The 267,414-nt window shown below is 53.6% G+C and overlaps 18 protein-coding genes and 1 long non-coding RNA gene across 47 annotated transcripts; 15 read left to right on the forward strand and 4 right to left on the reverse strand.

The window, feature by feature from the left end:
- Positions 1 to 15,401: 15,401 nt before the first annotated feature.
- Stip1 (stress induced phosphoprotein 1) lies at positions 15,402 to 34,262 on the forward strand. The gene is made up of 14 exons (XM_070017956.1): positions 15,402 to 15,501; positions 19,698 to 19,907; positions 20,874 to 21,015; positions 21,153 to 21,294; positions 24,293 to 24,461; positions 27,453 to 27,579; positions 27,665 to 27,767; positions 28,035 to 28,155; positions 30,502 to 30,598; positions 30,685 to 30,809; positions 32,791 to 32,827; positions 32,987 to 33,090; positions 33,225 to 33,397; positions 33,803 to 34,262. The coding sequence occupies exons 1-14, from the start codon at positions 15,493 to 15,495 to the stop codon at positions 33,873 to 33,875; spliced, it is 1,632 nt and encodes a 543-aa protein (XP_069874057.1). The 5' UTR covers positions 15,402 to 15,492; the 3' UTR covers positions 33,876 to 34,262.
- A 2,038-nt stretch (positions 34,263 to 36,300) lies between these two features.
- Positions 36,301 to 52,908, forward strand: Fermt3 (FERM domain containing kindlin 3). Of its 2 annotated transcripts, none has more exons than XM_070017957.1 (15): positions 36,301 to 36,382; positions 36,796 to 36,966; positions 39,470 to 39,703; positions 39,930 to 40,049; positions 40,131 to 40,299; positions 40,424 to 40,526; positions 48,941 to 49,048; positions 49,180 to 49,314; positions 49,391 to 49,440; positions 49,528 to 49,652; positions 49,744 to 49,850; positions 49,939 to 50,175; positions 50,395 to 50,519; positions 52,004 to 52,145; positions 52,271 to 52,908. In XM_070017957.1, the coding sequence occupies exons 2-15, from the start codon at positions 36,807 to 36,809 to the stop codon at positions 52,448 to 52,450; spliced, it is 1,995 nt and encodes a 664-aa protein (XP_069874058.1). In that variant the 5' UTR covers positions 36,301 to 36,382; positions 36,796 to 36,806; the 3' UTR covers positions 52,451 to 52,908. The 2 variants fall into 2 exon arrangements, with proteins under 2 accessions (XP_069874058.1, XP_069874059.1); XM_070017958.1 differs by having other exon boundaries at positions 36,322 to 36,382; positions 36,799 to 36,966.
- On the reverse strand, positions 52,899 to 55,545 carry Trpt1 (tRNA phosphotransferase 1). Of its 3 annotated transcripts, none has more exons than XM_070017961.1 (8): positions 55,407 to 55,545; positions 55,157 to 55,242; positions 54,901 to 54,982; positions 53,835 to 54,004; positions 53,572 to 53,746; positions 53,324 to 53,380; positions 53,115 to 53,225; positions 52,899 to 52,988 (listed from the first exon to the last, which is right to left on the reverse strand). In XM_070017961.1, the coding sequence occupies exons 2-8, from the start codon at positions 55,232 to 55,234 to the stop codon at positions 52,909 to 52,911; spliced, it is 753 nt and encodes a 250-aa protein (XP_069874062.1). In that variant the 5' UTR covers positions 55,235 to 55,242; positions 55,407 to 55,545; the 3' UTR covers positions 52,899 to 52,908. The 3 variants fall into 3 exon arrangements, with proteins under 3 accessions (XP_069874062.1, XP_069874060.1, XP_069874061.1); XM_070017959.1 differs by having other exon boundaries at positions 53,115 to 53,237; XM_070017960.1 differs by having other exon boundaries at positions 53,115 to 53,237; positions 55,355 to 55,545.
- Positions 55,546 to 55,667: 122 nt separating this feature from the next.
- Positions 55,668 to 59,693, forward strand: Nudt22 (nudix hydrolase 22). 4 transcript variants are annotated; one of them, XM_070017969.1, is made up of 6 exons: positions 55,668 to 55,691; positions 56,000 to 56,497; positions 57,004 to 57,102; positions 58,254 to 58,351; positions 58,492 to 58,585; positions 59,528 to 59,693. In XM_070017969.1, the coding sequence occupies exons 2-6, from the start codon at positions 56,018 to 56,020 to the stop codon at positions 59,627 to 59,629; spliced, it is 873 nt and encodes a 290-aa protein (XP_069874070.1). In that variant the 5' UTR covers positions 55,668 to 55,691; positions 56,000 to 56,017; the 3' UTR covers positions 59,630 to 59,693. The 4 variants fall into 4 exon arrangements, with proteins under 4 accessions (XP_069874070.1, XP_069874068.1, XP_069874067.1 ...); XM_070017967.1 differs by having other exon boundaries at positions 55,682 to 55,735; XM_070017966.1 differs by lacking the exon at positions 55,668 to 55,691 and adding an exon at positions 55,710 to 55,791.
- A 320-nt stretch (positions 59,694 to 60,013) lies between these two features.
- Positions 60,014 to 64,835, forward strand: Dnajc4 (DnaJ heat shock protein family (Hsp40) member C4). 3 transcript variants are annotated; one of them, XM_070017964.1, is made up of 7 exons: positions 60,014 to 60,093; positions 60,352 to 60,462; positions 61,623 to 61,716; positions 62,725 to 62,909; positions 63,011 to 63,172; positions 64,463 to 64,549; positions 64,639 to 64,835. In XM_070017964.1, exons 1-7 carry the CDS (start codon positions 60,035 to 60,037, stop codon positions 64,745 to 64,747), a joined length of 807 nt encoding a protein of 268 aa, XP_069874065.1. In that variant the 5' UTR covers positions 60,014 to 60,034; the 3' UTR covers positions 64,748 to 64,835. The 3 variants fall into 3 exon arrangements, with proteins under 3 accessions (XP_069874065.1, XP_069874064.1, XP_069874066.1); XM_070017963.1 differs by having other exon boundaries at positions 60,015 to 60,093; positions 63,008 to 63,172; XM_070017965.1 differs by lacking the exon at positions 60,352 to 60,462 and having other exon boundaries at positions 60,020 to 60,093; positions 63,008 to 63,172.
- A 410-nt stretch (positions 64,836 to 65,245) lies between these two features.
- Positions 65,246 to 68,541, forward strand: Vegfb (vascular endothelial growth factor B). 2 transcript variants are annotated; one of them, XM_070017971.1, is made up of 7 exons: positions 65,246 to 65,385; positions 65,827 to 65,869; positions 66,157 to 66,353; positions 66,547 to 66,620; positions 66,811 to 66,843; positions 67,150 to 67,284; positions 68,128 to 68,541. In XM_070017971.1, exons 1-7 carry the CDS (start codon positions 65,326 to 65,328, stop codon positions 68,147 to 68,149), a joined length of 564 nt encoding a protein of 187 aa, XP_069874072.1. In that variant the 5' UTR covers positions 65,246 to 65,325; the 3' UTR covers positions 68,150 to 68,541. The 2 variants fall into 2 exon arrangements, with proteins under 2 accessions (XP_069874072.1, XP_069874071.1); XM_070017970.1 differs by having other exon boundaries at positions 65,247 to 65,385; positions 67,052 to 67,284.
- A 2,226-nt stretch (positions 68,542 to 70,767) lies between these two features.
- Positions 70,768 to 73,492, forward strand: LOC138824259 (peptidyl-prolyl cis-trans isomerase FKBP2). Of its 3 annotated transcripts, XM_070017975.1 has the most exons (7): positions 70,768 to 70,903; positions 71,968 to 71,991; positions 72,154 to 72,322; positions 72,654 to 72,766; positions 72,906 to 72,952; positions 73,239 to 73,274; positions 73,358 to 73,492. In XM_070017975.1, the coding sequence occupies exons 3-7, from the start codon at positions 72,158 to 72,160 to the stop codon at positions 73,417 to 73,419; spliced, it is 423 nt and encodes a 140-aa protein (XP_069874076.1). In that variant the 5' UTR covers positions 70,768 to 70,903; positions 71,968 to 71,991; positions 72,154 to 72,157; the 3' UTR covers positions 73,420 to 73,492. The 3 variants fall into 3 exon arrangements, with proteins under 3 accessions (XP_069874076.1, XP_069874074.1, XP_069874077.1); XM_070017973.1 differs by lacking the exon at positions 71,968 to 71,991 and having other exon boundaries at positions 70,770 to 70,903; XM_070017976.1 differs by lacking the exons at positions 70,768 to 70,903; positions 71,968 to 71,991 and adding an exon at positions 71,401 to 71,490.
- A 419-nt stretch (positions 73,493 to 73,911) lies between these two features.
- On the reverse strand, positions 73,912 to 76,054 carry LOC138824258 (protein phosphatase 1 regulatory subunit 14B). Its single transcript, XM_070017972.1, has 4 exons — positions 75,722 to 76,054; positions 74,622 to 74,705; positions 74,357 to 74,389; positions 73,912 to 74,261 (listed from the first exon to the last, which is right to left on the reverse strand). The coding sequence occupies exons 1-4, from the start codon at positions 75,977 to 75,979 to the stop codon at positions 74,193 to 74,195; spliced, it is 444 nt and encodes a 147-aa protein (XP_069874073.1). The 5' UTR covers positions 75,980 to 76,054; the 3' UTR covers positions 73,912 to 74,192.
- A 930-nt stretch (positions 76,055 to 76,984) lies between these two features.
- Positions 76,985 to 100,598, forward strand: LOC138824260 (1-phosphatidylinositol 4,5-bisphosphate phosphodiesterase beta-3). Of its 2 annotated transcripts, none has more exons than XM_070017978.1 (31): positions 76,985 to 77,031; positions 84,985 to 85,062; positions 85,350 to 85,418; positions 85,506 to 85,646; positions 85,807 to 85,886; positions 85,973 to 86,026; positions 86,116 to 86,191; positions 86,304 to 86,404; positions 86,924 to 87,090; positions 87,166 to 87,312; positions 88,429 to 88,669; positions 88,790 to 88,874; positions 88,961 to 89,147; positions 90,452 to 90,657; positions 91,092 to 91,188; positions 91,268 to 91,352; positions 91,596 to 91,720; positions 92,170 to 92,324; positions 92,418 to 92,579; positions 93,751 to 93,850; positions 93,943 to 94,047; positions 94,227 to 94,318; positions 97,866 to 98,019; positions 98,111 to 98,146; positions 98,282 to 98,474; positions 98,864 to 99,014; positions 99,103 to 99,179; positions 99,301 to 99,390; positions 99,480 to 99,537; positions 99,842 to 99,928; positions 100,003 to 100,598. In XM_070017978.1, exons 2-31 carry the CDS (start codon positions 85,060 to 85,062, stop codon positions 100,204 to 100,206), a joined length of 3,528 nt encoding a protein of 1,175 aa, XP_069874079.1. In that variant the 5' UTR covers positions 76,985 to 77,031; positions 84,985 to 85,059; the 3' UTR covers positions 100,207 to 100,598. The 2 variants fall into 2 exon arrangements, with proteins under 2 accessions (XP_069874079.1, XP_069874078.1); XM_070017977.1 differs by lacking the exon at positions 76,985 to 77,031 and adding an exon at positions 82,021 to 82,227.
- A 2,211-nt stretch (positions 100,599 to 102,809) lies between these two features.
- LOC138824262 (bcl2-associated agonist of cell death-like) lies at positions 102,810 to 113,984 on the reverse strand. 5 transcript variants are annotated; one of them, XM_070017987.1, is made up of 4 exons: positions 113,939 to 113,984; positions 112,775 to 112,933; positions 103,887 to 104,077; positions 102,810 to 103,282 (listed from the first exon to the last, which is right to left on the reverse strand). In XM_070017987.1, exons 2-4 carry the CDS (start codon positions 112,923 to 112,925, stop codon positions 103,160 to 103,162), a joined length of 465 nt encoding a protein of 154 aa, XP_069874088.1. In that variant the 5' UTR covers positions 112,926 to 112,933; positions 113,939 to 113,984; the 3' UTR covers positions 102,810 to 103,159. The 5 variants fall into 5 exon arrangements, with proteins under 5 accessions (XP_069874088.1, XP_069874087.1, XP_069874084.1 ...); XM_070017986.1 differs by lacking the exon at positions 113,939 to 113,984 and adding an exon at positions 113,631 to 113,700; XM_070017983.1 differs by lacking the exon at positions 113,939 to 113,984 and adding an exon at positions 113,446 to 113,551.
- Positions 103,270 to 104,392, forward strand: LOC138824263 (uncharacterized). Its single transcript, XR_011371054.1, has 2 exons — positions 103,270 to 103,576; positions 104,036 to 104,392. It is a non-coding gene; the product is annotated as an uncharacterized lncRNA (long non-coding RNA).
- LOC138824261 (integral membrane protein GPR137) lies at positions 113,907 to 118,358 on the forward strand. Of its 4 annotated transcripts, none has more exons than XM_070017980.1 (7): positions 113,907 to 113,997; positions 114,766 to 115,598; positions 116,257 to 116,482; positions 116,590 to 116,739; positions 116,847 to 116,975; positions 117,092 to 117,210; positions 118,056 to 118,358. In XM_070017980.1, exons 2-7 carry the CDS (start codon positions 115,114 to 115,116, stop codon positions 118,213 to 118,215), a joined length of 1,269 nt encoding a protein of 422 aa, XP_069874081.1. In that variant the 5' UTR covers positions 113,907 to 113,997; positions 114,766 to 115,113; the 3' UTR covers positions 118,216 to 118,358. The 4 variants fall into 4 exon arrangements, with proteins under 4 accessions (XP_069874081.1, XP_069874082.1, XP_069874080.1 ...); XM_070017981.1 differs by lacking the exon at positions 113,907 to 113,997 and adding an exon at positions 114,137 to 114,266; XM_070017982.1 differs by lacking the exon at positions 113,907 to 113,997 and having other exon boundaries at positions 114,443 to 115,470; positions 115,549 to 115,598.
- Positions 118,359 to 124,992: 6,634 nt separating this feature from the next.
- Positions 124,993 to 131,770, forward strand: LOC138824202 (potassium channel subfamily K member 4). The gene is made up of 6 exons (XM_070017862.1): positions 124,993 to 125,196; positions 128,949 to 129,072; positions 129,199 to 129,359; positions 129,555 to 129,741; positions 130,214 to 130,353; positions 131,203 to 131,770. The coding sequence occupies exons 1-6, from the start codon at positions 125,008 to 125,010 to the stop codon at positions 131,602 to 131,604; spliced, it is 1,203 nt and encodes a 400-aa protein (XP_069873963.1). The 5' UTR covers positions 124,993 to 125,007; the 3' UTR covers positions 131,605 to 131,770.
- A 515-nt stretch (positions 131,771 to 132,285) lies between these two features.
- LOC138824203 (cation channel sperm-associated auxiliary subunit zeta-like) lies at positions 132,286 to 137,879 on the forward strand. Its single transcript, XM_070017863.1, has 6 exons — positions 132,286 to 132,359; positions 132,509 to 132,815; positions 134,386 to 134,454; positions 134,612 to 134,691; positions 135,423 to 135,489; positions 137,690 to 137,879. The coding sequence occupies exons 1-6, from the start codon at positions 132,336 to 132,338 to the stop codon at positions 137,794 to 137,796; spliced, it is 654 nt and encodes a 217-aa protein (XP_069873964.1). The 5' UTR covers positions 132,286 to 132,335; the 3' UTR covers positions 137,797 to 137,879.
- Positions 137,880 to 138,583: 704 nt separating this feature from the next.
- On the forward strand, positions 138,584 to 146,820 carry LOC138824264 (steroid hormone receptor ERR1). 4 transcript variants are annotated; one of them, XM_070017989.1, is made up of 8 exons: positions 138,707 to 138,786; positions 139,204 to 139,338; positions 140,164 to 140,500; positions 143,832 to 143,948; positions 144,056 to 144,184; positions 144,566 to 144,733; positions 144,861 to 145,130; positions 145,932 to 146,820. In XM_070017989.1, the coding sequence occupies exons 3-8, from the start codon at positions 140,176 to 140,178 to the stop codon at positions 146,189 to 146,191; spliced, it is 1,269 nt and encodes a 422-aa protein (XP_069874090.1). In that variant the 5' UTR covers positions 138,707 to 138,786; positions 139,204 to 139,338; positions 140,164 to 140,175; the 3' UTR covers positions 146,192 to 146,820. The 4 variants fall into 4 exon arrangements, with proteins under 4 accessions (XP_069874093.1, XP_069874090.1, XP_069874091.1 ...); XM_070017992.1 differs by lacking the exon at positions 139,204 to 139,338 and having other exon boundaries at positions 138,584 to 138,786; XM_070017990.1 differs by lacking the exons at positions 138,707 to 138,786; positions 139,204 to 139,338 and adding an exon at positions 138,934 to 139,027.
- A 143-nt stretch (positions 146,821 to 146,963) lies between these two features.
- LOC138824266 (multifunctional methyltransferase subunit TRM112-like protein) lies at positions 146,964 to 147,920 on the reverse strand. 2 transcript variants are annotated; one of them, XM_070017995.1, is made up of 4 exons: positions 147,720 to 147,884; positions 147,505 to 147,606; positions 147,287 to 147,376; positions 146,964 to 147,190 (listed from the first exon to the last, which is right to left on the reverse strand). In XM_070017995.1, exons 1-4 carry the CDS (start codon positions 147,867 to 147,869, stop codon positions 147,083 to 147,085), a joined length of 450 nt encoding a protein of 149 aa, XP_069874096.1. In that variant the 5' UTR covers positions 147,870 to 147,884; the 3' UTR covers positions 146,964 to 147,082. The 2 variants fall into 2 exon arrangements, with proteins under 2 accessions (XP_069874096.1, XP_069874097.1); XM_070017996.1 differs by lacking the exon at positions 146,964 to 147,190 and having other exon boundaries at positions 147,289 to 147,376; positions 147,455 to 147,606; positions 147,720 to 147,920.
- Positions 147,921 to 148,432: 512 nt separating this feature from the next.
- LOC138824265 (peroxiredoxin-5, mitochondrial-like) lies at positions 148,433 to 151,888 on the forward strand. Its single transcript, XM_070017994.1, has 6 exons — positions 148,433 to 148,647; positions 150,214 to 150,348; positions 150,991 to 151,122; positions 151,197 to 151,235; positions 151,540 to 151,601; positions 151,681 to 151,888. Exons 1-6 carry the CDS (start codon positions 148,477 to 148,479, stop codon positions 151,784 to 151,786), a joined length of 645 nt encoding a protein of 214 aa, XP_069874095.1. The 5' UTR covers positions 148,433 to 148,476; the 3' UTR covers positions 151,787 to 151,888.
- Positions 151,889 to 164,922: 13,034 nt separating this feature from the next.
- On the forward strand, positions 164,923 to 183,152 carry LOC138824267 (coiled-coil domain-containing protein 88B-like). Of its 5 annotated transcripts, none has more exons than XM_070017997.1 (27): positions 164,923 to 165,015; positions 165,233 to 165,381; positions 165,909 to 166,020; positions 166,103 to 166,172; positions 166,258 to 166,316; positions 166,409 to 166,492; positions 166,583 to 166,726; positions 166,924 to 167,072; positions 167,227 to 167,308; positions 167,400 to 167,558; positions 168,385 to 168,531; positions 168,684 to 168,792; positions 169,298 to 169,434; positions 169,510 to 170,658; positions 173,799 to 173,926; positions 173,994 to 174,111; positions 175,657 to 175,740; positions 175,821 to 175,961; positions 177,203 to 177,459; positions 177,762 to 177,905; positions 178,049 to 178,235; positions 178,409 to 178,554; positions 178,903 to 179,001; positions 179,212 to 179,236; positions 179,784 to 179,990; positions 180,122 to 180,190; positions 182,661 to 183,152. In XM_070017997.1, exons 1-27 carry the CDS (start codon positions 164,956 to 164,958, stop codon positions 183,093 to 183,095), a joined length of 4,650 nt encoding a protein of 1,549 aa, XP_069874098.1. In that variant the 5' UTR covers positions 164,923 to 164,955; the 3' UTR covers positions 183,096 to 183,152. The 5 variants fall into 5 exon arrangements, with proteins under 5 accessions (XP_069874098.1, XP_069874099.1, XP_069874100.1 ...); XM_070017998.1 differs by having other exon boundaries at positions 169,531 to 170,658; XM_070017999.1 differs by having other exon boundaries at positions 179,212 to 179,378; positions 182,661 to 182,801.
- Positions 183,153 to 185,320: 2,168 nt separating this feature from the next.
- Positions 185,321 to 197,787, forward strand: LOC138824268 (ribosomal protein S6 kinase alpha-4). Of its 2 annotated transcripts, none has more exons than XM_070018003.1 (17): positions 185,321 to 185,465; positions 185,552 to 185,623; positions 186,695 to 186,913; positions 187,016 to 187,131; positions 188,156 to 188,263; positions 188,486 to 188,566; positions 188,651 to 188,754; positions 188,844 to 188,994; positions 190,988 to 191,152; positions 194,627 to 194,755; positions 194,929 to 195,062; positions 195,151 to 195,244; positions 195,537 to 195,710; positions 195,815 to 196,009; positions 196,181 to 196,340; positions 196,501 to 196,664; positions 196,943 to 197,787. In XM_070018003.1, the coding sequence occupies exons 1-17, from the start codon at positions 185,411 to 185,413 to the stop codon at positions 197,138 to 197,140; spliced, it is 2,319 nt and encodes a 772-aa protein (XP_069874104.1). In that variant the 5' UTR covers positions 185,321 to 185,410; the 3' UTR covers positions 197,141 to 197,787. The 2 variants fall into 2 exon arrangements, with proteins under 2 accessions (XP_069874104.1, XP_069874105.1); XM_070018004.1 differs by having other exon boundaries at positions 185,433 to 185,465; positions 185,552 to 185,577.
- The last annotated feature ends 69,627 nt before the right edge of the window (positions 197,788 to 267,414 follow it).

Consider the following 267,414-nt stretch of genomic DNA (forward strand, 5'->3'; position numbering starts at 1 on the left):
TAGGAGTCTCAAGGTCTCTCCTGCCCAGGCTGGCTTTGAACTGCAATCCTCAGATCTCAGCCTCCTGAGTAGCTAGGATTACAGGTGTGAGCCACCAACACCTGGTGAAAAGTAACTTTTCTGTATGTCATTTGTGTCTGTACTTGAACTCAGGGCTGGGCACCATCCCTGAGCTTTTTCTGCTCAAGACTAGTGCTCTACCACTAGAGCTACAGCTCCACTCCGGGCTTTTTGGTGGCTAATTGGAGGTAAGAGTCACATGAACTTTCCTGGCGGGGCTGACTTTGCCCTTATCCTCAGATCTCAATCTCCTGAATAGCTAGGATTACAGGTCAGAGCCACCAGCGCTCAAGCTCAGAGAAAACTGTGTGTGTGTGTGTGTGTGTGTGTGTGTGTCAGTCTTGGGGCCTGTGTGTGTGTGTGTGTGTGTGTGTGTGTGTGTGTGTGTGTGTGAGTCTTGGGGCCTGAACTCAGGGCCCGGGCGCTGTCCCTGAGTTTCTTTTGATCAAGGTTAGCACTCCACCACTTGAGCCACAGCTTTTTTTTTTTTTTTTGGGGGGGGGGTCAGTCGTGGGGCCTGAGCCCCGGACCTGGGCGCTGTCCCTTAGCTCTTCAGCTCAAGGCTAGCACTCTACCACTTAAGCTACAGCACCACAATGCCACTTCCAACTTTTTCTGCTTATGTGGTGCTAAAGATTTGAACCCAGGGCCTCATGCATGCAAGGCAAGCACTCTACCACTGAGCCACCTTCCCAGCCCACTTCCAGCTTTTTCTATTCTTGTGGTACTGAGGAATCAAACCCAGAGCTTCATGCATGCTAGGCAAGCACTCTATCAGTAGCTAACTTTTTTTTTTTTTTTTGGGGGGGGGGGTCTGGTCATGGGGCCTGAACTCAGTAGCTAACTTTTTAATAGACACATTATGTGTATGGGTTAGAGAGCTTGCTTAGTATATAGAAGCCCTGGGCTTGATCCTCCGGCATTGCCTGGAAGAGGAAGGGAAAATCACTGTCTGGGAGTAAGGAGCCAGGGTTCAGAGAAGATCCCAGCGCTGGCTTCGCTGCCCTAGGGTCCACCCCAGCTTCCTGTGCTCTCTGAGGTATTGAGACAGTGCCTGGGGAATGAGAGCTGCCAGGGAGGAGGGTAGTGAGCAGTTTGCCTGGGATGGAGCAAAGGCAGAAGTTTAGGGGCCCAGAAACAAGGGCTATATCCCAGGAACCCCAGCAACTCCCACACTCTGTCCCAAAAAGAGACTCAGGCTAGGAAGGTTTATAGGGCAGAGGGGAGAGGAGGAGTGCCCACCTCCACTCCTCAGCAAGGAGAAGCCGTTGCAGTGGTTGCCTGGGCGACAGACACCTGACACCTGCAGGACACAAGCTCCTGAGGATCTGAGGTCCTCAGCTTCCATCTGCCTCTCAGGGAAGCTCTGTGGATGTCACCGATTCATGATCATGAAATGAGACAGGAGAGAATGACGCTGGGACTCCATTTCCTAGGGTCCTACTGTAATACCAGCCCAGATCTAGCAGCTTACACAACACAAATATATCACCTTCAAGTTCTGTAGGACAGAAATCTGACATGAGTCACTGAAACCTGGCATCAGCAGGGCTGTGTTCCTTCCTAGAAGCTACCCTCCGGGGCCTTTTCCAGCTTCAGGAGACACCCACATGCCTTGACCCGTCGCCCCTGCCTGCAGCCTCAGAGCCAGCTTCATGCATCTCCTTTCCATCTCTTGTAGCCCTGAGACCTCTCCTTCTGCTTCTTCTCTCTCCCTCTTTACTCTCAAGACCACTCAGATAATCCATGAGTAGCTCTCTTACTTGGTTCACCTGTTTTCCAATCTTAATTGCCCTTTGCCCTTGGTTTAGGTTGGCAATGTCTCAGAAGGGCCTTTATTCTGTCTGCTACACTCTTTCCCAGGGAATGGAAAGAAGAGACCTTTTTGGTCCCAGCCAAAGAAAATCTTGATGGCTAAAGAGAAGGCTTACTGCCAGGAGCTCACTGGTGGTTCATGCTTGTAATCCTAGCTACTCAGGAGGCTGAGATCTGAGGATCACAGTTCAAAGCCAGTCCAGGTAGTTAAGTCCATGAGACTCTTATCTGCAGTTAACCACCAGAAAACCAGAAGTGGCACTGTGGCTCAAGTGGTAGAGTGTTCACCTTGAGCTGAAGAGTTTAGGTACAGCGCCCAGGCTTGGAGTTCAAGCCCCATGACTCACCAAAAAAAAAAAAAGGAGAGAAGGCTTCCTTCCACCCAGGGATTGAAATAACTGAAATTAACTGTATTGTACTCAAGGCCTTGCACCATGGATGCCCACTGTGCACCAGCCTCCTTCTCTCTGTTTCTCTGTCTGTCTCTCTCTCTCTCTCTCTCTGTCTCTCTCTCTCTCTCTCTCTCTCTGTCTCTCTGTCTCTCTCTTTCTCTCTCTCTCTCTCCCTCTCTCTCGTTGGTCGTGGGGCTTAAACTGTGCCTGAGCACTGTCCCTCAGCTCTTCAGCTCAAGGCAAGTGCTCTACCACTTGAACCACAGCACCACCTCCGGTTTTCTGGTGGTTAATTGGAGATAAGAGCTTCATGGGCATTCCTGCCCAGGCTGGCTTTGAACCACGATCCTCAGATCTCAGCCTCCTGAGTAGCTAGGATTACAGTCATGAGCCAATGCTGCCCAGCCCCTTCTCTCTCTTTTGGCCAGGACTCAGCTGTGTTCTTACGTGTAGTGATGGTCCAGCCAGCAGCCCTCCATGGCCTGATCTAGAGGAGGCCTGGGCTACACACACAAGTAATTGTGAGCAAGGAAGCAGAATTGTTTTACTTATCTATTTATTGATTGATGGTACTGGAGACTGAACTCAGTGCTTGTGAGAAAGCACTCTGTCCCTTGAATCACACATTCCCCAACCCTTTTTGCTTTAGTTAGGTTTTCAGAAAAAGTCTGACCTTTTTATCCAGGCTAGCTTTAGACCATGATCCTTCTATCTCCTCACCCAAGCAGCTGGGATTATAGGCTTATGCTACCAAGTCTGGCTAAGAATCAGGATTCTAATAAGGCTAGGGAGAAAGTATTCACAGAATGTGAGCCAGGGGGCTGGGAAGGTGGTTCAATGGTAGAGCACTTGCCATGCATGCCTGAGGCCCTGGGTTCAATTCCTTAGCACCACATAAGCAAAGAGGGAAAAACTCAGAAGTAGCGCTGTGGCTTAAGTGGTAGAGCGCTAGCCTTGAGCTGAAGAGCTGAGGGACAGTGCCCAGGCCCAGCGTTCAAGCCCCACAACTGAACCCCCCCCCAAAAAAAAGAATGTGAGCCAGGCCTTTTGGGAAAAGTCAAACTTTCCCATGTTTTGGGGCTATTGCAAGCAGAAAGACCCACAGAAGCAAAGGCAGAGAAGTCTCTACAATGCTGCAGAATGGCTTCTGTGCAGCAAGAAGCCACCTACTGCTGCTTGTGTTTAAATTAATGCTGTGTTTATTAAACGTATAAATTTTAAAAAAAACTTGTTTTCTTAAGCACCCAAGTACAACTTGCAAATCTAGTTTTCTATTTGTAAATCTACCATTTTTATAAAATAATAACAATTGCTTCACTATTCTGTGATTAATATTTAATTAACTCATAAGTTCAACAGATTAAATTTTTCTAAGAATGGATGCCAGTTATAAACTTAGGTAATTAAATTCTCTAATAGATTTTAAACTACGTTTCATAGAGTTGAAATACAGTAGTTGGCCTTCAAACACCTCACACACCAACGGAAGAGACATCTGTACCTAACAAGCACATTAGTTTTCCAGTCGTTTAAGCAACTTTTGTATGTTAATAGACTAAACAAAAAATATGATGGGATGGGCTGGGAAGGTGGCTCAATGGTAGAGCGCTTGCCTTGCATGCCTGAGGCCCTGGGTTTGATTCCTCAGCACCACATAAGCAAAAAGAAAAAAAAGCCGGAAGTGGCTCTGTGGCTCAAGTGGTAGAGTGCTAGCCTTGAGCTGAAGAGCTGAAGTACAGCGCCCAGGCCCAGAGTTCAGGCCCCATGACCGGACCCCCCCAAAAAAAAAAAAAATGATGGGGCCAGGTGCTGGTGTTTCACGCCTGTAATCCTAGCTACTCAGGAGGCTGAGATCTGAGGATTGCTGTTCAAAGCAAGCCTGGGAAAAAAAGTCCATAAGACTCTTTTTTTTTTGGGGGGGGGTCCGGTCTTGGGCCTTGAATCTAGCTAGGATTACAGGCGTGAGCCACCAGCGCCCGGCTTCCATAAGACTCTTATCTCTATTAACCACCAAAAGGCAGAGGTGGAGGTCTTATTCAACAGGTAGAGCATTAGCTTTGAGTACAAAAGCTCAGGGACAGTGCCTAGGCCCTAAGTTCAAGCCCCAGGACCATTAAAAAAAAAAAAAAATTGCAAGGTTTTGCCAGGTGCTAGTGGCTCACACCTGTAATCTTAGCTACTCAGGAGCCTGTGATCTGAGGATCTGAAGCCAGCCTGGGCAAGAAAGTTCTGGAAACTTTTATCTCCAAGTACTCACCAAAAAGCCTGAAGTGGAACTATAGGTCAAATGATAGAGTGCTATTTTTCCTGAGTTCAAACCCCAGGACCTGCACAAAAAAATAAAAATAAAAATAGAGGGCTGGGAAGGTGGCTCAGTGGTAGAGTGCTTGCTTTGCACGCATGAGGCCCTAGGTTTGATTTCTCAGGACCACATAAGCAGAAAAAGCCGGAAGTGGATTTGTGGCTCAAGTGGTAGAGCATTAGCCTTGAGCTGAAGAGCTGAGGGACAGCGCCAGGCCCAGAGATCAAGCCCCACGGTGACAAAAATAAAAAGGAGTACAAGGCCCTAAGTTCAAGCCCCAGTACCAGTACAAAAATGTAAAAATAAGGACAGCATCCAGGTGCCAGTGCCTCTTTTCCTCTCAAGTCCTTGTACTGTCCACTCTAGGTAATGCCAGTTTTGCTTTCAACCCTCCCTGCATCCTATCCATCCATCTAGGTGTACAGATGTCTTCATATTTTACTTTATTTTACCTGCCTCCCTTTCATTTTACTGTCTGTTCATTGGACATAGTGCAGTCATTATGTTGAGTTATATATAAGGAAGGATGGAGGAAGAGCTATAAACCAGAGCCTGAGCAGCACAGGACGCCTCTCCCCCATTGGATTCCCATGCAGGTGGCAGTGGTGCTGGGACAGAGCTGTAGGATAAAGGAGTGGCCACACAGGTCCTGATCGGTGTCACCCCATGTGGCATTCCCCAGAAAAGGCTCACTGGGCCAGGAGTGAGCTGAAGAAGGACTGCCTGCCTCTGGCTTCAAAGAAGCCTGCAAGGAGGTAGAAGGCCAGGGGACATTTGCTTTGCAGTGTATAATACACACATGCACACGCACACATACACAACCTTTAAAGGTAATATTTATTGCAACACAATTTAACAGCACAGAAATAAAATGCAAAAGTTAGGGGCATAGTTCAGTAGAAGAGTGTTTACCTAAGGAGGCTTGAGGCCTGGAGTCCCATTTTCAGCACTTAAGGAAAAAAAAAAAAACAGGGGCTGGGAAGGTGGCTGAGTGGTATAGTGCTTGCCTTGCATGCATGAGGCCCTGGGTTCAATTCCTCAGCACCACATAAGCAGAAAAGGCTGGAAGTGGCCCTGTGGCTCAAGTGGTAGAGTGCTAGCCTTGAGCAAAAGAAGCTCAGGGACAGTGCCCAGGCACTGAGTTCAAGCCCCAGGACTAGCAAAAAAAAAAAAAAAAGTTGGGGCTGGGAAGGTGGCTCAGTGGTAGAGCGCTTGCCTTGCATGCTCGAGGCCCTGGGTTCGATTCCTCAGCACCACATAAGCAGAAAGAAAAAAGCTGGAAGTGGCGCTGTGGCTCAAGTGGTAGAGCGCTAGTCTTGAGCTGAAGAGCTGAGGGACAGTGCCCAGGCCCAGAGTTCAGGCCCCACGACCGGACCAAAAAAAAAAAAAAAAGTTGCTGAACGCTGGTGGCTCACACCTGTAATCCTAGCTACTCAGGAGGCTGAGTTCTGAGCTCTGAGTTGTGGCTTTGCGGTTCAAAGCCAGCCCTGGCAGGAAAGTCCCTGAGACTCTTATCTCCAATATAAACCCCACCACCACCAGAAAACCGGAAGTGGCACATTAGCTTAAGCGGTAGAGTACTTGCCTTGAGATGAAGAGCGCAGGGACAATGCCTAAACCCAGAGTTCAAGCCCCCTGACCAACAACAACAACAAAAAAGTAATTCCAGTGAGCTACCTACAATACAAGCCCAGAAGAAGGGCCTGAGAACAATCAGATTTTCCCACACCTTTATCTTTTTTTTTGTCAGTTGTGGGGCTGGAACTGGGGGCCTAAGTGTTGTCCTTGAGCTTTTTTGCTCGAGACTAGTGCTCAACTACTTTGAGCCACAGCACCACTTCCTGTTTTCTGATGGTTAGTTGGAAATACAGACTTTCCTGCCCAGGCTGACTTTAAATCTCCATCCTCAGATCTCAGCCTCCTGAGTAGCAAGGATTACAGGCATGAGCCACCAGTGCCTAGCTCCATACCTTGATCTTGAACTTGAAACTTCCTGTGTTTAAGCCTCATCCTCAGGTAGGAAGGTGGCTAAAGTGGTAGAGTGCTTGCCTTGCATGCATGAGGCCCTCGGTTCAATTCCTCAGCACCACATACACAGAAAAAGCTGAAAGTGGCACTGTGGCTCAAGTGGTAGATTGCTAGCCTTGAGCTGAAGAGCTGAGGGACAGCGCCCAGGCCCAGAGTTCAAGCCCCACAACTGACCAAAAAAAAAAAAAAAAAAGCCCCATCCGTGTGTGTGTGGGGGGGGGGGGGGGCTGCTTCTGGGACTTGAACTTAGGGCCTGGGCACTGTCCCTGAGTTTCTTTTGCTCAAGGCCAGTTTTCTACCACTTGAGCCACAGCTCCATTTCTGGAGTCTTATGGCCTTTGCTGCCTGGTCTGGCTTTGAACCATGATCCTCAGAGCTCAGCCTCCTGAGTAGCTCAGCATGCAGGTGTGAGCCACCAGTGCTCTATGAGGCTGCTTTGTTTTGGCAGGTTTCTACAGTACAGTCCACAGAGTTCAAGGCCCAGGACTGGCAAAAAAAAAAAAAAAAGTTACCGAGTGCTGGTGGATCACGCCTGTAATCTAATCATTGTACTATTGGCTCTGTTCCCTAGACAATTTCTCTGCATATAGAATCATTATATAAGATTTATACACATAAGTTGCTTTTACAAATAGGATTCGACCATACAGTATCCCACAGCTACTAAAATACTTTTTGTACTCGGAGCTCTCTCAGTCCAATTATGTGTGTGTCTATGGGGGTGGTGGTGGCAGTACTGGTATTTGAACTTAAGAGTCTTGAGCTTGCTAGGAAAACCTTCTACTACTGAGCTAGACCTCCAGCTCCAGCCCCATACTGTCTACGTCTAGGCATTTGCCAAGAAAAATTCCAGAAATCAGGTGGGATGACTCACACCTGTACTCTTAGTTTTTCAGGAGGGGTAAGATCTGAGGATCATGTTCAGAGCCATCCTGGGCAGACACATCCCACAGACTCATCACCAGTTAACTCTAAAAAGCTAGAAGTGGAACTGTTGCTCAAGGAGTAGAGTGCCAACCCTGAGCAGAAGAGCCAAATGAGTGAGAGCACAAGGCCCTGAGTTCCAGCCCCAGTCCCAGCCCAAGAAAAGAAGAGTTTCATTTCACTCTGTGTGTGTGTGTGTGTGTGTATGTGTGTGTGTGTGATTCGTGGGGCTTGAACTCTGGGCCTGGGTGCTGTCCCTCAGCTCTTTAGCTCAAGGCTAGCACTCTACCACTTGAGCCTCAGCCCCACTTCTGGCTTTTTCTGCTTATGTGGTGCTGAGGAATTGAACCCAGGGCCTCATGCATGCAAGGCAAGCACTCAACGACTGAGCAAGTTTCCCAGCCCCAACAGGGTTGTGGTTTTTTTTTTTTTTAATTGTTTTTCCTAAGCCTGGGGGAACTTGGAGCCTGGGTGTTGTCCTAACGGCTTCAGTTCCACCTTTTTGGTAGTTAATTGGAGATAAGAGCCTTATTGACTTTTTCTGTCCTAGCTGGCTTCAAATCAACATCCTCAGATCTCAGCCTCCTGAGTGGTTAGGATTACAGGTATGAATTTACTGGTGCCTTGCTCACAGTGGATTTAACAAGGACCTTTAGTATAACAGAACAAAGTAGGAAGGGAGGGAGGGAGGGAGGGAAAAAAAAAAAAAGAAGGGAAGGGGGCTCAGTGGTAGAGTGCTTGCCTTGCATGAGGCCTTGGGTTTGATTCCTCAGCACCACATAAGGAAGAAAAAGCCAGAAGTGGCACTGGCCCAAGTGGTAGAGTACTAGCCTTGAGCTGAAGAGTTGAGGGACAGTGCCCAGGCCCAGAGTTCAAGCCCCAGGACCGACAAAATGAAAGAAAGAAAAGAAAGGAAGGAAGGAAGGGAGAGAGAGAGAAAAACTTCCTGCTCCCTATGCAAAAAATGGAAGTTAGAGTCAACATGGCACATCCTATCAATACATGGAGATGGGAGAATTCTTGTTTTCTGCTCAATGCCAGCACTCTACCACTTGAGTCACAGCCCCATTCTTTTCTCTTTTTTCTTTTGGGTCGGGTCGTGGGGCCTGAACTCTGGGCCTGGGCACTGTCCCTCAGCTCTTTAGCTCAAGGCTAGCGCTCTACCACTTGAGCCACAGCGCCACTTCGGGCTTTTTTCTTTTTGCTTATGTGGTGCTGAGGAATCGAACCCAGGGCCTCGAGCATGCAAGGCAAGAGCTCTACCACTGAGCCACCTTCCCAGCCCCACAGCCCCATTCTTAACTCACACCCAGTTCTAGGGCTTGAATTTAGGGCCTAGGCCCTGTCCTTGAGGTTTTTTGCTCTAGGCTAGGGTTCTGCCACTGAAGCCACATCTCTGCATACAGCATTCTGGTGCTCAATTGGAGATAAATGTCTCTTAGAGCCCGGCGCCTGTAACTCATGCCTGTAATCCTAGCTACTCAGGAGGCTGAGATCTGAGGATCACAGTTCAAAGCCAGTCGGGCCGGAATGTCCCGGAGATTCTTATCTCCAATCAACCAGTAGAAAACAGGAAGTGGCACTGTGGCTCTAGTGGTAGAGCGCTCGCCTTGAGCTGAAGAGCTGAGGGACAGCGCCCAAGCCCAGAGTTCAAGCCCCACGACCAACAACAACAACAACAACAACAAAAAAGAGTCTCACAGACTTTCCTACTTGGGCTGGTTTCAACCCATGATCCTCATATCTCAGCCTTCTGAGTAGCTAGGTGCCTGGTCATTTTTAGGTATTGCCAAAAAAAGCAGGGTGGCTAACAGTAGGTGGGCCCCAAAAGAAGTGGCAGAACTTGCTAATGGCTTAGAGCTGTGAACGGGAGAGAAAAGTCAAGGAAGCCAAGTGTAGTAGCACATACCTGTAATCCCCCTAGCCCTGGGGTAGAGGAGGTGCAAAGATGGAGAGTTCAGAGCCAGCCTGGGCTATGTAAACAGGTTGAGGGAGACTTTGGAGACTTTGGATCTGTCTGCCACCCAGGGGGAGATAATAGGGGCAGTAGGACAGACAAGCCTGGGTTGGAGTTGAGGTTGAGCTGAAGCTCCTGTTCTGGGAGTCACTGGCACTAGTATTTATAGCCTTGAGAGCAGCATGGGTAGTGAGGTCCTGGACTGGGCTCAGAGCTGTCTGATTAATAATTATTAGATAATAATTACCATCATCCCAGCCCTTGAAGGGTCTGGCACAGTGCCCAGCTCTCCATGTAAGTTCACACAACTGAACCAAATTTTTCTTTTCCTCCAGGCTCCTTTATCTTTCTCCCTCCCTCCTTTGTCCGCCCCCCCCCATTTTCCCCACTTTAAACACCCCTCCCTTTACTAATCAGAATGCAGACTATGGCAGCAGCAGCAGATCAGATACATGGGTGTAATCAGCCACAATTAGGGCCACCCTCTCTAGGCCTGCTCATACCCCAATGAAATCTGGTTCTCACTGCAAGGAGGAAGCGGGGTCCTGAGCTGCACGCCTCTCTCCCACCTATGGCTGTCCATGCTGAGCTTCAGCTATTTCTGTCTGATCTGGAGAGGAATTTAAAGCTAGGCATTTGTTCTGTAGGAAATTGCTGGGGTTGCTGGCCCCTTTGGGCTGTGACCGCACACAGCAGGAGCCACGGGGTTTCAAGTTCTCCCCACTCAGCCTGTGTCCTTTCCCTCCCCCCTGCACTGCCACACTGGAATAGCAGCATGAATCACACAGGGACTGTCACCTGATGCACAGGCCAAGCGACTCTGCAGGGAAACCAAGGGAACAGGAGGGGCTCTGGCCAGCCCAGGTCTCTGCCTACCTCTCCTCCTGTGGGGCTCCAGCTTCACCAGGAGGGATGGGAAAGCCTAGTCAGAGGAGATGGCATTTTGCAGTGCTCAGCAGAGGCTCTGGGATGGGGCCCTCAGCCACACCTCATGTTTCATTTGTAATTTTCCTTTCCCAATGAGAGGGCAGGGGAAACAGAAACACTCAGGGGTAGAGTGCTTGCCTAGCCTCGCATGTGGGAGGCCTGGCTTGCATCTCAACACTGGAAAAAAAGGAAAAAGCCAGGGCTGGGAAGGTGGCTCAGTGGTAGAGTGCTTGCCTTGCATGCCTGAGGCCCTGGGTTCAATTCCTCAGCACCACATAAGCAGGAAAAAAAAGCCAGAAGTGGCACTGTGGCTCAAGTGGTAGAGTGCTAGCCTTGAGCTGAAGAGCTGAGGAACAGCGCCCAAGCCCAGAGTTCAGGCCCCATGACTGGACCTTAAAAAAAAAAAAAAAGAAAAGAAAAGCCAAGCACTAGTAGCTCACCCCTATAATCCTAGCTACACAGGAGGCAAAAATCTGATTGGGGTTTGGCCCTAGCCCAAGAAGACAAATCTGAGACTCTCTGGTTAACCAGTGAAAAGCCAGAAGTGTAGGTGTGGCTCAAGTGGTAGCACACCAGGGTTGAGCTTTTGAAAAATCTAAGGCCCTGAGTTCAAGCCCCAGCAGTGGCATACACACAAAAATAAAGCAGGGCAGGAGGCATGACTTAAGTGGTAGAGTGCCAGCATAAAATTTGGGCTCCTGTGCTTGTTAGGCAAGCACTCTCCTGATGAACTATATGCTAGCCATTATTCTTTATAACCCTCACTACTATGCTATGTTGTGGTACTGGGGATTGAACTCAGAGACTACATTCCTAGTTAAGTGCCCTACCATTTGAGTTCAATCCCACCTCACCTTTGTTTTGTTGATAATGAAACAGGGTTTCACTACTTTTGTTTTTTTGCCTGGGCTGGCCTTAACTCATAATCCTCTTGCCCCACCTGAGTACCTGGATTATAGGCGTGTACTACCCTACTTGGCCACTATCAGCATTTGAGCTGGGCGCTAGTGGCTCACACCTGTAATCCTACTCAGGAGATAGAGATCTGAGGATCCCAGTTCAAAGTCAGCCCAGCAGGCTGGGAAGATGGCTCAGTGGTAGAGTGCTTGCCTTGCATGCTTGAGGCCCTGGATTCCTTACCACCACATAAGCAAGAATAATAAAGCCAGAAGTGGCGCTGTGGCTCAAGTGGTAGAGTGCTAGCCTTGAGCTGGACAGTGCCCAGGCCCAGAGTTCAGGCCCCATGATCGGACCCAAAAAAAAAAAACAAGTCAGCCCAGCCAGCAAAGTCAGTGAGATCTCTCTTATCTTTAATTAACCGCCAAAAAGCTAGATGTGGAGTTGCTCACGTAGTACAATACTGGCCTTGAGCACAAAAGCTCAGGGGAAGCCCCTGGGCCCTAAATTCAAACCACACACACACACACACACACACACACACACACACACACACACACACACACCCATGGGAACATAAGCTTCCTTTGCCAGCTGTCTTGTAAATTCAACACACACACACACACACACACACACACACACACACACACACACACACACACACACACACACACACACACACACACACACACACACACGGGAACATAAGCTTCAGGCCACTACAGAGTTGGGAGGGAGGCTGTGGAAAGACAACAGTGGCTGTAAGCGCCACTGCAGCAGAGGCAGAGCTGGTCTGGGGCAGCAAAGTATGCGGCCTAAAGTCAAGACCAAGAAAAATCAGCAGTTATCCTCAACGAATCAATAGGAGAAAAGGCCAGAGGCTATACAGGGTGGCCCTTGACCCCTTCTTCCTCAGGGATCAGGCAGTGAACCGGTTGATCATTTCAGCTCAGCTAAAACACACATAAAAGCCCACTCTCACCCCTCCTCTGCCCCCACCCTGGCCGTGCTACCATGCCAGCTCCCTGGGTTATTCAGTGTCCTGCTAGCAGTGGCAGACCCTACCTGCCTTGTTTCCTTTGTTTGTTTTCTCAGCTCCTGCCATTCTGGCCACCCTCAAGCCCTTGCTGCACTTGCCATTACAAGGATTCCCATGAATCTCACTTTCCCTCTCTTCATATTTTCTCACAAAAGTTGGGATTCTTGCTAGGTTTGTTTGTTCCTGTTGAAAGGCCACACGGTCCTTCTTGCTCAATACTCCTTTATTTTAAATTGCATTCAAGCACAAGGTCCTGAGCACAACACTCAGTTCTCAGAAAAAGTGAAACAAAATACAAGAGTCTTCACTTATTTTTTTTTTTTGGGGGGGGGGCTGGTCATGGAGCTTGAACTCTGGGCCTGGGTGTTGTCCCTGAGCAATTCAGCTCTACCAAGATCTTCAACTTACCATAGTGCATCCCTCCACATACTAACAGAGAATAATATCACTTAATTTTTTTGTTTTGTTTTTGTTAGTCATGGGGCTTGAACTCTGGGCCTCGATGCTGTCCCTGAGCTCTTGGCTCAAGGCCAGCGCTCTACCACTTGAGCCACAGTGCTACTGTCAAGCTTTTTTTTGTTTGTTTGTTTGTTTTTTGGGGGGGTCTGGTCGTGGGGCCTGAACTCTGGGCTTGGGTGCTGTCCCTCAACTCTTCAGCTCAAGGCTAGCACTCTACCATTTGAGCCACAGTGCCACTTCGGGCTTTTTTCTTTTTGCTTATGTGGTGCTGAGGAATCGAACCCAGGGCCTCATGCATGCAAGGCAAGCACTCTACCATTGAGCCACCTTCCCAGCCCTCAAGCTTTTTTTTAATGCTGTAGCTTTCTTATTTTTAAAGACCCACTCTAGCTATTCAGAAGGCTGAGATCTAAGCATCATGATCCAAAGCAAGGCAGGGTAGACAAAACTAAGACTCTTGTCTTCAATTGACCAGCAAAAAGCTGGAAGCAGAGATAGCTGTGGCTCAAGTGATAAAGCACCAAACTTTTATTATTTCCAATAATAAAAGCTAACCTAGCAGGAAAAGCCCCAAGTTCAAGCTCTAGTACCACAAATAGGTTGACTGAGAGTCAGGACTGTTGCATGGCCAGTGCACCCAGAATTCAGGGTCCCTGCTTTTTTCTTTCTCCAGCAGTTAAGCAGACATATTCTATACTTTAAACTCATTTTTTACTGTTACTTATGTTTTTAAATTGCCATCTTGCTATCTAGATCAGACTGGACTTGAACTCAAGATCCTCCTCCCTCTGCCACGACAGTAAAACGTGTAGTTTATGTCTTTCATTTAAATGAGCATGAGCAAAAGTAAGTGTCCATTTTTGGGTTTGCTCGTTGCATTTTCCCCAGTGCCTACAATTATCCAACACAAAATAGGGCGCTTACTTCTATTGATGGAAAGCATGCTATGTGCCAGGCACTGAGCAATGTGCCAGCAATGGGCTGGTCCTACATCCCGTCCTGCATCCTCCAGGATCTGAGTGTGTGTGTGTGTCCTGGGACTTGAACTCAGGGCCTGGGCACTGTCCCTGAGGTTTTTTTTTCCTCAAGGCTGGCGCTCTCCCACCTGAGCACAGCTCCACTTTGGCTTTTTGATGATTAACTGGAGATAAGAGTTTCATGGAAGCCGGGCGCTGGTGGCTCACGCCTGTAATCCTAGCTACTCAGGAGGCTGAGATCTGAGGATCGCGGTTCAAAGCCAGCCCGGGCAGGAGAGACTGTGAGACTCCTATCTCCAATAAACCACCAGAAAACCGGAAGTGGCGCTGTAGCTCAAGTGGTAGAGCGCTCGCCTTGAGCTGAAGAGCTGAGGGACAGCGCCCAGGCCCAGAGTTCAAGCCCCACGACCGACAAAAAAAAAAAAAAAAAAAAAAAATTAAGAGTCTCATGGACTTTCCTCGCTGGAACTGGCTTCGAACAGAGACCCTCAGATCTCAGCCTCCTGAGTAGCTAGGATTACAGGTGCCCCGCAGCCAGGAGATCCTTAATGGCGCAGAAAGGTACCGAGGAAGTTGCATCTGCTGACATGGGCGAGGCCGCAGGGTGGACTGGAGGCTTGGAGGGAAGCTCCTGGTACAAGGGCAGGTCTTGGAGAGGAATGGCACGGCCAGAGCTGGAGTTGGGGAGCAGAGGCCTCCATAGCTCCACCGCGCAGGAGCTGCTCACTGACCCGGAAGTAGAAGCGACCCAATCCCGCGGGCACCGTTCGGTCCCCCCCCCCCCCCCGCCTCCCTTCCCCCCGTGAGGGACCGGGGCTAAGACTCTGCCCGGCGGCTCCGGTTCACCGTGCATACTGCTTCCCGTGGAGTGAGAGTCCACCGGGTTACCCGTCCCTGTACCCCAGGGCTCAGAGACAGTGCGGCTCCACTGACGACCCCGGCCCGCCCAGGCCCAGCCCCCCGCCCCCAGGGGCCTTCGCGGCCACCCAGCATCCGAGGACGCGCAGGACCCGGGCGCTAGACCACGCGGGCTCCGGCAGTGAGGGTGCCGAGGACTGTAGATCCGACGAGCGCGGCGGGCAGGGCCGTCGCCGCCGGCCGCTTCGGGAGCACAGCGGAAGGCGGGCTCTCAAACTCGCCCAGGCCCAGCCACGCTCAACCCTCCGCCGGAGCGAAACCCGGCCGTTCCCTCGGCGGCGGCCTAAGGCCGTCAGTGCAAAGCGTGGGCAATGCCCCGCCCAGTCGAAAATCTTCCCTTCCCCCCCCCCAAGGAGGTGTCGTCACCGAGCCCCACAGCCCAATGAGAGAGGTGGAAATTTCCAGAAAGAACAGGACCAATGGGCGCGGCCAGTACGACCGCGATTGACGGACCAACCGACCGATCGGTGTCGTAGTAGTTCGCTCCTCCCTCCGTCCGTGGAGCCCCGAGTTGGGTGGGGCTTATCAGAGAATACCCAATCCTGAAGCGCGGAGGAGGCAGGGTCGCAGGGATTACTCCTGGAGGACCAATGAGAAGAGCGTAAAGATGATTGGCTGGGCTTCCAGCCAATAATAGAGGAGTTCAGAGACCCGCCCCGAGGAGCTTGACCAGTGAGCAGGCGAGGAAGGGGCTGGAGCCGGGGTCCCGGCAGCTTCTAGTAGGTTCCAGAAGGCGGCGCGTGCGGTTGGGAACGCGGAGCGGACGGATTCGATTCAACGGGGTTCCGGGCCAGGCAATGGAGCAGGTGAAGGGGGAGGGGTGGCTGGGGCACCCCCAGGGCTGCTCGGGAACCCCCTGAGGTCGGGCCGCAGCGGAGGGGCCGGGTGGGGCGGCTGCCGAGCCGGGCGGCTGCGATGGCGGGCTGGGGCTGAGGCGGCGCGGAGTAGCGCCGAGGGCGTGAGGGCCGCGGTCGGCGGGTGGGAGGGACTGTGTAGCGAGGCGCGGCCGCGCGGGTCCGCGTCGCCCCCCGGCTCGGCGAGGAGGGGTGGAGGAGGCCGGGATCCGGCGAGAGGCCGGGATCCGGCGAGAGGCCGGGCCCTCTGGGTCTCCGGTGTGTGACTGCAGGTTAGGCCCCCGCTGGGGCGGGGGGAGGGGATGGTGCGGGCCACCTAGGAGGCTGGGGGCAGGCGGGGAGCTGGGGGCAGGCGCGGGGCGGTCCGAGCGGGTCCACGGAGGAGCCCCGATGACCGGGGAGCAGGAACGGCACTCTCTGGAGAGTATAGGGGGTGGGGGTGCACAGCTTGGGCCTGGGACGGAATTGTGGAAAACGTTAGTTTCGCGCACATGCAGAAGGTGAGGCTGGAAAAGGAGTGTGTGGTGCCTGGTCCGGAGAGCTCCCCAGGGTGAGGAGAGGGGAGGGTACCCCAAAATTTTTATGGGAGAACCACCCGCGTGTGCGGCCCCTCCCCCCCTTTGTCTGGGTGGCTGGAGACTTGACACTTGGAAAGTCAGATTCTGATTATACAGGAATTAGTAACTCTGTTCAGTTGAGACCAGGGAGTGAGCAGCAAGAAGCCCCTTGCTTGCCTCCAAAGCGACATTCAAGGAAAGCTCGCAGTTAGAGAGGTGGCCTTGTATTGGAAGCTGCCATTGAGCTGTAGTGATTAGGGGTATGGGCAGCTCATTTCTTTTTTCTTGCTTTTTTTTTTTTTTCTGGTCGGCCGCGGGACTTGAACTCAGGGCCCAGGGGCCATCCCTGAGCTCTTTTGCTTAAGGCTAAGTGCTCTACCACTTTGAGCCACAGCTCCACCGTTTTTTTTGTGGTTAATTGGAGATGAGTCTAACGGACTTTAATGCTCTGGCTGGCTTCAAACCGTGATCCTCAGATCTCAGTTTCCTGAGTATAGCGCTAACATTACAGTCGTGAGCCACTAGCGCCTGGCTTCTCATTTCTTCTTGATATGATCTATAAACCTGAACGGTTCCTGGAGGCAAAGCAGTAGCTTCCTTGAAGAAAGAATGAAAATAAATGGAGGGATTTCTAAATTTTGTATGCCCTTAGATTAAGTTGTATCTGGAGTGCCTAGGTTGTAGTATAGGCGAGAAAAATATATTGAGTGAAAGAAAATGCCTCCTTCTGTTACAAGAACAACCAAGAGGTTGTTACTACTTTCAGTTAATTTGGTGCTGGGGATTGAAACTGAGGCATGGAGCAAGCAAAACTTGTATTCTATCATATGCCTTATCTATTTTTTTTTTAATTTAGTCTTATTGTTTGTTTAATGTCGGTACTGGGGCTTGAACTCAATGCCTATATACTGGCCCTGAGCTTTTTCACTCAAGGCTAGTGTTCTCCCCCTTGAGCTACATGTGGCTTCACTTCTGGCTTTTTGCAATTAATTGGAGATGAGTATCAAGGATCTTCCTGTCTGAGCCGGCTTTGAACCTTGATCCTCAGATCTTTCCAGCTTCCTGTGTAGCTAGAGTACTGGTGTGAGCCACCAATGCCCAGCCCCATCTCTCTTTTTAAAATTATACACATATTCCTACAGGTAAGCTATAACTGAATGACTGCAAACCTTTACTACACAGTGTATAGATAATTCTGCCTTTTTGTAGTTAATTGTTTGGAGCTATTAGGCTTGAACTCGGGACCTGGGCATTGTCCCTGAGCTTCTTTTGCTCAAGGCTAGTAATGCTGTACTGCTTGAGCCACACACAGCTCCACTTCCTCTAGCTTTTTGGTGGTTAATTGGAAATAAAAGTCTCCCTGACTTTCCTGCCTGGGCTTTTGAACCATGATCCTCAGATCTCAGCTTCCTGAGTAGCTAAGATTATAGGCATGAGCCACTGGCCCCCAACAGAAGTCATTCTCTCTCTCTTTCTTTTGTCAGTCATGGGGCTTGAGCTCTGGGCATAGGCACTGTCCCTGAGGTCTTCAGCTCAACATGAGCACTCTACCACTTGAGCCACAGTGCGCTTCTGGCTTTCTGATGGTTAGTTGGTCTCACGGACTTTTCTTGCACAGGCTGGCTTTGAACCGAGATCCTCAGATCTCAGCCTCCTGAGTGGCTAGGATTACAGGCTCCCGGCTTAGAAGTCATTCTTTTTTTTTGTTTTGTGTTTTTGTTTTGTTTTTGTCCATCATAAGACCTGAACTCCAGCCCCACTAGCACAAAAAACAAAGTTATCACTTGAGCCACATCTCTACTTCCAGTTTTTTGCTAGTGATAAAGAGTCTCTGGTTTGTCTGCCATCCTGGCAGACAAATCTATTCCTCCATCCTCAGATCCCAGCCTCTTGAGTAGCTAGAATTGTGTGAGCCAGGTGCCCCCTTCATTTACTTAAAAACAAACTGGGTGCCCATGGCTCATGCCTATAATCCTAGCTACTCAGGAGGCTGAGATCTGAGGTTTGTGGTTCAAAGCCATCCGGGGCAAGGAAAGTCCAGGAGACTCTTATCTCCAGTTAACCACCAGAAATCAGAAGTGGCACTGTGGCTCAAGTAAAGCGCTTGCCTTGAGCGGAAGAGCTTAGGGATAGAGCCCAGGCCCAGAGTTCAAGCCCTACAGCCCAAAAAAAAGAGCCCTAAGTACACACTAAGGAGTGCCCTTTTTTTTTTTTTTTTTTTTGGTCAGTCATGGGGCCTGAACTCAGGGCCTGGGCACTGTCCCTTTTGAGCTCTTCAGCTCAAGGCTAGCACTCCACCACTTGAGCCAAAGCACCACTTCCGGTTTTTAGTGGTTAATTGGAATGAGAAGCTCATGGGGACAGCTGCCTGGGCTGGCTTCAAACCACGATTTGCAGATCCCAACCTTCTAAGTAACTAGAATTATAGGTATGAGCCACTGACACCCAGCTCATTTTTTCCATTTTGAATGTTTACGAAAGGTTACAGAATTGAAGTTGTCTCTCTTCATCTTCCTTCATCCCTTTTGTAATACTATAATAGTTAGGTTGTAGCAATTAAGTAGTAACTGCTAGCTTTACCATTAAGAATCAAAATGTTAGTTAACATGTTGACATTCAGCTCCATCAATAACTGGAAAGTAATTTCTGGATGGGAGTTGGCAGCCACACTGTGATGAACATCTTGATGCTCCTGTGCATGGGCTCTTGGCATCCTAAAGCCTGTAAGGCACTAGAACATGTATCTGCATACTCAGTCCATTTCCTTCTTCATTGTCTCTTATGGAATGCACATGCCTGTGTTTAGTGTATCCTATGGGCCCTGCAAATCTGTGACCAGTGAAAGTATTTTCCCATGAAAGTAACATGGATAAATTTTGGGTGGCTCCATTGGCTTTGAGATTTAAAAGAGTGAGTACAGCAAGCCGGGTGCCAGTGGCTCACGCCTGTAATCCTAGCTACTCAGAAGGCTGAGTTCTGAGGATCGCGGTTCAAAGCCAGCCCAGGCAGGAAAGTCCACGAAACTCTTATCTCCAATAAACCACCAGAAAACCGGAATACGTTGTAGCTCAAGTAGTAGAGCACTACCTTGAGCTGAAGAGCTGCGGGACAGCACTCAGGCCCAGAGTTCAAGCCCCACAACTGACCAAAAAAAAAGAGAGTAGAGTTCTTACCAGTCCATTCCAGCTAGGGGAAAAGAAAGCAAAGGGGTGAACTTTTGTTCTTGTTACTTTTTTCCTATGATGGATCCCAAAGGCATGAGATATGTGAATGAGTTAGTTTATGATTTCTGTATGTTGGGATACTGGGTATTGAACTCAGAGTCTTGCACTTGGTAGGCAGGTGTGTTATGGAGAGAAAATAATTGGTAATTGGCACTTTTTTTCCTGAACTTGAACTCAGGGCCTGGGCACCGTCCCGGAGCTGCTTTTGCTCAAGGCTAGCATTCTTACCATTTGAGCCACAACGCCACTTTTGGCTTTTTCTGTGTATGTGGTACTTGGGAATTAAGTCAGGACTTCATGCATGCTAGGCAAGCATTCTACCACTAAGCCACATTCCCAGCCCAATATTGACACTTTTTATCCTCAGGTGAATGAGCTAAAGGAGAAGGGCAATAAGGCCCTGAGTGCAGGGAACATTGATGATGCGCTACAGTGCTACTCTGAAGCAATTAAGTTAGATCCTCAGAACCATGTACTATACAGCAATCGCTCTGCAGCCTATGCCAAGAAAGGAGACTACCAGAAGGCTTATGAGGATGGCTGCAAAACTGTTGACCTAAAGCCCGATTGGGGCAAGGTAAGTGGGGATTGGGGATGCCTTTTGGTATTCAATCAGGCTTACTTACAGGTCCTGTAGGCCTGCCTAGTTGACTGTCCTAGTAGATTTCTAATTTGTTTCCCACCCAGGCCTTCCTTTTTGAACATGCCCCTTGAAATAGTGGCATATTTCATAAAGACTTAAGTTTCCATCAGTGGTAATATGGATTTTTGGTACTGCTGAAAAAGGAAATGCCTTCAGAGAAACTGATAGCAACAGTACTAAACAGCACATACCCATAATCCCAGGCAGGAAGATTGTGCATTCCAGTCCAATCTGCTATATAATAGCAAGTTTAGTGCTAGCCTGTATTACACAGTGATACCCTGTCTCAAACACGCACACATACATGCATGACAACAAGCATATGGCTATGGCTCTTGGGTGACAAAGTTGTACACCTACCTTTGTCAGGATTCTTTTGGGGGGGAGGTCCGGTTGAGGGCCTGAACTCTGGGCCTGGGTGCTGTCCCTCAGCTTTTCAGCTCAAGGCTAGCACTCTACCACTTGAGCCACAGCGCCACTACCAACTTTTTTTTTCTGCTTATGTGGTGCTGAGGAATCGAACCCAGGGTCACATGCATGCAAGGCAAGCGCTCTACCACTGAGCCACCTTCCCAGCCCTGTCAGGATTCTTAAAAATTTACCTCAAGCCGGGCGCCGGTAGCTCAGGCCTATAATCCTAGCTACACAGGATGCTGAGATCTGAGAATTGTGATTGAAAGCCAGCCTGGAAAACTTGAAGTGGTGCTGTGGCTCAAATGGTAGAGCGCTTGCCTTGAGCTGAAGAGTGCAGAGACAGCGCCCAAGCCCAGAGTTCAAGCCCCATGACTGAGCAAAAAAAAATAAAAATGTTGACCCTACTGTATGCTCCCTGCAGTTTCGTTTACCTGGACTGTCCATTTTGATCTATAATCTTTTCTTTTCTCTTTTTGTGGGTTTAAGGGCTATTCAAGAAAAGCAGCAGCTCTTGAGTTCTTAAACCGATTTGAAGAAGCCAAACGAACCTATGAGGAAGGTTTAAAACATGAAGCAAATAACTCTCAACTCAAAGAAGGTTTACAGAACATGGAGGCTCGGTTGGCAGGTAAACACCACATATACCACCACGCCTTTTCCCATAGGGGAACATACAGTTCACCCCATGTACCAGTGTTGATGTGGAGTGAACAGAAATACAGCGAATCAAGGTATCATGGGGATTACTTTCCTTTATTTGGACAGAGAGAAAATTCATGAACCCTTTCAACATGCCTAATCTGTATCAGAAGTTGGAGAACGATCCCAGGACAAGGACACTGCTCAGTGATCCTACCTATCGGGAGCTGATAGAGCAACTACGAAATAAGCCATCTGACCTGGGCACGTGAGTAGAGGCAACCCATCAGTATCTGGAAATGTTCCAGAACCCTATAGGAGAGGGTTCCCTCCCTGGTTCAGAGTGTTTCTGCTGCTTTACAGGTTTTTTATTTGTAGTTATAGAAAGGATTGAAGGTCGAGCCTGGCACCAGTGACTCACGCCTGTAATCCTAGCTACTTAGGCTGTGATCTGAGGATCACTGTTCAAAGCCAGCCTGGGCAGGAAAGGGTAAGACTCATCTTCAATTAACCATCAGAAAACCAGAAATGGAGCTGTGATTCAAAGTGGTGAGCATTAACCTTGAGCGGAAAAAGCTCAGTAACAGGACTCAGGCCCTGAATTCAAGAACGAAGCCCCACAACTGACAATTTGAAAAAACAACAGAAAAAGGGCTGGGAAGGTGGCTCAGTGGTAGAGCACTTGCCTTGCATGCCAGAGGCCCTGGGTTCGATTCCTCAGCACCACATAAGCAAAAAGAAAAAAGCCAGAAGTGTGCTGTGGCTCAAGTGGTAGAGCACTAGCCTTGAGCTGAAGAACTGAGGGACAGTGCCCAGGCCCAAAGTTCAGGCCCCACGACCCGACCTCCCCCCCAAAAAAAAAAACAAAACAAAAAAACAGAACAGGTTGAAGGCTAAGTCCTAGCTACTCAGGAAGCCTTATAAGATCTTAGGATCAAGCCAGGCAGTGGCTCACACCTGTAATCCTCACTACTCAGGTGGCTGAGATCTGAGGATCATGGTTCAAAGCCAGCCCGGGAAGAAAGTCCGAGAAACTCTTATCTCCAATAAACCACTAGAAAACAGGAAGTGGCGCTGTTGAGCTGAAAAGCTGAGGGACAGCACCCTAGCCCAGAGTTCAAGCCCCACATCAGACAAAAAAAAAAAAAAAAGATCTTAGGATCACCGTTCATTCAAGGCCTGCCAAAGCAGCCTAACAAATCTGGAATGCTTTTTCCAATCTACCCATAACTTCTTGGTCGTTTTGGGGACTGTTTTGTTCAGTTTTTTTTTTGTTTTGTTTTGTTTTTTCCTGGTCAGGGCTTGAACTCGGCCCAGGTGCTGTCCCTCAGTTCTTTAGCTCAAGGTGAGCGCTCTACCACTTGAACCACATCACCCAGCAGGACTTTTGTTTGTTTATTTTGCTATAAAGATCAAACCCATGGGGCTGAGAAGGTGGCTCAGTGGTAGAGCGCTTGCCTTGCATGCCTGAGGCCCTGGGTTTGATTCCTCAGCAGCACATAAGCAAAAAGAAAAAAGCCGGAAGTGGCGCTGTGGCTCAAGTGGTAGAGCGCTAGCCTTGAGCTGAAGAGCTGAGGGACAGTGCCCAGACCCAGAGTTCAGGCCCCACGATTGGACCCCAAAAATAAATAAATAAATAAATTAATTAATTAATTAAAATAAAGATCAAACCCAGAACCTCAACCATGCTAGACAAGCACTGTTCCACTGTTGTACTGCACCTCTAGTCCTCTCCTAGACTCATCAACCTGCCTGTCCAGCTACCGACTAGACCTGTGTTAGGAGTACAGACACTTAGATGGATTACACACCTGGCTTGTTTCTGAGATAAGGTCTTGCTAACTTTTGCTCCAGGTGGCTTTAATGAATTTATGGTAATCCTGTCTCTCACTTGAATGGCAGAGATTATAGATGTAATCATCTCTGGTCCTGTCTGTATATCTTTGGGAGTGTATGCGAGCATGCTTGTACTAGGCTTTAACTGGTGCTGTCTTTTAGCTTTTTTTGTTCAAAACTGGTACTCTACAAATTGAACCACAGTTCCACTTCCAGCTTTTATTTATTTATTTTTTTGGCCAGTCCTAGGGCTTGAACTCAGGGGCTGGGCAACTGTCCCTGAGCTTCTTAAGGCTAGCACTCTACCACTGGAGCCACAGCGCCACTTCGGTTTTCTGGTGGTTTATTGGACATTAGAGTCTCATGGACTTTCCTCCCCGGGCCTGCTTTGAACCATGATACCCAGATATCAAGCCTCCTGAATAGCTAGGATTACAGGTATGAGCCACCGGCACCAGGCTACTTGTGGCTTTTTCTGTGTATGTGGTTCTGAGGAATTGAGCCCAGGGCTTCATGCATGCTAGGTAAGCACTCTCCCACTGAGCCACATTCCCTGCTTTTTGTTAGTTATATGGAGATAAAAGTCTCAGGCTTTTCTGCTGGGGCTGGCTTCTCATACTAATTCTTAGCTCTGAGCCTCCTGAGTAGTTAGGACTACAAACATGAGCCACTAGCATCCAGTTATTTCATTTTCATTTCCTTTTTCTTTTGTTCTTTGTGTGTGCGTGTGCGTGCGTGTGTGTGTGGGGGGGGGGGTCAATCATGGGGCTTGAACTCTGGGCACTGTCCCTGAGTTCTTCAGCTCAAGGCCAGTGCTCTGCCACTTGAGCCACAGCGCCACTTCCAGTTTTCTGGTGGTTAATTGCAGATGAGTCTTACATATTTTTCTGCTCCTGCTGGCTTTGAACTGTGATCCTCATATCTCAAACCTCCTAAGTAGCTAGGATTACAGATATGAGCCACCAGTGCCTGGCTTTGCATTTCTTGTATTGGAATTAGTGACTGTAACTGTGGGATTAGGTGAGATAGCAAAGTACACTGATAGTAAGTCAGAGTTTTGAAATGTGTTTTGGTTTTTCTTTGTCTTTGTTTTGGTGATACTGGAATTTTTTAGCCCAGAGCCTCATTCATGTTTGCACTTGTGCTTACTTGGCTTGCTTACTTATTCCTCTGCCACTTGTGCCACACCAGTTCCTCTCCCCTCCCCCCCCCCCCCCAAACTTAGGATCTGGCTGCTTTATCCCAGGTTTCTGCATAGTAGATTGTTAGAATTACAGGTGTGAGCCATCTAGAACCAGCAAGATTCTGCATTTATAATTAGTAAGAAATTGTAGAGACCAACATTTGTATATAGGAATCTTAACAGTAAAGAGGACTTATGATCAGTTATGGAAAAAATAATTACAATCTTTCTTCCCAATCAATATTAGGAAACTGCAAGATCCCCGAATCATGACCACTCTCAGTGTCCTCCTCGGGGTTGATCTGGGCAGCATGGATGAGGAGGAAGAGGCTGCAACACCCCCGCCCCCTCCTCCTCCCAAAAAGGAGACCAAGCCAGAGCCGATGGAAGAAGACCTTCCAGAGAATAAGAAGCAGGTCTCAATTTTTTTTTCTCCTCACCGTTAGGCAAACAACAACCAAATCAGCTAGAAATACATATTGAATGGCAATGTGTACACCTTGGACAGCTGATGAACTTTGAGTACTTAGTATATACCAAGCTTACTGTCAGCTATTTGGGAAGATTAAATAGGATAATTACCTAGCCCAGTTGTTGAGACCCGCCAGGCGGGGGGGGGGGGGGGGTGTTTGTGTACACACACATGCATGCACCTGGACCTAGGGCTTGAACTCAGGACTTGGTGCTGTTCCTGACCTTTTTAACTCAATACTACCAGTCTACCACTGGAGCTACAGTACTACCAGATTTTTGATGATTAATTAGAGATATGAGTGTCTCGCCGACTTTCCTGCATAGAGTGGGTTGCATATAAAAATATTTGGGGATGCTGGGAACATGGCTCAGTGGTAGAGTGCTTGCCTTGCATGCCTGAGGCCCAGGGTTCGAGTCCTCGGCACCACATAAGCAGAAAAGGCTGGAAGTGGCACTATAGCCCAAGTGGTAGAGTGCTAGCCTTGAGTTGAAAGAGCTGAGGGACGGTGTCCAGGCCCAGAGTTCAAGTCCCATGACTGATGACAACAACAAATTGGGGCCAGGCACTGGTGGCTCACACTTAGAGTCCTAGTTACTTAGGATCTGAAAATAGAGGTTCAAAGCCAGCCTAGGCAGGCTGATTAACTACTAAAAAGCCAGATGTGGAGCTATGATTCAACTGGTAGAGTGCTAATCTTGTACACAAATGCTCACGGACAGTGCCAAGCCCTGAATTCTAGCCCTAGGATTTACACAAAAGAAATACATAGTGGCTGGGAAGGTAGCTCAGTGGTAGAGCGCTTGCCTTGCATGCATGAGGCCCTTGGGTTCAGTTCCTCAGCACCACATAAGCCGAAAAAGAAGCCGTAAGTGGCATTGTGGCTCAGGTGGTAGAGCGCTAGCCTTGAGCTGAAGAGCTGAGGGACAGCGCCCAGGCCAAGTTCAGGCCCACGATCAGACCCCCCCCCCCCCCCAAAAAAAAAAAACATATTTTGGGAGGGAGGGTTGCTAAACATGGTAGCACTTGTTTGCAAGTAGAAGGGCTTGGGAGGCTGAAGCAGGAGGATCAAAAGTTGTTTTGTTTTTTTTCTTTTTGTTGGTCGTGGGGCTTGAACTCTGGGCCTGAGCCCTGTCCCTCAGCTCTTTAGCTAAAGGCAAGCGAGCTACCGCTTGAGCCACAGCACCACTTCCGGTTTTCTAGTGGTTTATTGGAGATAAGAGTCTCACGGAGTTTCCTGCCCAGGCTGGCTTTGAACTGTGATCCTCAGATCTCAGCCTCCTGAGTAGCTAGGTTTACAGACGTGAGCCACCGGCCCCAGCCTGATCAACAAAAGTTTTTGAAGCCAACTTGAACTACTTAGGAAGACTTCGTCTCAAAAGTATTTTGCTGCTGAGCACTAGTGGCTCACACCTATTCAGGATGCCAAGATCTGAAAATGATGGTTCAAAGCCAGTTCAGGTAGAAAAGTCCATGAGACTCTTTTTTTTTTTTTTTTTTTTTGGGTCCGGTCGTGGGGCCTGAACTTGGCCTGAGCGCTGTCCCTCAGCTCTTCAGCTCAAGGCTAGCGTTCTACCACTTGAGCCACAGCGCCACTTCTGGCTTTTTTTTTCTTTTTGCTTATGTGGTGCTGAGGAATCGAACCCAGGGCCTTGAGCATGCAAGGCAAGCGCTCTACCACTGAGCCACCTTCCAGCCCCTCCATGAGACTCTTAACTCCAATTAACCACCAAACAGCCAGAGGTAGAGCTGTGGATCAAGTGGTAGAGTGCCAGCCTAGCTAAAAAGCCAAATGAGAACAAAAGATCCAGAGTTACAAATCCCAGTCTAGCACTGTATGCTTATTATCTCAACACTCAGGAGGCTGAGGAAGGAAGATCATGAGTTTAAGACCCGCCTAGACTATATATACGATCCTGTCTTTTGGGGCTGGGAATGTGACTTAGTGGTGGAGTGCTTGCGTAGCATACATGAAGCCCTAGGTTCAGTATACACATATACACAGAAAAAGCGGCAAGTCATGCTGTGACTCAAGTGGTAGAGTACTAGCCTTGAGCAAAAGCAGCTCAGGGACAGTTCAAGCCCCAGGACAAGCAAAAAAAATCCAAAACTGTCTCAAATCACATATATGTAGGAAAGGGACAAATTCACATGAGACAAACCATCTCTGCCCCCAGTTTGGGATTCATTATCTGACACTTTGGCTTAATGGCTGGCACTCTTTATCACCTGAGTCCCACATTAGTAATCCTGTATTTGAAATTACTTTAGAAGTGGGAGTTGTACTAGCCAGCAGCATTACTGCTGTGCTGCCAGTACAAGCATTGGGTGGGACAGATAGGAAAGTTGTAAGTGATTTGAGTTCCTCCCATGATCAGAAAAATAACATCTCCCATTGGCTTCTTCTTGGTTGGGTTTCGTAGAGTTGCAGGCTGTCTCCTTAGCACTATTCTATAGCAGGAGGCTCTTGCATAAAAGATTTGGGTTTCCTTTCTCATAAACAGGAACAACAGATTGTTGCCAAATTTAGCTCCTTTAAATGGATTCGTCTTGGATGTTTGGGGACTCTCAGCTGGAAAGAGGCCCTCAATGTGGGCGGTTGGGTGCTATGCTAAAGATTTTGCCATGAGTGTTCGCTTCGGCAGCACATATACTAAAAAGATTGCGCCATGTCAGCGCTTCTGATCCTTTCACTGCCCTGACAGCCAAGAACCAGACACAGAATTAACACTGTGCTTTGCCAGTTGCTTAGGAGCTGTCTTTCTGACAAAGCTGGGAGAGAGAGTAGGGAGGGGACATTGGAGAGGAAACAGAGGTAATGTATTTTATTCTAACTAGCTAATGCTCAAATGTCAGTTCAGCTACCCAGTCTGCTCTCTGTTACCTCATTAGCTTTGCTTTTGCTTGACATTCATTTCTTACAAACCCCATGTAGGCACTAAAAGAAAAGGAGTTGGGAAATGATGCCTACAAGAAGAAAGACTTTGACACAGCCCTGAAACATTATGACAAGGCCAAGGAATTGGACCCCACCAACATGACTTACATTACCAACCAAGCAGGTGAGGCACAGAAACCAGGGGCAAGTTTGGCATTCTCATGGGAGGAAGTAGAAGTGACCATTCTCTTCACGATCCTGTCTGGCAGCCGTGTACTTCGAAAAAGGTGACTACAATACATGCCGAGAGCTATGTGAGAAGGCCATCGAAGTTGGGAGAGAGAACCGAGAAGACTATCGACAGATTGCCAAGTATGCCTCAGCTTCCAGGGTTCTTCAAGTAGTGTGAGGGTTTGTTGTCCAAGGCTTAAAAGGCCCTGTATGGGCAGGGAGAGTTCTGGCCACCCACCCTGCATTGGAGGGTGTTGGGTAGGGGTGGGAGGCCCTGGAAAGGAAGTCCAGGAGCCAAGACAGAGAGAGGTGTTGTATAATAGAAAGAGGCAATGCTGGCCTTGTTCATATTTCCTTGGCTGACTTTGTTGGTACCCTCACTCAGCAAATATTTTCCCTTTTTACCAGAGCTTATGCTCGAATTGGCAATTCCTACTTCAAAGAAGAAAAGTACAAGGATGCCATCCATTTCTACAACAAATCTCTGGCAGAGCACCGAACCCCAGATGTACTTAAGAAGTGCCAACAGGTGAGTTGAAAAAGAATAGTCTGAAGCCGGGCGCTGGTGGTTCACGCCTGTAATCCTAGCTACTCAGGAGGCTGAGATCTGAGGATCGCGGTTCAAAGCCAGCCCGGGCAGGAGAGACCGTGAGACTCCTATCTCCAATAAACCACCAGAAAACCGGAAGTGGCGCTGTAGCTCAAGTGGTAGAGCGCTCGCCTTGAGCTGAAGAGCTGAGGGACAGCGCCCAGGCCCAGAGTTCAAGCCCCACGACCGACAAAAAAAAAAAAAGAATAGTCTGTGTGCAGTTAATAGTTATTAGTTAATAATTACTATTTTTTTATTTTGCTGGTATAGGTAAGGCTTGAATGAGTCTCATGACTAGCTTAGAACCAAGATCCTTAGATCTCAACCTTCTGAGTGGCTAGGATTATGGGCGTGAGCCACCTGTGCCCAGCTTCTGAGACTTTTTTTGCCCAGACTAGCTTTAAAACTCTAGTCTCAAATCTCAGCCTCTTGGGTTTCAAGGATTATAGGCATGAGCCAACAGTATCCGGGTATGATTTTATTTTGTTTTTAGTGCCAGTACTAGGACTTGAACTCAGGACTTCTCACTCTTTTCTTCTTTGCTCAAGGCTGGCACTGTACCGCAGCTCTACTTCTGGCCCAAATATCAGGCTTTTGACTAGCTAGGATTATAGGCATGAGCCACAGGTGGCTGACTTTTGTTTTGTTTTGGATAAACTCAAGGCTTCCTGTTTGCTAGGTGAAGACTAGTACCACTTGTAGCACATTGTACTGTCAGAGTTGTATTATACCATTTATTACAAATAAGGAGATTTTCATAAAATAGTTGGTTGTATAACTAATCATATGACATGATTCTAGTCCCAGCTACCCAAGAGGCTAAGGCCAGTCTGGACTACATAGTGTCATACCCTCCCCATGCCCATTCCTGTCCTAAAAGATTGGTCAGGCCGGGCGCTGGTGGCTCACGCCTGTAATCCTAGCTACTCAGGAGGCTGAGATCTGAGGATCGCGGCTCAAAGCCAGCCCGGGCAGGAGAGACCGTGAGACTCCTATCTCCAATAAACCACCAGAAAACCGGAAGTGGCACTGTAGCTCAAGTGGTAGAGCGCTCGCCTTGAGCTGAAGAGCTGAGGGACAGCGCCCAGGCCCGGAGTTCAAGCCCCATGACCGACAAAAAAACAAACAAAAAGATTGGTCAGAAAACTAACTGAACTGCTGTTAAATCATGCATCATTTTCACGTAGGGCTTTTTCTCTTGGTTTATTTTTTGTTGATGTTTGTTTGTTTTTGGAGGGTGTCTGGTCGTGGGGCCTGAACTCTGGGCCTGGGTGCTGTCCCTCAGCTCTTCAGCTCAAGGCTAGCACTCTACCATTTGAGCCACCGCACCACTTCCGGCTTTTTTTCTTTTTGCTTATGTGGTTCTGGGGAGTCGAACCCAGGGCCTCAGGCATGCAAGGCAAACGCTCTACCACTGAGCCACCTTCCCAGCCCCCCGGCTTTTTTTTCTTTTTGCTTAATGTGGTGCTGAGGAATCGAACCTAGGGCCTCATGCATGCAAGCCAAGTGCTCTACCACTGAGCCACCTTCCTAGCCCCCTGGCTTTTTTCTTTTTGCTTATGTGGTACTGAGGAATTGAACCCAGGGCCTCAGGCATGCAAAGCAAGCTCTCTTGTTTATTTTGTTGTGAGGGAAATTTGTGTGTATGTGTTGTGTTGTGTTTCCCAGTCCTAGGGACTGAACTCAGGGTCTGGGTGCTGTCCCTGAGCTTCTTTGCACAAGGCTAGCACTCTACCACTTGAGCCATGCTCTCTTCTGGCTTTTTCTGTTTATGTGATGCTGAGGATTGAGCCCAGGGCTTCATGCATGCTAGGCAAGCACTCTACCTCTAAGCTACATTCCCAGCCCTGTGAGACACTTTTATCTCCACTAAATTATCAGAAAATCCCGAGGTGCAGTTGTGGCTCAAGTGATAGAGTGCTAGCCTGGAGCAAAAGAAGCTCAGAGACAGTGACCAGGCCCTGAAGCTTTCAGGCCCTAGGACCAGCACCAAAAAGTTACGTAGGTCAGTGCTAGAGCTTGGAGTTCTTGCTTCACTTTTCTACTCATGATTGGTGCCCTAGCACTTGAACCACACACTCCTATTTCATTCTTTTTATGATGGTTAATTGAAAATAGTTTCACTTATTAGACTGGCTTTGAACCTGGATCCTCAAATCTCTCAGGCTGCTGAATAGCTAGGATTACAGGTGTGAATCACTAATACCCAGCTTTTTAGCTCAGTGTTTAGATGTTCTTGTGAGTTTAATATTTAAATTAATATTCAAAAAATTGGGGTTTTCCTAGGCAGAGAAAATCCTGAAGGAACAAGAACGGCTGGCCTACATCAACCCCGACCTGGCTTTGGAGGAGAAAAACAAGGGCAACGAGTGCTTTCAGAAAGGTGCGGTGTCCGCCGTTCTGCATGTGCTCTCCATGCCTGACCAGCACTGCAGGGGGCCCTGTAAAAAGTGATTTTTCCTCCTTCAGGGGACTATCCTCAGGCCATGAAGCACTATACGGAAGCCATTAAACGGAACCCCAAAGATGCCAAACTGTATAGCAACCGAGCTGCCTGCTATACCAAACTTCTGGAGTTTCAGCTCGCACTCAAGGTGAGAGATGAGAAGGCACAGCCACTACTGAGAGCCTTTGCAGGAGGGCCAGTTTCTCTCCTGATTGGTGTTCATGTTTTCTCTTCTAGGTTTGAGGTAGGATGCAGTATGTAAATAATACAGGGCCTGTGATTATCTCTCATTCTGGCCCTTGGTACTGGTAGTAGTTGGGAGTACTTATAGTTAGATAAGGGGGGGTCCTTGCCACCTTCACTTTGGACCCTGCTACTTTTCTCTTCCATACCTTCCTCTCCCTCGCTTCCTTCTGTATCTCACCAACTTCAGCTTCCTGCGTGCTGGGATTACTGGTATGTAGCACGATGCCCCTACTCTTTTACTATTTGAAATGTATACTTCAGCATCATTGAGTACACGCACATAGTTGTGAACTATCTACAGAACCTCCTTACCCTCCTAAATTGAAATGCTCTGGTAACCACTGTTCTTTGATTAGTTTTTTAATCAGCTTTGAGTATGAGCCACTCAGCTATTCTATGGTAAACAAACCTAAACTGTACTATGGGAAGGTGACGGTGATGTATGTAGAGACACAACAGTTCCTTGGTCCAAGTTTTTATTTTGCTGCTGTATCTTCTGTCGCTGCTCAGCACTACGAGGGGATTGTGTGAGCAGATGGCTTGGGAGTTGGGGTGGGTTTTCCCAGTCAAGCACACAGGAGGAAAGAATGATTGGATTGTAACAACTAGGAGACCTTACAGCTTGGTGGCAGAAGAGTTTAAGAAAAAGAAAGGCTGGGAAGGTGGCTCAGTGGTAGAGCGCTTGCCTTGCATGCATGAGGCCCTGGGTTTGATTTCTCAGCACACATAAGCAAAAAGAAAAAAGCCGGAAGTGGCGCTGTGGCTCAAGTGGTAGTGCTAGCCTTGAGCTGAAGAGCTGAGGGACAGCGCCCAGGCCCAGAGTTCAGGCCCCACAACCGGACCTAGGAAAAAAAAACAAACATGAGGTCCAAACATGTTTTGAAGGTTAGACAAAATGGGGGTAACATAGGAATGGAGGGAGGAAGGTTGAGCAAATGTAGTCTATATTTTTTTTTCTTTTGTCTGTTGTGGGGCCTGAACTCTGGGCCTGGGTGCTGTCCCTCTGCTCTTCAGCTTAAGGCGAGCACTTCTTCCCCTTGAGCCACAGCACCACTTGTGGTTTTCTGGTAGTTTATTGGAGATAAGAGTCTCACAGACTTTACTGCCCAGGTGAGCCGCGATCCTGAGATCTCAGCCTCCTGAGTAGCTAGGATTATAGGCATGAGCCACCAACGCCCAGTTTACTCAATAAATTGAATGTATACTATGTACATTTGAGGGGAAGAAAAGGGAGAACAAAGAACGGATGACAATTTAAAAAGCTGGTTCCAAATGCTATGCTTGCTGTTCGGCATTCTTTTCAGATTTTTTTTTTGAAGATATTTCAAAGAGAAGCATGTATCATGAATACCTCAAATGTTCTCTACCTCTGTTCAATAATACCCCAGCCTGAATAATCCTAGTACTGAACTACTTATGAAACAATGATTCTGGCATGAGAGAGGCACTGATACAGTCCCAGCTGCTTGGGAGGTTAAGGTGAGGCAAGAGGATCAGTTGAGCCTAGGAGTCTGAAGTCCATCCAGACAACATAGCAAGCAAGACACAAGTTCAGAAATGCCTTGACTGTTCATTCTAGTTTTCCTCCTTATCCAAAGATTTTTGAGCAAATACTTATTCCTCCATGTTAAGGCTGACACATTTGATCTGTTTCTCACTCTGACTGGAAGAACCCCGCCATTTGTATTTTCATGACTGTGTTGATCATCCGGGTCTTTGTGCCGGTGTTTATCTGGAGTACTAATGTGTCTGGTGCTGCTGCCCAGCTTCCTGTGTACCTATCAAGTGTATCACTTCTCCAGTGAAACCAAGGCCTGTGGCGGTGCCCTGTGGGGCACGGTACTCAGGGAAGGACTAACTGCTAACTGCTCCTTTTCTTCCAGGACTGCGAGGAATGCATTCAGCTGGAGCCGACCTTCAGTAAGTGCCCTTTGCTACTCCCTTTACCCCCTGACTAGCCCAGAGCTTGCGGGAGGGCAAAGGGCCTAGAACATGGAGCAGTATCAGCAAGGGGTGGGCATACAAAGGAACAGAACTTGGAGGCTATGCAGGTAGTTCCTCACCTCTTCTGTCCTGCAGTCAAGGGCTACACTCGGAAAGCAGCTGCCCTGGAAGCCATGAAGGACTACACGAAAGCCATGGATGTATACCAGAAGGCGCTTGACCTAGACTCTAGCTGTAAGGTGGGTTGTCAGCCTCTGCCTTCTGCCTTCTGCTTCACTTTCTTCCTCTTCCATGGTCAGCAGTCTTTGTCCTGATGAAGTAGTGGTTCAAGTAGTGTTGCCATTCTTTCTCTTTGGTCTTTTCTGGAATGCAGGAGGCGGCCGATGGTTACCAGCGCTGTATGATGGCACAGTACAACCGACATGACAACCCTGAGGATGTGAAGAGAAGGGCCATGGCCGACCCCGAGGTGCAGCAAATAATGAGTGACCCAGCCATGCGGCTGATCCTGGAACAGATGCAGAAGGACCCGCAGGCACTCAGCGAGTAAGCCCAGTGTGGGGAGAGCTTGCAGGAAGTGAGCAGGTGTAACTAGAAAGGGAAGGGCCTTATCAGCCTGATCACTTAATGACTTTTGCAGCTGGAAAAGCCAGGTTTGCCTATAGATTGGCCTTGGCTTACAGCTCTGCAGGCAGGCACCCAGAGGACTGGCACATTTTTCCTGTGTGTAGAGATGATGTTTGCTAGAAATTCTGCATATAAACTGCTAGCCGCCTGCCTGGACTCTAGGGCCACCTTCTTAGGTACCTCTGCTTCTTCTTGCTGGTATTTTAACTGGGGTGGAGCACTTGCTTAGCAAACCAAATATAACCATGTTCTTTTAATCCTCAGCATGAAATCCTTTGTTAAGATCAAGTCTCCCTTGGTGCAACTTCGCCTTTTCTTTTTTAGACACTTAAAGAACCCTGTGATAGCCCAGAAGATCCAGAAGTTGATGGACGTGGGTCTCATCGCAATTCGGTGATGACTTGCTCATCCCCTTCACCCTCCTGCGGAAAGATGAGAGCTGGGAAGGCGGCAAGCAATGAAGAGCAGAGGGAGAGGGGAAGAAAGACGGCTTATCTTTATATTTATACATGCCTACGCCGAAGACACAGACTCATCCAGCTGCCGCCTCGGGCCCGCCCAGCACACGCATGGTCTCTTCTCTGCTGTCCTTGAGTTCCGTGTCTCCTTCCCCTGCCCCGGGTCACTTGTCTCGGCTGCTCCCTCATAGTTGGTTATTTTTTATTTGGGGCAGTGGGCACATATGGGGAGGGGAGGGTGTTCTTCCCAACCTAGGGTCCCAGCTGTCTTTACATTGTTACTCCACGTCCCTTTCTCCAATAAACAAGCCAGTCGGGCGTGGTTATATGTGACTTGAGTGACTGCCCTACCTCCCAAAACTTGGTTAGGGTGGTTGGGGAGAGGTTGGGGGAGGGGGAGGAAGGAGGGGGCCTGAACCTGGCCTTTTTCCTCTAGCTTGTATGTGAGGTCCGCTTAGTCCTGTGGTTTGGCAAAGGTGGCCACTAGGTGGTGCTGTTACCCAGCAGTTGGGACCCGCTATCCAGGGTCAGCTGTGAATGGTGCCAGGCTGCTAATTCTCATAGTCAAACCAGCTAGATTTGTGTCATAGATCCAACTTAATCAAAATGGGTCAGAAGAGCTGGGTGCTCACATCTGTAATCCTAGCTACATATAGGAGGCTGAAGTCTAAGGATTACAGTTCAAAGCCAGCCTAGGCAGGAAAGTTCATGAGCTTCTTCAATGAACTTCCAAAAAACTACAGGTAGAGCTGTGGGTCAAGTGGTAAGATGCTAGCCTTAAACACAAGAGCTCAGCAGCTGTGTTCAAGCCCCAGGACTGGCACAAAAGAAATCAAAAGGGATAGTCTGATCTAGCAGTGTGGGAGTTGGATCTTAGATCTTAAATTTTCAGTTTCACTGCTGTTTTTTTGTTTTGTTTTGTTTCTTCTGTCAGTCGTGGGGCCTGAACTCAGCCTGGGCACTGTCCCTCATCTCTTCAGCTCAAGGCTAGCACCCTACCACTTGAGCCACTTGGGCTTTTTCTGCTTATGTGGTGCTGAAGAATCGAACCCAGGGCCTCACGCATGTGAGGCAAGCACTCTACCACTGAGCACCCTCCCAGCCCCACTGCTGTTGTTTTGAGTGCTAGGTTTTAGTTTGCTTTGGGTTTGCAGTGAGCCTGTCCTAAAGCCCTTTGTGCCTGAGGAAGCTTGTGGGTAGTATCTTCCGCCTTGGCTCCTGCAGGGCCACATCCCTGGCAAGCAAGATGCTGAGGCCAGCAGCAGGCTGAATTTCCTGCCACCCTGGGTTTGCATAATGACTTTTTCCCCTGGGGGTATGACTTGTCCTCCACCAGGGACTTCTACTGTGACTTAGCCTCTGCCCTCAGCCCAAGTTCTCTTAACTGAGAAGGATGTATTTTTGCTTAGCTATTGACAAACAGGTCTTGCTCTCCTGAAGCTTGTGTCCTGATGCAGGAAGGCTTTGGGCCATCCAGGCCCTATAGTACACCTGAGCTGGAGATTGCAAGGCTCAAGATAGGAGGAAAGGGAGGCATCTTGTAGCTGTGAATGGTTGGTTGCTCATGCCTTACAGGTGTGAGCTACTCAGGAGGCTGAGATCTGAGGATCACAGTTTGAAGCCAGTCCAGAGACAGTAAATCCTTAAGACTCATCTCCAATTAACTATCAAAAGAAAAAGTAGAGCCGTGACTGAAGTTACAGAGCACTAGAATTGAGCAAAAAAGCCCAGGGATAGGCTGGGAAGGAGGGTTTGCTTCCCCAGCACTACCTAGCAGAAAAAGCTGGAAGTGGCGCTGTGGCTCAAGTGGTAGAGCACTAGCCTTGAGCTGAAGAGCCCAGGGACAGCCCCCAGGCCCAGAGTTCATGCCCCACAACTGAGTAAAAATAAAAAATTTTTAAACTTTGTTTAAAAAAAAAAAGGCCCAAGGAAAGTGCCCAGGCCTTGAGTTCAAGCCCTAAGACCGGCATACACACACACACAGAAAAAAGCATCCAAACCCCAGTACTGGCACACACCCAAACTCACCCTAACAGTTAACTTGTTTCCCTGGGTGGGGGTAGGGCAGTGTCTTTGGTCAATAGGACAGCTGGGGCTTGAGCATGTCTGACTGGAGGTCCTGAGTTGCTGGAGCTCAGAGATGCCTCCTATGGAGGCAATCAGTCCCTAACATTGGAGTGCCTCTAATTCAAATTGGACACATCTTTGTGCTGCTGGGTCCCTCGCTTCCTGAGCACTGGGGCCAAGGCAGGAGGGGCCCCCCCAGAGCCTCTGCTGGCAGTACTTCCTACACCCAGCGCCAGCCCACCCCGGGGTGGGGCCAGCCCTGCCCTGTACAATAAGGGAAGCTCTGAGCAGAGGAACCCAGTCTGGGTGCAGGTGTGCAGCCGGGCCAGGGCTGGTGGGCCTCCAGCACCACCTGCAGCCCCTGTCCATTGCAGGCAAGGTAAGCTCAACCAGACCCTGGACCCATTTCCCCTGGGCTGCCTGCAGCCCCTGCCCAACCTGCCTCTCCACAGGAGGGAGCCATTCTTCCTACCAGCTTCTGTAGGCCTCAGTGTTGAGGAACTAAGTTCACCCTGGTAGGGTGGGTGGTCTGCACCAAGCTTCTGGTCGGGTACAGTCCGGGGGTTAGGCTGAGCTTTGGCATGGAGCAGGTGGGTGCAACCTAGACAACATGGTCTCCAAGGAGGCCTTCACAGCACCCCAACAGCAAGGGTCTGTGGTTGGCTCAGATTACCGCAGTGCCGCCTTGCCCATGGGCTTGCTCTCTGCCAGCCATGTGCCCCAGCACCGTGGGGCTCCCCCTTAAACCTGGGAAGCGATCAGGCTGCAGCACTGCCCGCCCCCTCCCTCCAGCAGAAGCAGCCATGGCGGGCATGAAGACAGCCTCCGGGGACTACATTGACTCATCCTGGGAGCTACGGGTATTCGTGGGCGAGGAGGACCCCGAGGCCCAGTCAGTGACCCTCCGGGTCACGGGAGAATCGCACATTGGAGGGGTGTTGCTGAAGATCGTGGAAGAGATCAGTGAGTCTGTACTGCACATGGCACTGGGACTAACGGGTACCAATAGCACTTCCGGGCCAAGCTGCTGCTCAGCTGACCGCGCTGTGTCACAGTGACTCAGTCATCGGCTTAATCATTTGGTTCCAAAAAAGACATTTCCTCAAGTTCTCCTCCCTCCCATTTCCCTGCCTCCCTTCCTCCCACTCCAGAGGTTCTACTTCTGGTTCCCCAAAGAGCAGCCAGAACTCGCTCCTCCGTGCACCCACTTATACAGGCAGCAGAGGACGGCTTGCCAGGGCCAAGGCCCAGGTCAGGCTCCTGAGACCAGGGGCGAAGCCTGGGGAGGCCTAGGGGACTGAGGCTTGCTCCCACACTTCCTCCTAGGCAAAGGCCCACAGGCTGGTGACGGGCCTGGGGTAGGCAGGCCCTGCCCCCACAGGAAGTTACAGCACCAGGGCTGCCTGTGGTGTCACTGGTGGAGATATGGGAGACCAGCGATAGGGGGGCTTCTCATTGTCCTTTCCTGCCACAGTGGGGGCTGCCACTTCCTGGGAGGATGGCAGGCATAACTTGATAAGAGGGTGCGGGCCTTGGGGGGGGGGGGCGGGGTGTAGAAGCCAGTCCCAAAGAATTTGGTCAGGAGCTTGGGTCCTAGGCTACACATGGGGGACAGACTTCCTAGATGTGGCCAGCCTACCATGGCTAAAGCCCAGGAGCAATGGAGTCTAACTGGCTAGCCCTGTCCCTAAGATACGTCCCTGGTCACACGGCGGAGGCCTAGTGGCCTGAAGAGGCTGTGAAAGGAGAAGTGGGAGCAGAGTGTGTCAGACAGAGCCGGTGTCAGAGCCCCCGTGAGACCTGGGCTAAGCCAGGACTCGAGTTTAAGGACTGATTGGTCCCAGGGCGCTGCACGTGGTTACTGCAAATCTTGGACATGGAGTCAGCCTCCCCTGCTCCATCACTGGGATGCCCCTCCCAGCAGGTCTATGCAGCTTGAGGTCCCGCAGTGCAGTGGGAACAGTCTCCCCACACTCCTAGTCGCTCTTAAGACCATTAGATGTTGGGGTTCAGCCAGTTCGGTTTCTAGCACCTAGAGTGTGACTGAGCAAGTGTCTAACCAGGGCTACCACTGAGTGCTGGCACTCAAACAGGGACAGCTCCTTGGATAGTGAGGCCAAGGAAACTGCCACTTCAGACAAGCCCTAGGGCTGGGAAGGTGGCTCAGTGGCAGAGTGCTTGCCTTGCATGCATGAGGCCCTGGGTTCGATTCCCCAGCACTACATAAACAGAAAAGGCTGGAAGTGGTGCTGTGGCTAAAGCGGTAGAGCGCTCACCTTGAGCTGAAGAGCTAAGGGACAGTGCCCAGTCCCAGAGTTCAGGCCCCACAACTGACAAAAAAAAGAAAAACAGAAGACAAGTCCTAGCTGGACACCAGTGGCTCATGCCTGTAATCCTAGCTACTTAGGAAACTGAGGTCTGAGGATTGTAGTTCAAAGCACCTGCACAGGAAAGTCTGTGAGACTCTTAACTAGCAAAAAAAAAAAAAAAGAGCCAGAAATGGAGCTGTGGTTCAAGAGGTAGAATGCCAGGCTTGAGCAAAAATGGTAAGGGACAGTGCCCAGGCCCTGAGTTCAAAACCTAGTACCCCCCCCCACTCACATACACACACAATCTGAGGCTCAAAGAGGCAAAGCATCTTGCTCAAGGTCACCCAGCTAGAAAGTAGTCAATGTTTAGAGTGCTTGCTGCTCCTTGCTGGGCAAATCCCAAGCTCTGAGAAGATACAGACATAGTCTGCCTCAAGAGAGAGCATCAGCCCTGGAGGACATAGCAGGTGCTGTACAAAGGCAGCCCCAGCCCCAGTGGGTGAAGGGCCAAGATAGGGCCTTCAGGGGGGAAGAGGGTGGGGGGGGATAGGAAGGGATAGGAAGGGGAAACAAAGGAGGAGGCAACAATGCTGCTTGATAAGAAATGTACTCATTAAGCTGGGCGCTGGTGGCTCACGCCTGTAATCCTAGCTACTCAGGAGGCTGAGATCTGAGGATCGCGGTTCAAAGCCAGCCCGGGCAGGAAAGACCGTGAGACTCCTATCTCCAATAAACCACCAGAAAACCGGAAGTGGCGCTGTAGCTCAAGTGGTAGAGCGCTTGTCTTGAGCTGAAGAGCTTAGGGACAGCGCCCAGGCCCAGAGTTCAAGCCCCACGACCGACCAAAAAAAAAAAAAAAAAAGAAATGTACTCATTATCTTGCCCATGTAATTGTATGTAATTGTAACTCCTCTGTACAGTATTTTCACAATTAAAAAAAAAAAAGATAGGGCCTTCAAGATTGGGTCACCCAGATTCTGGGTTAGGGGGCACCTCTGGGGAGTGATGTAAAGATTGAGCCCAGAAGAACCAGCAAGGTTCAGGTAGCAAAGAGCCATTGTATTGTCTCATGATCCTGGGATGTGCTGTCTGGGTAGAAAGAGGAGCCCCCCCACCCCCAAGGCTGATGTGTACCCCCATTTCTTTCTCTCCCCCAGATCGAAAGCAGGACTGGTCTGATCATGCCATTTGGTGGGAGCAGAAGAGACGATGGCTGCTACAGACCCACTGGACACTGGACAAGTACGGAATCCTGGCTGACGCTCGCCTCTTCTTTGGGCCACAGCACAGGCCGGTCATCCTGCGGCTGCCCAACCGCTGTGCATTGCGCCTGTGCGCCAGCTTCTCCAAGCCCCTCTTCCAGTCTGTGGCCGCCATCTGCCGCCTGCTCAGTGAGTAGCTGGATGGGCTTCAACCCACCAACCATCCTCTGCTAGGCTCAAGTCCCCACCCTTGCCAGGCCCAGCCGGTCACCTGTCCTTATTGTCACCTGTCCTGTTTCTCACCTTTGCCCAAATGGGCAAGGCTATGAACCTACCCCTGAGGTGTTGAGGGGTGACATGGGAGATCACTCGCAGGGCAGGATCTCAGGGAGTACTGGGGCCCCACTGCCCTCAGGCATCCGGCACCCTGAGGAGCTGTCTCTGCTGCGGGCTCCTGAGAAGAAGGAGAAGAAGAAGAAGGAGAAGGAGCCAGAGGAAGAGATCTATGACTTGACCAAGGTCGTCCTGGCTGGGGGTGAGCATAACTGGGCCAAGCTAGGGCTAGGATGGAGCCCCAGGCTGGGGACAGACCTGACTTCTCCCTACCTGCCTGCAGGCATGGCACCTGCTTTGTATAGGGGAATGCCAGCTCACTTCTCGGACAGCGAGCAGACGGAGGCCTGCTACCGCATGCTGAGCCGGCCACAGCCGCCACCAGACCCGCTCCTGCTGCAGCGCCTGCCCCGGCCTGGCTCCCTGGCTGACAAGACGCAGCTCCATAGCAGGTGTGCGGTGCATCGCTGGCTCTCTCTGTATTCCCCACCCCCAGGCTTCCAGGCCCTACCTGTGTGCGCAGTCCCCGCCTCCCTCATGGCCCCCAACGCTCACACCTGCCTATGCATGGTTTAGATGGCTGGACTCCTCGCGCTGCCTCATGCAGCAGAACATCAAGGCGGGGGACACGCTCTGGCTGCGCTTCAAGTACTACAGCTTCTTTGACCTGGACCCCAAGGTAGGCAGGGGGGGGGGAGGGAGGGGGAGAGGGGCCTCTGGAGCTACCTGAGGAACACTATGACCACCAAACTTTAGAACTTTTTTTTTTTTTTTTTTTTGGTTGGTTGTGGGGCTTGAACTCTGGGCCTGGACGCTGTCCCTCAGCTCTTCAGCTCTAGGCAAGCGCTCTGCCACTTGAGCCACAGCGCCAGTTCCAGTTTTCTAGTAGTTTTTATTGGAGATAGGCGTCTCACGTACTTTCCTGCCCGGGCTGACTTTGAACCATGATCCTCAGATCTCAGCCTCCTGAGTAGCTAGGATTACAGGCATGAGCCACCGGCGCCCGGCTATAACATTTTTATCACAAGAAAAGACCCCCCCACACACACCCAGTAGCAATCACTTTCCATTTACATCTTAGTCTATTTTGAGTTGCTGTAACAAAATACCTGGGACCAAGTGATTTATAAAGAGCAAAGGTTTAGGGCTGGGAATGTGGCTTAGTGGTAGAGTGCTTGCCTAGCATGCATGAAGCCCTGGGTTCGATTCCTCAGCACCACGTATACAGAAAAAGCCAGAAGTGGCACTGTGGTAGAGCGCTCACCTTGAGCAAAAGCAGCTCACAGACAGTGACCAGGCCCTGAGTTCAAGCTCCATGACTGGCAAATAAATAATTAAATAAATAAATAAATAAATAAAGCAAAGGTTTATTTGACCAAAAACCCTGGAGTCTGAGGCTCTGGGGGAAAGGAAGCCTGTGGCCCAGGAAGGCTCCCTGGAGGGACAGCAACTGGACCTGAGAGGCAGTGATAGTGAGGAAGGGGCTTTTAGGGTGGCCCCAGGGGACCCTGTCTGTCTGTCTGTCTGCCATCCACTGCCACCAGTAACAATGGTAAGCTCTGTGCATCTGTCTCCTTCACTGCCCCAGCCTCTCGTTCCTCCTGTGGCCCCAGATCTCTGTAAAACATCTAGACATGGCTGTCTGCCGGGCACTTGCACTGCTGGAAGCTTTCCGTAGGTGTTCTTCAACTCCGCCTGCCAAAGCTGCCCAGGTGTCTTCTGTCCCCATCCACCAGCCTCTGAGGTGACCCTGGCTTCAATGCTTTCTGTCCCATTGTCCCTTTCCACCCAGTTCTCTTGTGTGTGTGTGTGTGTGTGTGTGTGTGTGTGTGTGTGTGTGTGTGTATGTGATACATGTATGTATCACACACAGCAGCTAGAACTCAGCTGCTGATTGGAGAGCTCTAGGCTGCTCTCTGGGCTTTCCCTATCTCTTGTCTTCCTCCTGGTAATCTTGAATCTTGCGTTTTATGCATTTAAACACCACCTTAGGCTCTTGGCATCTCCCACTATATAACCTTCTGCTCAGAAATTTCTTCCTTAGCTCTAATCACAGGGGACTAACAGGCCTCCAACTCACCATCCCAAGTAGCAAGGATTACAGGTATGAGCCGCTGGCACCTGGCATGCTCTGCTTCTTGATAGATATACAGCTTCATTTTCTGTTTTTTTTTTTTTTTTTTTTTTAATTTTTGGTCGGTTGTGAGGCTTGAACTCTGGGCCTGGGCGTTTCTGTTTTTTTTTTTTTTTTGCTGATTAATTGGAGAAGAGTCTCATGGACTTTCCTGCTCTGGCTGGCTTCCAACTGCAATCTTCGGATCTTAGCTTCCTGAGTACTTAGGATTATAGATGTGAGACACCAGCGTACAGCGTACAGCTCATAAGTTGTTGTTGTTTTTTTTTGGTCGGTCGTGGGGCTTGAACTCTGGGCCTGGGCGCTGTCCCTCAGCTCTTCAGCTCAAGGTGAGCGCTCTACCACTTGAGCTACAGCGCCACTTCCGGTTTTCTGGTGGTTTATTGGAGATAGGAGTCTCACAGTCTCTCCTGCCCGGGCTGGCTTTGAACCGCGATCCTCAGATCTCAGCCTCCTGAATAGCTAGGATTACAGGTGTGAGCCACCAGCGCCCGGCTTCATGAGTTGTTTTTATGTCTTTGGAACTTTATACTATTCCAATCATTTTGCAATATACTATAGGTTGGCTTTTCTTTCTTTTATGATTTTTATTTCTTCATGTATATATTTATATATTTATTTAGTGCTAGTCCTCGGGCTTGAGCTCAGAGTCTTTGGTGCTGTCCCTGCACTTTTGTGCTCAAGGCTGGCATTCTACCACTTGAGCCACAGCTCCAACTTCCAGTTTTTTGGGTGGTTAATTGGAGATGAGAGTGTCATGGATTCTCCTGCCTGGGCTAGCTTTGAACCATGATCCTCAGATCTCAGCCTCCTGAAGAGCTGGGATTATAGTCATGAGCCAGCACCCAGCCATTTTTGAAATGTTCCCAGAACTGTGTAACTATCACCACCAAACTTGAGGACATTTTTTATCATGACAAAAGACATTCCACACCCAGTGGCAATCACTTTCCCTTTACATCTTAGTCCATTTTTTTTTTTTTTTTCTGGCCTGTTGTGGGGCTTGAACTCTACGCCTGGGTGCTGTCCCTGAGCTCTTCAGCTCAAGGCAAGTGCTCTACCACTTCAGCCACAGTACCACTTCCGGTTTTATTGTGGTTTATTGGAAGTAAGAGTCTTTTGTTTCTTATTTTTCAGCTTTGTGAGTTTTTTGTTTTGTTTTGTTTTCTTTGTGCTGGAACTTGAGGCCTGAGCATTATCCCTGAGCTTTTTCTTTTTTCTTTTTTTTCCTCAAGGTTAATGCTTTACCACTTGAGTCACAGCTCTACTTTCAGCTTTATTGATGCTTTATTGGAAATAAGAGCGAGTTTTCTGCCCAGGCTGGCTTTGAACGATGATCCTCAGATCTCAGGCTTCTGAGTAGCTAAGATTACAGGCATGATTCACCAATGCCTGGCAGCTCTTTGTGTTTTTATTCTACTTTCAGTCATGGAGCTTGAACTCATGGCTTGTGCGCTGTCCCTGAGCTCTTTTGCTCAAGGCTAGCGCTCTACCACTTGAGCCACAGTGCCACTTCCAGTTTTCTGGTGGTTAATTGGAGATAAGAGTCTCATGGATGTTCTGCCTGGGCTGGCTTTGAACAGCCATCCTCAGATCTCAGCAGCTAAGGATTACAGGTGTGAGCCACTGGCGCTGGGCCTTGGGAGTTTTTGGGTTTTTTGAAATTTATCTTCTATAATACTTTTTGAACTTTTCTTCTCATCAATTGTAGTTTATTCCTTGTTGTTGGTAGTGGTTTTCGTTTTTGTTTTGTTTTTGTTGTTGGTTAGGGTTGAACTCTGGGCCTAGGTACTGTCCCTCAGCAATTCAGTTCAAGGCCAATGCTCTACCACTTGAGCCACAGCGCTACTTTGGGTTTTCTGGTGGTTTATTGGAGATAAGATCTCACGGACTGGTCTGGGAAGGTGGCTCAGTGGTAGAGTGCTTGCCTTGCATGCCTGAGGCCCTGGGTTCAATTCCTCAGCACCACATAAGCAGAAAAAAGCCGGAAGTAGTGCTATGGCTCAAGTGGTAGAGCGTTAGCCTTGAGCTGAAGAGCTGAGGGACAGCGCCCAGGCCCAGAGTTCAGGCCCCATGACTGACCAAAAAAAAAAAAAAAAAAAAAGATCTTACGGATTTTCCTGCCCAGGTTGGCTTTGAACCACAATCCTCAGATCTCAGCCTCCTGAGTAGCTAAGATTACAGGCATGAGCCACCAGCAACTGGCTTCTTTATTTGTTTTTAAGTTCTGAGAGTGCTTGCTTTCTGAGTGTTCCTTTTAAAGCTCTTAAATTTATAACTGAGCACTGAGTAGCTCATACTTGTAATCCTTGCTACTCGGGAAGCTGAGGTCTAGAAGATCAAGGTTCAAAGTCAGCCAGTCAGAAAAATCCTTGAGAATGCAGTACCAATTAACTAGTGAAAAGTAGAGCTGGAGGTGCCATCAAGTGGTAGAATGCCAGCTAATGTAGCAAACCAAGCAAGCATGAGGTGCGGCCCTGAATTCAAGCCGAGGTACTGGCACACATAAAAAAACCTTTAATACAAATTTAGTACAAAAATGATCGGGGCACTCATGGAGAGAGATACTGTTACAAGAGGATCACAAGTTGAGGCCAGCCTGGGCAACCTACCAAGGCCCCGTCCAAAGGACTGGGGATGGCCACAAGCTGGTGTGGTACATCTGTAATCCTAGCTACTCAGGAGGCTGAGATCTGAGGATCAAGGTTCAAAGCCAATCTGGTCAGGAAAGTCCATGAGACTTTTTTTTTGCTTATGTGGTACTAAGGAATCAAACCCAGGGCCTCATGCATGCAAAGCAAGCACTCTACCACTGAGCCACCTTCCCAGCCCTCCATGAGACTTTTATCTCCAATGAACTTCCAAAGAATTAGAAGTGGTGCTGTGGCTCAAGTGCTAGAGCACTAGCCTTGAGCAAAAAAAAACTCAGGACCGTGCCCAGATGCTGAGTTCAAGCCCCAGAATCAACACACACACAAAAAAAAAGATTGGGGGGCTGTAGCTTAGGGGGTGGGATCAGTCCCTTCCAGCATGTATGAGACCCTGTGTTCAGTCCCCAGTACCACAAAAACATAAAATTTAAAGGTACTAAAGGTGTGATATTTGCATATAACTGACATGTCCTTTCCTAATATTTGTTAAAAAAGAATTTGGGGGGGATATGAAACTTTTCTTGGGGGGGTCTTGGAGTTGGGGAGTTGCAGACACCCCTAAAGTAAAGTGGGGTCTGACACCATCAGCCAGTTCTGATCTCCCCTGCCTGGAAGTTTTTCTTTTTTTTTTTTTTTTGGAGGTTCTGCCTGGAAGTTTCTGTCCCTTGTACTTTAAACCATCTCTGAATTTCTTAGAACACCCAGTCCAATGTTCAAACTATGAAGATAATTCTTTGTTGTTGTTGTTGTTTTGTCGGTCGTGGGGCTTGAACTCTGGACCTGAGGGCTTTCCCTCAGCTCTTCAGCTCAAGGCAAGAGCGCTACCACTTGAGCCATGGCACCACTTCCGGTTTTCTGGTGGTGTACTGGAGATAAGAATCTCATAGACTTTTCCTGCCCGGGCTGGCTTTGAACCGTGATCCTCAAATCTCAGCCTTCTGAGTAGCTAGGATTACAGGTGTGAGCCACTGGCGCCTGGCTTGAAGATAGTTCTTATACTCTGTTATTTAGGAAACAATGACAAGAAAAAATGTCTGCTCATACTCAGAGCTGGCATAGTTTTTTTTTTCTTTAATCTATGGCTGGCTCAGTCCTCAGATTGGGGATGCATAGATAAGGAGTCTGGATGATGATATGAATGTACTTCTCTTTGGGTTTGGGTTTGGTTTTCTGCCACTACTGTGGCTTGACCTCAGGACCTTACACTTGAGTCACAGCTCCACTTCTAGCTTTTTAGTGATTAGTTGGAGATCAGAGTCTCATGGACTTTGCTGCCTGGGTTGGCTTTGAACCATGGTCCTCAGATCTCAGCCTCCTGAGTAGCTAAGATTATAGGTGTGAGCCGGTGTGCCCAGCTCCATAACAGTTTTGATTCTTTCTTTCTTTTTTTTTTTTTTTTTTTTTTGCTTATGTGGTGCTGAGGAATCGAACCCAGGGCCTCAGGCATGCAAGGCAAGCACTCTACCACTGAGCCACCTTCCCAGCCCCAGTTTTGATTCTTTAACACAGAGTATCACTATATGGCCTAGGCTAGCTCAATCTCATGACCCTCCTGACTCAGCTACCCAAGTGCTGAGATCATAGTGGTTTACTACCAGGCCTAGCTGTTTGCTTGAAGAGATTCCTTGACTTTTAACTCACATCCTATGCTGTAAATGTTCAGTTTGGTTATTCTTAGTAAATGTGCGCCACTGTGCAATCATTATATCCATGTTTGAACATTTCGCTGCTTCAGAAAGTTGGTTAGTGTCTATCTCTTTGCCCTCCCACACCAATCCAGCAGTCAGCTTTTCCTCTGGTTGTAATTTACATTTCCCCAGTGACTAACACCGTCCACCCTTTTTCACTGCCTCTTAGTCATTTTGATATCCTCTTTTTTTTTTTTTGGTGCTTGTGCTGAGGCGTGAACTCAGGGTCTGGGTGCTGTCTCTGAACTTTTTCAGCTCAAAGCTAGGGCTCTACTACTTGAGCCATACCTCTATTTCTGGCTTTTTTGTGGTTGATTGGAAATAAGCGTCTCTTGGACTTTCCTGCCCACACTGGCTTCAAACTATGATCTTCTGGTCTCAGCCTCCTGAGCACTTAGGATCACAGGTATCAGATATCTGTGCCTGGCTCCTCCAAGCTTTTTTTATACCCTGTCTAGGGCTCTATGGTTTAGGCCAGCAGCCTTGCTAAAATGTGCCAATTCTGGACCTGATCCTTTTGCAGACTTTCTCCAGCCCTCACTTCAGCCCACCCAGGCCTCTCATTCAGAAGATTCAAACTGGAGATTTCCTTTGGGCTCGGCCATGCAAATGGAATGGCTGCCTTTCATCCAATCTGAGTTCTTGCTGATCTGGGTTCTTCCTGTACTTGCCTTCTGCTGTCCTGGCTCATTTGAGTCCTACCTGCTGCTGTGGTCTTGAAGTTGTCCTTTTTTTTTTTTTTTTTTTTTGGTTGTGGGGCTTGAACTCTGGGCCTGGGCACTGTCTGTGAGCTCTTCAGCCCAGGGCTAGCATTCTACCACTTGAGCCACAGCACCACTTCCGGTTTTCTGGTGGTTCATTGGAGATAAGAATCTCACAGACTTTTTTTTTTTTTGTCGGTTGTGCTTGAATTCTGGGCCTGGGCGCAGTCCCTGTGCTATTCAGCTCAAGGCGAGTGCTCTACTGCTTGAGCCACAGCACCACTTCCGGTTTTCTAGTGTTTTATTGGAGATAAGAGTTTCACAGAGTTTCCTGCCTGGTCTGGCTTTGAACTGTGCTCCTTAGATGTCAGCTTCCTGAGTAGCTAGGATTACAGGTGTGAGCCACTGGTGCCCAGCTTCTTTTTTTTTTGTCAGTTGTGGGGCTTGAACTCTGGGCCTGGGCACTGTCCCTCAGCTCTGCAGCTCAAGGCTAGCACACTACCACTTGAGCTATAGAGCCACTTCCAGTTTTCTGGTGGTTTACTGGACATAAGAGTTTCACGGAGCCGGGCGCTGGTGGCTCACGCCTGTAATCCTAGCTACTCAGGAGGCTGAGATCTGAGGATCACGGTTCAAAGCCAGCCCGGGCAGGAAAGACTGTGAGACTCCTATCTCCAATAAACCACCAGAAAACTGGAAGTGGCGCTGTAGCTCAAGTGGTAGAGCGCTCGCCTTGAGCTGAAGAGCTGAGGGACAGCACTCAGGCCCAGAGTTCAAGCCCCATGACCAACCAACAAAAAAAAAAAAAAAAAAAAAAAAAAAGAGTTTCACGGAGGGGGCGGGGAAGGTGGCTCAGTGGTAGAGCACTTGCCTTGCATGCATGAGGCCCTGGGTTCAATTCCTCAGCACCACATAAGCAGAAAGAAAAAAAAAAAAAAAAGCTGGAAGCGGCACTGTGGCTCCAGTGGTAGAGTGCTAGCCTTGAGCTGAAGAGCTGAGGGACAGCACCCAGGCCCAGAGTTCAGGCCCTACAACCGGACTCAAAAAAAAAAAGTTTCACAGAGTTTCCTGCCTGGTCTGGCTTTGAACCTTGATTCTCAGAGCTCAGCCTCCTGAGTAGCTAGGATTACAGGCGTGAGCCACCGGCGCCCAGCTTCTCACAGACGTTCCTGCCTAGGCTGGCTTTGAACTGTAATCCTCAGATCTCTGCCTCCTGAATAGCTAGGATTACAGATGTGAGCCATCAGCAACTAGACTTTTTTTTTTTTTTTTTGCCAGTCCTGGGGCTTGAACTCAGGGCCTGGGCACTGTCCTTTGAGCTTCTGCTTGAGGCTAGCGCAGTACCACTTGAGCCACAGCACCACTTCTGGCTTTTTCTGTTTATGTAGTACTGAGGAATGAATCAAACCCAGGGCTTCATGCATGCTAGGCAAGCACTCTACCACTAAACTACATTCCCAGTTCCCCCTGCACCTGTCTCCCCCCCCCATCCTTTTTTTTTTTTTTTTAAGTGTCTTTATTTTGGGTGAGACATAGGACATACTTCTCTGGGTAACTGGGACCCCTTTTTGCCTTTACCTTCTCTGTTCCTTCTCCCTAGATTCCTCTTCTACCTTCCTTCCCTCTAGTGGCCCCTTATCCCCCCTAGGGTGCTGCTTAACAAGCTACCTCCTCAGAGAAGCCTTTCCTGATTGCATCCTTCTTGTAGCTTATAGTCCCTTGGGTGAGGGCTGGCGAGCTGCCCCAGGGAAGCCATTTCCTGCTAAGCTGTAGCATGCATAGTGAGCAATGCACAACAGAGGAGAAAACACTGGTGCCTGCTGGGAGGACTGGTAGCTGGGTGGGGTGGGGCCACAGCCTGGGTGTCCAGACCAGATGATCTGACCAGCCTGGCCCCCGCCACCCCCTGGTTGTTGCAGACAGACCCGGTGCGGCTGACGCAGCTGTACGAGCAAGCTCGCTGGGACCTGCTGCTGGAGGAGATCGACTGCACGGAGGAGGAGATGATGGTGTTTGCAGCCCTGCAGGTGCCCTGGCATCCCAGGACAGCGGGACTCTGGCAGGAAGAGCCCTGGGTGGGGGGAGGCAAAGCCCAGGCTGGGGCACCATTAGGGGCTGGATGGGTGTACTCAGCCTCTCCTGACCATGCACCCCCCAGTACCACATCAACAAGCTGTCCCAGAGCGGGGCTATGGGGGAGCCCGCCAGCCCTGACCAGGGCTTGGATGACCTGGATGCAGCCCTGAGCAACCTGGAGGTGAAGCTGGAGGGCTCGGCCCCCACAGACGTGCTGGTGAGGAGACACTCCTGTCTGAGGTTCAGCGGGGGGCTCAACATGGGGCACTCTTTGATTCCACTCCTCCCCCCAGGACAGTCTCACCACCATCCCAGAACTCAAAGACTATCTCCGAATCTTCCGGTGGGTTTGGGACTCGTGTGGATGGTGCGGGAGGGAGGGACAAAGACAGTCCCCAAACCTCCTACTCCCCACCCCCTCCCCCATCAGGCCCCGGAAGTTGACTCTAAAGGGCTACCGGCAGCACTGGGTGGTGTTCAAGGAGACCACGCTTTCGTACTACAAGAGTCAGGAAGAGGCTCCGGGGGACCCCATTCAGCAGCTCAACCTCAAGGGTGAGAGGCCTGGACAACCTGGGGACAAAGGACATCTGGTGGGGCCGGCCCTCCCCATCTTGTGTAGACCACCACCCCCTTCTCCCTGCAGGCTGTGAGGTGGTCCCCGAGGTCAACGTCTCTGGCCAGAAGTTCTGCATCAAACTCCTGGTGCCCTCACCGGAGGGCATGAGCGAGATCTACCTGCGGTGCCAGGATGTGAGGCTGGGGAGGGCGGGGCCAAGGGGCGGGGCCTGCGCCTGGCCCCAGGGCTGGTTCCAAGCCTCACTCGGGTCTCCCGCTACAGGAGCAGCAGTATGCCCACTGGATGGCTGCCTGCCGCCTGGCTGCCAAGGGCCGCACCATGGCGGACAGCAGCTACGCCAGCGAGGTGCAGGCCATACTGGCCTTCCTCAACCTGCAGCGGGCCGGCGGTGGCGGGGGATCCGGCAGCCAACCCCAGGGCTCCGATGCCTCCGCTGAGAGCCTCAACCCTCATGGTCTCGTTGCCCCCCGATTCCAGCGCAAGTTCAAGGCCAAGCAGGTGCCAGAGGGGATGTGGGTGGGAGTAACCACAGCTTTGACCCCAGATCTCCACAGGGCCTTCCTTAGGAAAGCACATGCTCTCTTTTCCCTTCTACTGTGCCCCCGAAACCTCCCTGGGAGGACGGTGGGCACTGCCCTTCCTGGGGCTCAGTGCCCTGACTTTCTGAGGATGGGGTTGGAGAGCCACCACCAGCCCCTCACCAATATGGCCCTGCAGCTGACTCCACGGATCCTGGAAGCCCATCAGAATGTGGCCCAGCTGTCACTGAGCGAGGCCCAGCTGCGTTTCATCCAGGCCTGGCAGTCGCTGCCCGACTTTGGCATCTCCTATGTCATGGTCAGGTATGAGGGCAGCCCAGCCCTGCCTTGCCACCGGTCTGTCTGCCTGCTGCTTTACGCTTGCTTCCTAACAGTGGATCCTAGACAGGATCCTCATCCTTTCCACTTCCCTGTTAGTGGGAACACTGAGGCACACAACCCCCCCTCCCAATTCTGCACCCAATAACTAATATAAGAGACAAAGCAGGAAAGCCATTGCTGGCCCAATCTGCCTTCCTTGTCTGGGCCTCAGTCAGCTGCCCTGTGGTACGGAGCTGGCGTAAGGAGGCCACGTCATTATTCATCCCCACGACAGGAGAGAGGCAAAGATGACGATGACAAAAACCACACAATTACTAAAGACATGGATGACTTGTGAGACACCGAAATACCCATATAATACTTTGTGTGGGTTTTGGCAGTACTGGTGTTGGAACATAGGCTTCAGCTGGGCACACACCTGTAATGCTAGACACTCAGGAGGCTAAGATTTAGGGATTACAGTGTAAAGCCAGCCTGGGCAAGAAAGTCTGTGAGACTCTTATCTCCAATTAGCCACCAAAAAACTGGAAATGGAATTATGGCACAAAGTGACAAAGCACTAGCTTTGGGCACAAAAGCTCAGAAACAGCACCCAAGCCCTGAGTTCAAGTCCTAGAACTGGCAAAAATATAAACACACACACACACACACACACACACACACACACACATATACACACACACACACACACACACACACACACACACACGCCTCTAGATAGGCAAACATTTCACCATGTGTCATGCCTCTATCCTTCCCCCTCTTTTTTTTCTTGCACCAGAGTTTGAACTCATAGCCTTGTGTTCTTTCTCAGCCGGTACTGTACCACTTGAGCCATGGCTCAAATCAAGCTTTTTGCTGGCTTGAATCAGACTTCAAACTGTGATGCTCCAGGTCTCAACCTATGGCTAGGATTATAGGTATGAGACACCAGTGCCCAGCTAATTTTTTTTTTTTTTTTTTTTTGTGGTTGTTGTTGATCATGGGACTTGAACTCAAGGTTAGCCCTCACCATTTGAGCCACAGCGCCACTTCTGGTTTTCTGGTGGTAAATGAGTGATGAGTCTCATTTCCTGCACAGAATGGTTTTGAACCTCAGCCCTCAAATCTGTCTCCTGTGTAGCTAGGATGACAGGCGGAGCACGGGGCAATATTTTGCCTCTGAGTCAGGGTCGCCCTTCCTTTTTGCCTGGGCTCCCTGTAAAAACCTAAGTAACTGGAATTACAGGCATGTACCACCCTACCCACGATTCTTTCTAGATGAGGGAACTGACCTGCTTAGGTTGGCACAGCTGGGGAGTGTGGCAGAGCTGGGGCAGGCACAGGATCTATCTCCCTCGCCGTAGTTGGTTCTGGAGTGCTGTGCATATTGTCTGGGTGCTTCCTGTGCTGTGTGTGCTGTCGGGGTGCTTCCTGGGGGCCACACAGCTTGGCAGCCTCACTCACACTATCCCTCCTGGGATCAGGTTCAAGGGCAGTAGGAAAGACGAGATCCTTGGCATTGCTAACAACAGACTGATCCGAATCGACTTGGCCATGGGCGACGTGGTGAAGACCTGGCGCTTCAGTAACATGCGCCAGTGGAATGTTAACTGGGACATCCGGCAGGTAGGCCCTGGGGGAGGGGATCGACGGGACAGACAGGACAGCTGGCCAGCCAGGCTCTACCAGGGCAGGGCAGGGCTGCTCCCTAATCTCACCTGCCCACCAGCCCTCTGACCGTCTACCTGCAGGTGGCCATCGAGTTTGACGAGCACATCAACGTGGCCTTCAGCTGTGTGTCTGCCAGCTGCCGCATTGTGCATGAATACATCGGGGGCTACATTTTCCTGTCCACCCGGGAGCGAGCCCGTGGGGAGGAGCTGGATGAGGATCTCTTCCTGCAGCTCACTGGGGGCCATGAGGCCTTATAAGGACAGCCGACTTGCCCCTGACGTGCTCACAACCTTTCGTGGCCATTCCAGAGCCCACACCTAGTGGGCTGCACTGCCCCCCACCCCCGGGCATGTGCCAAGCTGGGCACCTTCAGCTGCGGTCACTGGCAGACCAGAGCCCTGGCCAGGCCCCACTCTGCTGCAAGCTCCTAGCTAGGAAGGATACAGAGCCCTTCTTCCCTTGTCTTCCCTCTCTAGAGGCCAAGGCCTGCACCCACCATCTCTCTGTACCCCTGAGCACAGGAGTAGCTACAGGATGAGGAGTCTCAGTTTCAAACTCGTTTTTTTCTCTTGTGACTTTTTTTAGCTTGGTTGGTTTGACAGTACTTGGATAGAACCCAGGGTCTTGTGCTTGCTAGGCAAGTTCTCTACCACTTGAGCCATGCCCCAGTTCTAGATTTCTTTTTTTTTTTAATAATAAATATTTTATTGTTGGATCATCTTTCTTCCTCAGGGGCTGTGCTAGGGCCACTCTGATATTCTGTCTCCTTATCATTGACCAAGGAGAGACGCTTTCCTGGGATAGAGACAAGAGAATGGAGATGAGTAGAGCTGGGGCTGGGGCTGGAGGAAAGGCTGAGAGCAGAAGGGCACAGGCTTCGGGCAGATGGGGGGAGGACAGTGGGGCAGGGGCAGTTCTCACGGGTGGGGCGCAGCTGCAGGGCCTCCTTGAAGTACTTGGGGAGCAGGAAGCCATCGGCATTCCCTGGGCTCAGGATCACTCCATTGGCAGAGCGGAAGAAGGGGATTCCATCTGCAGACAGAGCTAGAGATGTGACTCAGGTCCCATCTCCCCGACCACCCCCAAACTGAAAAAAGATGTAGGTTGGTCCCTGCTGTGTCCACACTCACCTGCCAGGGCCAGAGGTCCATTGATGAGCACAGCCACTTCACAGTTGGGGCGCAAGCCTGCAGGCAGGGACAACTGGAGCTAAGGCCTGGAGACCACAGTCAGCACACCTGGACAGAATGGGGCCCTGGGATGAAGGGGATGATGCCCCTGCAAAGCAGAGGTGGCCTTGCACAAGTGATGCTGTGACACTTGGAGGGCGGCTGAGAGGGAAGAGGGGTGAGACTAGGTGGGTGAAGAGGATACTGACCACTGATGACACCAGGATCACCAGGCAGTCCTGAGGCCAAGTGGATGTGTGTCCTTCCTTGACATGACAAGCCCTTGAGCAAGATAGATGGCCAGTGCTTCCAGAATGTACCATGGACTAGCATCAGGGGCAGTGCCTGAGGTGTTTCCAGGGGCATCAGCTCCAACTCAGGTACCTGTAACCAATGGTCATATGAGCAGCCATGAGAACCCCATGGCAGACTGGGTCCCACCTGGCTCTCCATCTGTTCTCTTGGCACCCACCTGCAGAGAGTGACCCTGATTGGCCCGGATGAGGAGGCCAAGGCTGGGATCTCCCTGCTGCAAGGCAAATCGCTGCTTCCCATTGGTCTCCACCACACGCTTTATGTCCTCAGCTGAGAAGCTATGGAACTGAGGCAGCTGCAGGAGGTGGTCCAGGGGCACAAAGCCATCTGTGGGCACAGGGTGCTCAGGAGCAGCCTTGCTTCAGAGCCTTACTTGAGCCTTGGCTCAAACCAAGGTTGGGCCCAGAAATCCCAAAGGCCTTTAGAGCCTTTCTGGGTCTCTGTTTCTTTAATGAACATGAAAAGAGGCATTGAATGTAAAGAGTCACACAGACAAAAGACTTAGCCAGGTACTGACAGCCCATGCCTATAATCCTAGCTATGCAGGAGGCTGAGATCTGAGGATCCTGATTTGAAACTAGCCTGGGCAGACAAATCTTAAGAGGTTTTTATCACAGGGCTGGGAAGGTGGCTCAGTGGTAGAGCGCTTGCCTTGCATGCCAGAGACCCTGGGTTTGATTCCTCAGCACCACATAAGCAAAAAGAAAAAAGCCGGAAGTGGCGCTATGGCTCAAGTGGTAGAGCGCTAGCCTTGAGCTGAAGAGCTGAGGGACAGCACCCAGGCCCAGAGTTCAGGCCCCCACGACTGGAACAAAAAAAAAAAAAAAAGTTTCTTATCTCCATTTCACTGCCAAAAAGCAAGAAGTGGGGCTATAGCTCAGGTGGTAGAACATCAGCCTTGAGCAAAAAAGCTAAGGAAAAATAGAAGGTCCCGAGTTCAAGTCCCACTACCAGCACACACACACACACACCCCAAAAACAAAAAAACAACAAAAAACCCACAGATAAAGGACTTAGTACCTGGCCTAGAGTGAACACTCAATACCAGTTGCTTTCCACACCCTTCTCCCCAGCTGGAAGGGATATCACTAGGCCTGGGCCAAATAGGAGTTCTTATCCCAGTGGACATGATATGAGGCTTTGGGCCTATCCCTGCTGTACTCTTGGGGCCTTCCTCCTAGACAGTGTAGGGAGCCATGGTGGAAGGGACACAGACGACTTACCAGCCCCCATGGGAAGCCCCAGCTTCAAGGCTCCATGGCGCAGGACGTAGGACAGAGCCTTGGACAGTTGCACATCTCGGTTCTGAAAGAGCCCAGCAGATGACTAGGGTTTCCACAGGGACCCTGCCCTGCTACCTACCCTGTGGTCTCCAGGACCAGTATGACCCACTGGTCTCCCTCAGCCACCAGGAAGCCAGAGCTCAGGGTCCCTTCCCTTGTCCCCCCCACACTGGGCTGAGAGTGAAGGGAGGCGCACCTGTTCCCTGGGTCTGGAAGCCCGTCTACCCCTGGGCCCTGCTGCTTCCTGTCTCTTTCCTCCAGAGGCGCTCATCATAGCAAGACCTGTGGGGAGTAGTGACTTGTGGGGAGACTGCTTTAAAGGCCCCTCCCATGGCCCCAGAAAGATACAAAGCTGAGGACAAGCCAAGTGCGGTTTATTTAATCTGCTTCCTACCCTCCAGCCCCCGGTGCAGAGAAGAAACTAAAGCCCAGCTGGCGTCACTTGCCCAAGGTCACCGTCGCCCTGGAGATCACGAGGCCCTGGGAGCCTGGCCCCGCGCTCCGGGCCGCGGCGGTGCTGGGGAGCCGGCCCCGGGAGGCGCGGCCGGCGTGCACGCGGGCACCCCGGGACAGGACCGGCGGGGCAGGAACTCAGACCAGCCGCCGCGGTGGGCGGGGACTCGTGCCGGAACCTGAGCGGCTCGCCTCCACCAGCCAATGAGAAGCCGCGGGAGAATGGGGCGTGCACTTCCGTTTAGGGAAGGGGCGGAGCCTAAGGGCGCCGAGGGCGGGTGAGGCTGCAGCTTCCGGGGACCTTGCACGTTCCGGGTTGAAGGCAGGATTCCTGGGCCAGGGGCGCACAGCCTTTGGGGGTCCCAGGGCCCCTGTGTGGTAGGGAGGTCCCCGAGTCCCGTGCACCTCAGTCGGGCTCGGGGCTCTGGGGAATGATAGGACACTAACTGCCCAAAGGGTGGTCCTGGAGGTTCAGAAGGGCTGGGATTTCAGTCCCCTCAGGTCTGCGGCTGAAGGGACCAGCTGCGGGATCCAGGGGGGTAGCGATGCGTTTCCTGGGGTGACAGTCCGTCTGTGTCCTTCCTAGATCTGCTCCGTCTACATCATGGACCCTGAGGTATCCCTGATGCTGCTTTGCCCTCCTGGGGGGCTGCCCCAGGAGCAAGTAGAGGTGGAGCTGAGCCCAGCCTATGACCGTCGCTTCCTGCCAGGAGATGACAAAACCATCACTGCCATCTGGGAAACCCGGCTACAGTCCCAACCCTGGCTCTTCGATGCCCCCAAGTTCCGTCTTCACTCCGCCACGCTGGCACCCACTGACTCACCAGGACCACAGCTACTCCTGCGCCTGGGTCTTACTTCCTACCGAGACTTCCTGGGCACCAATTGGGCCAGTTCAGCCTCCTGGCTGCGACAGCAAGGAGCTGCTGACTGGGGTGATAAACAAGCCTATCTGGCAGACCCACTGGGGGTGGGTGCTGCTCTGGCCACAACTGATGACTTTTTGGTCTTCCTGCGCCGCTCTGGGCAGGTGGCCGAAGCTCCAGGGCTGGTGGATGTGCCTGGTGGGCATCCTGAGCCTCAGGTGAGATGCCAGGATGGGTACAAAAGCACAAAGTCCTACACACCTGTGAGGAACTGGGCCTCTAAGCCCTCCCAGCTCTGGAGGGCACAACCCTGAAAGGAAAATAAGCCTAGTGCTTCTCTGTAAAGTCTGCCCAGGACAGCTCTGCAGTGTCCCGTGCCGCAGTGCCCTTCTGGAGAGCTTGTCCCAGGAGCACGTACAAGCCGAGCTGAGAGTGGCCCAGGACTGTCACAACTGCCAGGCCGTGACAGGGCCCTCAATGCCATCTGGTAGACCTAGCTACATGCCCAACCTACAACAGACCTATGGGAAGCTGGGAAACAGTGGGGATGGGAGAGGACAGGAAGTCAATGCTCTATCCTGCCAAACTACTGCTTGCCACCTTATAAAGAATGGTCTGGGTTAAAGGGTCACAAGACCCTTACCCCAGGCCCTTCAGGGCCAGCAAAAGGAAAGAAGAGAGGGTGAGGAGGCAGAAGGCAGAGGTTGAGCCTGACTTCTCCCAGGTCCTGTGCCCTGGTGATGCCCCCCAGCACAAGACCCTTCCTGGGGAGCTGGTGGTACGTGAGCTCTTCTCCAGTGTGCTGCAGGAGATCTGTGATGAGGTGAGTTGAGGGGAGGCTGGTATAGCATGGTGGGCATGAAAGGAGAGGGTAGAACTTGCTAGAATTCCACAGGCCTTGGGCTGGGATGTAGCTCAGTGGCAAAACACTTGCCTAGCAAGTTCAACGTCCTGGGTTTGATCCTCAGTACCAAAAAAGAAAAGACCAAAACAAACAAAAAGAACAGTTAAAAAAAAAAAAAGAATTCTACAGGCCTTAAACTAGTGAGAGGATCTGCAGAGTATGGGTGGCACCAAGGGAAGAACTTGGTTTTGGAGCTGGGCATACTCAAAGTGGAATTCTAACACTTACCTCCCTGGACCTCTGGTTCCTGGTATGTGTGTGTGTGTGTATGTGAGTGTGTGTGTGTACACGTGCCAGTAATATGGCTTGAACTCAAGGCCTGGTTGCTATCCCTTACCATTTTTCACTCAAGGCCAATTACCACTTAAGCCATACCTCCACTTCTGGTTTTTTGGTGGTTAATTGGAGATGAGTCTCACATAGCCAGGCTCAAGCCTGTAATCCTAGCTACTCAGGAGGTTGAGGTCTGAGAATTGCGATTCAAAGCCAGCCTGGGCAGGAAAGTCCATGAGACCTTTCTCCAGTTAACCACCAGAAAACTGGAAGTGGCACTTGGCTCAAAGTGGCGAGCACTACTTTTGAGCAAAGGAGCTCAGGGCAGTGCCCAGGCCCTCAGTTCAAGCCTCATGATTGACAAAGAAAACAAAAAGTTTCTTAGACTTTCCTCCCTGGCCTGATTCAAACCTGAATCCTCAGATCGCAGCCTCCTGAGTAGCTAGGATTATAGGCATGAGTCACCAGTGCCTAGTTGTGGGTTCTCCTCTCGATAGTGGAAATAAAGATAAATATGTTCCCTTTCCTAAGATTGTTGAAGGAAGAATAAATAAGGGACTTAGTTACTAACTCAACTTCCCTTGGGTGAAGAGATTTCCCTGGACAAGTTAGTCTCTTTGCTCTGGTTTCCCATCTGTAAAATGGACATTCCTAAGATATGACATTCTGTGATACTGGTACTTAAACTGAAAAATGTCACAATGCTATAAAGTGTAACAGGTTGTTCTCCATTGAGGAGGGCAATTGTGTGGTCAGTGGACACTGACAGGTGGAATCCCCTGTGAACCTTGCCCCAGGTGAACCTGCCACTGCTCACCCTGAGCCAGCCCCTTCTCTTGGGCATTGCCAGAAATGAGACCAGCGCCGGCCGGGCCAGTGCTGAATTCTATGTCCAGTGAGTAGGCTCTGGGGTACACAGGATCCTGGAGAGCTTAGGAGGTGGGGGTGATGAGGGACAGGGCTGAGGCAGCTGGGATTCCATAAGGATTTTGCAGGGTTGAACACTCCCCTGGCCACCCTCATATTCTTGTTCAGGTGCAGCCTCACTTCTGAAGAGGTGAGGAGCTACTACCTGAGTGGAGGACCTGAGGCGCATGAGTCTGCAGGAATCATCTTTGTGGAGATGCAGGTACTGGGGAGCAAACTGGGACGCCAAGGTTGAGGTCTTCAAGGAAGTCTGGTGAGACATGTGGTGAGGAGGGAACAGTTAGAGGAAACAGGACTTCCAGGCACGGATTTCCTCCAGAGTCACAGACATAGGCTCAAACTGGGGCTGAACTCAGAGCCTGGACGCTGCCCTTTAGCTTTGTCTCTCAAAGCTAGTTCTAGTGTTCTACCATTTGAGTCACACTTCCACTTCTGGCTTTTAAGTGGCTAATCGGAGATAAGATTCTCTAGGAGGGGTTGGGAAGGTGGCTCAGTGGTAGAGTGCTTGCTTTTGCATGCATGAAGCCCTGGGTTCGATTCCTCAGCACCACATAAGCAGAAAAAGCCAGAAGTGACGCTGTGGCTCAAGTGGTAGAGCGCTAGCCTTGAGCTGAAGAGCTGAGGGACAGCGCCCAGGCCAAGAGTTCAGGCCCCACGACCGGCAAAAAAAAAAGATTGTCGCCGGGCGCTGGTGGCTCACGCCTGTAATCCTAGCTACTCAGGAGGCTGAGATCTGAGGATCGCGGTTCAAAGCCAGCCCGGGCAGGAAAGTTCATGAGACTCCTATCTCCAATAAACCACCAGAAAACCGGAAGTGGCGCTGTAGCTCAAGTGGTAGAGCACTCGCCTTGAGCTGAAGAGCTGAGGGACAGCGCCCAGGCCCAGAGTTCAAGCCCCAGGACCGACAAAAAAAAAAAAAAAAGATTGTCTAGGATTTGTCTGCCCTGGCTGGCTTTGAACCTCGATCCTCAGATTGCCTCCTGAATAGCTAGGATTACAGTCAGGAGCCACAGGCGCTGTGCTTAGTTCAGTCCCCTTAACAGACTCCCGTACAGAAATAGGGATAGACCAGTACAGAGAAATTCTGGGCACAGCCCTAGTAGGTGTCAGGGATGGAGGTGTGGGTCTCACTGTCTTCCTGCAGAGGATGCAGCGATTGCAGGAGACCGAGCTGTGGACTGAGCTCTGCCCCTCAGCCAAAGGCGCCATCCTCCTCTACAACCAGGTCCGAGGAAGTCCTACCTGACTCGCCCAAGGACCTTAGGCCTGTCACCAAAAGTCTGAGGACAATAAAGCGCTTTATTCTTGAATCCCGTTGGTATCTGCTGTTGGGCTCTGGGTGGAGACAAGAGGGAAAGTGGTGTGTGTGTGGGGGGGATCAGAACCAGCCCAGGCTCGGATTTCCCCTCTGCGAGCTAGAGCTGGAGCCGCGCCTCCTATGCCAAACTCTAATGAGATTCCAGAAAGCTCTGGGAAACGTGCCTTGCCGCTGAGCAGAGCAACAATCCCGTCTGCACGACTCCGGGAGGCTGCGCGGCCGAAGGTTCTGCTGAGAGTCACGCTCCTTCCCGCCCGCAGCTCGCCCGCCGGCCCTCCCGCCGGTCCGCATCGTCCCGCCCCACGGGCGTGGTCTGAACTGACATCTAAGCCAATGAAAACGGGAGGGCGGGGCCTATGTTGCCCCGGGAAATGGCGGCGACCTCGGAGTCTGTGAGTGGGGGGAGGGGCGGGGCTTGGTTCTGGCTCCTCCTTCGCCCACCACCCCCAAAAGCCTGGGGGTGAGGAGGGGCGTCCCGGGTCCTGGTCAGTGGGAGGGAGGGGGACGGCTGGGTCTGATTAGCCAGTATGAACCTGAGAAAAGCGGCCGTCCCTGGGCCACACTGCTGTCCTCTGTCCCGGGCCCCGGAGCGCATCAGGCCTGGCCCGACCTGGTCTCAGGCGCCCCTCTTAGCGGCCTCCTCTCCCCAGCTGCGCGCCCGCCGCCATGCCGCCCCTGTGGCCCCTGCTGCCCCTGCGCCTGTGCCGGCCGTGGCCCTGCCACCCTCCCACCCGGGCCCTCGCAGCGGCCGCCGGGCAGCGGTGAGTGCAGGGCCGGGCCCGAGGGTCAGGGGGGTTCTGTGGGGCCATCCAGGCTTAGCCCTGCCCTGCCCAGCCCATCCTAGGCTCTGCTCTGCGTGCCGACGGAGCCGAGGGAGCCATGGGCTCGGCACTCAGCCTCACCTGCTTTGTAGGCTTGTCTTGGGTAACACTCCCCGGCACAGGCGAGGACACTGGAGCTTTGAGAGATGACCCCAAGGACAGACAGTAGGTTAAGTGGCAGATCAGAAATTTCATGAACTGGGGTCTGTCAAGCATCTCCGCATAACTCCCTGGGGGAAGTTGGGTACAGAGATGCAGATTCAGACTGGAAATGTGGCTTAGTGGTAGAGTGCTTGTCTAGCATGCATGAAGCCCTGAGTTCAATTCCTCATCACTAACCAGAAAAATCCGGAAGTGGCTATGTGGCTCAAGTGATAGAATGGTAGCCTTGAGCAAAAGAAGCTCAGGGATGGTGCCCAGGCCCTGAGTTCAAGCCCCAGGACAAGGAGAGAAAAGAGAAAAGAAAGAAAAAGATGCAGATCCCTAGGCCTTTCTTGAACACGAAAGAGTTCACAGGCCAGCCAGGCTGGCCTCCAGGCTCATGAGATTTTCCTGTCTCAGTTTCCAACTAACTGGAACTAAAAGCACCAGCCACCTGGGAATCTGTTGCTTTTACTTTTTGTTCTTTTGCAGTGTTTGGGTTGTACTTGGGGATTCACTAATGCCCAACAGGAGTTGTACCACTCAACTACATCCCTAGTTCAGGAGATCTGCTGGGGGGGTTTGTTTTTGTTTTTGTGGTCTCATGAGGCTTGAGCTCTGGTCCCTGAAATCCCTGAAGAATTGAACCCAGGGCTTCATGCATGCTAGGCAAGCATTCTACTACTAAGCCACATTTCCAGCTCAATCTGCTGTTTTAAACAAGCTTTTCTGGTGGTAGTACAAGGGTCTGAGGATGACACTTTGAGTTCTGATCTGAATCAGTCCTGAGATAACCCCCAAAGGGATAGATGATTTGGGGCCAGGTCTGTCTTGGGACTAACAGCCTCTCCTGAGCTGGTGGTGGAGGTGGAGGGTGAGGTCCAGGGAGGTTGGAAGAGGATAGCAGGGGTTCTCTATGGGTTCCCTCAGCCTCTGCTGGTTTGGGTCTCTCTCCATAGGTCTGGGCCCAGTAATTATTATGAATTGTTGGGCGTGGATCCTGGTGCCAGTGCTGAAGAAGTTAAAAGAGCTTTCTTCATCAAGTCCAAGGAGGTACAGTGCTTCCAAGGTGGGGAGGGAGGAAGCAGAAACCTGAGCCAGATGGGTAGGGAGCAGCCCAAGTCCACAGAAGCTGACATGTGTCTCTGTCATATCCCTTCCTTCAGCCTGCATGGGGATGAGAAAGGAGGAAAGGCTTGGGGAACAGACCAGAGATCCTGCTGGATGTGCTAGCTTTCCTCTCTCTCTGTCTGTTTCTCTCTGTCTCTGTCTCTCTCCCTCTCTTCTTCTTTTCTTTTTTTTTTTGTGCTAGTTCTGAGGCTTGAACTCAGGGCCTGAGTATTATGTTTTAGCTTTTTTGCTCAAGGCTGGCACTACACCACTTAAATCACACCTCTACTCCACCTTTTTTTGTGTGTGGTTAATTGGAGATAGGAGACTCTTGGATTTTCCTGCCTGGACTGGCTTTGAACCTCAGTCTTCAGATCTCAGTCAACCTCCTGAGTAGCTAGGATTACAGGTGGAACCCACTGTGTTCTGGTTTGGCTTTGTTTTCTTTTTGTGTGTTGTATGTTGAACTCGGCCTGGGCACTGTTCTGAAGCTCTTTTGCTCAAGGCTAGCATTCTACCACTTTGAGCCATAGTGCCACTTCTGGTTTTCTGGTGGTTAACTGGAGATGGAAGTCACAGACTTTCCTGCCCTGGTTGGCTTTGACTGTGAAACTCAACTCTCAGCCTCCTGTATAAACAGGATTACAGGTGAGAGCCACTAGTGTCCATCTTTAGGCTTGGTTTTCTTGACCTGTCTATCTGCTCTTGAGAAACATGGACCAGGGCATATGGAGAGAGAGAACAGGAGGCTGGCGGTGGGCGGGGCTTGAAGGGTAGTGGGCAGATATCTGTATTTCTGGCCTCCTGGAGGGGAATAAGCAGGCCTGAGTGTGAGGGTCACTGCCCAGGTAGGACTTTGGGGGTACTGTGAACTCTTGTGGGTAGACATCATCAAGAAGGGTTCTGGAAAAACATAGAAAGGGAGATAAGAGGACCCCTGTCCTACCTCAGTTACATCCAGACCGAGATCCAGGGAACCCCACCCTGCATAGCCGTTTTGTGGAACTAAATGAGGCATACCATGTGCTCAGCCGTGAGGAGAGCCGTCGTAGCTACGATCAACAGCTTCGCTCTGCCAGCTCCTGCACAACTCCAGGAACCACAGCCCATTCCAGATCTTCCCAATACACACACAGGTACAGTGGTCCTGTCCCAACACCCTGCTGGCACCCACCCCCCAGGCTCTGGGAGGCTCTTAGAGCCTCATGTCCATGTTGTCCCTTTTGTTTTCCAGTAGCTCCTGGGAACCCCCCAATGCACAATACTGGGCCCAATTTCACCATGTGAGGCCACAGGGGCCTGAGTCAAGGCAGCAACAACAGAAAAACAACCAGCAGGTGCTGGGGTACTGCCTCCTGTTCATGCTGGCAGGCATGGGCCTGCACTATATTGCCTTCAAGTGAGTACTGTCCTCCCTGAGGGGGTGGGCAGATAGGGTAGGAGGGTGGGTGACACCTAGAAAGGTCAGCCAGCCATGACACTCCATAGTCTGCATGCTTGTCTCCCAAGCTAAGAATTTTGTGAAATTGATCTCTAGAGCCTTTTCTTTATGAGTAAGGCAGCGTTTTGGAAAGAGCTAGACAAGATGTGCTGCCCTCAAAAACAAAACAAAAAGCCAGCTGCTGGTGGCTCATGCCCATAATCCTAGTTACTTAGAAGGCTGAGATCTGAGGATTGCTGTTCAAAGTCAGGCCAGGCATGAAAGTCCAAGAGACTCTTATTATCTCCAGTTAACCACCAGAACACCCAAGTACTAGCCTTGAGCAGAAAAGCTCAGAGACAGCACCCAGGCCCTGAGTTCAAGCCCCATGATCGAGAAAAACAAAAAAACACTAGAGGGCTAGAAATGTGGCTTAGTGGTAAAGTACTTGCCTAGCATGCATGAAGCCCTGGGTTCAATTCCTCAGTACTACTTAAACAGAAAAAGCCAGAAATGGCACTGTGGCTCACGTGGTAGAATGATAGCCTTGAGCAAAATAACAGTGCCCAAGCCTTGAGGTCAAGCCCCAGGACTGGTAAAAAAACAACAAACACAAAAACAAGAAGCAAAAAAACACCCAGATAGATAATTTCCTCTTCTTCATAATTTGAATATAAGTCTTTGGTGCTGGCTGCCAAAGAGCTGGAGCCAATCTGAATGATGCACAAGAAGCCAGGTGCCAGTAGCTCACATCTGTAATTCTAGCTACTTAGGAGGTGGAGATCTGAGGGTCCTGGTTCAAAGCCAATTCTGAGACTCTTAACTTCTTGCAAAAAGCAAGAAGTGAAGATGTGACTCAAGTGTAGCCTTAAGCAAAAAAGCCAGGGGAGAACAGGAGGTCTCACTACAGGGACACACAATGTTGCACAAGAAACAAATACATTGGAATAGAGCCTCTCCATCAAGCCATAGTCCTCATTTGGTAGTTGGTGTCACCTGACTCTCTTACCTGTGCATAAAATTTTCTACTTGAGGCCTGTGCCCACTGCCAGCAACTTCCTAGTTCAGTTAACAATGTTAGCTGCACAGCCCTTCCTCGTCTCCTCATCCCCTGTTCAGAACAGCTCACCAAGCTTGAGCAGGCCAGCTGAGGCTTTGGGGCCCTCTCCCCACCTATCACAGCCGCTGTTAGGCCAAGGTCCCCACAGATGTGAAGTTGTGAGACTCCAGATCCTGGAGTCACTGGGGTTAGCAGCACCCGCTTTGCAGGAAGTTGGAGCAGGTACACCGGAATTTCATGGATGAAAAGGATCGGATCATCACAGCCATCTACAATGACACCCGAGCCAGGGCCAGGTCTGTCTCCTGTGCGCTGCCCTTGCTCCCTGTCCAGGCCCGACCTCCTCCTCCAACCCGGTCCTGACCTCCCACACGCTCTCTTCCAGGGCCAAGAGAGCCCCGCTCCAGCAGGAGCGCCTGCAGAGGCAACAGCAGCCGTCGGCCTCAGGGCCTGCCCCAGCCCCGGGGATCATGCCCCCGGGCACCAGCTCCTGAGGGCTTCGCCGCGGGGGGGGGCCTGCAGTGTGCCCCCCTCCTTGCTGCCTGCTCCCCACAATGGGTGCAATAAAGTTGATTTCTCAGACTCCGGACTGGCCACTTTCTTCAGGGCCCTCGTGCCCCTGGGAGCGCGTCCCCTTCCCCCAGGGCGGCGGCGGCGGGCAGGGGGCACGCGGGAGGGGGCGCGCGGAGGGGCGGGGCCGCGCGGAGGGGGCGGGGCCGGGGCTCCGCGCCCCGCCCCCGCCCGCCGCCCGGTGAGGAGCGCATGTGGGTCACATGAGCCGCCCGCCCGCCAGCCCGGGCCCGGCCCCCCGCCGCCCCCGTCGTCCCCGCCGCCCGCCGCCGCCGCCGCCGGCCGCCCGCCCGCCCCGCTCCTCCGGCGGCCGCCGCCGCTGCGCTGCGCTGCGCTGCCTGCGCCCAGGGCTCGGGAGGGGGCCGCGGAGCAGCCGCGCCCCGCGCCCGGCCCCCGCCCGCCGCGCCCGGGCCCGCGCCATGGGGCTCTGGCTGCCGCCGCCCCCCGCGCCGCCGGGCTAGGGCGATGCGGGCGCCCCCGGCGCGCGGCCCCCGCGGGCGCCATGGGCCCCCTGCTCCGCCGCCTGCTGCTCGCCGCGCTCCTGCAGCTGGCCCCCGCCCAGGTACGTGCGTGCCGCCCGCCGTGCGCTCCGTGCCCGCGCGCCGTGCCCTCTCAAGGTTGGAGGAAGTGCCGGCCTGGCCCTCGGAGGCCCCACCGGGCCGGGCATCCCCCGGGAGGTGCTCTTGCGTGCCCGCCCGCCAGCCCAGCCCCGCGCCACTCCCGCGCCCCAACCTAGTCCCCCCCCCCGGAGGCGGGGCGGAGCTGCTGCCTCAGTATCCCCAGGACTGTCCATTCCTGACCTGGGGTCTCTGAACAAGCCCAGCCCCCCAGCCTCACAGCTTGCCTGGTGGGTCTGCGGCCAGCAGAGGACAGATAAAGCTAGAGCTGGGGCTGGGGGAGAAGGGTGGGGGGAGAGAAAGTGAGGGCTCCTCCTGACTCAAGGGCAGAGCCCTAGGACACCCCGAGAGCCAGACCCTGGGTCCAGGTCTCTTCTCTCCCACAGGCCCCCATCTCCCAGCCGGATGCCACTGGCCACCAGAAGAAAGGTAACACTTAACAATAGCTTCGCACCAGCCACTACTGAGAGGGTTTTCCACATGCCTGGATGGTATGGCCATCATCTGGTGTGATCATAGCTCCCTTGTATGATGTCCATTTCACAGAGGAAGAAATTGAGGCAGAAACAATGGTACTGGGTTCTAGACAAACAAGACTGTGGCAGACAGGAGCAGGCATTAGTAGAAGGTGGCTGGGACAGGGGACAGGGGGCTGGGGAGGATAGCTTTGGGAAACCCAGTTGGCGTTTAACCTTTCCTGATCGATCTGCCCCCAGTGGTGTCATGGATAGATGTGTATGCCCGAGCCACCTGCCAGCCGAGGGAGGTGGTGGTGCCCCTGGCTACAGAGTTCATGGGTACGGTGGCCAAACAACTGGTGCCCAGCTGTGTGACTGTGCAGCGCTGCGGTGGCTGCTGCCCTGACGATGGCCTGGAGTGCGTGCCCACTGGGCAGCACCAAGTCCGAATGCAGGTACGGGGAGCAGAAGGGACAAGCAAGTTGAGGGGACACTGGTACTCTGGGGACTGGGCCAGCCCAGAGACTAGAGCATGGAAGGCTGTTAGCTGAGCTGGTTTCCCTGTAGCCTATGGAGCACCCCTTGCTCTCTGTCCCTATTGCCCCATACCCCCCTCATTGTGTCTCCCCATTCTTCTCCCGAGCACAGATCCTCATGATCCGGTACCCAAGCAGTCAGCTGGGGGAGATGTCCCTGGAGGAGCACAGCGAATGTGAATGCAGGTGCCAGCCAGGCCCAACCTCTGAGCTTGCAGAGTCTAGGCGTGGGGTGGGGGGGGGCTTGGGGTTCACTGCACTGCGGGCCAGGTTTCTAGGAGTAGAGCCAGAGGTAGGCCTGGGATCTGGGACAAGACAGTGGGATGTGTGGATCTCTTGATCTTTCTCTTCTTTGTCTCTATCTCTTACTTTTTAGACCAAAAAAAAAGAATGTGGTGAAGCCTGACAGGTGAGTATTTGGGGTTCCTGCAGAGATATAACCTGGATGTGTAGAACCAGATAGAAGGTGTGGATGGGCCCAGGGTCACACGAGAGAGGCAAGATCCTGGTTCTTCTTCTCTTTCTCCTCTGTTCCCCAAATCTGTACATTCTGTCCTGGTCCCAGCTCCTGGGAAGACTCTTCCTTCCTGCCCCAGACATGTTGCTTCTCCTCCTAGGGCTGCCACTGCCCACCGTCCCCAGCCCCGCTCAGTTCTGGGCTGGGATTCTGCCCCTGGAGCACCCACCCCAGCTGACACCACTCATCCCACTCCAGCCCCAGGACCCTCTGCCCGCGCTGCATCCAGCGCCGCCAGCGCCCTGATCCCCGGACCTGTCGCTGCCGCTGCCGACGCCGCAGCTTCCTCCGTTGCCAAGGGCGGGGCTTAGAGCTCAACCCAGACACGTGCAGGTGAGGAGTTTGTGGGTGGCACTGCTTTGGGAAGACATCAGGGCTGCGTTCTGGAGCAGGTCCAGGTGAGCCTGCCAGTGGGAGAAGGGCCAGGAAAGGGGAAGCTGCCGAAAGTGTCGAACAAACATTTCCCCAAGTGTCTGTTGGCATGGAGATCTGTATCAACACAGCTTACAGTCGAATGCGGGAATCAGGTGAGAGAGAGAGAGAGAGAGAGAGAGAGAGATGATAACAGCGGAGCATGCCTGGTGCCGAGGTGGGGCAGCTGATGGCTCTCTGAGCAGTCAGCCATCCTGTGGATGAAGTCATATCTGCCTGGAATGGAACTGAGGAAGAGTTTTCCTGATTCGCTGAGCTCGGGGCCTTCCCAGAAGCCCCTGGTGTTTGCTTTTCTGTATGGACTTTGAGAGACCAGAAATATATCGGAGAAGACTCTCTGCAGTTTTCTCACCACTAGAGCGGCCATGGATGACATTAGATGGCCAAGCCAGTGGGGCTTTCCCAGGGTGTGAAGAGAAATGGGGCAACAAGGAAGTGTGTCAAAAGGAGCTGGGGAGCTGGACACATGTGGCTCACACCTATAATCCTAGCTACTGCAGAGGCTGAGATCTGAGAATCTTAGTTCAAGCCAGCCTGGGCAGACAAACCAAATTTCAATTGACCAGTAAATAGCTGGAAGTGGAGGCAGAACCAAGCCAACTCAGAGCTTGAGACCCTGAGCTCAGGCCTCAGTACCAGCATGCTCACATGGGTGTGCATGCATCCTCATTGTCCCCCACTCCCCCAAGGTCTGTGGGCTGAGCTCCAGCCAATCATGAACAGATCCCTTTCTGCCTTCCCCAGGTGCCGGAAGCTGCGAAGGTGACACATTGCTTTTCAGACTCAGCAGGGCCACTTTCCTCAGCCTCACCCCATTTGGACAAGAGTGGGGAACCTGGGGAGAAGACCCTAGCTCCAAGACCTTGGCCTCGATGGAACTTGTTCCAGGACTTGGGCCTCTCAGAGTGCTCTCCTACCATCTGCCCTTCATCTTCTGAGGCTGCCAACTAACAGAATTGATGAGCCATGACAGCAGCAAGAGAGCTCACGTTCCAGCTTAGGGGAACAGGTGCTCTCGGTCTTTAACCACACCCTGTGCACCTGAGTTTAACAACTGGCTCCCGCATCGCCTCACTACAAAGACCCCAAACCGCTGCACATTTGGGCTTTGGTATGAAAACTGTGACCTCCTTGTCCCTGATAAAAGAGCTAGAAGGAGCTTTTCCTGCCTGTGTCACTGTTTGCCACTGTTCCAGCTGGCTGGGCTGGCTAGTTTGGGCAGGATATCTGCACCAACTGCTTAGCCCAGGAGCTGTCTTCCCGCCCTTGCTGGGCCCCCAAAGGCTCCAGAGCAGATCCCATGCCGACCCACCGATCATCACACCTCAACTCTTACAGCTGCTCCCCCTGCCCCCACCCCTCCTCCCATTCTCCTACCCATTACAAGGAATTTGCCTGATAGGGGCAATGACCTTGAGGTGGATCCCAGATCTGCCCTGTGTGACCCTTAATTCCCACTGTCCTTGTCTTTTAGCGCTTGTTTGCATATATACACCTTTGCTGTGGTAGGGGTCACTGTGCTGCAGACAAAGTGTGAAGTGTTTTCACATAGTAGATGGGAATAGGAATACTTATTTCCCCTGCCAAGCAACACTTTGACTCCCCACAGTGGGGCTCTAGGGCACACCTACCCTGTCCCCCTGAACCCTGCCTCTCTAAAAGAGAACTATCAAAGATCTGTGGTTGGTGGAAGTGGTATCGTAGACAAGTTCTCCCTAAAACCCATAAAGTCTTCACCTCAGAGTATCTCACATCTCCTGACCTATCTGATCCAAGCTTCATGTCCACTTTTCCCCAGCACATCACACTGCTGAGGTATGCCATGTAGGAGAAGTGACCCCAAGTAGCCACCTCAATGGAGGTGTTCTCTGAGGAACTGAATCATAAGGTGCAAGGTGTGGTGTTGTACATAATGGTGTGCCAAGGCAAGAATTCCCGATGGTGATCATTGTTTTAGTGTTTTGTGGGTTTTTTTTTGCCAGTCCTGGGGCTTGAACTCAGGGCCTGGCCACTATCCCTGAACTTCTTTTGCTCAAGGCTAGCACTCTACCCCTTGGGCCACAGCACCACTTCCAGCTTTTTATGTTTATGTGTTCCTAAGGAATTGAATTCAGGGCTTCATGCATGCTAGGCAAGCATTCTCCCACTAAGCCCACATTCCCAGCCTCAATTGTTACTATTTATTTATTTACCAGTCCTGGGACTTGAACTCAGGGCTTGGGCACTGACTCTGAGCTTCTTTTTGCTCAGGCTAGCACACTACCACCTGAGCCATAGTGCCACTTCTGGCTTTTTCTGTTTATGTGGTACTGAGGAACTGAACCCAGGGCTTCATGCTAGGCATGCTAGGCAAGCACTCTACCACTAAGCCACATTCTCAGCCGGCGATCCTTACTTCTTAGTGGTCTCAGCCATCATGTCAGTGAGGGAGCCATGGTCTGAGAGATGAGGGTTAAAGCCCTAGGGCCACTAACTCTGAGCCTACTTGGCACTCACAGTGATGCACAGTGCTTCCCATGCACCTCAGAGATCAGCTCTAATTCAGTTCTGAGCTCAGTGTTGTGATTATCTTCCTTTATCAATGAAAGAAATGGAAGCTGGGTGCCATTGTAATCCTAGCTACTTGGGAAGCTGAGATGTAAGGATCATGGTTTGAAGCTAGCCTGTCAGTTATGCCTATGAAACTCTTACCTCCAATTAAGTACCAAGAAAGCCTGAGTGGAGCTGTAGCTCAAGTGGTAAGGCACTACCCTTGAGCACAAAAGCTCAGAGATAGTGCCCAGGTCTCAAGTTCAAGTCCAACAACTGGCACAAAAAAACAAGAAAGGAAATAGGTGCAGAGAGCGAACTGGCCCTTGGACTTGGCCTCAAGTCAGCTGTTTCCCTAACACTCAACCAACGTTTAGCTGCCAATCAGCTGCAGGTTCCTTAGATGTCTATCAAGATTTCCACACTGGGCACACTGCGGGGTGTCGGGATACTTGCAAAGAATCCTGCAAGCGAGGTGAGGGGACGGGCCCACGCGGCCAGCGAGCCGCCGGAGGGAGGAGGGAAGCGCCGCGCGGAGTCTGCGCCGCGGGTGTCCCCGAGCCCCCCTAGCAAGGGAAGAGCTGGCTCAAGGTCACACCAGGCAACTAACTCGCAGCGGCCTTTCAAACCCGCGCGAGCCCTGCAACGGGACTGCTGAGGGGTCAGGAGCGGCATGAAATGGCCCCTCAAGACCCGCTCCAGGAGCCCACGTAGCCCGACCGGGACGTCACCTCGGGCGGAAGTGCCTTTGGCGCTTTCGGAAGTCACTTTCACCAAACTCCACGAGTAACCCCTCCGCCGGAAGTGGCGCAATGCGCACGTGCCTACCCGGGAGGCGGGGCCGAAGGAGAAGCCGCGCCAGGAGCGGGTAGCGGCGGGTTTCGCACTGTCCAATAAGAGAGGGCGGCGTGGCCCGGCCTGTAGCGACCGGAACGCGCCTGCGCAGAGGTGGCCGCACGACCTGGGTTGGCTCCGGGGGCGCGGCGAGGAGGTGAGCGGGGGCCACAGCCCGGGCCGGGGGGAGCCGGGGCGCATGTAGGAGGGCAGGCTGGCTCTGGCCGGGCAGAAGCGGGCCGTGGCTCGGCGTGTAAACGAGGGCTAAGAGGCGCAGGAATTGGGGGGGCCGGGGTCGGCGCTGTCCGGAGATGCCGCAAGGGGTGGGTTCTCACGCCGCACGGGGCGGAGCCCTGGGACTCGGGGCGGGACGCGAAACACAGGCGGACCGGACCTCAGAGCGGGAGCCGGTAGAAGGCGGGGCTCGACGGCCGGGGGCGGGGCTAGGGAGGCCTGGGGGTGGAGCCTGGAGCTTGGAGGCGGGGCTGGAGTCGGTGGGAGGCGGGGCCTCGGGTTTGGAAAGCGAGGGGGCCGGCGCCCAAGCGCTGGGGGCGGGGCTTCAGCCGGTGGTGGCTCCAACCCAGGAAAAGGACGGTTCTGCAGGGGGCGGAGCTTCGGAGTCGGGGGCGGAATTCTGTCCCCTGGAAGGCGGAGCCAAGGATTCAAGCCCGGGGCTAAGCCAGAGTAATGGCCAGGGACGTCCACGCGGGGGCGGTCTCCGCGGTGGCCGGGCCTGGGGACGCGGTAGGCCTCGAACTCCACCTGGAGAGGTGGTGTGGGTGGAGCGGTCTCGGCGGCCCGCGGACTCGGGGCCCATCTGGGTGCCCCGGAGGCCCCCAAGGGCTCAGAGTTGGGGCGGCGCCCCCGGTGGTGGCACGGGGCCGGGCTGGGGGGTACCTCCAGAGGATCGGGGCTCCCCTGAGCCGCCTAGCGGGGACGTGTGGGTGCCTCGGGGCCGGCCCCCTGCAGCCGCCGCAGAGGTGTGGGTCTGCTGGGCCGGGGGCAGCTGGGTGTGGCGCGAATGGGGCCGCTCGGTCGGGGCAACTCCTGTGCAGTCAGATAGGGTCTGGACTTTGCGTAAAGGGACTGGTGGAAACTGAGGAGTCTCAGAGGTGGGGGCAGGGAGGGAGGCAAAGGGAAGCTGTGGGGGTGAGTAGAGGGGCGGGGCCCTGGCTGCTGTGGCCTCCCCTGACCCCCTCCCCTCGCTGCTGGGGTCCTCAGCCAAGCCCCCTTCTCCCTGGACTGGTAAGTGTGGCCGCGGAGCCCGGGGGAAGAGGGTGGTGACCGGGACGGGGATCTCTAGGGGCAGGCCAGCTATGATGGGGGGTGGCAACCTCCTGGCACTTGCCCTTGTTCCAAGCCTTCCCTGCCTCCTCCCGGTCGGTTGGTCGGGGTCTGTGCCCGCAGAGACATGAGGCTGAGCTGGGTCCTGACAGTACTGTCCATCTGCCTGAGCGCCCTGGCCACAGCCGCGGGCGCCGAGGGCAAACGGAAGCTGCAGATCGGGGTCAAGAAGCGAGTGGACCACTGTCCCATCAAATCGCGAAAGGGAGACGTCTTGCACATGCACTACACGGTGGGTGAGGGGCGGAGCTTCCTGGGTGGGTGGAGCTTCTGGGAACCAGAAGTGCCTTGGCAGCTTAGCTTCTCCCCTAGACCAGGTGTGTGACCTTGAACAAGCCCCCTCATCGCCTCTTAAGCCTATTTTCATGATTCTCCTCTGCTCTTTAATTGTCCACTCCCCAGCCGGGCATGAGCAGGCAATAACTGTACCCAAGGCTATGTCCCCTTCAAGGACAAGGGCCACAGTCAATGCTGTGGGGATCAATTTGATGGGGAGAGCCGCTGGGTGAGGGGGCTCAAGGGTGAAGCGCCCCCTCCTTACTAGCCTTCTCCTGGCCCTACAGGGAAAGCTGGAAGATGGGACAGAGTTTGACAGCAGCTTACCCCAGAACCAGCCCTTTGTGTTCTCCCTTGGCACTGGCCAGGTCATCAAGGGCTGGGACCAGGGGCTGCTGGGGTAAGTCAGGGTGAGGTGGGGGCAGGGCTGGAGCATGCATGGCTGTGGTCCAGGAAGTGACTTGTGGCAAACCCCAGAGGGGGGCAGGGAGACCAGGAGCTGGGGTGCTGCCACATTGTGAGCATGCATTGTCCTGCAGGATGTGTGAAGGGGAAAAGAGGAAGCTGGTGATCCCATCGGAGCTAGGTGAGCATCCCTTCCTGGGGCTACTGGGGACATGGCTGAGGAAGGTGACCATGGCCTCAGCCTCACGGTGTAGTCACTAGAGCTATATGGCCCTTCTAAGACTGGCTTGTGACCAGCAGCAGGGACAGGCTCAGGCGCTGCAGTGCCCATCTCTGCCATTTACCAGTCCTTTGGTACCCTTCCCTTGCTTTATTTCTGGCCTTTGAGTTGCCCTGGGCACAGCAAAGGGTGTTTGAACTAAGTGGGCGTGGCCACAGCTCACTGTTTCTCTGTGCATCTTTGACAGGGTATGGAGAGAGAGGAGCTCCTCCAAAGATCCCAGGTAACCCTTTTTCTTAATACACCCACTCTAGCCATCCTTCTCCCATGGCCCAGATTCCATTCTGACCCCACTTTCCCATCCAGGTGGAGCAACCCTAGTGTTCGAAGTGGAGCTTCTCAAGATCGAGCGGCGGTCAGAACTGTAGCAGATGTTGCGGAGGGGCACAGGAGCATCAGGGACCAGACTGTTTCTAAACAACAAAACTCTTACAAGCCCAAGAGTGAGCCTGTGGTTCTTTGTGGGTCCTGAGAGACTTGGTTATAACCACAGCTCAGGGCTGTGGCAGAGCCCCTTGGCAAGGCCCTTGCCTGTAGCATTCAAGGGTATGTTAGATTTGATCCTGGCATCAGAAAAATGACCTTCCTTCCCCTCCCCCCCCCCCAAGTTCCAGCCTCCCCTCTCGCTTCCTGACGGTATGGCAATCCTTGGCCAGAGGGAATCAGGACTGTTCAAGCCTGCCAACAACATCACTGCACCCCCAGCTCCCCAGCCACTTCAAAAGCTTGGTCTGGGAGCCGGTGCTGGGCTATCGTCATGGCTACACGGCCCTCAGGAAGGCCTGCAGTCACCTGGGGAGAAGTTGAGCTGGCAGCATGTGTAAAGCAGCGTGTCCCCCCTAAAAGACCAGCCAAGCCTGTGAGCTGCTCAAAGGCATATCCTACTTTTATTAAAGGGCCCGCGCCGCAGAGTCAATATAAAAACACAAAAAGTCCCATCAGTTTAATAACAATAAAAAACCCCAAAAGTGGAAAACTGAGGGGGCAAGGGAAGACGCCCCTAGGCCAGGGGCACAGAGGGAGCCCTGCTCAAAGCACCAGGCCTGGCTGCAGGGTTCCCTGGTATTGCTGTTGCTACGAGGTCAGGGGGCAGCGATTGTCCTGTGGGAGCCGCCATCCGGTTCACCTGGGTCAGGGACCCCTACTTCTTCTGGGGTGTGCTCAGCTTCTGCATGCCCCGGATCTTGTCCAGCAGGCCAGAGATGAAGGCCTAGACAAAGAAGAGGCTGTTAGGGAGACTAGACCCCAAGATGACAGGGGAGAGTGTGGCTCACCTGGCCACCACCCTCTGGGGAAACCACTTACCTCAGTGGGTTTGTAACAGTCAACCAACAGCTCCTGGTAGGACGGGGAGAAAAGTACACGGTAACTTCTCACGAATGGGGCCCACAGATCAACTATCCCCACTCCAAGGAACTTGAACACTGGGGACAGACTTGTGTAACATCAACCTCCTATTTTGAAGGGAGAGGCCGAGGCCCGAGGCCCCACAGCTGGCTGACCCGCACCAAAGGCTGCCTACAGGCCTTGCGCCTCCAAGGGGCAGTGCTTCCAGGCCCAGACACTTCACCTTGACCCTGGCAGCCCGGGTATCATCGCTCTCCATGTCTAGGAGTTCGTCCACATCGATCTCCAGCTCTGGGATCTCCTCTTCCTGGAGTAGAGAGAGGGTTGACAAAGCCTGAGTCAGGACCCGGTACTCAGAAGGGCTCTTGGGCTGAGTTCCCTGCCTACCTCAAGCCCAGCCCAGCCCTCTTTGCCCAGCAGATGACAGCTGCTCTGGGAAGGAAAACAGACCAGGCCTGTGCCAAGGCAAATTGCCCAATGGGGGGGGGGGAGGGCTTCCTGTCCCTGCCAGTGGGCACCCAGGGTGCCAGACAACCAGAACTGAGGACCTTGGGCTGCGAACCCAGCAGATGTATCTCCCCAACATCCGGGCCCCCCATCTCACAGTACACTAGTGAGGCCAGCTGTCCCAGCTCATCAAAGCCCCCTCCCCCAAACACCTGTCACAGCTTCCTGGGAGTGAGGAGGAAGTGAAGGGTGAGGGGTCAGGGGGAAGGACCCAGGCCTGGTAAAGGGGAAACAAAGAGCCCAAGCTTTGGGGAGGGAGGGGGCGCCCACCACCCCTCCCCCCAGGGGACAGCTACCCAGTTCGGGGCTAGCAGCATTCCAGGGCCAGGCTAGGCAGGGTAGCGCGAGGCAAGCCCACTCCTCCCTCCACCCTGCCCCCGGGGGCCCTGAGTCACCATCTGAGCAAACCAGGAGTCACTGGGTGGAGGACCTGATCCCACAGAGCGGGCTAACCTGCCCACACTAAAATGGAGTTCAGGCTAGCCCATTAAACAATAACCCAGACGCTTTAAGGTTCCCCTCGCCAACCAGTCCACGGTGCTTTTTTACTGCTGTCTAAACTAGCTGGCGCTAGGCACGCTAGACAGAACTCGGTCCACGGCTGAGGCGGCCCTCGCCTGCTATCCCTTGGGGGAAGTCTGGAGGACAGCAGGCTTGACCTGAGCACTGCTGGGAGAGCGGGGTCGGGACAGCGAGGCTGGGGCTGAGGCTCGACCAGACAGAGCACACACTGGGGGGCGGGGCGTGCGGAGCGGGGGTGACCGGCGGCCTCGGGCCGGGGCGCCGGGGCGGGGCGGGGCGGGGCGGGGGGCGCACCTGGCAGTCGTAGAGGCGCGTGAGCTGCTCCAGGATCCACTCCTCCAGGTTGAGGCGCTTCCGCAGCTCCTTGCGGTCGTACTTGACGGTGACCTTCCCCTGCCGCCTCACCGGGCCCTCGTCGTCCGCTCCGCCCGGGCCTTCACCTGCGGCCCCGGGGGGGCTCTGAAAGTACACGCGGGGCCCGGGGCCGCCACCGCCCGGCCCGGGAGCCGGGGCTGCCAACGCCGCGCCCCCCGCGGGGCCGCTGTCCGCCATGGCGGCCGCCGGGGCCACGTGCGCGCGCCGGGCCCCTCCCTGCGCCGCCGCCTCCCGGACGCCCGCCGGCCGGCTCCGGGCCGCCCGCCCCGCTCGCCCGCTCGCTCGGGTGTGCGCTGGAGCTCCGCTCCGTGCGGCTCCGCGGCTCGGGCGGCGGCGGGGGCGCCCGGGGGCAGCTGCAGCCTGCGGAGCCCCCGGGCCTGGCCTGGCCGCGCCCCGCCCCCTCCCCGATCCGCCCGCCCTTTGTCCCCCGCGGCCGCCGCCCGAGCCGCCGCCGCGCCGCCGCCGCCGAAGCCGCTTTCTCTGTCTCGCTTTCTTCCCCCGCCCCTCGACCACACCCCCTTAAAGGGCCAGCCCCGCCGCGCGCCCCTCGCCGCCGCCCCGCCCCCCGCACGGGGGCTGAGGGTCCCGGCCGGGCTGGCCGCACCCCGTCACCCCAGCGTAACCTCCAGGCCCCGAGCCCGCGTGTCCGAGGCGCCCCACTCCGGGGTTTGTGCGCCCGTCGAGACCCAAGTCCTCCTCTGTCTTCCCTGGGACGGGAGCCGGGGGGCCTCCCATGCGTGGGGCGGAGCGGGGGCCGGGGGAGGAGGCGTGGGGGAACCCTGATGGCTGGGTCCCCCGACCTTGTGGCCGGCGAGGGGCGCGCGTGCTTCTCCGCGCCGACCAACACGTGGACCAGGCTCCGCGGGGATCGAGGCGTGGGGAGGCGGGCCGGCGCCGTCCAGGGTGCCCGAAGCCCGGGGTGTGTGTGTGTGGGGGGGATTCTCGCCGGGAGGGGCGGGTTCCGCCCATGCCCCCTACGGAGAGACCCGGATGGGGGCGCGCGGAGCGGGCTCCCAGGGCCCCGACCCGAGCCCGCCACCGCCCACCGGCCGAGATGGCGGCGGGCTGGGAATTGTGGGAAATGTAGTCCGAGCCACCCCTCGCCCGAGAGCCGGGAAGCGCCAACTTGGGGCTGGATTGGGCGCTGCCCTGGCCGCCGGCAACCCGACCCTAGCCGGAGGAGGAAACTCCGACCGCAGACGGGGAAGCCTGGACTCGTGATAATAAAGGTAATAATAGCATCTGACCCCGAGCGATCGCTGGTGTGGACCTCCACCGTCCAGAGCAGCTGTGTCCGCCACGCGCACACACGGCAGACAGAATCCACGGAAATCACAATAAACTCACCAGCCTCCGCCGTTTCCGTTAGCTTTAATTCACCAGACACTCAGGGCCACTGCCAATCACAGGTTCTTTTATTCTAATCTTAATTACTAATAGTGTCGGGTCACACGGGACAGTCACATAAGAATACGTGCAGGTTACAGTATAGCTCCAAAAAGGCTAAAGAGGCTCCGAGGTCCAGGGTTCTGTGCTGAAGGCAGCGCAGAAAGCTGCTATAAATGCAAGAAAAACACTCTGTAGAGTGCCAGGTCAGAAGTTCCGGGAACCAGGCAGGCACGGAGGTGTCAGCAGCTGAGACTTGCCAGATGAAGGCCTAGGTGACAAGCTGGAGTCTAGGGACTTGAGCACAGGTCCTTCACTGTGGCCAGCATCCTCGATGGGGCTGGTGATGAGTGAGAAAGGTGGTGGTGGTGGGGTAATGCGGGTCTCTGTGTCCCTGGCTAGGTGCCAGTCACAGGATGCTCCTTCATTTCTGTGACCCAGGTAAAGTGCTTGCACCGTGTGATCATGTCTCTGGTTTTTCCTTTTTCTTTCTTTCTTTCTTTCTTTCTTTCTTTCTTTCTTTCTTTCTTTCTTTCTTTCTTTCTTTCTTTCTTTCTTTCTTTCTTTCTATCAGTGCCAGTACTGGGGCTCAACCTCAAGATCAGGAATCTGTTTTCTGCTCAATGCTGGTGCTCTACCATTTGAGCCACACCTCCACTTCTGGCTTTTTGGTGGCTAATTGCGATAAGAGTCACAGGACTTCCTTTCTTGGGCTAGTTTTGAACCTTGATCCTCAGATCTCAGCCTCTTGAGTAGCTAGGATTACAAGCATGAGGCACCAGGGCCTGGCATCTGATATGGTTTTAAATATACCAAGTGTCCATGTGTTCTAGATTTAATTTGATAAGCTTATAAGTAGTAGTCTCTTATTTGCATAAATAAGTTATTTATTGGTCTCTGCCTCTTCTTGCCTGGCGCTGGACAGATGGTGGTTGTTTACTTGCATAAACAAGATGTAGAGTCATTCTGCCTCAGCATTCACACACAAAATGCAAAATGGAATAAACTGCTTTATAAAAAGTCAGTTAGGGGAAGGCACAGCCGGAAGGCCGCATGCCACACTCACTGGGTCAGTTCCAGCCTGGGGCTTGGGCTTCCTCTGCCTCAGCTCTTCCCCAACAATGATTCTGCCCTGCACACCTCTCTTAAGCCGGCTATGTCTTCCAATTTATCCTTCTGATTTTCTGCATCTTTAAATTGTCTCATTTGTTCCTTTATTGTCCCCTCAATTCTAGACTGCTAGCTTCTAGTCCAGAGCTGTGCAGACCAAAATTCCCAGGTCAGCCTCTGCCTCCTCAAATCTACATACATTAAGAAATCTCCTGGCAGTCTGGGAAGGTGGCTCAGTGGTAGAATTGCTTGCCCAGCATGCATGAAGCCCTGGGTTTGATTCCTCAGCACCACATAAGCAGAAAAAGCCGGAAGTGACGCTGTGGCTCAAGTGGTAAAGCTCTCGCCTTGAGCAAAAGAAGCTTGGGGGACAGTGCCCAGACCCTGAGTTCAAGCTCCCTGACTGACAAAAAAGAAAAAGAAATCGCCAGGCTCCAGCAGAACCCCTAACTGCCAGAGCCACAGCTCAAGGCCCCATTCTATCAGTGAAACCAATGACTGAGTGAAAGAAAGAATGCATGAATGGCTTCCTCAGAAGGTAGAGGGAAATTCATAGGAAGTTTGATTACGACACCAAGTAGGTTAAGTCACAGGGCTAAACGGGGAGCTGAGATTTTGAGGTCCTGCGTGACTCACCTCCACTCACACAGGGTTTCTGCTTCTTCCAACCCCCACTCACCCAACAACGTTGTACAGCTCTAGCTGGGCTGTTTCCACGGCCAGCATACTCACCTCTCACAATCCCGAAGAGGATCTCAGGTTCCCAGAAGCAGTTAGTCCTGGCCCCTGCCTTGTCTCCGGATGCTGGAGAGAGAAGCTTCTCTGAGCAGGTGGGGTTTAGAGAAGGGTAGGGATTGGCCTAGGCTTAAAAAGCTATTGTTTTAAGTTCCTCCCTTCACTCCGTAATTGGAGAGCTTCCACGGAAAAGACACAGGCTGTGAATGGGGTGCCGGGGGAGCTGGGGGGGAGGAAGGGTGCAGGTTTCCAGGGATCAGTGCAGAGGAAGCTGAAACTCCTTTCCTCCTAGACGCCATCCTTTGGCCTTAGTCTCCGTCTCCCTTTGGTGAGTCTGCAGGACCAGGGAAGGCCGAGGCTTACCCCTGTCAGGCAGGCCCTGTCCATCCAGAGCCCAGCTCCTGCTCCAAGCCTGGCCTGATAGGAGAGTCATTTTACCCAAGTCTGAGTTCCCCTCTGTGCTCTGCTTCTCCCCACCAGGGCAGGGCAGTTCATTCAGAGCCTCAGCCTGGATTTTAGTCTTGGGGATGCTCCTGGATTGGTGGCATGTTTGAATGACCTGTAATATTACCCTCCCTATGGGAGCTGGGCTTGCAGCCTGGAAGAACTCCATTCCCCAGCACTGACCTTCTTCAGTCCAAGTGTAAGGAGGCTCTCAGGAGCACACCTGGGAGTGCTGGTCGCAGTCTTCTTGAAGGCAGGGCTGCCTGACACAGCACACCCTGGCCTTGGTGGAGAGGGTCTGGGTTCAAATCCTGATTTTTGTCCACCAGGCTGAGATTGAGTTGGGCGAGTTCCCTCACCTATGCCAAGTCCCTACCACGAAGCCGATTATCCTGACTTTGTGGCTAGGGGGCCGCAGTGCTCTGGCGCCTGTATCCCTGCGCTTGCTGGTCTGTGAGTCCTCCTGGGGCTGCTTCCTCATCCTTCCAGCCTCAGGCTGTGGCCTCGGAGCCCCACCCCTCCTGTTGCAGGCCCCCTCCCACCAGAGTGCAGCTCAGGCTGCCCGCAGCAGGGGCCCTGGGGAGGGTCCCGTGGGCCTAGACTGCTCCCTTAATCGAGGGTAGAGGCCGGAAGAACTGCCTTCTTTCCACCATTACTGCTTGCTTGCCGAGAAACCCATTACCATTACCAGGGTGAAGAATGTGTCCAGGAGGAAGGAGGCCTCTAATGGGGTGTGTGGGGGGGGGTGGTTGCTCTCAGGAGACTCAGACTGGGAGTGGGAGGGGGGGGGGGGAGAAGAGGCCCTGGCCTAGCAATCAGCTCCCATTCTGTTTTCCAAGGAGCTGTTGGCTTGCTGCCTCTTGCCTAAGGCCTAGGGTCCAAGACTCAGGCCTGTTTGCCTCAGCCCTGGCCCTCGGCTTCTCTGCTCTGCAGCTGACCCCTTCCCTTTCTTCCTTCTTCCCTGATGCTTCCATGGTGACACTGTTCCTTTTGAGTCACCAAGCCTGAAGAGCCACCACCCATCCAAGTGCTTATTTCATCCTCTGAGATCCCCTAGTGATTGAGGCCCGGCAACACTGGGTTCTGCAGTCAAAAACACTGGAGTCGCAATCCAGGGGGTAGAGGCCAACCTGTATGCTACATGGTTGGGTTCTCCCAATGAGGTTGGGTGGTCCCTGGTTCTCTGAGGGGGTCACTATTGTGGCCCTGGGGAGAAAGGATGGAGAGTACAAAGAAAGATGTGTAAGGAATTGGAGGCAGGAAGTCCGAAAGCGGGTCAGAATCCTTGCAGGAAGCTATGTGACCTTGGGCAAGTCCCTTCCTTTCTTTTGGGCCTCCAGTGGAGCAGGCCAGACAAAGGCAAGGGCCTCAGAGGGCAGGGAGTTTCACTGAGTTTGTCGGCGGGCACCTGGGGATCTGGAGGAAAGCCGGTGTCAGGCAAGGTTCCCCCTGAGGTCTCAGAGCCTGGGGCATACAGGCCTATAGGGCAGCAATCCTAGGCTGACCCCCCTCCTCCCCCAGAACCAGCTCCAACTCTTTCTGGGTTTCTAGGTGACTTGGCTGGCCCCTCTGGATGAGTTCTACTTTAAACCTGCTGCTGCTGCCGCCTCTGTATTGGGGGGGCTCCCACAGGGGCCCCCAGGCAGGAGCCCCCCCCAGCCAAGCCCTGCGGGAGGGGCTGCAGTCCCCATCCATCCCAATGGCCACGCGCCTTCCTCCTCCTCCCCTCCTCCCGGCGTCACTGGAATGAAGATTCCAGGGCACCTGCTGTGGGCCAGCCGCTGCAGAGCCCCTCCTTTGGGGACACCCAGGAGGCGTCTGGCCTCCCTGGGCAAACGACCAGCCTTCAACCTCGCCGTGTTCAGTCAAGAGGCCTCGAGAGACAGGCTGTGGTCATGGGGCCAGCCGCCCAAGAAGGAGGGCTAGCCCTGGGAGACTGGGATGTGTGGGTCTTCAAAAGGGGGAGCAGGGGTGGCAGGTGTCTGGCATCCCAGGGCTGGGGAGGGAGGAGGAGGAGGGCCGCCAGGCTGCGGGAGGAAGGTGCCGTGGCGGGCTAAGTGCTGTATGGGAGGAAGGACCGAGCTGCAGCCCAGGAGGCAGACTGGGATGTAGTGGGTGGGTGGGGGGCGCAGGGGGCGTAGAGAAGGGCCGCAGGAACGGGGCGTCCCGCCCTGCCTGCCACCGAGACCTCTGCCCTCTGCACTCCCAGCCCTCCGCCGAGGGCTGGCCCGCCGCCGGCAGCCTCGATCCGCACCACCAGCTGCACCCCGCGGCCCCGTGACCCCAGCTGCCTTCCCCTGGCCCCGATCCCCCCCGCAGACCGAGGTCCTGGGAGACGCCCACACCAGCCCGGTTTTCCTGGGCAGCGTCGCCGCCCGCCCGGGCTGCAGTGGCCGCCCCGCCCGCCAGGGGGCGCCGCCGCGGGGGGCGGGCGGGCCGGGCTGCGCTGGGAAGGGGCGGCACCGCCCGGCGGGGCGGGGCGGGGCGCGGCGGGGCGGGGGCGGGGCCCGGCCCCGAGTCTCCGGTCGGTCCCGGACACTGGCGGGCGGGCGCTGACGCCGCGGGGCCGGAGCGGGCCGCGCCAGGGCAGCTGCGGCGCCGTCCGTCCCCGTCGGGGCTCCGAGGGTCCCCGAGCCGTCCGCGGCTCGGCCATGGCGGGCGCCAGGCCCGGCGTCCACGCGCTGCAGCTGGAGCCGCCCACCGTGGTGGAGACCCTGCGGCGCGGGAGTAAGTTCATCAAATGGGACGAGGTGAGTGCGGCGGGACCCCCGCGCCGCCCGGGTTCCGGGGCGCCCGGGGCCGGGGATCCTCGCTCCAGCCCCGGCTTCCCGCGGCGCCCCCCCATCGCCGCTCAGGGGCGCTCCGGAAACTTGTCCCCGGTCGTCCCGGTAAGGAAAGACTTTGTCCCCCCCAGCCCCGTCCCTCGGCTCTGATAAATTGGCCTCTCCACTCCTTGGCGCGAGACTTTGAACCCCAATAAACCCCGTCCCCCCTCCTTTCCAACGCCTTCACCCACCCCTCCCTGATCAGACCGGTTCTGATTCCCGATCGATCCCGGTCAGGTCCGCTGACCCTAGTGGGGCGCTGGACTCCCCAGCCGGCCCAGGGACCCCTCGTCCCGGGTGGGAGCCGCGGCCCCCCCTTCTCCCAGTGCCGTGGCCTGAACCGTCCTCTTCCATTCATCACTTCTCACCCTCTCCGGCCGGCACCCCTGCACCCTGCTTCTGACTCAGGTGGGAGCACCAGTCACCCCCTAGTGGAGACTGCCCCCCCCAAGTTCCTCTACCTCCGGGAACTTTGCTCCCCACTCCTTAGCTTCAGGACTTCGAACCCCAATAAATCCTACCCCCCCCCCTTTTCTCCTTGCTCTGCCCCCTTGAACTTCCAGATGTCCTGATGCCCAGATGCCCACCTGCGGCTCCCATCCCGATCCTGGGCCCCACCCACGTTTTCAAACAGTCCCCTCCTCTGCCCTTGGGGCCCCTCCTCCCCTGGGCCTCCACCCGGCGGGGCGGCCGAACTGCCTGGCTGTTCCTTCCCAGTCAGGCCACAGGCCTGGAAGACGCTGGGTTCCTTTCCGGCTGGGTGGGGCAGGCGTGGGAGCTGGAGGGAGGGACTGGGGGCGTGGCCTGAGTGGCAGGTGTGCGGGCTGGGGGGTGCCTAGGAATCACGGGTGCCGAGGAGCCCCCCCGTTTCTCCTAGGCCGGCCTGAAGGGAAAAGTTTCTCCTTTTCCTTCCAGTGTGATAAACCCAAATAAGGAAGTGGGAAGCAGGAGAGGCCCTGGGGTGGGGTGGGGGTGCTGATCAGGGCTTGAGACCAGAGAGCCAGGGCCTGCTGTCTTTGGTGGCCAGACCCCTGAGGAGAGACCATGGAGGCCCTGGGGGTAGTACCCATAAAACTGTACCCCCAATCACACTACTGGGGGCCCTCAGCAAGCATGGAGAAGGGTTGGGAATCCCCAGGATTCCCTGGGGGAGGACTATGCATCCCTAACTAAAGGTTTGGGGTCCTCCTGTCTCCTGTACTCTGATCAGTTGCCTTCTCCTGAAAGCAGAGCCTGCAGTGGGCGGGGCTGGTGTAATCCCCATTCTCGAGAAGAGGAAACTGAGGTCTGGAGTGTGGTTCTTAGCCTGGCCCCACTGTTGGGGTTGTGGCTGAGGTCAGGAGCTGGACTCCTGCAGGTGGGGCCTGGGCTCCCACTGCACAGATCACAGGACCCTGGAACTCTACTGTCTACCAACCCTGGCTCTCTCCCCTTTTGTTGTTGTGTGAGAGAATGTCTTGCTATGCTGCAGCCTCTGACTTTTCCTCCTCTTGTTTTAGCCTCCTAAGCATTAGGATCACTCGCATGCCATGCCACACCTGCCTCTGGCTCCTCTTTTTGACCTTTGGCCAGCCAGAGTCACTCTTTGCCTCAGTTTCCTCCTGAGGCAAACGGGATGACAACAAGACACACCTCTCAGGTGGTTAGCACACAGGATGGAGCCATGGGGTCAGAAGCCTTTGTATGTTGAATGGCCTCTCACCTGAGGTGGGGTCCTCTTCTGGATGGAAGGAGATGTCCCTGGCCACTTGGACACCCCAGTCCCCACTGATCTTCTGCCCTAATGACATCCCCTTGGCTCTTGGTTCTGAGTCACCTGGGGTGGCCTCCCTGCCCTAGCTGCCAGGGGGTCGCAGATCAGTTTAGGGAAAGAAGGTGTGTATTGCCCAGTCCTTCTGGGGTACCGTGGCTTTTGTAAGATGCAGTTAGGACCAGAGTCTGTGAGGGTCCCCTGAGGTGCAGGGCAGATTGGGTGTGACTGGCCTGTCATTGTCAGGTCCTGAGGGGACCTGACAATGGAGGGGAGACTTCCAGATCCCAGTTGCATTTTACAAACAATCTGAAAGAGACCAGCGCTCTCAGTCCTTGTGTGGACACTGAGATGGGAGTAGGGGTGCGGGAATCACTACAGGTAAAAAAGGAACTTTTTTTTTTGTATATGTATGCCAGTCCTAGAGTTTGAACTCTGGGCCTGGGCGTTGTCCCTGGCTTTCTTTTGCGCAAGGTTCGTACTCGATTACCTGAGCCTCTGCTCCACTTCTGGCTTTTTGGTGGTTGATTGGAGATTAGAGTCTCGTAGACTTTCCTGCCCCGGCTGGCTTTGAACAGCGATCTTCAGGCCTCAGCCTTCTGAGTAGCTACCATTACAGGCGTGAGCTACTCGGGATAGGAACAAGTATTTTACCATAGATATTAATGAAGGTGGCAGAGCTGGGAGCTGGGGAAAAGGTGGTGAGTGGCCCATGTGACAGAATCTTAGGACAGAGGAGGTGAGGCTGGGAGGGACCTTGGGGCCAGAACGCTGAAGGTCACTCTGAGGACGAGGCCTTGTCTGAGGAGGACCTGTAGGCCGGATGAGATTGCCTTTTGGCTCTTGGGTGGATCACTAGTGGGGGTCCAGGGGCCAAGGCTGCCTACCCAAGCCTTTTCCTCCTGAGCCCTGTTGTCCTGTACTGTCCCCAGGAGGCCTCCAGTCGGAACCTGGTGACCCTGCGCGTGGACCCCAATGGCTTCTTTTTATACTGGACAGGACCCAACATGGTGAGAGTGGTTACCGGTACAGCTTGCACAACAGGGACCTGGGCCCCTGCTGCAGACCCTTTCCCTGCCCTCCTCCTGCCCTGGAGGGGGAGATGGGGGGGGGGAAGCTGCTGGCCAAAGCTCTCCCGGGCTCCCCAGACAGGAAGTGCTATGGGTGGGGGCTGAGTCTGGGGCCACAGCCAGGGGCTGGCCACTCCCTAGCTTGGATGGAGAGCTGGGAGGGGGGAGGCGCCTACTCTTCACCTGCAGCTTCTCAGAACCCCTGTATTGGCTGCTGTGTTCCCCAGGAGGTGGACACACTGGACATCAGTTCAATCAGGGACACTCGGACGGGCCGCTATGCTCGCCTGCCCAAGGTGAGCGATGGGACCTGGCACTGGGGGGAGCAAGGCAGTGGGGGGACAGGACACCCACCCCACCTCATCCCTGCTCTCACCACCCAGGACCCCAAGATTCGGGAAGTGCTGGGCTTTGGGGGCCCAGATGCCCGGCTGGAGGAGAAGCTGATGACTGTGGTGGCCGGGCCGGACCCGGTGAACACCACTTTCTTGAACTTCATGGCGGTGCAGGATGACACAGTGAAGGTTGGCCTGGGCTGGGGGGGTCACTCACTGCCTCATTCGCTGATGCTGCCTTCTAGGCTGTTCTCTGACTTACTGGGGAGCAAACCTGGTTCTGGGTGAGGGTTCTGGCAGCCCCGCGGTCCCCTCTTCACCTCCCCCTGTGTACTGGGTCCCTTCCCAGGTCTGGTCTGAGGAGCTGTTTAAGCTGGCTATGAACATCCTGGCTCAGAACGCCTCTCGGAATACCTTCCTGCGTAAAGCGTGAGCTTCCGACCGCCCTACCGTGGGGGATGGTGGGGATTCAAGGGGTTCTACTCCATCTGTGACCCCCACACCTGACTCCCCAGATACACAAAACTAAAGCTGCAGGTGAACCAGGATGGACGGATTCCAGTCAAGAAGTGAGCATCCCTTTGCCCTCCTTAGCAGCTCCTCTCAGGCCCTGACCTTTGACCTCCCCATTGACCCTGACCCCTCCCACCCACTTCAGCATCCTGAAGATGTTCTCAGCAGACAAGAAGCGGGTGGAGACGGCGCTGGAATCCTGTGGTCTCAATTTCAACCGGGTGTGTAGGGCAGGGACAGGGGGCAGGGACTGGCAGGGTGGCCTGGGGGTCCACATTTCTCTGGGTCTCGCTGCTGGCCCCCGGGTTCTCACTCCACGCTTCTCACCCCCAGAGTGAGTCCATTCGGCCTGATGAGTTTTCCTTGGAAATCTTTGAGCGGTTCTTGAACAAGCTGTGTCTGCGGCCAGACATTGACAAGATCCTGCTGGAGATGTGAGGCAGCCCCCTGCCCTGGCCTCCCATGGCTGGCCTCTGCCCAGTCAGCCTCTAACTCAGCAAGAGGGGGTGCTGTCTGCAAGTCCCCGAGCACCGAGGGGAAAGAAGGAGACCTGCTGAGATGTGCCCACACTCAGAGCCCTGGTCTCCAGCTCTGTGAAGGGCAGCCCTAGACCCTCTTTGCCAAGGGTGGTTTCCTCAGCCCACCCAACAGATGAGAACCCAGGGGTCCAGGGGCATTTTGGGACTTTCTGAGCCCATGCAGCAGGCAGGCTGGAGCTGAGGGTGGGCAATAGGGTGGGTGTTTAGCTGTTTCCAAAGCTAAAGTCCATGCCAGCCTTATCTGCTGCTCTAATACTGGGTGGCCAGGGGGGTGCCGATAGTGAACTTGGGGCCCAGAGGGGATAGGAATTTGCCCTGAGTACCATCCGCAGAGGCCCCGGGCCTTGGTCTTCCTCTCCCAGGGTGAGGGTGGGGCGTGGGCGTGGCCTGACGTGGCATCTGGCCCTCCTTCAGAGGCGCCAAGGGCAAGCCATACCTGACCCTGGAGCAGCTCATGGACTTCATCAACCAGAAGCAAAGGGACCCAAGACTGAATGAGGTTCTCTACCCACCCCTGCGGCCCTCACAGGCCCGGCAGCTCATCGAGAAGTATGAGCCTAACCAGCAATTCCTGGAGCGCGGTGAGCGCTGTGGGGCTGGGCGGGTAGGGATGGGCAGGAAAGGGCCTAGCTGACCTGTTCATGCCCCCACCCCAGACCAGATGTCTATGGAGGGTTTCAGCCGCTACCTGGGTGGGGAGGAGAACGGCATCTTGCCGCTGGAGGCCCTGGATCTGAGCATGGACATGACTCAGCCGCTGAGCTCCTACTTCATCAACTCCTCTCACAACACCTACCTCACAGGTGGGCGCAGGGGCGCGGTGCCCTCAACCTCTCCACCCTAGAGTCTTTGTGCTACCTCCTTTTGGGGGCACGGTTCTTCCAGCTCAATGTTTGCATTTATTGGCCAGTGTTGGGGAAGTAGGGGGGGAGCAGTCCGTCTGGAGAGCGAGTGTCTCCATGGGCCATGTCCCAGGGACACGGGCGAGAGAAGATGCCTCAGGATGGGGCTCAGCCCATCACAGCTGGGGGCCCGGAGGAACAGCCTTTTTGGACGTCTGGCCAAGGATTGCTTGTTGGTTTTAAGAGGCAGAACAAGGTGGAATGCTGGTAGCTCACTCCTGTAACCCTAGCCGCTCAAGAGGCTGAGATCTGAAAGTGGCGGTTCAGAGCCAGCCTAGGCAAACAAATCCGAGAGTCTCATCTTCAGCTAATCAGCAGAAAGCTGGAGCTAGAAGTGTGGAAAAGAAACAAAGCAGGAAGGGTTGGGGTGTAGCTCAGTGGTACAGCGCGTGCCTGGCATGAGTGGGGCCCTGGCTTTGATCCTCAGTGCAGAAAGGAAAAGAAACACGAGGCAAGGAGGGCGAGGGGGCCCCCCCCTCCCCCCGGGCTGGGGCTGGGGCGTGGAGGGGCGTAGCATGGAGGCAGGGACAAAGAAGGGAAGGGAAGGCACGTGACCTGGTGTCTTCTAGAAGGATGCCAGGTGCTCGGTGGAGAGTAGACTGGAGGTAGGGAGGGGGCCCTCAAACCCCAGCCATGGGGTGGTAAAGCTGTTCCAGGGTCGAGGAGACAGGGAGGTGTTGGTGAGGTACTGGGCAGCTATGAGGGTGGGCAGGAGACCCTCCATTCAGGCTAGTGGGGAGGTGGGGGCTGAGTGCTTTAGTTGAGAGAAGATGAACCCCAGAAGAGGAAGGAACGTGGCTACAAGCACTGGCAGATGTCTGCCAAAGTGCCGTCTAGGGTAGACACAAGGCCAGGAGGCGGGATGGAGCCCTGTCCCAGAGGCTCCTGGGAGAAATACTACAGGCACACAGTAAGAGGCAGGACTGTGTGTCCCCAGCTGGGCCTGGATCTCCCCCCCCCTCCCCCCCCCCGCCCGGGCCCTGCCCTGTGGTGATGGTGATGTGGCTCTGCCCGCAGCCGGGCAGCTGGCTGGGACCTCGTCGGTGGAGATGTACCGCCAGGCGCTGCTGTGGGGCTGCCGCTGTGTGGAGCTGGACGTGTGGAAGGGGCGGCCCCCCGAAGAGGAGCCCTTCATCACCCATGGCTTCACCATGACCACCGAGGTGCCCCTGCGAGACGTGCTGGAGGCCATCGCCGAGACCGCCTTCAAGACCTCGCCCTACCCCGTCATTCTCTCCTTCGAGAACCACGTGGACTCGTGAGTGGGCCCCGGCCCCGGCCCCGGCCGCCCAGAGACCTCATACTGGGGGGGGGGGCTGACCCAGCCCTCCCCCATGCTCTCTTGGGTGACCTCTGACCTCTGGCCTTGGCCCCGCAGGGCGAAGCAGCAGGCCAAGATGGCCGAGTACTGTCGCTCCATCTTTGGGGACGCGTTGCTCATTGACCCCCTGGACAAGTACCCGGTATAGGGGCTCAGTGCTGGGGTGGGGCACTCAGGGCGGGGGAGTGGGGTTCCTCAGCAGGTCCCAACCTGTCTACTCCTGTCCAGCTGGCCCCGGGGGTCCCCCTGCCCAGCCCCCAAGACCTGATGGGCCGCATCCTGGTGAAGAACAAGAAGCGACACCGGCCCAGCACCGGTGTCCCGGGCAGCTCCGTGCGCAAGCGGCCGCTGGAGCAGAGCAACTCGGCACTGAGCGAAGGCTCCGCCGCCACCGAGCCCTCCTCGCCCCAGCTCGGTATGGCCAGGGCTCCGCTGTGACCTTCCCCAGCCTCCAGCCTGCACTGGGCATGACCTCTCACCCCTGACCCCCGGCACACAGATTAGGAAGCCCCAGTTGAGCTTGGCTCCATTGAACTCGAAACTCCTTGACCTTGTTTTCCCTTTGCCCAGAGCCTCCTTCCCCGCCCTGGGCAGGGATCTGAGTTCTGACTTCTGACCTCAGTGCACCACACCCCACACTCTGGGTGGAATCTTCAGGTCCCTGAGCAGTTCCCTGACTCTGACACACTCTACCCACCCAGGGCATTTTAATTTCAGCTTGCTTGCTTGCTTGCTTGCTTGCTTGCTTGCTTGCTTGCTTGCTTCCTTCCTTCCTTCCTTCCTTCCTTTCTTTCTTTCTTTCTTTCTTTCTTTCTTTCTTTCTTTCTTTCTTTCTTTCTTTCTTTCTTTCTTTCTTCCTTCCTTCCTTCCTTTCTTTCTTTCTTTTATTTGTTGGTCGTGGGGCTTGAACTCGGCCTGGGCACTGTCCCTGAGTTCTTTTGTCGAAGGCTAGCATTCTACCACTTTGAGCCACAGCACCACTTCCAGTTTTCTGGTGGTTAATTGGGGATAAGAGTCTCATGGAGGGCTGGGAAGGTGGCTCAGTGGTAGAGTGCTTGCCTTGCATGCTTGAGGCCCTGGGTTTGATTCCTCAGCACCACATAAGCAGAAAAAAAAAAAAGCCGGAAGTGGCACTGTGGCTTAAGTGGTAGAGTGCTAGCCTTGAGCTGAAGAGCTGAGGGACAGCGCCCAGGCCCAGAGTTCAGGCCCCACGACCGGACCCAAAAAAAAGTCTCATGGACTTTCCTGCCTGGGCTGGCTTTGAACCATTATCCTCAGATCTTAGCCTCCTGAGTAGGTAGGATGATAGACGTGAGCCACCAGCACCAGCTAGCTTTTGTCCTACCACTCTGGTGGTCCCTCTTCCATGACTGACCTCTGCTCACCTTGTATAGTCTCCTATTGGGAATGGCTCTGCCTGACCTTGAATCTCATCCTGTCCACAGTTACCCTGATGTTGCTGTCAAAGCCACTGTGCCCCTGTTCTTTGAGCCACCCTCCTACCTCCCTGGTCTATAGAACTCAGATTCTTACCTTTGACTTGTGACCCCTGAACTACCACTGATGTTAATGCTATCCAATTCTGATCCCTATCTCTTCCCAAGCCATCCTAAATGTTCCCCTGGCCCCGAAACCCTGGGGCTTTTTTCTTTGGGATTTAATGTGTGATCCTAACCCCTGACCGCTGATGCGTTGTGATTCCCCCCCCCCCCGTTTTAGGGTCCCCCAGCTCTGACAGCTGCCCAGGCCTGAGCAATGGGGAAGAGATGGGGCTGGAGAAGCCCAGACTGGAGCCCCAGAAGTCCCTAGGTGAGGAGAGCCTGCCCCGGGGCCCTGATGTTCTTGGACCTGCAGACCGTGAAGATGACGAGGAAGAGGAAGAAGAGGAGGAATCAACAGACCCCAAAAAGCCAACCACAGATGAGGTCAGAACCACAAGCAGGTTCATGGAGGGGAGCTGAGCGCCACTAGGGGTCAGGCATGGTGCTGGGCACTGAGTCTGGCTGTGGACTAGATAGATGTTACCCTACCCTCCATGTTTGGTCTGTGTGTAAGAGATTGCAAGAAACAAGCATGGAGAATAGCACCTGCCTAGAAAGCTTGAGGATCTTGAGTTCAAACTACAGTCCTACCAAAAATAAACAAGCAGACCGGAAAATAAGCATTGATGCTCACGATGTAGGTCAGGGAGGGGCGAGTTAGGGCATAGAACTGGAGGAGAGGGCAGGGAGGATGGAGTAGACCAAGCAGAGGAAGTAGGAGTAGCATGTGCTAAGGCCCCGAGGCAGGGCCAGAGTACAGGAGGAAGAGACTGGTGAGGGAACATCTTTGGCAGCTGACTCTGCTTTGGGGACTGCAGGGCACGGCCAGCAGTGAGGTGAATGCCACTGAGGAGATGTCAACTCTTGTCAACTACATTGAACCTGTCAAGTTCAAGTCCTTCGAGGCTGCTCGAAGTGAGTGTGGCTGGGTGACTGGCAGGGCTGGCCCTGTGGAGTCCTGCCAGGCTTCACACCTTCCTTCTGCCCACCCCAGAGAGGAACAAGTGCTTTGAGATGTCGTCCTTTGTGGAGACCAAGGCCATGGAGCAGCTGACCAAGAGCCCCCTGGAGTTTGTGGAGTATCTTTTCCAGTCGCTGGGGGTAGGGTGCGGGGCCTGGAGCCTCTGGAGTTCTGAGCCCACTTAAGCCATTTGCAGAAGGGCCTGCCCTGCAGAACCTGGCCCCAGGCTTGGTCAGGATTTGCATGCCTTAGATGCCTGGTTCGATGGAGGGGCAGAGGGATGGAGGCCGGGCTCATGGTGGGAGTAGAGGCCCGCAGAGGGGAGGACTGGCACCCGTGTGGCCCTGACTGCCAACTCCAGATACAACAAGCAGCAGCTGAGCCGCATCTACCCCAAGGGCACCCGGGTAGACTCGTCCAACTACATGCCCCAGCTCTTCTGGAACGTGGGCTGCCAGCTTGTTGCGCTCAACTTCCAGACCCTGGGTGAGCCCGGGCCCCTGTCTTCCTGTCTTCCCGATTTCTCTGGTTTTGATGTGACTGGGGATTGAGCTCAGAGCCTTCACACTAGCTCAGCAACCAGAGTCACAACCCCAAAGGCCTTTTGTGTTGCTTTTGTCCAAGGCTGGCCTCAGACCACAATCCTCTTACCTTTGCCTCTTCAGTAGCTGGGATTATAGGCATGTACCACCATTCCTGGCACTATTCTACTGACCTCTTTATGCTATTTAATCCCAGATCCTAAATCCAAACCCAGATCCAGACTGACCCTGAATCTAGGCCCTTGAACCATTTGAGTCTACCCTGACTCTGGGCCTTGGACTCTACCTGACCCCTGATGATTCCTGGCTCACCCCTTGCATAGCACTGTCCTACCTGACTCCTGACCTCACTTGGCCCCTGATTGACCTTTGCCCTGCTCATGTCACCTCCAGACGTGCCCATGCAGCTCAACGCAGGTGTATTTGAGTACAATGGGCGTAGTGGGTACTTGCTCAAGCCCGAGTTCATGAGGCGGCCGGACAAGACCTTCGACCCCTTCACCGAGGTCATCGTGGATGGCATTGTGGCCAATGCCCTGCGGGTCAAGGTGGGGCTTGAGAGGGCATAGGCCAGGGCCGTCCCCAGCCAGGGGCATCCTCAGGGTGAGACGGAGCGCCTCACCCACCTTGGACGCCCCCAGGTGATCTCGGGGCAGTTCCTGTCCGACAGGAAGGTGGGCATCTACGTGGAGGTGGATATGTTTGGTCTCCCAGTGGACACGCGGCGCAAATACCGCACACGGACCTCACAGGGGAACTCATTCAACCCCGTGTGGGACGAGGAGCCCTTCGACTTCCCCAAGGTGAGTGGGCGCCGCGCCCCATGGCCGAGCTGCTGGGCTCCAGGAGGCAGGGACATGGTGTGTCCCAGTGGCAGGCTTGGCTTTCCTGCCTCTTCTGAGAAGGAGAGACCACAAGGGAGAAAGTGGGGGTTCCTGCTGCTCCCCACAGTGAGGAGTCCCAGTCTCAAGGCAGGATGTGCTTGCCGGGCACCGCAGCCCCAAGCTCCCTCCTCCTCCTCCATGGTCCCACACAGGCCAGGCGAACACTCACAGCCTGGTCCAGAACCAAGAAATGTTTACCAGATTCACAGTGCACACATGCGCACGCGCGCGCACCCCCCTCCACACATATACGTATATTTGGTGCCAGTCCTTGGGCTTAAACTCAGGCCCTGAGTGCTGTCTCTGAGCTTTGGCTCAAGGCTGGTGCCCTACCACTTGAGCCACAGCACCACTTTGTTTTTTTTTTCTTTTGCTGGTTAATTGGAAATAAGAGTTTTACAGACTTTCCTACGTGAGCTGGCTTCCAACCATGATCCTCCAATCGCAGCCTCCTGAGTAGCTAGGATTACAAGGCGTGAGCCACCAGTGCCCCGCTCACTTCTAGCTCTTTGCTGGCTAGTTAAGAGTGCCCGGAATGGGCTGGGAAGGTGGCTCAGTGGTAGAGCACTTGCCTTGCATGCTCGAGGCCCTGGGTTCGATTCCTCAGCACCACATAAGCAAAAAGAAAAAAGCCGGAAGTGGCGCTGTGGCTCAAGTGGTAGAACGCTAGCCTTGAGCTGAGGGACAGCGCCCAGGCCCAGAGTTCAGGCCCCATGACCGGACCCCCCAAAAAAAAAAAAAAAAAAAAAAAAGAGTGCCCGGACTGGCATGGACCTGCGATCCTCAGACCGCAGCCTCCTGAGTGGCTAGGATTACAGGCCTGTGAGCCACCCTAAAGTTGCTGAGGTGGTAGGTCAGGTGAGGACCTGACCTGTGCTACGGTGGCCCTGAGGGTTCAGTCTGCCTGTGCTTGTCTCAGGACCTGGTGACCACTGCCCTCTATTGGGCTGTGGAGGTGGGGGTCAGCCAGCCGCGTGGGGCCAACAGTGGCCCACGGTTAGCCTGGGTCAGCCTGCCTGTGCCTGTGCCGAGGCCTTGGTGGCCCTTGTGGCTGTAGCTCCTTCTGTGACAGCACCGTCTGGGCCCCCAGGTAGTGCTGCCCACTCTGGCTTCGCTTCGCGTGGCAGCATTTGAGGAAGGTGGCAGATTCGTCGGGCACCGGGTCTTGCCTGTCGCTGCCATCCGCTCAGGTGAGTGCGGGTGCTGAGTCATTCGGGGCGGGGGTGGGGGGTGGGGGGTGGAGGGTGTCCGGGCTCAGCTGACCTTGCCTCTCCCCACCCAGGGTACCACTACGTCTGCCTGAGAAACGAAGCCAACCAGCCGCTCTGCCTGCCAGCCCTGCTCATCTACACTGAGGCCTCGGACTACATCCCCGACGACCACCAGGGTGAGCGCGGGCGGGTGAGGGAGGCTGAGACCACTGGCCCTAGTTCAGGATGGTAACCAGGCAGTGTCTGGGTTTCATTGAAGCCAAAGCCCTGGCCGGGCAGGGGGGCGGGGGGGGAGGGGAGGGGGGAGGGAGAGGGTGCTGGGTCTGGGCTCATCTCCTGTGCTCTGCTCTCCCAGACTATGCAGAGGCCCTGATCAACCCCATCAAACACGTCAGCCTGATGGACCAGCGGGCCAAGCAGCTGGCCGCCCTCATTGGGGAGAGCGAGGTGAGCGCGTGTGCATGGGATACACCTATCAAGGCTTCCTGGGGACTGGGGGCCGGGGCATCGCTGAGGTAGGCTGGGGGTACGTGCGGTGGGAAAGGTTGTCTCATCTGTGTCATCCTGGCTGCCCAGCCCAGGTCTCTGGCTGCCTTCCCCAAGCTCAGCTCTTCAGTGTCTACTGCAAATTCCAAAACTTCATGTATTCACCACCTATCCTCTGCCTGGAGGGCCTGTTCCCCGTTCCTGGAGTCTCTCATTCAACCAGAAAATAAAGCCAAAGGAATGCTCAAGGGCCCAGCTCCTTCCCAGTCCCAGGCTAGTGGGAGCTCTGTCCCCAGCCCCTGTTTTGCTCCTGCCATCTCCCCTGCAGATATGGGACACTGAGACGATGGGCTGCTCATGTCAGGGACTCCGCTCAAAGCGGCCTGGCGTCCAGCAATGGACCAAGGTTTCTGCTGCTTTGGTTCAGTAGGTTTAATGGCTGTGGAATTTCTTTTCTTTTCTTTTATGTTATTTTATTTATTTATTTTTTATTTATTTTTTGGTCCCGTCGTGGGGCCTGAACTCTGGGCCTGGGCGCTGTCCCTCAGCTCTTCAGCTCAAGGCGAGCACTCTACCACTTGAACCACAACACCACTTCCAGCTTTTTTCTTTTTGCTTATGTGGTGCTGAGGAATCGAACCCAGGGCCTCAGGCATGCAAGACAAGCGCTCTACCACTGAGCCACCTTCCCAGCCCCTTTTTTTTTTTTTTAATTATTATAATTTTATTTATTTATGTTTGCCAGTTCTGGAGCTTGAATTTAGAGCCTTGGGCACTGCCCTTGAGCTTTTTTTTTTTTTTTTTTTTTTTTTTGGTCATGGGGCTTGAACTCTGGGCTGGGTGCTGTCTGTCAGCTTTTCAGACCAAGGCAAGCTCTCCACCACTTCAGCCACAGCTCCACTTCTAGTTTTCTGATAGTTAATTGGAGAGAAGAGTCTCACAGACTTTCCTGATGGACTGGCTTTGAACCATGATCCTCAGATCTTAGCCTCCTGAGTAGCTAGGATTACAGGTGTGAGTCACTAGCACCTGCTGGAGTTTTTTTTTTTTTTTTTTTTGTCGGTCATGGGGCTTGAACTCTGGGCTTGGGTGCTGTCAGCTCCTCAGCTCAAGGCGAGCACTCTACCACTTGAGCTACAGCGCCACTTCCGGTTTTTCTGGTGGTTTATTGGAGATAGGAGTCTCACGGTCTTTCCTGCCCGGGCTGGCTTTGAACCTCAATCCTCAGATCTCAGCCTCCTGAGTAGCTAGGATTACAGGCGTGAGCCACCAGCGCCCGGCTTCTGGAGCTTTTATTATTGCTTAAGGCTAGCATTCTACCACTTGAGCCACAGCGCCACTCCTGGCTTTTTCTGTTTATGTGGTACTGAGGAATCCAACCCAGGACTTCTGCATGCTAGGCGAGCACTCTACCACTAAGACACCTTCCCAACCCTGGGGTTACCAATTCACAAGTCAGGCAATAAGTTCATTTCTTTGGACATTGACACCCTTTCATTCTCCCAGTTTTTCCCTTCTGTCCCCACCCACAAGTTGTATAGTTCATTTTCAAAATAATGTCCATGAGCTGGGAAGGTGGCTCAGTGGTAGAGTGCTTGCCTTGCATGCATGAGGCCCTTGGCTCAATTCCTCAGCACCACATAAGCAGATAAAGCCAGAAGTGACACTGTGGCTCAAATGGTAGAGCGCTAGCCTTGAGCTGAGGGACAGCGTCCAGGCCCAGAGTTCAGGCCCCATGACCAGCCAAAAAAAATGAAGAAGAAGAAGAAGAAGCTAAGAGGGGAGATTGTGGTTCAAAGCCATCCTAAGCAAAAAGTTTGTGAGATCTACATTGCAGCTGTAAAAGCTGGGCGTGGAGTTCTGTACCTGACATCCCAGCTACAGCAAAAGCAAATAGGAAGATTGTGGTTCAGGTCTGGGAATGGAGGAAGCAAGACCCTATTTGAAAATAAAGCAAAAAGGACTGAGGACATGATGGCTTGAACAGTGGAACATCTGCCAGGCCAACGTGAGATTGTTTTTGATCAATCATATGGCTTGACCTCAGCCTCAGGGTTAATGCTCTAGCACTTTGAGCCACAGCTCCACTTCCAGTTTCCTAGTGGTTAATTACAGACTTTCTTGCCTGGGCTGGCTTTTAACTGTGATCCTCCAATCTCAGCCTCCTGAGTAGCTAGGATTACAGGTGTGAGTTACTGGTACCCGGCTACAAGTTAAATCTTTTTTTTTTTTTTTTTTTGGTCTCGGGGCTTGAACTCTGGGCTTGGGTGCGGTCTTTCAGCTCTTCAGCTCAAGTTGAGCACTCTACCACTTGAGCCACAGCGCCACTTCTGGTTTTCTAGTGGTTTATTGGAGATAGGAATTTAATGGACTTTCCTGCTGGGGCTGGCTTCTGGCTTCGTACCACAATCCTCAGATCTCAGCCTCCTGAGTAGCTAGGATTACAGGCGTGAGCCACTGGTACCCAGCATTTATTTTAACTTTTTTATTCTGAGGATTAAACCCGGGCCTCCTCACATATGCCAGGCATGTACTGTACCACTGAGCTACACCTTGGGGCCTTGGGCTCTTAAGGAGATTAAAAAAACCTCCCATTTGAGTTCAAGCCCCACAACCAACCAAAAAAAAGAAAAAAAGAAAAGAAAAGAAAAAGAAATTGATCTTCCTGTTTATTGGGCTGGGAAGGTGGCTCAGTGGTAGAGCGCTTGCCTTGCATGCCTGAGGCCCTGGGTTCGATTCCTCAGCATCACATAAGCAAAAAAGAAAAAAGCCGGAAGTGGTGCTGTGGCTCAAGTGGTAGAGCGCTAACCTTGAGCTGAAGAGCTGAGGGACAGCGCCGAGGCCCAGAGTTCAGGCCCCACGGCCGGACCCCCCCAAAACAAAAACAAAACAAAAAAAACCCTCCCATTTGCACTGAGAGTTCAGGGCTGACCCGAACTGGAATTTCTCCAGCTCTAAGTGGGGTTCAGGGTTCCCAATCACTTTGTGGCCAGGAAGCCTTTCAAATGTAGGGGCCCAGGAACCATTAGGAGGTGGTGGCTTCTGTGGGGAAGGGTCAGAAACAGGTGTAGCCACACATGCAGCCAGACTCAGTTCCCATGGGGTCTGTGGCAGCCAGGAAAGAGACAAGTGCAATTAAGGCTGCCAGGAGCTGCTGGCAGAGAGGCTGGCGCCCAGTCTGTGGTCACTTCCTTTGCTGATTTAATCAGAAGCCACACAGCAAGGAGGATGAGAGACTGGGCAAGGGTGGAAGTATACCAGAGGACTTGAGAGGCTGGGCAAGCCTTTCTAGAACCATCTGGAAGATCCTGAGCACATGGCAGGGAGTCTGGTGTCACAATGTCGAGGTGTTTCTTTTACACTTTTTTGCTCTCATGAAGGTTCCAAATAGCCCTTGTCATAGAGGAGTCCAGTCCCCCAAAGGGCTGAGTGAACTGGCAAGGATGATTGAAGCCCTGGAAAATCAGAGGAAGGTTCTGGAAAGAATATTGTACTCTCTTCTCCACAGGCTCAGGCTGGCCCAGAATCAAGCCAGGAGTCCCAGTCTCAGCAGGCGGGGTCTCAGATCTCTTCGAACCCCACCCCTTGCCCACTGGACACCAGCCCCCGCCGGCCCCCAGGGCCAGCCACCTCCCCCACCAACACCTCCCTCAGCAGCCCAGGTAAAGGGCGCCGGGCCATGCCATGGTGGGCCTAGGGGAGGGTCCCCCAACACCTTATCCTCCAGAGGCTCACTGGGACTCTGCTTTCCAGGACAGCGGGATGATCTCATCGCCAGCATCCTTTCAGGTGGGGGCGGGGCCGCATTGTGGGCGGGGCCACCGCTGGGCGCCACCCAATCGTGTCTCCGGGTTGTGGGTGGGGCCTGGTGGGGCGGGGCCGGCTCCCCCTCCCATCCCCCCTCCCTTTGCTCTTGCCTGGCAGAGGTGGCTCCCACCCCTCTGGAGGAGCTCCGGGCCCACAAGTCCCTCGTGAAGCTGCGAGCCCGGCAGGATCGAGACCTGCGGGAGCTCCACAAGAAGCACCAGCGGAAGGCCGTGGCCCTCACCCGCCGCTTGCTCGATGGCCTCGCCCAGGCACGGGCCGAGGGCAGGTGCCGGCCTGGGCCAGGTGTCCTGTGAGTGTCCCTTGCCTCTTGGGCTCGTGCTGTGCGTGTGGCCAGAACATTGGAAGGCACGTGTGCTTGCAGTCTGGGTGCGAGGTGACAGGGCAGAGGGGTGTGTCCGTGCAAGGAGGGCGGATCCGGTCTCCACACCCGGTCCCCACTCCTGTTTCCCTGGGAGTGACACCTCTTTTGAAGTCTTCTCCCTGGAGCAGTTGCCAGATCCAGCCCCATCACCTGTGTGGAGCTAACGGTGCAGCTACTGGCCCTAGCGGCCTCCTGATTTGTATAATGCCTCCTGATTTGCATGTCTCACCTTGTGGGTGGGGCTGGCTGGGATGGGCCAGCCTGCACTGCTCTTCCCTGCCAAGGACCCAGCATCACCCAGAAGGTTCTTCCCACAGGGGCGGAGCCACTGATGTGGAAGATGTGAAGGAAGAGGAAGAGGCAAAGCAGTATCGAGAGTTCCAGAACAGGCAGGTGCAGAGCTTGCTTGAGCTGAGGGAGGCCCAGGCAGACACAGAGGCTGAAAGGAGGCTGGAGCACCTGAGACAGGTGAGGAGCAGGGAGGGGCAGCCAGGGAGAGCTGGCCAAGACAGCCCTGCCCTCCGCCTCTTACCCACTGGCTCCCTCTTGTCTCCAGGCTCAGCAGCGACTCAGGGAGATTGTCCTGGATGCACATACAACTCAATTCAAAAGACTGAAGGAGATGAATGAAAGGTAGGCAGAGGATCTCACCTGTGGGTGGGGTGGGGCCTCCTGGTCGCTGGAGAAGGGCAGTTGGATTGGACCCCCCCCCAGTTCTGCCCTTGACCTCCTTTTTGTGTTCTGACTGATGCAGGGAGAAGAAAGAGCTGCAGAAGATTCTGGATAGGAAACGCCACAACAGCATTACAGAGGCCAAGTCGAGAGAGAAACATAAGAAGGAGGCGTAAGGGTGTTGGAGCCTGAAACCCTTAGGGGGCCAGGGAGGCCGGGCGGGTGCATGGGCACTGAACCCCCCCTTCCTTGCTCCCGCAGGGAGCTGACAGAAATCAACCGGAGGCATATCACTGAATCGGTCAACTCCATCCGTAGAGTGAGTGAGGCTCTTGGGGACTCTAGCCCCACCCACTACCTTTGGTCAGCAGAACCCCTCTCTGAGCCTGAGGCGGTGCCATGTGGCCTTAAAGGGCTTCCGGAGCCTTCCTCCAGGCCTGCAGCCCCAGGCACTTGTATCATATTGCAAAGCCAGCTGTGGGCAGCAGTGCCCTGTGGCTTTAGAGTCCTCAGGCCTGGTCCTCTCACAACCCCGGGAGCCTTTACCCACTGGGTTTGTACCTAGCCAGTGAGGGCCCCCGGGCCCTGGGCCTCCCTCAGCTGAGCCCTTGCCATCCCTGCAGCTGGAGGAGGCGCAGAAGCAGCGGCATGACCGCCTGGTGGCTGGGCAGCAGCAGGTCCTCCAGCAACTGGCAGAAGAAGAGCCCAAGGTGAGGCCCCAGAGGCAGGCTGGTGGGCATGAGCTGCCTGGCCTGGCCTCTGTGACACCGTGCTCCTCCTGCAGCTGCTAGCCCAGCTGACCCAGGAGTGTCAGGAGCAGCGGGCCAGGCTGCCCCAGGAGATCCGCAGGAGCCTGCTGGGCGAGACGCCAGAAGGACTGGGGGACAGGTCCCTAGTGGCCTGTGCCAGCAACGGCCATGCGCCAGGGAGCAGCGGGCATCTGTCCGGCGCTGACTCGGAGAGCCAGGAGGAGAACACACACCTCTGAATTGGCTGAGCAAGAGGTGGCCACAGGGCCAGGGCGGGCTCTGGGAAGAGGGCTGGAGAAGACACTAATGCTTCTTTTTTTGTTTTAAAACTTTTTACCTTTAGAAGTTTTTATTTTTTTAAACCTGGGGTGAGTGCCCCACACTAACTCCCTTCTTTCATCTTTCTGGGGCCTCACCAGTTTCCAGCTCCTCCTTCCTAATCTCAAGTCTAGAGAAGGGGCCTGGTTGGATCCTACAACCCCCATGACATGCATACTCCCATGGCATGTTCCCCTGGCTTCTCAGCGCGCTGGGTGCAGACCCAGAGCTCTGGGCCGCAGGGGGAACCACGTTTCTTCTCCATTTTTGGGATTTTTTTTTTTTTTACGTAAATAAAAGTGGATTTCAGGGATTCTGTGTGCAGTTTGGTTCAAGGTAAGAGGACTTTGGGTCCAGGTGTGGCTCTGCTGTTCCTTGTGAGGCCTTAAGTTCTTCAGGTACAAAATGGGCAGTGGCATGGCAGCCAGACCTCCAGCAGAGCCGCTGGTTTGAATCTGAGCCCTTTGCCCAGGGTTTGCAGTGGTTCTGGCTGTTCCTCCCCAGCACCCTCCTCCCTTCCAGGCTCTCATGGGTCTCCTTGGCAGAGGCTCAGGCTCTGCTTCGGGAAGCCTTCCTGACCCCTTCCTGTTGCTTGATATGACCCAAACACCCAGAATCATCCACTGGGGCTTCTGTGGGCCTCACAGGCTGTTGACGGTATCAGGGTTGGGTAGGCCGAAGCTGGGCTTTCAGAGATTTGTGGAAAGGGGATCTACCCAGGACCCCTGGGTGAAGGGAAGCGGATAGTCCCAGGCATTGCGGAGATTAGCACACCTTGTGTCCCCCTCATCCCTGTGAAGGAGACGATGTGACTCTGCGTGTGCTGGGTCACAGCTAAGTGGAGGTGTCCTGCCCTGAAGGCAAGGTGGCTTGGTCTCTGTGGCAGACTGTCTTCAGCCATCTGGGAGGAAATGCTCCAGGCCGTGGACCAGAGGAGCTACAGAGACCCTCTCCCCTTCTCCCCCAGCAGACCCTGCAGTGAGGAGGGCAAGGCTGGGCCTGGCAACAGGGCCAGGCTGGCATCTCTTCAAGGCCTCTCCCAGCTTCCTGGCGTTGGGGCTGCTCCCTGCAGAGGAAGGCAGCGTCTTATCTGGGCTTATCTCTTGCCAATGGAGTGTTTGCTTTTCTTTGTTTTTGCTGTAGCTGGAGGCCAACCGATGGGTGGGGAGACCCCAGAAAGGCCATCAAAGTTGGGCCTTCCCTGTGTGGGGACTTCTGCCTTAGGCAGAGTATCATTGGCTGAGCATTCCTCCTATTGTCAAACCTCCTGGGTCTCTCTCCCACATCCAGGCCCCTGGGTAGTGGGCTCCCATCTTCCTTACTGGCTGGCCTTTACTTATCCAAACACTATGGTTCCAAAGATCCAGCTAGGGCTGGGAAGGTGGCTCAGTGGTAGAGTGCTTGCCTTGCATGCATGAATCCCTGGGTTCGATTCCTCAGCACCACATAAGCAAAAAGAAAAAAGCTGGAAGTGGTGCTGTGGCTCAAGTGATAGAGCGCTAGCCTTGAGCTGAAGAGCTGAGGGACAGCGCCCATGCCCAGAGTTAAGGCCCCACGACCAGACCCCCCCCCCCCAAAAAAAAAAAAAAGATCCAGCTAATCTCCAAACTTATAGGTGTGCCTCTGCGCCCCCTAGCAGCCTGGCCTCTGCTGCTTTCCTGTCTCTCCTTTGGTCCATTCTTCCTGGGCAGAGGCTGAGGTCCTGTCCCCTTGGAGTCGCGGTTCTAACTCCAGTCGTCCCCACAGTACCCTTGGACTCCTCCGCTGGAGGCAGCTGCCCCCCTCTCTGGTCTCGGGAAGCTTCTTCCAGCTGGACTTGTGGCGCATTTCATCTGTACACCCGGCACGAAGCACTGGTCTGGGCTACAGAGGCGCCAATAAATCTTTCGGAACTGAGCTCCGAGCCCAGCTCGCTCTAGGTCCGGTTGTGAAGCTTCTCGGTTCCCTAGCGACCCTGCGCCGCCCCCGCCCTGCTCGCCGGGCCAGGTCCCCAAGCAGCGCTGGCCCCAGGCCGGCCACACAGTAGCTGCTGGCAGGACTGACCCAGATAGGAACAAGTGACCCCCCCTGGGGAGCCGCGGCACAGTTTGGGTTTGCAGAGAATTCCAGCGGCCAGCAGGCCAGCGGCGCCCAATTACCATATTAGAGATAAGGGTCTGGCAGTCCCTGGGGCGGCTCGGTCTGAGTCCTTGGATGTCACCCAAAAGGAATTTCAATTTCCCTCATCTATAAATCCAGGACATGATTAGAGACTTAGCCACTCAGGAGGCTGAGATCTGAGGATCAGATCGCGATTCAAAGCCAGCCCCCGGCAGGAAAGTCCCCCTGAGACCCTGATCTCCAATAGACCACTCAGAAACCGGAAGTAGCGCTGCAGCTCTAAGTGGCCGAGCCCTCGCCTTGAGTACAAAGAGCTCAGGGATAGCGCCCAGGCCCCGAGTTCAAGCCTCGCCACCTAGCCCCCCCATCCGTGATCGTGTTTTCCTGGCCCGCAGAACCCCACGCGACTGACGGGCCACGCGGCGACACAGGCACGTAATTTATTAGCACGTTAGTGGAGGGCGGAGCCGCGGCGCCGCGGGACAGCGGCCCGGCGGAGGAATGGTTAATCTCAGCTACAGAGACTTGGCAGAGACGCGCGCGGTGCCCGCACGGGAGGGCGGGACCAGCGACCACTTCCGGTGCCCGTGGCCGTTAAAAACTTCCAAACTTCCGATGGGAGCCACCCCTGCGTGACTCTCGATCACACCGGAAGGGAATCCAGCTCTAGGTCAGAACCCGCCTTTTAGCACAAGGCCTTCGGAAGTGACTTCCGCCCATACCCAAGATGGCAGCCGTCAGGAGCTGGTGGAGCTCCGGGAAGGGGACAAAAGGTCACTGAGAAGGGGCGGAGCCTCGGCCCAAGTTCCGGTCCCACCAAGACTGGAAGATGCGCGTCCAGCTGGAACTCTGCCTCATCTGCGTCGCGGTGCCCGCGCTTTTTGGGCGAGGAAGTCCCTGTGGGGTAGGAGTAAAGTCTTAGTGGGTTCGCTGTCCTGCCGCTTAGGAGGCGATGAAGACCACGGCTCCCAGCATGCCCTGTAGAGAGGTCAGGAAAGGTCGAGAAGACGCTCGGGCACCTCTTAGGGACTGGGCAGGAGAGAACTTGAAACCTCCGTGCTGGGGACCGCGACGCCTAAGACCTCAAGTGAAGCGCCAGAACCAGACGACCTGGTTCCTGGAAGGTGGGGTAGCAGTTTAAGATCTGACGGAGCCCTGGAGCTGGGGCTGAAGAACTCCAGGCATCTGAACGTGAGCCTCGCGCTCCAGGGACCTGGGCAGCTGGCGAGCTTGGCCGGGGCGGGCGCGGGTCGGGACTAAGATCCGGCGGGGGTGTGGGGAAACCCAGAGATTCTCTAGACACCGGAGGGGGGACGTGCTGGTGCTGGGACTACAAGACCCAGCATGCCCTGGGACCACCCCCCCTCCCCGGGAGCAGATGGGCAATTTCAGAACACCTCGGGAGGACTGGTGGGTAGGAGGAGGGAGGGTGGGGAAGCAGTGGTGAATGGGAGGTGGCTTGGAACTACAAGTCCCAGCATGCCCCTGGACTGGCGCTCACCTTAAAGGAGCCGTCAAACTCGTCACTCATCCTCCGGAGCTCGCGGCCATAGCGCCTTGCAGCCCAGAGATTTGGGGGAGCCGAGCGTGAGCGACCCCGAAAGGGGCTAGGCTCCTCTTCCAGCCCTTCATCCTCCTCCATCCCCGCAGGGTATGAACTATGGCGACTCCTGGTCTCCACAGCCCCAGCACCTGCAAAAAGGGTGAAGGGACCGAAAGTGACACAGCTTCCTCCTTGCTCTCCTGCTGCCGAACCTTCATTAGGTACCTGGCCGTCCCTCGCGCACAGCGCTGTCGGCCTCTAACAGTGCCAGTTCCCTCCTGAACAAACGAAGACAAGCTCGCGGGACTGCTGTGCCTTGGCCTGCGGCCTAGTGAACTCAGGGCTCCCTACTCCCATGGCTTCTTTTTCTTGCTCCAGGCTGGCACTCTACCACTTGACTTTTTGATAATTAATTGGACTTGAGACTCTTGGATTTGTCTACCCAGGATGGCTTCAAACTTTGATCCTGATTTCTCTGTCTCCTGAGTCACTAGGATTATGGGCATGTGCCATGGGCGCCTGGTTGGACCAAATCTGTGGAGTGTAATAATTGTCTTCTTTGTGCCTACCACCAAATAAGATCACACAGGTGTGAAGTTCCGGGGCTTACAAGTCCCCAGATTTGGTGGAATCCAGAGTTTATCAGGCTGCACATGTCTTCCCTTGGCAACCACCCTTCAACTCCCTAAAGCAGTGTACTCTCCTGTTGGACAGCACAGTCCCATCCCTTAGTTCTCCCAAGTGCTGTGAAGGGCATGCTCTGGGCCCAGGTGTATTGTGGGTCATAACTCAGTGACCTTTACAGTGGTCGCTTCGTCTATCTGGAGAATCATGCTCATCTTCCACTTCTGTGCTTCTCTGCCCAGAGCCAATTCACACGCGTAACCTTACTCCTGGAAGCAGAAAACCCAGAGCTAAGGAACACAGTGAGAGCCAGGGAAGGCCCGCAGAGTCCACAGCCAGTTGTGTGCTGGAGAAGGCTTTAGGAAGGAGATATGATTTTGGAGCTGGGGGAAAACACAGGATGTCCTCAAAGGCCTTATGCCTAGAGCCTGCAGATCAACTACTGGCCTTTTTTTTTTGGGGGGGGGGGATTGGCCATGAGGCTTGAACTCTGGGCCCAGGCCCTGTCCCTGAGGTCTTCAGCTCAAGGCTAGTGCTCTACCACGTGAGCCACAGCGCCACTTCCAGGTGGTCCTCAACAGTTAGGTTCCTGCTGTGGATGTTCCATTCTCCTATCTCTCAAGTCCCCTAGGAGAATAGTCCCAATGTCACAGGACCACCATGGTAAAGAGACTAGGAAGGTACCCTGGCCTGTCCTCTGTGTATCCTAAGGCCTATCAGCTCCCTGAGGTGGGGCCCAGATTACAGACTGCGACTGGAGGCCTGGGAGGCTAGGAGGTGCCTGAGGCTCACCTGCTGGCTCAGGAAATGTTCAGCTGTTCCATACTCACTGAGAACCACAGGACCATTACACCAGATGTGACTGGAGCCCTAGTCAGGAGGCCTGTAACTTGCTGGTGATTGAGGAGCCTTGGTCTGGGTACTTTCTCTCACCAAGAATTCAAGCAAACGGGAGAGGACCAGGGACCAGGGACACGGCTCTAGGTAGAGCGCTTGCCTTGGATTAAATCTCCAACAATGCAAAAAACAACACAGCTGGGCAGTGGCAGCTCACACCTATAATCCTATCAACTCAAGTGGCCATCCTCAGATCTCAGCTTCCTGAGTAGATAGAATTATAGGTGAGCCTCAGGTCCTGGGCACTGTCTCTGAGCTGCTTTTTTGCTCAAAGCTAGCACTCTACCATTTGAGCCACAGTGCCACTTGTGGCTTTTTCTGTGTATGTGGTACTAAGGAATCAAACCCAAGGCTTCATGTATACTAGGCAAGCATTCTACACTGAGCTATATTCCCAGTGCCCCCTATTTTCTGAAGGTCATCATCTGAAGGAAACTAAGGCACAGAGAGGATAAGTAACGTAGGCAAGGTCACACAGCAGGTAAGGGGCAGAGATGGAATCCAAGTCTAACCAGTGTGGATTTAAGGACTGTTTACCTTTTAAGCCCTAATATGCCTTCAGTAGCTCCATGGACCACCTCAGGACCTGTTTGGAAAAGTTCTTCCCCCTTTCCCAAGCTTCAGCTGTAAGTAATTCCAAATCATCCCACCATACAAATGGCATTGAGGGGGCTGGGATGTAGCTCAGTGGCAAAGCGCTTGCCTAGCAAGTGCAATGTCCTGGGTTCAATCCCCAGTACCAAAAAAGAAAGACAAAAAAAATACAGTTAGGGCTGGGATGGTGACTCAGTGGTAGAGTACTTGTCTTGCATGCATGAGGCCCTCGGTTCGATTCCTCAGCACCACATAAGCAAAAAGAAAAAAGCCAGAAGTGGTGCTGTGGCTCAAGTGGTAGAGCGCTAGCCTTGAGCTGAAGAGCTGAGGGACAGCACCCAGGCCCAGAGTTCAGGCCCCACGACCGGACCCCCCCCCCAAAAAAAAATACAGTTAAAAAAAAAACCCAGGGCTGGGAAGGTGGCTCAGTGGTAGAGCGCTTGCCTTGCATGCTCGAGGCCCTGGGTTCGATCCCTCAGCACCACATAAGAAAAAAGCCGGAAGTGGCGCTGTGGCTCAAGTGGTAGAGTGCTGGCCTTGAGCTGAAGAGCTGAGGGACAGCGCCCAGGCCCAGAGTTCAGGCCCCACGACTGGACCAAAAAAAAAACAAAACCCAACCCCCCCCCCAAAAAAAAAATGGCATTGAGGTTGGCTGGTGGCTCACACTTGTAATCCTGACAACTCAGAAGGCTGAGATCTGAAGGTCACAGTTCAAAACCAGCCTGGACAGAAATGCCCATGAGACTCTTATTCCCAGTTAGCAAAAAGCTAGAGTTGGAGGTATGGCTCAAGTAGCAGAGTGCCAGCCTTGAGCAGAAAAAGCCAAGCAACAGCTTGAAGCCCTGAATTCAAGCCTCAGTAGTGGCACAAAGGAAAATAAATAAGTAAATAAGAAAGAAAATAAAAACCAAAATGACTTGTGAGTGACTACTACATTTTTTTTCTTTCTTTTCCTTTTTCTTTGTTCAGTTAGTGGACTTGAACTCTGAGCCTGAACTCTGAACACTGTTCCTGAGGCTAGTGCTCTACCACGTGAGCCATAGTGCCCCTTCCAACTTTTTTTTTGGGGTCCGGTCGTGGGGCCTGAACTCTGGGCCTGGGCACTGTCCCTCAGCTCTTCAGCTCAATGCTAGTGCTCTACCACTTGAGCCACAGCGCCACTTCTGGCTTTTTTCTTTTTGTTTATGTGGTGCTGAGGAATTGAACCCAGGGCCTCAGGCATGCAAGGCAAGCACTCTACAACACTGAGCCATCTTCCCAGCCCTCTAGGCTGACTTCTAACTACAATCCTCCTTGGATCTCAGCCTCCAGAGTAGTTAGGATTATAGGTGTAAGCCAGCAGTACCCAGAAAGCTGCTGAATTTTTTTAACGTTACCTATTTGCTGTGGGGAGGGGGAGCAAAGTGCTGGGGGCTCAGGAACTTTCCAGTGGAGGATGGATGGGTTGGGCTAGGGTCAGCCTTTCCCTCTGGAGGAAGGGAAGAGCCAAGGCTTCTCTCTGGGCCAGTTTCAAGACATGTGGAGGGGTTTGGGGGTGGAGGGGATGCCTGGCTCTGGCACCTACCTCCAGTTGCATGCTATTTACCCATGAGAGGCTTCTGGTTAGATGAATGTAGCTGGATGCATCCAGTCAATGTAACCTCTCACACAGGATTAAAATGTGACGTTCCAGCCCCGGTGGCTCACGCCTGTAATCCTAGCTACTCAGGAGGCTGAAGAGCTGAGGGACAGTGCCCAGGCCCAGAGTTCAAGCCCCATGACCAACGGAAAAAAGAAAAAGGGAATGTCACTTTTTTGTGTGTGTGTGTGTGTGTATGTGTATGGGTCGTGGGGCTTGAACTCTGGGCCTGGGCGCTGTCCCTGAGCTGCTTTTGTTCAAGGCTAGTGCTCTACCACTTGAGCCACAGTGCCACTTCCGGTTTTCTGATCATTAATTGGAGATAAGAATCTCACAGACATTCTCACTCAGGCTGGCTTTGAACATCGATCCTCAGATCTCAGCCTCTGGTGTAGCTAGGATTACAGGTCAGAGCCATCAGCACCGGCTACGGTCCCATTTTTACATCTGTAATCTTAGCTACTCTGGTGGTTAAGATCTGAGGATTGAGATTCAAAGCCTGAAGGCAGGAAAGCCTTGAGTCTCTTATCTTCAATTAACTACCAAAAAAGACTTGAGTAGCTAGAGGCTCAAGTGATAGAGTGCTAGCCTGGAGCAAAAGAAGCTCAGGGATAGCCCTCAGGGTCCAGAGTTCAGCCCAAAAACAGGAAAAGAAAAAAATCAAAACAAAAACAAAACAGGATGTTCTACAAAACAAAAGAAAAAATGAAACTAGCGGAATGCCTGTGCGCCTGTAATCCTAGCCACTCAGGAGGCTGAGATCTGAGGATCATGGTTCAAAGCCAGCCCGGGCTGGAAGGTCTGTGAAACTCTTATCTCCAATAAACTACTACAAAACTGGAAGTGGCAAGTGCTAGAGCACTCGCCTTGAGCTGAAGAGCTCAGGGACAGCGCCCAAGCCCAGAGTTCAAGCCCAAGAATGACAAAAAAAAAAAAGAAAAAATGAAGCATATGCATTCCAGACTCTGAGTTTTGCCTTTACGCCAGGCTTGGTTTCACCACTGGGTGTTCTGCTTAGCTTATCCTATCATGCCCCAGCTACTCACCGTGACCCAGAGCAAAGCCCAACAGTTACTCCAGCTCCTGAGAGCCTGCACAGACCCCACCTTGCTCTGGGTCACCATATCTTGTGTGAGGCAGAGAGTAAACAGCTTAGGCTCTATATAACAATAAGCCATCAACAATATGTCATTGAATACACACTGCTGTATTTTACTAACTCTTTACATGGAATGCTGAAATTTGAATTTCTTACCATTCTCACCTGTTTTGAAACCCTGTTCCCTAGGATTTTGTCAACCACTTAAAAATGTAAAAACAGCCCAGTAGGGCTAGGAAGTTGGCTCAGTGGTAGAGCGCTTGCCTTGCATGCCTGAGGCCCTGGGTTCGATTCCTCAGCACCACATAAGCAAAAAGAAAAAAGCCGGAAGTGACGCTGTGGCTCAGGTGGTAGGGCACTAGCCTTGAGCTGAAGAGCTGAGGGACAGTGCCCAGGCCCAGAGTTCAGGCCCCACAACCGGACCAAAAAAAAAAAAAAACAGCCCAGTATCCAAGGCTCACACCTGTCATCTTATCTGATGGGATGGATGGATCTCTGTTGTCCTAGGACCCAACTGATGCTTCCTGTTGTCCGTGAAGGACCTGAGTGTTCCCCTCATTGTTCAGGAGGCTGAGATCTGAGGATCCCATCCCAGTTCAAAGCTAGCCTGGGCACAAATGTGAGAGATCTCATTTCCAATTAACCAGCAAAAAGCCAGACGTGGAGGTGTGGCTCAAGTATCAGCCATGAGTGGGAAAAAGCCAAGTAAGAACGTAAGACCCTGAGTTCAAACCTCAGTAGTAGCAACAATACTAATGAAGTAAAAACCATTCTCGAAGCCATAGGAGTTGATGGACACCTGTAGAGGCCGAGGGATCACTTGATCACCAGTTGGGGGCTAGCTTGGGCCCCACAGCAAGACTCATCTCAACAGCTAGAACAAGGGCTGAAGATGTAGCCCAGCAGTAGGGAAGGCTTGATGCTCTGGGTTCAATTCTTAGTACCACAAAACAACCACCATCATCGCCAAAAAAACATTTGTAACTCAGAAGCTAGGCAAAAATACAAGCCCAGCTGGGCCCAGGGGCTTAGCCTATAAACTGAGCTAGTTGAGAGGCAGAGATTGAGAACAGCCCAGGCATAAACGGTGGAGAGACTGTTTCAACTAATAGCCAGGCACTGTGGTTGGCGCCTATTAATCCAGCTACAGAAGCACAGTGGTGAGCACAGCGGTACCTGTTGGCTATCCCCAGTTACACAGGGGTGCCTCAGTAGGCAGACTGAAGCCCAGCTCTACCCGGAAAATAACCAATGCAAAAAGGAGTGAAGGCCTCGAGCAAGTGGTAGAGTGCCTGCCTAGCATAAGGCCCTGAGTTCCAAATAAATAAGCTCATTGGGTCCTCAGGTTAGCACCGTGAGTAGGGACCAGTTCTATTCTCATTTTAGGTAGGGCACACGAAGGGCCGAACTGTATTTGAATCCTGAAGCCTGCATCCTTCTTCCTTTCTCCAGGGTCCACAGCACCGGGCCACAGTCCCATGCCCCTGGCTATGCATCGGCCCACAGCTCTGCAGGCCTCTGGTACTTGTGGGTCTTATGGGAAGTCATTTACTTTTGGAATTTTTCATAGTGGGGAGGGGTAACGGGTGAGACAAAGTCTCCCTGTGTAGCTCAGCTGCACGGAACTAACAATCCCGAAGCAGGTGAAGCTCCAAGTTTGAGCCCTAGTACCGCCAAAAGAGAGAGACCAAGAGAGACCTTCCTCCAGGCTCTCCTCAAAGATAATTGGCTGGTCTGATGTACTTTGCTCTAGGCAGCAAAGGCCATCATCCCTCCAATCTCCCTAAATCTGTTTTTCCGGCCTTGTCACCCCCTGCAGCTCCCCTCAGGCTCCTCCACCCCAGGTCACCCTCCCCTTCCTAGATTCCTCACCCCACTTCAGTCTCAGTCCTGAGTGGCTCTCCTGACTCCTCAACTCTCTTTTCCCCTCTCCAAGACTATCATCCCATAGGCACAGAACAACAATTTCATGCCAAGCCAGGAGCTGGTGGATTATGACCTTGATCCTAGATTTTAGGATAGTTCAGTACAGACACACACTAAGAAAAAAAAAATGTGTGTGTGTGTGTGTGTGTGTGTGTGTGTGTGTGTGTGTGTGTGTGTGTGTGTGATATAGCCATATACCAATGTCTCACGCCTGTAACCCTAGCTACTGAGGAGGTTGAGAGCTGAGAATCACAGTATGAAGCCAGCCTGGGCAGTAAAGTTCCTGAGACTTCATGGTAATCACCAAAAAAAAGTCAGAAGTGGAGTGCTAGCCTTGAGTGAAAAAGTTCAGGGACAGCACCCAGGCCCTATATGTGCTCACACACACATGCACACACACACATACAAACACATTCCATCCCAGCTCCCATTGGTTGGTGTGATCACTCTCTTGGTCCCCAACTCCTGGGACAGTGTTATTACCAGAAGGCTGGGCCACCTTATTATTCCATATCCACCATTCCTTCCTGACACATACCCTCCAATCCGTGCCCCTTGGCAGGTCTGGGCTGAGACAAACCAAACACATCTTGGCCTCTTGTAAATTCCATCACTGGACTCCCAATTTCCCCCAACTCGTCCATAGTCCAACTCTGTTCAGGGACATTTTATCTTTCAGGTTGCCCAGGCCAAATTCTTAGGGAGCAAATTCCTGAAGTATAAGCCTCAGGATGGAGGATAAGGAAGAATGGCCAGGTAGGAGTAGAGAACAGGTGGGGATTGTGAGCAGATAAACAGCATGGAATCTAAATACCAAAATGGTGTAAGACAAAGGAGGGTAGCCTCCTAAGCCCTCATGGGTTTTTTTTGGCCAGTCCTGGGGCTTGAACTCAAGGCCTAGGCACTCACTGTCCCTGAGCTTCTTTTGCTCAAAGCTGCACTCTACAACTTGAGTTACAGCGCCACTTCTGCCTTTTTCTGTTTATATGGTACTGAGGAATGGAACCCAGGGCTTCATGCAAGCACTCTACCACTAAGCCACACTCCCAGCCCACCTCACAGTCTTAAACACAGCAGGCCAGTGGCAAGCCTTGAAGATCTCTGTGGTTAGCAGGGTACCTGTGTCTCATATCTGAAATCTGAAGATTGAGGTTTGAAACCAGCCAGGGCAGAAAAGTCCAGGCAACTCTTATCTATCTCCAGTTAACCACCAGAGAAAGCTGGAAGTGAGCCAGGCTCTGGTAACTCATGATTATAATCTTAGCTATCCAAGAGGCTGAGATGTGAGGTTCAAGGTTCGAAGCCAGCAGAAAAAGTCTATGAGAGTCTTTATCTCTAATTAGCTACCAAATACACCTGAAGTGTAGCTCTGGCTCCAGTGGTAGAGGCTAACCTTGAGCAAAAGAAACTAGGGACAGGTCCTGAGTTCAAGCTCCAGGACCAGCCTGCACTCACAAACATACCCACAAACCTGGAAGTGGAGCTGTAGTTCCAGTAGTAGAGCCTTCCGCAAAAAAAGCTGAGACAGTGCCTACACCTGAGTTCAAGGGCCTGTACTGGCCCAAGTTAAAATATATATCTGTATAGTTTATCTAGGGACCAAGGCCTGGGCCCTCCAGTGCCCAACCTTTCCCTTATGCTTCTGCTTCCCAACGCCCACACAGACCAGGAGGCTGTCACTGGAGTTACTTGCCACTCAGCTGTGCGCCGACAGCCCCATCGCGGGTGGGCAGAGACAGCTGGCAATCCCAAAAACAGCAAGTACCTTAGGCAGGGCATCAAGGGGCCGTCAGCCTCCTCTCCACAGGCTATACCAAGCAAGTGACCTTAGGCAAGTCACTTCTCCTTTTTTGGATCACTGCCTGCTTCTCGGATTTCTGTCCAGACTCCAGAATAACAATCACCTTCTCCATATTTACTATGCATGGCCTCACCAATCAAGTGCTTCCTATCTATTCCTACCAATTAACCCCACAGTCCTAGATGGTGGTGATTTGCTGAAAAGGAAACTGAGGCTCAGAGAGGCTTGGGACTTCCCAAAAGCTCTCAGTGGGAACAGGTAGGTGGTGACACAGACGGGACACTTACCTCCATGGTGGCTGCGGCTGGCTGGCAGTCCCTGCCGGTGGCTGTGGTCCCCCAGGAGGCCTGGGGCCGGGCAGAGGCTGGGACCCAGGCCCCTGTCTGTTGAGCTGGAGTCTTCCTGCTCACTCGGCTCAAACTCTGGGATCTGGAACATGCTCTGGGCTGCGGAGAAACGGTGGTGGGTAGTTACAGTGCAGCTGGAACTGGGACAAATTGTGGCTGTGAACAGCAAAGGCGGAAGACAAGTGTCCCACGATCTCTCTCCCACACTAGGACCCCAGGCCCTCACGTCCGCGCCCGCCCTCCTCTATCGGCGATCTGCATCTCCTGGCCTGGCAGGAAGCTCAAGCTAACACCAAAAATTCCCCTACAGGGCCGCCCAGGTGAGTGCGGCAGCCTCCGGCCGCTGCCTAGGCCCCGGCCCGCCTGGCCCTGCCCGCCGGTGGGGACGGCGCACAGGTCTCACCCCAAGCCCGATCTCGAGGCCCCTGACCCGGGCCCGCCACCTCCCTCCGAGTACTAAAGGCGCCCGGCCCTAGTTTCCTAGGCAACGGGAACTGTCACTGACCCAGCCCAATCAGTTCTCGTAATGAATCCCGGGTAAACCCGGAGGCGGGGCCACCGCGGCCGGGCGCCACCCCCCTGCCCCCCCCCCCCCCCGCGCCGGCACCGACCTGCCCCTCCCCAGGCTCCCAGCGCCCAGCTCCGACTGCCACTGGCCCGGAGCGAGGCGGGGAGCTGCCGGGGGCTTCTTGCAGTCCCCATTCGGGACGTGAAGGTCTGCTTCTGCTGACAAGTCCTCCCGCCTCTCCGGGCCTTAGTCCCCGCCCCTCCGCCCGAAAAATGGGGATAGCGACACCTCCTTCGGGAGGCGGTGGAAACTTTGTAAACAGCCGTGACCACGGTGGGTGAAAGCACTTTGTAAAGGTCGTGACCGAAGCTACGTCGGGGTGCAATTACTGTTGCATTTCTCACTGCGCCGCCAGCGCCGAGTGACAGGCTGGGAGGCCCCGCACCCTCCTCCCGCTCCTCCGGGGCGTGGAGACCTCGCGCTGCCCGCGCAAGGGGCACCTCCCCGGGACGCGGCAGAGCCCCGGAGATAAGACAGGAAGGCGAGATGACTGCCCGGGCGCGGGAGCCGGGACCGGGGTCCCCGTGAGGGCGAACCGTAAGGCTTGTCGCGGGGGGCTCAGCGCCCGGCAGGCGATGCACGGCCGGCCGGCCAGGTGAGCGCGAGCAGCCGCGGCCGAGGCGTGGGACGGGCGCACCCGCCGCGGACTGGAGGGTCCTGCGGATCCAGGCCCAGGGGGCGGGGCCACGGCGCCATCTTGGTTGTGGGCGGAAGTGTCCTTCAGAGACCCAGCGAGGGGGAAGTCGTTGCCGCCCCCGGCCGGGCGAGCAGATCCTGTTTTAAGGATGAGGGGCTCTAAGCGTGGAAACTGGCAGCTCCCCGCAGTCCAGCAATTGCTGGTGGTCCTGGACACGGCCCATCCAGGTGCCCGTTGGGTGCGGCGCCAGTGGCCTCCACGTCTCGGCCTCCGGCCATGGTAACCCCGGGCGCCCGCTAGCGGCGCTATTCGCGCCAATTCTCGAACGGCTCTACGCCGGGCGCGGCGCGGGGCTGCGAAGTTAGAACCCGCTGCTGCGTAATTTGCGTAGCTGACGGCGCCCGCGCAGGCGCAGGAGGGGGCGGAGCAGCGGGAGCCGGGGAGCTGGAGCCCGGCGTCCCGGCGACCGGAGCCCGGTTCCCCAGCGGCGGCCCGAGGACTAGACATCGGCGTCCTCCTGCCCCCCGCGGCTGAGGGTGGGCGCGGTGGGGGAAGGTCAACGTCCGGAATTCCGAGGACAAAGGAAGAGACCCCTCCCCTTTATCTGGATTTTGGAAGGGAGAGAGCCCTTAAGCTTGGGAGGGGGAGAGCGGGGCTCTGGGCGCCCCCGCCGCGGCCGCTGCCCAGCCCTGACGGGCATCGGGCCGGCTCTCCCCCTCCTGCCAGGCTAACACGAGCGACCAAGGCCAGGGAATCCTCCAGCCCCAGCATCCCCTCGGCTCCGTGGCTCTCGGACCGGCCCAGGGAGAGACACTTTCAGCCCTCACCCCATCTGCCTTGGAGAGACAAGACTGCCCTTCCACACCCCAGAGTGAGGGGCCCAGGCTGCCCGGGACCCCGCCAGACTGAGGGTCACTGTTGAGGAGAAAGGGACCTGGCAACCATCACGTCTTCCTGAGTCTCCATCTCTGTCCACTGCAACCTGCAAACCCCATCCCTCCGTATTTATGCCCCTGACCCCTGGCCAGCTTTCCATCTCTGCCTCTGAGATTCAAGCCTCCCTCCCTCCTTGATATGGAGAGTAACCTCTCTGGCCTGGTGCCTGCTGCGGGGCTGGTGCCTGCGCTGCCACCCACCGTGACCCTGGGGCTGACTGCAGCCTATACCACCCTGTATGCCCTGCTTTTCTTTTCTGTCTATGCCCAGCTTTGGCTGGTGCTTCTATATGGGCACAAGCGTCTCAGCTATCAGACGGTGTTTCTGGCACTCTGTCTGCTCTGGGCCGCCTTGCGTACCACTCTCTTCTCCTTCTACTTCCGAGATACTCCCCGAGCCAATCGCCTGGGGCCTTTGCCCTTTTGGCTTCTCTACTGCTGCCCTGTCTGCCTGCAGTTCTTCACACTGACGCTTATGAACCTCTACTTTGCCCAGGTAACCATGGAAACGGGTTGGGATGGGAGGTCAACAAATCCAAGGGCCCAAAGGAGTGATGGGCATCTCTGCTCCCAGGTGGTGTTCAAGGCCAAGGCGAAGCGTCGGCCAGAGATGAGCCGAGGCTTGTAAGTACTGGGGGGGGGGGGGATACTGTTGGACTGAGCCCCATGTTCAAGGACAGGGGGCAGCCCGCCTTTTGGGGCCGAGACAAGGACAGCACAAGCAATGTTTGTGAAAGAGTTGGACAAAGCTGGGGCACTTGACACAGATGGTCCTGCAGGCCATCATCTGTACATAGGGATGAGGGTCAGTGGCAATAGAATCAGCTGCCATGCTTGGAGGGGAGAGGGGAGCAATGTAGGGGAATAGCTGGCTCTGGCCCACAGGAGGTCCAGATCCCACCTACACTGCGGGGGTGACCTTGGGCTGCAATTGCACAGTACCTAAATTGCACACTTTCTAAAGGGCTTTCACAAACAAGTTTCTGGAGAGGTTGGTCTTCTCATTTGAGAGAAGAGGAAACTGAGGCTCAACAAGATAAAACAGGTTCAAGGTCACAGAGCTGCTAGGAGCCAGAACCAGGGCTCAAACCCAGATTTCTGACTTCCAGTCTGATGCTCTTTCCAATGGGCCACCTTCTCTCATCTCTTTGGGCCTCAGTTTCCCCATCTGTAAGACTGGATGATCTCAGTTCTGACTGACATTGCGGGGGAGGGGCTCTGAGCAGGTAGGGTGATCTGCGCGTGGCTGACAGTCTGCGGGTACCTATGCCGTGGGCTGCAGGCTGGCTGTCCGAGGGGCCTTCGTGGGGGCCTCCTTGCTCTTTCTGCTGGTGAATGTGCTGTGTGCTGTGCTGTCCCGCCGGCGGCGGGCACAGCCCTGGGCCCTGCTGCTGGTGCGAGTTCTGGTGAGCGACTCCCTCTTCGTCATCTGCGCCCTCTCCCTTGCTGCCTGCCTCTGCCTCGTCGCCCGACGGGCCCCTTCCACTAGCATCTACCTGGAGGCTAAGGTAGGGGCCACAAGCCCTGATGCCTGGGGGGGCCTTGGAGAACTCTGGGCATAGAAGAAGCTGAGAGCCTTCTCTCCCTGAGGGTCCTCTGTTGTCATCTGTGCCAGGGGACCAGTGTGTGCCAGGCAGCTGCCATGGGAGGTGCCATGGTACTGCTGTATGCTAGCCGGGCCTGCTACAACCTGGCAGCCCTGGCCTTGGCACCCCGGAGTCGGCTGGATGCCTTTGATTACGATTGGTACAACGTCTCTGATCAGGTGGGTACTTGGCAGGTCTGCCACTTTCTTAGTAGCTGTGTTGCCTGTCCTGGCCTGGTGCCCCTCTGGCCTGCCCAGAGGCTGGCACATACTCTTGCCTTCCACAGGCGGACCTGGTGAATGACCTGGGGAACAAAGGCTATCTGGTGTTTGGCCTCATCCTCTTTGTCTGGGAGCTTCTGCCCACCACTCTGCTGGTGGGCTTCTTCCGGGTGCACCGGCCCCCGCAGGACCTGGTAGGGCCCCCACCAGCACTGTGGGACCAGCAGAGAAGATGGACTGTGAGAGTCCTGGGCAGTTGAGGGGAGCAGGGCAGGAGAAAGCACTGATGGTGGTGATTTTCCCCCCACAGAGCACCAGCCGCATCCTCAACGGGCAGGTCTTTGGCTCCCGCTCCTACTTCTTTGATCGGGCAGGCCATTGTGAGGATGAGGCCTGCTCTTGGGAACACAGCCGGAGTGAGAGCACCAGGTAGTCCAGCCTCCCCCCTTCCTCCCCCGCCACTTCCATGAAACTCTTGTCTCCAATAAACCACTAGAAAACTGGAAATGGCACAGTGGCTCAAGTGGTAAATCACTCGCCTTGAGCTGAAGAGCTGAGGGACAGCGCCCAGGCTGAGCTCAAGCCCCACAACCAACCAGAAAAAAATAAATAAATAAAAACAAATAAATAAAAGGGCTGGGAAGGTGGCTCAGTAGTAGAGTGCTTGCTTTGCATGCATGAGGCCCTGGGTTCGATTCCTCAGCACCACATAAGCAGAAAAAGTCAGAAATGGTGCTGTGGCTAAAGTGGTAGAGCACTAACCTACAGAGCCCAGGCCTACAGTTCAGGCCCCACAATGGACCCCCCAAAAAAAGCCAGGATCCAGTGGCTCACACCTGTAATCCTAGCTACTTAGGAGGGTGAGATCTGAGAATTGTGGTTCAAAGCCAGCCCAGGGTGCCCGTGAGACTCTTATCCAATAAACCATCAGAAAACTGGAAGTGGCGCTATGGCTCAAGTGGTAGAGCACTAGCCTTGAGCTGAAGGGCACAGGGACAGTGCCCAGGCCTAGAGTTCAAGCCCCACAACCGACAAAAAAAAACAACAAAACAGTTCTTCCTTTCCACCCTCCCTCCTATTTCCCCCATTTTTCTAGATGGGGTTCCCTTCTGGGTTTCTACTACTGCCCCACCCCTCTTAGGCAGGGCTGTAGCTTGCTCTGGGTCTGTGAGTAGTGCTGGGTGACAGTGTCTGTGTGAAGGCTCTCCTCCTACCCTGTTCTTACCGTGCGGCCTGGTCGCTGCCTGGGTCTGACTCTGCTTCTCTACCTGCAGCATGTCTGGAAGCCTGGGCTCTGGCAGCTGGTATGGTGCCATCGGGCGTGAGCCAGGCTGGTGCGGAGGCAGCCAGACCAGGACAACGCCACTGCTCTTCTCCCAGGTGCCAGGACCAGGAGGTCACCACCACAGCCTCTACTCCACCCCACAGACGTGACCCCCTCCCACTTGCCCCAGACTTGTGGCCCCCTTACCCCAGGCCCCGTGCGAAGTTCGTCCGCCGCTTCTTGCCCAGGATCCCGGGGGCCGTAGTTGCCCCCCCCTCTGGCCAGCTCCTCGCTGCTCCTCTCGTAGTGAGCTTGTGCTCTCCCCCTAGGTTGGGGGGCACAGCCCTGGCTGCCAGATGCCCACAGCGCCCTGGCATGACCTGCCACCTCCGCTTCCACACTGGAGCCAGCTACCTCTCCTGTGCCTGCCACTCAATAAACTGTCTCCACCCCTCATCTGCTCCCGGCCTGTTGCTCTCTGCTTTCCTTCCTCTCATCTTGGGTGGTCTTGGCCCCAGCTAATGAAGGCCCTTGACACTTGGTGGTTAGACTGACCAGGGGAGGGGAGAGACCTGCAATTTTTGAGAACAAGGAGATTATGTGGGCCTCTGTTCTTCAAGTTCTTCTGGCCATCTGTTACTCCAACAATTTCAATGGTTTCTGTGAGATATTTTTATTTTATTCATTTATTTTTGCCGGTCTTTGGGGCTTGAACTCAGGGCCTGGGCACTGTCCTTGAGCTTCTTTTGGTCAAGGTTAGCACTTTACCACTTGAGCCACAGTGCCGCTTCTGTCTTTTCCTTTTTCTTTTTTTTTTTTGGGGGGGGTCGGGTCGTGGGGCTTGAACTCTGGGCCTGGGCGCTGTCCCTCAGCTCTTCAGCTCAAGGCTAGTGCTCTACCACTTGAGCCACAGCACCACTTTTTGCTTTTTGCTAATGTGGTGCTGAGGAATAGAACCCAGGGCCTCAGGCATGCAAGGCAAGCACTCTACCACTGAGCCAACTTCCTAGCCCACTTCTGTCTTTTTCTGTGTGGTACTAAGGAATAAAACTCAGGGCTTCATGCATGCTACCACTAAGCCACATTCCTAGCCATATTTTAATTTTTTAAGAACAGGATCTTCTTGCCCAGCACCAATGGCTCACGCCTATATCCTAGCTACACAGGAGGCTGAGATCTGAATATGACCATTTGAAAGCAGCCAGGCAGAAGTTTGTGAGTCTCTTTCCTCTCCCCCTTCCTTTACCCTTCCCCTTCCCCTTCCCTTCCCTTCCTTTCCCTTCCCTCCTTTCCTTCCTTCCTTCTTCCTTCCTTCCTTCCTTCCTTTCTTTCTTTCTCTTTATTTCGTTCCTCCCTCTCTCCCTCCCTCTTTCTCTTTCTCGCTTTCTTTCTTTCCTTTCCTTTCCCTTTTCTTTTTTCTTTTTTTTCCCCAGAGCTGAGGACCGAACTCAGGGCCTTGCATTTGCCAGGCAGGTGCTCTTCCACTGAGCTAAACCCCCAGCCCCCCTTTCCTTTCCCTTTTCCTGTTCCTTTTCCTTTCCCATTTCCTTTTCCTTTCTTTCCTGTGTGTGTGCCCGTCCTGGGGCTTGAACTCAGGGCCTGGGTGCTGTCCCTGAGATTTTTCTGCTCAAGCCTGGTCCTCTAGCTCTAGAAGCACAGCTCCACTTCCAGCTTTTTGGGGGGTTAATTGGAGATAAGATTCTCACAAACTTTTCTGCTACATTGGCTTCGAACTCTGATCCCCATCCTCACATATCAGCCTCCTGAGTAGCTAGAATTATAGATGTGAGTCACTGGCGCCCAGCTTGTGAGCCTCTTACCTCCAGTAAACTCCCAAAAAGCCAGAAATGGAACTATGGTTCAAGTAGTAGAGTGCTAGCCTTGAGAAAAAGAAGTTCAGGCTGGGTGCTGGTGGCTCACGCCTGTAATCCTAGCTACTCAGGAGGCTGAGATCTGAGGATCGCAGTTCAAAGCCAGCCCGAGCAGGAGAGACCGTGAGACTCCTATCTCCAATAAACCACCAGAAAACTGGAAGTGACGCTGTAGCTCAAGTGGTAAATCACTCGCCTTGAGCTGAAGAGCTGAGGGACAGCGCCCAGGCCCAGAGTTCAAGCCCCACGACTAACAAAAAAAAAAAAAAAGTTCAGGGCCAAACACTGGTGTCTCATGCCTGTAATCCTAACTACTCAGGAGGCTGAGATGTGAGGATCAGGGTTCAAAACCAGCTGTTCAGGGAAGCCCATCGGACCAGTTAACCACCAGAAAACCAAAAGCGGAGCTGTGGCTCAAAAGTGGTAGAGTACTAACTTTAAGCAGTAATGCTCAGTGACAGCGCCCAGACCCTGAGTTCAAGCCCCATGACCCAGAAACAACAAAACACAGCTGAGGAACAGTGCCCAGGCACTGAGTTCAAGTACCCTACCCCTGCCAAAAAAAACCCCACAAAACAACTTGATCCTGCTGGGTGCTAGTGGATCATACCTGTAATCCTGGCAAATCAGGAGGCTGAAATCTGAGAATCGAAGCTTAAAGCCAGCCAGGGCAAAAAAGCCTCAAGTTGGACCTATGGCTCACACGGTAGAGTACCAGCCTTGAGTGAAAAAGCTAAGGGATAGCACTCAGGCCCTGAGTTCAAGCTGTGGCACACATACAAAAACCTTTCTCTTCGCTCACCTTTAACTAAAGAGCTCAGGGACAGTGCCCAGGCCAGAGTGCAAGCCCCACGACTGACCAAAGAAGAAAATCTTTCTCTTTTTTTTTTTTTTTGCTAGTGCTGGGGCTTGCACTAAGGGCCTGGGCACTGTCCCCGAGCTGCTCTGTCCTCCAGGCTACACTCCACCATTTGAAACACAGCGCGCTTCCACCTTTTTCTGAGTAGTTGGTTGGAGGTCAGAGTCTCATGGTATCTAGGATTACAGGTGTGAGCCATGGGTTCCTGGCTTTGCTTCCATTTTTATTTAAAAATTTTAGGGCTGGCTGGGGCTGGGAAGGTGGCTCAGTGGTAGAGCGCTTGCCTTGCATGCCTGAGGCCCTGGGTTCGATTCCTCAGCACCACATAAGCAAAAAGGAAAAAAAGCCGGAAGTGGTGCTGTGGCTCAAGTGGTAGAGTGCTAGACTTGAGCTGAAGAGCTGAGGGACAGCACCCAGGCCCAGAATTCAGGCCCCACAACCGGACCCAAAAAAAAAAAAAAAAAAAGAGTCTCACAGAGGGGCTGGGAAAGTGGCTCAGTGTTAGAGTGCTTGCCTTGCATGCTTGAGGCCCTGGGTTCCATTCCTCAGCACCACAAAAGCAGAAAAAGCCCAAAGTGGCACTGTGGCTGAAGTGGTGGAGCACTAGCCTTGAGCTGAAGAGCTGAGGGACAGCGCCCAGGCCCAGAGTACAGGCCCCACAACCGACAAAAGAGTCTCCCGGACTTTCCTGCCCAGGCTGGCTTTGAGCCATGATTCTCAGATCTCAGCTTCTTGAATAACTAGGATTACAGGTGTGAGCCACGGGGTGCCTGGCTTCTGTTAGTATCTGAATTCTGGGCCTGGGCGCTGTCTCTCAGTTCTTCAGCTCAAGGCTAGCGCTCTACCACTGGAGCCACAGCGCCACTTCCGGCTTTTTCTGTTTATGTGGTGCTGAGGAATCGAACCCAGGGCCTCATGCTTGCAAGGCAAGCACTCTACCACTGAGCTAGGTTCCCAGCCCCTTCTGTTAGTATCTTAACTTCACAGGGCTCAGCTTTGTGAAGCTCGATCTCTATCATCACCTCTAATCTGACTTTCAGGTACCAGGAGTTAGCAAGGGCCTTCACAGCAGGAGCTGTGGTGGCTGAGCAACCTGCCTCACAAGCTGAGTGATGAGTGGGCTGTCTCCATGCTCCTGGGGGCCCTTTTCCAGAGGCCTAATGGCCTAGTCACTGCCCTGTGCCTCTCATTATCCAGCAGACCTGTCCTGTGTCTGGGAGTGGTTTATTGGACCCACTAACTCCTGCCTGCATGTCTGGGGGTTGCAGCTTCTCCAAGTTCCCAGAGTCTAGGATTTTTTAGCCTGTCTGAAAACCTCTTGCTTGGAACCATTCTGGGGCCAGCCTGGCCAGGCCTCCAGAGAAGTCACCTGAAACAAAACTAGCCTGAGGCTGGACAATCTTTCTGTGTGTGTGTGCACATGTGTATGTACATGTGCATGGGATTTGAACTCAGGGCCTGGGGTACTGTTCATGAGCTGCTTTTGCTCAAGGTTGGTACTCTACCACTTGAGCCACAGATTCACTTCCATGTTTTTGGTAGTTTAGTGGGGATAAGAGTCTCATAGTTGGGTTGGGAATGTGGTTTAGTGGTAGAGCTTGCCTAGCACCCATGAAGCCCTGGGTTCAATTCCGTAGTACTTCATAAGCAGAAAAAGCTGGAGGTAGCTCTGACTCAAGTGGTAGAGTGCTAGCCTTGAGCAAAAGAAGCTCAGGGACAATGCCCAGACCCAGACTTCAAGCCCTAGAACTGGGGAAAAAAAAAAAAAAAAGTCTCACAGTCTTTCCTGCTTGGGCTGGCTTTGAACCTGGATCCTCAAATATCAGACCCCTGAGTAGCTAGGATTACAGGCATGAGTCCCTGGTCCCTGTCTGGACAATCACTTTGTGATGAAAAGCAAATTATATTTGTAGGCAATTCATTGTGCTTGCCAGGCTCTGTGTTGAGTATTTATTAATGCTGATTTCGTGAATGCTTCCAACAACATCCAAAGTGATAATTAAGCATTCTTTTCCTGTAAGTGAACAAGGAGCCTCCAGAAACTGTAACCTGCCCAGGTGTCCTACTTGCAGAGGATGGGCAGGCTCAAAGTCCAGTCCAGCACTCACCCTGGGGCTTAGGACCCCAGGGAGCTGTAGAGGAGGGTCGCTGGGGAGGTCAGAGATTGTAAAGGGTGAGAACTGGGAGGGGCAGGTGGATGGAATGTTCAGGACCTGAGCAGAGAATGCTGCCACCAGTTTGGACTGAGATTGGCACACAGCTTTTACCTGGGCTTGGGGGTCGGAGGGGGGGGTGACTCCTGGGTGGGGAGGTGAGGACCTGAGACTGGGGAGCCAGGAAGAGGTTCAGGATGTGCTCCAGCAGTGACTTCCCAGAGGCGGGTCCCCACCCACAGGTTGACCAGATCCACGGAATCCCCCCCCCCCCGTCATCCCCTCCCCACTTGCATGCATGCCTTTATCCTGCCGGGGCTCCTTCCTCCTTCATAAGTGCTGAGCCCAGGGCCCCGCGGTCCCCAGGGGTGGAGAGAGATGGGCCCCTTCCCGATCCTTTAATGGAAGATGAGCTCCATGTGTGCCAGGAGACCTGGCCAAGCTGATGCTCAGGCCAGGGCCTTGCTGCTGGCCATACTGGACTTCATCCCAGACTAGAAGGTTGGACCCTGGGGCGACCTTTGTCTAACTCTTCTGCCACCATCCGCCCCTGGCTGGGCGGAAATTGGGGATCCAGGCGGCCGCAGGTAAGGGAGCGCCGGGGGCGGAGGCGAGGGCGCGGCACCTAGGTAGGTGGCGGCGCCGGAGGGGTTAATTGCCTGGAGGAGGGGGCTTCTGGAGGCGGGAGGGGGTCCCAGCCCGGCGGCCTCCCGCCCCGCCCCTCGCTGCTGCCGCCGCCTCCGCCGCCCAGCCGGCACCCGAGAGGCCGCGGGGACCCGGCAGCCGCCGCCGCCGCCGCAGCGGGCGACAGTAAGCGCAGGGCCGGGCCGGGCGGGGACGCGGGAGGACTTGGGGGCTCCGGCGCGCAGGGGGCGCCGGGCCGGGTGGGGCACCCCCTCCGAGTGGAGGACCGCGCCGCGCGGCACGCCCCGCGCGTCGGCGTGGGGACGCGGGGGAGGCGGTGGGAGGGGGCGCCGGCGAGCCGCGAGTCGGGGTGCAGCATGCGTGTCGGGGTGCGGCGAGTCGGGGCGCGGCGAGCCGGGGTGCAGCATGCCGGCGAGCGGCGTGTCGGGGCGCGGCGAGCCGGGGCGGCCGGCGCCGCGCGCGGGCCCGGTGGCGCGGCGTGTGCGCACACGTGTGCGCGGACCTCCGCGGGGCCCGGCGCGCCCCCGGGGGGCCGCCGCGCCGAGCCCGGCCGCAGTGTGCAGGTGCGGGGCGCGGCGGGCAGCCGCGGCGGAGGGGGCGGCGCAGGTTGTGCAGACTGCGGCGGTGGTGAAGTGTGTCGGGATGTGCGTGTGCGCACGCGAGCGTGGGCACACGTGTGTGTGCGCCTCTCCTCCCGCGGCCCGCTGGCCGACACCGGTCCCGGGGCGCTGCCGACCCTGCCGGACCCGCTCGCCCTGCCTCGCGCTCGCCCTGCCCTGCCGGGATTCCCGCCTTGCCTCTGGGGCCGGTCGAACCTGCCCCGGGGTTCCTCGAAAGCCCGGCGGGGTGCGGTGGGGGGACCCCAGAGGCCCCCACCAGGCCAGTTGCCACCAGCTCGGGAGCTCCCGGGGAGGGGAGGGAGGGAGCTGGCCCGGGTGGCCGCGGCAGTCGCAATGGGAGAGCCGCCGCGGGGGATGGACACACCACCCCGGTTCACCCACCATCCTGCCTATTTCCTCATCCTGTCTGAGGGGAGCCCACATTTCCTCAGTCACTCTGCCTCTCAAGAGACAGGCTCTCAAGAGACAGCCTTTCCATCCTTCTCTCATTGGCCTCCCTTCCCCTATGGGCGCCGTCCACTCTTCTTCCAGCCCGAGTCCTCTGATGGGGCTGAGGGACGGACAGAGGTGAGAAGGAGACTAGAATCAGACTAGAATCAGGAGTTCTGTGGGATCCCTGCTATCAAGTGTCTAGCCAGAAGGACCACAGGAGACACATGGGGGGCGGGGGAGGGCAGAGGGGGAGGGTGTGCGTGTTAGGCATTTATTGACCCCAGCGTCCCTGGTTCTGCCCACAGTGACCACTGCTCCCCAGGACCCCCCTGCCCCGCCTCCCCAGGCGGGCAGTGGAGCCGGACCTGCCCCTGGACGTGCCATGCGCAGCACCACACTCCTGGCACTGCTGGCACTGGTGATGTTGTACTTGGTGTTGGGTGCCCTGGTGTTCCAGGCCCTGGAGCAACCCCACGAGCAGCAGGCCCAGAGGGAGCTGGGGGAGGTCCGAGAGAAGTTCCTGAGGGCCCATCCATGTGTGAGCGAGCTGGAGCTGGGGCTCTTTATCAAGGTGCGTGCAGGATGGAGCCCCTACGGCACTTGTTCCGTGGGACTGGTTCTGGGATGTGAGGGGGCTTCCAGACACAGATCCCTAAGGACTAGGTGCAGCTGTGGGGTGCTGGGCAGAAGCTGGGATTCAAGTCTCTGTTTCAATATGGTGGCCAGGAGCTGTCTTTTGTTTTCCTTATTGTGCCTGGTAAGCAGGCTGTGCTCTTGGAATTTGTGTGATGGTGATGGATGGATGGATGGATGGATGGATGGATGGATGGATGGATGGAAGACAGGCAGGCAGGCAGGAAGGACGGACAAATGAATGGATGAATGAATGAAATACATGAAATGAGGTCTAACTCACCCTATAAGTTGCCAGGTAAAATTCAGGATGAATTCATGTGCATCTTAGTTAAGCAACTAATGCATTTTAATCTAAGTGTGATCCTGCAATGTTTTTACTTGCTAGCACTGGCAGTCTTCCTGATTCTGACTCCTATACATTTTTGGAGTCACAGATGCCTTAGAGAAATCCAAGACAACGATGAGCAGCAATCTCCCTCCCCCCCCCAGCTGTGCCTATGAGGCACAGAAAGATGACTTTGGAGGGCTTCTGTCCATGCCACCATGGATGCCAGGCCAGGGGCCTCTTGCCCCCGCCCTCCAGGACCCATGTTTACCTGATGGGCAAGTTGGGGGGAGTAGACTTTTCTGAGGTACTGTGTAACCAACCTCCAGGCAGTCAATAAGGAAAGCTCTAGACTTCAGTCTTCTGGAGCTGGTGAGTTCCTCTGTTGCTTTTTCTGATTTCCCAGCCATTGTCATGAAAAACTATTTAACAAATACTTTTGTTTTTAATACCTTTTTTTTTTTTTTGGTCTGTTGTGAGGCTTGAACTCCGGGCTTGGATTCTTTCCCTCAGCTCTTTAGCTCAAGGCTAAGACTCTAGCACTTGAGCCACAGCACCACTTCTGGTTTTCTGGTGCTTAATTGGAGATAAGAGTCTCACAGAGGAGCTGGGAAGGTGGCTCAGTGGTAGAGTGCTTGCCTTGCATTCATGAGGCCCTGGGTTCATTCCTCAGCACCACATAAACAGAAAAAGCTGGAAGTGGTGTTGTGGCTCAAGTGGTAGAGCTCCAGCCTTGAGCTGAAATGCTGAGGGACAGCGCCCAGGCCCAGAGTTCAGGCCCCACAAACAAACAAACAAACAAACAAAAAATGTCTCACAGACTTTCCTGCCTGGCTGGCTTTGAACCACAATCCCTGGATCTCAGCCTCCTGAGTTGCTAGGATTACAGATATGAGCTACCAGCACCCAGCTTTGCTTAGCATTTTTGTTCAAAGCTGATACTCTACCTCCTGAGCCACACCTCTACTCTGGCTTTTTTTTTTTTTTTTAATGTTGGTTAATTGGAAATAAGAATCTCTCAGACTTGTCTGCCCAGGCTGTCTTGGAACTGCCATCCTCAGATCTCATCCTTCTGAATAGCTCGGATTACAAGCATGAGCCACCAGCACCTGGCAAATAAATACTTCTTTACCCAAGCCTACAACTCCTGGTTCCCTGCCTGTTCTTTGTAGAGAGTGAGGCTGTTGTGAGAGCCTCAGCAGTCTGGCAGGACCCTGTTAAGAGATGAGGTGGGGTGAAGCCAGGTCACTGCCCACCTGACATGGCTCTTGACACTTAGAGAAAGGAGGAGAAAGCTCTGAGAGGTCTGGGCAGAGTGAGAGAGTATGTCTGGTCAGATCACAAGGAGGGGGGGGGAGGGGGGAGAGCTGACCTATTTTATCTTCACAATGGAATTGCTTTATTCCTGGATTTGAAAGAGGAAAAAGAGGGGCAGGACCTAGAAGGGTGCCTGAGAGCCCCTTTATTTCTCTTTCAAAGTAAGAATGACTCATGCGATGATCGTGTACCTACTGTGTGCTGTAGCCCATGAAACGAGGAAGGGAATGGAGACTAGGAGAGAGCAGATACAGGCTCTGCCCTAGACCATATCACATCCGGGGACAGACAAACCACTGTAAGATCAGTGAAAAGGGACATTTCCTTCCTTCCTTCTTTAAGTACCCACTGTGTGCTGGATTGTGGGGATTGCTGGCCACTGAAGTGAATGGCGTGGGAGAGGCAGCATGGAGATGGGTGGGCCAGGGAGCAGCCTGGGGTAAAGGCGGCAAACTAGAGCACTCACTGGAGAGTCTTTTTGCAGAATCTGGACTGAGCAGATGCAGAGTCATTTGGAGCAGAAATTAGAACACACAGAATGATAGAGGATTTTTTTTTTCCCTTCTGAGTAGTGAAATGTATGAGAAAAAGTTGCAAAATAAAAAAAAATCACTTTTAATCAGACATTTCACCTCTTGCCTTCATTAAGGAATCATGGTTACAGGAAGTGGCATGGTTTCAGAAACTCCGGAGGGGGGAGGGCAATGAGTGTATTTTGGGGGTGCCAAGTTAGAGTTCCAGGAGAGATGACGGGGGCAAGGGAATTGGGACCAGTTAGGAGAACTTGCAGGCTGGGCTGGCCAGCCTCGGCCGGATCCTGTTGACAGAAGAAAGCCCCACCATTTTAGGAAGATGAAGTGGAAAGAGTCTTCTTCAGGAGGATTGCAGAGAAGTAGAGGGTTGAAGTCTCCACACATGGACACTTCCTTTGTGCTCCATGGGGTAGGACCCTTCTTAGTGTCTCTTACCTGTGCTGTGCCCTCAAACCATGGGCCCTGCCTTAAGGGGTCAAGAGAGAGAGCAGACACTTCATTCCTTCACTAATGTTTATTGAGCACCGATGGGTTTTGGCTGGGACATTAATGTGTGTGTCTACCCCAAAATTGGCTGCAAACGTTTGAAAGTGGGGGATTCAACTCAGTTTCCATGGAGGCATACTGGAGGGGAGTCCGAGGAATGCTGGAAAGCACAGGGCATGAGCCCCTTGTGAAAAGATACCCACCACAAACCACAGGGCTTACTTTTTATAAGTGCATTAATTCTGTGATGTGTGTGTGTGCACGCGCATGTGCCCATCAAGACTGGGACATTAATTCCTCACAACAAATCTATGAGGGTGGCTGGGTCCCAGTAGCTTACACCTATAATCCTAGTTACTAAGGAGGCTGAGACCTGAGAATCAAGGTTTGAAGCCAGCCTCGGAGGGAAAGTTCAGTGAGACTCTTTCATCTCCAAGTAACCAGCAAAAAGCTGAAAGTGGAGGGTAAAGTCCAATGAGAGCATGAGGCCCTGAGTTCAAGCTCCAACACAAACACACACACACACACACACACACACACACACACACACACACACACACACACACACACACACACACACACACACACACACACACACACACACACACACACACACACACACACACACACACACACACACACTCCATGAGGCTGCTTCTCCAATCATTGCTACTTGGCAGATGTAGAAACTGAGACATAGAGAGCAGAGCTAACTTGCCCAAGGTCACACAGTACCAAGATTTGAACCCAGGGGGATCCCAGACTCTCTGTACCTCACCGCCAATTAGGAATCTGTTGTGTGAAGTTGGGGTGGGGAGAGGCAGGTAATTGAATGTTTCTACAGCCTCATGAAGGTCACATTTGCCTGAAGGTGGTTTGGGTCACCCAATCTGCTGTAAGGGATTGATTGCCTTGGAGTTCCGGGCAGGAGGGGAAGAGGGACATGCACCCTAGAAGATGAGGGTCAGGGAGCCGGCTGGGGCAGGGGAAGGGCTGAGGCTCCTCCCTCTGTGCCTTGTCCCACAGGATGTGGCTGAAGCCCTGGGAGGGGGTGCGGATCCAGAAATCAACTCAACCACGAACAGCAGCCACTCAGTCTGGAACCTGGGCAGCGCCTTCTTTTTCTCAGGGACCATCATCACTACCATTGGTGGGGGAGGAGATACGGCATGTGGATGGGCGGTAGAGGGCAAGGAGTTACCTTCTGGGGGACGGCGCAGGGAGAGGTAGGGGTGCCAGGTGACACCTCCCCTTCTTGCACTGCTCCTCTGCGCAGGCTATGGCAACGCAGCCCTGCGCACAGATGCCGGGCGCCTCTTCTGCATCTTTTATGCCCTGGTGGGGATCCCGCTGTTCGGGATCTTGCTGGCAGGGGTCGGGGACCGGCTGGGCTCCTCTTTGCGCAGAGGTATTGGCCACATCGAAGCAATTTTCCTGGTGAGCTGCTCCCGGGCCCCTGGTGCACTTGTGCTGGGGGTGAAGATTCCCTCCCCTAGGTCCCCAGTAAGTGAGATGTCTGGATCCTCCCCTGAAGCACCCCATCCCCACACCCCCGGGGAGGCAGGGGTTCGGAGAAATGGGAGTGGAGGGGGTTGTGGACTTGGTGGTCCTGCGTGCCGCCCCTCCCTGCAGAAGTGGCACGTGCCCCCGGAGCTGGTGCGGGTGCTGTCCGCGATGCTCTTCCTGCTCATCGGCTGCCTGCTCTTTGTCCTCACGCCCACGTTCGTGTTCTGCTATATGGAGGACTGGAGCCAGCTGGAGGCCATCTACTTTGTCATAGTGACGCTCACCACCGTGGGCTTTGGAGATTACGTGGCGGGTAAGGTGCTGTGTTTCCTGTCTGCTTTGTTTCCTGTCCCGGAGCTCTGCCGTCTGGGTGCTCCCTTCAAGTCCCACATGGAAACTGTGCTCCAACTCCTACATGGGAGTCAGGCAACAGTGCACCGTGCACTTTGATTCACGCAGCACCTGTGCACGCGTAACATTGTGATACATCCATGTCCTGTGTATGCACATACTGCATGCACAGATGTCCATCGTCCACCTCACATCCAAAGGGGCATTTTTCCGTGGCAAGTTTGCCGTGCACACCTTCATCAATGCTGCATTCATCTTCCAGTTCACATTTGCACACATTAGCTCCTTCCCCCTCCCCCACACTCATTTGCACACATTAGCATCCACCCTGCAGAGGGCTCCCTCGCTCAGTGAGGGTCAGAGACCTTCAGTGATCCATCCCCCACCCCCACACAGCCATCAACCTGTTTTTTCCGTCCCTGGTGGGACCCTAGGCGCTGATCCAAGGCAGGACTCCCCTGCCTACCAGCCGCTGGTGTGGTTCTGGATCCTGCTTGGCTTGGCCTACTTCGCCTCGGTGCTCACCACCATTGGGAACTGGTTGCGTGTGGTCTCTCGCCGCACGCGGGCAGAGGTAGGCGCTCCTGGCTAGCGCTGCAATGCGCCTGTGCTACCGCTGGTGTATTAAGGCCTGCTATGGGCTCTCATGGGCCTGGCTGCCTCCCTGGCAGTGTGCGATCCTGGAGTTAGGGGGCTAAGTGACACCTCGTGTGTGCCCAGAGAGGTAAACTCAAGTATGCTCGACCCCTTCTGCCCTCATGCATGGGGTTGCCAGATTTAGCAAATTAAAAGGGAAAAAAATGCAGGAAGTCCAGTTAAACATGAATTTCAAATACCCTAAAATTGTATTTGTTATTTGATCTGAAACTCACATTTATTTAACTGGCTGACCTGCATTTTGCTGCCCTGGTGCAAGCACTTGGCTAAATACAGGCAGCGAAGATCTTGGAACTGGACAGGAAGCTGAAATAAAATTGGGGCTCTGAAAGAGAGCGGGGCGCTGGTGCCTCAGGCCTGTTATCTAGCTATTTCAGGAGGCTGAGATCTGAAGATCCAAGTTGGAGCCAGCCCTGAGCAGAAAAGTGTATGAGACTCTTATCTCCAAGTAAGGGCAAAAGGCCAGAAGGGGTGTTGTGGTTCAAGTGGTAGAGCACCAGTTCTTGGGTAAAAAAAAAGCTCAGGAACAGCACCGAGGGCCTGAGTTCATGCTCCAGTAGCAGGACAATAATAATAATAATCTGGTGCTTTGTAGAAAGATGGTTGCAGGAGGGGTTACTTCTATGCAGATGCAGAAAGGTGTGAGGCGCCCCCCACAGGCGCCAGCAGGAGGGTCAGGTGACCACAGGAGGATGCCTGCCCGGTGAAGGGACAGGCGGGCTGGCAGTCTGGAGAGGACCCCTGGTCCAGGATTACTTTTCCGCAGATGGGCGGCCTCACCGCCCAGGCTGCCAGCTGGACAGGCACGGTGACCGCACGGGTGACGCAGCGGGCCGGACCCCCCGCGCCGCCGCCCCCGCCAGAGAAGGAGTGGGTGCTCCTGCCTCCGCCGTGCCCACCGCCGTGCCCATCGCCGCCCGTGGGCCGGCCCCCGTCGCCCGGGCTGCCCGAGAAGAAGGTGGCGGCGCCCTCCCCGCCCACCGCCTCCGCCCTGGACTACCCCAGCGAGAACCTGGCCTTCATCGACGAGTCCTCCGACACGCAGAGCGAGCGCGGCTGTGCCCTGCCGCGCGCGCCGCGCGGGCGCCGCCGCCCCAACCCCCCCAAGAAGCCGGCCCGGCCCCGGGGCCCCCGGCGACCCCGGGACAAAGGCATGCTGGCGGTGTGAGGGCCAGATCCCAGCTCGGACCCGCGAAGGGCTCCGTCCCTGAACTCTCCCCCACCCCACCCCGGCATGCTTGGCTTGTTCGACCAAAGAGCCCTCTTTCCTGGATGCCCGAGCTCGGGGCCGAGGGTCACCGAGCGGCCTCCCCCGCCCCAGCCCCTGCCTCACTTCTGGCCCTCCCCGGACCCCCCCCCCCCGGCCTTTCTGTGTCGCTGCCCCGGCCAGGCTTGTCCCTCGCGACACCTCACGACTGTGCCTCCAAGCCTGCATCAATAAACGAGCAGTCTGCACCGCGCGGGCCGTGCGCTGCGGGACCGGGCTGTGGGGCTCCCCGCCGGGGCGCGCACGGCCGGCCTTCCGTGACCCTCCTCCCCCAGGATCCCACGTCCATCCGGTGGGGAGGGAGGAAGGGAGGGATGGGGGGGAGGTCACGTCTTGACCTGGAGGTGACCCTGCAGGGTCTGGGGTCGGAATCGGTCAAGGAAGGGGGCTGGGCGCCTCGGATCTCCGCGCGCGAATGGGGTGCGGGTGCGGGTGTTGGAGGGACGCGGGAGGGCGCGTGGCGTCCGCGGTGAACTCTCCGGGTGGGGGGACGCCACCCCCCCCACCCAGGGCCCGCCATTCCGCAGAGCCTCGCCGCCCCTCCCCCGCGGCGGAGCGTGACCCCCGCCCCGCCCCCCTCCCCCGCCCCGCCCCGAGACCAGCGGCCTCTGGTTCGGTTGCGGGCGAGAATCATGGAAGGGGAAAAGCCTCTCAAAGTAAGGACTTCTCCCTGCGCCCCCTCGCCCGGCACCCGGAGGAAACTGGCACCCTCCCCTCCCCAACACTTGTCCCCGTTCCCACCCCCGCCCCACCAGGCCCCCCTCTCCCTCTGCGCCCCGGCTCCCCACTGGTCTGTGGCCCACAGGGGGCGCCGAAGCCTTCGGAGCGCCGGGGCAGCGCGGGCAAGGCCACCCTGACCAGCCACATCCTCAACCTGTGGAGCACCGCCACGCTGCTGCAGCCGCAGGTGAACCTGTCGCTGGCCGAGATCTGCGAGAACTTCGACGATGAGGGCCGAGACGTGGGCAAGATCCGCCGGCAGAAGAGCCAGTCCCTCACCCCCAAGCCCCAGGAGCTGGAGGAGCAGGCCCTGCTGGACCTGGAGCTGCACGGCTGCAACTCCATAGAAGGCCTCCCGAAGAAGGGGGCCGAGGCCATCAGTACCGAGGCCGGTCAGTGTGACTTGGCCAGGCCTTGGGCACCCACGGGGCAGGGCCGGGGCGGGGTGTGTGTGTAGGGATGGGGAGGGTCTCAATTTCCCTTCTGTAAAATGGGGGCGGGCGGGTGTGGGGGGAAGCCAGATGGAAGTTTCTCAACTTCCCTGGGAGGGGCGCTAGAGAGAATCCTCCATCCTTTAATGCAAAGAGGCATTCCTCGGGTGCCCCCTACCGGCCAGTCAGAACCCACATTTGGGGGGCGGGTTGAGGGGGGAGGCTTTGGATCTGGTTGTTGGTTTATTTGTGATGCTGAGGTTCGAATCCCGGCCCTCATACAGGTTAAGCGAGCACTCTGCCACTGAGCTTCGATTCCCCAACTTCTCTCCCTCACCTCCACACACATTTGATAAACTCAGGGCTCCGCTCTTGCTAGACTGGCTTTCTACCAACACATCTGGCTTTTTGCAGGTTGTTTGGAGACAAGAGTCACTTAGATTTGTCTGCCCTGGTTGGTTTTGAAACATGATCCTCCATATCTCAACACCTTGAGTAGCTGAGATTAAAGTGAGCCATTGGCATCTGCTTCCCTAGATTTGAATGGACTCATGGAGCCAGTTGAAGGAGTTATTCTCTGTCTAAAGATTTGCACTGAGGTCACTAGTGTGTGTGTGTGTTTGTGTGTGTACGTGTGCAAGCATGTGAGTGCACCCTGGTCCTGGGCTTGAAACTCAGGGCCTGGGCACTATCCCTGAGAGCTTTTGTGCTACAGCTCCTTCCTTCCTTCCTTCCTTTTTTTTTTTTTTTTTTTTTGGTCTGTCATGGAGCTTGAACTCTGGGCCTGGGCACTATCCCTCAGCTCTTCAGCTCAAGGCTAGCGCTCTACCACTTGAGCCACAATGCTACTTCCTGTTTTTCGATGGTTTATTGGAGATAAGAGTCCCACGGATGTTCCTGCCAGGGCTGGCTTTGAACTATGATCCTCAGATCTCAGTCTCCTGAGTAGCTAGGATTACAGGAGTGAGCCACTGGGCTGGCTGTTTACAATTTTTAAGCACCTACCACAGTATCTTTTTTGGGGACTTGTTACCCCTACTTGATCTCTCCACCTTCACTAGAAAATAAGAACTAATAACTGTGTAACATTTTGAGCATTTGCTTTATATCAGATATTAGGGTTCCTTGCATAATTACCTCTAAGCCTCCCAACTGTTATAGGAGGCCCTCCCAGGCTGGGGATACAGCTCAGTGGTAAAGTTCTTTTTTTTTTTTTGGTGGTCGTGGGGCTTGAACTCGGCCTGGGCGCTGTCCCTCAGCTCTTCAGCTTAAGGCGAGCGCTCTACCACTTGAGCTACAGCGCCACTTCCGGTTTTTCTGGTGGTTTATTGGAGATAGGAGTCTCACGGTGGGCTGGCTTTGAACCGAGATCCTCAGATCTCAGCCTCCTGGGTAGCTAGGATTACAGGCGTGAGCCACCAGCGCCCGGCAGTGGTAAAGTTCTTACCTAGCATGTGCAAGGTTCAATCTCTAGCACTGCATAAATAAAAACAATGTCATTAGAGGCCATTCTTATGACTCCATATTGCAGGTAAAGAACCTGAGGGCAAGAGATTTCCAATTGTTGGCCCTAAGTGGGAGAGGCGGAACAGAAATCCAGGTAGGTGGAACTCTAAAGCCCAGGCTTGTAGCCCTTGCCCCATCCTGACTCCCAACTGAGGTAGCATGCACAACTGGTCTTCTACCCATCCATCTCCTCTGCTCCAGGGAAGACGGAGGAGTCTGCTGACAACTAACTCCTCTTTTCTTTTCTCTAGAAAAGTGTTCCTCAGAGTCATTAATCAGTCTCTCAAAGAACGTACCCCATCGAGCCTATTGGACAGAACAGCAGAACAGGGTTAGAGGGGTCTAAGAATACTGGGGAGGTGGTTAGAGAATGGAAGATGACAAGCAAGCTGAGAGTTATAGCAGAGGAAGGGTGGAAATGGTTGGCAGAGGGGAAAAGAAATAAGGTGGGGCTCCGATGGCTCTCACCTGTAATCCTAGCTACTCAGGAGGCTGAGATCTGAGGATCACGGTTCAAAGCCAGCCTGTGTAGAAAAAGTCCATAAGACTCATCTTCAGGGCTGGGAAGGTGGCTCAGTGGTAGAGCGCTTGCCTTGCATGCATGAGGCCCTGGGTTCGATTCCTCAGCACCACATAAGAAAAAAGCTGGAAGTGGGGCTGTGGCTCAAGTGGTAGAGTGCTAGCCTTGAGCTGAAGAGCTGAGGGACAGCACCCAGGCCCAGAGTTCAGGCCCCACGACCGGACCCCCCAAAAAAAAGAAAAAAAAGAAAGACTCATCTTCAATTAACCATCCAAAGGCCAGATTTGGAGCTATGGCTCAAGTGGTATAGTACTAGTCTTGAGCAGAAAAGCTCTGGGACAGTGCCTAGGCCCTGAGTTGTTTAAGTCCTGGACTAGCACGCACGAGCGCTCGCGCGCGCGCACACACACACACACACTCGAAAGAAAAAAAGACAAAAAGAGGAAGGAAGCTGGTTGGGGGTCGAGTTTCTAGAGATCATTTATCCTGTGGGCAGTGCTGGGGCTCCCCTGGTGCCTGAAGCTTTGTCTCACTGCTTTTAGCTGCCACTGCCCCTGATGGAACTCATGGAGAATGAAGCCCTGGAAATCCTCAACAAAGCCCTCAAAAGTGAGTCTCCCTCTCTGCCAGCTTCCACAAAAGCTCCTGGGGAACTGTACAGGACTTGGGTGAAGGTGGATGTCGGGATGTGTCTGCCGTGTCAGATCTCCTTAGCACTGACAATGACTCCAAGGATCCCATTACTGTTAAAAGTTGAGAATTCAAGCTGGGTGCTGTGGGCTCAACATGTAATCCTGGCTACTCAGGAAGCTGAGATTGGGAAAACTCATGTTCCAGGCCAGCCTTGGCAACAAAGCTCATTTATGACCCCATCTCATTGGAAAAAGCTGAGCATAGTGGTGGTGGGTGTCTGTCACTCTAGTTAGAGAGGGAAATGCAAAATCAAATTTTGGTCTAGGCTAAGAAAAGAGCAAGATCCTATGTCAAAAATAAGCAGACCATTTGGGCTGGGAAGCTGGCTTAGTGGCATGCATGAAGCTCTGGGTTCAAGTCCTCAGTACCATATACACAGAAAAAGCCAGAAGTAGTGCTGTGGCTCAAATGGTAGAGTGCTAGCCTTGAGCAAAAGGAACTCAGGAACAGTGCCCAGGCCCCAGGACTGGCAAAAGCAAGAAAGAAAAAAAAAAATGGAGCCCTCGCCTAGTGAATTGAAGACCTCAGTTCAGACCTCAGTACTGCCAAAAACAAAAAATAAAGTTTAGGCACAGAAAAACCCAATGTGGGAGGTATGGGGTGACTGTCAAAGTTCTTTTTTTTTTTTTTTTCCTTCGGTCGTGGGGCTTGAACTCTGGGCTTGGGCGCTGTCCTTCAGCTCTTAAGCTCAAGGTGAGCGCTACCATTTGAGCCACAGTGCCACTTCCAGTTTTTTCTGTTTATGTGGTGCTGAGGAATTGAACCCAGGGCTTCTTGCATGCAAGGAAAACGCTCTACCACTGAGCCACCTTCCCAGGCCCTGTCAAAGGTCTTTTTTTTTTTTTTTTTGGCCAGTCCCGGGGCCTGAACTCTGGGCCTGGGTGTTATCTCTCAGCTCATCAGCTCTTCAGCTCAAGGCTAGCACTCTACCACCTGAGTCACAGGGCTACTTCTGGCTTTTTCTGCTTATGTGGTGCTGAGGAACCGAACTCAGGGCCTCATGCATGCAAGGCAAGAGCTCTACCACTGAGCCACCTTCCTAGCCCCCTGTCAAAGGTGTTAATTGTGCCCCTCTCTAGCTGGTGTGGATATCTAAGGCTGTTCTTCACCTGCCCAATGGTATGACAGCCCTTGGGTCCCTTCTAGGTGTGGAAATAAATGTACTAGTCTTTGGATTCTTGGGAAAAACTTTTTTTTTTTTTTTGGTTGGTTGTGGGGTTTGAACTCTGGGCCTGGGCGAGTGTTCTACCACTTGAGCCAAGCACCACTTCCATTTTTCTGGTGGTGAATTAGAGATAAGAGTCTCACTGACTTTCCTGCCTGAGCTGGCTTTGAACCAGAATCCTCAGATCTCAGCCTCCTGAGTAGCTAGGATTACAGGTGTGAGCCACTGGCCCCTGGCAAACTTTTTCTTTCTTTCTTTCTTTCTTTCTTTCTTTCTTTCTTTCTTTCTTTCTTTCTTTCTTTCTTTCTTTTCCTTTCTTTCTTCCTTTCTTTTTTTGCTGATTCTGGGACTTGAACTCAGGGTCTGGGATCTGTCCCTGAGCCTCTCTGTGCTCAGGGCTAGTGCTCTACCACTTGAACCACAGTGCCATTTCTGGCTTTTTCTACATAGGGGGTGCTGAGGAATCAAACCCAGGGCTTCATGCATGCTAGGCAAGCACTGTACCACTGAGCCACCTTCCCAGCCCGGGGAATTTTAATTATTATTAAGTAGTTGTAAAAGGGGTTACAATTCTATGAGTAGAGTTATGAGTATAAGGCTTCTTGGCCAATGTCATCCTTTCCTTTGTGGTAAACTTTTTAATGCCATAGGGCTCAGCAAAGAGAAAGGACAGGATGATTAAAGTGTGTGGTTCGGACGTCCTTAAAGCTGCTGGTTCACACGGCCCAAGTTCGGGCCAGAAGCAGCATCTTTAACCTTGGTGGTTAGCTTTCCTTCACCGATCGCCGCGGAGGTCCGGCGGGACCCACACCAACACAGACCCAAGCGCCTCCGCGGCGGGCATCCCAAAGCAGCTGCAGCTCCTCAGCTGACACCCGAGGCGCCGCCTGGCGGGGTGCGGGGAGGCCTCGGGGTGCCCGTGCCCTGAGCTCAGTTCTGCCCTGTTCCTAGGCTACCGGTCCCGGATCGGCAAAAACCACTTTCTGACTAAGGAGCTGCAGCGGTACATCGAGGGGCTCAAGAAGCGCCGGAGCAAGCGACTGCAGTGCACAGCCTAGCAAACCTCGACTCCCGCCGCCCCGCCCCGCCCCGCCCCAGCCCCCTCCGCGTGAATATGAACCCTAGAGAAAATAAAAAGTGTCCGTGATCCCTGAGTCAGTGCGTGGCTGCCGCGTGAGGCGGACGCACGTGGCCCCGCCCTTCCCCGTGACCTTCATTCGGTCACCGCAGTGACCTTGAGTTTTCTTCATCGGAGTCGGGTCCCTGTCTTCCTTAGGCTCCAAGCCTAGGGTTATTTTAGTCTAGGCATAGTTTAGGTCTGAATCTCCTACCCGAGATTGAGCCGCTTTCGGAGGGTGACTGAGTCTGAAGCTCAAGTCCCCCACAAACATTACCCTGGAGGGGCGGGAGGGAAAGGGGTAGAGCCCCCCTCCCTTCCCTCCCCAAGCTCCGCCCCTCATGCATATGCAGATAAAAGGCGCCTCTGTCGGTCCGCCCCCTTATTTACATATGTGAGTCGTGGGCTCTCGCAGCCGACCTCGCCACTCCGCAAAGCGCGTTGAGCCTCACTTGTGAAAGCCTCTCCAGGCCCCACCCACCTCGGGTTCTTTCCCGCAGACTCTCCGTGCCTCTGGCCCCGCCCCTTGGGCGGCCGCGCACGACTGTGCGCCGGTGAAGCTCGACGGCGGCGGGGCGGAGCCTTGGAGAAGACCCGCCCATTGGTCCCGCCCCGACTCCTCCCGGCGCGCAGGCGCTGCCCGCCCCCTGTCTGATTAGCATAGGGCTGCGGGCCCCACCCCCTGCTTTGCATGCGCTCCGCCGGCCCCGCCCCCGCTGTCAGCTGGAGGAAGCGGAGTAGGAAGCGGCCGCGATGTCCTTTTGTGTCCTACAAGCAGCCAGCGGCGCCGCCGAGTGAGGGGACGCGGCGCGGCGGGGCGGCGCGGCCCGAGGAGGCGGCAGAGGAGGGGCCGCCCACGGCCCCCGGCTCACCCCGGCGCTCCGGGCCGCCCGGCCCCCATGCCTGCCCGCCAGCGCTGCCGGAGCCCCAGGTCCGGGGGCGGAGGGGAGCGCGGCCGCGGGGGTGGGCGGGCGGGCGGGGCGCGGGGGCCATGTGCGAGCGCGGCCGGGAGGCGGGCGGGGGGCGGGCTCCAGGCGGGGTCCGGCGTCAGGGCCCGCCCGGGTCCGGGGAGGAGAGCCAGACCCGGCTGAGGGTCTGGGCGGAATCCGGCGTCCGGGTCCCGGGCGGGCCGGCCTGGTCGGCAGCGGGCTCGGGCTGCGGCTGCGGCTCCGGTCAGCCTGGGGCCTGGGATCCAGCCCCGGGGCAGGGTTGCGTGGGGCACCCGGGAGCGTGCCTGAGCCTCTGGGGCGGCTTGGGGTGGAAGATGGGGAGGGCTCTCGGTGGGAGAAGGGGCTCTGAAGACCACGTGGGGGCGCTCGAAGGGGCCTTGGGCCACCCTCCTCTCTAGGTCAAAGGTCATCGCACCGACGGGGGAGAACTTCTTCCTCCTTGGCTCCTCTCCTTTACTTCCTGATAACCTGAGCGAGGTCCCCCGCGGGCGGAGGAGGAGGGGAGGCCAGCAACTTTAGGCAACTTCCCATAGGTGTGCGCAGGTTGGGGGGGGCGGGGCGCCCGGGGAGGTGGCGGGCTCTGCGGCTGCGGGAGTGTTTGAGTGAGTTGCAGGCCCGGGGTGCAAGGAGGTGGAGCCGCGACCGACCGGTGGTGTGGCTGAGACTTGGGCATGCTGGGGCAGGAGGGGGGAGCCTGTACAACTGTCTGCCTGTGCGCGAAGTTGGAGCTCCGGTGAGTGTGTGCGTGCGATCGAGTAGGAGACTTGAGTGTGAATGTGCTTATGGAGTGTGCCCTTTGGAGGAGGTTGTGAGGATGGGGTTGGTGAGGGCCCTGGTTTGAGTGTGGAAGTCTCCTGCAGAGTGAGCATGTGTGGGCTTGCGGGGACACCTGAGACGTAGGTGAGTGGGGTGAGTGTGAGCACCGCCCTGGGGCTTGTGTGCTGCTGTGTGTGTTCTCTGGAATAGAGAGAATATGAAGATGGGGAGGGGGGGTCATCCCCAACATCTGGAGGAAGTGGCTGGGAGGTATCACTTCTGGCTGGGGGGTTCCAGGTGAAGTGGAAGGTTGCCCTGGGGGCTGTGGTTACCTTGCTCCCTGACCTGAGTGCTGAGCAGGGAGGGCTTTGCAAGCCTTTTCCAGGTTCCCAAGAGGGAGAGACCTGCTGTCAGTTAAGGGCCTGGAGGCTCTTGAGACTGTTCCCATGGTGACAGCGGGGGCCCTCTTCCTAAGGCTGCCCTTCCTTGGACTCTGCCCCCCTCCCTCCCCTTGGCTGAGCTTGGAAGCCTGGCCCAGGCCCAGTGTTGGGCAACCCCTGTGGCAGGGTGCCTTTCCGTAATCTGACGGTTTCTCCCTGCAGGTGACCAGCGCCATGTCCAACCAGGTGGTGGGGATTGAGCCTCTCTACATCAAAGCAGAACCAGCCAGCCCTGACAGTCCAAAGGGTTCCTCAGAGACTGAGACTGAGCCCCCTGTGACCCTGGCTCCTGGTCCAGCCCCAGCCCGCTGCCTCCCAGGGCACAAGGAGGAGGAGGATGGGGAGGGGGCTGGGCCTGGTGAGCAGGGCAGTGGGAAGCTGGCACTCAGCTCCCTGCCCAAACGCCTTTGCCTGGTCTGTGGGGACGTGGCCTCCGGCTACCACTATGGTGTGGCGTCCTGTGAGGCCTGTAAAGCCTTCTTCAAGAGGACCATCCAGGGTGAGCCCCCACCCCACTTCTGTGCCCTTTGCTCCATACCTGTTGGGCTCATTAACACCTTCCAACGGGTTCATTAGGCCTTGAGTCTGCCCTGCAGGGCTTGGCTCAATGTCAGCATTCTGGGGTTCACAGGCCCCCTGTCCCTCCCAGGAACGCCCTTTCCTTTAAATGAAACAAAGCTAGCAGCACGCGTAGCTGCACTGGAATGGGAGATGAGAAAGGATGGAGGTACCACCTAGATTTCTGGGTTCTGTAGGTCCAGCACCTTCTACTGTGGCTCTGAACAATCCAAGACCACTTGTACCTATTCCCAGACTTCATCCTTGCTTCTGGCAGCCGTTGACTTCTCCTGGCATAGAAAATGCTGCTCTTTTCTCCCCAGAGCAGTACCAACATAAAGCAGGGTTTTAATGGCTAAGAAGGGTATGTTGCATTTTAGCATCCAACTTTAAAAAGATGGGCATCCAGGCTCTTTAAAAGTCACTGTATGTTTTCCTTCTTTGAAGACAGGATCTTCAAAAGGTTCCAGGTTGGCCTGGAACTCTGGATCCTCCTCTCTCAGCCTCACAAAGGCTGAGATTATAGGCATACACTACAGCACCTGGGTTAACTTTTTCCCTCCCTTGAGTGCTTACTGTGTGACAGATACAGTACCCTTTTATTTCTATGTCTAGTCCCCCTCCCCCCCCCCCCAGCAACTCCATGAGGTGTTAGCATTGTAAGCAGAATCGGACCTGAGGCTCAGAGAGGTTTTTGAAACTTTGTTAGTGTCTCACAGGTAGAAAGGCAGAACTAGAGTTTGGTGTCTGTCCCGAGCTGAGCTCTTTGATGCTAGCCAGACTGCTACTCTGCCTATTACTAATAACTGGACTTTAGACCCCTGATTGTGACATTCTAGCCAGTTTTGATTTGGCTGAAACACATGGGCCTCAATGCTCTGTGTTCCTTACTGGCCTGACAGCCATTCAGGCCACGTCTGGGTGTCTCCTGCCACTCTGGAATTCTTCATTCTGAGTCCGGACAAATAGTTATTGAGCCCTAGCTATGCAGAGTCAGCATTCATTGGGCACTTAAGTGCTGCGAATCATTCTCAACCCACCTTTGCAATAACTATGGTTATTTCTCTCTCTCTCTCTTTATGCTGGTACTGAAGCTTGAACTCAGGGTCTTACACTCTTGCTTAAGTCTTTTTGCTCAAGGCTAAGGCTTTATTACTTGAGCCACAGCTCCACTTTAGCTTTTTGCTGGTTAGCTAGAGATAAGAGTCTTTGGTTGGCTTTGAATCAAGATCCTCAGATTATTTTTTTTGAGGGGGAGTCAGTCGTGGGGCTTAAACTCTGGGCTTGGGTGCTGTCCCTGTGCTCTTCAGCTCAAGGCGAGTGCTTGAGCCACAGTGCCACTTCCGGTTTTCTAGTGGTTTATTGGAGGTAAGAGTGTCATGGACTTTCCTGCCCGGGCTGGCTTTGAACCTCGATCCTCAGATCTCAGCCTCCTGAGTAGCTAGGATTACAGGCGTGAGCCACCGGTGCCCGGCTAGGGCTTTTGTTTCTTTTCTTATTGGTGCTAGGGATTGAACTCAGAGCCTCTTTGGTGCATAAGTATGTGTTCTACCCCCTGAGCTACATCCCAGACCCAAGTATAAATTTGGAATAAGAAAAATTCCAATTTTACAGCTGGGAAAACTGAGGTCCCAAAGGGGTTAGGTGTGGGACATGGCTAACTAGTCAGAGTTGGGAAGTGGTAGCTTCAGCGTGACTCCAGGAAGCCCCAAGACTTTGCTCCTCAAATCTGCACTTTGCAGCCCTGGCCAGTATTCTAGGCCCTGGGGCCACTACTGGGACCAGGCAGGAGGAAACAATAAATGGCTTTCCTAACAGCTTTCCTGTTTGGATGTTGTGTGTGCTAAAGGCCCTGTGTGGACCCAGGGCTCCCCCTGAGGAGGTGTCTGGAACGGAGTTCAGGAGCACACTAGGAAGTACTTCGTGCTCACTGGCCCGTTGGCTGGTTGTGACATTGGGTTCTTGGGGTAACCGTGTGGCTGGGAGGTCCACCCGCGCCTACTGTGGGCCAGGCCATGTTGCGGGCCCTGGGGCCAGCCAAGGTCCTGGTGGAGCCGATACTGAAGCAGGGAGAGAGGGACACTTGTGGTGAGTGGGTTCCCATGTAGTAGTATATTAGGTGGTTCCTAAGAGCTGAGGGGAATCTGACTGCAGAAGGGATTTGGTTTTGTCACAGTGGCCTGGGAAGGCCCAGTGACAAGGAACCTGGTGGGCGTCACAGAGCTCCGGGCAGGGAGCAGCATGCCCTGTTGGAGGAATATGTAAGAGGGAGTAGAGGTCAGGAGAGTCGGAGCCGGGGTGCAGGCCCTGAGCTGCAGGCTCACTAGGTGGTTTGAACAAAGAAAGGACAGGATCCCTCTGGCTGTGTGGAGAGCAGGGATGGGAGGAGGCCAGTGAGGTGAGAGGTGACCATGACGTCAAGGGTAGAAGCAGTTGCTGAGTACATAAGTTGGGATTTGGGTGACAGAGTAAAGCTCCCCCCACCCCTTCCTGATTTGCCAGTGGTTTGGATGGGGGTGTGTGTGTCAAGGAGGTTCTAGATGCTGCCCAAGTTTCTACTTGAACAAGAGAAGGAAGGCAGCTGCTAGCTGGGCAGGGGAGGCGGAAGTCCATTAACACGAGGCTGGAAAAATCTTCAGGTAGACAGGATGCTCACAGAGCCGCTGGACACGGGAGTCTAGAGTTCAGGGCAAGTCTTGGCCAGAGATAGAAATCTGGAAGCCTGTGATCTGTAAGATTGCCACGAGAGGGTGGAGGGAATGAGGATGAGGTAGACCAGCCCTGGGCTGCTTAGAGAGCATCATGGAAACCACAAAATAGCCAGGGAGGTGGGAGGAAGACCAGAAGAGTGATGTCTAGAAGCAAGAAGGAAGTATTGGTGTATTTCTAGGAGTTGGACACGATCAATGGTATTAGATGTTCCTTTTAGGCAAGTAAGTTGAAGACTCAAAATTGGCCATTGGACCAGTGTATAGAGGTCACTGTGGCCCTTGACCAGAGCAGATGAGGGCAGTGTGGCCCAGAAGCATGGCTTGAAGCAGAGATGCAGCTGCCTGGGCCCTGCCCTTCCCCTGTCCAGGCAGCCCCTCTCCCCCCCAGCCCCTGTCCAGCAGCCATCTCCCTCCCTGTCCTGCTCATGGCATCCTGCTCTCCCTTTCCTCCCCGTACCCCCCAGACTGGTGCTGGCTCGGGGCAAGTCAGGGCACTCCTGTCAGCTGGGCCCCCTCTGGGCCCCAGGAGGCCGCCACTGGAGCCCTGCCTCTTCCTGGCAGGGAGCATCGAGTACAGCTGTCCGGCCTCCAACGAGTGTGAGATCACCAAGCGGAGACGCAAGGCCTGCCAGGCCTGCCGCTTCACCAAGTGCCTGCGGGTGGGCATGCTCAAGGAGGGTGAGCGCTGGGCAGGGGCTGGGGGAGGTGTGCTGGGCAAAGCCTGGGGAAGGGCTCTGGCACACAGGCCTGCCCTATCCCAACACAGTCCTGACTTACAATTAAAGGGGTACGCCTGGACCGCGTCCGGGGTGGGCGACAGAAGTACAAGCGGAGGCCAGAAGTGGATCCTCTGCCTTTCCCAGGCCCCTTCCCTGCAGGCCCCCTGGCAGTAGCTGGAGGCCCCCGGAAGACAGGTGAGATCTCTGAGGAAAGGGGGTCTTTAGAGCATGAGAGGAGGGCGGCCCTATATGGCATCAGTCTGGGCACTATACCCATATTTCACTTTCCTCATTTCATTTACTTCCCTAAAAACTATTTGTGAAATTTGTCTTCATATGACACCAAGTAGTAGACTTGGGACCAGATAGCTACAGTCCAGCCTGAGGGTAGACTTAGCAGGCAGTGCCTGTCTACCAGCAGGCTGACTTTCCCCTGGCGCCTGGGAGCATTGCTCCTGGCTGGCCAGCAGCTATGGAGGAAGGCCGCAAGGCCTGAGAAGACACCTGGCCCTGAGGGACCTGTGGGCCTACAAGATCCCAGCGCTTGTGACTTTCATCTTTCACCTGTCACTGTAGCCCCAGTGAATGCGCTGGTGTCTCACCTGCTGGTGGTGGAGCCTGAGAAGCTGTATGCCATGCCTGACCCAGCGGGCCCTGACGGACATCTCCCAGCAGTGGCTACCCTCTGCGACCTCTTTGACCGAGAGATTGTGGTCACCATCAGCTGGGCCAAAAGCATCCCAGGTAATGGGCTCAGGGAACCTGGGGCTTCCCTGAGCAAGCCTGGCCGTGCTTGGCTGCGGTGCGCTTGCTCAGTCAGGCCTGTTCCCACTGCGCTTGCTCAGCCAAGCCTGCTCCCACTGCCCTCCAGGCTTCTCGTCACTGTCGCTGTCTGACCAGATGTCAGTACTGCAGAGCGTGTGGATGGAGGTGCTGGTGCTGGGGGTGGCCCAGCGCTCACTGCCCCTGCAGGATGAGCTGGCCTTTGCAGAGGACTTGGTCCTAGATGAAGAAGGAGCACGGGCAGCCGGCTTGGGAGAGCTAGGGGCAGCCCTGCTGCAACTCGTCCGGCGACTGCAGGCCCTGCGGCTCGAGCGAGAAGAGTATGTCCTGCTGAAGGCCCTGGCCCTTGCCAATTCTGGTGAGTCAAGGGTAGGCGCCCACACATTCAGAAAGCCCTCTAAGTGTAAACCTTGTTATAATGGTGGGACAGTCCCATTTTGCAGATCAGGAAACTGAAGCTTAGAGAACAGTGTGCTGATATTGGGGCTTGAACGTGGAGGCTGGTGCTGTCTCTTAGTTATTTCAGTGCTTTACTACTTGAGTCATAGCTGCACTTCTTTTTTTTCTTGGTTGTGGGGCTTGGAACTCTGGGCCTGGGTGCGGTCCCTCGGCTCTTTAGCTCAAGGCAAGCGCTCTACCACTTGAGGCACAGTGCCACTTCCAGTTTTCTGAGTTGATTATAGGAGATAGAGTCGGCCTTTCCTTGCCCGGGCTGGCTTTGAACCATGATCCTCAGATCTCAGCCTACTGAGTAGCTAGGCTTACAGGTGTGAGCCACTGGCGCCCGCAGCTCCACTTTTTTTTGCTGGCTTATTTGCACTGGATTTTTCTGCTCGGGCTGGCTTTAAACTGAGATCTTCAGGTCTTAGCCTTCTGAGTAGCTAGGATTATGGGAGTAAGCCACCAGCATGTAGCTCACATCAAGATTGCAAGCCCTAGTGTAGTGCTAATGTGGGAGAGGAGGTGGAGAGGACAGGAAGTGGCCATAGTTGAGAGAAAAGGACAGGCCCTGGCTGTGGGCAGGAGCAGGAAGCTGTGTCTATCAGCTAAAATCAGTGAATCTGTATTTGACCTCTCAGGCCCCATCCAGGAGCCCCAGGTAGAGGTTGGTTCAGACCTTTACAGAAATAGCCCATGTCAACACTTCTCTCCTCCTCAGATTCTGTGCACATTGAAGATGCCGAGGCTGTGGAGCAGCTACGAGAAGCTCTGCACGAGGCCCTGCTGGAGTATGAAGCTGGCAGGGTTGGCCCTGGAGGGGGTGCAGAGCGGCGGCGGGCAGGCAGGCTGCTGCTCACATTGCCACTCCTCCGCCAGACAGCTGGCAAAGTCCTGGCTCATTTCTACGGGGTGAAGCTGGAGGGCAAAGTGCCCATGCACAAGCTGTTTCTGGAGATGCTTGAGGCCATGATGGACTGAGGCGAGGGGTGGGATGGGTGGGGTGCTGGCAGATCTGCCCAGGGTGGGGTCAGCCCCCAGGGGGCAGAGCTGGGGCCTGGGCAGTGCCACAGCCTGCTGGCAGGGCCAGGGCAATGCCATCAGCCCCTGGGAGCAGGTGCCATGCCCTTCCCCTCCCCCCTTAGGGGGTGTCAAGCTGGGAAAGTAATGCCCGGATCTGGGCACAGTGCTGCCCCTTGCAAGCCATAACGTGCCCCTAAGAGAATAGGGGGCCTTGCGGAAGCCATAAGGGGCTTCAGGGGATGTGTGGGAGGCAGAAACCCAATCTCAGGGAGGGAAGGGGATGGAGGCCACAGTCTCCCAGTGGGTGATGCTTTTGCTGCTGCTTAATCCCATCCCCCTCTCCAGAGCAGAGGGGGATTTGGAGAGCAAAGGCCCCTGCCCCTTCGCTCCTCTCCTCATCATTTGCATTGGGCATTAGTGCCCCCCCCCTTGAAGCAATAACTCCAAGCAGGCTCCAGCCCCTGGACTCTTGGGGTGGCCAGGGCTCCCCATCAGCTCCTGCCCGGCCTCCTCAGGGGGTGGGGGAGGGCACTGCCTCTATGCCCTGCAGAGCAATAACACTATATTTATTTTTGGGTTTGGCCAAGGAGGCACAGGGACACGGGGCAAGCCAGGGCCCAGAGCCCATGGCTGTACAGAGACTCTATTTTAATGTATATTTGCTGCAAAGAGAAACCGCTTTTGGTTTTGAACCTTTAATGAGAAAAAAAAATATACTATGGAGCTCAAGAAGTGTGTTCCTTGTGTTAATGGGTCAAAGTTGGGACTCAAATAGTAAAAACACAATATACATTTAAAAAAGAAATAGATACATAGGGCCATGGAATGTCACACTGCTAGCTGGCAAATTTATGACTCAGTTTCTTCATCATTCAGCAGCATGTTGGGGATCCCACGACTGATAGGGAACAGACGCCCCGATTCTGGGCACTGCAGGGTGCCCTCCAGAACGTCCACCTAAGGGAGGGGGAAAGGAAAGACAAAGTGAGCACTGACAGCCTCTGGGAGCCAGGACAGGGCAAGCGGGTGGTGACCCATTCGACCCATTCTCACCTCCAGCAATACGTGATGCATCTTCCTTAGAAACGCCTCATCGCGCTCATACCCCTCAACCGGCTCGGTGGGGACCTCGCCCAGCTGCAACTGTGGGCAAGAAACCTCAGTCATCTGTGGGGGGGCCCCCCCCCTACCCTTCCTCCAGCCAGGCTCCCGCCGGCTCACCGGGCGGCGGTGAACCTGCCCCGCGTCCGAGGACAGGTCGAGCCCCTCACCGTATTGGCCGCCTCCCGAAGCGCCGCCCACTCCACCTTGGGTATCATCCGCGCCACGAAGTCGGGGTTGAACTCCACAGGGTTGATGCGGACCTCGGTGGCCTGGGGCGGGGGGGGGGGGGGGGGGGGGAGGGAGGGTTAGTATGGCAGAGGCAGGATCCAGGGGTTTCTATCCCTCCCGGAAGGGAGAAAGCGTGGGAGCTCCCGGCCGGTACCTGGAGGCGCAGGGGGAAGCCCCGGGGCCCCACCCCCCGCACATGCGAGGTCAGGAGATTGTGCGTGAGAAGTTTCATGCTGCTCTCCGAGATCTTGCCAGGCCGGAACCGGAAAGAGACGCGCTTCAGTCGCGTCACTTCCGGAACCATTTGCGCGCGCACGCGCACTCTCTACACTATTGGACCTGCGGGAAGACCGGAAGTGGCGAACTTGCTGGAACTTCTGGAGCTTGCTGGAGCTCTGGTGTGGGAAAGCGCTGGTCGGGTCACGCGCTGTTCCCGGAAGCATTTCGGTGGGAGGTTGGAATGGCGCATGCCAAAACCTACCCGCTGTTAACTCGTACGTGAAGATGCAAATCATATGTAAAACAGCTGCAATGCAGAGGCCGAGTTGCACCTAAAATAAACATGCCTTCAGCCTACATTATCTGTAGGCTGACACTATTTCCGTCCTTTTGTTTTTAGCCAAGGGAGAGAAACTGCCCCATGTGTAAATTAAACCTTTAAAACGGAAGCACCCCGTTGCTTACAAATAAGTTGAGTGACTGCCAGAGGCTCCGCCCCCTAGGTGAAAGCGTCACCGCGCAGCCCCTAATGCAAATGAGTTCAGCGGCCCGGAAGGTCTGTTGCGCCTGCGCAGTGCGAGCGACCCTCCGGGGCGGGGCGGACGAGGCCCCGCCCGCTCGAGGCCCCGCCCGCTCGAAGCCCCGCCTCCCGCCGGTCCGTCCTGCGGAGGCGCTGCGCCGGGTGGGCGGGCATGGGGCTGTCCTGGCTACGAGTCCTCGTTCGACAAACCAGCCCGGTACTGCTGAGTCGTGCGTCTGCCTTTGAGCTCCCGGCTGCGGGACCGCGAACGCGAAGAGGAGAGTGGCAGCGTGGCGGGACCCGCTGTTTCCACCGAGCTGCGGTCGCCATGGCCCCGATCAAGGTGACCGCTAACCCCTGCCCCCGTGTCCCCCCTCCGCCCCCTGCCTGCCGCCGCGTCCGGCCCCTCCTGCCGACCGCCCTTGACCCCTCGGTTCTCGTCCACGTTCGCGTCCTCGCGCCCCTCCTCCCTTGCCGGCCACCGTGCGACACCACGGCGGCCCCCGCTGCTTTTAGGCTGTTGAATATACCACGGCATTCTTCACCTTCTAGAAGCATCTTGACCGCAGGACCCCTTTTCAATCTCTTCTGCATGTCTTCCGCTGCACTCTTCCCATGCTTTTCTGATGGTATCTCTACTTCACCCCATTTTCTGAGACAGCTGTGGTCCCTTGGAGCGTCCAGCGTGTTTCCCGTGTTAGCTCATGACCGTCCCCGTAGCGGATTCCCGCTGTTCTGTGGTGTCTTTCACCCATCTTCTGGACCCTCCCTGTTCCTAGGACCTTCCCCTTCTCTCCACCCTCTTCTGAGTCCCCCCCACCTTCCACACACACCGTTTACTTTCTTGCTCAAGCTCGGAGAACACCCTCTTGTCGGTCCCCCTCATCTCCTCATTCTCTGCACAGCTCTCTGCCCCCCCCTCCCATTTAATCCACTTTTTCCACTCAAGCTGGCACTCTACCACTTGAGCCATAGCTCCACTTCCAGATTTTCGCTGGTTAATTGGTGATAAGAGTTTTGGACTTCTCTGTCCTTGCTGACTTGAAACTTCTCACCGGGCACTGGTGGCTCATGCCTGTAATCCTAGCTACTCAAGAGTTAGGCTAAAACCTGAGGATTACATGCAAAGACAGCCCCCGTGGGAAAGGAAAGTCTGTGAGACTCTTTTTGGTTGGTCGCAGGGCTTGAACTCTGGGCCTGGGCGCTGTCCCTCAGCTCTCCAGCTCAAGGCTAGCACTCTACCACTTGAGCTACAGCACCACTTCTGGTTTTCTGGTGGTTTGTTGGAGATAAAGAGTCTCATGGTCTTTCCTGCCCAAGCTGGCTTTGAACTGTGATCCTCAAATCTCAGCCTTCTGAGTAGCTAGGATTACAGGCGTGCCAGGCGTACCAGTGCCAGGCTCCTGAGACACTTACCTCCAGTTAATCACAGAAAAAGCCAAAAGTGGTGCTGTGGCTTAAGCGGTAGAGTGCTAGCCTTCAGCAAAAGAAGCTCAGAGACAGTGCCCAGCACCAGAGTTCAAGCCCTGGGACTGGCAGAAACAAACAGACATAAAAAGCTTCTAAGATTTCAGCCTCCTGAGTAGCTAGGATTACAGGCATGAGCTTCAGGTACCCAGTTTTAATCCACTGTTTTAAGAAACTAGGCCTTTTGTTTGCACAGCATTGCAACATTTGGGGTGGTGACTCCCTTTCTCTGCTGTCATCTACAGTCCTTCAGATGGAGCAGGGCCTCCTTGAAACCTGGAGGATGTGGAGTAATGTTGACATGTGGGAGGGACCAGGGAGGGACTCCTGACCTGTTAGCCTTTGTCTGTGGGTTTCCAGGCACCAGCCTGTGTGTTCCCCTGGCTGGCGTTTGCTGCACTTCCCTCAGGACCCCCTTCTACCCTAAAGTCCTTGCTTCCAGGTAGGAGATCCCATTCCCTCCGTGGAGGTGTTTGAAGGGCAGCCTGGGAACAAGGTGAACCTGGCTGAGCTGTTCAAGGGGAAGAAGGGCGTGCTGTTTGGAGTCCCTGGGGCGTTTACCCCAGGCTGTTCCAAGGTGAGGCTCCTCAATGGGATCAATAATCAGGATCTTCTATATTGTTCTTAGATCTGTGTGGTGCTGAGACAACTGGGCACAAGATTGGACAGTTGAGAAAGCATTTTAGAGCCAGGTGCTGGGCTCAGGCTTGTAATCGTAATTACTCAGGAGGCTGAGATCTAGAATCATGGTTCAAAGCCAGCCCAGGCAGGAAAGTCCATGAGATTCTTATCATTAATTAACCACCAGAAAACTAGAAGTGGCATTGTGGCTCAAAGTGGTAGAGCCAAAGAGCTCAGGGATAGAGCCTGGGCCCTGAGTTCAAGCCCCATGGCCAACAAAAAAGAGAGCATTTTAGGTGACAGTGCCAGCATTGCACAGGAGGACTACAGTTGTGTCCTCCTAAACCGCTTACTAATTCTTGTGGGGGGGTGGTAGGCACTGTGGAGGTACTTCGGACTGAGGCAAATGAGCCATAGTTCTGCCCATGGAAAGTTCATGGTCTTGACCACCTGACATGTGAATCTGTGCTCCTTAGCTAAAGCAGAAAAGATTTTCATTGCCTGATGAGAGGGGTTGATCAGAGAAGGGGGGAGGATGAAGGGTGGGCTGAGGAGCGCATGCACTTATCCCTGTGATGACTCTGTTTCCCCTTCTTAGACCCACTTGCCTGGATATGTGGACCAGGTCGGGGCTTTGAAGGACAAAGGTGTGCAGGTGGTAGCATGCCTGTGTGTGAACGATGTCTTTGTGACTGGAGAGTGGGGACGCGTGAATAAGACAGAAGGCAAGGTAAGGCTGGGATTCTGCAGGGGGCTGGGGCTGGGTGGGAGGTTTAGGTTATAACCTTTCTCTCTGTCCTTCAGATTCGCCTCCTAGCTGACCCTACTGGGGCCTTCGGGAAGGTGAGTCAGTCCCAGTCCCAACTGGGTTTGGAAGCAGGCGATCTCGGAAACATTCTTTTTTTTCTTTGGGTCTGGTCGTGGGGCCTGAACTCTGGGCCTGGGCGCTGTCCCTCAGCTCTTCAGCTCAAGGCTAGCGCTCTACCACTTGAGCCACAGCACCACTTCTGGCTTTTTTCTTTTTGCTTATGTGGTGCTGAGGAATCGAACCCAGGGCCTCATGCATGCGAGGCAAGCGCTTTACCACTGAGCCACTTTCCTAGCCCCCCAGAAACATTCTTGACAGATTTCTCTGCTTTTCCCCTAGGAGACAGATTTGTTACTAGATGATTCCATGGTGCCCCTCTTTGGGAATCGCAGGCTCAAGAGGTACCGTGGGGGCTTCCCTGGGACCCTCGTCTACCTCAGAGCCAGGCTGATACAGCTAGCCGCTTCCTCTTTCTGGCAGGTTCTCCATGGTGATAGAGGATGGAGTAGTGAAGATCCTGAACATAGAGCCGGACGGCACAGGCCTCAGCTGCAGCCTGGCTCCCAACATCCTCTCCCAGCTCTGAGCCTGGACCACAGGCTCTCCATGTGCCCAGGCAGCCCCGCCTCACCTAGAGCCGCCCAGATGGACCCTTGGCCTGATGCCTGCAATAAATACTCTACCTTCAGTCTGTTTTTGCTGTGGAGTCAATGCTTGGCACAGGGCCTCAGGGCATAGTCTCAGGCCGAGAGGCTGGGAGGGCTGGGGGGCCAGGGGAGGGGAGAGGAGGGTCCTTAAGGAGAGCTGGGTCAGGCCTTGGGCAGGCTATGGAGCTCCATTGTAGCCTAGAAGCCTAGACAGAGCCAGTGTTGCCTGTAACCCATTTCCAAGAAGCACAGCGGGAGCCAGGCCTGTACCAGCACACCTCGACCTTTCATGCTTGGTCTGGTAGATCTCAGGACAGGACCTCTGGCTTTAGACCTCCCCCCAGCCCCAGCCCCCAGCAGTGTTTACACTGGGAGGGAGCAGTAATGGCCTGGTCCAGGAGGCTGGTGGAGTGGCTAGAAGCCTGGGATAGCCTGGGCCCCAGGGCAGCGTAGGGAAGCCCTGCTGTGGTAAGTGACTGTCCCCAGGGGGAGGACACTTGTAGAGCCACTGCTGACAGGTGAGGTGCACACTGGCGCTGTCCTCCAGCTGGGGAGCACGGACTCAGTCGGCAGGTCCCTTGGGTCTGTGTCGCTGAGCTCGTGGAGGTTCTGCAGCAAGCCACAGGCAGGAGGCCTGCTAGGAAACACTGGGCCACTTGAGCTACATCCTTGGCTTTGGGTAGTTGTTTACTTAGATCATCTCTCCCTGTCTCTCTGTCTCTGTCTCTCTGTCTCTCTGTCTCTCTAAGTTCTAAGATTTGAATTCAGGTCCTCACATTTGTTAGGCAGGCATTATTTCATTTGAATTTGAGACGTGTTCTGTTCTGTGCCCGCTTAGTTATTTAGTTATTTTTGAGATAGAGTCTTGTATTTTTCCTCCAGGGCCAGCATCAGACTCTGGTCCTCCTACTATGGCCTCCTGTCCTCCCATGTAACTGGAGGATTACAGGTACAAGCTACCACATCGGGCTTACTGCTTGAGATGAAGTGTTTGTCTGGGCTTGCCTCACACCGTGTATCACATTTCTCATAATCTCAACTTCCTAAGTAGTTGATATTACCAAATGAGTCACTACCCCCAGGTAAACCCACACTTCTGTCTTGCTCTGCCATTTCAAACATGTGCCTTTATCTTTGGATCCAGTATGACTGCTGGAATTCCAAACGTCACATCTGTACTCCCGCCAACAGGAAGGAGGAAATGGGGCTTTGGAGAAAAAGTCCCATCCAGAAAGTTTCCCTGGGTGTTTTTGACCTTTATCCAACCTCACTTCTTGCCCCTGGAAGTGTGCTGTCTTGGTCACACACCTCTCCCATAGCTGCCGCATGCCTCAGGGAGTACTTAGACTCCTGAAAAATCTTTTTACTATGTTTTAAAAGGATAGTTAGGGCTGGGAAGTTGGCTCAGTGCTTGCCTCACATGCATGAGGCCTTGGGTTCGATTCCTCAGCAACATATAAGCAGAAAAATGCTGGAAGTGGTGCTGTGGCTCACGTGGTAAAGTGCTAACCTTGAGCTGAAGAGCTGAGGGACAGCGCCCAGGCCCAGAGTTCAGGCCCCACAATCGACAAAAAAAAAAAAAGGATAGTTAGCTCTTGTCTCTCACACCTATAATCCTAATTACTCAAGAGGCTGAAGTCTGAGGATCACAGTTTGAAGCCAGACAAGACAGAATAGTCTTGTGAGACTTTCATCTCCAATTAAATAGCAAAAAGCTGGAAGTGGAGCTGCGCTTGAAGTTGTAGAGCATCAGCCTTGAGTAAAAGGGCTAAGGAACAGTGCCTAGGCCCTGAGTTCAGGTCCTGGTACTGGCACAAAAAGTGAGAAAGTAAAAGAGAGAAAGAAAGAGCTGGGTGCTGGTGGAAGGAATTAAAAGGGGAGAGGAAGGAAGGAAGGAAGAAAAGGCTGGTTTTTTGAAAGCTGCCATGCAGTGAGCTCCCCTCATTCAAGGGGGTTCAGTTCCCAGATGGTTCCCTATCTACGTCGCACTTTCTTTTCACACACATATCCACAAGAACATTTAATTCATAAATGGTTCATATATTATCAGTATAGATATCAATACAATAGAATTTATACTTGTTACTTGTTTGGTTTTTTTTTTTGGTCAGTCGTGGGGCTTGAACTCTGAGCTTGGGTGCTGTCCCTGCGCTCTTCAGCTCAAGGCAAGAGCTCTACTGCTTGAGCCACAGCGCCACTTCCAGTTTTCTAGTGGTTTATTGGAGATAAGAGTCTTCCTGCACGGGCTGGCTTTGAACGGAGATCCTCAGATCTCAGCCTCCTGAGTAGCTAGGATTACAGGCGTGAGCCACCGGCGCCTGGCTTACTTGTTAGTTTTTGAGCCCCGTTCCTGGCTTGCCCCCTTCCCAAGGCAGGCTGTGAATGCAGAGCTCCTGTTCCACAGGGCAGGCACTGAAGTCTGATCTCGTGGCTCTTTGGCTTGCAGTGGCCATGCAGGAACTCTAACCTGTTCCTTGGACAGTGCTTCCTCGGCCCTCCTCACTCCCGAGGGTCACACACCCTGGAGGGAGGATGGCCACAGAGACCCAGGAAGAATCTGTGCAAACAGGCCTTGCTGGTTCTCTGCCAGTCTGCTGGACCACACCCTCTGTCCAAGCGTGACCCTTGACCCTTCCACCCTACCTCTACTTTGACGCTGGGAGAGCCCAAAAGACAGGGTCCAAAGGGCATCCAAGGCGCTAAACCCTCAGGTCTCGGGGACTCAGGAAATGAGAAGAGAGGGCCTGGAGCCCCCACCCCATACTTCTGCCTCCCTCCCTTCTCTACCTTCCTTCCCTCTTTCCCTCCCTCTTTAGCTCTTTCCTTCTCTCTTTTCTCTCTTTCCCCTCCCTGCCTCCCTTCCTTCTTCCTTTTCTTTTTACCTAGTCCTGGGTCTTGAACTCAGGGCCTGGGTGCTGTCCCTGAGCCTCTTTGTGCTCAAGACCTAGCACTCTACAACTTGAGCCACAGTTTTCTTTGTTTTTTTGTTGGTAGTGAGGCTTAAACTTGGCCTGAGCGTTGTCTCTCAGCTCTTCAGCTCAAGACTAGTGCTCTACCACTTGAGCCACAGCATCATTTCCAGTTTCTGGTGATTTATTGGAGATAAAAGTCTCACGGACTTTCCTGCCCAGGCTGGATTTGAACCATGATCCTCAGATCTCAGCCTTGTGAGTAGCTAGGGTTACAGGTGTGAGCCATCGACACCCAGCTACACTTCCAATTTTTGAGTAGTTAATTGGAGATAAAACTATTATGGGGACTTTTCTGCCCAGGCTGACTTTGAACTGAGTAGCTATGATTACAAGCATGAGCCACTGGAATACAAGCCTCTCTCTCTGTCTCTCTGTCTCTCTGTCTCTCTGTCTCCGTCTCTCTCTCCCTTTCTTTTCTTTCCCTCCCTCCCTCCCTTCCTTTCCTTTCTTTCTTTCTTTCCTTTCTTTTTTCCTCCTTCCTTCCTTCATTTTTTTCTTTCTTAATTTTGTTTGTACTGAAGATTGAACTCAAGGCCCCACACTTGCTAAGTGGCACTCTACCACTGGAGCCACTCCAGCAGTCTCTTTTTACATTGGTTGTTTTCTTTCTTTTTTTTCTTTTCTTTTTTTTTTTTTGTCAGTCGTGGGGCTTGAACTCTGGGCCTGGGCGCTGTCCCTGCACTCTTCACCTCAAGGCGAGCGCTCTACCGCTTGAGCCACAGCGCCATTTCACATTGGTTGTTTTCAAGGTAAAGTCTCACTTTATGCTCGAGCAGGCCAGGACTGTGATCCTCCTATTTTGTGCTTCTAACTATATAACCGTGCTTTTCCCCATCCTTGTGCGTCCTCCACAGCCCAGAATGTGCGTGCCACTGTGCTCAGCATTCACTGAGATGGAGTGTTGACAACTTTTCTTCCAGGCTGGTTCCAAGCCAAGCCTTGATCCCCAGGCCCTGACCTCCAGGTAGTTAGGATGATAGATGGGAGCCACTGTGCCTGGCTCTGCACTATTCTTACCCGCCCCCCCCCCCTTGCCCCCAACTCCCCCCCCCCCCCACCCTTTTCTGAGAAGTTTATTGGAGATGAGAGTTTCATAGACTTTCCTGTCTGGTCTGGATTTGAACCTTGGTCCTCAAATCTCAGCTTGGATTATAGATGTTTGCACTATTCTTTTCTTTTTTGGTCCGGTCATGGGGCCTGAACTCTGGGCCTGGGCACTGTCCCTCAGCTCTTCAGCTCAAGGCTAGCGCTCTGCCATTTGAGCCATAGCACCACTTCCAGGTTTTTTTCTTTTTGCTTATGTGGTGCTGAGGAATTGAACCCAGGGCCTCATGCATGCAAGGCAAGCGCTCTACCACTGAGCCACCGTCCCAGCCCTGCACTATTCTTTATAACAGAAATATTATTTATTTTCCATTCCTGAGATCTGCAAGGTGTTCAAGCAAAGGAGTCACAAGCTGCACCAGAGGAGGGGGCGTGGGAAGCTGTGTTTACTGCAGGATGCTGAGAAGCGCTGCTCACAGGTAGCTTGCGCCTGGCATCTGAACTGCGGGGGGGGGGGGGGGGGGGGGAGGGGGGAGCAGGGCACCAGCCTGGGGGAATCTCACACCATCCCCAGGTAAGGAGTGTCAGACCTGAATTGAATGATTGGCCAACTGCTGCAGAATGGGTCCCCTCTCCCAGGTGACCCTAGTGGTTAGAGATTAGAAGAACAGGGAAAGTGAGACACTTCATTACTTCATTGTTGTTGTTTTTTGTTGATCGTGGGGCCTGAACTCTGGGCCTGGGCGCTGCCCCTCAGCTCTTCAGCTCAAGGCTAGCGCTCTACTACTTAAGCCACAGCACCACCTCCAGCTTTTTCTGCTTATGTGGTACTGAGGAATCAAACCCAGGGCCTTGTGCACACAAGGCAAGCGCTCTACCACGGAGCCACCTTCCCAGCCCACTTGATTGGTTTTTTGCCCCAGCAAAGTAGGCAAGGAACCATAACATGTATAATAAATACTGCACAAAGCTGGGCACTGGTGGCTCACGCCTGTAATCCTAGCTATTCAGGAGACTCAGGTCTGAGGATGGCAGGTTGAAGCCAGCTCAGGCAGGAAAGACTGTGAGACTCTTACTGCTAGTTAACCACTCCAAAGCTGGAAGTGGTGTGGCTCAAGCGGTGAAGTACCAGCCTTGAGTGATAAAAGCTAAGGGAGAGCACTCTGGCCCTAAGTTTAAGCCCCAGTACAGGCACATTAATTTTTTTGTTTTTGTCAGTGCTGGGGCTTGAACTCAGGGCCTGGGCACTGTCCCTGAGCTTCTTTAGCTCAAGGCTAGCACTCTACCACTTGAGCCACAGAACCACTTCTGACTTTTTCTGCTTATGTGGTACTGAGGAATCAAACCCAGGGCCTCATGCATGCTAGGCAAGCGTTCTACCACTGAGCCACCTTCCCAGCCCCCACATTATTTTTTTTAAGTTGTACTGGAGGAAAAACTGGGAGAGAGCAATGGAAGGAGTGACGTTGTCCAAAAACCTGGGTACTCTTAGCTGGGTGCTGGGGCTCACGCCTGTAATACTAGCTACTCACAAAGCTGAAGTCTGAGGATCACTGTTCCAAGCCAGCCTGGGCTGAAAAGTCCCCATTTAACCAACAGAAAACCGCAAGTGGCGCTGTGGCTCAAAGTGGTAGAGCATTAACCTTGAGCAGAAAAACTCAGGGGACAATGCCCAGGCCCTGAGTTTAATTAAGCCCTGCAACCATCCCCATCCCCCCAAAAGAAAGAAATGTACTCTTTACTTGACTTATATAACTGTGACCCCTTTGTACAGCACCTTTGTAACAACAGTAGAAAATTATTTTAAAAAAAGCTAGGGCTGGGGGTCTGGGAAGGTGGCTCAGTGGTAGAGCGCTTGCCTTGCAAGCATGAGGCCCTGGGTTCCATTCCTCAGCACCACATAAGCAGAAAAAGTTAGAAGTGGAGCTGTGGTTCAAGTGATAGAGTGCTAGCTTTAAGCTAAAGAAGCTCAGGGACAGTGCCCAGCCCTGAGTTCAAGCCCCAGTCAAACAAACAAAAAAGAAAAAGGTAGACTGGAGGCATGGCTCCTGATGTTAGCCAGACAAGCAAGTGGAGCAAGAATGAGGCCTTGAGTTCAAATCCCCATACCACCACCAAAACAAAAAGATGGATTCTGGTCAGTAACTTCTTCCAACACAGAGCCCCGTGCAAAGCTGCGAGCATCTGTCGTGGTGTTGGTGGTTGCAGAAGACACTCGATGCTTGGGGCTCACCCCTGTGCACCCCCTCCCCCTCCGCCCAGGCCAACAGGGATGGATGGCTGAGGTCTCCTAGGCCTCTGCTCTGGGCATCTGTGTGCTACACAGTGCACCCACATGCGGCAAGATGGAAGCGTGTGCAGAGGTTGGGAACAGCCAATGGGAAGGGGGAAAGGCGAGGATGGGGAGTGGGCAGGGGGGAGTGGGCAGGGCACAGTGGCCCACAGGCCAGGCTCCGCTGAGTTCCCTCAGTGGACACGCAGTGTGGGCAGCACCTGGTGAGGGGCAGCTTCAGGAAGTTTCCTCTGCGATGTGGTGCTCAGGGCAGGTTTGCCAGGCCCAGTGCTGGGCCCGAGGGCACGGCTGTTTGTACGGCTGTCTGGAAGTTCCGCCACTGCGGTGAGTTTGGGTTCTCTTCCCACGGCGCGTCCACCCTTCGCCCCTTCTGCTTAATGGGTCTTTAATGGCACCTTGGCACCATCTTTAATGTGTGCGTCTTTAATTATGAGGTGGCTGGCAGCTGGCCCCTGGGCCCTGGCTGGGTGAGGCTGGCGTCCAGTCTCGCTCTCCTCACAGACAGCCAGGAGACATGGGGGCCGAGGGGGCCAAGGGGATCTGAGATTGCAGCTCAGGAGCTGGAGGATGGGGTTTACCTCAGCTGCCCCCTCCCTCCATCTTTCTCCTTTGAGCTTCTTTCCTGTCCCCCCCCCCCCCCGCCACCCTGCCACCTCCCCGCACCCACCCCCTCCCCACGCTGGTTCTGCTATTCTGCTATGTTGCCAAGCTACTCTTGAATGAACTCCTGGGCTCTTGACCTCTTGCCTTAGCCTTGTGAGTAGCTGGGACTCCAGGTGTGTACTACTAGACCAGTACTGAGCTTCATTTTCTTTTGAAAACATTCCTGTAAACCAGGCGTGGCAATGAAGGCCTATAATCCCCATTCTTGGAAGATTGAAGCAAGAGGATCATGAATGCAAGGCTAGCTTGTGTTACGCAGCAAGGGTGAGTCCAGACGGGCTATGTCCTAAGATCCTGTTTCTAAATAAGTAAATTCAATGAATAAGCAAAACAATAACAAAAAAAAAAAAAAAGGATTCTCTTTGGTATCTTAGCTTTATGGTTTCTTGGCTGTGTGACCTTTAACCAAGCGACTTGCCCTCTCTGTGCATCAGTTTCTTCACTATACACAGGAGATGACATCTGTTTTCCAGCTTCAGGGGGAGGTGAAGGGAGTAATACAGGTGCAGAGCTTGAATAGAGCCTAACACAGGCGAGTGTCTGCAAACTCAGGCAGTGTGGTGGCCGCTGTGGATTCAGCACTGCACCTTGCAGGGACTAGTCATGGCTCCCTCCCTAGTGAGAAGGTGGCACCAATGGCCCAAGATGCAGAGCTGTCACCAAAGGGAACCAGCAGGCAGGGGTGGGGCAGGGCTGAGGCTGACGTCTGTCTGTCTGTCTATCTATCTATCTATCTATCTATCTATCTATCCACCCACCTGACTATTTACCTAACTGTGCTGATCCTGGGGATTGAACTTATGGCTTGGCCGGGGTTCTTAGCCTTTCCACTCAAGGTGCTCTACCACATGAGCCACAGCTCAACTTCCAGCTTTTTGCTGGTTAAATGGAGATAAAAGTCTCAGGGAGCCGGGCACCAGTGGCTCATGCCTGTAATCCTAGCTACTCAGGAGGCTGAGATCTGAGGATCATGGTTCAAAGCCAGCCCAGGCAGGAAAGTCCGTGAGACTCTTATCTCCAATAAATCACTAGAAAACTGGAAGTGGCGCTATGGCTCAAGCAGTAGAGCGCTCGCCTTGAGCTGAAGAGCTGAGGGACAGTGCCCAAGCCCAGAGTTCAAGCCCCATGACAACCCCCCCCCCCAAAAAAAAGTCTCAGGTACGGGACTGGGAAGGTGGCGCAGTGGTAGATGCTTGCCTTCCACGCATGAAGCTCTGGGATCAATTCCTCAACACATATAAGCAGAAAAAGCCAGAAGTGGCGCTGTGACTCAAGTGGTAGAGTGCTAGCCTTGAGCTGAAGAGCTGAGGGACAGCGCCCAGAGGTCAGGCTCCACAATGGAAAGGAAAGTCTCAGGGACTTTTCTATTCAGGCTGGCTTTGAACTATGATCCTCAGATCTCAGCCTCCCAAGGAGCTAGGATTACAGGTGTGAGTTTACCTGGGCCTGTATGTGTATGTGAGTGTAATATTTTAGCAAGAAACTTTTTTTGGTATAATAGTATTAAAATGGGAAAAATAGAACAAGGGAGGAAAATTTCCTGCTCCTTGTGTAGGAAATTTGAGATTAAGGCTCATGGTGTTAGCCAGGCATGGAGAGAGAGGGAGAAGGAGAAGGAGAGGGAGACAGAAAGGAAAGGGAGAGAGATGCACACACACACAGACACACAGACAGACAGACAGACACACACACACACACAGAAACCAAGAAACAGAATGTGGAGGGGCCGGAGGTATCTCAGGATGGGGAGCAGCATACGCGAAGGTCCAGGGCAGCGGGCCAAGCTGGAGTGGGTAGCGAAGGTGGAGGGAGGGAAGATGAGATCCAGGGTGATGGTGACACAAGAACTGGGTCCCGGCCAGGCTGCTGGGATGCTGGGTGGGCTCTGGAGCTGTGCTGGGCATCTCGTGACTCAGCTGTGGTTCGCTCAGAATCGTCACTGGACCCCACCTGCCTTCAGCGCCTAGGCCTCCCTGCTTCTGGTCTTGGGGGGTGGGACTTGAGCTATCTAGAAACTTAAAACTCAAAGAGAACTGGGAGATGGGGTCCCACCCCCCCTCTCCTAGACAGATGAAGCGGGGCTGAGGGAGGAGGCCGCTCACTGACCATGCTGCCCATTTGTGTGTCATCCCTGCTTTCCAGCCATCTCCTGGGTCCCCCTGCTGGACGGCAGAGGTCACTAAGCCCTCTTAAAAGTGCCAGAGATGGCCAGGCACCAGTTGCTCACGTCTGTAATCTCTGTAATCCTTGTGACCGAGGAGGCTAAGGTCTGAGGATTGAGGTGTGTGCTGAGCATGAGGAAGGACTTGGTTTCTAGCTCCAGTACTGAAAAAAAAAAAAGAGAGATTGCAAAATACCCAGTGAGACAAGGAAGGCGCAGAGCCACGCGCGGCTGTGCTGGCTTGCTACAGGCTCATCAGGACCTCAGGAAAGGACACGAGAAATGGTCCAGTGGTGGCCTCAGAGGCCAAGAGAGAGGGTGGGACATAGCAGTTACTCTCTGTAAGCTTATGGACCCTTTCTTTTCCTAGCCTATCCTTTCTTTCCCTCCTTCTTTTAACTCGGGTCCTGGAGCTTGAACTCAGGGCCTAGGCATTGTCCCTGAGCTTTTTTGCTCAAGGCTGGCACTCTACTACTTGAAACACAGCTCTACTTCTAGCTTTTTGTTAATTAATTGAAGATAAAGGTCTCATGGACTTTCCTGCTCAGACTGGCTTCGAACTGTGATCCTCAGATCTCAGCTTCCAAAGCAGCTATGATAATAGGTATGAACCACCAGTGCTCAGAAAATGTTGAAAGCCAGGCGCTGTTGGCTCACATCTGTAATCCTAGCCACTCGGGTGGCTGAGATCTGAGAATCTTCATTCAAAGTTAGCCCAGGCAGGAAAGAGCTTCTTACCTTCAATTAACCAGCAAAACTTGGAAGTGGAGCTATGGCTCAAGTAGTAGAGTACCAGTCTTGAGCAGAAAAGCTAAAGGAGCCGGGCGCTGGTGGCTCACGCCTGTAATCCTAGCTACTCAGGAGGCTGAGATCTGAGGATCGCGGTTCAAAGCCAGCCCGGGCAGGAGAGACCGTGAGACTCCTATCTCCAATAAACCACCAGAAAACCGGAAGTGGCGCTGTAGCTCAAGTGGTAGAGCGCTTGCCTTGAGCTGAAGAGCTGAGGGACAGCGCCCAGGCCCAGAGTTCAAGCCCCACGACCGACAAAAAAAAAAAAAAAAAAAAAAAAAAAAAAAAAAAAAAAAAAAAAGAAAAGCTAAAGGAGGTGTCCAGGCTTTGCCCTGAGTTTAAGTCCCAGTATACTCTCTCTCTCTCTCTCTCTCTCTCTCTCTCTCTCTCTCTCTCCCTCCCTCTCTCTCTCTCTCTCTCTCTCTCTCTCTCTCTCTCTCTCTCTCTCACACACACACACACACACACACACACAGAGCGTTTAAAGCTGGGTGCTGGTGTTTCACAGCTATTATTTTAGTGGCTCAGAAGACCCAGGTTCAAGGCTGGCCTGTGGGGTAAAAGCCCTTAGGGCACTTATCTACAAGGAACCAGCAAAAATACCAGACTGGAGGTCTGTGTGACTCAAGTGGAGCACGAAAGTCAAGTGAGAGTGAGTGGCTCTGAGTTCAAGCTCTGGTGCCAGTATTTTTTTTTTTTTTTGGGTCCGGTCGTGAGGCCTGAACTCTGGGCCTGAGCGCTGTCCCTCAGCTCTTCAGCTCAAGGCTAGCGCTCTACCACTTGAGCCACAGCGCCACTTCCGGCTTTTTTTTTTCTTTTTGCTTATGTGGTGCTGAGGAATCGAACCCAGGGCCTCATGCATGCAAGGCAAGCACTCTACCACTGAGCCACCTTCCCAGCCCTCTGGTGCCAGTATTAAAGCAAACATTTAAAGTCCAATTCACAGAGTCAGCTGAGCAGCCCCGCCCCCCTGGCCAGCTGAGGACAGATGGAGGTGCAGCCAGGCTTGTCCAACTGACGGATGTGAGAGCAATCCGGACACGGGCCCCTGCCTTGAGGCCTTAGGAAGGGTGTGACTCAGAGATATTGAGCAAGGCCGGGGCCTCCCTGGGCCCTGAGAGAGGTGAACCGCAGTCATCACGCCTGGCTGCAGGGCCAGCAAGAGGGAAGGAGGGGGGGCAAGAGAAATTCCCAGGCCTCAGCCTCCAGAGGATGTGAGGCAGACAGGGCTTCGCGGTGGGTCACACCTGGCTGATCTCTCATGAGACCGCATTCCATTTCCAGGTGTCTTCTGGGAGTCAACACCTGGATATGCTTCTGGACTAACCTTGCTCTTTTCACCCATTTCCCGGCTGCCTTCTTTCTACCACTTCTTAGCTATGTGGCTCTCGGCAAGTTCTTAACCTCTCTGTGCTCCAGTTTCTTCCTCTGTAACTTGAAGAGTAATCCATCATTTTTAATCTTACCAAACAAATAAGTTAATAAGTATAAAGTCTTTAGAACTGCGTCTGGCTCCTGGGAAGCTATTATCACCCCATATTTCATCAACTCGTAAGATATCATCAATCGTAAAAGATGCCACTAAGGAAACAACAACAACCACCATTTCCTCCAGTTAACTGCGCCCCCAAGGCTCTTCCCATGCCACAGTTTTGCTTTTTGATTTCCCAGAAGAGCTCTGTTTGATTTAGATGTAGTTTCCCATCATATATAATTGCGATTCCCACGTAAAAAAGGGGAAGAGAAGCAACATAAATTGGTTACCCTGTTCACAAAATCTCCCTTTGAGAGGCCAGCTTCTGCCGTTGAGTCTGGGTCTGAGAGTCATGGTGTCTGACAAGGAGAATGTCTGAAAGTGCAGCATCCTTCAGCTGTTCCATGAAACAGCCTCTCAGCCAGCCTGGTATGTGTGTAGAGCTGCGGCAAGCGTGACTGACAAGCCTGGCCCGCCTCCCTAGCAGCTGCCATCATTTGAGTCTTGATTTAGAATGTTCCAGGCTGGGAAGGTGGCTCAGTGGTAGAGTGCTTCCCTTGCATGCATGAGGCTCTGGGTTCGATTCCTTAGCATCACGTAAGCAGAAAAGGCTGGAAGTGGCACTGTGGCTCAAGTGGTAGAACACTAGCCTTGAGCTGAAGAGCTTAGGGACAGCATTCAGGCCCCACAACCGACCTTCTCTCCCCCCCAAAAAAATGTTCCAAGCAGTGGGAAAACTCTCTTCAGGATCTGATGCAGGGACTTGAGAGGTGCGGCCATGTGCTGACCCAGTGGACACTGTACCTGGTACCCTGACTTTAGAGATGGTCATTACAGTAAACAAGGCGGCCTAGAATAAAATGGTCCTGGTTGTCTCAGAGCCATTGGACACTCAGAGCCATTTCCCTGCCTGGAAAAGCCTTCCCTATCGCCCTTCCTCCATAGGGTACTGAACTGAGTCACCCCGGATCTCTTGCCATCCTCTGGGATGCCTAATCCTGGCCATCCTGCCAAGGTTACATCCACTCCCCTTCAAAGCACCTAGTATAGTGGTACTCAGATTTGAACTCAGGGCCTTGAGCTTGCTAGGTAAGCCCTCAATGAGGAGCCATGCATGCTGAGGTTCTGGTGTGGAGCTAGGGAGGCAGAGTCTGCATCAGGCTGAACATGGGGGTGTTTAGATAAAACCAGGAACTACCAGGGGGTGAGGGTTATGGCTCTAGTGGTAGATTTCCCTGTCTAGCAAACACAAGAACCTGAGTTCAAATCCCAGTACTACCACTAAAGAAAGGGGGGGAGGGGGAGGAGCTAGTGAAAGAAACTTCCCAAATCAGAAGATGCACCTGTGGGCATCTACACTGCACAGCTACCAGAGCCCCTTTCCAGCTGGACGTGCCAGGCTGAAGTTACCCTCTCTGGTTTTACACTGGGGAAAGTAGGCCCAGAGAACCCCCCCCCCCATCATTGTCCACCGAGCTAGGAGCAGGGTGAGCTGGGCCCCTGCCTCCAGGACAGCCCTGCCTGAGCCCCTGGGAAGATGTGGGTGCTGGAGGGGCCAAGGCAGGACTCTGGGGGCGCCTGGCCCTGAGGAACCCGGAAGGCGGAAGCTACATAGGGTGTCTGTGGCTGGGCCGGGATGCCCCCGCTGGGGACTTCCTCTTCCTCTCCGGGCAGGTGTAGCTGCCACAGCGAGACTACACCCGGCCCCTGCCATGGAGGGGGGCCAGGGGCCCAGACTCAGAGACTTCCTGAGCCGGAGCCTGGCCACCTGGGTGAGGGGCGGGGTGGGGGGCAGGGAGGGGCAGGACTGGGTGGGTGATCTGTGGGTGGAGGAGTCCGGCGGGCCGGCGGAGTGGAAGGCGGCCCAGGACTTTGTGGGAGGGGGCCTGTGAGGAGGAGCTGCAGCTGTGGATCTGCCTCACCCCCAGATGAGGAGGATGCAGGGCGCGCACTCAGCGGGTCTAGCAGACTCCTGTCTGTCCCCCGCAGGCGCTGGGACTGGCTGGGTTGGTGGGGGAGGTGGAGGAGCCAACAGGGAGCAGGGAAGAGGAGGAGGAAGAAGAGAGACCCCTGTCGGAGGAGAAGAGGTTCCTGCGGCTCAGCGATGGGGCCCTGCTCCTTCGGGTGCTGGACCTCGTGTAAGAGATATCCCCGGCCATGGCTGCCGCCCTAGGATGGGAAGGGAGAGGCCCGATGGTGATGGGAGGAGCCTGGGGTGTGGGAGGAGCCTGTGGGTGATGGGAGGAGCCTGTGAGTGATGGGCGGGACCTGGGAGTGATGTGCAGTCTGGGAGTGATGGGAGGATCTGGGAGTGGTGGGCGGAGCCTGGGAATGATGGGAGGATCTGGGAGTGGTGGGCGGAGCCTGGAAATGATGGGAGGAGCCTGTGGGTAATAGGCAGAGCCTGGGGTGATGGGCGGAGCCTGGGAGTGATGGGCGGGACCTGGGAGTGATGTGCAGTCTGGGAGTGATGGGCGGAGCCTGGGAATGATGGGAGGAGCCTGTGGGTAATAGGCAGAGCCTGGGGTGATGGGCGGAGCCTGGGAGTGATGGGAGGATCTGGGAGTGATGGGCGGAGCCTGGGAGTGATGGGTGGAGCCTGGGAGTGGTGGGAGAAAATGGTTCCTCAAGCCCACCTCTCACCCATGGCCGCCTGTGCCTGCAGTGCCCCCGGTTCCCGAGGGGGACCTCGGATAGTCAGGGGCCATGATGGCCCAGTAGCCTGGCGGGTGTGTAACCTGAAGCACCTGTGGGGCCGGCTGAGAGACTTTTACCAGGTAAGAAGCTCGGAGGGTATGTGGGGCGGAGAGGGGACCCCCTGTGGGACGTCGGCTTCCACCTCCCTGTCCCCTACTCCAGGAGGAGCTGCAGCTGTTGATCCTGTCGTCACCCCCCGATTTCCAGACGTTGGGGTTTGATCCCCTCTCAGGTGCTGTCCCCCAGCAGCTCTCTGGCTTCTACGCCTGCACCCCCTCCGGTCGCCCCTTGACCCTTCTGTGCCTTGTGTTCTGCAGAGGAGGCCATGGAAGAGCTGGAAGGCATTCTTCGGCTGCTGTTGGGGGCATCGGTGCAGGTGAGGAGGGAGGGGAGGGGAGGGCAAGGGAGGGCGGGGCTTTGGTGAGCAGGAGGGTCCCTGGCCGACCTCCCAACTCCTGTCCCCCACAGTGTGAGCACCGGGAACTCTTCATCCGTCACATCCAGGGTCTCAGCCTCGAGGTGCAGAGCGAGCTGGCCTCCACCATCCAGGAGGTACCGGGGCATGTGAACATCTCGGGGACTGGCACTGCCACAGGGGACATCCTGGCCACCCTTCAGCTGAACTGTTCCCCTTGGCCTCAGGTGACCCAGCCCGGGGCAGGTGTGGTTCTGTCACTGGCTGGACCCGACCCTGGGGAGCTGGAGGCCTCAGATCTGGAGACGATGTTCCGGAGCCTCACGGGGACACTGTCCAGGCTGGTCCGGGAGCGTGACCTGGGGGCCCAGGTAGGGGACAGTGGAGACATCACGGACCACACATCACGGATGTGTGGGGGAGAGGAAGGGATGAAGGTGTGGCTGGGGTCTGGAGCCTTCCCTGTCATGCTATCACAATCCAAATTCCTCTTGTGGGGGTGGTAGGGGGGCTATGCAGAGAGGCATGGGATGGTGACCGCCGACCCTTGACCCTTTGTGTCCCACAGCGGCTGGCGGAACTGCTGCTGGAGCAGGAGCAGCCCCCCTTGGCGCCCGAGGCCCCCGTGAGGGCTCCCGGGGGGGACGGTGCCTCGCACCACCTGGAGCTGCAGCTGGCCAATGCCAAGGCCCAGGTGCGGCGCCTGCGGCAGGAGCTGTGAGTGCTCGTGAGATGGGAAGGAAACAGGGGTGGGAAAGGGGAAGATGAGGGCAGGATGTGGACCCCAGCCCTGGTTGGGGGTAAGAGAGGTCAGGCCCTACAAGCCTGGGGGTTGCAGCTCGCCGAAGCCTCCTTCGCTCTGTCGGTCCAGGGAAGAGAAGGCGGAGCTGCTGCTGGACTCGCAGGCGGAGGTGCAGGGCTTGGAGGCGGAAATTCGGAAGCTCCGCCAGGAGGTGCGCTCAGGGGCTCCCGCCGCGGCCTCCCCTCGCCCCAGGCCCGGTGCTCCTTCCAGTCTCTAATCTCTTGGGTCCGCGTCTGGCCCAGGCCCAGGCGCTGTCGGGACCGGCCAAGCGTGCCGAGCTGTACCGCGAGGAGGCAGAGGCGCTGCGGGAGCGGGCGGGACGCCTGCCCCGCCTGCAGGAGGAGCTGCGGCGCTGTCGCGAGCGGCTGCAGGAGGCCGAGGCCTGCCGGGGCCGGCTGGAGGTGGGCACGAGGCGGGGCGGGGCGATCGGGGGGCGTGGCAGGAGCGTGGGGAGGGGCAGGGTGCTCTGGGGTGACCAGGTGGGGGGAACATGGGGGCGTGTCCTGGGGCGAGCCTCTCTCTGTGGGCGTGGTCGGGAGGGGCATTCTGGGGGCGGGCCTCTATGTGGGCGTGGTCTCTGAGGGTCTGTAGGAGGGTGAGGTATTCCGGAGCGGGACTCTCGGTGGGCGTGGTCTGGGCGAGCCGCAATATGGGCGTGGTCTGGGCGGTGCTCTCTGTGGGGGCGTGGTCTGGGCGGGCTCTCGGGGGCGGGGCACTATGGGCGCGGTCTGGGGGCAGGCCACGCAGGGGCGGGTCACGCAGTGGGTATGGTCTGGGGCGAGCCGTGCGGGAGAGCGTTCTCGGCCTAGAAAGGGTCAAGGATCAGGCTTTGTAACGGGAGCAATCACCGAAGGAGAAATATATGGGAATCCACGTAGGGAGGTGGTGGTGGGGCAGGCGCTTTGAAGGATGGACCGATGGAAGTGACAGATGGGGGCGAAGTGAAGGAGGTCTCGAGAGAAGGGCGGGGCCAAGTGTGAAGGAGGTGGGGCGGACCAGACCCCGGGAGCCTAGAAAGGCGGTCCCGAGGGAAGGGGAGGGGCCTGTGCCGGAGGGCGGAGGCAGGTTATCGGGCCGGGTGCTTGGAGGCACCCCGCTTTAGGAAGTTGGGCCGGTGGAGGGGAGAGATGGAGGGAAGGCAGTGGTCGGGTCTGGAGCAAAGGTTTGGGATCCCCCAAGGCCCTGAAGGTCGCATCACGCCACCCATTCCCCCTGCTGTCCCGCCAGGAGGAGCGGGCGCTCTCAGGGGCCTTGGAGGCCTCCAAAGCGCTTCTGGAGGAGCAGCTGGAGGCCGCCCGGGAGCGCTCCGCGCGGCTCCACGAGACCCAGCGCGAGAACCTGCTGCTGCGCACCCGGCTGGGCGAGGCCCACGCGGTGAGGCCGCCTGAAAGATCCTGTCCTTCCCTCACCCCCAAATCTCAAGTGACCTCTCCTATTGGTGCCCTCCAGAGATGCTGGGCCTGCACTCTGACTTGGCCCTACAATGGTGGGGAGGGCTGACCCTGCCGCTCCCCCCCCCCCCCCAGGAGCTGGGCTCTCTCAGGCATCAGGTGGACCAGCTGGTGGAGGAGAACGTGGAACTGGAGCTGGAGCTTCGGAGGAGCCTGGAGCCACCTCCTGGCTCCCCTGTGGAGGGTAAATGGGACCCTGGGATGGGAGTGTCCCAGATGGGAACAGACCCAGACTGGAAGAGGGCTTTAGTCTTCACCCCTTTCCCAATCTCTCCAGCATGATCTAGAGGAGAGTGCTGGTGTCTCAACCCCTGTAACTCTAGCTGAGATCTGAGGATCACAGTTCAAAGACAGCCTGGGTAAGACTTCAGTTAACCACCAAAAAGCCAAGAGTTGCTGGGCACTGGTGGCTCACGCCTGTAATCCTAGCTACTCAGAAGGCTGAGATCTGAGGATCATGATTCAAAGCCAGCCTGGGCAGGAAAGTCCATGAGATTTAGCTCTAATAAACAACCAAGAAGCCAGAAGAAGTAGAGCTGTGGCTCAAGTGCTAGAGCACTAGCCTTGAGCACAAAGCTCAGGGATAACATTCAGGCCCTAAGTTCAAGTCCCAGTACTGGCTTATACACGCACAAAGAAGAGCCAGGTTATGTGGATAGCATTCTAACCTAGGCTCACCCTGCCACCAGCACCCCTGCCTGGAGTTGGACCCTCCCTGCAGGATGAGGTGAGGGAAGCAGAGGCTGGGCGGCTGCGGATGGTGGAAAGGGAGAACCAGGAGCTCCGAAGCCTGCTGCAGGTGCTGAAGAGGCAGCCCCAGAGCCAGGTGAGTCATCCTCCCCACCTGCCCTGACTCTAGATGCACTCCCTGGGCCTGACTATTCCTTTCATATGTCTGCAGTGCCCCCTGCTGGAGGAGCAGAGTGAGGACTCGGTGCTTCCTGTGCTCCAAATGGCTCCCAGGCTTCCCCAAGCCTTGGGCCCTGGCCCACAGGGCTTGGTTTGCCAGGCTGGCAGTGAAGGCACCCAGGTCCTGGACATGGCTCACTCCACATCAGATTCGGCCCTTAAGGGGTCATCTGAGTGTCCCCAGGCATTTGATGCAGACCAGGAGGTGACAGAGAGGCCCCTCCAAGAGGTCCCCCTGGCTGTCCAGACTTCAGATGTCACCCCCCAAAAGTCAGAATCTACTGGGGAGACACAGGAGTCCTTGGAGAAGGCGGGTGTCAGAGCCTCACCCCAGAGCCCCACTTCTGTGGCCTCACCTCGAGGTACAGCGATCATAATTGAGGTGCAGCAGGTGCTAGGAGGAGAGACTGGGGACAGAAAGGCCCCCCAGGGGGAATCGGTGCCCAATACCCAGGTCCTGAGACAAGAGGGCCCTGAACACAAGCCTGGATCCTCAGAGCTCAGCCTTCAGGTATTGCTGGAGGAGCAGACACTGGACCCATCCAAGTGCCAGACAGCGGCCAGAGGCCTCGAACAGAGGTTGGAGGGGATGGCTGGGGAAACAGCACCTCCAAAGCCACAGCTGAAGTTGGAAGGGGCCCTGGATGCCCAGGCCTGGGAGGGGCCACCCCTGGGGGAGACCCTGGCTGATGGTGTCCCCGAGCTGGAGGCCCTCAGGGAGGAGGTGATAGAGCTGAGGAGACAAGTTTCAGTCCTTGGAGCTGAATTGGAAGCCCAAGCCCGAAGGCTGGAGGCCCGAGGCATGGAGGCTGAGCGTCTCTCTGAGGAGCTGGCTCAAGCACAGAGGGCGGAAGCCGAGGCCCACCAGGAGGCAGAGGCCCAGGCCCAGGAGCAGGCCCGGCTTCGGGAGGCAGTGGAGGCAGCTGGCCGGGAGCTGGAGGCTGTGTCTCGTGAGCGTGAGGCCCTGGCAGAGGCCCTGGCAGCAGCAGGCCGAGAGCGGAGGCAGTGGGAGCGGGAGGGGTCCAGGCTGCGGGCCCAAGTAGAGGCCTCGGAGCAGAGGATGCAGGTGTTGGAGATGGAGCGCCAAGGCCACCTGGAGGAGGCTGAAAGGGAGCGTCAGGAGAAGCAGGCCCTTAAAGAGGTATGTTGGGGCTCACATCCAGGGCTGGGAAACTGGGGTATGGGGTTGTGCATTTTATCACTATCTACGGAGTACCTAGCCTGAGCTGGTCCAGATGATAGAAAGGCAAGTCTTTCCCTGCCTTTCTTGGACATAGCCCATGCTGCTGGCTGGGGTTGGCTCTAGGAGGGGCTTGGACTGTCCAATGTAATCATGACTCTCTGGCTGTGGTGGTCTATCCCCCTCCAGTCCCTCCTCTGAGGAAGTAGAGATGCTTTTCCTCTAGGCTTTCATGGCCTTTCAGGAGACGGGGGGGGGGGGGGGGGGGGGGAGGGGAGGATGGGGCTGAAAGAGCTTCAAAGGCATGTTAGTGATTAAAAAAAATTGGTTATGGGGCCTGGCCATATGTGGCTCAGTGGTAGAGCGCTTGCCTAGCACGCATGAAACCCTGGGTTCAATTCCTCAGTACCACCTAGACAGAAAAAGCCAGAAGTTGGCTTGTGTAGCTCAAGTGGTAGAGTGCTAGCCCTGAGCACAGAGAGGCTCAGGGACAGTGCCCAGGCCCTAAGTTCAAGCCCTAGGACAGGCAAAGAAGGAGGATAAGGAAGAAGAGGAGGAGAGGAAGAAGAGGAGGAGGAGGAGGAAGAGGAGAAGGAAAAGAAGAAATGAACAAGTTTTTTGCTAGGGGATGAATGACAAACACTTTAAGGCATTAGAGATATCCAGGGCCCAGGACGGGTAGAGGAGGGGCCAGCTTGTAGGAGGCTGGTACTCCATCCCCAGGCAGAGAAAGCCACTCCAGGTGGGCTGTCCGGGGACAGTGGCTGTGCTGGGGCTGCTGGGATGAGGTCAGGGATGAACAGAATACCTGGCAACACTTGTATTCATTCATTCCACATTTTATGGGTTTATGGGCATGTCTATGGTGCCAGGTCCTGTGGACACACCTGTGACTAGGCAGACAGCCCATTGTTCTCCTGGGCCAGGTAGAGACAGGGTGGTGTAGGGAGCCAAGGAGTACACACAGCATTCACAATTCCAGTGGGACACACCAGGGAAGGCTTCCTAGAGGAAGCAGGAGAAGGTTCGGCCCAGACAGGAGTTAAAGGTGTATGAGAATGAATGAAACAAGGTTCCTGCTGGTCAGGGCTAAACCCTTCCAAGCTAAGAGGAGAGAAAGAGCTTTATTCATGTGGTTCCCCAGTAATCAGTCCCCACTGAGGCGGGAAGAGGCGGATGGCAGGGGTAATGGAAGGGAGTGGGGCCAGTGCCCTGTGCGTGTTCTGCACATGAGGGTGTTGGATATTCAAGCCTGGGTAGTGTCCAGTTGTGTGTCAGTTTTCAGATAGCACACAGAGATTGATTTATTTTGGGGGGTCCGGTTGTGGGGCCTGAACTCTGGCCTGCACGCTGTCCCTCAGCTCTTCAGCTCAAGACTAGCTCTCTACCACTTGTGAGCCACATTGCCACTTCTGGCTTTTTTTTCCCCTGCTTATGTGGTGCTGAGGAATCGAACTCAGGGCCTCATGCATGCAAGGCAAGTGCTCTACCACTGAGCCACCTTCCCAGCCCCGACATTGATTTATTTTGTTTGTTGGTTTTGTGTGGGGATTTGAAACTCAGGACCTGGGTGTTTTCCCTTTGCTTGTTTGCTCAAGGCTATGGCTCTACCACTTGAGCCAGGCCTCTACTTCTGGCTTTTGGTGGTTAATTAGTGATGAGTCTCACAGATTTATTTATTTATTTACTTCGCACTTTGCGGGTTCTGAGGCTTGAACACTGGGCCTGGTTGCTGATCCCAGAGCTGCTTTTTGCTCAAGGCTAGTACTTTACCACTTGAGCCACAGTGCCACTTCAGGCTTTTGCTGAGTAGTTTGTTGGAGATAAAAGTCTCAGGGACTTTCTTGCCTGGGCTGGCTTCTAACAATGATCCTCAGATCTCAGCTTCCTGAGTAGCTGGAATTACAGGCATGAGCCATGGGTGCCAGACCTTATTGGATCAGTCAGGGATTGGGGCAGCACCTGGCCTTGGTATGCACTTAGTGGGACAGGGAAAGCCCGTAGGTGGGAGGTGAGGGTGAGGGTGGGGCTGGCTGCCGGAAGAGGCTGGAGAAGATGAGGACAAAGGGAATTTTGTGAGATTTCCTGGCTGGAGGAGATCTTGGTACTTGCTGGGTATGGCTCAGGAGGAGCAGGTTGGCCAGGCAGGGCAGAAAACCAGGGACTCTAGGGTCATCCATGTGGGTACAGAGGCTTTCCTGACTGGGTGGAGCGGCCCTGACAAGGCATGCATAACCAGGGACCGCGGAGGGCAGAGCGGGGTCCGAGCGGGGTCCCAGCACCCACCTTCCTGTGTGCTACCCCTTTTTCTACCCACAGCAGAGCCAAGGCCCTAGTGGCCAGTCCAATTGCAATGCCTTGTGGGACTTGTAGTTTTTCCAACCAGAGACCATGACCACAGGTGTTGGGAAGTACAGGGCCCAGGGCAAGGCCAGGTGGGTTGTTGGGCTGAAGGAGGATTGCTCAGCAGCCACAGCAGCTTGGGGCTTCATTTTCAGCGGCAGGATGTGGCGGCAGTTGGCTGGTCAGGGTCATCCTTCCTGTGGCTTCATCCCATTCCCCCCGCCCCCCCTCCCCCCATGGTGTATCAAAATGGTTTAGTCTGGCTGCTTCTGGGGCCTATAGGCCAGAATGGGCCTCCTGCTTCTCTCCTGAAATGGTGTGGCCCAACCGCCAAAAGCCAAAAGTCCTTGCCTGAACTCCCTGTGGTTAGCCCTGTGATGTGACCCCCAAGTTCCTGTTCTACTTGCCCCTGTGGGAGGGGTGCTCTCTGGGCCCAGTGCCTCCACTATCCCTACATGGCCAGAGTGGCACCCCGAAGGATTCGGCTCCCCGTCTCCTCGGAGCACCTGCGGAACTATGGGCTCAAAGAGGTAATGCCACGTGCCCAGAGCGGGTCTCCTGCCAAACAACCCCGCACGGACCCTGCAAGACAGCCAGGCTTTGCTGTCATGGTGTAGATGGAGTGGAGACTCAAAGGGTTAGATGTATTTGTCAAGGATGGTGGCTCCAGGACAGGAAGCCAGAGGGTCCACGCCGGCCTCAGTCTAAAGGAGGGTGATGGGTCATCCGTGGCCTGAGCCTGCCCTGCTTGTCCTCAGGAACTGGAGAAGGCCGTGGTGCGGGGCCAGGAGCTGGGGGCCCGGCTGGAGCATCTGCAGCGGGAGCTGGAACAGGCAGCCGTGGAGCGCCAGGAGTTTCTTCGAGAACAGGAGTGCCAGAACCAGAGGTGAGGGGACGCCCAGGGACAGACCGGGGCCGGGAGGTGGGCTGGGTACCAAGGCTTTTCCTGACAGATACCGAGGCCTGGAGCGGCAGCTGGAAGCTGAGCTGCACGCCGCAGCAACCAGCAAGGAGGAAGCACTGATGGAACTGAAGGCCCGGGCCCTGCAGCTGGAAGAAGAGCTGCACCAGGTAAGGCTGCTCCTGAGTCTGATGTGGAACCTACCTCTTACTAGCCTCCCGAGTGGGCCTCCAGTACTGCCTGTGCTCTGTCTCTGTCGTATTTATTTATTTGTTGGTCATGGGGCTTGAACTCTGGGCCTGGGTGCTGTCCCCTCAGCTCTTCAGCTCAAGGTGAGTGCTCTATTACTTGAGCCACAGCACCACTTCTGGTTTTCTGGTGGTTAATTGGAGATAAGAGTTTCATGGACTTTCTTGCCTGGGCTGGCTTTGAACAGCAATCCTCAAATCTCAGCCTCCTGAGTAGATAGGATTGTACAGGTGTGAGCTACTGGCGCCTGGCTTTTTCTCTCTTTCTTTTTGTGCCAATCCTGAGGATTGACCTCAGGGTCTGGATGCTGTCTTTGAGTTTTTTTGTTTGTTTTATTCAAGGCTAGTGCTCTACCACTTCAGCCACGGCGCCACTTTTGGTTTTTTGGTGGTTAACCGGAGATATGAGTCTCATGGTTTTCTTGCCCAGGCTGGCTTTGAACCACAATGCTTAGATTTCAGCCACCTGAGTAGCTAGGATTATAGGCGTGAGCCACCAATGCCCAGCTTTCTTTCTTTCTTTCTTCCTTTCTTCCTTCCTTCTTTTCCTTCCTTCCTTCCTTCTTTTCCTTCCTTCCTTCCTTCTTTTCCTTCCTTCCTTCCTTCTTTTCCTTCCTTCCTTCCTTCCTTTCTTTCTTTCTTCCTTTCTTTCTTTCTTTCTTTCTTTCTTTCTTTCTTTCTTTCTTTCTTTCTTCCTTTCTTTCTTTCTTCTTTTTCTTTCCTTCCTCCCTTCTTCCCTTCCTCCCTTCCTTCCTTTCCTTCCTTTTTTCCTTCCCTTTTTTTTTTTTTGTTGGTTGATGGTTGGGCTTGAACTCTGGATCTGAACACTGTCCCTCAGCTCTTCAGCTCGAGGCTCAAGCCACAGCATCACTTCTGGTTTTCTGGTGGTTTATTGGAGATAAGAGCCTCACAGACTTTCCTGCCCAGGCTGGCTTTGAACTGTGACCTCAGATCTCAGCTTCCTGAGTATCTAGGATTGCAGGCATGAGCCACCGGTGCTCGGCCTTTCTTTCTTTTTTGATGCTGGTTCTGTAGCTTAGGTGGCTCATGCCTGTAATGCTAGCTACTCAGGTGGCTGAGATTTGAGGATCACAATTTGAACCAGCCTAGGGAGGAAAGGCTGTGAAACTCTTACCTACAATAAACTATTCAGAAAAAGCTGGAAGTCGTGCTGTGACTCAAGTGGTGAAGAGCTGGCCTTGCTCAAAAGAAACTCAATGACAGTGCCTAGGCCCTGGGTTCAAGCCCCAGGACTGGCACAAAAAAAAGAAAGAAAGGAAACCTTGTTTTTGGGGTGATTGCTCTGCCTCTGTGGCTGGTGCTCCCCAACTTCCAGCAACACAGCCAGCAGCGCCATTGTCACTCACTGTTTCAGATGCCCTGCTGAAGGCGGGGGGGGGGGGGGCTCCTGTATCCTCCTCAAGCGCTGCCGCCGCCCTGCATGACCCTCTGCACCTGTTTTTGCAGCTTCGTCAGGGCCCTGCAGGACGGGGGCCTGAGGAGCACTTCGAGAAGAAGACTTCTGTGCGGCTGGTGGAGGTGGAGCGCAGTGTGAGTGACACTGTGGGGCACACGGGGGGCGGGGCGGGGGTGGCAGCCACATGGCCACTGCTAACCCTGCTTTCCGGCAGAACGCGACCCTGGTGGCCGAGAAGGCGGCTCTGCAGGGGCAGCTGCAGCTCCTGGAGGGGCAGCTGGGGAGCCTTCAGGGCCGGGCGCAGGAGCTGCTGCTCCAGAGTCAGCGGGCCCAGGAGTTCAGCAGCCGCCTGCAGGTAGGTGCTGTCCTCCCTCTGCCTTCCTCCCTCTCCCCTGCCTCTCCCTGCCACAGCCAGCTGCCCCTCTCTCGTCCCCAGTTCCGTTGTCCTTGCCCTCGAAGCCCGCCATCCCGCCCTGCTCCAGCTGCCGCATCTGCGCCTCCCCGGCCTGGCCATCTCAGCCTCCTGTAGTCTTCACCTCTCCTGTGCTCTCTACTCCAGCCTCCTTTAGTCCATCCCTGTCCTGGGCCCCTGCATGGTCTGGTGCCACAGAGCTCCCATAAGGCCTCTCTCTTGCCTTTGTCTGCTTGTCCTTAACCTCTTCCTCAGCCTGCCCTTTACCTGCCCTGTGCTAGCCCCTCTGCCTCCATGCTGTACTCTCTGTCTGTCTGTCTGTTTGTCTCTTTCTGTGGCAGTACTGGGACAGGGACTCAGGATCTGCACGCTGTTCCTAAGCTATTTTGTTCAAGGCTGTCACTTTACCACTTGAGCCATACCTCCACATTCATCTTTTTGTTGGTTAATTGGGTATAAGAGTCTCATGGACTTTCCTGCCTGGGCTGTCTTTAAACTGAGATCCTCAGATTTCAACCTCTAGAGTATCTAGGATTACTGGCATGAGCCACTCACACCTACCTGCAGCTTATTTTTTTTTTTTTTTCAGTCATGGGGCTTGAACTCTGGACCTGGGCACTGTCCCTGAGCTCTTCAGCTCAAGGCTAGTGCTCTACCACTTGAGCCACAGTGCCACTTACAGTTTTCTGGTGGCTTATTGGAGATCAGAGTCTCATAGTACTCATTACCTTGCTCATGTAACAGTATTCTCACAATAAAAACTTATTTAAAAAAAGAGTCTCACGGACTTTCCTGCTCAGCCTGGCTTTGAATCACGATCCTCAGATCTCGCCTCCTGAGTAGCTAGGATTACAAGCGTGAACCACTGACACCTGGCTGCAGCTTTCTGGGCCTAGGTGCTGTCCCTCAGCTCAAGGCTAGCACTCTACCACTTGAGCCATAGCACCACTTCTGGCTTTTTTTTTTCTGCTTATGTGGTGCTGAGGAATCGAACCCAGGGCCTCGAGCATGCAAGGCAAGCGCTCTACCACTGAGCCACCTTCCCAACCCCAGCTATCTTTTTGACCTCAGCCTTCAACCCAGGTCCCTTATTTCCCTGGATCCGAGACTCCGTCTGGAGTCTCACTGCAGTAGTCCCGTGTTAGTCCTCTCTCTCTGCATTCATGCTCCCTCCTTTGCCCTAGGCTGAGAAGTCGATGATGGAGATACAGGGCCAGGAGCTGCACCGGAAGCTGGGGGTGCTGGAGGAGGAGGTGCAGGCTGCGCGGCAAGCCCAGGAGGAGACCCGAGGGCAGCAGCAGTCTCTGCTGCGGGACCACGAGGCCCTGGTCCAGCTGCAGCGGCGGCAAGAGACCGAGCTGGAGGGGTTGCTGGTGCGGCACCGAGACCTCAAGGCCAATATGCGAGCTCTGGAGCTGGCTCACCGGGAGCTGCAGGGCCGGTGAGTTTCCTCAGCGGGCTCCTCTCCTGGAAGCCTGCTGGGACCCTTGGGATCTCCAACTCCGCTCCATGTCACCCTGCTGCTGCTGTGCCCTGGTGTGTGTGGGGGCGGGGGGGGGAGATCTAGGCTCCCCAGCTTCTAGGTTAGGTTCACCTGTTGGGAGTGGTGGCATCTGACATGCCATTGTGCCCAGTGGTTTTGCCCAAGAAGGGAGGTGGGGCTTATACTTGGGTCCCCACAGTCCTGCGCCTAATCGCCTTGGCCCCAGGCTCCAGCAGGGTCTCAGGATCTTGTCCACTTAGACATGAGCAGCTGCAAGCCCAGCGGGCCAACGTGGAGGCACAGGAGATGGCTCTACTGGCAGAGCGGGAACGGCTGATGCAGGATGGGCATCGGCAGCGGGGCCTGGAGGAGGAGCTGCGGAGGCTGCAGAGCGAACATGACAGGTGAGCAGCCGGTGTGTGCGCACGCGCTGTCTCGCCCGGGCCTTCGCGCTGATCCCACCCATCATTCCGGGAAGTGGGTGGTTCGTCCCTGTGGGTCCTGCTTTGCTTCTGGGCCTCCCAAGCAGCCCGCCTTGCTTCCAAAGAGCTCAGATGCTGCTGGCAGAGTTGTCTCGAGAGCGAGGGGAGCTGCAGGGAGAACGTGGGGAGCTGCGGGGCCGCCTGGCCCGGCTGGAGCTGGAGCGGTCACAGCTGGAGATGCAGAGCCAGAAGCTGCGTGATTCCAACCAGCAGCTGGACCTGAGCGCCTGCCGCCTGACCACACAGTGCGAGGTATGGAGTGTGTGTGTGTGTGTGTGTGTGTGTGTGTGTGTGTGTGTGTGTGTGTGTGTGTGTGTGTGTGTGTGTGTGTGTGTGTGTGTGTGTGTGTGTGTGTGTGTGTGACAACTGAAGCAGGCCAGGATGCCCCCAAGCTAGGCTCACCCTGTCCTGACGAACATCCCCAGCTGCTGACCCAGCTGCGGAGCGCCCAGGAGGAGGAGAATCGGCAGCTGCTGGCTGAGGTGCAGGCCCTGAGCCGGGAGAACAGGGAGCTGTTGGAGCGCAGCCTGGAGAGCAGGGACAACCTCCACCGTGAGCAGCGCCAGTACCTGTGAGCCGCTGGCCAGGGCCCTGGAGAGCCTCTGGGAGGTGCCAGAAACAGCAGTGGAGGGCTGGGGATGTGGCTTAGTGGTAGAGTGCTTGCCTCACGTGCATGAAGCCCTGGGCTCGAGTCCTCAGGACCACATACACAGAAAAGGCTAGAAGTGGCGCTGTGGCTCAAGTGGCAGAGCGCAAGCCTTGAGCAAAAGAAGCTCAGGCCCTGAGTTCAAGCCCTAGGACTGGCTAAAAAAACAACCCCTCTCCCCCAAATGGACAAAGCTTCAGGTGGCATTGGGGTGAATCTCTTTCCACTTGTATCTCCCCAAGGCCTCATGCCTGCCTACCCCCTTCCCCGCAGGGATCAGCTTAATGCCCTTCGCCGGGAGAAACAGAAGTTGGTAGAAAAGATCATGGACCAATATCGTGTACTGGAGCCTGGGCCTCTGCCCCGCACCAAGTGAGGACTCCCTCCCTCCCCCAGCCAGGATCCTGCTAATACCCGCCCTGCCCTGCCCAGCCCTGCCCTGCCCAGTCCTCCAACCCCTGGCCCAGATTAGGTGCAGGCCCCAGTGAGGGATGGCCTGGTCCTTGCTGTCCCTAACATTACCCTCCTCCCCCTCCCCCTCCTTCCTCCCACCTTACCCTTCTTGTGCCCTCTTGCTCCCAGGAAGGGCAGCTGGCTGGCAGACAAGGTGAAGAGGCTGATGCGGGCCCGGAGGGAGGGAGTCCTCCCCGGGGGGCCACGCCTGGGGGCTGATGGGGCTGGCAGCACTGAGAGCCTGGGGGGACCCCTGGAGACGGAGCTCCCCCTGGGCAGGGAGGCAGATGGGACAGGTGGGTCTGGGGGTTCAGGTATTCAGGAGGTCCCCACCCAGTGTGTTCAGCCCTCCTCCCCTTCCCCCATGCCTACTGCTCTGCTTGGCCTGTCCGTCCCTTCTCCCTGTGTCCCCACTTCTGTGGCTCTTTGCCCTGCAGGGTCCCATAGTCCACCTCCCAGGGACAGAGTACTTTAGGGAGAAGCCATTTATCCTACATGGCTCCTAGATGGCAGAGGAGGAAACTGAGGCCCAGGGAGGGGTGGGAAGGCTCAAGATCCCACAGTGAACCAGCCCAGGTCCAGCTTCCCGAGAGCGCCCTGGCTCTTCCCCTGCTCCGCTCTGTGCCTCTCTTCCTGCTCTAGGCAGCTTCACCCACAGGCCTCTCTGCTCAGCCCACCCCTCCCTGCGTTGCCTCCCTTAGGGTCCCCGTCCCCAGCCCCCATGCGCCGGGCCCAGAGCTCCCTTTGCCTGCGAGAGGAGACGCTGGCAGGCAGGCAGCGGAGGAAGCTCAGCTCCCGCTTCCCCGTGGGGAGAAACTCAGAGTCATTCAGCCCAGGGGACACCCCGCGCCAGCGGTTCCGACAGAGAAGGCCAGGCCCCCTGGGGGCGCCCAGTGCCCACGGCAAAGGTGAGGGATAAGGCTCTTGCTCCTGTCTGTCCCCCAGCCTTGGGGGAGAGGCATCCTGTGATTCATGGCCCTGCGAGCCCCATCCACCCCTATTCTGGTCCCCGGCCCAGCAGCCACTTTGTGCTCCCCAGGCTCTGGTGTGGAATGGGACGGCTCCATTGAGACCCTCCTGGAACAAGAAGCAGATGGAAACCGAGAAGGTGAGTAGAGGTGTGGGGAAGGAAGGAGTGAGCCATCCACCCTACCCAGGGCTCCATCCTCTTACCTGACCACTTTCTTAACCAAATGCCAGTGGATGCCCTATTGGGGAACAAGCAGGGAGCATTCTAGTGTGGGAGGGGCAGACAGAAAATACTATGCATAAAAATAATTGTCTAGGGCTGGGAAGGTGGCTCAGTGGTAGAGTGCATGCCTCTCAGGCATAAGGCCCTGGGTTCGATTCCTCAGCACCACATAAACAGAAAAAGCAGGAAGTAGCACTGTGGCTCAAATAGTAGAGTGCTAGCTTTGAGCTGAAGAGCTGAGGGACAGCGCCCAGGCACAGAGTTCAGGTCCCACAACCAACCAAAAAAATAAAAGAAAAAGAAAAAAATAATTGTCTAGCCGGGTGCTGGTAGCTTACATCTGTAATCCTGGCTACTCAGGAGGCTGAGATCTGAGGATCACTGTTCAAAGTCAGCCCAGGCAGGAAAGGCCATGAGACTTTTTTTTGTTTGTTTTTTTGTTTTTAGTCAGTCATGGGGCCTGAACTCTGGGCCTGGGCGCTGTCCCTCAGCTCTTCAGCTCAAGGCTAGCGCTCTACCACTTGAGCCACAGTGCCACTTCCGGCTTTTTTTTTTCTTATGTGGTGCTGAGGAATTGAACCCAGGGCCTCAGGCATGCAAGGCAAACACTCTACCACTGAGCCACCTTCCCAGCCCCCGACCATGAGACTTTTATCTTCAATAAACCACCAGAAAACCAGAAGTGGCACTGTGGCTCAAGTGGTAGAGTGTTCACCTTGAGCTGAAGAGTTCAGGGACAATGCCCAGGCCCAGAGTTCAAGCCCCACAACCAAAAAAAAAAAAAAAAAAGGTAAAAAGATATGAATAACATGAATGAATAACATCTTATTTAACTCAGTTTGCCTAAACAAGTTCCATTTTACATAATCAGTGGGTACTAGTGCTTGACTTTTTAAGTCCCTCTGGCATTTCCCAGGCAAACACAGTTTGGGTCAGGTGTGAAGCGGCTGCTGGTGTCTTTGCAGCTCAGCCACTCCTGCTGGGGGTGTGGATGCCCAGGAAAGAAAGCAGAGCAGGGGGAGGGTCAGGAGTACTGCTGAGCAAGTTGGACCCTTTCATATTTTGATGGTGCTGGGGTTTGAATTCAGGGTTTCTCACTTGCTAGGCAAGCATTCTACCTTTGAGTCCCTCTAGACTTTTTTTTGCACTGGCTATATTTATTTATTTTTGCCAGTCCTGGGGCTTGAACTCAGGGCTTGGACACTGTCACTGAGCTTCTTTTGCTCAAGGCTAACGCTCTACCACTTGAACCACAGCACCACTTCCAGCTTTTTCTGTTTATGTGGTACTGGGGAATTGAACCCAGGGCTTCATGCATTCTAGGCAAGCACTCTACCACTGAGCCAGCTGCATTGGCTTTTTTTTTTTTTTTTGCTGTCAGTTGTAGGTCTTGAACTCTGGGCATGGGCATTGTCCCTGAGCTTGTCAGCTCAAGGCAAGTGCTCTACCCTTGAGCCACAGCACCATTTCTGGTTTTCTGGTGGTTAATTGGAGATAAGAGTCTCACAGAGGGGCTGGGAAAGTGGCTCAGTTGTAGAGTGCTTGCCTTGCATGCATGAGGCCCTGGGTTCCATTCTTCAGCACCACATAAGCAGAAAAAACGGGAAGTGGTACTGTGGCTAAGTGGTAGAGCACGAGCCTTGAGCTGAAGAGCTGAGGGACAGCACTCAGGTCCAAAGTTCAGGCCCCATGACCGCCAAAAAAAAAAAAAAAAGTCTTACAGGTGTTCCTGCCCAGGCTGACTTGAACCGTCCTCAGATCTCAGCCTCCTTAGCTAGGATTACAGGGGTGAGCTACCAGCGCCTGGCTTTGCACTGGCTATTTTTGAGATAGGGTCTTCCTTCCTGCCCACATGCACACCTGGATTGATCCACCTTCGAAGCTCTCTGTTGTGGCTGGCATGACAGACATGCACTACCATGTCCAGCATCTTCCATGGAGATAAGTCTTTCAGACCTGAATGCCTGGGCCTGGAACCTCTCTTCTCCTGATTTCCCATAAAGCTAGGATGACAGGCATGCAGCACCATACCCAGCTATTAGTTGAGAAGGATGTCTATGAACATGTTTGCTCAGGCTGGCCTTGAACCGCAATCCTTCTAGTCTCCGTCTCGCAAGTAGCTAGGATGAGCCTTTAGAGCCCAGTAGCAGGTTGGAGTTTCATGAGGGTGCTGGGGTAGGTAGATCTCATAGAAGAGGTCAAATTGGAACAGAGACTTGGAGTGAGAGTTTAGGGGAGAGCTTGGTGTGTTCAAGGACTGGTAGATGCAGCTGGTGAGAGGTAGGCCTGAGGAGCAGAGGGTGGGTAGTGGTGCCCGGCCCTGGGAGCCGCCTTGAATGCTGGGAGTCGTGGGGAGCTGAGCCTGAGCTGAGCTTTTTCCCTCTAGGCCATGAAGAACTGGAGAAACGTCCCCTCACCCCTTCCCTCAGCCAGTGACACTATGGGGACAAGACCCTTGGGCGTACAACCCTCTTGCCAGCGGAGCACCTATTACAGCCGCAGGCAGCTCAAGTGCTTGGGGAGCCCTGGTGCCCAAAGGGAGAGCTTGGACAAAGAGGACTGGACCTTCAGGTCCTCCACCACCCACACGGGGGCTCTGGAATGGAGCTGGGACAAGCCTGTGGACAGGGGGGACGGCTGGTCCCCACGTGTGGCCCCTGGCCGGGCCTCAGGGCCTACCATACGGCCATCACTGAGACGACGGTCTCTGGGGGATACCCCAGTTTCAGGAGGCTGGCAAGAATGGGCAAGAGAGCCCCCTCCACGGTGCAGACGCACCAGGGCCCACTCCCTGGGGACTGTGGCCTGGGCTGATGCCTGAGCCTTAGCTGGGATGTGAGAGACAGGAGAATAAAGCTGGGATGCAACCCCCCTGGAATCCGCTTTGTGTCAGCTGGCTTCTTGGAGGAAGGGGAGGGTGGCCTGGCAGTAGGAGGAGAGAGGGACACTTCCTGTTTGTTAGGGGTCTGTGCCAAAAGTCCGTCCCCTGCCTAGGCTAGGCAGCAAAGGATGATGGGGTGTGGCCAGTTGGCCTTGCCATAACCTGGATGTGCCAGTGGGATGGGGAAGAGGGTGGCTGACTGGGTAGCTAGCAGTGGGCGGGGCCATGACAGGCTCCGCCCTCACCCAAGGCACCTTCCCTCTGTTCACATTTTCCTGCCTCTGCATCTTCTTTCCCTTGGCTCTTTGGAGTCCAGCCAGCCCAGGAGGCACCCCAGATTTCTGATCTGACCCTCTAGGGTGATGTCTGGGAAGAAGGACAATTGGGCTTGGCGGCAGGATGTGAGTCAGGGTACCTGAGGCTGCCCAGGGGAGGGTGGAGCCGCCTGGGGCTTGGATGAGGCAGCTAAGTCTGGAGGTAAGTAGTGCTGGCTCCCCAGTGTGACCCGCCTTCCCAGTGTAACCTGCCCTCCCAGGGTGACCTTCTGCAGCCTGGCTCCCTTTTTCTCAGCAAGACCCTCATAGGATTATGGAGTTGGGTGGCCCCTCAGCCTCCAGCCAGCAGACAAGCTGAGGGGACCTTTCTATGGGCTGCCAACCCTCTTTGGTGGCCCCTGGGATAAGCCATTCAGGATCTCTGGGCCTGATGAGAGAGACCTCCCCAGAAACCTCTATTTTTAAAAATTGAATCATGCCAGGCTTCAGTGGCTCAAGGCTATAATCTTAGTTACCCAGGAGGCTCAGATCTGAGGATCACTATTCAAAACCAGACAGGGCAGGAAAGTCTGTGAGATGATTTTTTTTTTTTTGGGGTCAGTCGTGGGGCTTAGAACTCGGGGCCTAGGCATTGTTCCTGAGTTCTTCAGCTCCAGGTGAGTACTACTTGAGCCACAGTGCCACTTCCAGTTTTCTGGTGGTTCATTGGAGATAAGAGTCTCATGGACTTTCCTGCCCAGGCTGGCTTTGAAGCACATGATCCTCTCAGCCTCCTGAGTAGCTAGGATTACAAGCGTGAGCCACAGTGCTGGGCTTCTGTGACTCTTATCTCCAGTTAACTACTGAAAAAGTCCGGAGGGAGCAGTAGCTCAAGTTGTAGACTGCTAGCCCTGAGTGAAAATGCTAAGGGACAGCACCCAGGCCCTGCGTTCAAGCCCTAGTACTTGCGCGCGCGCACACACACACACACACACACACACACACACACACACACACACACACACACACACACACACACACACACACACACACACACACACACGATTAAAAAAGAAAAAAATCATTCTGTAGTTTGAGCTCAGGGCCTGGCTAGGCAGGTGCTCTACCATTTGAGCCTTATCACGTTAGTTATGTTTTTGAACAGGGTCTTGTGTTTTTGCCTAGCCTCAGACTTGATCCTTCTTCTTGCACTGCGTTAGTGTATTGAGGTGGGGAATATTGACAGCTTTTTACCTGTGCTGGCCTTGAAATGAAATCCCCCTAATCTCCACCTCCAGAGGGGCTGAGATGACAGGGGTGAGCTACTGCCCAGAGCCATGGACTCTCCTCTTTTTCAGGTCTCCTCCCAGTGGTCCAGCACCAAAAGCCAGACCCAGATAAGTTAGAAGTGCTGGACCGAGGTTGTGTGGGTAGCAGCAGCTGGCCTGAGGTATGGGGGGGGGGGGGAGGGAGGGGAGACAGAGAGATGAGAAAGGAGGGGGAGGACTGTGATTTGTAGTAAGAGCTGAGAAGTGTGTCTGCAGGGTGGGAGGGAGAGCTCTTGTGACCCGTGGGCACCCCTCCCCCAGCTGGGAGCCCCCCTCCCCTTCTCCCCCTCCCCCTGGGCCGACCAAGTTCGGGGGCGTACCCCTCGAGGGCGTACCCCAAGAGCAGCCGTGGGTTATTCAGGGCCCCCTCATTGCTTCCGCCGGCGTTTCCAGCTCCCCAGGAGGGTGGGATGGGGTCCCCGAGCTTGCAGCCCCGAGGCCTGGCCCAGGACTCGGGAGCCGGGGCTGCCCCCGCGGCTGCCCACCCGCAGCCCCGGCGCGGTCACGTTCCTGCCGCCTGACTCAGGCCGCGGGGCGGGGTGCCGGGAGGCGGCGCCGGCGCCCGCTCGGCCCCAGAGGCGGCACCAGGAAGCACCCGCCCCGGCCGGAGCCGCCATGTAACCGGCGCCGCCCGGAGCCCAGCCGCGCGCGGCCCCCCGGCTTCCCGCCTGCCATGGGGGACGAGGATGAGGACGAGGGCCGCGCCGTGGAGCTGCGGATCACTGACGGTCGGTGCGGGGTCTGGCGATGGCCGCCCCAGGAGCCGGGGAGGGGGTCGGGGCCAGCTGGGCTCATTCACCCCCTGTGCCCACAGCCAATCTGACCGGGCACGAGGAGAAGGTGAGCGTGGAGAACTTCGAGCTGCTCAAGGTGCTGGGCACGGGAGGTGAGGATCCCCGATCGCCGGGCAGGTGTCCCCACGGCGTGGTGCTCTGGGCCTCTCTCTTGTCTGGGCCTGGGCCAGGGCCACTGAGGAGGCCTCCCCCCATCTTTCCCGGCACCCCCGCCCTACAGTGCCAGGGTTCCATGCCCACTTCCAGGACGCTCTGCCTGGACATCATTCCTCCCTGCCAGGTCCTGTATGTGCTGGCCCCTAGCCTCAATTAGTCGGCTTCCTGCGTGATTTGCATGGTCCCTCCCCGTCCCCAAGCCCCCTGCGATTTGCATAGCTCCTCCCTGCCCCAAGCCCCTTCAATTTGCATAGCTCCTCCCCATCCCCAAGCCCCCTGCAGTTTGCATATCCCCTCCTAGTCCCCAGACCCCCTGTGATTTGCATAACCCCTCCCTGCCCCCAAGCCTCCTGCGATTTGCATAGCTCCACACCATCCCACCCTCCCTGCGATTTGCAAAACTCCCCATCCCCCAAGCCCCCTGCAATTTGCATAGCTCCTCCCCATCCCTCAAGCCCCCTAAGATTTGCATAGCACCTCTCCATTCCCAACCACCCTGCGATTTGCATAGCTCCTCCCTATCCCCCAGCCCCCTGCAGTTTGCATAGCCCCTCCCTGTCCCCCAAGCCCCCTGTGATTTGCATAGCTCCTCCCCATCCCCAACCCCCATGTTCGGGTGCCCCACTACATCTTACAAACTCCCAGGCCCTAGTTTGCACAGTCCTCCCCTGCCTGTAGCCGCACCTGGCCTCTCTTCCTTGCATTTGCAGCCTTTCCCATCCCTCTGATCTCTGGCAGGTTTGCACATGTTCCTCACACCCCCCCCCCCCCCCACGCCTCTCAGGAATTGCAGACTCCCTGAGCTGCTGTGCCCATCACTTCCCTGGTTTTCACTGCGCACCCTCCGGGGGTGGGCACACCTTTTCCAAAGAAGGCTCTGCCAACATTTTGCACACCTGCCTCTTACTCTCAATTTGCATACCCCGCCCCCAGCAGTCTGCACCACCCTCCCACTCACAGCCTCTTCCTCTCCTTCCTTCTCCTTCCCCCCCCCCATGCTCCCACAGCCTACGGGAAGGTGTTCCTGGTGCGGAAGGCGGGTGGGCACGACGCAGGGAAGCTGTATGCCATGAAGGTGCTGCGTAAGGCAGCCCTGGTACAGCGCGCCAAGACGCAGGAGCACACGCGCACCGAGCGCTCGGTGCTGGAGCTGGTGCGCCAGGCACCCTTCCTGGTGACCTTACACTACGCCTTCCAGACCGATGCCAAGCTGCACCTCATCCTGGGTGAGGAGATGCCACATCCCAACCTCGGTGGGGGGGAGGCAAACAAACAGGGACGGGTGAGGCCACTCATGGGGGAGAAGCCAACTGCCATTCACCCTCCAGATTACGTGAGTGGCGGTGAGATGTTCACTCACCTCTACCAGCGCCAGTACTTCAAGGAGGCCGAGGTGCGAGTGTACGGGGGTGAGATCATCCTGGCCCTGGAGCACCTGCACAAGGTGGGTGAGGACATGGCTCCTGGTAGCTGCTGGGAGATCTGGGGCTAATGAGGGATCTACAAACATGGCAGTTGTGGGTCTCCTTCTGGGCTTCCTGGGGCGTGTGGTGGCCTTGGTGAAGATGAGTTGCTTGTGCAGGCCTCCTGGCAGGAAGCCTTGGTACTGCCTGGAAGGGTCTCCTCCTCTGGCACCTCCTACAAGGGGCTTTCCTCTTGCAGGAACTTGGGGATACCTACCCAGAACTTCCTCAAACAGAGACCTCAGGCTTTGGCTGCGAGGCCTCCTTGAAATGAGACTATTGTGTGTGTGTGTATGTGCCTCAAAGCTTTGAGCTTGAGGCCTGGGTGTTGTCCTGTAGCTTTTTTGCTCAGAGCTGACAATTCTACTACTTGAGCTACAGCTCTACCTCTGACTTTTTGGTGGTTAAGTGGAGATGAGTCTCATGGGCCAGGTACCTGTGGCTCATGCCTGTAATCCTAGCTACTCTGGAAGACGAGATCTGATGATCGAGGTTTGAAGTCAGCTGGAGGAAGGAGACTTATCTCCAATTAACCACCAGAAAACTGGAAGAGGTGCTTTGGCTCCAAGTGGTAGAATGCTAGCCTCAAGTGATAAAAAAGATCATAGTGCTCAGGCCCTGAATTCAAGCCCACAACTGACCAAAAAACCCCAAATCTCATGGACTTTCCTCAGATCTCAACCTCCTGAGTAGCTAGGATTACAGGCCTGAGCCACCTGTGCCTGGCTGATATGGCGGGCCCCTTTAAATAGACTCTCCTCTCTACAAGACCTTTTGGTCTGTTCCCTGGGGCCTTCTTCTTGCTGTGTATCTTCTGTGGCTTTCCTTGTATATGGGCCTAGCTCTTTAGCGACCACTCATGCATCCTAGGGGCCTCTCTGTGGATGCAAAGCTTTGCCATAGAGGTCTCCTTGTCCTGAACCAGGACCTGGTGCAAGGGTGTGAGCTGTGGGGGCTGGGAGGATTTGAAAGTAGGAAGCCCAGTATCTCTCTTGCTCCTGCCAGCTGGGCATCATCTATCGAGACCTGAAGCTGGAAAATGTGCTTCTGGATGCTGAGGGTCACATTGTGCTCACAGACTTTGGACTGAGCAAGGAATTCCTGACGGAGGAGGTGAGCAGCCCACAGGCTGTACCGGTGGTGTTCCCGTTCAGGCCTCCTATGTCTCTTCCCTGCTTCTTTGCCTGCATTGTGGGGGGGGGGCGAGGGGGGGGTTCAAAGATGAGATCTAAAAGTCCCCACTGCTGGGTCCTCCATGTCATTCAGTCTGCAGTCAACATTGGGGGGCTGATGATGTCGGGGAGAGCCCCAGCTATCCTCTTCTTGTCCTCCTAGAAAGAACGGACTTTCTCCTTCTGTGGCACCATTGAGTATATGGCCCCCGAAATCATCCGCAGCAAGGCTGGGCATGGCAAGGTGGGTTGGCAAGGAGGCAGGGGTGGTGGTGGCAGGGTGGAAAGTGGGGAGGCCCCAGGCCCTCACCCCTGCCCCATCCCGCAGGCCGTGGACTGGTGGAGCCTGGGCATCCTGCTCTTCGAGCTGCTGACGGGCGCCTCGCCCTTCACGCTGGAGGGGGAGAGGAACACGCAGGCCGAGGTGTCCCGGTGAGGGGTGCTGGTCGTGGAGGGTGGCGAAGGCCTGTCTGGGCTGGGCGGTGGGCTTGCTACCCCTGACACCCCACCCATCCTCCCAGACGGATCCTGAAGTGCTCCCCTCCCTTCCCCCGTCGGATTGGGCCCGTGGCGCAGGACCTGCTGAAGAGGCTGCTGTGTAAGGATCCTCAGAAGAGGTTGGGCGCGGGTCCCCAGGGGGCACAGGAAGTCAAGAGCCACCCCTTCTTCCAGGTGAGGCCTCAACCCTGAGACCCCTGCACTTCCTGCACCTACCCAGACAGGGCTGCTGCTCTGGGTGGTACCAGGGGGAGGGTCTGAGTCTGGCCGATTCACATTCCCCAGAGAACCCCAGATAGAGAAAGCAAATGTGGAAGTGGGGGACACTTTCTCCTCCATCCACATCAAAGCTAGCCTATAAACAGGGGGCTCATGGCTTTAATCCTAGCTACTCAGGAGGTTGAGAGCTGGAGGATCACAGGAAGCAATCTGGACAGAAAAGTCTGAGAGACTCCATCTCCAAAATAACCAGCCAAAAAACCAGATCGGAGCATGACTCAAATGGTAGAACACCGGCCAAGCCAGCCAAGCCAACCAATGTCAAGGCCCTGAGTTCAAACCCTGGTTCTGGCAAGAAAACAAAGTTGGCACACACTGGAGGGTGGAATCACCAGCCTTTCCTCTCTGCCCAGGGTGGCATTGGAGGGATGGAGGCATGGCTCAAGTATTAGTGCATTGTCCTAGCAAACAAGAGGCCTTGAGTTCAAATCACAGTGCACGTGCACACGTACACACACACACACACACACACACACACACACACACACACACTGACACAGGTAAGTGATACAGAGTGGTAACAGGTCCCAGCTCTGGGGGCGATCTAGCTGGGTAAATGGCCCAAATGAGCACTACAGATGTTTCCTGCTTGGCCCTGCAGTCTTTGCACCTATAATTCAGGTGAACTGTTGATCAGCCCACGTGGGGTTTTGCTCCCTTGTTGAGAACTGGCATGGTTTAGAGTGTGGTACGTGGTGAAGTCTGCCCCTTTGGGAGCCCCTGCTGGCTTGGGTTCTGTGGGTGTAGCCAGCCTCATCTGATAAGACACTGTACCTATAAAGACCTACTGTGCATCAGCCCTTAGCTTACATAGTTTCACATAATCCTCTGAACCATTTGTCCCCATCTTTATGCATACAGAAGCTGAGGGTCAGTTGCCCAACATCACCCAACCAGGCAGTGATGGAGCTATAATTCGAACTCAGGGCTAGTGACTTAGTGGCCACCTTCTCTTTGCATGTCGGCCATGGCAGAACTGTGGCCAGAAACACTGCCACCCATGCTGAGTGCCATCCCTGAGCCTTTCTGACAAGCCTTGGCTTAGAAGAGCTTCCTTAGTGGAGGGACAGGGAAGGGGAGGAGCTTAGGGCCAAGGAGTGTTAATTTTCTTTGGTGAATTCTGAGTCTACTTTGAACCTATGCTGGGTGCCATGCTGGGTGCTGGAAGAGGGTTGGAGAATAAAATTGGGACTCTAGTGCTAAGAAAGACAGGGAGAATGGATAATGGGCAGGCAAGTAAAAAGTTCTGCCATACTAAACACAAAAAGATCTGTTTTCATTGCCATTAGTATAAAGTCTAAGGAAAGGTTCCCGACTCCAGCCAAGGCTGCATCCAGGTGCTCATACTCTCGTGTTTTGGTTCTACTGCTCTGCCTGGGGCTTTATCATGAGACCTTAGTTCCAAACCCATATCCTTCCAGATATACATTTATCTGTGGGGCTAGGAATGTGGCTTCGTGGTAGGGTGCTTGCCTAGCATGCATGAAGCCCTGAGTTCTATTCCTCAGTACCACATACACAGAAAAAGCCAGAAGTGGAGCTGTGGCTTAAGTGGTAGAGTAAAAGCCTTGAGCAAAAGAAGCTCAGGAACAGTGCCCAGGCTCTCAGTTCAAGCCCCAGGACTGGCAACAGACATACAAGCAAACAAACAAACAACAAATTATCCGGAAGGAGACAGAGGTTTATTTTTCCTGGCCATCCTATTACAGATTCCAGAGCTGATGGTGTGCGGCAGGGTTGGGGTACTCCACTGTTGCCAGGAAGACTAGAATAGCTGCCACCCCCGTGCCTCATGGGAGGGCTACGGAGTGAGGGGGCCTGAGGGGCGAGGGGGTCTCAGGGCTCCAGGTCTTGCCCAACCCTTTGACCCCTCACCCCTTCTTCCCAGGGGCTAGATTGGGCTGCCCTGGCTGCCAGGAAGATCCCAGCCCCATTCCAGCCCCAGATCCGCTCGGAGCTGGATGTGGGCAACTTTGCTGAAGAGTTTACTCGGCTGGAGCCTGTCTACTCCCCCTCTGGCAGCCCCCTGCCTGGGGACCCTCGAATCTTTCAGGTGAGTGGGAATCCATGGGTCCCCAGGGGCAGAAGGGCAGGCTCTGCTGCCTGGCTCTGCCCTACTGGGTGCCTCCGCCAGGACACTGTACACCCCACACTTAGGGTCTTCTACATGGTGAACTCTGCCCCTTGGTGAGCCCCTGCTGGCTCAGGTACTATGGGTGTGTCAGGTGACTCATGGATCATCTTCAAACTTCATGTTCATTTCCCCCCTATGCCATCACCTCCTTGGTATATAAAAATGTGGGTTTAAGCCGGGCGCCAGTGGCTCATGCCTGTAATCCTAGCTACTCAGGAGGCTGAGATCTGAGGATTGAGGTTCAAAGCCAGCCCAGGCAGGAAACTCCGTGAAACCAATAAACCACCAGAAAACCAGAAGTGGTGCTGTGGCTCAAGTGGTAGGGCGCTAGCCTTGAGCTGAAGAGCTGAGGGACAGCACTAAGGCCCAGAGTTCGAGGCCCACGACCAACAACAACAAAAAAATGTGGGTTTATATTGCCCAGCACATTATTAATTGTTTATGAATAGTTTTAGAATTATGAAGTGGACACACAGGGAGAGATGCTGTGCTTCGTATTGCTCATACAGCTGCACAGTGTGTTATGCACACTAGCACAGCACACAGCACACTGCTGTTTAGAAGCTCAGGCTGCTGAGAGCTGGTGGCCACATCTGTAATCCTAGCTGCTCAGGAGGCTGAGATCTGAGGATTGTTCAAACCCAGCCTAGGCAAAAAAAAAGTCTGTGAGACTCTTACCTCCAATTGATGAGCAAAAAGCCAGAAGTGGAGCTGTGGTGCAAGTGGAGAGTGCCAGCCTTGAGCAAAAAAGTAAAAATGCAAGGTCCTGAGTTCAGTATCAGTACATAAACAACATAAGGCTAGACGCTGAGGCTGCGCAAATAAGCCAAATACGTTTGAGGCCCTGTTGGTCCCTGCCCAGCTCCCTGAGTGTGCGCTCACTCCCATCCTACGCTCTGCTGGTGCCACCCACTTCTCAGAGGCGTCAGGCCAGACCCTGTGCCTTTGCACATGCTGCTTCCTCCCCACGCAGTGCCCTCCCACAATAGTAACTGGCATTACCCATTCATCTGGGCCACTCTCATGTGCATAGCCCACTGTAGAAAATACCCTCTGCTGAGCAGTTGGTTACCTGCTGTCCTGACTGGTCTGAAAGCCCAAGGCAGGGACTGTGTGCTTAGTTCCTAGGCCTAGGGAAGAGATTTGACCCACAAGACATGGCCCATATATTTTTATTTTTTGCCACGTAGACTGCATTCTCTCCCTCTTACTCTCTCCAAAGGAAGAGAAGAACGATCATCTAGCCCATGCTTTTTAAATAAGAACCCATCAGTATTGGGGCTGAGGGTATAGCTCAAGTGCTAGGTCCTAAGTTTGAATTCACACCTCAGTACTGCAAAAACAACAACAACAGCAAAACAAAAACAAAACAAACTCTCCATAAAATTTTGACAACTTGGGGCTGGGAAGGTGGCTCAGTGGTAGAGCGCTTGCCTCGCATGCACGAGGCTCTGGATTCAATTCCTCAGCACCACATAAGCAGAAAAAGCGGAAGTGGCACCGTGGCTCAAGTGGTAGAACGCTAGCCTTGAGCTGAAGAGCTGAGGGACAGCGCCCAGGCCCCCACAACCAACAACAAAAATGACAACTTTGTGCTGAAATGGCCCTTGTTGCATTTTCTCAGTATTTTGTGAGTCATTGTGTTCACTCATTCATGTAATGTTTAAAAAATGTGTATTGAGCCATACACAGATGACTCACACTGTAATTCTAGCAACTCAGGAGGCTGAGACCTAGAGGATCAAAGTTTGATCCTCTGGACAGAAAATCCCTCAAAACTCTGTTTTCAATTAACCACTAAAATACTTTGATTTATTTGGTGGCATGGCTCAAGATTTTTTTTTGGTCAGTCCTGGGGCTTGAACTCAGGGCCCAGGCATGTCCCTGAGCTCCTTTTTGGCTCAAAGCTAGTACTTTACTACTTGAGTCACAGCACTATTGTGGGCTTTTTCTGTGGTTTATGTGGTGCTGAGGAATTGAACTCATGCTAGGCAAGCACTCTATCACTAAGCCACATTCCTAGCCCATGGCTCAAGATTTGAAGCCAACCTAGGCAGAAAATTCCTCAAGATTCTGTTTTCAATTAACCAATAAAATGCTTGACTGGTGGAGTGGCTCAAGTGGTAAAGCACCATCCATGAGCAAAAACAGCTGAGCTTTAATGCATGGCCCTGAGTTCAAGCCTGGGTCCTGGCAAAAACAAAGCGAACAACAAAAACCCTCCAAAACATGTACTAAGTACTGGCATTGGAGTCACACATATCAATGAGCCCAACAGGCAAAAACCCTGCCCATGTATACCTTGTATTCATTCATTGTATGCAGTGGGACTACATTTCCAATAGGGAATAAAAAAAACTCATATAGGCCAGACACTGGTGGCTCAGACCTGTAATCCCAGCTACTACTCAAGGAGGCTGAGATCTGAGGATCAAGGTTCAGAACCATCCCAGGTAGGAAAGTCCATGAGATATTTTTTTTTTTTGTCAGTTGTGGGGCTTGAACTTTGGGCCTGGGCGCTGTCCCTGAGCTCTTCAGCTCAAGGCTAGTGCTCTTCCATTTGAGCCACAGCACCACTTCTGGTTTTCTGAGCGGTTTATTGGAGACGGGAGTCTCCTGGACTTTCCTGCCCTGGCCGGCTTTGAACTGTGATCCTCAGATCTCAGCCTCCTGAGTAGCTAGGATTATAGGTGTGAGCCACTAACACCCAGCTGAGAGTCTTATCTTGTTTACCACCTTAAAAAGCAACAGTGGAGCTGTTGCTCAAGTGGTAAAGTGCTAGCCTTAGTGAAAAAGCTAAGGCACAGCACAAGACTGTGTCCAAACTCCAGAACCAGCACACACACACACACAAAATCCCTGTAGTAAAAATGACACTTTGAGAGTATTTGAAATGTCAGTTCCTTTTCTTTTTTTCCCTGGTGCTGGGGATGGAACCCTGGGCCTCCAATGCTGTATCACTGGGCCCTGGTGTCATTTTGCATTTCCCTGCAGCTCTGCCTTGCTGCTTTGCCTTGCAGGGAGGGGGGGGGGGGGAAGGAGGCATAGCTTTTCCCCTCCTGGGCAGATCCGATTGAGTTCTCCTAGTCTAGGTGTGTCAGACACAGTTCTAGGCCTTTCATGGACTTCCCACCAATCGCCATGTCTCCATGCCAGGCTCTTGGGGAGTCACTCACTTGAGAAAGGAGAGGTCATAGACTACTGGGGGACAAACACGCGTCCGAGTGATTATAACACGAGGTGGAATAGAATGTGTCCACACGTGGGAGGTCGGGGGAAACACTGCCCTTTGCTCCCTACGGGGTCTTCCCCCTGCCGGCCCTGCCCGCAGATCCGGGCCTTGCACTCCAGCCCCCGTGTTACCTGCGCCCCCCTCCGTCCTCACCCCCGCAGGGTTACTCCTTCGTGGCGCCCTCCATCCTATTCGACCACAGCAACGCCGTGATGACCGACGCGCTCGAGGCGCCGGGCGCTGGAGACCGGCCGGGCCGGGCCGCCGTAGCCAGGAGCGCCATGATGCAGGTGGGCCGGGCCGGGTTTGGGAGCCGGACCTTGAGCTTGTGCGTGCCATGGGTGGGAGTCTAGGCCCAGGGAATCTGGCCTAGACCCACGGGGCTCCCGCGGAGTGGCTTGGGGTGCAGCCGCGCGGCCTGGCGAGGGGAACCGCTGACGGCCGCGCCCCCTTGCGCCCCCAGGACTCGCCCTTCTTCCAGCAGTACGAGCTGGACCTGCGGGAGCCCGCGCTGGGCCAGGGCAGCTTCTCCGTGTGTCGTCGCTGTCGCCAGCGCCAGAGCGGCCAGGAGTTCGCGGTGAAGATCCTCAGCCGCAGGTGTGGGGGGCGGGGAGCGAGGAGGGGGGCCGGGGCGCGGGGCACCCGCGGGGCAGGGCCGCACCGAGCCCCGCTTCCCGACCCCCAGGCTGGAGGCGAACACGCAGCGCGAGGTGGCCGCCCTGCGGCTGTGCCAGACGCACCCCAACGTGGTCAACTTGCACGAAGTACACCACGACCAGGTGAGGCCTCCCGGGACCAGCGGGCGATGACCTCCCCGCTCCCAAGTGGGGTCAGGAGGCGGGGCCTGGGGCCTCCGTGGGCGGGGCCTAGCTGGTGGGGGCGGGGACGGCTGAGGTGGGGGAGAGGTGGGATCCGAGGCGGGAAGGCCTGAGCCCTGGGAGGCGGGGCTGAGGGTGGCCAGGGAAGGGGAACTGGAGGAGGACCAGCGGGTGGGGGGGCTAGGACCGAAGGTGGCCCGAGGATGGGGTCCTGGAGGGCCGCGGGTGGTGACCTGGCCATCCTGGCCCGCAGCTGCACACCTACCTGGTCCTGGAGCTGCTGCGCGGCGGGGAGCTGCTGGAGCACATCCGGAAGAAGCGGCACTTCAGCGAGTCGGAGGCCAGCCAGATCCTCCGCAGCCTGGTGTCGGCCGTGAGCTTCATGCACGAGGAGGCGGGCGTGGTGCACCGCGACCTCAAGCCCGAGGTGGGCGCGGGGTCTGGGCGGGCGCGGGGCCGGGCTTGCGCGCCTGTGCGGTGCGGGGCCCGGGGCTCTGACCGCTGCCCCGCGCGCACCCGCCGTCCCCACAGAACATCCTGTACGCGGATGACACGCCCGGGGCCCCCGTGAAGATCATCGACTTCGGGTTCGCACGGCTGCGGCCGCAGAGCCCGGCGGGGCCCATGCAGACCCCCTGCTTCACGCTGCAGTACGCCGCCCCTGAGCTGCTGGCGCAGCAGGGCTACGACGAATCCTGCGATCTCTGGAGCCTGGGCGTCATTCTGGTACGGGGCCGCCCTCTCTCGCCCCGGGGAAGGTTCGGGGCTGCCGGGCCTGGCGAAGGGAGCAGGTCGCTCCGTGGGGGTGGAGGGGGTGAGTGGTGCTGAGGGTGGGCTGAGGGCTCAGCCCGGGCCCCCGCATCCCGGCCCGGCCTCAGTCTCCCCACCTCCTCCTAGTACATGATGCTGTCGGGGCAGGTCCCCTTCCAGGGGGCCTCGGGCCAGGGCGGGCAGAGCCAGGCCGCTGAGATCATGTGCAAGATCCGGGAGGGCCGCTTCTCCCTGGACGGGGAAGCCTGGCAGGGCGTGTCGGAGGAAGCCAAGGAACTGGTCCGAGGTGAGCGGGAGGTCATGGAGCCAGGGGGAGGCGGGGCTCGGCCTGGTCACGGAGCCGGCGCCGTGGTTGGGGGGAGCGCGGAGGTGGAGCCTGGGGCTGTGGAGATCTCCCTGGGGCTCCGCCTAGGCCGCTCCCCAACACTTCTCCGTCCCGCCTCCAGGGCTGCTGACTGTGGACCCCGCCAAGCGGCTGAAGCTTGAGGGGCTTCGGGGCAGCTCGTGGCTGCAGGATGGCAGCGCGCGCTCCTCGCCCCCGCTGCGGACGCCGGACGTACTGGAGTCCTCGGGACCCGCGGTGCGCTCGGGGCTCAACGCCACTTTCATGGTAAGGGGCGGGGCCTCGGGGACGTGGGTGTGGTCGAAACGTGGGCGTGGTTACACGGCGGGCGCTGAATGGGCGGGGTCGTGCGGTGGGCGTGGCCTGGAAGGCGGTGGGGTCAGAGCCTGGAATTTTAAGGCCTAGTGATTGTGGTGGCCGAGGGTGCTGACCTCACCTTGGCTGGAGGCCCTGATAGGTCCTGACCTAGTGGGATGGGAGCCAAAGGACGGATCTGGAAGCCGGGGCGCGGCCGGGGCGGGGAACTCATCCTTCCTTTCCACCAGGCCTTCAATCGGGGCAAGCGCGAGGGCTTCTTCCTGAAGAGCGTGGAGAATGCACCGCTGGCCAAGCGGCGCAAGCAGAAGCTGCGGAGTGCCGCCGCCTCCCGGCGAGGCTCCCCAGCGCCTGCCGCCCCGGGCCGGGCCCCTGCCACTGCCAAGGGGGCCCCCCGCCGAGCCAACGGCCCCCTGCCTCCCTCCTAGCCCCTACCACTGTGATCACCCCTTCCTTGAGCGCTGCAGCTGTGACCTGGGAGGCTCCGCCCTGATCCCCAGGAATTGCCCTTCTCTCCCCGGTTCCTGACAGAGCAGAAGTATTTTTATAAGCAGAGAATTTTTTATGTCTTACCAGGTAGAGTTAGCGATGCAGGGAAGGAGGGAGCATGGCGGGGAGGGGGGGTGCTCTTCCAAGACACCACCTCGTCTGGGCAAAAGGCCCTGCTGTACGGCCTGCCCCACCTGGGAAGGGCTCCTCTCCCCTTTCTACGCACTGTTCTCTCCCGAAGCCTTGTTCCTAGGAAGGGACACCCCTCAAGATGTCACTTTATGGACTGTCTGTGCAATTATGTCCACCAAAGACCTGTGTCGGGGGGATAGAGTGAGACCCTGGGGGGGGGTCCCCTGAAGCAATTTTTGTCTCACTAAGTCACCTGTTCCTCCCCTCTTAGGGCTAAGCAAGGAGGAGGCCCTCCCAAACGGGGAGGCTCTCTTCTCACCCACCTGCTCCCCTTTGGCACAGCCACTCCTGGCCGAGGGTGGGGTCCTGTGGGTCTGGACTGGGCATCCATGGTTACTGCCTCAGCTCCTCCAGGCTGTGCCTTTGACTTCAAAATAAAAGTCTACCCAGTGTTGTGTGTGGCATCTGTGTACCTGTGTTGGGTCTGGAGCTGAAGGGCAGGTGGGCTGCCACCAGCCAATGGGGGTCTGGGATCTCAGAGGAAGCAACAGGCAGAGCCTTCTGGGAAAGGAAGGTACCCTTTATTCTTGAACTTAGGGCCTCAGCTTGCTGGGCAGTTTACCATTTGAGGTGTGTGTGTGTGTGTGTGTGTGTGTGTGTGTGTGTGTGTGTGTGTGTGTGTGTGTGTGTGTGTGTGTGTGTGTGTGTGTGTGTGTGTGTGTGTGTGTGTGTGTGTGTGCGCGTGCGTGCTAATGCTGGTGCTTGAACTCAGCCTGGACACTACTGTTCCTTAATGTTCTGGTTTTTTTGTTTTTTCCTCTCCAGGATAGTGCTCTACCACTTAAGTCACACCTCTACTCCTGTTGTTTTGGGTTTTGGTTTTCTAGTTAATTGGAGAGAAGATTTTCTCCAATTTATCTGCTCAGGATGGTTTCAAATTAAGATCCTCAGATCTCAGCCTCCTGAGTAGCTAAGATTAAAGGTATGAGCCACTGGTGTCTGGCAACTTTTTGTTTAATTTTTTTGTTTGTTTCTTTTCTTTCCTCTTTTTTTTTTTTTTTTTGCCAGTCCTGGGGCTTGAACTCAGGGCCTGGCCTCTGTCCCTAAGCTTCTTTTGCTCAAGGCTAGCTTTCTATCATTTGAGCCACAGTACCATTTCTGGTTTTCTGTTGGCTTATTGGAGATAAGAGTCTCATGAACTTTCCTGCCCAGGCTGGCTTTGAACCATGATTCTCAGATCTCAGCCTCCTGGGTAGCTAGGATTACAGGTGTGAGCCACTGATGCCTAGCTTCCTATTTATTTTTTGGGTAGAGTTTCAAGTTTTTGTCCAGCTGGCTAGGACTGAGATCTGCCTACCTCCACCCCTGGATTTATAGGTGTCTTAACACTTCAATGCATATGTTTTCAGATTTCTTTGTTTATACAGACTTTAATATGGTATATCAATATAGATTTTTTTGGGGGGGTGTTAATTGGAGATTAGAGTCACAGTGACTTTTCTGCCTGTGATGTCTTTAAACTGTGATCCTCAGTCTCAGTCTTCTGAGTAGCTAGGATTATAGGCATTAGCTATCAGCACCTGGCTAATTTTCAGATTTTTTTTTTTTTTTTGTCAGTCGTGGGGCCTGAACTCTGGGCCTGGGCACTGTCCTTCAGCTCTTCAGCTGTAGACTAGCGCCCTACCACTTGAGCCACAGCACCACTTCCAGCTTTTTCTGCTTATGTGGTGCTGAAGAATCAAACCCAGGGCCTAATGCATGCAAGGCAAGCACTCTACCACTGAGCCACCTTCCCAGCCCCTAATTTTCAGATTCTTATAGCCAGTCTAAAACACAGAAATCAAATGTGTGAATATGTCCTAGGTCAATGCCTATATTTTATAATTGTTTTATGTGTAACTACACAATATCCTATTGTGTAGGTATGTCATGCTTTACTTAGATTGTTTCTATTTTTGGCCACTTGGACAATTCCAATCCCTTGCTATTTTGAACGGGGTCACAGTGAATACCATGTACCTACTTAGATTTTTTGCTTACTTGTGCATATAATTATGTATTTCCTTAGGATACATTTCTTCAAAGTGGGACTGCTGGGCTGAAGTCATGCCCATCCTAATTTTTTTTGGGGGGGAGTGGTTGGTGCCAGTACTGGGATTTGAACTCAGGGCCTTTGATTCTCATTCAACTTCTTTTGCTTACAGCTGGTGCTTTACCACTTGAGCCATACCTCTTGTCTGGCATTTTGCTGGTTAACTGGTGATAGAGGTTTTTGAACTATTTGCCTGGGCTTGCTTTGAACCACAATCTTCATGTCTTATGCTCCTGAGTAGGAATATAGATGGAAGCCACAGGCATCCATGCTGTGGATATGTACTCCTAAATTGCCTTTCAGAAAGTTCCAGTCTTTTTCCATGGCCTGTAGCCATGTGGGTGAGATCCAAGAAATATCGTCTCCTTTAAAAGGAGATGGCACATCTCTGGCTGCAGGCTGGCTTGGCAGGGCTCCCAGATGCTGCAGGAGCCCAACCTTCCCTACCTGTCTAGAGCATGGCTGGATCCTTAGCGGTGGTGAGGTGCGTGGTCCACAAGCTGGAAATGGCAGGAGGACGGAGGGTAGACCCATCCCCACCTGAAGGTGCTGAAGGCGTGTGGCACACTGGGCTTCTTGCAAGAGTGTGGGGAGACCCTGTTCTCGCTCCGCTCTTGGACCCCTCTAGGGTGGGCTGGTGGTGGTCCCCAGCCTTCCTTGCTGCGGTCTGCCTCCCCCATCCCTACCTGGCAGGTGACAGCAGGTTCTGGCAGCACCTGGAAAGGGCAGGGCGGGCACACCCAGGGCATGTGAGTGCAGGAACGGGTGTGGATTGGAAGATGTCTGGCATGAGCACCAGGCTGTGGGAAGATGTACGAGCACACGTGAGTGCGCATGCGTACCCTTGTGCATGGGCAGTGGGGGACATGTGCGCGATTATGTATGTGAGCATGAGGGCTCATCGGTAGGCTTTTGCAGCAAATTGTGTGTGTGTGTGTGTGTGTGTGTGTGTGTGTGTGTGTGTGTGTGTGTGTGTGTGTGTGTGTGTGTATACCAATCTGGGGTTTGAACTCAGGGCCTGGGCACTGTCCCTGAGCTTTTTTGTTCAATGCTAGTGCTCTACCATTTGAGCCACAGCTCCACTTCTGGCTTTTTTGGTAGTTAACTGAAGAGTCTCATGGGCTTTCCTTCCTGGGCCAATGTTGAAGCAGGATCCTCCGATCTCAGCCTCCTGAGTAACTTGGATGACAGGCGTGAGCCACAGGGGCCTTGCTGCAGTATGTTTTATTTATTTATCTATCTTTTTTTTTTTTTTTTGGTTGGTAGTGGGTCTTGAACTCAGGGCCTGGGCACTGTCCCTGAGCTCTTTTACTCAAGGCTAGTGCTCTACCACTTGAGCCATAGCTCCACTAGCAAATGTTATATTCTTCCAGGTTTTCTTCCTGTTCCAGGACTAGGCTGGAGAATAACAGACCCATCAAGGCCAGGTGTCTCCCTGGGCTTCTGTGAGCCAGCGCAGGGTCCTCCGCACTCAGAACTCGCATGGCTTTCCATTTTTCTCTGTCTCTCCTCACATGAAGGATTTTGGAGACAAAGGTCAAGAAAGCCCACAGTGTTTAGATCTGATTCACCTCTTGCCCAAGGCTGGGGCTCCCTGCTTGAATCGGGGGTGGGTAATACCTAGGGATTGGAGAAACCCCAGATCAATAGTGCCAAGAATCATCTGGGTTGACCTGATGCATGAGCCTTGCTAATGTGGGAGTGGTCCTAAGTCACTCCAACCCTGCTCTCCCCTCCCCATATTTCTTCTGCTATAAGAAGTTTGAAGCTGAGTGCCGGTGGCTCACGCCTGTAATCCAGCTACTCAGGAGGCTGAGATCTGAGGATCACAGTTCAAAGCCAGCCTGGGTAAGAAAGTCTGTGAGACTCTTATCTCCAATTAACCACCAGAAAACCAGAAGTGGTGCTGTGGCTCAAGTGATAGAGCACTCACCTTGAGCTGAAGAGCTGAGGGACAGTGCTCAGGCCCAGAATTCAAGTCCCACGAAGGACAAGAAAAAAAAAAAAAAAACAGAATACAAAGAAATTTGGAATGCTGAGTGTCCATGGCTCACACCTGTAATCCTAGCTACTGAGGAGGCTGAGATCTGAGGATCCCAGTTCGAAGCTCGCTGGGCAGGAAAGTCTGAGAGACTCTGAGCTCTCTTGTGGCTTAAGTGGTAGAGCATCAGCCTTGAGTGAAAAAGCTAGCTAAGTTTCAGTGCCCAAGCTCTGAGCTGCAGCCCTAGTACCAGCACAAAGCAAAGCAAAGAATCGTGGAGGGGGGCTGAGGAGGAGGGGCCCTTGTGGGGCTGGTAGGGGCGAGGGGCCTTGGGCCAGCAGCTGCAGGTGGAGAGTTCCGTGAACCCCCCAGTTACAGCCCAAGGGGCCTGGCAGGCTGCTGGGCCCCAGAGACTCCGCCAGGACTGCTCTGCTATGTAGTCCTCAGGGCGTCCAGGTTACCTTGGCATTATTGCTCAGTGTGTGTGTGGGGGGGAGAAGCATGGGGGAACATTCTGGAAGCAATATACACAGCTGCTGCCCAGCACATCGGGTGGCTATAGGTCTCTTCCTTGGATCCCACAATCCCTTGCTAACAGTCGCCCACCCCTCCTCCTCAGGGACCCAGGGAATTAAAACCAGGATCCAAAAGTAGGCCTCTCCTTTGACCGACCCCAGGACGAGGCCACGCCCCCTAGCCGGCAGCGCGGCCACGCCCACCGCCCTGGCCTCATTTTCCACCCGGTTGCCTGGGCTGGGCACGCGGGGTGCTTCTCCCGGCCGGACTGAGGCTGTGTCTGCCCTGGAGCGCCCTGGGAGGTGCCAGCTCCGCAGGGTCACTATCTCCACCTCCAGCAGCCTTGCTGAGAACCCCAGGAAGAGGCGAGGCTGTCCCCCTACTCTGTCCACTGTTCCCGGCCCAAGGTAGGTGCTTTTGCTAATTGATCACAAGTGAGAACACCTGTGGATGCAGCCATTACTTGCAAATTCATAAAAACACCAGTGAAGCCCCTAGACTGAGATGACTGCTGTCTTCAGGATGTGCCAGCCAGGTGAGCAGGGCCTCGACCAGCAAGCAGGTCCTGTGTGTGGCTGGGGCTAACAATCCGTACATAGCTCTGCCGCCTGTATGCTGTGTGACCTGGAGCAAAACACATCCCCTCTCTGAGCCTTTGCTTCTTCATCTGTAACTCCGGCTGGGAGGAAATCATTGACTGTCACATTCAGTTCTTGGAAACCCCTGTGCTCTGAGGAGATCTTTCTGGGCAAGGGGGAGAAGGAGACAGAGGCAAGACCCCAGAGAGTCCCTGGCTTCAGTCCAAGTGGCTCTGCCTTGATAGCTATCTATCTCTTTCTCGCTCTCCGCACCCCCCCCCCCCCCTTGCTGACTGGAACTCATGATCTTGCTTTAGCCTCATGTGTGCTAGGATTACAGGTGTGCCCAGCTAGGTCTATTTCTTGTCCTGGTGTTGAACACAGATTCCATTTGAAAAAGATCTCTGTAATAGAAGTAAAGATGATGGGAAAATCTCCAAGCTCAGACTGGGTAGTTTTTTTTCATTTATTTTTTATTTTTTTTATTGTGATTAAGTGATTACATAATTTCCCAAATTTCACAGTATTGTGGGATAATGATGCTCATTTAAAGTCACAAGCTCATTCTAACTTTCCTGGAGCAAATTGTCTATCACGGTCTATAACATATAACGGTGTACACATATACACCATACATGTGATCAGCAACATGGGGTTATTTAGTAGTGGTTCAACCAGATGAGTGGGAGTTCTTTGTTTCTTAAGTCCTGTTAGTTTTGTCATATCACCTAACATTTTGGATTCATCATCCAGTTATCAGGGAGACCATGTACCGTTTGTCTCTTTGCTCTTGGCTTACCTCGCTCAACATGATTTCTTCTAGCTCCATCTATTTCCCTGCAAATGCCATTATTTTGTCATTTCTAATGGCTGCATAATATTCCATTGTATATAGATACCACAATTTTTGGATCCATTCATCTGTGGTGGGGCATCTAGGTTGTTTCCATATCCTAGCTTTTGTGAACAGTGCTGCAATAAACATGGAGGTGCACGTGTCCTTGTATATTGGTTCCTGTTGTTCAGGTAGATGCCTAGAAGTGGTATGACTTGTTCATATGGGAGGTCAATCTTTAGCTTTCTGAGGACCCTCCAGACTGCTTTCCAAAGTGGTTGTATAAGTGTACATTCCCACCAGCAGTGTAATAGGGTTCTTCTTTCTCCGCATCCCCTCCAGCATTTGTCGTTGGCTGACTTGTGGATGTGGGACATTCTGACTGGGGTAAGGTGGTATCTCAGGGTCGTCTTTATTTGCATTTCCTTCACAACCAGGGATGGTGAACATTTCCTCATATGTTTCTTTGCCATGTTTATTTCAGACTGGGTAGTTTTGTACTTGAGTGCAGGGCCTGGCTCCACCAATTGCTAGCTAGGTGACCTTGAGCAAATGACTGAACCTCTCTCTGAGTTTCACCGTATTTGTGAAATCTGAAATCCAAGCAATTATATGCTGGTTGCCTCCAGGGGGTAAGGATAAAATGAAACCCTTGGATCTGTCCAGGGGTTCTCTGACAGCTGGTAACAGGGCAGAGATGGGGCTGGGCAGGCACAGAAGCCTGAAGAGATCTTAGGTAACTGCAGCCTCCAGGAAAGAAGCCAAGCCTCCCACATTGTGAAACCTTCTCAGGTCAGGGCTCCTTATTGGGCAGTGAGGAGGCTGATTTTCTTTTTTTTTTTTTTTTTAGGTCCGGTCGTATGGCCTGAACTCTGGGCCTGAGCGCTGTCCCTCAGCTCTTCAGCTCAAGGCTAGGGCTCTACCACTTGAGCCACAGCGCCACTTCTGGCTTTTTTCTTTTTGCTTATGTGGTGCTGAGGAATCGAACCCGGGGCCTCAGGCCTGCAAGGCAAGCGCTCTACCACTGAGCCACCTTCCCAGCCCAGGAGGCTGATTTCCATAGGGAACGCCCACCAGGGCTGCCTGCTCCTGATTGGGCAGTGAGGAGGCTGATTTCCATAGGGAACGCCCACCAGGGCTGCCTGCTCCTGATTGGGCAGTGAGGAGGCTGATTTCCATAGGGAACGCCCACCAGGGCTGCCTGCTCCTGATTGGGCAGTGAGTAGGCTGATTTCCATAGGGAACGCCCACCGGGCCTGCCTGGGTTACAGCATCCCTATCTGGTGGCCTATCTGAAGATGCCAAGTTGCCTGGGATGGCCAGGCACCTGGGCCGCTCCCACTTGCTTCTCTTGGACCTCCTCCTGTGGCTCTCTCTGGGCCACCCCATGATGCTCTGAGGCAACCTACACCACAGTGCCACCAGTGAAGTTGGTTCTTGGAGAGAGGCACTTGGGGTTACTGGATACCCCCACTTTGTCCCTTGGACTGTCAGCATTTCTAGGGGTAGGGAAATCACGCTGCCTTTTGGAGCCCTTGGAAACCAGGTGGCAGGGGACAGAGGCCCACTTGAGGCCCACACGGGGCTGGCAATCCTCCTCATCAGTTCCACTGGCTGCGCTGGAATTTTCCACAGGGACACAGGCTCAGCTTTGTGCTAGATGCTCAGAAGCCAGCACCTCTGCCAGCATCTTGGGTCGCAGCCTGTTTCACTAGAAAGCTGTCTTTTGCAGATGGGCCTGCTTTTATAGTTGGTTTGTTGGCCCCTCATTCAGTGCCAGAGCCTCTACAAGTCCTGCTCTGCCCGGCGGGAACAACAGGTGCCGACCAGAACTCATGACCAGCCGTCCTGCAGACCTGCCCCCAGGCAGAAGGGAGGGGAACATTGCTGGGAGAGCAGGCGGGCCAGCCCTGAGCAGGGAGGCACAGATTCCACGCTATAGACATGATCTCTTCCAGAAATGATGCCTGAATACACAGTCTCTCAAACAACATGCGTGATGGGTGAGGAGGAGCACACTGAAAAGTGAGAAGATCCCGAGCTGGTAGCAATCCAGCCCCAGCTGAGCGGTGATCAGCTGGTACTTGAGATTACCTATCTCAAAGGACAAAAAAAGAGACAGGTACTGGTGACGCGTGCCTGTCTGTCATCCTAAACGATACAGGCTAAGATCTGGAGGATCAAGATTGGAGGCGGAAAAGTGTTCATGATCTCTTCTGAACCCAGAGCTGGGTACCAGTGGTTCACACCTGTCATCCTAGCTATGGAGATTGAGAGGACTGCAATTCAAAGGTTGTCTGGACAAAAAGTTTGTGAGACCGCATGGCTGGGTGCTGTTGGTATATGTCTGTCATCCCAGCCACAAGGGAGGAAAAGATGGGGAGAACGTGGGTCTAGGCTGTCCTGGGTAAAAAGTGAGAGCCTAGCCTAGCACTGATGGCTCACGCCTATAATCCTAGCTGCTCAGGAGGCTGACCTCTGAGGACGGTGGTTCAAAGCCAGCCAGGGCAGGATAGTCCATGAGATTCTTACCTCCAATTAGCCACCAGAAAACAGGAAATGGTGCTGTGACTCAAGTGGTAGAGCACTAGCCTTGAGTTGAAGAGCTCAGGGACAGTGTCCAGGCCCAGAGTTTAAGCCCCATGACCAACAATTAAAAACAAAATAAAACAAAACAAAAAAACAGAGCAAGAAGAGTTGGGGGCCTGGCTAAAGCATCAGAACATTTGCCTAGCAAGCACAAGGTCCAGAGGGCAAACTCTTTACTACAAAATTAAACAAACGCTGTGGCTGTGGGGAGGGTAGTGAGCCTGTGTGGGGCGTTGCTCAGACGGTGGGTGGGCAGCTTTTCTGCAGGCTGGCTGGGCAGGGGCAGAGGCCGAGGCCGCCAGGTGCGGCCAGGTGGAGAGGTGGAGATCATACTGGAGCATGCGCAGTCCTCCCAAAGCTGTCCTGAGGTCCCTGGGTGTTAGTGCTCAGGGGCTCTGTGGTTGTCAGCCAGACACCAAGAAGCTGTGCAGTGTGGCTGGAGACTCCATTTGTACCCCGTGTGGCTGTGTGAGACAGAGGGGTGCTCAGGCTTGGCATCTGGTGGGCTGAATAAAGTTCTCCAGATTTTCATTTGCCTCCAGGAAAGCCAGGCTCAGAACTGCTCCATCAACACTGTAGGAGCTCGCGCCTTGAACTCAGGATTCTCCCTTCAGTCTCCATGCTGGGATTAGAGACAGATGCTACTAGGCTTTTTTTCTTCTCATCCTTCTCCATTTCTTCTTCCCCCTTTCCTCCATCATCTCCTCCTCCTCCTCCTCCTCCTCCTCCTCCTCCTCCTCCTCCTCCTCCTCCTTCTCCTTCTCCTTTGGGTCAGTTGTGGGGGTTGAACTCTGGGCCTGGGCGCTGTCCCTCAGCTCTTCAGCTCAAGGTGAGTGCTCTACCAATCAAGTGGTAGAGCACCACTTCTGTTTTTTTCATGGTTTATTGGAGATAAGAGTCTCACAGACTTTCCTGCCCTGGCTGGCTTTGAACTGCGATCCCCAGATCTCAGCCTCCTGAGTAGCTAGGATTATAGGCATGAGCCACCAACACCTGGCTTTCCTTTTCTTCTTAAAGATTTCCCTCACTTTAAGCTGCTCTGAGGGACTACCATTGTCTGAACACTTAGTTCCCTGAAGGCTCCCTTCTCCCCTTAATAAATGGCTGCAATAAAGCCTTGACATCTCAGTGAGGGCTGGAGGCAGGACAGCCGCCGGTCATTCAGCACAGTGTCCCTCCCTGGCTCACGCAAAGCCCGAGGCCGGATGGCAAGGCTGGCGTGGGGTGCTGTGGCTGGTGCTGCCTGCAGAAGCCAGAGGCTGGGCATGTCCTGGCTCTGGGCTTGTCAGCATTTGTTTAATGGAAGCGTAGCTGGTATTAGAACCTAACTCAGAACCTGGCTCAGTGCCAGACATCTTTGATCCATGACCTTGTTTTTTGTTGTTGTTGGTTGTGGGGCTTGAACTCTGGGCCTGGGCGCTGTCCCTCAGTTCTTTAGCTTAAGGCGAGCGCTCTACCACTTGAGCCACAGTACCACTTCTGGCTTTTTCTGCTTATGTGGTGCTGAGGAATCGAACCCAGGGCCACATGCATGCAAGGCAAGCGCCCTACCACTGAGCCACCTTCCCAGCCCCCCCATGATCTTGGTTTATACAGAAAGTTGCTCAAGCTTCTCCCTCCTCTTCCTCCACCTTCTCCTCCATCTCCCCTTCCCGCTGCCTTCCATCCTTCCCTTCCTCTTTCTCCTTCTCCCTCCTCTTCTTCTTCCCTCTACCTCCTCCTCCCTCTTCCTCCTCTCTTCTTCCTCTCCTCCTCCTCCTCTTCCTCTTCCTCCTCCTCCTTTTTCTTCTTGCTCATGGGACTTGCACTCAGGGTCTGGGCAATGTCCCTGAGCTTTTTTACCCAAGGCGAGCAGTCTACCACTTTGAGACACAGCACCACTTTGTTTTCTGGTGGTTAATTGGAGAGAAGAGTCAGACAGACTTTCCTGCCTGGGCTGGCTTTGAACCATGATCCTCAGATCTCAGCCTCCTGAGTAGCTAGGATTACAGGCGTGAACCACTGGCACCTGGCAGTCACCCCTAACTCTAAGCGGACATGAGCCCTGGCTGGGCAGAGAGCACCCCTTCCCCACACAGGGGTGTTGCAGGACAGGGGTGGCAGCTGGGGCGGGGCTTGTGCTGTCCCTTCACCCTTCATATTCAGTGACAGCGCAGGGGCAGGTGCTGGGACTTCCAGTGGGCTGCAGGGGCCAGGGTGAGATGGGAGAAGGTGGAGGGGTCCAGGCAGCTGAGGGCACCAAAGGGAGGGGTCCCTGGGAGGAGACAAAGACCCCGCCACTTGGCAGTCCCCGTCCGGGCCTGGCTCAGTAGGCCCTGGAATGCTAGGCAAGGGAGGTGTGTGCGCTGCAGGGCTGGGCCTGTGTGAGGACACCTGGCCTCTGTCCCCAGCAGATGGGGTAAAGGCCCTGAGCAGTCCTGCACGGGTGCACCTGTTGGAATCAGGGTTCCCAGGGTAAAGCCCTCACACCTGTGGAGACCAAGGTTCCTCGGAACACAGTTTGGGAAACGCCTCTCCAGCCGGCTCCCAGACTGGAGCTGCTCTTGGGCGGGGGCCAGACTGGTGATAGGAGGTGATTTATGAGCTGGCGAGCCCCTCCATTCATCGGCAGAGCCGCTGTCTCTGGCAGTCTAATTGGCTGCAATTTGCCCAAGGCAGCCTCTCCTGGCTGGTAAGTGGCTAGAACTCAGGAATGACTGGGACCCGCGCAGGAGAGGAGGGGCTGGCTTGGCATCCTGGAAACCCCAGCAGGCAGTGGGAGTAACCGAGTAGACTCTGTGGGCCCCGACTTGCAGACTGGCACACTGTCTTAGCCTGGAAGGAGCCTTTGGGGGTCTCACAGGAGGAAGGGGTACAGCCAGGACCCCAAGGATTAGGTGACTGTTGTCTTTCTCAAGTAGGAGCTGCGGACCCCAGGGCCTTTGCACTGCAGCCTCAGCCAGCCCTTCCCCCATCCCCAAGAGCCTGGAGTGCAGCCAGTACTTTAGCTTTATTTGGCACAAGGCACATTGTACAAGTGGCTGAGACCAGTGGGATGTCTCCATACAGTGGTTCTCCCTGTAATCTTAACAACTCCAGAGGTTGAGATCTGAGGACCAGAAGTTTGAAGCCAGCCTGGGCAGGAGAGACCCTGAGACTCTTATCTCCAATTAACCAGCAAAAAAAAACGCCAAAAGCAGAGGTGTGGTTCAAGTGGTAGAGTGGCAGTTTTGAGCAAAAAAGCTCAGGGACAGCACCCAGGCTCTGAGTTCAAACCGCAGTACAGGCACGAAGCAAACAGACAGACACACACCTCCTTCCAGGCTGAGGGAAACTTAGGGAATCCTAGTTCAAAGCCAGTCCACTTTTTTATGGTGCTTAGAGCTTGAACTCAGGGCCTCAGCACTGTCCCTAAGCTTCTTTTGCTCAAGGCTAGTGATCTACCACTTGAGCCACAGCACCACTTTCTCCTCCTCCTCCTCCTCTTCCTCCTCTTCCTCCTCCTCCTCTACTTCTTCCTCTTCCTCCTCCTCTTCTACCACCACCTCTTTCCTCCTCCTCCCCCCCCCCCCCGCTTCTTCTTTGGTAGTTTAGGGAGATGAAATGTCACAGACTTTCCTGCCTGGACTGGCTTCAAACTGCAGTCCTCAGATCTCAGCCTGCTGAGTAGCTAAAGCTATAGATGTGAGCCATTGGCGTCCAGCTCAAAAACCTGAAAGGTTCCATCTCTAATCTTTACAAGCACGAGGCCCTGAGTTTAAACCCAGTACAGCCAATACAGGTCTCTGAAGATCAAGGTTTTATTGAGCTGTTTACAGATAGTGAGGAGTTGGCCACAGCACCCATTTCCTGAGCCACCACTAGCATGGCCAGGGAGCAGGCTTATCGGAGATAAGAGTCTCCCAGGCTTTCCTGCCTGAGCTGGCTTTGAACTGCCGTCTTCAGATCTCAGCCTCCTGAGTTGCTAGGATTACTCGCGTGAGCCGCCAGTGCTCAGCTTGATTTTGCCGTCTCTTTGTTGGTTGGTTCCAAAAGTAGATCAGAGCGTGGCCTAAGCACCCCGGGGCCTTCGCTGCACACAGCAGACCACGGAATCATTTCCCTCTTTCTTTGTCGCTTTAGCTTGAAGCAGTGAGTGCAAACAGCCTTTTTCTTTCCTCTCTCTTTCTTTGCTTGCCTGTAGCTTCAGTCCCGGATTCTCTTAGGAGGGGCATTCGTGGCTTTCTGTACAGAGGAGCAGGGCCACGCTGGCACCTTGCCTGGTCTCACATGTGGTGCCCTCGGGCTGTGTGTCTGTGTGTCTGTGTGTCTGTATGGGGCGGGCAGCATGCTCTAGAGAGCCCAGTCCCAATGCTGTGACAGCTGGTTGGGAAACTGAGGCCTGTATAACTTGTGGACCACAGGAGAAGTGGAGAAATCCCAGCTGGCCTGGCAGTGAAGTGGGGGGCAGGGGCAGGGGTCACAAGAATGAGCAAGTAATAAGGACCAAAGAACGGGAAATAAAGACAGGTGTTTTTCATGATTTTTTTTTCCCTTTTTTCTCTTGCTAAGACATAAGGACACGGTTGTGTAGCTGTCCTCAGCTTTGTGGTTAACATGTTTGGTGTTTGGCTGGGAAGTTAGGGATTTAGGATGTCTTTTCCTCATGGACTGGTCAGAATGGTATAGAATTATGAACCATGAGCTAGAGAATTATATTATTATGATTATTGTTTATTTTGGTACCAGGACTGGGGCTTGATCTCATGGCCTGGACACTGTTTCTGAGCTTTTCAGCTCAAGGCTAGTGCTCTACCACTTGAGCCACAGCTTTACTTCTAGCTCTGTGTGTGTGTGTGTGTGTGTGTGTGTGTGTGAGAGAGAGAGAGAGAGAGAGAGAGAGAGAGAGAGAGAGAGAGAGAGAGAGAGAGAGAGAGAGAGAGAGAATAATTGGATATAAGAGTCCATCATGTGGACTTTCCTGCCTGGGCTGTCTTTTCTTTTTCTTTTTGTCGGTCGTGGGGCCTGAACTCTGGGCCTGGGCGCTGTCCCTCAGCTCTTCAGCTCAAGGCTAGCGCTCTACCACTTGAGCTACAGTGCTACTTCCTGCCTTTTCTGCTTATGTTGTGCTGAAGAATTGAACCCAGGGCCTCATGCATGCAAGGCAAGCACTCTACCACTGAGCCACCTTCCCAGACCTGTGCTGGTTATTTTTTAACTCTGGGCCTAGGCACTGTCCCTCAGCTCTTCAGCTCAAGGCGAGCACTCTACCACTTGAGCCATAATACCACTTCCATTTTCTGGTGGTTTATTGGAGGTAAGAGTCTCACAAACTTTCCTGCCCAGGCTGGCTTTGAACTGTGATCCTCAGATCTCAGCCTCCTGAGTAGCTAGTATTACAGGCGTGATCCACCGGCACCCAGCTTTCCTGTTCCATATTTACAAGTTTTTCTCACCAGGTCTTTCACACCTCTAATCCTAGCTACTCAGGAGGCTGAGCTCTGAGGATCACAATTTGAAGTCAACCCTGGCAAGAAAGTCTGTGAGACTCTTAGCTCCAATTAACCACCGAAAAAAGCTAGAAATGAAGCAGTAGGGCACTAACCTTGGGCAAAAATGTTTAGGGACAGTGTCCAGGCCCTGAGTTCAAGCCTCAGGACTGGCACACACAAAAAAGTCACTTGAGCTAGACACAGGTAGCTCATGCCTTAATCCTAACTCCTCGAGGAGGCTCATATCTGAAGATAGAGGGTGAAAGCCAGCCCGCGCAAGAAAGTCTGCAAGGCTCTTATCTCTAATAAACTACCAAAAAATAAAGGACTGAAGTGGAACATGGCTCAAGTAGCACATGCGTGCGCGCTCACACACACACACAGACACACAGACACACAGACACACAGACACACACACACACAGACACACACACAGACACACACACACACACACACACACACACACACACACACACACACACACACACACACACACACACACACACACACACACACACACACACACACACACACACACACAGAGTCCTAGCCAGGACTCATGGCTCACACCTGGAATTCTAACTGCTCAGGAGGCTGAGATCTGAGGATCACAGTTCAAAGCCAGCTCTGGACAGGGAGACTGTGGGACTTATCACCAAATAACCACCACAAAAGCCAGAAAGTGGAGCTGTGGCTCATGTGACAGAGGACCAGCCTTTAGTGAAAAAGCTCAGGGACAGCACCCAGTCTCTGAGTTCAAGCCCCAGGACCAGCACACCCTGAGGAAAGTTCCCAGTTTAGTAAGATGCTCCATAATTGAAGTCCACAGATGCCCCCCTACTTCCCCCGCCCATGCTCAATGGGGTCCAGAGGCCTGATGAAGCCCCAGCTAGACCTGACTGCCTCTAACAGCGGAGGTAGCTCCTCCTCTTATTACCAGCCCCACTTTCCCACGAAGCCACTGTTTTGGGGATGTAGAAGATGAGGCTGGCACCAACCCCACACCCACAAAATGACCTGGAGGTCAGGTATTAGCTGGAGAAGGACAGTCAGAAAACACAGGGGACAGTGACCTGTGCCTCAGTTTCACCAGGAGACAAAGAGTCCATGACCCATGATGTATAATACTCCCCTAGAGGAAATTGCCCAAGAGAGCCAAAGCACTGTCCCCAGCTTCCCATAGAGAGTGGGAATTTGCAGTGAAGTGTTGGGCATGGTAGCTCTTGCCTATAATCCCAGCTACTCAGGAGGTAGGAGGATTAGTATCTGAGGCTGACTGCGCAAAAAGCATGAGACCCTATCTGAAAAATAAACTGAAGCAAAAAGGGCTTAGGGACATGGTCTAAGTAGGAGAGTGCTTGCCCAACAGGCCCTGAGGCCCTGAGTTCAAACTCCAGTCACCCTTCCCTCCTCCAGAAAAAAAAAAAAAAGAATGAAGTCACTTCCTGTTTCTGGTACTTTAAGCTTAAAGTTCCATGGTGTGTGTGTGCGTGTGTGTGTGTGTGTGTGTGTGTGTGTGTGTGTGTGTGTATGTGTATGTGTTGGTCCTGCTCAAGGCTAGCGTTCTGCCACTTGAAGCCACAGCTCCACTTCGTCTTTGAGTCATTAATTGGAGGTAAAAGTCTCACAGGGACTTTTCCGTCCCTGCTGTCTTCAAACTGATCCTCCACTCTCAGCCTCCTCAGTAGCAAGGGTTACAGGCATGAGCCACCGGCAGCTACCTAGGTTCTGGGATATTTGATAGCATATTTGCTAGCTCTTAGCAGCCCTGCTCTGAGCAGTGGCTTTGTCTAGATTCTCAGCAGCTCTGGCCTTCTGCTCTGCACCCCAAGTTTCCTCCTCCTCTGTGAGATATGCAGGGAGCCAGCAGCTCTGCAGAAACTCTGCAGTCCCACGCAGGCCTAGGAATCACCTAGGCCCAAGTACCCCACTTCTGAGCCCTGTCTGCACATGTCTCAGATGCAGGATCTCCATGAAGTTCTGAGTCCCTGTGCCTGCTGCTTTGGCCGGCCCACCTGCACACCCAGAGGCCAGGGGGCAGTGGCGCCTCATTCCCCATTGGTTTGGGGGTTTGCTAGGGCTTCTGTAACTGTGCTTCTGCAGCGGCGGCTGCGGCAGCAGCAGTGGTGGCAGGGCCATCTTCTCTGCCAAGCAGAGAACCCAGTCTTGGACTGTGATCCTCCTATTATCTTCTTGTGTAGTTAGGATTACAGGCATGCCTCACCATGCAAAGCCCTTCTGATTGTCTTTCTTTCTTTCCTTCTTTCCTTCTTTCCTTCTTTCCTTCTTTCTTTCTTTCTTTCTTTCTTTCTTTCTTTCTTTCTTTCTTTCTTTCTTTCTTTCCTTCTTTCTTTCTTTCTTTCTTTCTTTCTTTCTTTCTTTCTTTCTTTCTTTCTTTCTCTCTTTCTCTTTCTGTCTGTCTGTCTTTCTCTCTCTCTCTCTCTTTTGTTTTGTTATTATAAAGGTAATGTACAGAGGGTAATGAATGCATTACTTTTTGGACAATGTGACCCCTTCCTTTGCTCTCTCCAAGTTTTCCTTCCAGTCCCCACTCACAAGTTGCATAGTCCATTTCAACATAATGTCTAGCTAGCTGCATTTGTTCACCCTTTGTCTCCCCATTTCTGTGTTCCCTCTTACTCTTTCAAAGACAGATAAGTGAATAAACGTAACAGAAAGAAAAGAAAAATATTATTTTATGTGCTCAGAGGTTCATGGGCATTGCACCTTTGTGCTCCTCCACTAAGAATATCCTCCTTCGGTCTCATTGAGTGTGAATGTCCAGAGTTCTGTACCATTTACTGTGTTCTGCTGTATTTTAGATCTAGCTTCTGCGCATGAGAGAAAACAGGCACCATTGGTCTATCTGAGCTTCTGGTCTTTTTTTTTTTTTTTTTTTTTTTTGTCGGTCGTGGGGCTTGAACTCTGGGCCTGGGCGTTGTCCCTCAGCTCTTCAGCTCAAGGTGAGCGCTCTACCACTTGAGCCACAGCGCCACTTCCAGTTTTCTGGTGGTTAATTGGAGATAAGAATCTCGCAGACTTTCCTCCCCAGGCTGGCTTTGACCCTCAGATCTCAGCCTCCTGAGTAGCTAGGATTACAGGCGTGAGCCACCAGCGCCCAGCTAGCTTCTGGTCTTTTTGTGTTTGATTGCTATCACCTTCCTGGGTATAAAGCAGTATCACATTGTGATTTACATCTTAAATCTGCATTTCCCCAATGGCTAAGATGTTGTGTATCTTTTCTTTCCTTTCTTTCTTTCTTTTTTTTTGGTCAGATGTAGGGCTTGAACTCTGCACCTGGGCGCTATCCCCGAACTCTTCCGCTCAAGGCGAGCCCTCTACCACTTGAGCCACAGCATCATTTCCAGTTTTCTGGTGGTTAATTGGAGATAAGAATCTGATGAATTTTTGCTGTCTGGGCTGGCTTTGAACTTTGATCCTCGGGGCTAGGAAGGTGGCTCAGTGGTAGAATGCTTGCCTTGCATGCCTGAGGCCCTGGGTTCAATTCCTCAGCACCACATAAGCAAAAAGAAAAAAGCTGGAAGTGGCGCTGTGGCTCAAGTGGTAGAGCGCTCGCCTTGAGCTGAAGAGCTGAGGGACAGCGCCCAGGCCCAGAGTTCAGGCCCCATGACGGGACCCCCCCCAAAAAAAAAAGAACTTCAATCCTCATATCTCAGCCTCCTGAGTAGCTAGGATTACAGGTGTGAGCCACTGGTACCTGGCTTCCTTTCATGTGTTTATTGGAAATTTATGTATCTTTTTTTTTTTGAGAAATGTATACTTAGATCTTGTGCCCACTTTTCAATTAGATTGCTTGTGTTTTTCTATGATTAGATTATGAGATTCTCCCTCCTTCCCTCCCCCAACTTGAACTCAGGGCCTTGGTGTTCTCTCTGAGCTCCTTTTGCTCAAGGCTAGCCCTCTACCACTGAGCCACAGCTCTACTTCTGGCTTCTTCTATGGTTAACTGGAGATAGGAGTCTTGTAGACTTTCCCACCTGGGCTGATTTCAAACCAAGATCCTCAAATCTCAGCCTCCTGACTAGGTAGGATTACAGGCATGAGCCGACAGCGCCTGGCAAGAATTAATTATAAATTCTTGGCAGAATATATAAAAGATCTGCAAACATTATCCTTTTATATGGATTAATTTTTACTATCTTGATAGTGTCATTTGAAACACCAAGGTGTTAAATTTTGATGACATCACCTAATTAATTGATCTTTTGTTGCTTGTCCTTCTTTGCAAAGTAGAGGAAACTGCTGGTGAATCTGAGGTAATGAAGGTTTCAGCTTATGTTTTAAGAGCTTGGTAGTTTTAGATATCATGTTTAGGTTTTTAAATCCACTTTTTGAGCACATTTGTGTATATGATGTGAGATAGGGATCTAACTTAATTTTTATTTATTTTTTTCCAGTCCTGGGCCTTGAACTCAGACCTGGGCACTGTGCCTGACCTTCTTTTGCTCAAGGCTAGCACTCTACCACTTGAGCCACAGCACCACTTCCGGCTTTTTCTGTTTATGTGGTGCTGAGGAATTGAACCCAGGGCCTCATGCATAAGAGGCAAACACTTTACCACTCAGCATCCCCAGCCCTAACTTAATTTTTTTTATGCTGCTGCAGCACCATTTGTTTCAGAATATTTTCCTCCCTCTGTACTGTATTGGCACCATTTTCAGAAATCAATTGACTGTTGATGTGAGGGTTTATTCTGGAACCATTAATCATCTCAATGTCTGTCTTTATGTCAATACCGTATGATCTCAATTACTGTGACTTGAAAGAAGTTTTGAAATAGGAAATGTGGATTTTTTTTTAAAGGTTGGTTTGGTCTCCTTTGGATACTTTGTTTACACATGAATTTTAGTGATTCCTTTTTTTTTTTTTTTTTTTGTCAGTCATGGGGCTCAAGGCGAGTGCTTGTACCACTTGAGCCACAGCGCCACTTCCGGTTTTCTGATGGTTCATTGGAGATAAAGAGTCTCACAGACTTTCTTGCGTGGGCTGGCTTTGAACCAAGATCCTCAGATCTCAGCCTCCTGAGTAGCTAGGATTACAGGCGTGAACCACCAGTGCCCAGCCTTAGTGATTAATTTGACAATTTCTTCAAAGACATGAGCTAGGATTTTGACTGAAACTGTACTGACCTGAATTTGGTTAGGGGGCATTCAATCTTGGATGCACAAGTGAAAACACCTTTGCACTTACTTGTTTAGTTACTTTCAAATCTGTAGTTTTCAGAGTGTAAATTTGACACTTTATTTGCTAGATTTATCCCAAATCATTTCATTTTTGTTATTTTGTTGCTGGCCCTGGGGCTTGAACTCAGGGCCTGGGCACCGTTCCTGAGCCTCTTTCTACTCTATCACTTGAGCTACAGTGCCACTTCTGACTTTTCCTGCGTAATTTATTAAAGTTTCACTCGGGCTGGCCTCCAACTGAGATCCTTAGATCTCAGCCTCCTGAGTAGCTAGGATTACAGGCATGAGCCACCATTGCCTGGCTACTTCCAGCTTTTTAGTTAATTGGAGATAAGGGTCTCATGGGATTTCCTGCCCTGGCTGGCTCTGAACCATGATCTTCACATCTCAGCCTTTTGAGCAGCTAGGATTATAAGTGTGAGTCAACAAACAAAACCAAAATGAGAATTAAAAACTCACCTAGGATTACTTCTAGGAAGAATATTCTGGGTCCAAGTTTTTCCCCAGCTATGACACCTGCTTGGTCGTGTGGCATGTGCTGAGTACTGCCAAAGGTCCCAGCAGCTTTGGCTAGCCTGTGGATATGCATCCCTTCCTGTACCCCTCCCTTCCTAGGTGTCCCTGGAGGTGGTCTAATCAGGTGAAATGGGAGGGGTATCTAATTGTTTTTGTAGGTGGGACTTGTAAAAATGACTTTTAGGGCTGGGAATGTGGCTTAGTAGCAGAGGGCTTGCCTAGCATGCATGAAGCCCTGGGTTGGATTCCTCAGTACCACATACACAGAAAAAGCCAGAAGTGGTCTGTGGCTCAAGTGGTAGAGTGCTAGTCTTTTTTTTTTTTTGGTCGGTCATGGGGCCTGAACTCTGGGCCTGGGCGCTGTCCCTCAGCTCTTCAGTTCAAGGCTAGTGTTCTACGATTTGAGCCACAGCGCCACTTCTGGCTTGTTCTGCTTATGTGGTGCTGAGGAATTGAACCCAGGGCCTCATGCATGCGAGGCAATCGAGTGCTAGTCTTGACTAAAAGCTCAGAGACAGCACCAAGGCCCAGACAGAGTTCAAGCCCTGGTCAAAAACAAACAAACAACAAACAAAAAGACTTTTAGTAAAGTCATTTTTGCTGGGTGTAGTGGTACATGAGTATAATCCCAGCTACGCAGGAGATTGAGATTGAGATTGGAAGGATTGCTGTTCAAGATCAGCCCAGGCACAAAGTTCTTGAGGAGGCCCTCCCCCCCCCCCCCCCCCCCGCCCGCAACACATCTCAACCAATAAGCCTAGCATGGTGGTTCACACTTGTCCTCTCAGCTACAGAGCGAGGAGGAGGAGAGGACCCGGGTCCAAAGCCAGCTCAGACAAATTTAGTGAGACTGTCTGAAGAATGCAAACAGAAAAAGACTGAAGCCAGGCCTCCAGTGGCAGAGGCTTACACGGCAAGTGTCAGGTCCTGAGTTCAAGCCCCAGGACTGTCATTTTCTGGGTGGCTTAGTGTTTCTCCACGCGCCCCTGGCTGTGTGTTTCGGTGTATTCCTGGTTCTTCACTCACTCACAAGGTAGATGGGGAGACTGTCTACGTGTTGATCATGGGAGAGAATAAAGCATGGGTGTGTTTTGGAGTTCACCTGGGTTCGCATATCCTCTGATCTTGTGCTTGGCTGTGGAGGATACTGTGGGGGTGCAGATTCCTTGCTCCCCTCAACGCAGCCAAGTGCTGGTCACACTTTGAAGCTACACGCCATCTCTCCTGTACTCAGATGATGCCCCCCACCTGCTGGAGTGAAATGCAACATTGGCCATTGGGCTGAGCATTGCTGCTGGGGAAATACCCCAGCCGGCCACCAGGGGCGCTGCGGCTTCGCCGTGGGGGGGTGCGGGGAGGAGGAGGAAGTGCTCAGTATTCTCTCTACCACTGACAGCCGCCAAGCAGCAGATGGCCGCCTTGGCTCAGGACCTGCTGTCTTCCCCTGGTTTATAGACGGCCAGATTAGTGGCCACACTCCCAGCACGGTTCAGGGACCTGAGGGTTTGAACCCAGGGTCTCCAGCTCTCTCTTAGCTTTTCCATTCAAGGCTGGTGCTCTACTACTTGAGCCACACCTCTGCTTCTGGCTTTTTGGTGCTTAATTGGAGAGAAGAGCCTCATGGATTTTCCTGCCCTGACTTTGAACCATGATCCTCCCATCTCAGCCTGCTGAATAGCTAGGATCCCAGGCGTGAGCCACCGGTACCCTGTGTTCATGGACAGGAATTTCAAAGCAGCAGCTCCAAGCTTCTGATCTGGGGATACTGCTGATCTTGGTCCTGCCTTTTATAGAAGAAAAACAAGGTGCAGCCACTGCAGGGCTGGCTGTGGCATGTGAGAGACACAAACCTATTCTGTCTCTGTCTCTGTCATTTGTGGAGGGCTGGCTGCACACACAGGCTTTGAACAGCCTTCTTACCTGCCTCTAACCTTCCCTGAGGCAGTCTATGGCCCTGAGGTCCACAGATTCCTGATGTCAACATCCTAGGAGGGATAGAACCCTGGGGATGGGTGGTCCAAGGTGGGCGCCTTGCTATTCTCCAGGAGCTAAACTCTGCCACGTGGCCCCACAAGGGTCCCCTGTCAGCAACAGAGCTGCTAAAGCCTATAGCTTAGAGACTAGAGATGCTGCCTCTGGCTTTCTAGAAGGTGACTTTGAAAGGCTGTGTTTGTTCCTGATGCTGCCTGGGCAGCTCAGCTTTACTGTGACGAATGACTCCACATCGGGCCAGGGCTGTCAGGAGCAGTGGGGGATAAAAGACTCCTTCTTTCCTTTCCCATTCTCTCCCACTTATCATCCCCCCTCCACCCCCCAGGCCTGGGGCTTGAACTCAGGACATGAGCTTTTATGCTCAAGGCTTGAGCCACAATTCCACCCAGGTTTTTGGTAGTTATTTGGAGATAAGAGTGGCTCAGACTTTCCTGCCCCTGGCAACCATTTTCTTTTTTTATGGAAGGATTTCAAACCTACTTACAGGAATGGAGAGAGTAAAATGAAGCCCATCCCCCACCCTCTCCCCCCACAGACTTTCTCACCTCTCCTCCATCCACAGCCTCTGTCTGGCTTTTTTTTTTTTTTTTTGGTCAGTTGTGGGGCTTGAACTCAGTGCTTGGCTACTGTCCTTGAGCTTTTGTGTTGGTACTCTACCACTTTGAACCACAGCTTCATTTCTGGCTTTTTGATGGTTAATGGGAGATAAAAATCTCATAGACTTTCCTGCAAAGGATAGCTTAGAACTGTGATTCTCAGATCTTAGCCTCCTGAGTAGCTAGGATTACAGGTGTGAGTGACCAGCACCTGGCTTACTCTAGTAATTCATCCCTTCCTTCCTTCCTTCCTTCCTTCCTTCCTTCCTTCCTTCCTTCCTTTTTCTTTCCCAGTCCTGGGGCTTGAACTCAGAGCTTGGGCTCCATCCCTGAGCCTCTCTGTGGTCAAACCTAGCATTCTACACTGTAGCCACGGCACCACTTCTGGCCTTTTCTGTTTCATGCATGCTAGGCAAGCACTCTACCACTAAGCCACATTCGCAGTCTGCTCTGGTAATTTTTTTCCATTTTTTTCTTTAATGAGATTAAGTGATTACATAAATTGCACAAATTTTACAGTATTGTGGATTCTCTGGTAATTTTTTTTTGTCAGTTGTGGGGCCTGAACTCTGGGTCTGGGCGCCGTCCCTGAGCTCTTCAGTTCAAGGCTAGTGCTCTACCACTTAAGCCACAGCGCCACTTCCAGCTTTTTCTGCTTATGTGGTGCTGAGGAATCGAACCCAGGGCCTCATGCATGCAAGGCAAGCGCTCTACCACTGAGCCACCTTCCCAGCCATGCTCTGGTAATTTTTAAGATAGGGTCTTACATCTTGCCTGGATGAGCATGGACTGTGGTCCTCCTATCTACACTTCCTGTAGCTGGCATGACAGGAACCTGCCACTGTACCTGAGCTGAGCAGTTTTGCTTTACCACATGCTCCCGCCCAGAGGCTCAGGCACTGAGAATGTGGACTGAAGCTTCTAATACTGTGTGCCCCAAGAAACCTTGTCTGTTGTTATGTTGATTACTGAGGGATATATTATAGCAAAGGAAAGATTACAAACTAGAGATTCTGTTGTTAGGTTCAATTTTTTATTTCCCCAAGAACACTCCCCAGCTGTGGCTGGGTGCTTCTTTTTGCATCACTTATGGTCCACTTGTCTCTCTAGAACTGATGGTGAAGGGGCTGGGAAGGTGGCTCAGTGGTAGAGTGCTTGCCTTGCATCCATGAGGCCCTGGGTTCGATTCCTCAGCACCACATAAGCAAAAAGAAAAAAGCTGGAAGGGCGCTGTGGCTCAAGTGGTAGAGCGCTAGCCTTGAGCTGAAGAGCTGAGGGACGGCGCCCAGGCCCAGAGTTCAGGCCCAACGACCGGACCCAAAAAAACAAAAAATATAAAAGAACTGATGGTGAAGTGGTCCTGTGGGTTGGGATAGGGACAGCCTAGCCCGTACATGGTAGAGTTCCTGGCCTGGTGGCTGGTCTACAAATATGGCAGCCTCACCTGCCAGTATTCACCCTCTGTGGGGTCCCCCTCTCTCTGCTTGCTTCTGGTCAGTGAATATGGGATTGGGAATGACCCTGGGAGATGAGGGGCTCACAGTGGGGGAAGCCAGAGCCTTATATAATGTGGCTATTTTGAGACCGCCATGTTGTGAGGGAGCCCAAGCCTGTCATGTGGAGATATCACACACAGACACATGCCACCATCCCCACAGTTCACCCCTCTCAGTGGAGGCGTCCGACCCTCCATTGTGGACATCCTGTCCGTGTGGATGACTCTAGCCCCAGCAGCCACTTCTCTTGGCTTGTAGAAGTCCTCCAGGCACTATCTGCCTGGCTGATCTGGGTCAGCTTTCAACCTGGGCCATAGCATGACATTCTTGTTTAGTCATCATACTTAAGCATGGTCTGCCATTAACTGGGACTCACCAACTTTCCCTTTAGATGTTCTTTTTGTGTGCATATTCTGGTACCGCGGCTTGAACTCAGGGCCTCATGCTCTTGCTTGGATTTTTCATTCAAGGCTGGTGCTCTACCACTTAAGTTACACTTCCACTTCTGACTTTTTGCTGGTAAATTGTATTTTCCTGCCTCTACTGGCCTCTTCAGATTTTACTCTCTGGAGTAGCAAGGATTATAGGCTAAGTGACCAGCATCTGACTTTCCCCTTTAAATGTTTTTATTTTTTAATTAATTAATTTTTTTTTGGGTCAGTCATGGGGCTGAACTCTGGGGCAAGCACTTTACCACCTGAGCCACAGCACCACTTCCGGTTTTCTGGTGGTTAATTGGAGATAAAAGTCTCACGGATTTTCCTGCCTGGGCTGGTTTTGAAACGCAATCCTCAGACCTCAGCCTCCTGATTAGCTAGGATTATAGGCATGAGCCACTGGGCACCTGTCCCCTTTAAACATTTTAAGCATTGCCTGACACAATTACGTTCTTAGAAACCACAAAATGATTGAATAATTCCATCTCTCCAGTCACATTCATTAGCAGAAATTCTTCCTCTCACCAACTAGGGCTCCTGGGTTGCCCAACATAGGATCCACAAAAGAAAGAGAAGTTGTGGGAGTCTCTCCTTTGCATTACAGCCCACCTTCATCAGAGGAGTGACCCTGGCCTCTCTTAGACTCATGGTCCAAGTCAAGGCCAGTGAGAGAGATGACAGGTGAGAGGACTGGCTGGGAAGGTGAACAGTGAATTCAGTTTCCAAGGAAACCACAAGGTAGGAGGCTCAGAGGACAGGCCTTTCTTTATCTTGCTAAAGCCAAATGCTGCCACCTTTTAAGCCAGCCAGCTCAGACACTTGGGCAGGTACCACCATGAGTCCTGAGGGGCTTGAAGAGCCGTTGGGATGCCTCTTCCTTCCCGGGCACTGTCTTCCTCTCCAAGACAGAGCCCCCCTCTCCCTGAAGTTTTCAGGCCATGAGGAACATAAAGTTTTGGGGTTGGACTGCTCTCAAAGTTGTCCTCCCAGGAGCTCTGAGGGATTGAATGTCTGGCAGGGTTTGAATATCACCCCTAACATTGTCTTGAAATCTAATTGCAATTGGTTTTTATTTTTATTTTATTTGTGCCAGGACTGGGGCTTGAACTCAGGGCGTGGGCGATGTCTCTTAGCTTTTTTTTTGTTCAAGAGCTGGCTCTCAGCCAGTGGACCACCCCTTTATGTCTAGCTTTTGCCGGTTAATTAGCGATGAGCCTCTCAGATTTGTGTCTGACTTTTCTTCCTCGGGCTAGCTTTGAATGTTGATCTTCTTATCTCAGCCTCTTGAGTGGCTTGGATTACTGGGGTGAGCCACAGACGCCCGGCTTTTTAATTACAACTGTAAATGAATTAAGAGGAGGCATGTAGGCCAGGAAGGTTCTGCTGTCATGGTTGATGGTCAGAGCTCCTGCAGGAGTGAGTGAGTTACTGGGCCAGCTTCCCTTTCCCTGTCTGTGCTGGCTTCCCCTTCGGCCATGTGACTTCATAGCCAGAAGGCCCCCTCCCAGATGTGGGGGCCTGACTGCAGACTTTCCAGCCTCCAGAACAGTGCTCCCATAAGTTCTGTTTAGAATTTATCCAGTCTGCGGTATTGTGTTAAAGCTGCAGAAAATGGACTCCAGCCTCTTTTCTCTGGGCTCCTTTCCTGGCCCTTCCTCTGTGAGAACATCAGGATTGAGGACATGCCTGGTCCTGGGATGGAGGGTCTGCAGCCCCCAAGTCCTGACTCCCCAGAAAGAAATCTAACAGTCTTACCCAGAGGGCAATGATGACTCAGAGCTCTGATACAAGAAAAGCCTGTGTTAAAGCTGCAGAAAATGGACTCCAGCCTCTTTTCTCTGGGCTCCTTTCCTGGCCCTTCCTCTGTGAGAACATCAGGATTGAGGACATGCCTGGTCCTGGGATGGAGGGTCTGCAGCCCCCAAGTCCTGACTCCCCAGAAAGAAATCTAACAGTCTTACCCAGAGGGCAATGATGACTCAGAGCTCTGATACAAGAAAAGCCTGTGGCAGAAGAGCCACCACGCACTTACTGTGTGCTCAGGGCTGTGGCCTGACCTCAAAAGCCCCTCAAAGATGGAAGTGGGAGGGCGCAGGCGCAGCATCTGCTCTTCACAGCGTGGCCTGGCCAGGGAGTCCTGATACCCATGGCGCCCGCTGCTGTTGACTGCAGAACTGGGGCCACTCTGGGGCCCCTGCCAAGCTCTCCTGCTGGGAGGCTGTGTGTGTGTGTGTGTGTGTGTATGTGTGTGTGTGTGTCCTGGGGCTTGAGCTCAGGGCTGTCCTTAGCTTTTTTGATCCAGGCTGGCACTCTACCACTTGAGCCACAGTTCTACTTCTGGCTTTTTGAACTGGGATACTTAGATCTCAGTTTCCTAAGTACCGTGGATTACAGGTATAAGCTATTGGTGCTAGCCTTAAACTTTTTTTTTTTTTTTTCTTTTTTTGCCAGTCCTGTGGCTTGAACTCTGGGCCAGGGCGCTGTGCCTGGGCTCCTTTTGCTCAAGGCTAGCACTCTTCCACATTAGCTTTTTCTGTGAATAACTGGAGATTATTTCCTGTCTGGGCTGGATGGCTTCCAGCTGCGAGTCTCAGAGCTCAGCCCCCTGTGCCGCTTCCCCTTCTAAACCAGTTTCAACAGGTTCCATTGTTGAATTTTCTTAATTTTTAAAGCTGTTATTATCAAGGTGATATACAAGCGGTTAGTTACATAAGTCAGGGAGAGTCCATTTCTTTTTGGACACTGTTTCACTTTCCCTCACATTCTCCTAGTTTTTCCCTCCAGCTGTTCTATTTTCATACATGTAGATCAATGACTTAACCGTATTCACTTTCATTCACCTTTGTGAGTCCTACCTCTGCCCCTGGTTGCTAGTACCGTCCCTAAATGAGCTAGATTTACTTACTGTTATTCTTTTTTTTTTGCTGGTCGGGAGCTTGAACTAGGGCTTAGGAACTCTCCTTGAACTTCTTTTTGCTAGGATTACAGGTGTGAGCTACTGGTGCCCTGCTGTTGGCCAAATGCTACTTTCTGTTGGCTTCCACTACCATAGGGATTGCTTGCTGTTCTCCACGCCTTCCCCCACCTCAGCCACTTTGCTGAAAATCCTCCCCCTTCCCTCCCCTCCACTCCATGTCACTAGCTCAACTAATGATGAGAATCAAAGGTAGGCAGGACTACTGGAGGGAAGTCTTTACTGGATTTGCTATTGTAACACTGGGGAACAGCAGGGAGAGGTCTCCTGGCTGCTCACAAAGTGACGTGAGAACAAGTTTCCTTATGTAGCTAGAAATGGGCAGGAACAACAATATTTGTACCAATCATGGTAGTCCCCTCATACAAATGAAGGACTGTGTTCGCACCAATTGTGACAGCGTTCCTCATGCAAACGAAGGACTGTGTTTGCACCAATCATGGCACGATTCCTCATGCAAATAAAGAACTATCTTTGTACAATCTTGGCACAGTACCTCATGCAAATAAAGGCTTATGTTTGTACCAATCTTAGCAGAGTAGCCTGGCACAAATAACAGGTTTTCTGCTGGGCCTCCAGAGGAAGGAAGTGCTCCCCCTCTAGTCTAGTCAGAAGTGCTCACTGTAGTGGTCATTGTGGAGGCAAAAGTCTAGTTCAAGCTGGTTGCTGGGACAGAGCCTTCTGGAGCTGGAGTCCTGCTCTGGGCTCCAGGGGCCAGGCTTGGCATGAGCTCATTCTGGCTGCCTGCTTAGCAATCTGTTGCTCAAGGCAGCTGGCCCTGAGGAAGGGTTAAGAAGTAACTTATCACTGGGTGGGGGTGGCTCATGCCTGTAATCCTAGCTACTCAGGAGGCTGAGATCTGAGGATTTTTTTTTTTTTTTTTTGTCGTGGGGTTTGAACTCTGGGCCTGAGCGCTGTCCCTCAGCTCTGCAGCTCAAGGTGAACGCTCTACCACTTGAGCCACAGCCCCACTTTTGGTTTTCTGGTAGTTCAATGAATGGAGAAGAGAGTCTCACAGACTTTCCTTTCCCCGGCTGGCTTTGAACTGCAATCCTCAGATCTCAGCCTCCTGAGTAGCTAGGATTACAGACGTGAGCCACCAGTGCCCAGCTCCAGGAGATTCTTATCTCTGATAAACCACCAGAAAACTGGAAGTGGCGCTGTGGCTCAAGTGGTAGAGCGCTCGCCTTGACGTGAAGAGCTCAGAGTCACTGCCCAGGCTCAGAGTTCAAGCCCTACAACCAACCTCCTCCCCCCAAAAAAGTACTTACCCTAGCCCCTAATATCTAGGCACATTTAAAAGAAAAACAAAAGTCCAAAAGGGTTCATACAACAAAGGTATATATTATTAATAGTGCTTAGATACTATTTAATATTGTCGTAACAATGCTTAGCTCCTGTCCCCGTGTCCTAGGGCCAGGTGGGTCCCTACTTCTGTTTTACTTCCTCTTTGTCAGCGATGGTAGAGGCTGACCTTCCCTTCCTCCTGGACATGCCCTGCCCACAGGGGCTGCTGGGTTATAGCACTCACTAACCATGCTGGGCACTTTTGCTAGGATTTCGTTTCATCTCCCAATAAGCTGGCAGGACAGTGACATCCATTTAACTCCCTCAGATTGTAAATTCTTAGAGTATACTTGGATTACAAAAATAATTCCTAGGTAGGTGCTGAGATTTTAGAAAATACAAAGAAAAAAGAAACACATGCAAGTTACTGCTCTCTCATTAGGAGATTGAACACATATATTCTTAGTCCTGTGTCTCTAGCAAGATGCAATTCCAGGCCCCACTTCCAGACTGAGACAGTATGTTTGGGGGAAACAAAATATGTGGGTTTAACCAGTTTCTGGGTGCTGCTGCTGCTGGTGGTTTGGGGAGTCTTCTTTGAGATCTAGGCTGATGCTGATGTGGGGTGAGGCTGTGCTGGGCATCACTGGGTGTGAACAGCATTTCTGCTCTCTACCAAGATGCCTGGAATTTACTTTCCTGACATGTGACAACCAAAAATGTCCCTAGACATTGACAAATGCCCCTTTGGGAGTACAAATCTGTCCTCAGTAAAAACCCCGGTTCTCTTCTGATTGCCCATTTATATCTGCAGAGAGAGAGAGAGAGAGAGAAAGAGAGAGAGGGAGAGACCAATGTGTCCTTCATACACACATTTCCTTTTCTTCAAGAATAATGCCAAACTATAAACACAGTTTTATAGCTTGCTCTCTCTCTTTTTTTAACCTAACACATTGCCAATTAACTCGGCAATTAGCTCTGCTGGCAGCAGAAGCAGGTTTCCAGCCTCGACCACGTAGGAAGCGCTAATAGAGCCCACCGTGTGACCCCGCCCACCACAAGATCACAACCAGGCCCCACCCACCCAGGCCCCGCCCTCAGAACGGCCCCACCCACCGTACCACTCCACCAGCCGCGAGACTCCGCCCACTACTGGCTCCGCCCCCTCGAGGCTCCACCCACACCAGGCCCTGCCCACTTTGGGGCTCCCCCCCTCTCCCCCTCCAGCTGCCTAACAGGAAGTGAGGATGCTCATTACCTGTAGACTTTGCTGCCCTCGCCGCCCTCAGGTCTTGCCTGTGGGCGTCCGGGCTTTAGGTGCTTGCTGATAGGGCCATGCCTGATGCTGAGGTTATTGCTGGAGGCTGCTGGGAAATGGAGGAGTTGGCCCATTTGTAGGCGCATTTCTGGAAGGAATGGAGAACCCATTTTCCTCTGTAGTCTATCCGAGGGTGTACGCAGGTCAAGTGATGTTGGAGGAAGCCAGAAACACGGGGTCCTGACATGGATTCTTCCAGTGGGAGGGCTTCAGGCAGCCCCGGCCAGGGTTAGAGGTGGCATCTCTGTGCGGAGGGGTGGAGTGCATGCACTCAGTCAGTGCTCAGCCAGCGAGCTTAGACTCATCCAAGAAGGTGGAGGGAGAGAGGGCAGGCATTGTCCCAAAGAGCAGCTAACAGAAGGTTTCCATTTTTTTGGTTTAGTTTTTTACTCCAGCAAGATCATTTCGGCATTTTTTTCTTTCGTTTTGTTTTAGATGTATCTTTAAAAAAAAATAGTATGGGGTTTGCAGGCATGGCTAAGTTAGTGGGTAGAGCGCTAGCCAATGAGCGAAAGTGTCAGTGCCGAGTTCAAGTTCTGGTCTCTGACCTAAAAGAAAAAAAGGTAAATGTATGACTGTATTAAAACATTTATTAGCTGGGTGCCAGTCACTCATACCTATAATTTCAGCTACTCGGGAGGCTGAGATTAGAGGATTGTGGTTCAAAGCCAGCTGGGACAGGAAAGCCTAAAAGAATCTTAGCTCCAGTTAACCAACAAATAGCTAGAAGTCGAGGTGTGGCTCAAGTGGTAGAATGTCAGCCTTGAGCAAAAAAAACCCAGGGACAATGCCCAGAGCCACTCAAATTTATTATGACACATTTGCTTTTTTCCCTTTTATTTTTATGGGCACTTTGTATTAGTCATGGCTTAATTACAAGTAACAGATCCTATCATTTAAGCATAGTGAGATTTATACAAAATTGCCAGAATAAAGCTGGGTGTGGTAGGGCCCAACTATTTGGGAAGCAGAAGTAGGAGGATCATGGTTCAAGATTGGGGCAAAAACATGAGACCCTGGTATGAGAAACAAAGCAAAAAAGGCTGGGGATGTGGTCCACGTGGCAGAGCACCTACCTAGCAAGTATAGAGCCCTGAGTTAATACGTAATACTCTAAAATAAAATAGTGGCCACTGATGGCTCATGCCTGTCATCCTAGCTACTCAGGAGGCTGAGATCTGAGCATCTAAGTTTGAAGCCAGCCTGGGTATGAGAATCAGGGAGACTCATCTAATTAATCACTTACAAACCAAAAGTGGAGCTGTGTCTTAAAGTGGTAGAGTGCGAGCCTTGAGCACAAAAGCTGAGAAGGTGCTCAGGCCAGGAGCAGCGGAGCAGCAGACCGGCATCAGCAGATGCAATTGGCCCTTCATTGGCCACGCCTCCTTCTAGCTGAGGTTTCAGTCCTTCATTGGCCACGCCTCCTTCTAGCTGAGGTTTCAGTCCTTCATTGGCCACACCTCCTTTGAGCTGAGGTTGCAATTGGCCCTTCATTGGCCACTCCTCCTCCTAGCTGAGGTTTCAATTGGTCCCTCATTGGCCACGCCTCCTTCCATTTGGAGGTCCTCAACTCTCAGTGTTTCCTGATTCAATTTTAACTTGAAAAATACAAGAGGGCCTGGGGGTTTAGCTCAGCAGAAGAGCTCCCGCCTGGCGAGCGCAAGACCCTGAGTTCGGTCCTCAGGTCTGGGAAAAAAAAGAAAAATACAAGAAGAGGTCAAACATGAAAGCCCTGTTTTTATGCCTCGTCCCACATTTTTGGGGAAGTGTGTAAAGTGAGAAGTGAGAGCTGTGTCCCGCTTCCCTTCTGGGAGCTGTGGGTACAGCTTCCTGCAGGCTCCAGGGTAGGAAGGACAGGGCATTGGGTGAAGCAGCAGCTGGGGCACCTCCTTTCTGCCCCTCAGGGGGCCTGGAGAGTGGGGCTTGGGGGTCCTGGAATAAAGCATGCATCAGACCCAGATGGATTTTTAGTGACTTCTTGAGAATGTGTTAGAAAATCCCCTCCCTGCCCCCACCAAGAGTCAGGGATTAAACACAGCCCTAGGCGACCCGCCTCATCCTCGGGGTGAGCAGAGGTAGGCAGGTGTCGGCCCCAGGGCGCGGTGGAAGATCCTTCCGTCCCTTCCCCATGCCCTTCTTTGCCCAGCTGGGGCCTGGGACAGACCCTTGCGGGCCGAGTCCCTGTACTGATGCTGGCGGCCGCTAGGTGGCGCCCCGCTCCCTCGGTTCCAGGTCCCGGGTGGCGCGGGGGGGGGGGGGGGCGGGCAGACCGGTGGGATGGGCGTGAGGGCGGGGGGGGGTGGAAGGAGGGCGGAGGGGGGGAAGGGGGTGGTGGTGACGAGCGCACCCCACGATCAGACTTCTCTAGTTGTTTGGCTGAGGCTTAGCAGACCGGGCATCCTCACGTCTCAGTCCCTCCCGGGACACTGGGGAGCCGGCCTTGGGGATCAGGCCTTGGGGTGGGGGAGCCGTGGGCAGCCTCCCCCCTGCAGCCTGGCAGGGGGCCTGGAGGCGGGCTGCGGCTGGGGGGATTGCCTTCGGGGAGTGTCATCATGGAGGAGCGTTTGCAGAGCTGGGCTGAGCGCTTGATTTGTGACTCCTGCAGCTCAGGGACACGCACCAGAGACAATGCGATGGTGATTGATCAGTGAATCAGCCGAGGTAGCAGAGGAGACGGCTGAGCTTCGGGCAGACGTGCCTTGTCTGGAGCTACTGCCGCCCCCTCCCCATCGCCTTCCCACGGAGCCCCCAGCCCTGGAAGATGCCACCCCCCCCTTCGGGACCACAGTGGCTGGCAGAACCTGAGGGTAGCCGTTAGCCAGTGGCCAAGGCACACAAGGCCCAGGAAGCGGCCGCCTCACCTCCAGACAGGGATAAATCTGGGGCACAGTGGTGGTCCCCACCGGGCCTCCTTGGAGATGGCCAGAGATGATCTCGTGGTCTCCACCCTGAGACCATGTCCTTGCCATCCTAGTCCATTTTCTTCATTGCTGACACACAATGCCACAGGCTGGAGAAGTTACAAAGAATTTGGGCTCATGGATCTGCTCCCAGATCCAGGGACTGCATCTGATGATGGCCTCTTGCTGGCAAAGTCCCAGAGGGACGACTGGCACAAAGTGCCACCAGCTGGCTTTTACGGCAGATCCACTCTCAAGAAGACCCATTCAACTGTACACCATGAATCACGTGAAGACCTATCCCATGTCTTAGTATCTCCTGATGGGGATGAAATGCCAACATGGGTTTTGGAAGAGGTGAAGCTGTCCTGCTGTCCTGTCCCGATGAGTTCTCTGTAAATTCTGGGGTGGACAGAAGGGCGGGAGGGCAGCAACAGAAGAGAGCCCAGGGAGCCGGCTTGGCAATGGGATTCCACAGGAAGATGCCTATCTGGTGACAGGTGGTGGCTGAGGAACCATTGCTAGTGGCCCCTGGCATGGGATGGTAGAGCAGCCGCTTGGTCCTGCCACCAGTGGTGATGCTAGACAGGATTCAGGCCCTGAAGTGAAGGGGGTAGCCAGCTGAGTGGATGTGGTGACCCAGCCAGTCTTTGTCCCCAACTCCCACAGGGCTTGGCAACAGGCCTGCATGGCACCATCTTGGTAGCAGAGCTGGTAGCCTCCCATGGCTCTGTGGACAGCTAGGACTCAGCCATTGAGGACGTCACAGGGAGATGCCATAGATGTCCCCCACAATGATCTCTCTCCCTCCCTCCCCTCTTCTTTCTCTCTTTTCCAGTGCCCCTCCTGCCTGGGCACCGCCCCTGAGCTTTTGTGCACAACAGTAGCATTCTACCACTTGGACCACAGCTCCATCTTCCAGCTTTCTGGTGGATCATTGGAGATCAGAGTCGCCTGGAGAGCCGGGTGCAGGTGGCTCAGGCCTGTAATCCTAGCTACTCAGGAGGCTGAGATCTGAGGATCTCGGTTCAAAGCCAGCTGGGGCAAGGAAAGTCCTTGAGACTCTTATCGCCAATAAACCACTAGAAACCAGAAGTGGCGCTGTGGCTCAAACGGTAGAGCGCTCACCTTGAGCTGAAGAGCTGAGGGACAGCGCCCAGGCCCAGAGTTCAGGCCCCACGACTGACAAAAAAAAAAAAAAAGAGTCTCACTGCCTTTCCTGCCCAGGCTGGCTTTGAACGGTGATCCTCAGATCTCAGCCTCCTGAGTAGCTAGGATGACAGGCACCTGGCTGAGCATATTTTTGAGGTGTTGACTCCCTACCTCTTCCTGCTGGTTTTTGTTTTTGTTTTTTTTTGCATTATGAGTAATGTTGGGGCTCAGAGTTCAGAGGTATATACAGAATACACATTTAAGTTTTGGAGTGTGAAGGGGAGGGAGCCAGGGCACCCTGGTGTCCACTACAATGTAAGACTGGAACTTAGAATCATTTTGCTCCAAAAGGACAGACACGTGGGTGACCCGCGCAAGTTATTTCACCATCCATTTCCTCTTTCTTTTTCTTTCTTTCTTTCTTTCTTTCTTTCTTTCTTTCTTTCTTTCTTTCTTTCTTTCTTTTCTTTCTTCTGTCCTTCTCCCTTTCTCCCTTTCTTCCTTCTTCTTCTTCTTCTTCTTCTTCTTCTTCTTCTTCTTCTTCTTCTTCTTCTTCTTCTTCTTCTTCTTCTTCTTCTTCTTCTTCTTCTCCTCCTCCTTCTCTTCCTTCTCCTTCTTCTTTTTGTCAGTCATGGGGCTTGAACTCTGGGCCTGAATGCTGTTCCTCAGCTCTTCAGCTCAAGGCTAGCACTCTACCATTTGAACCACTGTACCACTCCCAGTTTTCTGTTGGTTTGTTGGACATAAGGGTCTCATGGACAAGCTCATGCCTGTAATCCTAGCTACTCAGAAGGCTGAGATCTGAGAATCCAGTTCAAAGCCAGCCCAGGCAGGAAACTCTGTGACTCTATCTCCAATAAACCGCTAGAAAATTGAAAGTGGTGCTGTGGCTCAAGCGGTAGAGTACTTACCTTGACCTGAAGAGTGCATGGATAGCACCCAGGCCCAGAGTTCAAGCCCCATGACTGACAAAAAAAAAAAAAAGTGTCTCAGGGACTTTCCTGCCCTGGCTGGCTTTGAAACAAGATCCTTAGATCTCAGCCCCCTGAGTAGCCAGGTTTACAGGCGTGAGCCACTAGTGCCTGCCTGCCTTCCTTTTCCTTCCTTCCTTCCTTCCTTCCTTCCTTCCTTCCTTCCTTCCTTCCTTCTTTCTTTCTTTCTTCCTTTCTTCCTTTCTTCCTTTCTTTCTTGTTTTAAGGTTCAGTATTGTGGGTACATTGTCTACCCCTGCAATGCGATCAACATTTTTTTCGGGGATGGCAGCTTTAAAAGTCTCCATCTGGGCTGGGAATGTGGCTCAGTGGTGTAGTGCTTGCCTAGCATGCTTGAAGCTCTGGGTTCGATTCCTCAGTACCACATACACTGAAAAAGCCAGAAGTGGTGCTGCAGCTCAAGTGATAGAGTGCTAGCCTTGAGCAAAAGCAGCTCAGACACAGTGCCCGGGCCCTGAGTTCGAGCCCCAGGACTGGCAAAAGATTAAAAAAAAAGTCTTCATCCTTGTTCAGCTTCCTTCCCTTCTTGGTCTTGGGTTTCTTTGTTCTCAGTCTTGACTTTCGCATCTGCGTGTCAGGGCTGTGATGTCAGGGCCCCATTCAGAATTCGATTGGAATTGCATTAACTTTATGGATTAATTTAGGAAAGATTGTTGCGTTTATGGAGCTGAGCCTTTCCATTCACGAGCATGCTGTATATCTTTATTTATGCAGGCCTTTTGCTGACTGCAGTTGTATTTTATAATTTCCTCCATAAATCCATGCACACCTCCCTCTGTCTTTTAACCTCCATCCCTAATGGCATTTGTTCGTTTGTTTGCTTTTGGTATTGGTCTTGGAGCTTGAACTCAGGGCCTGGGTGCTATCCCTGAGCTTTTGCACTCAAGGCTGACTCTCAACCATTTGAGTCATACCTCTATCTCCTCCTCATGGCTTCTGCTGCCATTAAATCCCCCTTTTACTTTTCCTAAGTGGTGATTGCTGGATGTAGGATTATTAATGATCTTTTCTAGTAACCCTTCCACACCTTTGTTACTTTCCAAAGTTTGTAGAAACCCTTGATTTTCTTTTCTTTTCTTTTTGCTGGTCTTGGGGTTTAATCTCAGGGCCTGGGTGCTGTCTCTGAACTCTTTTTGCTCAAGGCTAGTGCTCTACCACTTTGAGCCATAGCTCCATTTCCCGTTTTGTGGTGGTTTACTGGAGATAAGAGTCCCATGACTTTCCTGCCTGGGCTGGCTTTGAACCTTGATCTTCAGATCTTAGCCTCTTAGTAGCTAGGATTACAGGTGTGAGCCCCTGGTGCCTGGCTTGGGAGACTCTTATCTCCAATAAACCACCAGAAAGCCGTAAGTGAAGCCCTAGCTCAAGTGGCAGAGTGCTTGCCTTGAGCTGAAGAGCTGAGGGACAGCACCCAGGCCAAGAGTTCAAGCCCCATGACTGACAAAAATATAAAAATAAATAAGCATCATCTCTGCTCTGAGTTTTTGGTTTTGTGTGCAGTGCTGGGGATAGAACCCAGGGCTTTGTCATGGTAGGCAGGACAATTGACAAGAAAAAAAGTTCAGGAGTGCCTATAATGGCCCAGCCCTACACTCACAAAACTATAGAATATTCGCAAATTTGCATTTTTTCAAATTTTGTGTATAGGTGTAACTAATACGTAGATAACTATGTCTCATGCAAAACATCCCTGTCAAAGGGTATCTAACACAGAAATCTGTGGCACTTCATACCATCTTCAAGGCAGCTTCATGGTCCACATAGCTGCTGAAGCTCCAGCCATCTGATCAGCCATTCTAGTTAACAGAAAGGAAGAAAGGAGACAGATTTTAAAAGCTGCTCTTCCCCCTGGCTTGAGTCTCTAAAGCTACCTTCTTGTCCTCGCAAGGGTTAACCGCTGGTCATGGGGCCATGCAGAGCTGTAGGAGACGCCGTTTAGTAAGGCCTTTTAACCCCGCACATTTCCCCCACAACTATAATTTGAGTCCGCTAGTAAGAAAAAAGGAAAAAATTAATACTGGAGGGCAACGGAAAGCCCCTGACACTAATCAATGAAAAGCTAGGCTGGCGATATGAAAATGAGAATTTATGCCAGAAAACTTTATTTAGGCGTAAATTAATATAAGACACAATAAACAAAGTATGCTAGCCTCAAAATTGTGAATTAACATGCATTGACTAATGTATCTTCAGTATACAGAAAGCAAACATGGACTCACAAGCAGAAATTGAAACGCCAAGAAGGAAGACTGATTAGTTACCAACACAAGTCCCTAGCTTTTTACTTCACAAAAAATCCTGAACACATCCCTTGGGAGAGAGCCCGCAGAGGATTCGGAGTTTGGAATGCCTTCTCCCAGCCGATTCTCAGAATGCTGAGAAAGTAATGTTCAGCGGGGCTTACAGCTACATAAGTTAGGCAATGAATTGTTTTTGTTTTGGTCATGGGGCTTGATCTCTGGGCCTGGGTGCTGGTCCTGAGTTCTTCACCTCCAGGTGAGCGCTCTATCGCTTGAGCCACAGCGCCACTTCTGGTTTTCTGGGGAGATAAGACGTGAGTCACTGGCACCCGGCATGAGTACATTTCTTTCTGGACCATATCACCTCTTCCCTTGCTCTCTCTGTTTTTCCTTCCCATCCCCACCCACCAAGTGCCTCTTTCTAATTCTACCTAATTTTTTTCTTTTGTATAAAATTAACTTGTATATGTCTGAAATAAACCCAACTTGGTCATGTCATGATGTATGTTTTTAGACCTGTACTACGGAACTTGTTTCCTAGTGTTTTACTGAGGATTTTACATCTATATTTGAGATGGCCAACTGACTTCTCAGTTCTGCTGTCTTCCTAACATAAGTGAATTCCACCTGTTACACTATTTTAAGGCTTGCATACAGCCCCATCGAATTTGCATACCAGATTAGCATAGATTATAATTGGTATACTCAAATTAACATATACCCATGTATCTTCTCTGATGGTGTAAAAAAATTCCTGCCTTATCAATACTTAGTTCTCTCTGTTCCTTCTGTTGTCTGATTAGACTTACCAGAAAGTTTATTTTATTGTTCTCCAGGAATCAGCCTTCGTGTTTTCTTTCTCGTGGAATTGGTATATCATTTGAGAAATCAGACCAAGAGGGAAGCAGAGGGGAGACTTGGTTGTTGTCTTTGGTGCCCATGAAGGTCATGCCTATTCTGGGCAAAGGTACTTCTAGACCAGAGTGGTCACAGGGACAGACGCTGGGCCATTACCAGGGTAGGACGTTGGCCTCCTCTTGTGTCCTTTTGTTGAATGGAGAATGAACAAACATGTTACAGATGTTTTCTCCTTGTATATCTATAATAATATTTTTGTGGTACTGTATTGATATTCATTTTTGTGTATATGTTTGTCCTGGGGCTTCCTGGACTCTGTCCCTGAACTTACAAGCTCAGGGTTAGTGCTCTACCACTTGTGCCACAGCTCTCCTGTGGCTTTTTGGTGTTTCATTGGAGATAAGAGTCTCACGGACTTGCCTGCCAGAACTGGCTTTGAACTGCAATCCTCAGATCTCAGCCTCCTGAGTAGCTAGGATGACAGGTGTGAGCCGTCAATATGTTATATGAATAGATATGTGCATGAAGATTGAATTGGCGAGGATTATTTTTGTGTTCAATGGGAGGTAGACACCTCATTTGATGTCTTTCCAAGTGGGTGTCTAATTATACACCGACAGGTTCATTAAATCATACATTCTCCCCCCCCCCCCCCCCCCCGAGAGTTGAGATATAATTCAGACCAGCTGGCTTTCTTGGTTTGGCTTGGGAGATGCAGGTGCCATCCTTACCCATGAGTGCCCAGCCCAGCCCCACCTGAGCATCCATGGCAGGCAGCAGGGCTGCACGCTGGCACACTCAGTCTGAGCACTGCTTGTCTACTGAGTAGGGGCTGCTCTGCCCTCAGCCAGCAGCATGAGGGTCACACATCTCTCTGATCTCGAGAGCTCAGTCCAGGTCCTCCGTCTGCATGCGAAGTCTTCCCCAGGTCTCTGCAGACACCAGCACTCCATTCTTGTTCCTGCAGTCTTTGAGCAAGGCATGATAAAATACACATTTGGGCCAGGTGTGATGGTAGACTTCTGTAATCCTAGTACTAGCACTTGAGAGGCTGAGGGAAGAGGATCACGAGTTCGAGGCCACCCCGGGCTATAGAGTGAATTTGATGTTGGTTGTTCGTTAAATAGATTCATTAGTGAAGCCATTTGGTCTTGGGCTTTTCTTTTTTTTTGGTTGGTTGTGGAGTTTGAACTCTGGGCCTGGGCGCTGTCCCTGAGCTCTTCAGCTCAAGGTGAGCGCTCTACCACTTGAGCTACAGAGCCACTTCCGGTCTTCTAGTGGTTTATTGGAGATAAGAGTGTCACAGACTTTTCCTGCCTGGGCTGGCTTTGAACTGTGATCCTCAGATCTCAGCCTCCTGAATAGGTAGGATTACAGGAGTGATCTACCGGCACCGGTTTATTAGAGAAGCCATATCTCCCCCGGGAGAGGGAGCACATGGCATCTGCCCCTATCCAGGTGGGTAGTTCTTGGGGGGCTAGTGGGGAGCTCTGTGAGCAGGTAGGTCGGGGTGGAGAAAGGGCGTGGCCAGCTACAGGGCTGGAACTCTAGGGCAGGGAGGGGCTCAAGTCCGGGTGGAGCTGAGGACGGGAGGTGTGAATAATGGTAACAGGTTGTACTTTCCGTTTCTTTAGATTCCAGAAACTTTTTTATTTCGCCCATAATTTCTTCCAAGACCCACTCATCATCCAACAGTGTATGGTTCAGTCTCCGAGCGTTTTGTTTATTTTCTATAGTATCTTTACTTGTTGAGTTCTAGTTTAATTCTGGTCTGATGGAATAGAGGGGGCAAATGTCCATTTTCTTGTGTTTGTCAAGAGAAAAGGAGAGTGGAGCAGTTGTCTGGGGAAGCTCTTTGTGGGTTCTACACAAACTGGATGGGGGTATACTGCAGAGGGAGAGCCCTTTTCTAGGATATAGGAGGCAGGATCCAGCCTTAGAACACACACACACAAACACACACACACCACACACACACACACACTAAGACTGGGGCATTGTTGGAACATTTCCTGTAATCCTGGCTACTGGGGAAGTAGAGAGTGGGAGGACTGTGGGTCAAGACCAATCCAGGCCAAAAACTACCAAGAGCTCATCTCAACCAACAAGCTGGGTGTAGTGGTGTATGCCTGTGATCTCAGCTACTCAGGAACATCGGTAGGAGGACTGCACTCTAAGGCCTGCCCAGGACAAAACATGAAACCCTATCCAAAAAAGAAAGCAAAAAGGACTGGGGATATGGCTCAAGTGGTAGCAAGTGCAAGGCCTAAATTCAAGACCTAGTAAGTGCCATCATAAAGTGTGTGTGTTTGTGTGTGCTGCTCCTGGAGCTTGAACTCAGGGGCTGAGTGCTGACCCTAAACTTTTTTGCTTAAGGTTAGTGTTCTACCACTTAAGCCACAGCTCCATTTCTGGCTTTTTTTTGGGGGTGGGGCGTTAATTGGAGATAATGGACTTTTTTGACTGGGCTGGCTTTGAACTGAAATTCTCAGATCTCAGCCTTCTGAGAAGCTACAATTACAGGTGTGAGCCACTGGCACCTGGCTTATCATTAATTAACAACAAAAATAAACCTTCTTATTTTATTTGATTCAGACATGGAGTCTAAATCACCGATATTCCTGAAGGAAATAGAGTTGATATGGATTGAAAGAAGAAAAAGTGCGACTTTCTAACTTGCCTGTGAAATTCGAATCCATTTTCATTTGCTCCGGGCAGTAACAGTTTGATTGAGAGCTAGACATCAGACTTGGAATTTGTGTATAACTCCAACAAGTGCAGTGTGTAGAACTCTGAGGAGCGGGGCTGCTGGGGAAATCTGGTTGTGCCCTAGGTTGGCCGGCGATTGCAGCTATGGGAGAGCTGGCTTCAGGGATTCTTGAGGAAACCTGGACCTGGTCAAGTAATGGAAAGACCTTCCCAGTGGGCCGATCGCTTTGGGCAGTTTAGATCTGCAGCTCAGACACGCAGAGACCCATGCTCTGAGGGATGGGAGAAATAATCTGGAGACATATTGACCGCTGAGCTGGGGGAGACGTTGTGATCTTAGGAATGCTGAAGGGGGACGTTTCCCAGGAGTGACACCAGCCATGTGGCTGGTGAGATTTTAGATTCAAGGGCTCTTGTTTAAGCCTCTGGGGTCTTGGATTTGTACCAATCAATAAGCTGAGTCCATATTTGGAGAGGAGGTTGACACACTTGGGATTGGCCATTGGGAGAGGACAGGTCTGTCTCAGATTCTGCCCCATGCATAGCCACTGGAGCCTGGCGGACGCTGCTACTGAGAAGAATCAGGCTGTGGGCCCTGGTTTTTCTCCTGGCTGGCTGAGTAGCCATGGGCAATCAGGAACTGTGATAGTGGATGAGAACCTGCAGGCAGATCAGCCGGAGGGATCAGAAAACATCCTTCATTTTGCTCCTTATGGTCCTTTTGTAAATTGATTTAACTGGTGTATTAGTTTCCAGGGTGGCATTAACAAAGTGCCACCAACTAGGTGCCCTAAAATGATCGTGATGCGTTTTCACAGTTCTAGGGGCCGGAAGTGGGAGATCACAAGGTCAGCAGTGCACTGTGACTGAATACTGCCCAGCTCCACTTCTGGCTTTTGATTGGTTATTGAGATGGAGTCTCATGGACTTCCCTGCCAGGGCTGGCTTCAGATCTTGATCATCTAAAAGCGCAGCCGCCTGAGTAGCTAAGATTACAAGTGTGGGGCTGAAAAGATGGCTCAGTGGTAGAGTGCTTGCCTTGCATACATGAGGCCCTGGGTACAATTCCTCAGCACCAGATAAGCAGAAAAAGCCAGAAGTGGCGCTGTGGTTCAAGTGGTAGAGCGCTAGCCTTGAGCTGAAGATCTGAGGGACAGCGCCCAGGCCCAGAGTTCAGGCCCCACAGACCAACAAAAAACAAACAAAATAAAACAAACAAAAACAACTGTGAGCCACCACTGCCCAGCTTTAACTTAATTTTTTTTTGTTGTTTTGGCTCTTTAATTTTGATGATCTTTGTAATAATGTCTTCCTTGGAGGAAATAGGAAGTAATAGGAAGGGGGAAACTTTGTCATAATCCTGAGACCCTACTAGCACAGCCTGAGTCACTGTCTCCTGCTTGCTTTTAGGCAGGGTTTCACTATGTAGTTTAGGCTGGCCTTGAACTTACAGGCCTAAGCCACCAGATCCAACTCCTTGCTGTTTGGTTCTTGTTGTTCTTTGGTGTTTGTTGTTTGGTTTGAACTCGGGACCTTGTGCTTGCTAGGCAGGTGCTCCACCACTTGAGCGCAACCCATTTGTTTCTCTACCCTGAATGCCACAGGAACGTACCTGCTCCAGTCTCAAATTCTCCACACTGGTTCTTCACAAGGGCAGCCAGTGAGAGGAACCCTGCATAATCTGGGGTCTTTCTGGCATCTGGAGGCAAAAATAAGGCCTCTGGGTCTCGCACGCCTGAAGGGACATTTGATGCATTTGCAGAGGCCTGCATTTTTATTTCCTGCCATCTCACGTTTGTCGCTGGCTCTGCTGGGAGGAATGAGGGGAGAAGGCTCCCAGCAGAAGGGCTGAGGAGACAGCCATGAGGAGGAAGCTGTGGCCCCGCCAGCCCTCAGATGGCAGGGCAGGCTGCGACCTGGGCTGGGAGCGGGTGCAGAGCTGGTCTCACTGGTGAATCCAGCATCGGGGATCGATGACCCCCAGTGACTGGGGACCAATATCCGCTGGCTATGTCTTGAACACAGATGCGCACAGGTGCCAGAGGTGAGCTCTGGTCTCTTTTTATTGCTTTTCTCATTAGAGAGAAAATCGAACAGGAGACCTAGGAGTGAAGATCACCCGGATGTAGAGATGCTTTTTTTCAGAGAAAAGGAAATTGGAGTTCCTGGTGTTTCACCAGGGCTTGGCCACAACTGCTGTGATCCTGGGACAAGTCCACAATGAGGTACAAGAGAAGCTCTCTTCCACCCCCCAAAACCCCAATATCCAACCAGTTGGTGATGGACATATGGACAAATTCTAAATGGGGTTTCTGCACATTTGCAGATTCACCTGATTGCTAAAAGTTATATGTCTATACTTAGGGAACAGCTGGGCGCAGTGTCTCAAGCCCGTAATTCTAGCTACTCAGGAGGCAGATGTTAGAGGATCAAGATTTGAAGCCAGCCGGGGGAAAGTTTGTGAGACTCCATCTCACGCTGGGCTGGGTGGGATGCAGCTGTCATCCCAGCTACACAGAGAAGCACAATGGCTGGGTACAGTGACACATTCCGGCATTTCCAGAGACATGGGGACATGCACGTAGGACACACCAGGCTGGCCTGAGCTGAAAGGGAGACCATACCTTGAATATAACCAGTGGAATGGCTCAGCTAGTCTAGCACCTTATTAGCAAGTGAGAGGCAATTAGTTCAATCCCCTCAGGGTACTTAGGGGTCTTCTATGGACATGTGCAAAATAGCAGAATGTTTGCATTGCCTGAAATGCATGTTCCCGGTTACCGCGGGACCAGGCTCCGCTTCAGCTCTTACATTGTAGCTCGTGTCCTTGCAGTCTATTAAGGGCTGCAGTTCGTGCATTTTTGTGCCTGTCCTTGGTGACTGTTTTTAAAATGGCTCCTTTGCAGCACAGCAGTAATGCACAGTCTAGTGTTCGCGAGAGCAGGAGGCAGTGCTGTACCCCAGGGAGAAAAGTGTTCCCAAGCTTCAATGAGACAGAGTTACAGGGCTGTTGACTGCAGGGTCACTGTTTAATGAATTAACAATCAATTTCACATGAGATGCTATCAAGCAGAAAGATACAGCAGAGGCCAGGCTCGGCGGCTCATATCTATAATCCAGTTACTCGGGAGGCTGAGATGGGGAGGATTGCCAGGCCAGTGTAGACAAAAAAAAGTTGAACAGAAAAATCTGGGTGAGGTGGCACACAGCTGGCATCCTAGCTGCGGCAGGAAACAGAAAGAGGAGGCCCAAAGTTCTAGGCAAAAAGAGAGCCCCATCTCAATAATAACCAGTGCTCAAGTGGTAGAGGACATGCCTAGAAAGTGGAAGGCCCTTAGTCCAAATCCTAGCATATTTCTTAATATGACATAAAGAAGGCTGTGTGTGGATGCAGTGAGGCTCGCAGGACTCTACTACCCCTGCAGTCCCCTGGGGGAAGTGGTTCAGGGTTTGTTCATGCTTTGCTTGTGGCCACTTTATGGGATATAAGTTTTGTGTAACTTGAAGGTACTAAGGAGTTTAGGACTGGGGCCCAGGTTCCTACCTCCTGAATATAGATACAGTCTCATTTTGTTTACCAGAAATAAGTGCAGAAAGATCAGGGCATGTGATTGGATGTCCGGGCTCCTTTCAGATTCCTATGTTGAAGATACTCTGTGTGTGTGTGTGTGTGTGTGTGTGTGTGTGTGTGTGTGTGTGTGTGTGTATGTGTGTGTGTGTATGTGTGTGTGTGTGTGTGCGCGCGCGCATGCACGTGTGTGTGCTGTGCACATGCATGCTGGTAACAGGGCTTGGGCTCAGGGCCTCACACGTGCTCTTGCTTAACTTTCTCTGCTCATGGCTGGTGCGCTACCATTTGGGCCACACCTCCACTTCTGACTTCTTCCTAGGTAACTGGAGGTAAGAGTGTGGATTTGTGTGTGTAGGCTGGCTTTGAATCTTCATCCTCAGATCTTGGCCTCTTGAGTAGCTGGGATTGCAGGCGTGAAGCCACTGACACCTGGCTGAAAACTGAATCTTTTTTATCCTATAGCCCTCACCATTTAAAAACAAAACAAAAACAAAAAACAACTATTGTGGGGCTGGGAAGGTGGCTCAGTGGTAGAGTGCTTGCCTCGCAGGCATGAGGCCCTGGGTTCTATTCCTCAACATCCCATAAACAGAAAAAACTGGAAGTGGTGCTGCGGCTCAAGTGGCAAAGTGCTAGTCTTGAGCTGAAGAGCTGAAGGACAGAGCCCAGGCCCAGAGTTCAGGCCCCATGACCAAGATCAAAAAAATAAAACCAAACACCAAAAACCAAAAACCTATTGTACAGGGGGATCGAATCCAGGGCCTCCTGGGCGCCGGGCAAGAACTCTACTAGGGAGTCATGTCCCCTCTCGTTCCCCTGTCTGGCTTTCCCAGTAGTTCCTGCAAAGTGGCCCCAAGGCAGCGGGCGTGTCTGAGTCTCTGGGGAGGGAGGAATGGTGGACATTGTTGAATGATTCCTCTTTTCCTGTAAATTTCTTGTACACTGTTTACCCTCCTGTGTAACCTCTCCATCAACAGCACTGTACTAAATCGCTTGCTCAGGTACCAGCTGTTAGGTAAATGAATAGGTTGCAGAGGAAGGAGACACCACATGGTATTCAGGTGGGGAGAAAGGTTCATTTTCCCAACTGCTGGCTGGCCTCTGGTCAAGTTAGAAGCCCACTCTGCAGTAAAAGGGTAGAGACACCCTGGGGTCAGGACTTATGGGGGGAGGGGAGGAGGTGTAGCCACACTAGATGCAGATGTGACCTCAGGGAGGGAGGAGGTGGCTGCCTCCAGGTGTGCCTGTTACCTAGGTGATGCAGGTACTGGGCGGAGACTCAGCCACGAGGTGGGAGGAGTCTGCTGTGCCTTCCCAGGGGTGGATCTTCTAGCATCCACAGTCCTTACTGAACCGTGCGGCCTGGGCACCCCTGAGACCCCAGGACCAGCAGAGTGGACAGTCCCAGTGCACTCTGGACCTACACGTGCATACATTAGGATTTATTGTCAGAACCCAGAGTGAGTGAAGGAGTGATGTGAACCATTCTTCCCTACATGGCTTAAGGCCTCACCCCAAAGATGCCACTCCTCAGTTATCAGCAAGGCCCCACTTACAGTTCCCCACCCCGGAATGATTCTCAGAAAAACCCCACCTCCGGACCTGTGTGGAAGTACACGCTGCTCCTGGTGTGACCTGGGGCTGCAGCTGCCTGATGGCACAACCCAGCAGCTTCCTCTCAACTGCACTTCAGCCCCAGACCCCCACGCCCTGGCGTTCTGACTCCGCTGGCTTGGCACCCCTCTTCCACGCTGATTAAAGCCAGATCTGATCTGTTGAGGTCTCTGTGGCCTTCCTTTGATCCTCTTGATCTTTCCTAACAGCCTGACAGGGCGTGGTCTGTGGGATCCATGCCGGAGCGCGTGGTGAGGTTGTGTTCCTCCACAGTATAGGAATAAAACCAGGACCGGTGAGGACAGCGATGGTAAGGGAACAAAGAGTGTATTTAACAAAGCAAAAGTGGAGACCATAGAGGACAGGGAGCAGCAGGGCAGGAAGCCACTGGGCTGCTGTGTTGTGCCCCTCTTCCCCTTCCTCCTCCCTTTGGCAGTGTGTCGGATGCTGACTGGTTGGCTTGAAGCAGGCCAGCTGGTCCTTCTGGGCCCTGGGCCATGGCCTACAGGAAGTTGGCCAGAGACCTGACCCAGGACCTGCCCCGGGGACGGTGGGCTGGCCTGGCTACCTGAGATCTGTTTAAAATCTCAGGGAAGGGCCAGTTAGCACTACTTTCTACAATCTTTTCTTTTCTTTTTTAGCTATAAATTCCATCATTTATTTCTTTGGGCAGAAATATTTTGTGTCAAGCCTAAATAAAACAATAGCATACCACATACAAAGCTTTGGTAAAACACAGGTCTGGGTTAGTGTCGGACCAATAGGATTGCATGTCCAGGGTCGTTGCAGTTGTGGTAAGGTGTGTGGGAGTCCATCCTCCTGATGATCTCGCAATGCTGAAATTGCCTAGCCACACAGTTCTCTGGGCAGATCCCTGATTCAGTGCATTTCTTACAGTCTCCAACTCTACAGCACATACAAAGTATTTCCTTGTTTTTGCTTTTGTTTTGTTTTGAGATAAGCACAGGGCATTTCTTGTATTTTTGTCTTTCAGTCTTCAGAAAGTTTGCAGTTAAATATTCTCGAGTTAAGTTCCTGTAATCCAAGCTTTTCAAGGTGGGTGAAATCTGAGGATTGTGGTTCAAAGCCAGTCTGGTACAATCTTCTTTCTTTCTTTTTTGGTCAGTCGTGGGGTTTGAACTCTGGGCCTGGGCATTGTCCCTCAGTTCTTCAGCTCAAGGCCAGCGCTCTACCACTTGATCCACAGCGCCACTTCTGGCTTTTTCTGCTTATGTGGTGCTGAGGAATTGAACCCAGGGCCTCATGCATGCAAGGCAGGTGCTCTACCACTGAGCCACCTTCCCAGCCCCTTCTTTCTTTCTTTTTTGGTCAGTCGTGGGGTTTGAACTCTGGGCCTGGGTGCTGTCCCTCAGCTCTTCAGCTCAAGGCGAGCGCTCTACCACTTGAGCACAGCGCCACTTCTGGTTTTCTGGTGGTTTATTGGCGATGAGTCTCACAGACTTTCCTGTCCGGGCTGGCTTTGAACCGCGATCCTCAGACCTCAGCCTCCTGAGTAGCTAGGATGGGTGTCGGGCTGCGCCTGCGCTCTGGTGCCCGCGCTCGGGTGGGGGGGGGGTTCCTTCAGAGGCGGCCTGGCTCCCCTGGGCCGGCCAGCTTTCTTCCTTGACCCCCGGCAAGTGACATACCCAAAGCCACTTAATGGACGTCGGAGAGATGTGAGCTGAGAGCCCAGCTTCCTCCTAATGGGGGCAGGGCTCCCCGGGGGTTAGCAGGACAGGGTCAGGCCGCACGTGGCACTAATGGAATCCGCACGCATGCGCACACACTCCCTCTGACATCACCCACGCGCCGCACTTGCCCTGAAACTGCACGCGGTCCCCCTGGTCTCACGCATGCGCACACACGCCGGCGCCCCAGCCTGCTCCCTCCTGCTTTCCTCAATGCCACCCAGCCTCAGCTTGGTGTCTGTCCAGTGATCTCATTTTCCATTCACAGTTTCTTGGGATGCCTATGAGATATGAAGCCCTTTATGCTTACCCTTTCTACGTAAGCAGCAAAAGCATTTGAAGCAACTAAGATTTCTTCTGGGTGGTTTTGTCCTTGGAGGGGTCACGTAGATTGGGGTGGCCATGCTGTTGTCCATCCGTTTTCTTCTCCTTCTTTTTTCTTGTCAGTCGTGGGGCGTGAACTCTGGGCCTGGGCGCTGTCCCTCAGCTCTTCAGTTCAAGGCCAGTGCTCTACCACTTGAGCCACAGCGCCACTTCTGGCTTTTTCTGCTTATGTGGTGCTGGGGAATCGAACCCAGAGCCTCATGAGAGGTCAAGCACGCTACCGCTGAACCACCTTCCCAGCCCCCATCCGTTTTCTTCTGGGGTGGAAATGAGCCACATGTCTGTTTCCAAGTGGAAGATACTTTTGGGTTGTCTTGGTTTCACTTCTAATTGTTTGGATTATGTTGAAAGGAAGTGGTCTGTAAATATATGCATGCATGTTCATAGGTATCCTTCTCTTCCGGTTACTATTTTGACTTGATTTTTATTAGCGTATATTAATCGCACAGAGGAATTTCACTGGTATTTCCATATATGCATATAATATACTTTGATCAAATTCACTCTATTTTTCTTATCCTCCTGCACTCCTTTATTTTTTTGTCAGTTGTGGGCCTGAACTCTGGGCCTGGGTGCTGTCCCTCAGCTCTTCAGCTCAAGGCTAGCGCTCTACCGGCTTTTTCTGTGTATGTGGTGCTAAGGAATTGAACCCTGGGCCTCATGCATGCAAGGCAAGCACTCTACCACTGAGCCACCTTCCCAGCCCCTGCACTCCTTTATTAAACAATTTTTTTGGTGGTACTGGTTTCTGTTGCTGTTGTTTGTTTCATTAAAAAATTTTTTTTTATGCAACAGCAAAAGAGATGTTTTTTTTTATACACGCGTCACACCCGGCCACAACTATGAACAGAACTAGTCCAGAATGTCACAGGTCTGGGGCACAGGACCATCGGGATGCTTGGTTATGGGCAAGGTGTGTCTTTCAGAGATGATCTTGGCGATGGACGTTCTAGATCCACTGGGAAATCCCAGCGGCATGCAGTCCAGCAGCTCAGCGTCCCAGCCTACGGCATTCCTCATTCCCCCTGCTCCTCTGGCCTCGATGGGTGCACAGCTGGTTTACTTGGACCTCTGCCTCATCTTTCTTCTTTTGCGCTTCAGCTGCGCATTCGCTTCTTCCTCACCTTGGCTCTCATGGCATAGTTGTTTCTAGGAAGATGGCACTAAGGCCGAGAGTGTTTGTTTCATGTTTTTGGTGCCTGTTCTGGGGCTTGAAGTCAGGGCCTGAGTGCTGTCCCTGAGCTGTTGTGAGCTCCACGTCTGGCTTTTTGGTGGTTAATTGGAGATAAAGAGTCCCATAAACTTTCCTGCTCAGGGTGGCTTCAAACCTTGATCCTCAGATCTTAGCCTCCTGAGTAGCTAGGATTACAGGCATGAATCACCAGCAGGCATGAATACCTCCAGCATTTTTTGAGCTGGTTATTTATTTATTTATTTATTTATTTGTTGGTCATGGGGCTTGAACTCTGGGTCTGGGCGCTGTCCCTCAGCTCTTCAGCTCAAGGCAAGTGCTCTACCACTTGAGCCACAGCGCCACTTCCGGTTTTCTGGTGGTTTATTGAAGATAAGAGTCTCTTGGACTTTCCTGCTGGCAGAGGCTTTAAACCATGATTCTCATGTCTCATCCGTCTGAGTAGCTAAGATTACAAGCGTGAGCCACCAGTGCCCGGCGAGCTGGTTATTTTTGAGACTCTCATCCTGCCTTTCACATGCCTGATCTACTTATTTTAGGCTTATGTCATAGTTGGGGTGACAGGCATATGCTACCATGCCCAGTTTCTGTTGAGATTTTTCTTTTGCCCAAGCTGATCTGGAACCTCTATTTTCTCAATTGCAGCCTCTCAAGTGGCTGGAATTATAGGCATGAGCCATTGGCAGTCAGACTTTTAAAAACATTTGAATGGGTTTCATGATGCCATTGTCATACATGTATATGAAGCACTTTGGTCATATTCACCCCTCTTCGCTCAGTGTTTTAATTTTATTTATTTAGTCGCAGTACTGGGGTTTGAACTCAGGACCTGGGCACTGTCCCTTAGCCTTTCCACTCAAGGTTGGCATTCTACCATTTGAGCCACAGCTCTACTTCTGCCTTTTTGGTGATTAATTGGAGATAAGAGACTCACAGACTTTCCTGTCTGGGTTGGCTTTGAACTTTGATCCTCATTTCTCAGCCTCCTGAGTAGCTAGGATCACAAGCATGTCCCATAGAATGTGACTTTCTTCTGATATTTTGGTACTGAAGTTCATTGTGACATGAATTCGTACGTACAGAGAATTATAAGAAGAGTGCACACACAGCTTTTCCCCCTCTCTTCTGAATCATTGGAGAATAAATTGCCAGTTGGATGCCTCGTTATCTCAGATAATTTAGAGTGTCTCCTACCGCCAAGGACAAGGCAACATCATCATAAGGAAATGAACGCTTGTGCTTAGGTACCAGCTAGTCAGCGGTGCTTTGGCAATTTCACAGGAATTTCTTTTACAGCAGTGGGACCCTGTCCAGGATCACATGTTCCCCTGTCTCTTTAGTCTCCTTTGACCTAGGACAGTTTATCCACCTTTCCTTTTCTTTTCTTCCTCTTCCTCCTCTTCCTCCTCCTTCTCCTCCTCCTCCTCCTTTGTTGTTGTCTTCCTCCTCCCCCTTCCCCTTCCCCTCTCCCCCCTTCCTCCTCCTTCTTCTTTTTGGTGCTAGTCCATGGACTTTAATTCAGGGACTGTGTATCCCTGAGCTGCTTTTTGCCCAAGGCCAGTGCTCTACTGCTTGAGCCACACCACCACTGCCAGCTTTTTTTGAGTAGTTAATTAGAATTAGTAGTTAATTAAGAATCTCAGTAGTTAATTAAGAATTTCCTGCTCAGGTTGGTTTTGAACCATGATCCTTAGCGCTCAACCTCCTGAGTAGCGGGGAGTCCAGGCGTGAGCCACCAGCGCCCGGCTTCCTTCACTTTCCTGCCATTGATGCTTTCCCAAGTTGAGGGATGTTGTTTTATAGACAGGAGGGCTTGTCTGGCATTTCCTTTACTTAGAGCCAGTGTCTGTGTTTTTGCCAGGAATAGAGTTGCATTTTCTTGTGTCCCATCAAGATGGCCGAGGCGATGTTGGAGTTGCCTCGTGACTGGGGTCATGTGGTTGGGGGCCACCTCCAGGCTTCACCCTGGCATCTGACTTTCCCTCTGCTTTGTAACTAGGCAGTGTTCTGAGGGGGAAGGCGTTGAAGCCACGTCAATCATCACGCCTGTTCCCTCTCCTTCACTGGCTTTAGTATCTACTGATGCTTCTTGGTGAAATTTTAAATATTTATGATGACGATCAAATCGTATTTTTTCTAATTCCATAATTCCTTTTGTGTTAATTAGTTGGTATATTACTGTGAGAGGTTTTTTCTTATCTTCATTTATGTATTTGCTCATTTGTGTCCGTGTTTTTGTTCTTTTTTGTTTTTGTTCGGTGGGCTTTTATCACGTGTTATGGTCTATTTTTGGTGGTCAAATTATATCAGAGCCATCAGGAGTCCTTCAGAGTTGACTTTTGGATTTTCACCATCATCTTTTTAGCATTGTTTCTGGTGCTACGGGGGTTGGAGCTCAGGGCTTCGTGCTTGTTAGGCAGATGCTCTGGCCAGTGTCACCCTTCCTGAACTGCTCTGGTACTTTTAGAGATGGGATCTTATTTTTGGCCTGTGTCAGCCTGGACTATGATCCTCCAATTTACACTTCCCACCATCGTTGGGATGACAGGTGCATGCTGCCAGGCCCAGCCTCTTCTGTAGAGATGGAGTCTCCATTTTTTTTTTCTGGTCCAGGTTGTCAGAGAACCACAATTCTGGGGCTCTCAGCCTCCTCCGTGGCTGGGCGGACAGGCCTGAGCCACCCCTGTGGCTCACGCTCATCTGCTTTTGCACAGCCTCACTTTTGGGTACAAAAGATGTTGTGGATTCATCTTGTCTTTTTCCTATCCTGCACTCAGTTATTTCCCAAGGAGGTCTGGTTCGCCTTTTGAGATGGTGTTAGACACCAAACTCTGGGTGAAAACTGTGCTCACTGCCTGTGGCCTTCCTAGAGGAGAAAACTAGGAAATGCCAGTGTATACATCTGGGTTTGTTTCTGTATGTATCTACAAATGTTGAAATTACTAATGCACACCCCCCTCCCCAGTGACAATCTGGTACAGAATTCCTTCCAATGTTCTTTGTATAAGTGTCACGCTTTTGACAATATCTTTAATGATCCCAGTGTTTTCCTTCTTTGGTCATTCTGGTCTAGGTGTCCTCTTGTGTTATCATTTGTTTATCATATGTTTATCACATGTTTCCCACCACCCACTCTGTCCTGAGGCTACCTGCCATCCCGATCATAAGGAACAGGTCAAGAGACGAGCCTCATTTTTCACGGTGCTAGGAGGGGAAGGGGGAAAAGTCAGAGGAGGCAGGAGTGGAATCTGTAACCCCATCCCACTGTGGGCTGAGATCCAAAGAAATGGATTACTCTGAGCTCTGGATTTTCTTGGATGTCCCAGAACCCTCCTCCCCTGCCAATTTCTGAACTTAGGCAAAGATGATTCCAGAGTTAGTGCCCTAGATCTTAAGTGCTTTTTACAAGTAGCTTTGTGTGTGTGTGTGTGTGTGTGTGTGTGTGTGTGTGTGTGTGTGTATATACATGCTGGGACTGGGCTTGAACTCAGGGCCTCCCAGTCTTGCTTAATTTTTTCACACAAGGCTAGCACTCTACCACTTGATCCATATATCTACTTCAAGTTTTTGTTTGCTTAATTGGAGATAAAGAGTCTCGTGTACATTTCTGTCTAGATTAGCTTTGAATATTGATCCTCAGACCTCAGACTCTGGAGATTTCAGAGATGACAGGCATGAGCTACTGGCATGCCTGGCAATAATTGGTTTCTAAAATATGATGTCAACTATATATTCAAAAATAATCACGAAGCTGGGCGCCGGTGGCTCACGGCTGTCATCATAGCTACTCAGGAGGCTGAGATTTGAGAATCTCGGTTCAAAGCCAGCCCGGGCAGGAAAGTCCATAACTTTCCTAGGAGCTTAATTCTAATAAACCACTAGAAAACCGGAAGTGGTGCTGTGGCTCAAGCGGTAGAGTGCTTGCCTTGAGCTGAAGAGCACAGGGACAGCGCCCAAACCCAGAGTTCAAACCCCACAACCAACCAAAAAAAAAAATAATCATGAGACCAGCGCTGGTGGTTCACACCTATCATCCTAGCGACTCAGGAGGCTAGGATCTGAGGATTACAGCTCAAAGCAAGCTCAGGCAGGAAAGTCTGTGAGACTCTTATTGCCAATAAACCACCAGAAAACCAGAAGTGGCGCTGTGGCTCAAGTGGTAGAGTGCCTTGAGCTGAAGAGCTGAGCGCCCAGGCCCAGAGTTCAAGCCCCATGACCAAGAAAAAAACAGACATCTGGGGGCATGTTTCAAGTGGTAGAGCACTTTTCTGGCATGCACAAGCCCTGGTTCAATCCTCAGTATCTCAGAAAGAAAATCAGACATCTGAGGGGTCATGATGTTTTGAAAAGGAGCAGCAGACACACCCAGGCAACACTATAGGCAATATGCCAACACGACAGGGCTGTAAAACAGTGATACTAGAGGCTGGGAAGGGGGCTCAGTGGTAGAGCGCTTGCCTTGCATGCATGAGGTCCTGGGTTCAATTCCTCAGCACCACATAAGCAGAAAAAGCTGGAAGTGGTGCTGTGGGTCAAGTGGTAGAGTGCTAGCCTTGAGCTGAAGAGCTGAAGGACAGTGCCCAGGCCCCGAGTTCAGGCCCCATGACCAACCAAAAAGCCCCCCAAAATCAGTAATACTAGGTTGGAGGATTCACTGGTATGGTACCAGGAGCTTTTGACAAAAAACAACAGCAAAGCGGACATGGCAGGTGGACAGATTCAAACCGCAATTCTAGAACTCAAAATCAACCCAGATGAAGAGTTCTGTGCGAGGGGGAGGGAGCATGCGCTCTCCGCGCTCACAGGAACGGCTGCTGTGTGGGTGAGGATGAGCCCCAGGGACCTCGTGCTCTGGAGCCGCCACTGGACGATCCCTGTTGGCCCTTGGCCCTGCATGGTGATTTCCCGTGAGTGACGGGCCAAGGGCCATTCCCACCCTGCGGTGACAGTACAGTTGTCACTGGAAGTCACCTTCCAGAAGCCCGAATCCACCCCCTTCCTGGGAGCCGTGTGGGTTGGAATTGAGACGGGGGCAGAGAGCATGCATTGGAGTCTCTGAGTGCAGACAAGAACAAGCCAAACTGTAGCAAAATACAGTATTTTGGAAGGGAATTCCCTTACGGCCTCCCACTGGGCCACACAGTGTCAAGAATATGAACCAGGAATATAGCTCAGTGGCAAAGCATTTGCCTAAGAAGTGCAACATCCTGGGTTTGATCCCTAGTACCAAGAAAGAAAAGACAAAAAAAAAGTACAGTTAAAAAGAAACCCAAACTCATCCCTCCCCAAAAATCCTTTTAAAAAGCCAGGTACTGGTGGCTCACACCTGTAATCCCAGCTACTCAGGAGGCTGAGATCTGAGGATCATGGTTCATGGTTCAAAGCCAACCTGGGCAGGAAATTCTGTGGGACTCTTTTTTTTTTTTTGTCCGTGATGGGGCTTGAACTCTGGGCCTGGGCGCTGTCCCTCAGTTCTTCAGCTCAAGGTGAATGCTCTACCACTTAAGCCACAGCGCTGCTTCCAGTTTTCTGGTGGTTTATTGGAGATAAGGGTCTCACAGACTTTCCTGCCCGGCCTGGCTTTGGACAGTGATCCTCAGATCTCAGCCTCCTGAGTAGCTAGGCTGGATTACAGGTCTACACTGCTATGCCCGACCTTGCATTTCTGCCTTAATGTTCAGTTGAGGTGTGTGTGTGTGTGTGTGTGTGTGTGTGTGTGTGTGTGTGTGTGTGTATGTGTGTGCGTGTGTGTGTGTATGTTTCCCTATCTCTAGGAAACAGACAAAGGCAGGTGACTGAGGAACAAAAACATAGTTATTTTTATTTTCCCAGATATGGCCAAACTGCTGTCACCCATAATTCGCGCCCAGAGCAGCTGTTTGGAGGAGAGTGGTTTTCTGGGGTCAAGCTCTGGCCAGGGTGTTTCTGAACCACACCTCTCACTTCTTCTGTGGTGAGTCCCAGGGAGCTTGAGGCAGCAGAGGGAGCCCGGCTGCTGACACCAAATGCTTCCTGTCTTCTAGAAAGTTCTCAGGGTTCTTGGCTGCCTTGGATGTGCTTGGCTGGTCTCTTTGCAGTCCCTGGAGGAGGAGGAAGAGAAGGAGGAGGAAGCCCGTGGAGGCTCTCCTGGACCCCATGCTCCCCACCAAGTGGCTGGTAGTGGGGTGCTGCACATTTTATAGGCATCAAACTAAAAAATATATTTTATTTCTGCCTAATGATGTGTAGTAAAATGTTTCTTTTAATTTTTTTTTGCTTGTGTGTTCTAACAATACCAAGTACTTTGGCAAAGTCGAGGCAACGTCTTTGAAATGAGGGTATGCAAAGTAATTTCTCCACGCATCTGTGGCCATAAAACTCTGCCCGGCTCCGCCCGGGTGGTGGTGATTCTGCCGCCTCCCGCCACCTCCTGCCGCCGCTGCATTCAACATGGAAATCCTGAAAACCCTTCGCCTCGCTCGGCCCATGTTCTGAAGTGAACACACTTGCAGATGTGTACTTTTTAGAACAGGCATGGAAACTGTAAATTCAGGATGGAAGTATCCTCTCTTTCATCTGTCCCGTAAAATTTTTATGTAAAATTTTTATTTTCTTCTGTCAGTCATGGGGCTTGAACTCTGGGCCTGGGCGTTGCCCCTCAGCTCTTCAGCTCAAGGCGAGCGCTCTACCACTTAAGCCACAGCACCACTTCCGGTTTTCTGGTGGTTTATTGGAGATAAGAGTCTTACAGACTTTTCCCGCCTGGGCTGGCTTTGAACCGTGATCCTCAGATCTCTGCCTCCTGAGTAGCTAGGATGACAGGCGTGAGCCACAGTGCCCTGCTTGCCCTGTCAATCTGAGTGGCCTCTTCCTCTCTCTCAATTGCAATTTCCTTGATATCATTGTTAATCTGACCCTATATCCAATATTCTAGAAGATAGAAGAAGTGTGCTCCTGTGCGGGGGGCTCTCAGGGTTCTTTCTCAGGGGGACATAGCTTCCCTTCAATCCAAGGACGTTGGGCCCCAAAACTGGCTCAGGTAGGTCTAGAGTTTGCGGAGAGTGTGACTTTTTTTCCCATGTGTCAGACTCTAGGCCGGCACTCACACCTCCTCGCAGCATATTTGGCTTCTGCAAACCAATCTCCCTTTCCCCTGCCTCCCCTCCCCTCTGGCTGCCCACTACCGAGCCCAGGAAGACCATGGCTTCTTACTCTTTCCCTGGCCTGTGACCTCAGGTTCCAGCCTGGCTGCCCATCGTGAGAACTGTCTCCACTCCCCTCTGTGTTTAAGCATGCTGAGGGGCCTCTGCTCTTCTGGAATCTTCTCAGCTCATGGACACCCCTGTGGCCCCTCTTTCCCTTACCTCTGTCCCTCTGTCACTGTCACAGCTGAGATAGTCTCAGCTGAGATGTTCTCCACCCTTGCTGGTGCGTTTCATATGAGTGTGTGTGTGTGTGTGTGTGTGTGTGTGTGTGTGTGTGTGTGTGTGTGTGTGTGTGTGCGCGCGCGCGCGCGCGCGCGCAGAATCCTCTGGGACTCCCTGGAAGGGGGGGAGGGAGTTCTGTCTTCTGGTAAATTCATGCTAATGTGTGCATTTCCTCTGAGCCGCCTGGCCCCTTCCTTAGTCATCAGCCATAGTGGTTTGATGTGGTTTAATATGATTTGTTCTCCCAAACTCAAGTAGGAAGTTAAACCCCTGAGTCATGAGTTTATGGGATCAAGAGGGAAACTATGGTATTTAGAGACATGTGCTGGTCTTTGGAAAGTGGCTGGATTAAACTGGGTCCCGAGGGTGGGCCCCCATTATGAAATCCTGGGTGACGGTTTCCTAGGGAAAGAGACTGCACCTGGGCAGGGGCACCGACATGGCCCTGTGTCTTCAGCCTTGGCATGGACTCAGGACGTTGCCAATGAGGCCCTCACAGGAGGTGTGTAGACCACAACCCACACGAACCACTTTTCTTGATAAGTTAGCCTGCCTCCATTACTTTGTAACCGTAACAAAGAGCTGACTGACACACAGTCTAACCCCCTCTTTGATCAAAGGTGATTGTCATGAACCTCACACTGGAAGAGGCCCAGGTGCGCATCCAGGTGCCGGCTCATTGTATGGAAGCCAGACTTCTTATCATAACGTCACCCCACCAGCCAGACTTTCTTCTCCTCCATCATGGCCCAGCACATGGCCGGCTGCTGCCCCGGTGTGCATGGCTCTGTTGGTGCGTGTGAGGAGGCGGCCGGGCCTTCCCAGCCAGCCATGCTGAGAAGCGAGAGACAATGTCTGATCTCTGCTACAGGTGGGATTTTTCCAGGCCTTTTTCACAGAGGAGACAGCCACCAGGGTGGGGTGGGGGGCCGAGGCTCATGTAGAGGAGGGGTCGTGGCACCTACTCCCCTCTTCTCGTGGCTCCAGCCCTTGTTTCCCATCCCCAGCTGGGCTGGTTAGGTTTTAGGCTGCGCTGGAGCCTGAACTCAGGGCCTGCGCTTGCTAGGCAGGCGCTCACCATTTGAGCCAGACTCCCAGCCCTTCTTTCCTTGCTTTATTTTTAAGTAGAGTCTTGGTTACCTGTCCCCCCCCCCCCCGGCAGGTGTGGACCCCTGGGGTACAGGTGAGAGGCACCTGTCACGTTGTAGCATCTCCCTAATGCCACCCTGCCCCGCGCGCCCCCCCCCCCCAGCCTGTCTGCAGAACATGTAAGGAAACATTTACAGGTTCAGGGGATTCAGACCAAGTGCAGGCTGGCTCTCCAGGAAGTCAACCCTGAACTAGGAACCTTCCAGAAAGTTCACAACTCCTTAGGCTCTGAAGGGCCCATAGCCAGACCCCAATCCAATGCACCTGCCTTCCCCTCCCCAGCCAATCATCCATGACCCGCAAGTTCTTGGTTCCTTGGGGTTTTTCCCTCCCCTCTCCTCCTCTCCCCTCTTTCCTCCCTCCCTCCCTCCCTCCTTCCTTCTCTGTGAACACAGCCCTACAGTACTATTTAGGGGAAGTTCAACGCCAAATGCTTGACTTTGGAGAAAAGAATGGGTTCCTGAGGTTCAGAAGGGGGACCACACCTGGGGAGAAGCCCCGAAGACCTCGGAGTAACACACACCCAGACCAGAAGTGCCTGGATGTCGGGGGGGGGGGGGGGGGAAGGGGAGGGGGGGGAGGGGGAGATGTGGTGTGTGTGTGTGTGTGTGTGTGTGTGTGTGTGTGTGTGTGTGAGTGAGGGGGGGAGGGAGGGAGAGAGGGAGGGAGAGAGAGAACCCATCACACTGCTATAATTCCAATACCTCATTGCACACAAGTTACATTTCAACACAAAAGGAATGTGGAACTCACACTGTGTTTCTCCAACAGCTGGAAATGTTTTGAAAATGGAAATTCCTCCCTCTTGCTCTTTCCTGCACAGGCCCCCCCACCTCCCCCCCAGCCTGCTCTCCCCCTGATCAGAGCAAAGGGCTGGGGGCTTACATGGAATTCCGGGGTGGGGGTGCATGAGACTAGGGGGCATGTTCTTTCACTGGAACAGCACAATGGCTCCGGGGCCTCCTGGGGCTGGAGTCTATGGTCCTTTTTAAACCCACACAGCACTTTCTCCAGGTGAAACCTCCCAGCATTTGCCAGGCTTGTGTTAGTTGAGGCAAGAGCTGGAGATGAAGGAGGGGTCACCCAGATGTTCTAGAAGGATGGCGCACAGAGAAAGCGGGAAACTGCCTGGCTCCTAGACTGACTTCGATGTCTGGGGGTAGAAGGAAAGATGAGAAGTTGAAGCCTCGGGTCCCCCCTTTCCCGGAGCACCCCAGGAAGGAAGAGTTAGAGGACTCTGATGCCCAGGGAGAAGGGGCATCCATGTGCCACCTGGAATGCCCAGGCCTGAGGGGGAGCTCAGGGCCACCACAGACTCCTCCATGCCCAGTGGAGTAAGTACAGGGGTGGGGAGGAGGCAGCAGGTTCATTCCAAGACCAGCCTGGAAGATGGGGGAGCCATCTTGGAAGGTTCTGAGGCACAAAGGCCTTTTCTAGAAGGAAGAAGAGTAGAGGGCAGGAAGGCTACACAGGGACCAGCGTCGCCCTCATCCAGGGGATGGGTCTCTTTTTGTTATATGGAAATTTGATCTCAATATACAGAGAAGCTACATTTTGAGAGGTTGTATCAGAAATCTTTATTAGAAAGCCAGTGACTGCGAGTGGACATGTCACTAGAAAACTTGCAACCTTGCCAGGATCTGGTGGCTCACACCTGTCAACCTAGCTACTCCGGAGGCTGAGATCTGAGGATTACAGTTCAAAGCCAGCCTAGGCAGGAAAGTCTGTGAGACTCTTATCTCCAATAAACCACCAGAAAACTGGAAGTGGCGCTGTGGCTCAAGTAGTAGAGTGCTAGCCTTGAGCTGAAGAGCTCAGGGACAGCGCCCAGGCCCAGAGTTCAAGCCCCACAAAGCAAAGAAAGAACAGAAAAAAAAATTCCAACAAACCAGGTCAACTCTAGAGCAGTGCTTGGGTGAGATGCTCTGGTGACTTGAGAATCAGGAGACGTGAGGCGTGGTACAAAATGGCGGCTGAGCTGGTCAGGGCCTAGATAGGGTCATGGTCAGGGGCCAGGGTTACAGAGAATCTCACCAGTTCATGACACAGGACTGACAGGTCCAGTAACCTATCATCCAAGTCCTGCTCCTACTCCTAGGAATTTAGGCACGCCCATCACCTGGGGTTTGAACTTCAACTTCATCTACCAAGAAGACAAGATGGCACCAGTTAGACCCAATATCTTTATTTCTCCTGGAGCTGGCCCACCCAGAATGCTGACTCAAGGCTGTGTGTGGCCCTGGGAAAATGGTAGGGCTGCTCTTTGGGACCCATCCTTGGCAGGGACTCCCCCCTCCCTTCCCCGCCTTTTTACCCAGCATCTAAAGAGAAGCCTCACCCACATAGTTAAGATAGTCACTGACAAATACTTCTTTAGATCTCCCACACATGACCTCCCCTCATCTTCAGTTCTATGCCTTAACTAACACAAAGCATGGAAATTGCTGTGAGGCTTAATTTGCAGAAAGTGATAGGTCTATCTAAAAAGAACCACAGGCGCTAGCCCCAGGAGGCCAAGGTACACTGTCATGTCCCAGAAGAAAAGAAAAGCAGCCAGATGCCTGTGGCTGGCAACTAGCATCCTATCTGAGACTGTGATCAGGAGTCCTGGGGTTGGAGGCTAGCTTGGACAAACAGTTCAAAAGACCCCTTCTCAGTAGAAACAACCGAGCTGCCATGCCCAGCTATGGAGGATGATAGGGATTTGGGTTTAACTGGCACCATCTTGTCTTCACAGTAGAGGAAGGTGAAATCCCACCTCCCAGGTGATGGGTGTGCCTGAATTCCTACAGGCAGGGGCAGGGACTTGGATGACAGGTTACTGGACCTGTCAGTCCTGTGCCTTGAACTCCTGGGACTCTGCCCCCTGACCCTATTTAGGCCAGCTCAGGTGCCAGTACACCATGCTTAATGGCTCTCTTCCAGTCACCATGGCATGCCACTTCAGCTCTCCAGGACACTACTCAGCAGCAGGAATGTTGACCTTCGCCTGCTTTTCTCCCGTGATCCTGGGAGCCCCGGAGCTGGTTCCCCGTGGACCCCAGTGTAGGGGGGAATGGGAGGCGGCCGGACCCCAGTGCAGGGGGGATGGGAGGCGGGCGGGCCCCAGTGCAGGGGGGATGGGAGGCGGCCAGGCCCCAGTGCAGGGGGGATGGGAGGCGGGCGGGCCCCAGTGCAGGGGGGATGGGAGGCGGCCGGGTCCCAATGCAGGGGGGATGGGAGGCGGGCGGACCCCAGTGCGGGGGGGGGGGGGGATGGGAGGCGGCCGTGCCCCAGTGCAGGGGGGATGGAAGGCGGGCGGGCCCCAGTGCAGGGGGGATGGGAGGCGGCCGGACCCCAGTGCAGGGGGGATGGGAGGCGGGCGGGCCCCAGTGCAGGGGGGATGGGAGGCGGGCGGGCCCCAGTGCAGGGGGGATGGGAGGCGGGCGGACCCCAGTGCAGGGGGGATGGGAGGCGGCCGGGCCCCAGTGCAGGGGGGATGGGAGGCGGGCGGACCCCAGTGCAGGGGGGATGGGAGGCGGCCGTGCCCCAGTGCAGGGGGGATGGAAGGCGGGCGGGCCCCAGTGCAGGGGGGATGGGAGGCGGCCGGACCCCAGTGCAGGGGGGATGGGAGGCGGGCGGGCCCCAGTGCAGGGGGGATGGGAGGCGGGCGGGCCCCAGTGCAGGGGGGATGGGAGGCGGGCGGACCCCAGTGCAGGGGGGATGGGAGGCGGCCGGGCCCCAGTGCAGGGGGGATGGGAGGCGGGCGGGCCCCAGTGCAGGGGGGATGGGAGGCGGCCGGACCCACACAGCGGCCGTTGAGTCATGAAAGGAAAAACTGTACCCCAGGGAGAAAGCAACCCCAAAGACCACGTGGACAGATGTCCGATAGAAGTAAAGATTTGTCGCCAGCAGGGACAACAAGGCCAAGTTCTCAGGAGGAAATGGCGCCGTCTGGCTCCTTGGAGGCCCCTTTTATAGCGTCAGCGGCCGGAAGTGGGCGGTGCCTCCCCTACTGCGCAGGCGCTGCCATCGAGGGCGGAGATTGGGTGGGCGGTCCCTTACAAGTCACGTGGCACACGTGGTCTGCATAATGAACCCCCCCCCCAGCCGAGGGCCGGGAAGCTCTGTCTTCTGGTCCTTCCCAGACCTGGCTCTGTGTCTCTTCGTGTAGCTTCTCCTGATGGCATTCAGTGTAAAAGCAGCAATCATTAATGCTGCTCTGAAGTGTGAGCGTAAACAGGCAGACGCGAGCAGGTGCAGGGAAATGCCAGGCTGGAAGATGGTGGAGTCAGAAAGGCCCAGATGGTCCCCCACGACTCTGGGGCAGTCGGCCCTTATCCAAACTGCCCGCCTCCCTGCTTGAGCTTTTGTCTCTGCCTGGCTGAGCTGCGCCCAGGGCTGAGAGGGTGCACCCTCAGTGAGGATCTCACACATCCAGCCCAGGGACCGCGCCGAGGCAGGCAGCGCAGCAGAAAGGTTATTGTAAGGCTTATTAGAGGAGCCATATTTCCCCCAAGAGGGAGCACATAGTGCCCCCCACTCTCCAGGTAGTAGAAGAGGTCTGAGGGAAGGAAGTGAGCCCAGGTGGGATTTCAGGTGGGTCTGGGTAGAGAGAGGGAGGGGTCAGCTGTATGGCTGGAGTTCGTAGGATGGGAGGGGTTCAGGTCTGGGTGGAGCTGAGGACCAAAGATGAGCATAATGCTAACACTAAGACCAAGGAGCATCTGGACCGCCTTGGCCAACCTTGAGAAAGTCACTTATGTTAAAGTGAGTGGAGCCAGAGGACCTGGAAAGGGGTGTGTATGCAAATTGTCCCATAACAAGAGCTAGCACACCGAGCTTTGTAAATACCCCCCACTGTTCAGTCAAGGTCACTGTAACCTTGTCCCCAGAAATTTCCTAAGAGGACACCTTCCCAGACGTGCCTGCTGGCCCTGGATAATCATGCCACAGATGGCTGTATCAAAACCACATATGCTCCGTATACCACTATTATAATAACAATGTTAAAAAAAAACATGTGTTGCTGGGCACTGGTGGCTTATGCCTGCCTATAATCCTAGCTACTCAGGAGGCTGAGATCTAAGGACTGAGTTTAGAAGCCAGCCTGGGCAAAAAAAAGTCTGTGAGACTCTTACCTCCACCTAATCAGCAAAAAACTAGAAATGGAGTTGTGGTTCAAGTGATAGAGCACCAGCTTTAAGCACAAAAGCTCAGGGATAGCACCTTGACCCTGAGTTTAAGTCCCAGTATCAGCATGCACAAATACACACACACACACACACACACACACACACACACACACACACACACTCAAAACACAAAAATAGAACTGCTTATATAGCCTTCCCTCCTTTTATCCTGAAAAGCCTCACCGCCTTTGCCTCCTGGAGATGCCCTGAGGGCCCCCCCATCACATGCATATCCCAGGTTGCGATCGCTTGTCACCCCAAATGAAATCTGTTCACATCATTAATATAAGTTGACAGTGTGTTTTCTGAGTTCTATTTGTTCTAGCAAATTGCTAAAAACCAGGGGCTCACTTGTAGCCAGTCATTTAGAAGTGCAGCTGGCCAAATTGTGATCCTCAAATCTCAGCCTCTTGAGTAGCTAGGGTTACAGATGTGAGCCACCGGTGCCTGGCTGGGAAACTGTTTTAAACTCATGGAAATGCAGAGTTGAGAATAGCAATGTCAAAGTAGATCAGAATTACTCCATTTATATTTTTGCATTTAAATTCAGAAATTTACTTCACTGTCATCTTAAGAACTTGCAAAGTCGAAGAGAATTTGGCACATTTGAGTGTTAGCATAACACTTAGGATTCTGATTTTAAATAGGCCCTTGAGTTACTGATTTCAATTGGTGATTGCAAGTTGAAATCTTACTAAGTTGGTAAATAGTTTTTGAATATTTAAAACTCATCATAATTGTACATTTAACATATCTGATTTATAAGAACCCAGGTAAAGACCTCAGAAGATTTGTTAGTCAAATAATTAAAAATAAAAACAGAAAATTGAATATAATAAATTTTGATTGCAGCTTAAAATGTTTAAGGAACTTTAATTAATTAAGTAGGTAAATGGTAGAAACATTAATCAAAGTTCTCCTTAAATATGATTGTTAAAATTTACTGTGTCTATTCATAGAAGATTTGTAACATTTTGGGAGCTGGAGAAATGGGGGAGGTGGGGAGGAGCAGCAGGCTCAGTTACACAAGATGAGAAAGTTCTAGTCACCTGGACTATTCCACACTGTGCCAGTCGTTAAAAGTATTGCCAGCACCAGTGGCTTGCACCCGTAATCCTGAAGCTGAGATCCGAGGATCACAGTTTGAAGCCAGCCAGGGCAGAGAAGTTCATAAAGTCATCTTCAATGAACTATCAAAAAATTGGAAGTGGAGCTGTGAGCTGTGGCTCAGGTGGTAGAGTGCCAGCCTTGAGCAGAAAAAGCTAAGGGACGGGGGGAGGGAGAGAGAGAGCGCGCATGCTCAGAGAGCGCACTGCAATGTGTACTTAGAAGCGTTTGTTAATCCGGGCTGGGGTATGGCTCAGTGATAGAACGTATATGAGGCCTGAGTTCAATGCGCAGCACCATAAGACATATTTGTTCAGAGGGTAGATCTCATGTTGTGTTCTCACAATAAAAACAAAAAGTAGGAAGGGAAGAAACTCAAGAAGCACTAGGTCTTTAAAACTGGCTTTGAAAACCAAACTAGCTGGGCACAGTGGCTCATGCCTGTAATCCTAGCTACTTGGAAGGCAGAGGTAGGAGGATTGCTGTCTGAGGCTGGCCTGGGCAAAAGCAAGAGACCCTTTCTTTCTTTTCTCTTTTTTCTTTTTTTTGGTCGGTCGTGCGGCTTGAACTCTGGGCCTGGGCGCTGTCCCTCAGCTCTTCAGCTCAAGGCGAGTGCTCTACCACTTGAGCCACAGTGCCACTTCTAGTTTTCTGAGTGGTTTATTGGAGATAAACCACTTTCACTGCCTTTCCTGCCCGGGTTGGCTTTGAACCGCGATCCTCAGATCTCAGCCTCCTCAGTAGCTAAGATTACAGGCGTGAGCCACCAGCACCTGGCTTGCAAGAGACCCATTCTAACAGCAAAAATCATTAGGGCACTACTCAGGTAGTAGACCACTTGCCCAGCAAGTGTGGGACCCTGATGTGAGTCACTAAGTTCTAGCACGCTCCAGAAGGTTCTGTTCCCCAGGAGCAGGGTGGGACTGAGGCAGCAACCTGCATCTCCACTTCCAGGGCTCCCTGAGAGGAGCACTCATCTGCTGCTACCCTGGGACGTGGGGCCTGGCGCTCACATGCTGGCGTTGGCTAAGGGCAGCAGGAAGCTGGGCCCAGAGAGCTCCAAGTTAGCAGAACCATCCGGAACAAGAAGCCCAGGGCTTCTCCATCTGTACCGGGCCTGGCGTGGCCACAGCTGCATGGCTGAGACTCCTGGGGAAGAGTGCAGTTGGTCCCCAGCACGGCAGCTGCCTGTGGGTGCTAACGGGTCTTTACCAGGTGACGGGAAGTTCATTCCCTTCTTAGTTCTCTTTAACTCCGTCCCCCTCACCCCAGATAGAAGAAGGGGTTCCTGGCCCTTCTATGATGTCTTATTCATTCTTTTCTCTGTGTGTGTGTGTGTGTGTGCGTGTATGTGCACGCACCAGTACTGGAGCTTGAACTCAGGGCCTGCCGCTGTCCCTTAGCTTTCTCGCTTCAGCTTGGAGCGCTTGAGCAGAAAAAGAACCATGGCTCCACCCACTTTCAGCTTTTTTTTTGGTGGTTAATTGGAGATAAGAATCGCCTGGACTTTCCTGCCCAGCCTGGCTTTGAACCGTGATCCTCAGGTCTCAGCCTCTTGAGTAGTTAGGCTTCCAAGTGTGAGCTGTGGTGCCTGGCTTGGTTTATTCTGGCCTGCAGCTGTGTGAAGGGCACTTACCTAGCACCTGCCCTGGGTCCCATAGGGAGAAAGGGGGAGAGGGACACAGAGAGAGGGAAAGAGCGTGTACCGTTCTCCGCACGTCCGTTTGTTTGCTTGGGATGTGTTTTTGCGGTTCCCTTCTATTTGTGGTGAGAGACGCTGGCTTTCAGCGTGACTGCTGGTGGTTCTGTTCTGCGCAAGCTGGATTTTAAAGAGGTCAGTGATGAAGGGAAACCATGGGACAGATGCCAGTACAAATGGCCTGGGGAAGGGAGAGATGGCGAGGCGTGGCCGGAGGCCGGGGGTGGGTCTCTGCTGGCCCCAGAGCTCATTGTTCTGTCACTGTCCTGTTGCTGGGCCTGTCTGGTATCTTGAACTCGAACTCAGGCCTAGAGGATTTGGGAATCCCCCAAATCTGCATTCACACGTGTGCGGTGAGATCAGAAGAAACTGAGGCACCGTGAGGCCCTTAACCTAAGGGGCGTACCTAGGGGTTGAACCCTGGCTGTCTGGCTGGCACGTCAAAATGGCTGCAGTTTGGGGCCCATGAAGCCTTTCTCAGATGTGTTTTTGTGTAGAAGTGTGTGGGCTCTGACCAGGCCTTCCCCTTCCAGGAGCTGGCTGCCTCAGAGCACCTGAGGGCTGCATCATCACCGCCATCGTCACCATCATCCTCTGTACTGTAGAGATGAAACTGGCGTTCGAGACCCCCAATAAAGAGATGACTAAGGTGAAGGGCAGAGAAAGGAGACTGGTTGGACGACCCAGGCTTGCCGTGGAAGACAGCCCTTCACGCCAGCTTCAGCTGTCTTTGGGGGTACACACATGAGCTTTAGGTTTTATAGACAAAAAAAGAGAGCTGTTTCGTCATGGTTACCCAGTCCTGCTCAGAGTGGCGTGGTGACTTCAGTCCAGAGGGGTCATCCTTCCTGAGCGGGTGCTCTGACGCATCCCCCCCCTGCCCCACACCACCCCAGGTGGAGACAGGGCCACTGAGGAGAGAGGGCACACAAACCCTAGTTTTGTTCCGGGAGCCTCGTTCAAACCTCTGCACCTCCGGATCGTCTTCCTATTCCGTGTCTCAGAGAAGCACACAGTCTGTCACCCTTCTGGAAGAATCCGTGGTCTCCCCGCCCCCCCTCCTTCCCCAGCCATGCCCTTCCCCAGCCCGGCCTCCCGCCCACAGGTTGGCCCTGGCCTCGGGGCTGAGCGTGATGTGCTGAAGAGAAATCAGATTGTGGGTGAACGAGACTATCTAATAAAACGTGAACTATCTAACGTGGCAGGCTGCTTCCTGCAGGGCCTGGTGACAGCGCAGTCCCCGTCAGTGTCACCCAGACAGGGTGTGACAGGCCCGGAGCCCCCGCAGCAGCCTGGCGCACCTCACAGGAGCCAAGTGGACAGCGGACGCTGCGGTCCAGGAAGCCGGCGCCCGCCCGAGCAGGCCAGGCCTGAAGGCTCCCCGCGAGCCGGGCCTGCAGCGCCCCCATGCTCAGAACCCACAGCCCAAGGAAGGGCAAGCTCGGATTAGGTTCAGCACCCCAGAACGTTAGTATTTGTGGCTCTGGATTTAGCAAGTATTTATTTGCAGAAATATTTTTTTTTCTTTTGGTTGGTGGTGGGGCCTGAACTCTGGGCCTGGGCGCTGTCCCTCAGCTCTTCAGCTCAAGGCCAGCACTCTACCACTTGAGCCACAGCGCCACTTCCGGCCTTTTCTGCTTATGTGGTGCTGAGGAATCGAACCCAGGGCCTCAGGCATGCAAAGCATGCACTCTACCACTGAGCCACCTTCCCAGCCTGCTTTTCTTTTCTTTTCTTTTTGTCCAGGCTGGTCTCAAATGGAGATTCTCTGGATCTCAGCCTCCCGAATGGCAGAGGATGACAGGCGTGAGCGCCGGTGGCCAGTTTTCACTGATCTCCTGGGAAAGATCATGGCTTCCAAGCTCCCCTTTCTTCTCCCTTGGGTGAGTTTCCAGTGTGCCTTTCAAGCTCATTCCTTTCTCATCCCACTTAGATCTGGGGGAGCAGGGTGAGGTGAATGAATGCCAGAGTCCCGAGCCTCCTCCACACCCCTGAAACCAGCGAGCTGACCTCAGGAGACCTCAGGGCCTTTGAATCCACTGGGAGATGCCACCAAGTTGGTTCTTTCTTATGTATTTATTTATTGGCAGTCCTGGGACTTAGACCCAAAGCTTCACATTTCATAGGCATGTGCCCCACAACGTGAGTCACACCCGAGTTCTTTTTTGGCTCTAGTCACCTTACAGAGAGAGGCTCAGATTTTTGCCTGGGGCTATCCAGGACCAAGATCCTCTGGTCTGTGGGTTCCTTAATTAAAGGCAGGATCCTTCATGGGTGGAGAAGCGGCTGAGGGGGTTTAACCTGTAGCTGGCTTGCATGAAGCCCTGGGTTCCATTCCTCAGTACCACAAACATAGAAAAAGCCGGAAGTGGTGCTGTGGCTCAAGTGGTAGAGCGCCAGCCTTGAGCAAAAGAAGCTGAGTTCGAGCCCCAGGACTGGCGATAAATAAAATAAAAGCTCCTCTGCCCAGGGAGAGGGTGTAGAGAAGCCATAATTCGTGAGAACATTCTAGGCCAGGGACAATGCCCCCTCCCTGGCCCAGAGCAGCGGAGGCCCAACCTCCTCCCGCCCCCTCCGTCCACCCGCTGCCCCGCATGGGTGAGCACCCATACAACCCCTGCAGGATCAGAGCTGCCCCTGGGGCGGCCGTGCCCCAACCCTGGGCCCAGAGATGGGTTGCTGGCCAGCCTGGCCTGCATGGGCGCCATCAGCCGGAGGGAAAGGCCGTGTGTCCCTCAGCTCTCGGGGGTTGGAGTGGGGTCCTCACGAGTGGGGGAGATGCTGCTGACAGGCGTGTTCACTCGTGACAGGTGCCAGGACCCTCCGAGGGGCTGTCTCTGGGGCCAAATGACTCACCGGTGGCTGGCCGCTGACCCGTGACTGGCTCCCACAGGGTCCCGCCACAGAATCCCGAACAGCTGACGCTCTGCCACCCGTGGTGGCTGGGCCACCATGGAGCCCCTGTGCCTGGTAAGCAGGAGTACTGACCCGAGGTTAATGGGCTCATAGATTAATCCAACGCACGGACCGGGACACGCCTGCTCCACAGGGGACTGCAGTCAGGTGGCTCTCCCCTCGCCAGGGAGGTGGCTGAGTTCTGGAACCCTTCTATGGGTCACCATGAGCTCCAAAATGAGTCATGCATTATAAAGCCTATTCTGGAGACTTGGCAGTGGTTGCCTGTCTCTCTAGAATGCAAGCCTTTGACATATATCCGGTCCTTACTATCCCCACCCTCTGTACCCAGCTGGGCCTGGCAAAGGCAGGCTTCCCTCCATCCCCACGTATTCTCCGGGAGCCAGGCCCTCTTCTCTTATCTCCTGTGGCCCAGCCTCAGGACCTTTGCACATACCGTTTGGCTTCCCAGAATACCTGTCTTCCTTCTCCCTTGCTCTTTGAGTCCATCTCTCTCCCCCTCCTCCCCCGCCCCACCATTAATATCATTTCCCTTTGTCTCATGGTCTTTCGGGTTTGCTGTGGGCCCTGGCGTGGGCAGGTGTTTAGTATGTTTGTGGAGCTCAGCCCTGAGGATCCAAGTCTTGTGGAGTGGAGAGAAATTGCTAGGGAAGAATGTCAAGAACAAGTACAATAAAAGTGTGCGATGAGGCCAGGGGCTGGCAGCTCACGCCTGTAATCCCAGCCACTCAGGAGGCTGAGATCTGAGGATCACCGTTCCAAGGCAGCCCAGGCAGGAAAATCCAAAAGACTCCAAATGACCAAGACGCTGAAAGTGGAGGCATGGCTCACGTGGAAGAGGGCTAGCCTTGAGTAAAAAAGCCGAGCAAGAACGAGAGGCCCTGTGTTCAAGCCCCAGTACTGGCACACACACAGAATGATGCTGAAGTACGTGACAGTGTCTTAGGGCTGTGGCTTCAAAGCCACACACTGGGTGGTGAGCTCCAGCAGGTATTTCTTCTCTCACAGCTCTGGATTGACGCCCACAGTCAAGCAGGCGGGGCCTTCCTCCTCCCCTCCCATCGAGGTGGGCGGGGCCTGCTCCTCCCCTCCCATCGAGGTGGGCGGGACCTGCTCCTCCCCTCCCATCGAGGTGGGCGGGGCCTGCTCCTCCCCTCCCATCGAGGTGGGTGGGGCCTTCCTACTCCCCTCCCGTTGAGGTGGGCGGGGCCCGCTCCTCCCCTCCCATCGAGGTGGGCGGGGCCTGCTCCTCCCCTCCCATCGAGGTGGGCGGGGCCTGCTCCTCCCCTCCCGTTGAGGTGGGCGGGGCCTGCTCCTCCTCTCCCATCGAGGTGGGCGGGGCCTGCTCCTCCCCTCCCATCGAGGTGGGCGGGGCCTTCCTCCTCCCCTCCCATCGAGGTGGGCGGGGCCTGCTCCTCCCCTCCCATCGAGGTGGGCAGGGCCTGCTCCTCCCCTCCCATTGAGGTGGG

The sequence above is a fragment of the Dipodomys merriami genome, unplaced genomic scaffold (assembly GCF_024711535.1).
Source record: "Dipodomys merriami isolate MVZ:Mamm:240054 unplaced genomic scaffold, mDipMer1.0.p SCAF_128, whole genome shotgun sequence".
NCBI classification, from domain to species: Eukaryota; Metazoa; Chordata; class Mammalia; order Rodentia; family Heteromyidae; genus Dipodomys; species Dipodomys merriami.

Excerpts from the sequence above, each read along its gene's own strand:
- Stip1 (XM_070017956.1), top strand. Across the intron at positions 30,810-32,790 it reads AGTTTCAGCTCGCACTCAAG|GACTGCGAGGAATGCATTCA; the intron begins GTGAGAGATGAG and ends CTTTTCTTCCAG. Across the intron at positions 33,398-33,802 it reads GACCCGCAGGCACTCAGCGA|ACACTTAAAGAACCCTGTGA; the intron begins GTAAGCCCAGTG and ends TTTCTTTTTTAG.
- Fermt3 (XM_070017957.1), top strand. The coding sequence starts at position 36,807 with ATGGCGGGCATGAAGACAGCCTCCGGGGACTACATTGACTCATCCTGG. Across the intron at positions 39,704-39,929 it reads CGCCATCTGCCGCCTGCTCA|GCATCCGGCACCCTGAGGAG; the intron begins GTGAGTAGCTGG and ends CACTGCCCTCAG. Across the intron at positions 50,176-50,394 it reads GCAAGTTCAAGGCCAAGCAG|CTGACTCCACGGATCCTGGA; the intron begins GTGCCAGAGGGG and ends ATGGCCCTGCAG.
- Trpt1 (XM_070017959.1), bottom strand. The coding sequence starts at position 55,234 with ATGATGAGCGCCTCTGGAGGAAAGAGACAGGAAGCAGCAGGGCCCAGG. Across the intron at positions 53,238-53,323 it reads TGGACCTCTGGCCCTGGCAG|CTCTGTCTGCAGATGGAATC; the intron begins GTGAGTGTGGAC and ends TCACATCTCTAG. Across the intron at positions 52,989-53,114 it reads CCTGCAGCTGCGCCCCACCC|GAAAGCGTCTCTCCTTGGTC; the intron begins GTGAGAACTGCC and ends TCTCTATCCCAG.
- Nudt22 (XM_070017969.1), top strand. The coding sequence starts at position 56,018 with ATGGACCCTGAGGTATCCCTGATGCTGCTTTGCCCTCCTGGGGGGCTG. Across the intron at positions 57,103-58,253 it reads TGCAGGAGATCTGTGATGAG|GTGAACCTGCCACTGCTCAC; the intron begins GTGAGTTGAGGG and ends ACCTTGCCCCAG. Across the intron at positions 58,586-59,527 it reads TCATCTTTGTGGAGATGCAG|AGGATGCAGCGATTGCAGGA; the intron begins GTACTGGGGAGC and ends GTCTTCCTGCAG.
- Dnajc4 (XM_070017963.1), top strand. The coding sequence starts at position 60,035 with ATGAAAACGGGAGGGCGGGGCCTATGTTGCCCCGGGAAATGGCGGCGA. Across the intron at positions 60,463-61,622 it reads GCAGCGGCCGCCGGGCAGCG|GTCTGGGCCCAGTAATTATT; the intron begins GTGAGTGCAGGG and ends CTCTCTCCATAG. Across the intron at positions 61,717-62,724 it reads TCTTCATCAAGTCCAAGGAG|TTACATCCAGACCGAGATCC; the intron begins GTACAGTGCTTC and ends GTCCTACCTCAG.
- Vegfb (XM_070017970.1), top strand. The coding sequence starts at position 65,326 with ATGGGCCCCCTGCTCCGCCGCCTGCTGCTCGCCGCGCTCCTGCAGCTG. Across the intron at positions 65,386-65,826 it reads TGCAGCTGGCCCCCGCCCAG|GCCCCCATCTCCCAGCCGGA; the intron begins GTACGTGCGTGC and ends TCTCTCCCACAG. Across the intron at positions 66,844-67,051 it reads AATGTGGTGAAGCCTGACAG|GGCTGCCACTGCCCACCGTC; the intron begins GTGAGTATTTGG and ends TTCTCCTCCTAG.
- LOC138824259 (XM_070017975.1), top strand. The coding sequence starts at position 72,158 with ATGAGGCTGAGCTGGGTCCTGACAGTACTGTCCATCTGCCTGAGCGCC. Across the intron at positions 72,323-72,653 it reads TCTTGCACATGCACTACACG|GGAAAGCTGGAAGATGGGAC; the intron begins GTGGGTGAGGGG and ends CTGGCCCTACAG. Across the intron at positions 73,275-73,357 it reads AGCTCCTCCAAAGATCCCAG|GTGGAGCAACCCTAGTGTTC; the intron begins GTAACCCTTTTT and ends TTTCCCATCCAG.
- LOC138824258 (XM_070017972.1), bottom strand. The coding sequence starts at position 75,979 with ATGGCGGACAGCGGCCCCGCGGGGGGCGCGGCGTTGGCAGCCCCGGCT. Across the intron at positions 74,390-74,621 it reads CCCGGGCTGCCAGGGTCAAG|GAGCTGTTGGTTGACTGTTA; the intron begins GTGAAGTGTCTG and ends CCGTCCTACCAG. Across the intron at positions 74,262-74,356 it reads ACTGTTACAAACCCACTGAG|GCCTTCATCTCTGGCCTGCT; the intron begins GTAAGTGGTTTC and ends TTCTTTGTCTAG.
- LOC138824260 (XM_070017977.1), top strand. The coding sequence starts at position 82,129 with ATGGCGGGCGCCAGGCCCGGCGTCCACGCGCTGCAGCTGGAGCCGCCC. Across the intron at positions 86,405-86,923 it reads GACAAGATCCTGCTGGAGAT|AGGCGCCAAGGGCAAGCCAT; the intron begins GTGAGGCAGCCC and ends GCCCTCCTTCAG. Across the intron at positions 88,875-88,960 it reads ACCCCCTGGACAAGTACCCG|CTGGCCCCGGGGGTCCCCCT; the intron begins GTATAGGGGCTC and ends ACTCCTGTCCAG.
- LOC138824262 (XM_070017983.1), bottom strand. The coding sequence starts at position 113,536 with ATGGGGACTGCAAGAAGCCCCCGGCAGCTCCCCGCCTCGCTCCGGGCC. Across the intron at positions 112,934-113,445 it reads GGGAGCCTGGGGAGGGGCAG|CCCAGAGCATGTTCCAGATC; the intron begins GTCGGTGCCGGC and ends GTTTCTCCGCAG. Across the intron at positions 103,283-103,886 it reads AGTTTGACGGCTCCTTTAAG|GGACTTCCTCGCCCAAAAAG; the intron begins GTGAGCGCCAGT and ends CCTACCCCACAG.
- LOC138824261 (XM_070017980.1), top strand. The coding sequence starts at position 115,114 with ATGGAGAGTAACCTCTCTGGCCTGGTGCCTGCTGCGGGGCTGGTGCCT. Across the intron at positions 115,599-116,256 it reads CCAGAGATGAGCCGAGGCTT|GCTGGCTGTCCGAGGGGCCT; the intron begins GTAAGTACTGGG and ends CGTGGGCTGCAG. Across the intron at positions 116,976-117,091 it reads ACCGGCCCCCGCAGGACCTG|AGCACCAGCCGCATCCTCAA; the intron begins GTAGGGCCCCCA and ends TTCCCCCCACAG.
- LOC138824202 (XM_070017862.1), top strand. The coding sequence starts at position 125,008 with ATGCGCAGCACCACACTCCTGGCACTGCTGGCACTGGTGATGTTGTAC. Across the intron at positions 125,197-128,948 it reads AGCTGGGGCTCTTTATCAAG|GATGTGGCTGAAGCCCTGGG; the intron begins GTGCGTGCAGGA and ends CTTGTCCCACAG. Across the intron at positions 129,073-129,198 it reads GACCATCATCACTACCATTG|GCTATGGCAACGCAGCCCTG; the intron begins GTGGGGGAGGAG and ends TCCTCTGCGCAG.
- LOC138824203 (XM_070017863.1), top strand. The coding sequence starts at position 132,336 with ATGGAAGGGGAAAAGCCTCTCAAA. Across the intron at positions 132,360-132,508 it reads AAGGGGAAAAGCCTCTCAAA|GGGGCGCCGAAGCCTTCGGA; the intron begins GTAAGGACTTCT and ends TGTGGCCCACAG. Across the intron at positions 134,692-135,422 it reads GGACAGAACAGCAGAACAGG|CTGCCACTGCCCCTGATGGA; the intron begins GTTAGAGGGGTC and ends CACTGCTTTTAG.
- LOC138824264 (XM_070017992.1), top strand. The coding sequence starts at position 140,176 with ATGTCCAACCAGGTGGTGGGGATTGAGCCTCTCTACATCAAAGCAGAA. Across the intron at positions 140,501-143,831 it reads CTTCAAGAGGACCATCCAGG|GGAGCATCGAGTACAGCTGT; the intron begins GTGAGCCCCCAC and ends TCTTCCTGGCAG. Across the intron at positions 145,131-145,931 it reads CCTGGCCCTTGCCAATTCTG|ATTCTGTGCACATTGAAGAT; the intron begins GTGAGTCAAGGG and ends TCTCCTCCTCAG.
- LOC138824266 (XM_070017995.1), bottom strand. The coding sequence starts at position 147,869 with ATGGTTCCGGAAGTGACGCGACTGAAGCGCGTCTCTTTCCGGTTCCGG. Across the intron at positions 147,607-147,719 it reads GCTTCCCCCTGCGCCTCCAG|GCCACCGAGGTCCGCATCAA; the intron begins GTACCGGCCGGG and ends CCCCCGCCCCAG. Across the intron at positions 147,377-147,504 it reads TTCGGGAGGCGGCCAATACG|TTGCAGCTGGGCGAGGTCCC; the intron begins GTGAGGGGCTCG and ends TCTTGCCCACAG.
- LOC138824265 (XM_070017994.1), top strand. The coding sequence starts at position 148,477 with ATGGGGCTGTCCTGGCTACGAGTCCTCGTTCGACAAACCAGCCCGGTA. Across the intron at positions 148,648-150,213 it reads TCGCCATGGCCCCGATCAAG|GTAGGAGATCCCATTCCCTC; the intron begins GTGACCGCTAAC and ends CCTTGCTTCCAG. Across the intron at positions 151,123-151,196 it reads TGAATAAGACAGAAGGCAAG|ATTCGCCTCCTAGCTGACCC; the intron begins GTAAGGCTGGGA and ends TCTGTCCTTCAG.
- LOC138824267 (XM_070017997.1), top strand. The coding sequence starts at position 164,956 with ATGGAGGGGGGCCAGGGGCCCAGACTCAGAGACTTCCTGAGCCGGAGC. Across the intron at positions 165,382-165,908 it reads CTTCGGGTGCTGGACCTCGT|TGCCCCCGGTTCCCGAGGGG; the intron begins GTAAGAGATATC and ends CTGTGCCTGCAG. Across the intron at positions 169,435-169,509 it reads AGAGGCAGCCCCAGAGCCAG|TGCCCCCTGCTGGAGGAGCA; the intron begins GTGAGTCATCCT and ends ATATGTCTGCAG.
- LOC138824268 (XM_070018003.1), top strand. The coding sequence starts at position 185,411 with ATGGGGGACGAGGATGAGGACGAGGGCCGCGCCGTGGAGCTGCGGATC. Across the intron at positions 196,010-196,180 it reads GGAGCCTGGGCGTCATTCTG|TACATGATGCTGTCGGGGCA; the intron begins GTACGGGGCCGC and ends ACCTCCTCCTAG. Across the intron at positions 196,341-196,500 it reads AGCCAAGGAACTGGTCCGAG|GGCTGCTGACTGTGGACCCC; the intron begins GTGAGCGGGAGG and ends TCCCGCCTCCAG.